This window comes from Apteryx mantelli, chromosome 3, assembly GCF_036417845.1.
Source record: "Apteryx mantelli isolate bAptMan1 chromosome 3, bAptMan1.hap1, whole genome shotgun sequence".
Lineage (NCBI taxonomy): Eukaryota > Metazoa > Chordata > Aves > Apterygiformes > Apterygidae > Apteryx > Apteryx mantelli.
Genome location: NC_089980.1, coordinates 57,743,214 through 57,971,729, shown reverse-complemented (window position 1 = coordinate 57,971,729; position 228,516 = coordinate 57,743,214). Strand labels below are relative to the sequence as shown.

General features: G+C 39.9%; 2 protein-coding genes across 4 annotated transcripts; one reads left to right on the top strand and one right to left on the bottom strand.

The window, feature by feature from the left end:
• Positions 1-2,077: 2,077 nt before the first annotated feature.
• Positions 2,078-168,344, top strand: PCNX2 (pecanex 2). The gene is made up of 34 exons (XM_067293462.1): positions 2,078-2,242; positions 7,953-8,158; positions 13,257-13,374; positions 15,706-15,742; positions 16,824-18,119; positions 27,221-27,368; positions 27,537-27,682; positions 29,030-29,123; positions 43,824-43,959; positions 47,368-47,510; positions 48,935-49,088; positions 49,183-49,215; positions 55,866-56,037; positions 60,977-61,087; positions 62,678-62,769; positions 74,037-74,146; positions 76,374-76,470; positions 83,549-83,641; positions 84,166-84,316; positions 88,281-88,422; positions 94,057-94,234; positions 108,576-108,686; positions 114,277-114,404; positions 128,715-128,773; positions 131,196-131,411; positions 141,729-141,982; positions 145,710-145,943; positions 148,076-148,179; positions 156,778-156,922; positions 158,080-158,310; positions 158,661-158,935; positions 160,017-160,201; positions 164,285-164,733; positions 166,814-168,344. Exons 1-34 carry the CDS (start codon positions 2,090-2,092, stop codon positions 166,985-166,987), a joined length of 6,375 nt encoding a protein of 2,124 aa, XP_067149563.1. The 5' UTR covers positions 2,078-2,089; the 3' UTR covers positions 166,988-168,344.
• On the bottom strand, positions 167,527-193,853 carry NTPCR (nucleoside-triphosphatase, cancer-related). Of its 3 annotated transcripts, none has more exons than XR_010883723.1 (6): positions 193,653-193,853; positions 191,030-191,192; positions 189,772-189,868; positions 186,276-186,485; positions 173,602-176,938; positions 167,527-173,472 (listed from the first exon to the last, which is right to left on the bottom strand). XR_010883723.1 is itself a non-coding variant. In XM_067293461.1 (6 exons), exons 1-5 carry the CDS (start codon positions 193,684-193,686, stop codon positions 176,870-176,872), a joined length of 573 nt encoding a protein of 190 aa, XP_067149562.1. In that variant the 5' UTR covers positions 193,687-193,853; the 3' UTR covers positions 167,527-173,472; positions 176,853-176,869. The 3 variants fall into 3 exon arrangements, 2 of the variants coding, with proteins under 2 accessions (XP_067149562.1, XP_067149561.1); XM_067293461.1 differs by having other exon boundaries at positions 176,853-176,938; XM_067293460.1 differs by lacking the exons at positions 167,527-173,472; positions 173,602-176,938 and adding an exon at positions 184,833-185,016.
• Between the last annotated feature and the right edge of the window lie 34,663 nt (positions 193,854-228,516).

Below are 228,516 nucleotides of genomic sequence, written 5' to 3'. Positions count from 1 at the left end.
TTGTTCAAAGATTCTGCAGCACCTAGCACTCTAAGATCTTGCTACATAACTGTTGTTCCTAGGTTTTCTAATAATGGAAATAATTTAAAAAAGAATAATATAAAATGCCTGTAACTTTTCTCGTGGCACCATCTAGTGGATTTATCATTAAGAAGAACAGACTATAGAACTTGTAGTAAAGCTTACTGCTCCATTTGTCGTAGACTTCTCTTGAGAAATCTGTGGTCATGTTTTGCATCTTTGGCACTCGTGTAGCTGTAAGTATAATACTGTATATCTGCATTGTGTCCAGAACACGTACCCTTAGCAGGAAATTACAGGACCTCTTCATTCTTGCCCATAGCATTATATCAAAAAATGTTTGGTGTCAACATTATCCAAATGATGAAGATGAGGTGAAAGATTTGAGTGATAAGCAGACATGTCAGCCTGATGAGATCCAATGTTATATATATTCCAGTCAAGCCTTCACCACCTAGGGGGTCCAAATAATAATCTATATGAGTTAGAGGTATCAAAAAACAGAAGAGAGGAAGCTTTGAAGAAGCTCTTCATTTTCACCTTTGTTTACCCAGCTGTTGGGTTTTTTTTGGGGGGGAGGTGTGTGTGTAAATGTTTTTATTTGTGAATATGTATAAGGAAGACACAACTTCAGTGGTTTCTGAAAAATAAACTTGTTGAATTCTCACATATTAAAGAGTATTATTACTCATAGCAGGCTATGGTACATGATGCAATCATTCAGTTTGTGTTAACAAGCCATGCTGTCTTTGAAAACAATCTCTCTTGCTATGCAAAGGGCTAAATAAAAAATTCCATTTATCAAGGGAGAGATGTAAGATGTGTTTAAAGGAGTAGCATATGAGGCACTGGTAGAACTGTACCTCCTTAATACAGATCAACAGACTTAATAAGGACAAACCAAAAAATACTCAAAACCCATGGCTATAGGTCCATGAACATCTTAAGTTACCAGTGCTGCTGAGGAAAACAGTCCCGTCCCTCCCCCATCCCCAGCCATTCATTTATACTGCCGTATCATCCCTCCTGCTACGCGAACACAAGCATTCAGTGTGGCCGTGCAGTAAGCAACATGAGAAACTGAGCTGAGATGTGGTGAATTACCTCACAAATGTCTAATATTATCCTTGTTCTTTATCATTTTCTGTGAAATACATACAAAACACATGGAAGTGGCTTATTCCATTGAACTGTAGCCTGAGTCAGGAACAACGAAGGTAGGTTGGTCAAGAAACGTGTAAGCGACTTGACTGCCCCCAGTTTCATACACACATCCTGCAGAAGACTGGTTGCAGTAAAAGTCTATTAAGACAGAAAAAAAGAAAGAAAAACCACTAGAAGGGGTTGATAAGACACATCCTCTGGAATTCATGGCTATTTGCTGATGGCAGAGGATGACAGAGAGGGGCTGCTGTGCAGGACCAGTGCTAGCAGCCGTGGGTCCTTCTGCCCCATCCTTCACTGTCTGTGGCCTCCTCTGCCCCTGTCTTACACTTGGCTCCGTTGAGGGCTACTCCCACCCGCCTTGCACACCTCTTCTTCTAACACCCCTCCTGCAGGACAGCTCAGCTAATTTGAGGTCAATTGTCATGAAAGTCTTTAACTGTGTTTTGCCTGTGTTTTAGCTGTGTTTTACCTTAAACTTCTGGAAAAGAAAGCCTTCTGGAAAGAAACTGAATGGCTCTTATGGGAATTTTCCTCCTGCCCGCCAAAATAAGCACAAAATTGCCAGGCACGAGGGGCAAGAGTCCGACAGCGCCCAAAACTAAAATACTTCTGGAGCGTCAGGCGAAATTAGCCAGAGGTAAGGAGGCGCGGGGGGCTCACAGCAAGGCGCGGACGCCGGCGCCGTACCGCTGCTGTTCCCGGGCAGCGCAGGGCGCTGGGCCCCGCCGTGCCTCCACCGCCCTCCCGGGGCGCGCGGCGGGGCCTAGCGGAGCGGCGGCGGCGGCGCTCGGGGTGGGGCCGCGGGATGCTCGGCGGCGCGGGGCACCATGGGAGAATCCGCGGGCGCCCGGCATGGCGGCGGTGGCGGCGGGCGGCGGCTGAGGGGCGGCGGGCGGCGGCCATGGTGTCGCCGGCGGCGCGGCTGGTGGGGCAGGGCGTGTGGGCGGCGCTGACCGGCGGCTGGTACCACGACCCGGAGCAGGGCGCCTTCACCAACAGCTGCCACCTCTACCTATGGCTCTTCCTGCTGACGCTGCCGCTGGCCCTGCACCTGGTGAGCCCGCCGCGGCGGGGCCGCGCGGCGACGCCATTTCGCGGCCGGGCCCGGGGCAGCGGGACGCGCCGCCGCTCTGCCTCCCCTGAGGCAGGCGGGCCCCGGGACGCGGCGGGCCGGGGCCGGGGCCGGGCTGGCGGGCTGCTTCCCTCCCTCCGCTGCCTCCTGTACGACCCCTCGGCGCGGATGCAGCAGCCAAAACCGCGCGAGCGTAATGCGGGGGTGTGAAACGACCGGTTAAACCGACCGGTCGGGTCGCGGAGAGGCCCGTTAGATGCGGCCTGGCGATTTTGTATCTCAAGGTTGAGCCCCTGAATAGGCTCGGCGCGGCGGTCCGAGGCCTGACCTCTCCGTCCTGCTGAAGCCGTCGGATAGGAGTACCTCTGAAGGTGCATGATACCCATCGATAGAAATGACGGATGACCAGATCAACCTTTGTTCAAAATTTGCCTTTAGAGACATCTGTTTTCAGGTCTGCCCCTGGCCTTTTCTGCTGAGAAGGGTAAATCGGTGGAAAAATCCAAATACCATTTAATTAATATGCTAGCTGAATGTCACTGGTGAGTCACATTGCTTTTCATGACATGCAGCTCCATTTGTTCTAAAATTTAAACACTGCAAACAAATAATTTTAAGAACTAGGATTTGTTTGCTAAAGTTCAGTATTGTATTTCTTGAAAGCATGAAACTTTTACTCTGTTTTTGTGTGTTTTTTCCTACTGTGTTAGGGAAGCTTAAAAATACAGTTTGCTGGATCATTGCATCTCTTTATTGGTATATTCTTTAGTGTTTGTTGCTTAATATTGCTTCTATTGGAAAAAATTGCCATTTGTTTGGTTTTTATGGTGACTCCTTAATTCTTAAGTTCTGTAGAATTTTTTTGTTGGACAAAAAGTTCTAAGTAGGTGTCTGACCCAAATGGTCAGATATTGGCCTGATTTTCAAAAGCAAGGAGCATTCATGAAGTCCTCAAAAATCTCTGTGAGACATAATTTTGGCATCTTTAAAAATCAGTTGCTATACCACATTTTGTGGCTGAATTCCCATAAACATTGCTTGTGGAGTTGAACCAAGATAACAATACAACAGCGTTTTCTTCTGATCGACCGGGTCTGTTTCATATATACACCAGCAAGTGTCTTATGTTGTAGAATTTACTGTCAGAGTGGTATATGTAGTGGGAAAAAAAAAGTTAGCTTTTCTTCCATTTGATATAAGTAGGGATGTATCTGGAAGAATATGTATTTCCTTGTGGGAAGTATCTGAGAAACTAATAGCATGCAAGAAAGCATGCAGAGTTGCATAAAAAGAACACTGTGATCCAAAGATTGTAGGTTAGAGCTAAGATAAACAGTGGAAGTTGTTTAAAGGAAAGGAAAGAAGATCTGACTTATCTACTAAACTTATCTCTCTTTTTCTTGTGCTTCATCTTTATTTATCCAGATGGACTTGCTTTTTTTGCAGATTGGCTGACTTTCTGATGAATCATCTGGTTAAATGCAGGAACTGTGTTCTTGAGCTAATGTATCACTATGGGAATTTTTTATCTTTGATAGCAGTGATGCATTTATTGTGCTGGCTGCTCAAGAGTAGTGATGTCCTTAAGTATTTGTTTTCTTGCTTTTAAGCGGTTGGACTTTGTAAATACTGTGCAAGCTAGATATATTCTTGCCTCTTGAACCTGCTTTTTAATTAAAGGTTTTCTTTGAGGTTTTATATTTGGTAATGTTTGGGATGATATTTACATTACACACACATGCACTTAACACCAATAGTTTTGGATTCAGCTAAAACTGTTACTGGCATTCCTTGAAATGGCAGAGTCAAAACAAAATAGAATACTATTTAAAAAAAATTTTGCTTTGGTCTGGATCGTCTTCATCACGCCTTTGTCAAAGTCAGAAAGTCACTCTAAAACATTTTGATTTCAATGAAATGTCAAAATTAATCCAACTGTTTTGAGATTTTTCCCACTAGCTCAGCTGAGACACGCTGACAGAAGGATCAGGAAGCTTATAGTATCAAGTTGTTTCTGTTGTGTGGACTGTCTCTAGCATTGTCACCATAGCTTGCTTTGTTACTAATAGTTCCATCATTAACTTCCCCACTCCTGAAAAGGCACATCTGTATTTTCATCTCTTCCTTTTCTATCTCATTTACCCTTTATAGTAGTAAACATACAATTAAAAATGTACATAGAAAATTATTTGGAGCATCTCTGCTATTAAAATCAACTTTCAAAATTGTAATGAGAGCTCTTGTAACTTTACTTTGTCAAACCTCATAACAGATTATGAATTTGTTACCTTATTCCACCAAACAGCCCAGGGTTCCCAGGTGCTCTGCGCATGAAAATAGCGATGCTTGTCATAAAAAGCACCTGAGCTAAATTCAGCCCTGGTGGAACACCACTGAAGCAGAGAGATGACTTTGGGAATGCTTAAACATTTTTATGTTTATGCTACTGTGGAAACATTCTAAAAGTTTAGAAACACTGTGGTGGTTCAGTGCCCTTGTATTGTCATACCGATCATTTTTGCCCTGTCAAATATATTGAATTAGGTATACACTCAAATAATGCAAAGTTAGCTTTTGCCTTTGTGCAACCCAAATAATATTAGCAGAAATATGAAGAAGAATTTAGCCATTCATCTGGGATCTCTGGGCAGGCAGAAGTCCCAGTCAAATGCCCTTCCAGCATGGGCATATCAACTCTCTGTTGCATTTGCAGTAATAAATCAGGCCACATCTGGAATGCATAAACCTATATTTCTGCCTATGACCCCAAAATGTTCTGGTGCAGGGCATAACAAGGGAAGCAACTGGAAAACAAAAAGCACATTATGATGGAGTCTTTAACTGGATAAGAGCAAGGAAACCTAGAGCTACAGCTTCCGCAGAAACTTGTGGAATCTCCTGAAGGCTGCTCTCTAATGGATTTGTGCTTGTGGATGTTTTTTTCTAGTTGCTAATAGTGTCAGCTCACTTGAAGCTTTTCCTGTGACTGGGGCATTCAAAAGGCAAGACTCCTCTCATTAATACAGGAGGCGCGCATGTTGTGGTCTTGTCCTCAGCGGTGTGTACTCTATCAAAGTTAGTTGAAAGTGGCCACAGAATTAAGTAATTCAGCAGAGGGATGGAGAGAGATGATGGATACACAGACACATGGTGTGATTGTAAAACCTAGTTTCCATTGGAAACCAGGCTAATTATAACACATCAAAAGTGACTCTATCATGTAATTCCTCAGTGGTCTATAATTTAATTCCTCCTTAGTTCAGGCAGATTTTATAGCTTTCATGTGTCCATAACTGGGAACACCAACCATAGTCATATGACACTTGTACCCTTACACAAGAGGCCTGATTCAGAAAATCTAGGGCTTTCCATTCTCAGCTTCATCTTCCTCCCAATTCCTCATGTGGGCAGGGAGCAAGCTACCAGGTTGTACTGCTTAGCATGCCCCAAGGTCCAGCATAGAGAGGATGTGCTGCCCTTATTACACATAGGCAGTTTTGGAATTGTGAGCATGCATAGCGCCTACTCCATGGGAAGTACTGTATTTTGGGCAGATGTGCAGGGAGACCCCCGTGAGGCACAGGGTGCCTGCCTGGGAGGTCTGGTCACAGGGCAGGGGTGACGGCATGCAGCATTCAGCATTTGCCAGAACTGGTCCTCTTTTTCACTTTGAAATTTAGGAGCTTCCTTTGATTCTTTCTCTCTTGTAGTGTGCTCCACACAAACATAGAACATGTTATCATAAGTTTATTCTTTTGTGCTCTCTTGACAGTATTGCTGCAATGTGTGTTAAGCTTTAGGAATGTCACCTATCAAGCACTTCTTTCCCAGTGGCTCATTTATGCTGGATAATGATGTATTCTGAGGCATTATTTAATAATGAGTGGTCAGTCTGTGCTTTTTAGTGCAAAGGAGAAGAAATTCCCCAGAAAGTGAACAAATCCCTTGTTTGAACAAATCCTTACAAATAATTGGCTATCATTCTCTGTGAAACCCAACATTATTTCAGCTTCTTTTTTTGCAAATACCTTACTCATACATTAGTTATAAAATACAAATTCTTCAACCTCATCCACCAGAATTTCTACCCTGAGTGTTGTCTTGCAAACTGATGCTCTTTCTGGTCCGGATTTGGTGACAGACTGAGGATATGCTTAATTTCGGTATGTACATAGTACCATGAAATACTCTAACAGACTAAGCCTCAACTTGTAGAAAGTAAATGCATTTCTCATTAGGTATCATTAGTAATGCCTGCATGCTAAATAGTTTCTCCACTTTTATGCAATAGATTCTTAGTGTATGAATCAGAATAGTACTAAAAAGGGATGTGCCTGAAAATTTTCACATGTACATCTTAAAGATATACAGCCTCACTTAGCCAAAAGCAGAAGAACAACACACTCACTTATAATTTCAACATGAAGATAAACACTGTGCTTGTTTTAGCAATGAAGTAAGAATGCCTAATGCATGTCCATTCCTCACCTAGATGTGGTGAGTGTGGTTTATTTCTGAATCTGGAAAGATTTCTAAGCTGAAAAGACTTCTCAACTTTTACATCCAAATGCTTCTTCAGCTGCAAAGCTGGTATTTAAAATGACAGATTTAGGGCCCTAAGTAAAGACTGTTCCTAAAAATTAACTTCAGTAGACTTTTAGCAGGCCCTGAACATTGGGAATCTTCCTTTTTGCCCCCACTACAGTTTGTGCAGGAATACAGTAACACTCTGTTTAAAAAAAAAAAAAAAGAAAAGAAAAGAAAAAGAAAAAGAAACATTAAGAGATTTAACTCATTTTGAGCCTGCAACTGAATAGAAACAATACATAAGAGCATTCCATGACTATAATAGTATGGGCTTTGGCCCTTCAAAGATAACTGCAAGTATCCATTGCTATGATTCTCCCTTTACAGTAAGGAAGTACTTACATATAGGAGTGTTATTGGTATGTCGTGTCTATGAAAGGACTTTACAAACTATAGTTGAACTATAATTCATTTTAACGACTAAGAGAGATGTTGCTCATCACAGATCAGCAGACACAGATCGCAGACAGCTGCAAAATAGCAATTATGAGCTTTTAAAAAAAGAATTCAAAGAGGCTGGCTGTCTAAATGCATTTATGTTTTGACTAGTTCTGTTTAATTATTTAAAATTCTTTAGCAGTGAAGATACCTGGAGACATGCTGTGAGGTGTTAGTAAAAGGAGATCAAACTACAGCACTTTACTCTTAAGTCAGAACTGAGAAGCAGGGTAAGATGACAGAATTTTTGGAAAGGGGTTTCCTGTTTGTAGATTGTTTCATTTTGTGTCTGCATTTTTATAAGTGCATAATTTAGAAAAGGCTACAGCTACAACTAGCCTGGGAATGGGGTATTTTAAGAGGTTTTAAAATGTTTATTGATTGTGAGATTTTACTGATTTTGTTAAGAAAGGAGTAACATCCATAGCTAGGCAAAAGAAGAAATCTTGCACAATGGTTTGAAATTTGAGCCAATCTTTACAACTTGCTGGTGAGTAGGACTCAAATATACTATACAGAGAGGCATTACTTGGGTTTGCAAAACTCACTAGAGGTACAAATAACAGACAAAAGAAATAGAACAGTTTTGAAAATGACTTTGAAAATTTTAGTGGCATCTTCTCAAAATAAACTATTATAATAATTTCTTTATTATTCCTTTCTCTAGGCTTTCCCACCAAATACCATCACAGTTTTTGTATACTGCAGCTCAGTGACAGTGTTCTTCACAATAATAAAGGTGATCAGTTACCGTCTGCATCTTATGTTTGATAAAGGTGAAGTAATTCAACAAAAGATCTCAAGAAAAAATGGAAGGCAATGTAAAGATACAGAAGTCCCAAAAGGAAACACAGTTCAGCCCTCAAATTGTAGGTAAGGTTTTCATTGCACAGCGCCGATACATGTCATAAAAGGAACAAGTTTGCACCATGGTCTTGCATAGCAGAAACCTGTTGACTGTAAGGAAATTCCTTACAGTTGTGTAAGGAACAGCACTTCTTAAGACCTGCTTAGTGTTTTTGTTTGGTGGCTCCAGTGTACCTGTGATGAAGCACCTGATCCAGGGGGTGGGGCAGCAGCTGGGCCTGATGAAGGGAGAGGAAGGCAGAGGAAGAGACCTGTCTGGGAGGTGATAAAAGATCCCGGGGAAGAGCTGGAGGAAGTTTTCTAGGGAAGCCTAAGTGCTGGGGGAGCAGTAGAAAAGCTTTTCCTGGTGTTGCCTCTAACCTAAAGAAGTTTGAGAGTCAGGGAGAAGAGCTCTGCCTTCATCAGAAAGAATAAAGTGCTGGGCTCTTCTGTAATGAAGTAGGTCCTTTTAGGATGAGACCTTTTCCAGCAAGACACGGCAAGATTCAAGCTCCTGGAGCAGCTGCTCACTAAAAGGTACAAGGAAGCACTTGGCAGCCTAAGGTGCTAGAATGGGATATAATAGATCTAGAAAGTGCTGTGGCTTAGGCTTTCTAAAGACTGTGTGTTATTCTACATGTATATGGTAAAGGGATTGTATTGTTCCTGAAGTCCATCTGTGTAATACATTGCCTTAACTGGAGGGGATTTTAGTTCTAAGAAAACCTTGAGTAATTGCTTGGGGCTTACAGGAACATAGTGAAAGTCCCTGCAATGCTGACCTACTGGGAAGAAGGAAGGAAGTGACCTGCACCCCTTGGCCAGGAAAATGCTTTAATGCCCTGTCTTTAAAAGCCTGAGATCCTATTGCCTTTGCATGCTTGTAGTAGTTTCCCTATCTGTGACCAAACCTAGATGTGTTAGTCTCTTCCCCTCTTACTTCTTTGTGACTACCTGTGATTATTCTGTGGTACTGTTCATGGGGAAAGCTGGAGATGCTTTTATTTTTCAGAGGCAATTTAGTAGGTATTTTAGCCTCTTCTGTCTATGAGGAGCCAAGTACTGTTTATGATGCAAATAAACTCTCAAAGTTAATAAGGCTACTTCCAGACTGAGATAGCATTAAAGGGAAAATAGCATTGGGCTAAAAATTAGTACTTAAACTTTCCAGACTTATGTGTGCATAGAATATTCCTGTGTGTTTACTGAAAATCTATGGAATAAATTAAAATTGAGAACTCCTGCTGATTTTACAAGCTTGAGTCACAGAGAAGCAAATGAAGCTGGCAAGCAGTTTTCGGTCTTCCCAAACACTATGATAGATATGAAAAATTCTGAAATAAGGTACATCCCAGACTGTGTGCAGCACTGAAATATCCAAACAAAGCTTAAACTGAGTGGGTTTGTTATGACTGCCAGCCATACTTTAGCAAGAGAGAGCTCTATATGAGTGAACTTGCTTTGCTGTTTTAGTGCATTTGCAGTCCCTACCGAGAGCTCTGCTACTGTTAGGGCTGTGCAAGCTATCTATTAGAAAGCTTATCTGTATACAGCAATGCTACTATTCTTTTGTGTCTTTGCATACATCTCTGTGCTACACTCCTAGCAGTGACATTGCTATTCCTCTGTATCACCAACTCACAAATCTATTTCCTATTTACAGGCATACCTTGGAGATATTGCAGATTTGGTTCCAGACCACCGCAATAAAGCGAATATTGCAATAAAGCGAGTCCCATGAATTTTTTGGTTTCCCAGTGCATATAAAAGTTATGTTTACACTATACTGTAGTCTATTAAGTGTGAAATAACATTATGTCTAAAAAAACAATGTACATTACCTTAATTTAAAAATACTTTATTGCTAAAAAATGCTAACCATCATCTGAGCCTTCAGTGAGTCGTAATCTTTTTGCTGATGGAGGGTCTTGCCTCGATGTTGATGGCTGCTGACTGATCGGGGTGGTGGCTGCTGAAGGTTGGGGTGGCTGTGGCAATTTTTTAAAATAAGGCAGCAATGAAGTTTGCTGCATTGATTGACTCTTCCTTTCATGAAGGATTTCTCTGTAGCATGCGATGCTGTTTGATAGCATTTTACCCACAATAGAACTTCTTTCCAAATTGGAGTCAATGCTCTCAAACCCTGCTGCTGCTTTATCAACTAAGTTTATGTCATATTCTAAATCCTTTGTTGTCATTTCAACAATGTTCACAGCATCTTCACCGGGAGTAGATTCCATCTCAAGAAACCACTTTCTTTGTTCATCCATAAGAAGCAACTCCTCATCCGTTAAAGTTTTCTCATGAGGTTGCAGCAATTCAGTCACATTGTCAGGATCCACTTCTCATTCTAGTTCTCTTGCTATTTCCACCACATCTGCAGTTACTTCCTCCACTGAAGTCTTGAACCCCTCCAAGTCATCCATGAGGGTTGGAATCAACTTCTTCCAAACTCCTGTGAATGTTGATATTTTGACCTCCTCCCATGCATCTCAAATGTTCTTAATAGCATCTAGAATTGTGAATCTTTTCCAGAAGGTTTTCAATTTACTTTGCCCAGATCCATCAGAGGAATCGCTATCTATGGCAGCTATTGCCTTATGAAATGTATTTCTTAAAGAATAAGACTTGAAGTTGAAATGACTCCTTGGTCCATGGGCTGCAGAATGGATGTTGTGTTAGCAGGCATGAAAACAACATTAATCTCATTGTACATCTCCATCAGAGCTCTTGGGTGACCAGGTGCATTGTCAGTGAGCAGTAATATTTTGAAAGGAATCTTTTTTTTTTGAGCAGTAGGTCTCAACAGTGGGCTTAAAATATTCAGTAAACCATGTTGTAAACAGATATGCTGTCATCCAGGCTTTGTTGTTCCATTTATAGAGCACAGGTAGAGTAGACTGAGCATAATTCTTCAGGGCCCTCGGATTTTTGGAATGGTAAATGAGCATTGGCTTCAACTTAATGTCACGAGCTGCATTAGCCCCTAACAAGAGAGTCAGCCTGTCCTCTGAAGCTTTGAAGCCAGGCATTAACTTCTCCTCTCTAGCTATGAAAGTCCTAGATGGCATCTTCTTCCAAGATAAGGCTGTTTCATCTACGTTGAAAATCTGTTGTTTAGTGTAGCCATCTTCCTCAATTCTCTTAGCTGGATCTTCTGGATAACTTGCTGCAGCTTCTACATCAGCACTTGCTGCTTCACCTTGCACTTCGATGTTATGGTGACTGCTTCTTTCCGGAAACCTCATGAACCAACCTCTGCTAGCTTCAAACTTTTCTTCTGCAGCTTCCTCACCTCTCTGAGCCTTCACAGAACTGAAGGGAGTTAGGGCCTTGCTCTGGATTAGGCTTTGGCTTAAGGGAATGTTGTGGCTGGTCTGATCTTCTATCCAGACCACTAAAACTTTCTCCATATCAGCAAGAAGGCTGTTTCGCTTTCTTATCATTCGTGTGTTCCCTGGAGTAGCACTCTGAATTTCCTTCAAGAACTTTTCCTTTGCATTCACAACGTGGCTCACTGTTTGGCGCAAGAGGCCGAGCTTTCGGCCCATCTTGGCTTTTGACCTGCCTTCCTTACTAAGCTTTATCATTTCTAGCTTTTGATTTAAAGTAAGAGATGTGCGACTCTTCCTTTCACTTGAACACTTAGAGGCCACTGTAATTGCCCTAATTTCCATATTGTGTCTCAGGGAATAGGGAGGCCCGAGGAGAGGGAGAGAGACAGGGGACTGGCCGGTCAGTGGAGTGGTCAGAACACATGTAACATTTATCGATTAAGTTTGCCATCTTATATAGGGGCAGTTCGTGGCGCCCCAAAACAATTCCAATAGTAACATCAAAGATCAATGATCACAGATCACCATAACAGATAGAATAATAATGAAAAAGTTTGAAATATTGCAAGAATTGCCAAAATGTGACACAGAGACACAAAGTGAGCACATGCTGTTGGAAAAATGGTGCCGATAGACTTGCTTGACGCAGGGTTGCCACAAACCTTCAATTTGTAAAAACTGCAATATCTGTGAAGCACAATAAAGCAAAGCCCAATAAAATGAGGTATGCCTGTACAGATAACTGATACAGTAATTTAAGAGGTCCATCTATTGTTCTAGGTTTGTTGAAATTTAAACAGAATCTCAGTGTTTTCCTGTTCACTGGCTAGTGAAACAAATGCAAACTTTCATTATCCTGCCTGTGTTTTGACTGAGAAGTAGAGTTACTGTCCCTTAAAACTTGCATGTTAAATCCCATAACATGTTCCTCTTACGAGGTCCTAGACACAAAGCTCAATTATTTAGCCCTTGGTCAGCAAATAAAAAAATTTATACTTTGATTAGGTGGATGACAGAAACTTTTAAGCAGACGCTGGTAGTAGGCAGGTTACTTGAAGTTTTTGAAGCCAGCTAAGTACAGAAAAAAATTGTGGGAAGATGACTGGGACTTAACAGGTAAAAAATCTTCTAGATTATGCATGTCTATGATTTTATAATGTTCATAATGCATAATGGTTTTAAAAAACAGTATATTGTTTTAAAACTGAATTTGGAAAAAAAAGCACCTTTTGGTATTTTACTACAACAATGATTTTTTTTCAACTAAATCTTTTTTGTATTACACCTGAGAAACAGAAAATGTGTTTCTTCTCATTAGTAAGTCTTGTCCAAAAATATTTGTCTATATCCACTGAAAAAATAGTAGAAATATTGAAAGAATTAGTGGATAGCTGAATGCATCCACAAAGGAAGTGATGCTTATTACTTCAAGCTGCCTCTAATATATCCATTGTTAAATTTCATCTGTTTGAAGAAACGTCCTTATATTTCTTATAGCAATGTCCTACTTCCTAGAACACCAGAATCATTTTAAATGAGGAAAAAAAAATTTTAGGAAGTCTTCTTGGAAAGGGATGAATGGCAAAAGGGATTATAGTCATTTTCAGCGCTGCTCTTTTAGAAGTGGAGGGGGAAGAAACATGCTGTCACTTGATCACACTGTCCTATTAATTCCCATTCTGTTATTATTCTTCAGGTTCCTCACAGACTCACTGTGATCCTCTGTGGTTAGAAACATTGCTTGATTTTTTTTTAATATTTTTTTTTGCTTCCTTTTTCCCCTGTTTCAGCAGTAACACTGGGGATAATGATGTAATTGGTGAGACCAACCAAAATGACTCTACTCCAACAAGTGACAGCAGTTCAAGAATACAGGCTCTCCACTCACAGAACTCATCTGGAGCGATGGTTAGTATGCTGTTTTCTGTTGTAGTATCTTCCTTTTGTGCAGTACACTGCTTACCATGTGGAGTTTTGTATTGTCAGGTACTTACCACTTAAAGCACTGCTCTGCCCCTAAATGGTAGGCAGTGGTTCCCTGGAGGTACTTTGTATACAACTGGTGTTGGTTGACCTTAGCCTTGTCCTAAAGGCTTGGGTTTGCAAAGCTGTAGATAATTCTATAAGCCTCTGGAGAGGTCTGTCTGCTCTGTAGATGCCAAATGGCCCTTGTAAATCTTGCCAAGAGCACCTAGTGTTCACAGGTGCTTTCAGAGAAAGGGGGGGGCTTTCATACAATGGAAAAAGGGAATGTCTACTGCATGTTGGTAATGCAATCAGAGCAGCCTGTCATTGCCTCATAAGGGATCTATTGCTGGAGCATAACTTCCTTTTGTGTAACTAGATTTATGTTCGTAAAATGAACCCAACACATCTCTTGAGCATTTATACAAAGCATAAAAAAGAGTGATTTAAATCCAGGAGATGTCTACATGAGATTAAAACATACATGCATTCCAAGCCTTTGGTCACACTTCCTAAATCAGTAAAATGTATGAAGTGATGAAGGTGATGTACATACATGTTATATTAAAGAAACAATAATAAGAAACAGTCATGAGAAGGTTGAAGAGTCAAATATTCAAAAATTAAGAAACAGATTGAACACTATCTATGTAGTTTTAAGCTGCTCCCCATGTATATTGTGATAAAATCTTTAATTATGTGATCCCAAGCTATTTTTTCCTACAGGACTCCTGCCTCATTCAGTGCAGAGGATGGTTAGTGATCTCTGAATAAGTAGCTTTTTGATCTTTCATTGTCTTCATTCCCTCCCTCCCCCCTTTGTCTCCCTATTTACTGCAAACTGTTTAAACCCTGGTTTGAATCAGAATTATTTCCTCATTTTCTAGAGTGTTTTTACCTTTTTGTAGCATCTGTATGATTCACAGACATTAACAGTTTTCTTTTATCAGGTAAAATATTTCTCACCTTGTTTCTGTCTCAGTCCCTCCAGTATTCTGGTTTTTGTCCAGTCTGCCTCTGCAGACTCATTTCTCCTTGGGACCTTGTTCCAATCTCCCATTTCCAAATGTATAGGTCAGGTCTAGTCAAACCTAATCTTCTTTCCTTGCCGCCAGCATGCTGCCATGACTTTGCAGGAGATGCTTATTTTTCCCCTTGTTTTTTGTGCCTGTCAGCCAGAGGAGAGGAAATGGCACATTAATTTGTCTCAATAACTTTTTTCTAGTTATAAGTCTGGGCTGTTCAGTTTGGAGTGCTGAAGTAGGCATCTGGAGTATTGTGCCCAGGTTTGGGCTCCTTAGTGCAAGACAGACGCTGACAGGCTGGAGTGAATCCAGCAAAAGCCACCAAGATGACTGTGGAAAGGGGTACATAATATATGAGGACAGGCTGATGAAATGTTTTAGCCTTATAAAGGCTAAAAGGAGAGCTTACTGCTGTCTCCAGCTACCTAATGGAAGGGTATAGAGAAGACTGAGCAGACTCTTCTCAGAGGTGCACAGTGACAGGGCAAGAAGCAGTGGAGACAAGTTGGAACATGGAAAATTTCATTTGGATCTAAAGAAATTTTTTTACCATGAGGGTGGTTAGACACTGGAAGAAGTTATCTGGAGAGGTTGTGGAATCTCCATCCTTGGATATATCCAACACTCTACTGGACACAGCCCTGAGTGACCTGCTCTAACAATCTGCTTTGAGTGTGTGTGTGTGCGTGTGTGTGTGTGTTGGGCAGGGCTAAATAACTTCAAGAAGTTCCTTGCAATGTAAATGATTCTAAGATAATTTAATGGATTTCCCCTCTAGTGTTTTAATGAGAAATTGCTACCAAGTGCTGGAGAGAACACTTCATTTTAGTGGTTTGGAAACATATAGCTGGAAAAGGGAAACAGATGAATGCATTCTATTCCTTAATGATTAAAAAAAAAAAAAACAACCCAAAAGACAACCCCCCTCCCAAACCTGGATTAGGGACTGCAAAGTATTTTATAAAATCTTAGATTTTTTTTTTCTCTCCAAGCATCACAAATCTAATTGCAGTGATGCAATTTGGAGCGTGATTGCTCAATAATCATCTCTGTTCCTCCTCCTTTCCTTTTTTTCCTTCCCCCCCCACCCCAGCATTTTGTGCAAGGTACATATCCAAATTTCAGTCATGTTTAGCAACTTACCAATACTATAATTAACCTCTGATTAGATGACTATTGCATTGATTTTTTTTTCTAACAGTATTTAATACAAACCCATACTAATTTTGTGTGGTTTATTACTTTTTAGGAGCTGCCAACACATGAAACTATTGAAGATCTCAAAGGTATCTTGAAGGCTTTATAAACTGCTTTAAACCTTTGTTTAATCATTGTTCGCCACAAAAAAAAATGGCACACGACTCCACAGCAGGTTCTGTCATGCCCCATGTTAAGAGCTGTGTGGAAAAGCTCAAGAAAATGATTTGAAGGGAATTCTAACAGAGTAAGTTTTCTCAGCTGTCAGCCAAGCTCTTTGGGCCACAACTTTTTGGTGAGTGTGGAAGCAGCTTCCCTGTTTTGATATGAGGAGATGGAAGAAGCTTTCCTCCCACATTCTTGAGAAGCTCTGTGCCCTCTGGAAGGCGTTGAAACAGGAAGCCACAGCTCACCTCACATCTTAAAGCCTTTAAACGTCATCTGACTGTAGACTCCTCTTGCCATTAATGATCCTTAGCTCATTAGCATAGATGTTTCCAGCCAGACATGTTCTGCCTACAGTTCCAGTTGTTGAGATGTCTCAGCATATTTCATGATTTTTCTGTTTTGTGAAGGTTGATCACTATATTCTATGGGACCATTTAGGTATTGCACTAGGTAATGTAACTAACTTTTGCCACATTGGCTTATTTTTTTTCTTCTGTCCCTAGGTGAGAATAATTCTGTGTAAAACATTTTAGTTCTGATGTTCGCTATTTCTTGTGAAGAAGTGGTTATTCTGATTATTTAAATTAAGTAGACATGCTGCTATACCTGTCTTGACCTGAAAGGGTTCCAGGTAAAGGCTAGAAAAGCAGATTTCATACATGTGAACACCCTTTTAATCTCAGGACACAATCTTATTAGTATGATTTACAGTATGCACACAACTTCACATAAAACACTAATTCCTATTTATCATCACAATAAAATGGCTTGTTTAACCATTCTGATGGTTATTCTCATATAAAGCAGTATCAATGCTACTCTGCTTGCTTTCATAGTATTTCACATCTAGCTAACCATTAAGATCCTTGCTTTTGAATTACTGTAATCATCTACTTTATTTGTGCTTCCGTCACTCTGCTCTCTAACAGTTTTTGCTAGCTGTAGCTCAATAATACATAGTGTTCCTATTTGTGAGGCCTAATTCCTGTATGTTTTTGTTAGGAGTTACAGTATTAGAAGAGCAGGCTGCACTACCAATTACATCTACCTCACCCCGTATCAAAGCAGATATATTACCCGTTTCTACAGCCTCTGCTTCAGGTTCCACCACATCAGCAATAGTGGCAAAACCAGCTGCTATGGAAACAAGTTCTGGCAATGGAATAAATGAAAAAGGAGAGAAGGGACAGTCATCTGGACAGCATGGATCACAAGATATTCTTGTGGACAGGGATGTAGTTAAAATTTTCTCCAATGTTTCTCCATCACAGGGTGACATTTTAAGGACTGGAGTTTCTTCGGAGCCATGGGACAGTGAAAATTCAGTTATTTCAGATCACTTGAGTAATCCAAAAAGTTACAAAAGAGAGAATTTGCCAGATGGATCACCCCAGGCAAGCTTTACCAGTAGCTACCCACATTGCAATGCCATTGCAACCAAAGATCCCGACCATGTGGAAAGTTTGTGTAATGCTGATAATACCAATGAGGACCTTGACTGCTCAGACAATGAGACTGCTGTTGCTGTTGTTGACAACTCTCTTCCTGGAGGCCAACTATGTGAGCCCATTAAAATTGTTATCACAATGAGTAGTACACCAAATACCCTCAGTGACCTAGCAGGCTCTGTCTGTCTAAGGGCTCTGGGTACTGAGAGATCAAGCTCAGCCCTCAGCTCTAGCATAATTACAGCGGATCAGCAGAGTCAGCAAACTAATGAACAGCTCAGAATTCCTGTTATAACTTTTGATTTGTCTGATGACAGTAAAGGTAAGACTTGTCCAGAGGTCAGTGGAAGTGAAAGAACTCCGGAAGTTTTAAAGACAGATCTCTCATCCAACCAGTGTTCTGGCTATGAATCTGGTGATCCAGACAATGCAGTAAAGGAGCACAGCAATCCAGCAAATACTCCTTTAGACACTAACACCCATTCAGATCCAAATGAGGAGAATGCTTCTGAAAATATACAGGTCATGGCTTTCAATTCTAAAGAGGATCAACAGAACCTAGATCCACAGTCCTGCAGAACTTCTCAGGAAAAGAGGCACATTCGGGTGCTGAGTGTAGACAGTGGGACAGATGTACTTTTAAGTAAGAGTTTCATAGAGGTAACTGACAAAGAAAAGACCTTACCAACTTCTAAATCTGATCTGGAAGCTAAAGAAGGGCAGATGCCCAATGAATCTAACTTTCTAGAGTTTGTCTCCCTCCTGGAGTCCATTAATACCTCAAAAATGAAGGCATCCAATCAATCCACTGTCAAAATGGAGAATACGAAAGAAAATGGGCCCATTGGAGGTATGATGCATGATTTACAACCCTTGGAATAAGCAAGTCAGAACTAATTATTTATGGCAACTTAGTCTGGTCTGCAGTAGGGCAAATTCCAAGGGGAGAACTTTATTTAAAGGGTCAGGGAAGGGCTGGGCTGGGTAGGACAAGAAGTTTTAGTGAAACAGTGTGCAGTTTCAGCTGCAGTTTCTGAATATTTTTAGTTTCTTAAACTCCTTTGAAAAATCTTATGCTAAACACAGTGAGGGTCAAGTAGCTGACTAATATTTCATACTAGAATAGCTTACATTTGGCAGGCCTGGGTTGTTGGCATACTGAAAAAAATTCTTACAAAAATCAGTATAGCTATAGTGTTGCACCTGCCCTTGCCCATCTTATCAGAGGCATGGAGTACATCTGGAGTACTGCATCCAGTTCTGTGCTCCCCAGTACAAGATGGATGTGGCACTACTGGAGCAAGTCCAGCGAAGGGCTACTAAGATGGTTAAGGGACTGGAGCATCTCTCAGGTGAGGAAAGGCTGAGAGAGCTGGGCCTGTTCAGCCTGGAGAAGAGAAGACTGAGGGGGGATCTTATCAATGTGTATAAATATCTGAAGGGAGGGTGTAAAGAGGATGGAGCCAGACCCTTCTTAGTGGTGCCCAGCAATAGGACGAGAGGCAACAGGCACAAACTGAAACACAGGAAGGTCTGTCTGAACATGAGGAAAAACTTCTTTACTGTGAGGGTGACTGAGCACTGGAACAGGTTGCCCAGAGAGGTTGTGGAGTCTCCATTCTTGGAGATATTCAAAAGCCATCTGGACACAATCCTGGGCAAAGTGTTCTAGGTGACCCTGCTTGAGCAGGGGAGTTGGACTAGATGATCTCCAGAGGTCCCTTCCAACCTCAACCACTCTGTGATTCTGTGATGTTGAAGTCTTCTGTGTGTCTGCAAGTATTTAAAAAGCAGAATTGTCATTGCTGATGGTTTAACTTTTAACACACATGTGCATGGACACACACGTTCTTATAATTCCTGGACAGTTGTGGTTGGTTTATATTTAAAAATATCATCAATTTGTTCTTAGTAGGTAAGAGTTTTGATTTTTAGTTGCTTAAAATGAAAATATGTGTTTTAAAGAAGAAAGTTTGGGGGTTGTTTTCAGTGAAGGTCTGTAGTATTTTAATGAAAAATAGTATCTTTTCTTGCAAGATTCCATTTAATTGAAAGGACTTTCCTTTACTTTTCATTTACTGTTCAAGAAAATCTCAAACAAGTATTTTAAAGACATATATGCACTGCAATTTATAACATTTCTATAGATAGACCTGTTCTAATTTGTATTCTTCATGCTGTCACCTTTGCTAATTCTCTTCCCCTCTGCCTCCTTTCTGTTATCAAGGAATATTGTTTGTAACTGCTTTATCAACTCTAGGCAAAACTGGCAGGACTGTTCCTTGAAGATATGAGATAACATGCAGTAGAGGTGTATGGAATCCCAGAGAACTTGCCAAGTGATCGGTGCAATTTCCTGTTTTAGAAGATGCGGGCCAAAGTCAAATACAACACCCCACTTCTTCCCCTTCTCAAAAATGTTATGTGTTTACCTTAGATCCTATAATAAGTTGTTCCTTACTAACATATATTCTAAAACAGCCTAAGAGGAAGTAATCTAAATAACCTGTTTTCCATTGAATGTGAGGAACTTAACGGAGCTCAGCAAAACCGCTTCACTCTTGTTTTAGAATCATATCCCTTTCCAAGGATAGGCTCTAGGGAAGCTGTTCTCCCCAACTACATCGACAGCCTCTCATTGCACAAAAAAATTCACAACTGACTTCAAAATTTGTTACTTTTTTTTAAAAAACAACTGTGAAATTCATGTTTTTTACCTTGTTAAGAAAAAGTAAGTAGATATTTTTATCTTCCCAATAGATTTTGTTTTCCTGTAGATTTCATTTGCCTTTCACTCTTCCTTTCCTAATTCTGTTTATTGCTCTGTCCTATCAAATGTACTACCTGCTTGTCTTGCTCCACCTTTCACTCGTGTCCATTTTTCCTTCCATTTTATATTTCTGGTTTTGTGACTTCTGCTGTTCTTCCCTTTTTCTATTTAGCCACACTATTTCTCTCCTATGCTACTTCCCTACTTGCGTTACGTTCCATATTACTTCTCTCTTGTCTTTCCCTCTGTTCTTCCTAGCAGTCCACGCTGTTGCTTTTCTAGTCTTTTCCACTCTCTTTAGCTCGCCTAAAGTCATTGCCTCCCCACAGCTTGTATTCAGTTCTCCTATACTTCTCCTCCTCTATATTGCCTAGTCAAATTTCGCTTCTTGTAGACTTACTGCCTCTCTTCTGATCTGTCAGTCTAATCTTACCCATCTCTGCTTCTCTGACTGTTTGTTCTGCAAAGTAGTTTCTGCTGTGCTCTATCTAGTTTATCAGTCTGCCCAGCTGGCTCCAGTCCATACTCTGCGGTTTCCTGAGGCACGTACTGAGCAATTTTTCTTTTGACTTGGGCCTCCTCAGCTGATCCATTGCTGAGCGACTGCCCCTCTTAGCGCCCAGACAGAGCTCCTCCATGGGCACTGTGCCCACCAAGGGTCACTTGGATGGAAGAGTTGCCTCCCTGCCCTCCCCATGCAACAGAGCAAGGGTTGTGGCAAGTGTATGGGGATCTTTGCTACCCCTCAGCCATAACAAAAAGAATATTTTCACAAGAATTTGACTTCTGTGTGATGTGACTTAGCTGGAAAAGATAGATGCCTAATTGAACTGATAAAATTTTAGGGGTAAGTAAAAAAAGTGTAGCTAATCTATAAATGGCTTTCAGACAAGTACCCTTGTGAATGTGGAAGACTAACTACATAAAGGAAAGGAACAAGTGACCAGAATAAATCAGATGAATTCATAGATTCCCCACTGACAACACCCTTCCCCCCACCCCCAAACTCCATTAATGTGTGTGTAGTCATTAGGCTGTAGACCTAGCAAACACAGTTCTTTTTACTGAAATCCGTACCAAAATTTCTTCCCTCAAACCAATCTGTTACTTTAAGTGACCAGGACTGAATTTCCTACTTTTCCATCTGTATGTTTAGTGAAGTTAAGCTACATGTGTACATAGTTGAGCTGTCCTGCCTGTTTCTAGGGTGCGCTGAGCTGATGCTGGTTCAGCCCCTGTTGTCCTGGGAGAGGAGCTGGGACCAGGAAAACTGGAGCACTCAAGAACACGAACAGAAGCTGTGGCTTCTGTTGCTGTGTGGTGTCTCCTAGACCTCGTCATAGTGGTGCTGTGGGGAAAATGAGTTTGAATCTGAGCTTTTTAAGCTGGAGAGAGGTAGTTCAAAGGCAGTTATTTTTAAAAGCAAGTAGACTTAGTTTTCCAGTCAAGTCAGAATGTGCTGCTTGCTAAAATAAATTGCTGTCATTACTGGCTGCTTCCCCAAAGTAGGACTTAATTTTAGGAATGAGAAAACCTCTAATTTGTTTACAGTCTTGCAATTACAAATCTGTTTTAACACAATAGCATTTTAGAACAAATCAGGATAAATATTATTCCCACATTAAAGTGGTAGTTCAAAAAAAACCCAGTGTGTGTGTGTGGGGAATATAGAGCAAGTCAAGCTATGTGCCGGAGATTTTGAGGGCGGAGGTTGTTTGTGTTTGTTTCTTGTTCTTTTAACCTTGCAAACCACTTAATTGGCAAAGGCTAATAATAGGTGTCTGGTTCAAATGAGCATGAAGTGCCCTGCACAGAGGTGTATATTAGGAAACGTGAGAAACTTGGCAAATTCCTGGAAAGCTAAATATTCAGAGCTGCGTGTAAGAAAGCTGATATTTTGCATAATTTGGAGAAGGCAGGGAAACTTGCTAATCAGAACAGTCTTGAACATGAGTCAATGTCAGAGCTGATTCTGTATGTATGCTTACTTCACATACTTGTGAATTGTGTGGAAGCAGAAGATATATTGTCTTGACCGCAAAAGCCTTTGCCAATAGACAGCTCAGTAAAATGCAATACAAGGAAATTAGCCTTGCTTAACCCCATCAGGGATGCCAGATTTAATGTGTTAAAATATGCTACATAAAAAAGCTGTCTAAGAGCTGTTCTGTCTCCAGCCCATCTCTTTTGAATCGTAAGAAAGTACCACTGACACCATTGCTAAATATGACTTTCAGGCCACTGTCCTTTCAGTTTTGAATCAAACTTTCACCACCCACATAATGAAAGCCTGTTGAAGGGCAACTGCAAATTTTCTTCAGTCTTTGAGATGCATAGAGAAAGCCAGGTTTATTGCTATGCTTTTGGCTCCCCTGACATATCTGCAGCTGAGTAAGAGCAGCTGTACGTCAGATTTATGCAGGGCAAAGGCTCATGTGCTGTCTCTTCTGACACAGTTGACTTGGAATCTAGGACAGATAATGTTATCACCCGGGGAACAAAACCAGTCATGGGAGTGGTGGGGACCTGCACGGAAGAACAGAAACCAGAACTGCTTGACCTGAATTTAGATGTTTTGCAGGCTCTTTTTAGAAAAGGTACTCATCATTCTGGGCAGTGCACAAACCACAACCTTGAGTGAGTTCTTCTGGATCCCAGGCAATTATCCTTCTCCTATAAAAAGTTAAAACATACTTCTATGGGTATTTTTAGATTCTTCCCCCCCACCCCCCATGTGAGAGAGAGGGCTATAGCTTGTCATATGGCAATGAGGGAGAGGGGTCTTGTGCATTGAGTTACCTATTCAAATAACAGCCGTGATGTGAGGCTGCAGTAGGGGAGTTTGCTGCTAAACAAGTAGCACCTTCAGCACAAAACCCTGCTAAGTGTCCTGTCCCCTCTCACTCCATGCGCCAGAGGGAGACTATGTGGCATTTGATGCCCCCCTTTGGATGGAGGAAAATGGGGTGAAGAACTCAGTTCTCTGCATCTGATGCTCAATGTGTAAAGCTTGACAGGCTGAGATTTTAAAATTTCAGTCTTTAAATCAAAGAGATAATAATACGTTCAAGGGCAGGCTGACATCTGTAAAGAAATTATGAGGGTATTTCAGAGGTTTGTATTCTGACATAATTGTTAGGTTTAGTGATTAGACTACTTACTGTGAGCTCAGAAACCTTGATTTTATTTCCAGCTCTGCTGTGGACCTAAAAAGATTATTTTGAGCAAGTCACTTCTGTGCTTAAGTTTCCCTGTCCTGTTACAGTCAGTATCACTAGTTTTTCCTACTGCTTCAGGATTAATGTTCAGCTCCTGTGTGCTTCTTCAGTGCCCATACTGAACTTCTACAGCAGTTTCTGGACTGTGTCAAGTTTCCCTGGGCTGCTGTCTTCTGGTGGGTGCCCAGCTTTAATGTCAGATTTTTCTTTTAATGATTTGGGGAATAATAGGCAATTTTGGATTGTGGATAAAGTGCATAAGTTAGATGTTTCTGCTAAACAATCAGTGAAAAAAGGGTTAGGAATGTCAATTAAAACATTGTTTTTTTGTCCTATATTCCCCAGAGATATGAATGGGACAGTTCATACCTCTTAAAGCTATTGTTTCATGTGAGGTACTGACAAGAGTGTAAAGAGATTTGAAATCAGTTGTCTCTGCAACCAAATGGGCAACAAATATATTTTAAAATGAAACTTTCTATTTAGGAACATAGTTTTGTGGAAAGGACTAGATTCTGCAACAGAGCAATTAAAGAACAGAAGAGACTCAGGCTTAATTAGCTCAATTCTGCTTGACCAGATTTCAAACCAGATGGCATTTGAAATTATTATGACAGTGGCATTTTACTTTACAAGAATGAGCTGTGGAGATTGGGGTAGAGGTATGCACATACAAGCCACGGGAAAAAGTCTGGGAGACTCTGGAGAAAAAGTATGAAGTAGAAAAAAGATTTGGAGAAATGTCACAGTTCAATAAAATTTCATTCTAATTACCGAATAAGGTAAGGTAACTTTAAAGTTGGGATAACTAGCTGTCAGTATTTTGATTATTGTTTGCACAAAGGCTGCTTCATTTAAACTGTAAAACCTCTTTCAGTATTATCCTGGTGTGGACCAAAGGCTTATGTACACAGGTGATTTGGGATACCTAAAATCAGTTTCACAAGTGAAAAAGTTACACAGCAAAGGAAATTTTTGGCAGTGGGACTGTATTTATATTAGGGGCTCATTTGGTAGCATTGGTATGTTATGTTCTAGGTAATGTTGCTATGCTGTTAAAACCCTTTAGTGTAGGTAAAGCTGAAAATGTTTACAGAGAGGTCTTTTATTCCCGTATAGGAAATATGTTTATGTTGGTAGGGATAACTAAGTGATGCATCTTATGCTTAACCAAAATATGAAAATGGTGTACAGCCCAAGCCTCAGTTGTTTGTGCAGGACTCTTCTGAATCACCCTTCCTCAAGCCTGATGTAGCCATGAATCTTGATAGTTCCACTGATCAGATTTCAGTCATAGGGAGTATAATTCCCAGCTAAATTATGAAGTTAGCTGCTAAGCCCAGGTCTGTACTTGAGGCTTCTGCTGGCCAGCCATGTGTACATCAGAGGTGTGTGGAGCAGTGATCCTGACTAATAGCTCTGGCCAAGGCCACAGTGAAGGTGCAGATATACTGACATACTGTGCCTTTATTCTTCCTTTACTCTTGGAAAATATTTTCCCCAGTAACTTAAAGTTGAGCTTTGCCAGCATAATTTTCATGCAAGGAGTGTTTTGCTGATGTAGAGCTCATTACGTACCCTGGCAGAGTGCTCCTAGTCTAGACACTTCTATCTCCGTTTAAGTAAGTCACTTGGAAGAAAATGAGTAGGAATCATGAAAACCCATCACAAACCCATCATGGCCTATCTTTCCAGTGCTAGAAGTACTCATCACCATTATGTTGTCTGATTGGCATATAAAACCTGTAAGAAGCAGTACTATTTATGTTGTTACTATTATGGCTCTTTACCACTGCAGGGGAAAGAAGTCTGAAAGGCTTGTGGTTTGGAGTGGAAAAGAGAGAGGCATTTTTTAAAGCCACTAAATAATCAAATTAAAAAATCTTGTTAATTGTTCCAGCCCTAGAGCCAGTTTTAGACAATATGGGACCAATTAGATTATTAAAACCAAAATTTCTGATCACTATCAATGATTTTAGTGCTTAAATAGTCTTTAAGAAAATGATTATGATTAGGTGTCTATGGCTTCTTCATGTCCCTCAGGTACAGTTACATGATTATGGGGATGCTTCAGTAACACCACAGTTAAATAAGGCACAGTTTCAGCTTAAAATGGAGTTTAAAATTTTAATTAGGAAAGAAGAAAAACGTCACCCACCCACATGGTTCTTAAGTAGGAGAAAGTAGGTCTGGAGCACCCATAGAATTTTGTGTCCATGCACAACAGGATACAGAAGATTTCCTTTGAACAAACTTATGCTTATTATACTTATTGCACAAGAAATCAAAATCCATGATTGTCATTTGCTGCAGAAAGGTAGCAAGAGACTGAGAACATTGCCAGGGTTGTAGAAAGATTTCTCCTCATGGAAGCTGAAGGAACGCTGCTGTTTCAAGCAAGAGTTGGGTGGTATATTTACTGCCCGCCTTCTCTTGCTTCTGGTACCCTGGCATGTTAAACATCTAGTTACAGTCTGTGGCCCTGATGAGGTTCTTCAGGTTTGGTGCTGCTTGTTGTACTTTACATTAGGGCTGAGACCTGCTGGGACAAGATGCGATGGCACAATTAAAATTGTTCTCATGCATTGTTTTTGGATTATTTTTTCCAAAAAAGGATTGTTTTTTCCAAAACTGAATTTTTCCACTAGATTGTTTTTTCCAAAAAATAAGTGCGAATGTCTACAATGAGCACTGGTTATGTGGCAAAGCTAAGGAACTTGCGCGAGTGTCTGGGATTTTAGGATATTAGAGGGGTGTGTCCTGTGAATTGAAACCAGTATAGAGATGTCTTAACTCATTAAGGTAGGTTTGTTTGTAGAAGTTGATCTGTGCATCCAAAAGCTTGTCTGCTTTTTTCAGTGATATCAGTTGGTCTAATAAAAGGTATTATGTCTCTGTACAAGCATGGAATCTGTTTTATCCTTAGACCATCTTAGTTATGACAACACTATTTCCTGACTGGTGACTCTTGTGGGTTAGGATGATTAGATTTCTAAGGCGTTTAAACAGCAGGGATGCAAGAAATCTAGGTAAATACATTTCAATACACCTTGCTAAGTACAAGAAGCTACAGGGCTTACTGCAGCATCTCTGTCAGGCACAACAAAACCCAGCCTTTTTCATTTAAAGCATAAAATTGTGTGGCTGCTTATGGTGGTGATGAAACCACTATCCTAGATGCACTTTCAAATCCTAACTGATAACTTTTTCAGCTTACAGTCGAAGCAAGGTTGCAAAATATTTTCTGTTCAACATGAATGTTAATAACTAAAAGAGACTACCAGTAGAAAATTATACACATATAAGTAAATGATTTACATGTGTAGTGAGGTAATGTAATTGATGCATTCAAAATAGTAGAAACAGGACAAATCAGTTATGCCTATTTTGAAACCTATAGTTCAGCATTTTCCAAACATGAAATCTACTGTGAAATCATTTAGCCAGTTTGTCCTTTATCCTGCATCAGGTTTGAGGGGGTAGGTCAGGGGTGTTAGCAGTTACCTGCTCTCCTGTACTAGAGCTCTATTTTCTTGGAGGTGCTGCTTTTCCTGTTGTAGCAGGGGAATGGGCCAGTGCTTTTGCTTTTCCTCTGTCTGTATACCAAGCTAGGGAACCAATTAGGGCCTCCAGGGAAGCAACTTCTTACTGTGAAAGAGCAGGGACAGATTACTTCCCTCTGGAATAATAGAAGAAGCAAAGCATAATTGTCTCTCATTTATCCATTGCTCCATTGTCTCTTCTTGAAACAACCCTTTCACATAGCCTTCCTAAGTCAGAATACCTCCTCATTCAGATTTATATGATTATATTGCTTAAATCATTTTAATGGTTTTCATAAAATGAGTAATTGTTGCAGTGTTTAGCTTTCCTCTTTAAAATGTTCTTGTTCAGATGTTAATGAACAAAACTCTTGATGGTCATCCGTGGAGAGTGGCTCTACTTCACTGCCCTGTTTTCCAGATAGCCAGATGATAGAGAGAAAAGAAGAAATGGTGGGAACAGAAAAGCACTGTGAGCAACTTCCTAAACAGGAAAGATCAGATGTACAAAGCCAAGATCGTGCTAGTACTAGTCCGGTGCTACCAGAGCCTGCCAAATTTTCAGCACTGTAAGGCCATTTTACTTTACAATTTTGTACTTCAAAGATATGATGTAAGCTGTTTTGTTTCACTGAGTAGAAATGACATAAACTTTTAATTAACCTCTCTTCCTTTTTGTCTTATTGAGAACAAGAAAAAAGTTCCTCATAGTAGTTTTGAAACATTTTTGTGTCAAGTTACCAGGGCAACAGGCAAAGGCAGATTATCTACCGGGTAACTTCTCAGCAAGATAGTTCTGTCTTGCAAGTAATAAGTGGACCTGAGGCGTCTGTACAAGATGAGCTATCCGTGGATGCAATGCATGTGTTCATAGATGAAAATGGTGAGTTTCTGTAGTTGGAATAATTACAATGTGTGAAGAAATTCCTAAATAAATCGTGGACTCCTTATAAAGATATTTCAATTCTTGTCTGTTACTGATGGCGTTTCCTGTGTGCATGAAAGAAAATGGCTTAGTAGTTTCAAGTCAGATCAGAAATAACTGGAGAGTTCAAAGCACAACAGGAACCATCTCAAACCTGAGGTTTGCACAGTGCCATATCTGCCAGAGGTTTGATCCGTCTTTCAAACATCATCTTCAAGAAATGCAGACTTAGGCATGTCTTTGCTGAAGAACCCATGGCATTTTCTGCCTGATGAGAAATTATGCACAGGGATGGTTGGGCAAAATGTTCCTGTTTTTGACTGCTGTGTCCTTCAGATGAGTGTGAATAGTTGCTGGCTCAGACTGAACTGTCTCTGATAACACTGGGGTTGCTCTCATTCAGAGTCATGGTCTGCTACCTCTTTCAAGAGAATTAATGAGTGAACTAGTCTTTCTCAATGCCTGTGCCTGGAACGCAGCTGCTCCACAGCTATTACTAGAGGTCGAAGCTGTAATATAGTTGGTGGTGGTTTGTTTGAACTCCATGTAGTGCTTTGTGAGCTACTGGCCAAATACCTCTGAATGTCAGTAGTCGCAAAAGCCTTACTTCCCTTAAAGCTGCCTTCAAAAGCAGTACGGAAAGAGTACCAGCGGTAGCTGTGTTCATGACCCCAGAGATGTTTTCTTTTCCACCCTTTCTTGCTGGCCCTGCAGCTCCTGGTGTGCTGTGGGGCTAAGAACAGCTGCCAAGCAGGGCGATGGCATGACCTCTGGCTTAACGAACAGTGCCCCTTTACTGTTCAGTAGGTGTGCAAGGGGAGAGTAGCAGTGGCTGTACTTCTAGCTTGATTTTTCACTGCTTTGCTCTTCCTGACCTCACCTCTGCAAACTGAAGGAAAAATTCTAATAATAATTTTGTATTTTACAATGAACTTATATTGGTAGATGGGCTTTACATTTATTTCAGATACCTATAAATGACTGTGGAACGCATAAGCCTGTAGCAAATCTGTTTCTCTGGGTATCCTTTTGAGTAGGATTCCTTTTCTTTGCTCTCATGGAGTCTCGTACTCTGCACTGGGAAAAGGAATCAGATTTTCAATATAATTTCTGTTTTGATTTATCTCAGGTTTCCAGTTGTTTGAGGGTTAATTTGTTTTCTGAAGTTTTAAAACAAGCTTAATTTCCAAAATGAAATCTACCTATCTTAATATTCCTGACCTAAAATACATTTTTGATAAATTTTATATGTAAAACAAATGATCACATCACTTAACTGATTTCTTTTCTCTGTATGTTCTAAAGGGGAAATTAGATCCTGTTATTTAAAGGCTGGCTGTCAGAAGGAAGGAAATTTTCGACATCAGCTATCAAATTGTGGTTGTATTTCAAATGCTCAGTAAGTAAGCCCTTATTTTTAGATATGCTAGTGTTTCCATTGGTGGAAGCTATGAAGCTAATTGTAGCTGTGAAAGATGCATGTAAAAGGAGTATCAGAGAATAAATGTGTTAATCTATTTTAGAGATGTCAAAGCATGAATTTTTTCTTCTGTGCTAAAACACTGACTGCCTTGTAAGATTATTGATAAGGAAAAGTGAGAAAGTAAAGCAGAACTAGCCAGTTTGTTTTCATTATTTTCTAGGAATATCCAAACTCAAATGCAGAGATAAAAATGAGATTGCAAATAAAACAAAGTAAATGGGACTATGTTATCAACTTATCCCCCAACCTTGTCGTCTTACTCATTTGTCCTTACCTGTTGGGTCTTTTATAGATTTTACTGTTGTATCTATTATCAGCCAGTGACACTGCTTCCTGTGGACTCTAGCAGCCAAGCCTTTCACCTTGCATGAAATCTCTAATGAGCACTCTGAAAAAGCATCTGAATGTTTGTTTTTTTTTTAAGGGTCTTTTCAGAGTGATCCATATAAATCCCATATTCATAACTCTGGTTTCTATTCTCTTCGATATGATCTGTTCTTATGCTTATCTGTAAAAAGAATTTTAACTGTTCATAAAAGTTTTTATTGAATTTTTTTTATTTTTCATACTGTTATACAGCATTTTGAAAAATTGAGTGAGGGGGCGAGAATGGTCATTATTAATAGTAAATATTCTTCTTAAAGTGTTTGGCTTTCATTGGAGACTTTTGAAAAATTTGGGACCATGTTAAGAACAGTGCTAACCTGTGAGATAGAATGCTATCACCAGAGACATGAGAATAATGTTTTTTTTTTTAATTCAGTGGGCAGACATTAAAAAAAACAATCTGAGTTCATTCCCAGTAGAAATGTTCTAGGTTTCTTCAGCAAAATGAAAATGGTGGTTTCAGTCGTGACCTAAAATTAGACACTTTGCTTTGGGGCTATTTAACTCTTGCAACTCGTTTGTTTCACCTGGTACAGAATATATTTTCTCTCTTACTCCCTTCCCCCCATATAACTATGAACTGAATCTGTCCTAAATTCACAAACTGTTTCAAGTCCCGTGACATTTCTCAGTTAATGTTTCTTTTGCCAAAAAAGAATAATCTTCCATCTTATACAAGAAGTCCTTCTAAAGCTGTCTTTGCTAGATGCTCCTCTGACATCTTTGTCTTCCTGTACTATATTAGATCCTGGTTTTTAGTTTGTGGTTTGCAGAACTCTAGGAGTGTGAGTTATTTTTAAGGAGTCTGCTAAAGGTTGTTAACAAAAGCAAGTTCAGATACTCTCAACAGCCATTTACATACATGTAATTTCTAAAGATTTGCACCTTTGTTAGAAAACTCAGAGCACAGTAACAGTTCAAACTGTGGAACAGAACAAGTCAGCAAAGATGGTTATTAGTGGGTTCCTGGAGTGTTTTTGTTTAGAAGGCTGTGGGAAGGCAGGACACAAGCTTTTCTAAGAACAGAGCAGCATGAAGGAAAGTACAAAACAGAGAGTTCCCATGGAAAACAAGGAAAGAGGACCAGGAAGCATGAAGTGTGCCCAAAATTATTTTTTGCAAGAGCAGTTTGTAATGTGATTAGGCCAGCGAGATTACTTAAAGCTGTTGGTTCAGTCAGCAATTCCTACTGTCTGTGCATAGATTGAATGGTAGCATGGGAAGGAGAGGGTTTTTTGTTTTTTTGTTTGTTTGTTTTCAGATGTTGGGCATCAAGTAATTTTGTACTTAGACATTACTAAACATTTATAGCCTATAGAAACAAGGCAGCCAAGTATGATTATCTTCCTTCAAGCTAGTTCAGGGATGAGGCATCTTCCCTTCCCCTTCCCCTTTTGTCTGTTGTTGCATTGTTCATTGTGCAAGAGTCCATACCAACAGGAGATGGTGCTCTTGTGAAAGGGTATTAGAAAATAGTCATGAAAAGCATCTTGAGAAGTGATCAGCCTATTTCCCAGCCCCAGCACAAAGTTAACTAAGGAGAAGATGATGACTCTGACAGTGCTTCTTTGTGAATACTTGAGACAGTGCAGAAATCAGCACTCTGTGGTGTCTGCACCCATTGAGGAGCCATGCAAATTAGATTGCATGAGTTCAAAGGATGCAGGAGAAAAATGCCTGGACGTAAGAGGTGGCATCCTCTTTGACGAGAGGGGTAGAGTTTTGAGCTAAAGTGAGCTCAAATTTCAGAAGCTAGGAAAAGCAAAGTCTGTGGAGAACAGTAGGTAACATAGATCTGCCTTAATAAGTGTATAAGCTTTTACAACACTTTTTACCAGTCAAGCTTGGTTCATAATATTAAGATGAAGCTTGCTGCCAAAGGGAAAATGTCAAACTGAGTTGAGCTAGTGGAGTAGTTACATGGATGCGCGTGGGCTGTACTCTGAGGTGCTTGTCTGTGGGTAGGAAAATCATGGGATTTTGGCCCAGGCCAGGGGATGGCAAAAAGCCTCTCACTTTGGGAGTGTTTTCCATGTGAGAAGCAGCAGATCAGAGGTGCTGACATGCTTGGAGCTGTGGCAGTTCTGGGTAACAGTGCAATTTGTGAAGGAGGAAGGAATTTTGATTTGGGAGGGTATGAACGCTGCCTGGTTTGTCAAGAATAATCCAAGTGGCTTATGAACTGGCCAAAGGTAAATACTTTTTAACTAAGTCAGGTGAAACTGGAGAAAGTATTTAAATCTATGAAGTATTTAAATATTACTTAAAATAAGCCATTAAAGGAAGCTTTGAGGTAGACTAATGATTAACAATCTTAAATTCAAATTATAACTCACTATTCTTGTCTATTGAGTCTTACTATTGTCTGCTGCAGTAGTTAAGTCTTAAGCAGTCTGGCATTTCACAACAGAAATTATTAGGAACTGAAACTACAGTAGTATTTCTATGGCCTATAAACAATAATCTAATCTTTTTGGCATGGCTTCTGTAAATCTGCTTCCTACAAATAATACCAGAGTCTTAACAATGTCACTGTGTCACAGAAGTGATGCTGTGTTGTGACTTTTTTGTCTTTACTGTTGTGTGCTTGCTGCTCTTTCTTTGTTTGTAAAGGCTAGGTGAACAATCTAAGAGAATAAGAATGCATTAAAATGTGCCAGGGAAAGCAAGAGTGTCTAAGTTTGAAAGAATTTATGCTCTTCTTCCTTCAGAGTCTCCCTGGCCCTGGAAACTGTATTTTTTGAGGGGATTGGCTGAATTCAAATATCAGCTGTCGTTGCCTCTTACTGGCTCTACTCCACTGTGGAATGGTCTTCATAGTATTCTCCCATTTATCAATGTTAACATATATTCCACCAGTTTTGTTGTTTGTATTCCAACTATAGTAGTTGGCCTGATCAGAGATACTGGCTGTACCTTCATTCCTTGTCCTGGAAATTATCAGAATGTCTTAAAGGTAGTAAAATACTGTCTTATTAATCATTTTTAAAATTATCCCTTAGTTCTGCCAAGGCTTATAGGGAATTAGAATTGTTTCAAAGTGTCTCTATGTTTCTAGTCACCAAAGCAGTTCAGCTCTTTTAATATTTCAAAACTTAAGTTAAATTTAAATGAGGACCTTAAATTGTAACAATCATCAAATAGGGTATTTCCTTTTCCACCTTAACCCTCACTTTGGCAGTGATTCTTGATATTAAGTTTGGTGGTAAGTTATCTAAACATTGGCAGGTAGCTAATCAATTCCCCAGTTACAGTCCATGTCATTACCCTGACCCCACTTTTGTCTGTTGTCTTGTCAGCAACACCTCTGGCCAGGACGCACTGTGCAATGGATTCCCTGCTGCGCTAATTGCCTCTAAATCTGATGCTTCCATTACCTAGCCAACCTCACCTCTAGCCATAAATCGCTTTGTGACAGGCTTTGGCAAGACAGAAAACGTAGTCTATTCTGAGTGCATGGATTACATTAGAAACTAGGTACAGAAAGACCATTGGAATCTATTTTGGAGCTGGAAATTTGAAATAGATTTCCCATCATGCAAAAAAACCTCTTCTACCCCATTACACTATGATCTTTACCAATCTTTTTCTCTTGTAGAGTGAAATGTTAGTGTTTGTACGCTGTGTGTTTTTTGTATGTGGTTGCCTTCTGGAGAGGGAGAGAAGGATGAGAAAGCTCATGTTTTTGTAAAACTGGTGCCTGGCATAAGCATGAACCGCCTTGTTGCTTGGTTATTTTGACTTTTGACCAAAAGGTTGCTAGGTTTGCAATCTTACCTGTCTTACCTGTATAGCACAGTTACAAGTTCCAGTTAAATTTCTTCCTATTGGATGAGTGATACAAGGTAAAACTCTCAATCGTTAACAATAACACATCTTTAAAAATATGAAGTGTAAAATGTACAAGTTAGAGCAATGTTAGAGTTATATATGTTTTCAGGGTCAATAGAACAAGCTGGTGTTGTGAAATATCTTACAAATAAGGAAGTGTCACTGACACCTTTTCTGTCTGCCACTCTATAGCAGAAAGCAGATGTTTCCCAGGAATTTCTTTAATTACTTTGAATGTCTCATGTAATTAAATAACTGAACCGGTTATAATAAGCAGTCAAAGAGAGAAATGTGATCTATCATATTATCTAGGCATTACATGAAAAGTGGCTTGTAAATATCAATGAAAGCTTAAATTTCTAAAATTACAGTAATTATAATTAATTAATGATTAATGAATTAATGATTTTTGCATCAGTTTTATGATCTGTCTTCAGAAGAGATGTTAATTGGGCCATAAGGTATGTATCAATGTCAATGTATAAATTCTACAGCAATCGTATGTTCTGTGTATACTTGCTGTATCAAGCTGCTGTATTTTCAGACCTGTTTCACTGCTTTGCTAAGTGTGCTTTCTTTGCATATTGAGGAATTAAAACACGCAAATTTAAACAAAATTTTGTATTCTTGTTTAGAAAGCCAAGCCACCTCTAATGTAAAAGAAAAACAAGCATCAATATTTTTTACCTTTCAGTAACACAGCTTTCCTCAGTGCATGTTTGAAATACTGCCCTTTAAGGATTTCGTCTTTCTAAATGACTGAGTATAAGAGATTGATCTGTAGGGAAGTTATGCCTCCTGGTTTCACTTCAATGAAAAGCTCTGTTCAATCAATGCAAACTATCGCAGTTTATTTTCCCAAGTAACAAGTGGTAAAATGATATATTGCCTGACTCTATAGCCTACAAAAATTGGTCATTGAAAAGGAGTGGTCAAATATTCAATGAGTGGGGTGGTCATTTCAGAATTCAGTGATGAAATTCAAAACCGTTTCTGTATCTGCTTTCTTCATTTACGTTGCAAAAGACAACAAAATGTAAATTTACAATAAACTTTAGGTCACTGTTGTAATACAGTTTACTATTTTGATATTTTGTATATAATTCTGCTCCTACCAAAAATGTATTCCAATTTTTACTGTGTGTAAAATTGTATCCTTAGTAATGAAAGGAATAGTGCTTGGAGAAGCCTTAAAAACAGAATCCAGTATCAAAATATAATTTTGTTAAATAACTAGCTAGATTTGCATGATAATGAGAGAAGCAGTCTAAAGACTATTTACTCAGAATACTTGTTCTTTCTGCTTTGCCATTTCAAATAATTTTGTAAATATTCCCATATCAAAAATGAGCTCTCCAAAATTTCCGTAGTACCATAACAGCCTGAAGCAGTTCCCAGGCAAGGTAGCATGATGGCACTATAAAACTCAAATGCTTTCCTTCATAAGTTTTACTGATGATCTATCACCTATCTGATGATGGTTTTTATTTCAGCATAGCATTTTGACAGCTAATGTGAGTGAATTTAGTTTTGGTAAGGGCTGGATTCATTTGCAAAAAACTGTTGCATTTTTCCCATGCTGTTTTTGCTTGGATATATTGCAATCCATCTCTGACATGTCCATGGGTACTCAGATATGAAATGAGAATAGGTAATTAAACATCCTTGAAAAGCAAGCCAGCGTAGGGTCATGCTAGATATTCATTATTACTTATGGGTGTGTGAGCATCTTTCTGTGCATCCTTATTTTTGTTTCCAGTGAAAGCACAGATTTTCTTGGTGTGTACGCATGTGTATGTGCTGTGGTTAACTGCACTTCCTAAAATACAGAAGGTGGTCCACACACGAAATCCTTATGTGGTTCTGTCCATATCAACCCAGGAATGCTTTCTGCACAGTTGAAAAACTGAGATGTGTATAGCTCCAAGGCAGGAAGTTTTTTGTCGAGCTTTTTTCTTAAGTTGAAAAAAGTTGAAGGCTACTTTTTGAGGACAAGCCAATTCTATCTGTCAAATCATGTATTAGATCTTCTAAAGTCAACTGAAATTGTGCCCACACAAGCTTTGTAGGCATTTGGCTGTGTATATTTTCTTCAGGAAACAGTCTAGGTTTTAGTGAATGTGATTTACAAGAATATTGCATGTATTCTTTAGCCTATTTCCTTCTCTCCTGTATTAAACTCCTGTGAAGGAAACAATTTTGAGAACTCCCAAGTCTGTGCAAGATGGCATCATTATACGCATGCATTGATTTTAAAGTGATAGAACTGGTGTCTTTTTGGAACAATCCAAATTTTTTACCAGTCGTGATGCAACTTTGATGCAAAAGTACTTGATTCATTCAAATGTATGTATAGGTTTAAGTAGTGGACCTTTTGTTGCAATTTATCACTTTATTTGTCTGGCAACAGTCAGTAGTAGCCATAAATTGCATCACAAAACTGCTGTGTTGTATATAAAAAAAAGAAACTAGAGTTTAAGATAAATAAGTAAGACAAGCTGGAGAAAAGGAGGTATGGCATGCAACTGAAGTATTTGAGAACTGGAGCAGAGAAAATGATTTGACTTACCCACCCCTGAGGAAAAAAGCTTCTTTGTATCTTACCCACAAGATTCTCTTTCCTGCTTAAGTGACATTTGGGTTTTCACTTGGAGTCTATTGTAGTTTCTTGCATATCTTCAAGTGTTCTGGTTTGAGTCTTCTACTTTCTTAATAATGTATCAATTTTTAAATTTATGTAATAATATATAATAAAATTGCATAGATAAAATTATAAACATAAAATTATATGTTTTATTATTATGTATGTTTTTTCGCACATAATAGTACAATTTATGCATTCATATTGCACTATCTATGTTTTGTTGGAGCAACTGGAGCTCTGAACTCTTCTCTTTGTTAGATGGGGCCCTGACACTTCAGCTAGGCTTCTAAGAAGCCTTGTTACAGTTTGATTTAAAATGCCTTCCAGTACAGATAGAGAACTCTGTTATGAAAAAATCTTCTGCTTAATTTGTTTTTTCTGTTTGTTTTCAGGGTAGGTTTTTTCAGCAACAGTAGGGCCATAGGCTAAAAAGAACTAATTGCAGCAAAATAGTGAGTAACAAGTACTAAAAAAATAATTTAAGCTACCTGCCAACATAGCTTTTAAATGCTGCAGAGTGCTAGTGTTTCTGCCCTTGGGCAAAGAGAACTTCAACTCAGTGCGTTAACTTGTTTGATTTACATTCAAATCCACAAATAAGCTGCTTTGAGTGCTTTATGCTATATGAAGGCATCTATCTGAATGCCTTAGCAGTACTGAATGTCTCCTGTATAAATCCATTAATACTTTAGTATGTTCATCACTGGAAAATTCCCCAAACCCCCTAGGAGAAGTTTTTTAGGTTTTTTTTTTTTTTTTTTTTTTTAGCCTTTCAAAATGCTGTTTTAAAAAGAGAAAATACCATATCACTAAAACGTCTTTGTATTTCTCAGCAAGGTGACCAAAGTAACAGACCATCTCCAGCTCGAGTAATAGGCTGCTGACTCTTAGTTTTAGAGAAAAATTCTTACGGCTGCTTGACAGATTGTACAGTTCTGCAACAGAGCAAATTTGAAAATAGATGCAACAAATGCTATATAGTTCATTTTGGGATTCAATGATTTAAGATGAACTGTTCACCTTAAATGTAATGCTGCTTGAACACGTAAATGTGTCTGTGTGTGCGCACACTGAAAACAGAAGTGTCTGAATTCTAACAAAGCCATTGATTTTTTTTTAAAAGTACTCTTTACAAACTCCGAAGCATTTTCTTGTTGGCTTTCTATATGCAAGAAGAAACACTTTTGTTAGCTGACCAGTTAAAATCCTTTCCTGGATTTCTGGCTTTTCTAGCCTCATTTTCACTCTTTTAACCCAGGGTGGGGAAGTGGGTTGTTTTCAACAGAGTATGACTCTGGGAGATTAAGGGAGGCCATGCTGCCACATGATGGCAGCAAAATCCCGTTCAGGAATAAAAGCTTCTGTAGGCCTTTCCTTTTAGGACTTGCTTCTTTTCCCTCCCCTCACCTTTTCATATGGAGAACTAAAGAGGATGCTTTAAAAGACTCTCTGAAGATAATGGAATAGTGGGTGTTGTTAATAAATTAATTCGAGTAAAGCTGCATCTTCTCAAAATGCACCGTCTTGTTTAGTAGCTATTATGTTCTGTTTGTTTTTAAAGTTGTTAGTACTTTTATCTTTGCTCTGAAATGTAATAGGCTTATATATTTTATCAATTTAGATACTTGTTTTCAAAATAAAAAAATCGGAGTACAGAGAAGTAAGGCTACAGAGAAGTAAGGAGTAAGAAGTAACCATGTGGATGCCATTCTTGAAGTGCCTAAGTAAGGAGATATGCATACCTTTCTGCCTTCATATTACCTGCAACACTATTGATAGCATGCTTTGCAGGGCTTTTCTTTCCATATACAATATCTACTTTAATTACTGAAGCTTATTTTGAAATCCATTGCAAAACTTTAACAGTGACCTGATATCCTTTTCTGTCTAGTATGTCAACAAATTGGTACATCCAGCTATCCCGTTCTGTAAATTTGGGTATTTTACCTTACTAGTATTAGGACTTTGTGCCTTTCTTCTCTCAGTTCCTCTTCTTCTGAAGTACATAACGACCTTTGGAGGGTGGTGTGGTTTTTGCCATTGTTTAGTAGCTGAAGGGCTCGGTTGGAGCCTGTATTTCCCACCATTGTTAACAGACCTTGCCCCTTTTTAACTGATGTCCTAGAAAATGGGATGTGAGGAGCAGCGATATGGCTCAAGGACACATTCTAGGTCCCAAACGTTGCAGAGTTACAAAGGAAAAGTGGAATTCTCCCTGCCAAAAATAAAAAAGCTCGGTAATCAGTGGAGCTTCCTACATGTTCTCCAAAACTTCCTGTTATGCAACCAGGAATAGCCACAGCCAGGAATTATTACTGATTTTTTATGTTATTAAAAATCACTTTAAGATACTGAATATTTGCCATTCTTTACCATTGTCAAATGGAAGCACTCTGCTGTGAACTTGGGTCAAGGTGTCATTACAGAGCCACAGTAGACAGCAACCTGCAGAGATGGGACCACCACTGAACCAAAAATGCGGAATTTTGTCAAATATTTTTTCGGTACTGAAGACCAATTTAAATATTTTCAGAACTGATTTTGTAGGTTGCAATGGCAACAGATGATTTTAAGACGAAAGAACCCCATTCAGAGTATTTTCATTGGAAATACTGCTGCTTTCCTGCAATTGGAAAGCAAATTGTCTGCTTAAAAGATCATTTAATTTATATTTATAATAATATATTTCCAGCAAAAAGAAATGTCAGAAATCTCCCCAGATCCTGTTGCGTGAGTAGCAAAATGTGAACTGATTTAAGAGAGAATTCGTCTTTAGCTTGAGCTCCCCTCAATAGGAACCGTTAAGTAAAGCTAAAACGTGCATTCTGAATGGGTAATATTCTTTTTGAAACTACTAATGTACTTACAGAAAAACAGTGAAGACTGCCTCCTCTTCTTCACAGATTTTAGATGTTTGCTATGATCAGTTTAATATGTAATCATCAGTGGTGCTGACTTTTGTGTATTTCAATTTTCTTGTATGTTTTAAGTTGCTTTTTAATTTATAAGTAAGTCTTGTTATTTAATGCTGCGATTGGTAACTAAATCACCTGCTGTTTAAGAAGAAAATTTTTCACAACTAGTGGATTTAATCTCAGTCTGGAGTTATATAATACTGCGGTCAGATTAATGCTGGTGGTTGTGGAGAACTAAGGAGTGGTGAGTAGAGACGTAGCAAGAGATCTGTGTGATGAGGTGTAAAAATGATGGAGACATGAAATGGCAGGGGAACTTTTTTATGTGAGAAGGAGTAAAGACTTCTGCAATGGTGATAGGAAGCCATCAGTAACGGATCAAGTAATGGAGGTACATTCAGGGAACCTTGGGCAGCTATTGATCCAATACTTTTAACGTCAGTTCAGATATTTATGTTAGTACCACACCTGACTGTTTTGAAAGGACACAAAAGTGAGAGAATTTGGAATTCCCATTATGTTGTTAGTGTGTTGTTAGCTCTTGTACAACTTGCTTACTCAGTTCTCAATTCAATAAGGTATTTTGAGTACACCTCAGACCATTAACTCAGAAGCGATCGTTCATTAGATACACAGGGAGCTTCCTGCCTTTAAGCTTCAGTCTGGCTTTTCTTCCAATGTCACAGCCATTGCTGCATTGACTTAAGGGGGTGATGCTTTTAGTGAGTATTACATACAGCTTTCAGCTATAGTATAGCTGTAGAGATTTGTTATGTATTGTTGTGCTTTGTAGTGACCCAGACACTGCTGCCTGAAGCAGTCTACTAGGATCTTTCTAGTTCTGAGCACAAGAGGAACATGTTTTCTAGCAGGTTATTTGTTATTGTGACTGTTGTGACATTTATTAGAAGGTTACCTGTCCTAATTTAACCTCCTCTACACAGGTTAAAATATTAGCTAAGCCCTACAAAAGAACTTTATAAACCAGGGGATTCTTTGTAGTTGTGTGGAGTGCTTCTCTAATGACTTTTTATCATGAGGTGTTCAGACTCCATGCTAGCTAATTCCTAACAAAGGGGATGGCTTAGGCTGAGTTATATTGGAATGGTTTGGGTCAGATTGTCAGCAGTATAAGACATACTGACAAAGAATAACAAGAGAGTCAGAAGGAAGATTTTTCCTGTGCTGCGTGGTTATAATAAAATATTGTCACTGTTGTAGGATTGTTCAACTAGCTTATGTTTACTCAGTGTTCTTACAAAACTAAATTATGAGCCAGAAAAAAATTCTTAACTTTATAACCAGTTATCAGTAGAGGGTGCTATATACCTTTTGTTTTTGATCTAGATAGGTTGTATGCTTATCAAATATATTTTTAGTTATTGATTTATTATTCAAAATTTAATTCAATTATACCTTGGCTTACATTAGCAATGCTGTTCACTATAGTAGATCTTGGTAACATTAATGCGATTCTGTAAATGAACAGATTTTCCATTCAGTAAGATTCCACGTTATACTGTGATCAGCTTTGTTCTGATTTTACAATTAGAGAGTACTTGCTCTTACTTACATATTGTAATAAATTTATGAAATCTAGCTTATAGGCTTACAAAAACACAAACACCACTGTCATATATGATTGTTTGTTGTCAGTGTGGTAATGATATCATCAGACGAGATACACAGCGTCTAAGTAGCTGTTTATATTGTTCAGCATCAGGGAGGTTAATAGGTGAATGTGAGAAGGAGGTTGTGTGAACAGTAGGGACAAGTAGGAGAAAAACTAGGAGATGGGGGCTGAGGGGAACAGAAGATGAAAAAGGAGTAAGAAGTAGTATGGAGGGTGAAGGTGAGATGAAGGCCTCTGATTTTGGAATTGCTCCTTTCCTAACTTTGCCTTCCCAGCTCCTGCATCCTAAGCGCCTTGTTAGGCCTCTGAAGTTTCTGACTTTTTCCCACAGTTAGTGTCCCAGCTGCTATAGCCTCTTCTGCCAGTTGCTGATAGGTTGAGCTATGAATTTTGCTGCTGAAAGAAAATAGAAAACAGACTGTGGGCTCTTGGCTTTTCAGTTATCTTGAAGTCTGGTGGGAGATGATTTGATCTCAAAGTTTATTCTTGGAAGAAGTCTTATGAGCCAAATGATTTTGATTTCTGAGAACTATTAGAGCAGAGTACCAGGGGAATATCTCGGTGTATCTATTCATCATTCTACCAGTTCTGTTCTTGGTAAACATGGGATAAAAGGGATGGTCCAATTTAGAAATATTCTTAACTCTGCTTGGCTTTGGTAGAAAGATAACTGAAGAGGCAGAAGGTCACTGAAGATTAACTCTTCTTTTGGAGGCTTATACTGAGTAACTACTATTGTAATCCACTGTTTTGTGGGTTGCACGTTAGGCAGGAGTTCCCAAGGTAGTGTTCCTGGATATTCTGGGCTAGAGAATCCCATGGCCACTCCAGTAGTGTCCCTTCACCAGACTCCCACCAGGCACCCACAAAGAAAAGGAATGGGAGGGCTCATCCTAAGAGAACAAACAAACAAAAAATCCATTGCCTTTCAAGATGGATGAGGTTGCTTTTCAGTAGGGCTCTTCAAAATAAGAAAAAGACCTGGCTGTCCTCTGTAGTCCTCATCTGTGGTTGGGCATCTGGGGGAACTTTCCTCCTTAGAGACATGCCTCTAGGCTTCCTGTCCCTTCTGCCTACATAAATCTGTTGGTTAAGAAACAGGATCTTGGATCAGTCCCATCACTTCTCTACTGTTTTGTTGTTGACTACTGACAAGGTGCTGTACAAGACTTGCAAAGCAGATATGTCATCTTACAGAGGTCTGCCTCATGGTAGAGGCATCAGTTGGGTCATGTGGGGCCAAATCCCTGTTTCCCACTACTGTCCAAAGGGAACATGACAGCTGTCCTGACTGTGTGGAGCAGACTGTGCTTCTGCCTGTAGTGGGAGGAGCAGGGAGTGCTGGGGAAGTTATCAGGGCCTGGAACAGGAGGCTCTCCTATTTCTGCTCAGCTGGTAGCTTTGCTGGAGTGGCAGATGGTAAATATGAGGTCTGGGATCCAGGGCTGAAAGCAATGGAGCTCTTGGGAAAACTAAACTCCCTGGCTCAGAGACTGAGGGCAGGGTGGCTCCTGTGGGGACATCCTGGAGCTGCTGGTGGTCCCTGTTGGTCCAGGCAGAGCTAGGAAGTCCTGGAGGGGAGAGAGGGAGAGAGAGAAGGAAAGAAAGAAAGAAAACATCCATTTGAAGCTCAGACTGTGACAACTTAGCCCTGCTTCTAAGTAATCCAGACACTGAACCTTATCCCAGCACAGCCCCAGCCATTATAGCTTAAGTGAACAGCCAGTTATGTGCAGCACAGCCTTGTAACCCTTGTTTTGTTGAACTTAACAAGGGTTATAGGACAGGCTTTGGGAGCTGGTCTCCAAAGGCAAGGAAAGTTATGTTCATTAAAATTAATAAGGTCGCTTGGGGGCAAGTGTAGGGTATGCAAGGAGTGAGTTTTATTCTTTGCCCTGCCACAGACTACCTGGATGACTGTAGGCTAATCACTTTAGTTTCTTCCTGCTTATCTTTCCTTTATGGAAAATAGTAATAATAGGTATTGCCTATCTTGCATGAGGTAAAAGCACTGAAGACTGTGAGGAGCTTGGATACTAAAGTAGTAAAAGCCCAAGGCAGGCACCCAAAGGCAGGGGAGTAATGAGCTTAGAGCAGGGAACCTGATTTGTAAACCCCATTTGGAACAGAATAAGCAGGAAGTATTCAAAATAGACCTTTTCCCCAAGTAACAATTATTAAATTTCAATATAGTTCTTGCTGAGAGCCAGTCAGTCATATCGTAGTGGCATACCATTTCTGCAACTCAACAGGTATTGCTGCTGTTGCTGCAGATTTCCTGAAGCAAACTATTTAAGTGCTGTATCTGCAGCATAAAGCAGCAAACGTGGTGGTGGTGGTGGGGAATAACATTTTGCTCAGGGACCTCCCAAGGTAAGTTTATACTCAATACCAGGGTTTGATGTAGTTATGTCTGAGCTAGCCTTAAGTCATTTAGCTCATGTATTGTAGGCGTCTTGCTAGAGCAGAAAGAAGCTCTGTATAGCCTAAATTCTCAGTAGGATAAATTAATACTCACTGAGTTCAGTGGGGCTGAGGCCTAACTAGTTTTAGTATATAAATGAGCTTGTTTTAAAGCTAGTTCAAGATCTCTACGGTAGCTGCCCTGTACTTCTGTACTGTGGACATGGACATGCAGCTTTTGACCTGAATTATGGTGGAAGGTAAACAAGAGGGAAAATTTTACAATCTGTTACTGATACAGCAGTGTGCTTGGGAGAAGCAGAGAGTTGTAGAGATGATCAGAAAAAGAATGTGATGTTTGTCTTCCAGAAGTTTAAATGAGTGTTAGTGATCCTGAAATAGGCCAGACCAATGTTTCTGGAAATAACCGCTGGATTGGGAGTCAGGCCAGATGACCCTAGATGTTTACTGTGCAGATACCCAAACCTGAACTTGTCATATAGACTGCCTTTGTAGTCAATGGACAGAAAATGCACTTCTGAAGTGTGATTTGTCTTAGGTGTTCATCCCAGGAAGAGAAAAATCATGATACAGAGGGGTCTGTTTCTCTGTGGTGAATGTTGTAGACCATGTATCTAAATTTGAGTGGTAACTGCTTTAGGGACCTGGGGTAGGTTTCAGGTAAGAAGGTGGAAGGCTCCATGTCCTGTGAGACAACTAGTCCTTCTCCTGTAATGTTTCAGAAATACTAGGAAAGTGCTGCTTCTTAAAACTGTCTCATTCCTTTCTCCCTCTCTACACAGTGAAATACAGTTCAGCTCCTCTAGTACTACCACTTCAGAGAGCCAAGAACCATCTTCTGGTGACCAAGCAGCAAGCGCACTTCAGCAGCAGCTCTTACTGATGGTGGCACGAAGGACCCTTTCAGAAAACCCACGGGTACATTGTAATATCTCAGTTTCTAGCATTTTGATAAATTTCATTATTAAAAAAAATGCTGCAGACTTGTTGCTGAGACATTTCTGTTGGTTTTGTGTGTGTTTATATTCAGTACTACTCATTTGGGAAGATTTGTTTTACTCTGATGCAATTCAGCTGCCTTTCTACAGACACTGAGTAGTGTCTTAGAAGAGTGATGTCTCTGGTTTGAAGGGGCTATTCACAGAACAAGGAGGAGGTCTGGCCATGTGAGTGAGAAATCTCTCTGCAAAATGCAGACCTGTAGTCTGCACTAAAGACTCAGTCACTTAAAGAGTTGATCTTCTGTCTTCAGTCTTATTTGCTTTGAAAGAAAGAGGGCACAGCTGTTAGGGTTTTAGACACACTTCCAGATTTTGTTAGTATGACATGCTCACTTCTCAAATTCATTACTGTCTTAAAAACTCACATCTGATACGACTTTTCTGAATCAGGTGACCAGATGACTGGTTATCTTCTGGATGTCTATTGTGGAATGTCAGAACCACCTCCCTCAATGCAGTCAGTAAAAGAAAAAAGGACCTCAGACTTTAGTTTGTATAGTAATATGTGGATGTATTTGAACTTTATAGTGTTGAGGTCTATGACCAATGATGTAAGGCTATGGTCTGTTGTTGCAGTTCTTTTCATAATATCTTTAACCTTCTCTTTTTTTCCAGAGAGAGTTTTAGTTTGATATTTATGTATATGTATATGTATGTATAACCTTAAAATGCCAGTTAAGTATCCTTCATCTTAGATTTTGAACAGGAACTACAAGCTAAAAGCAAAGTGTTTAAATGAACTGTTTTAAGTTATAAATCAGGTAATTGTCCATATTTATTATGAATATGTGTATTTCAGATTTGGACAGGGACTTCTGTCTAAAGGCTCAGATGTTTTCCAGATATTTTTAATCTTGTAAATTACTTGTAAATTAGAGAACAATTATCACTCTTCTTTGGCTTCTAGGAAAACTGCACCTTGAAAAAGTGAAATGCATTGCTCAAGACAACCTAATAATTTTGTAATAAGGCCAGACAGTAATTTCAGGACTTCCTGGTTTCTGAATTTTTATTAAATGTGAAATCATGAGCCTGTGCAAGTCAGGAAAAGTTTTGTCATTGATCTCAGTGAAGCTAGGATTTCAGGCTGTCTCTTGACACCATATAAATTTGTGAAGCGAAGTTTTGTAACCCTTTTTGTGATAGGAGGCACAATTAGACTTAGTGACTTGCTTAGGGCTAGTCAGAAAGTTTCCCAAACATATAGCAGAAAAATCTAGTCCAGCCCAAGTACTGCAAGCTTTATGTAATTGACTTTATCAGTATTTTACAGTTCCTCAGGAGCCAATGTGTTCACTTACCTACTCAGTTAAATATATGTTAAACTGTTCTGAGTTCCAAGCAATCACATCCTTAGATGTTTTTAGTTGCCACCATATTCTTTTTTTTTTTTTTTTTTGCTTTCAATGAGCAATCTAGATTGTAAGAATGGAGCTAATGACTGCAGTTGAACTGAATTTCATAGTACCTTCTGTTGGCATAGAGGACCCAAGAGAAACAGAACTGTGCCAGTAGTAGCAAATATAATATTAAAAAATACATACTTTTTAAAAAAGTCACATAATGACTTTTTAAAGTGATAATAGAAATATTAAATTGGGAATATCTGAATTACTCTTAGGTTGTAAAATCTCTGTGGCAGAGAGATTGCAATCTATCTCAAGGCTTTTTTATTACTTGGAATTGTTAATAGATGAAAGAATGGGTAACAGGCTATCATTCTCTTGCACATCTGAAAGCTCAGAAACACAGGTGAGTTACTGTCCTTTGCTAAGATCAGCTGAGCTACCAGGCATTGAGTAAACGTGCGCCTTTAGTTAGTTGGAGGCATGAGATAAAATTTGTAAACCTGAATCTCTTTCACTGAAGCTTAAGCTAACATGTTTTACCTTGTGTTTGCTAAGAGACTGAGAATATCAACAAGCCTGTTCCTGTGGCTCAGCAGTAATACATGAGGCCATGATATGTCAATTATGTGTAAAATTTGTTTTCCTGAAAGGCAAAGAATAGTAACTGTTCCAACAATCTGAGAGAAAGACAGTTAGTTCCTTTGGTCAGGTGGACAGGTCCTTTAAATATCTGTGTTTTGCTTACAGGTACAATTCAGGAAAGTGATAAATTATTTCACATGGGAATGCAAAAGGTGTTCTGAGATTAGAATGAGGAGGGAGACAACCAACAGTTGACTCAGAAAAGTGATATTACGTAAGAGATTGCCTAAAAATTAGAAATATTGAACATCTGTAGGATAGAATCAAAACAGATTAACTCCCTTCCCTGACTAGGAAAGTTAATCTCGCACAAATAATTCTGATGTAAGCACTGCCTAGGCTTTACACTGGTTAGAAATTTCAGTCAAATTGTTTTTGAAAGAAAAATCAGCAGTGATTTTTTTCATAGAATCAATTATTGGTGTATGTTGGAAGGAAATCGCTACTTTGCAGAGGTTTTGGGTTGGGTTTTTTTTTTTTCCGGTTGTCCAGCTTTGCAGACTGGCTGATGGGTCTATAGGTAAGCCTCCCTCCCCACAACTGCTGCTGAAGCAATGCAAGTGTGGAGTTGAAGAAGATCTGAAATGCCATAGTTCAAGCGTAGGAAAGAAGAAAAGGCACTTAGAATCTGACAAAAGGACTATTCAAAAGGCAGGATTTATGTTTATGTGGGTAAGATTAGAGAATCATACACTAGTGATGTTTACACTGTTTGTGTTTGCGATTTCCCTCTCGCTGTTCTCGAGGATGCACACCTGATGTGTCATTAGAACCATCTCAGCAAAGATAAGCAAAGCTGCATTCTGCAAAGAGAGTTGACAAGTCATGTCTCTAGACCTTAAAGCCTGCTTGAATTCTTGGTTAAAAACAAAGATTTGTCCTATCGTGGTTTTGTATTGCGCTGTAATTAGCCTGCCACATGGAAAAGTCCTAATAAAAAACCCAAAACAACAACCAAGAACCTCCCAAACAACCAAAAAAACCCAAAGCAACAAAAAAACCCAAAGCAACAAAGAAATCTGTAGACAAGAAGTAGATTGGGAGTAAAAGAGAAGTAATGTGTTTAATGAATGTTTAATATCTAAGTTTGTATTTAAAGCATATTATCACTGTTGAGCTCCACTCCCATTCATCTGCAAGAAATTAGGCTTGTGTGATACTTTTTTTTTAATATAATTAAAATGAAGAAAATAAATATGCTTCCAGTATCTCTTTTAGGAAAAAAAAATCTGAAACTTGATGTAATTTCTGCCTTTTAAACACCTATTTTGCAGGCAGCCATATGTCAATGTGAAAGAGTGTTTTGTGTGTTTCTGGTTTGTTTGTTTTTAAAGCAACCCAGTCAGGACCTTGAGGATTCTTCATGTTCTTCAACACAACGGAAATTGAACAGGCAGTTTTACAAATTTATTATATTTCCTGGCAAATGGATTAAAGTCTGGTATGATCGGCTTACCTTGTTGGCATTGCTGGATCGGTAAGCTTTCCTCATGTAATTCTATGTGGTATTACAGTATGTGGCTCTACAGGTCCACAGAACTAACAATGCAGATCACTAGAGGAGCAAAGAGTGATAGTCCTGTTACTGTCTCATATTCAGGTTAAGTAGGTTTGACTCATGCTTAACTAGAAGAAGATGTTTTTCTTCAGGCTAGGTTTTTGTTGTTCACTAACCTTCATCTTCGAGCAGATACTTTGATTCATGGGGGCACCAGGCCTGTGGAATAGTCCTTAAATTTGACTGTCAGGTGTTGGGTTTACTGCTTCTGGGCATTCTAATGAGAAAATCAGTGTTTTGTGCAAAAATACAGAAGTGCAAAAAGAGGGAAGGGTTCCAGGGAATTTTCAGCCAAGTACTTCAATCTTTTAAAAAATTTTAAAGGAAGGAATTCAGGAGGGAGTTCAGGAGGGAATCTTTCAGCTGCTCCCTCTGTACTAGTTCAGTTTTATTTGTTCAGAGAATTATTTTTTTTCTCAGCATCTCTCCTTTTCCGAGCCTCTCAGTCTCACTTGGTGTCAACTCTTTTGACAGTGCCCTTTGCTGTTAGATCCCACCTTGCGCTCTGCTGGACTACGAGCAACCTCAGACATGCTAACTTGCAGGCCTAATGACTGCTGGCTGGCATGTCTGCAGGTTGATCCCTGCTTTTGGGTGGGTGTTATGCCATATATGTTAATATAGGCTCCACAGCAATAATTTCAGAAGACAGCTTTTATGTGCTGCAGAAATCAGGCTATATAGTCAGGGAGCTTAGGTCTGTAGCAGATACTTCTTTATCTATGGTGTCTTATCTGTGTGTTTCAGTTGCATGGAAAATACCTACCGATAAACTCTTGTTAGGGCCTGAATATTAACATTGTTGTTTTCCTCAGCTTCCCTGTTCTAATGGAATAGATAAAATGAATGAAACATGAGATGACAAATTTTGTCCTTCATCCAATTCTTTGTTGTCAGATGTATATTTTAAAGACTACAGGGGTATAAACTGTCACTTTATTTGGTCCTCTATTATATTTTCTCTACAACAGTTTTCGTTAAAAGAATGCCTTATTTTCTTATTTAAAAGTCTGATAAAGATATGCTTGCATATATTCAAATCAGCTCCACTGTGGTATTCTATCTGGGAAGTGAGATTGGAGGATGCTGATAGGTACTGAAAGGCAGCAGAGACTATGCCTTTTGTCTATACATTTTAGCTATCGCAATGGCTAAGGTCTTTGGTGCAGTGGTGAAGTACTTTTCTACATGGAGATATAGTTTTGGGAGCAGAACCTTAAATCCAGGAAATCCTGATCTTTCCTGCACTGACAGTTTATACCAGCTGCAGATGGGCCTGGCTTGCTCTAACAAATATATAAATATTTTTCCTCTTCTTAAAATACTTTTATTTATTCACATAGGACAGAGAATATAAAGGAGAATGTACTGGCTGTTCTTCTAGTAGTTCTTGTTTCACTTCTTGGATTCCTGACTCTGAATCAAGGCTTTTGTAAAGACATTTGGGTTCTGCTGTTTTGTCTCGTCATGGCCAGTTGCCAGTATTCCCTCCTAAAGGTAGGAAGCAAGTTCATATCCAATTGATCAATTCTCTTCTAATTTCTGTGAACGCAAAATCCTGTAAGCAAACTTCTTTCTGTTTTGTTTTTAGAGTGTTCAGCCTGATCCTGCTTCACCCATACATGTAAGTCTCAGCCAGCAGAACAAGTCTTTCTGCTTTATTATCATTTCTGTGCTGCGAAACAGTTGACTGTTCAGTGAAACACAGATATAGGTAGTTTCTGTTCTGGGTGGTTTACAAAAACAAGCCTGTGATTTTGAGACTTTGTACTACATTTAATTAATTTTAGGTTATTTGAATTTATCACTGCTATTAGAAAAGTGTTTTTTCTTTAGACTAAAATGTACAGTAAAAACGAATGCACCTGGACTAGTTAGCTGAAATTCAATCCTGTGGCATCAGACCAGCTTTTTCTTTGCTTTCTGTTAGCAACAGTTAGTGACTGAAAACAGCAGAAGTTCCAGATTAACACCTCAGTCATTGGTCCATTGGGACTTTAAATCTTTTTTTGAGATTGATTTTTTTTTTCTTTTTTAATCTGATATTGCTGATGTACACTTTAATAGCATTATTAGATCAGCAAATGGCATAGGTTTTCCCTTTGTTATAACATGAGCACTGTTTGTTTGGCTGGGGCCTGGAGAACTGTCAGCCCTGTGAATGAATGCAGGTTATAGGAATGTTTGCTAGTTCTTCAGCAGTATATTCAGTATACTTTGAGAAACTGATCTCTAACATTAGTGACAACCACCTTGCAAATAGCCAGTTCCTTACCCAAGTTTATCCTCATTATAGGACTGGTTTAGGAGTATCAAACTACAGCTGCAAGCTGACCCTCCATCTGTCTCAGTTTCTGAGCTTTTTTGGTTTGCAGACCTCTGAAAACATTCTAGCAGTCATGGGGCCTCCCTTGCATTTACCCCTTCTGCCAGGATGCTCACATTTCTTATTTAGCCCCTTGAGTGTTTCTGAGGATCCCCTCTCTTCCCTCAGGCTTCCCAAACAGCATGCTGAAAACTGCAGGTCTGCTGGATTGTTTCCCTTTGGCAGGGAGCAATTATTTTTGTCAGTTTAGGGGCTGGAAATACCGGTTCAACTTGAAATCGAGGTTATTTACAAGTATATGCTGTATATTAGATATATTTCAGTGGATTCTTAGTTTCTTTTCCACCCTAGTCATTATGGGGTGAACTTATGGTTATAATGGATTCACAGGCAATCCATGTCTACATAAAAAGTAAGGAAGGTTAATGAAAGCAACTTCATTTACAGATTAATTCCATTCATTGTAGTATAATATTTTCAATGAGTTAAAGAAATATTCCTACCTCAGTAAAGAGCTGGGGGGGTTGCACAAACTAAAATCAGATTGTTTGTCAGTTCAGCTAGCACATATCTAGGCATAATAATGTGAACAGTAATCAAATCGATTGCACTGATACACACATTAGTAATGTGCACATATTTTTAAAGTGTGTGCCAACCAGTTTTGTTAAAACTTCATTGTAAACCTCTCTAGCTGACATTTTTTGTAGTATTAAAGACAAAGTAGCTAATGAAGTTTAATCAAAGCATTTTTTGTGCAGAATCCAGGTTAGCATTTCAAACTCATACAACAATATCGTTACAAGTATTATTCATGTATTGTATTCAGTATGCCATGCAGCAGCGCAGCAAAGTAACAATAGACATAATTCTATCCTCCAAATGATTTCCTATAACTTTACCAGGGAGAGTTGCAGACTTTTTGGTGCACCACAGGAACTCCAAAGAAAATATAATTAGGAGAGTTTTTCCACACGGGGTTTTAAAGACAGAAGGCATTACAGCTCAAATTAAGTTGGAAGATTAACTATTTTTACGTTACATCTTTTTAACACAATAGGTATTAATAAAGGCTTGCTTGAGCTAGTAAGAGCCATTAAAAATAAGACAACAGAAAGGCAAGAAAAGATACTCCATGTACTGTTTCATAATTCATGTGACTACATTAAAATTAAAGAGAAATAATGTCTCTTGATGCTAATGTAAGGATGCAGAACAGCAGGGGGATTAAAGAATGATCAGTACCATGTCCATGAATGAAAATGCAGATGAGATTTTTCAGTGTGAAACAAACTATCGGGAACCACAGATTTGCACACTGAATTAATTTCTATTCCTGGTTTCATGAGTAGTCTCTAATGCCTTGCGTTATCCATGCCTGCCAGAGAGGATCCAAACTTATTCCCTATCTCTCACATGCAGACTTTGTTACAGTTTGATGTGGCTTTGTCAGCTCTAGCCTATACCATTTTAAAAGACTGTTTTAAAAGACCCTCCAGTGAATTCAGAAAACCCAGTGTCCAGGGATGCATAAGGCTTTTATTCTGAACTCCTTCCAGGTGCCAGTCTATTCACTTCCTTGTGTTGAGTAAGAGGTTGCTGACTAAACTCTCTAAAGTCTGGTTCAGTTTTATCGGAGATAAGGTTATTTCTTCCCCATACCATTTGACAGCTAGGGTCTCTGAGTCGGTCACTGTGTATTGGCTCTATACCGTCAGTGTGATGAGGAATGAGTTTCAGCATATAGGAAAGAACCTTTTGAACTTGGATAATGTTTTGTTTTTCACCTGTGATAGTATTGTTTTGAACAGCTTTGGTGTTTAAGTTGGACCGTCCTGTTTTCTGCAGCACCAGTTCTACAGCTACACCAGTTATGCAGTAGCTACTTGCTACTGGCATTTATTGTAGCAGCAGGTTTAGGACTGTTTCTTGCTACAACATGAAAGTCTAATTTTTCTGTCACCCCCTTCAGGCTTTTCAGTTCTGGTCAGCTGGGGGCTGGTGGCCTTTAGTTTCTCTTCACACCAGGGTACATAGTCCTGGGATAGCGAAGTTCTGGAATAGCCTCCTCACTGGAGTGGGGGGGGCAAGAGAATAAAATCCATTTCACAACTGAGTTTAATCAGTTTCTTAAAGGCATAAAATAATCGATGTGCCAGTGATTAAAGGGAATTAGATTCAGAGATCCAAGAGATCCATTCCACGTGCATTTCAAGGAAATAGGCAAACAAGGTTTGATAACTGCAGAGTTTTTCAATATGGTAATGGACAGCAGCAGCAGCAGATTGGGCAATAGAGGCTGGGTCTGTAGTGAATCGCTAGACAGAAGGATCATGGGAGCTTGTTTGTAGGTCCCTGTCAGACACCTGTATGACTTAGGACCTAGCTCAGGTTTGCAAAGGCATTTGGGCTTTGAAAGATTGCAATCAGGCTCCTAATAAGATTACAGAATCACTTCGTTGTCTTGGTGGCATTATCTGCCAAAGCAGTTTGCTAACTCAACTAGATAACTAGATAACTACCATAGGCAGTTTTGTAAAGTATTTTTCTAAAGTATTATTCTATTCTAAAGTATTTTTAATATGTTCCTGTAAGCTTTGCTTTAGAATCCATCACACACACTTATATATAAAGATTTCTGTCTTTTTCTTCATGTATGTTTGCGCACACAAAAAAACACTATTAAATTAGAGCTATTTGAAATTTCCCCTTCAAATATTTTGTAGTGAAAAGTGTTATTTTACTAAATGAAAGTGTTTGTGAAATCATTCTAGCTTTGTTGAAAATCTTCACATTTTTATGAAAATATGAAATGCACCAATGCTGGTTTTGTGGGTTGTGAACTGAGAAATGGGAATCTGAAAAAGTCAGTGAAATTTTTTGACAGAATTAGGGGAAAGGAGGAAGAATTTTCACTGAAATTTTTCAGTGGAGAAAAAATGATTGTTCAGCAAATTAGACATAAAATACAAAAAGAATCCTGCTTTGTTATATAAATTCTTCTGAAGGAGATACAGAGCAGTTTCACCAAAATGAAATCAATTTTGTATGGCGAAACTGATCGGTTTGTCTAATAGACCAAAATGAGCCCTTAATATCCAAAATACTTTGTTGGTAAGTTGTGCTGGTAAGTTGTGCTGCCCTGTGCCCATTTCAGTGAAGAGCTGCCTCAGCTTGGCCTATCAGTTGCAGGCACGAGAAGGCTTCATGCTTTTCTGTTTTTAAAACCTTGAAAGAAGGAAATGTAATGTCTGTTCTTCTTCTGTGGCTTTCACGAGGTAATGCACAGTCCTGGAGATCCTGTTTCCTAGAAGGTGTCTGCTCTTGGCCACTCCTGTCCTGAGTAACCTCCCTCACACAAAAGCTGTAGATGACAGTCGTATACAACACCAAGACTAGCAGCAGTTCCTTTTTCTTGTATCGCCCATTCCCTGAAAGCAGGGACTGGAGTACTCTGTGCTCTAGGAAGCTTGTTCAGCTTGAGAGTGTGCCAAGCAGTATGACAGCTATGTTGTCAGTGTCCTTCTGAATGCATCACTGCACTTGGTTTACTTTTGTTGATCCAATATATGAGTGTAGTCAATATTTCCATTTCGGGATCCTGTCTCTTTCCCCTCTGCCATCCCCAAAATAGGGAAAATAATGCTTGATCACATTTTGCAGGCTGTTCAGACAGCCTTTGAAAGTTTCTTCCTCAGTCCTAACTAGCCCTGTCGTTATTAGCCTGATACCATGGATCTATTTAGCAGTATGAGTTAAATGTATACTGTAAACCTAATTGGATCTGTTAGTGCTCTGCTTGGAACTGAAAGATGTGTGGAGCTGAACCTCTGGACTTGTAGTCATTGGACAGCATCAGCTCCATCTTACCCAACTGACTTGGAATAATTACTGTGCAAAGATAAATCTGGATTCCACAGTTCAAGAGATAAGAATGTAAGATTATAATAAAATAATCTTTGATCTGGAGTGTATCTGGAATGTCAGTATATAAATCATTGAGCAATTGTTTAGAGCCGATATTCTAGTAGTTTTTTTTCTTGAGGCACAGCTTGTATTTAAGATAAATCAACTGAAGTTTAAAAACAGCTAGTAAGTAATATTTTAAGTGATTTTTTTTTCAGTCATATTTTTATCTTTCTAAATCTCCTTTGATTATTTTTCATGGACATGTGTCCTATTAAATATAAAAGAATTGTAAGCTTTAGTAATATTGAAACTCTGATTAAACACTAACTAGAATTTGTCAGTCTGACTTAATTCATATTTCTTGAAGATAAGATGCAATATAAGCATGCTAGTTCTCTGCAATCTGTCACCTTGTTAATTGATTGATCCCAGAAGAGATTACGGATCAGGTAATAGCAATGCTGACATATGAGCTTGGCTGGCAGCCAAACAAATATCGCTACTGCTTCAGATCAGTAAACAGACTCAAAAGAAACGATCTTTTATTATACTCACTTAACTTACATTTTATAAGTAAGAGCAGTTTCACAGCAACTATTTGCAAAGCAGACCTGAATCCTTGTCACTTTGCTCCTGTCTTTTCACACTCAGGTGTGTCCTTAACTACTCCCCATTTCTCTAAAGGACAGTGAAGTGTCTTTAACAGCATCATAATGCGTCAGTTTAGTACTAGTTGGGAGAAAAGAGGTTCCAGCTGCTAAGTCGCCCATAACATTACTCTCTTTTAGGAACGACAGTGCTGGTCTTCCCCTGACTGCAGGGGAGGTGAGCAAAGGGCACCAATGGAAGGAATCGGTTCTCACAAAAAACGAGAATCCTGAGGGGAGACCTTAATATTTTGCTTAGGTGTGACAGAAGTGTCTGTTGAACGTGTGTTGCACTTTCAGGGCATGTGAGCCAGATAAAGTAACAATGCACTCAGACTTCTCCCAAAATTTAAAATGACTGATTCTAAATGTTTGCAATTTGATTTTATTCTTTAGCTCCAGATGGGTAGTTTGCAGAAGGGTTTGTTGCTATTTGTTGTTGTTTTTTTTAAATGTGTTTTTGGCCTGGCTGAAAACAGAGTCCTCTCTGGAAAAATAACAATAGCATACTCATCACCACTGTTCGGTATCATCTTATGATGATATCTACCCTTGTAGATGTTGTAAATGATCACACCAGAGACCATTGCTGCTTCTGTTACGTGCTCTCTCTATGATGTTTGTTTAAGTGCTCTGACTCCAGAAGTTTAAAGGCTCCTAGCACTAAGTAGGCTCAAAACAAGATCATTTAAAGCCAGTAAGCAATTGCAGATGTATCAGCGAATAGAGGTCAAATGGAATCCTGACAGAAGTGAACATGGGCTCATTTTGAGCTATAGGCATGCCTGTAAAGCAGGCTATCGGGGCAGAGCTGATTCCAAGTGACAGCAAATATAGAGGCAGGGGACAGGGTAAGGACATTGAAACAAGTGTTTCGGAGGAGGGCAGCAAGTGTTCAGCTGCCAGAATCAACCTCCATGCCTCACCATACACTTAGGAGATGCTTTACTATTTTTTTAATTTGCCAGGATGCAACTAAAAAATGAATTTTATTTTCCATAAAGTCTAAACAAAAAGCCAAGCTATCTGAAGCAGGCACTCATTATAATAAAAGTAGTATAAATATAAAGCTTCCTATTGAAAAGAGAATTTCAGATAGCTTCGGATTTTTTCTCCACAAAAAATGACTTCTTTGGCGATTAATGTATTTCGAAAGGTTCAGAAGGTTAGTTTTTCAAAAGTATAAATCATTGCTGGAGTTAGGGTCTTAACTGCTTCTTGTGCCCTTTGAAAGCCTCCTCTGGAGAAGATAAAATACCTTGTATCATTTTTATCATTAGTTAGTATGTATAAGTCATTAAAATATTTCGTCTGATTCCTGCACCTCTCTCCAGTGCAGTGCACAGAGCAGGAAAATAAAACACAAAATTCAAACACGTTTTTTTTTTCCAGGGGCACAATAAAATCATAACCTACAGCAGACCTGTATATTTTTGTATATTGTGTGGCCTTATTTTGCTGCTAGATGCTGGATCTAAAGACTCAAACCCTTCAGTTTATACAATGTATGGCTTGAAGCTCTTTTCACCTGGATCTCTCCAGTCAGCCAGAGACCATATAATAGGTGAGTCAATATTTTTCCTGAGATTGTAAAAATGAATTAAGTGTTAGCTGCAGAAGTTTGTGTTTTCCTGTGTTGACAATCAAATGCATGTTATGGAGGCACAACTCTTAAGTCAAATTGATAGAAACATTTGGAATGACTTAAGACACATGCAGTGGAGGGGGGACAGTTGGCAACCTTCCCTCATGTAGAAAGAGTTCTTAATGAAATGAGGCTCATAGTTGTATTCTCTGTAGAAAACTAACAGTCACTGATGTTATTAGCAAAAGACATCATCTGTGAAATGCAGTTAATCTTTGTAAGGACTTGTCTATGTGGGGCAGTTACTGTAGAATAAGCTGAGGTTTAAATTTAATGCCTGAAAGCTATTCTGTGCCAAGTCCTCAGATGGACATTCTTCTGCTCATGAAGAATACAGTTTTTCTTCATTTAGTTTAATCTTGCTATCCACATGAGGAGTTAGTGTGGAGTGGCCGTTCTGCAGTAGCTTTACCAGTCCATTTCCTAGGATATTCAGGTATTGCCCCAAAATCAGGACTGATGGTCCTTTGTACTGATTTGGGGCTTACGCAACTGGAAATACCCTGTTCTGTTCTTTTTTTTTTCTTGTCATACCCTTGTAGTCCGTAACTGTGATGCTACTCTAATTGTGTTATAGAACTGAATGCTGGACTGGAATTAGAGCAAATAGTGTAACACTGTTAGCTATAAAGTGGAAAAGTTAAAATTTAATCTAACTATTGTGAAAACTTCCCAATAGCTATGTGTACCAAAGAAGAACCATTGTTCTGTGAATTTAGAACTAGGAAAACCTCCTGTATTAGAGGAAAGAGCTGTGTGGTGTGAAGCATATGGCCTTTGAGGTCTTTGTTCACCTGTGACTGTTGTACTTGCATTTTGCTGTACTTAAGTCAGGCTATTACTGCCTGAAAGGCATATTATTTTTAGGAAAGTCTTCTGGTCCTTTGTATGGGTTCATTGACTCCCAATCCCTCTCACCAGAAACAGGGGAATAATGAAGACCTGCATCTCACTTGTTTTCATTAGCTTCTTTCATTACTTTCCTTTGGTCTCATTAAAGTTTCTTCTTACATCTTATTTTCTCTTCCTGTCAAAGGTGAACAGTAAAAATACTGATAAATAATTCAACAAGAATCTTAAATGACTCCTGGGATAGAGATAAATGAAAAACTATAGCAACCTGTATAAAAAAATGTGTGGTTATAAATGTGCTAATTTTGACCGACCTCAAAAGAGATCGTGGAGTAGGTTCTTGGAGCAGCCTGGAGAGGGATGAGAAAGGAAATACAGGCTTATCTCACCAGTTGGAGTCTGTTTAAAAAAAGAAAGAGAGAGAGAGAGAGAAGAAGCTATTTCCCTTTGCTTGTCCCCCATTTTTATTTTACCACCTCTGGGAACAGGCATGTCTGTAAGTATATTTGTTCAAGTGATATTTGGTGCCACACTCTGGCTCTTCCTAACTTTCTCTCTATGGGAATCTCAACTTCTGGCTCCTGTGAATCCTTGCAAGTTTTCACAGTGCAGTCATTTGTCTAAGCTGTGGCAGTCTGCATCCTCCAGAATCTTGCTATATTTTGAGTACAGTTTCCTTTAGACAGTGAAGATATACAAATATTTGTTTTGGGTAGTAGAATTGGAAGGGAAGTTAGCCCCACTGAAGACCAATAAAACATTGTTATTGTTTTGCCTTTTTACCAGTCTGTTAGGTATTTTTGATCTCTTTGTTGGTGTGTTGTTATATGATAACTTTTTAATTTATATTTTAACGGTATTTTATTTTAGTATTCAGAAATGATTTGTTGGGAAATCAAGAAACTTTTAACTGCACATCACAGAATACTGAGAAAAGGAAAATTTTTCTGTTTTATTTCGAATGTTTACTATGGGGAAGAAGTTAAAGTAACAAAAATTGAAGAAAGAACTGACCAAGAAACTAGTGTGATGCCGCATAGAGCACTCTGATAAAAGTCTTGCAACAAGATTGTAAAATAAAATCAGTGGAAATTTGTTAGATGTGTAATCTAATTACTTACAAAATATGATTTTAACAGGTCCATTTCTTTGTGAGCAGCTATTTGGGATCTGATTCTTTTTTATTTCAAATTGGTGATGGTTCTGCTATTGATTTATATAGTTACAGGATCATGCCTTTAATTCATTCTGATTATGGTTTTCATTTTGAATTCCTTATTTCAGTTAACATCTTCAGTAGATTAACATACGTAGTGCAAGTGAGGGCACAGACAGGGAGCTAGCCTCCAAGTCACTAAGTGCTGTAGTTATGGTCAGTGACAAAAGTAGTTATGCACTTAATGTGTAATAGTTTTTGTGATGAAACCATTTGAGCATTAGACAGATGGGTGAAATTATTTGTCAGAAACCTCAGAAGAGTATCAGGTGATGGCAAAATCTGGTGATAGCTAATCCTCTGCCTGTCACTTCCAGCACTAACTGAGGTTCTGTCGGGGAAGAGCCTCTGTGAATATTCATCTCGACTATCTTTGGGAGGGGAAGAAAAAAAAGATGATTTCTCACCAAAATAATGTATTTTTTTTTCCTGTGAAAAAAGTATGTATTGTCACACAACAAACAGACTAGTGCTAAAATATACCTAGTCTTTTTAATAAAAATCATCACTTTTTTAACTTCTAAAGTGTTTGCAGTGACATTGCCATTGAACTACCATTCTATATTTCTCAAAAGACCAGGAGTTTCTGCAAGTCGAAACTTCTGTTTCCCTACCATCTTCACCTAGCTTTTAGAGAAAACCTCCAAATTTCAGTGTTAAATGCCAGAAGTTCATGTAAGCAGCAGTGATCCAGCACTTGGAGGAATTGTTGTGTATGGAATCTTGTGCTGCTTGAACAGATTCGCTCTGGAATTCATAACGCAATTCCAGCTGATTAACCAGCTTCTTGTGTTGCCTGCTTCCCACAAGGGAGGCTGTACTGCTCATAAATTCAATCCACTTGAAAGTGACAACTGTTTGTTTTCCTCTCTAGGTTTACTCCTTTATGCAGGATAGGTAAACAAAGCTACCTTAGCCGAGGAAGTTGCTAGGATTACTCAAGGTATTATCAGAGAGAGGGTGAGGTGAGGACACTGATGTAGTCAACCAACCTCTCTCTCCCTTGTTTGCCTTTGCACCTATTTATTTTGGTGTACTGATAATAAGTACTGTCTCCAGTCTTGTGCTTCTTTCCTCTGCTCCTGTTCAGCGTATTCTTACATTGCGACAGCAAAGGCAGTCATTTGGACTGAAAGTCGGCCGTCTTAGATGAGTTCTGTTGTGATTCCTTTGCCTGAGGAACAAGATCTCCTGCTAATGGAGATTGTGTTGGCCTGCTGGGGAGCTTGCCATCATGCCATTGTCTTTTGTCAAGAGCAGTCCTTGCTTGGCTTGGTATGGATTTGTGGAATAACTAAAAAATTAGTAAAGGAAGAGGACATTCATAATGGCATTTGCATGCAAAAGATTGAGAAGACAGTATTTCCTCATGGTTTTTTGTCTGTATAATTTGTGCCATTGATAGGAAGTCATGATGAAGGGTGCATTGTAAATGCAAGTATATTTAAGTGAGCCCTGTCTGTGTTTAACATTTGAGTGTGTCATTTCTCCTCCTGTGTTTGACTTCTTCAGCAAGATTTACAGTATTGAATACTAGTAGCATATAACAGAATGAAGATGAAAGCTGTCAGATCAAACTCAGTGTATTGTTTTCTTTTGGCACAAGATGCATTAGTAAGAGGAACTGGAAGTAAAATGTGAAATTAACATCCAAAAAGGAACACAAATCCTGTTGTTACCTTCTTAAAATTTGACTGAGGAGGGAAGGTGAATAAGTTATATTAGTGATTTTCTTAATCTACTTTTTATCAGAGTGAGCAGAGAAAATTGCAGCCTTCCTAGCATGTAAAGTAACAAATACATGTTTGTTTACAAGGAAGAGTGGCTGACACAGGTCTCTGTCCTTCAAGATGCAGAGCATTCTGGTATTAGTACAGCAAGGCAGTAAGAATATGTTTAATCATGTATCTGCATCCTTGAAAGTCGAGACTTATGTCAAGCATGTGCTTAAATGCTTTGCTAGGCAGCTCCGCTTAGCATTTCTAGGGTGGCAGTAAGAGAAAAGGATGGGAAGGATGGATGGCTGGAAATGGACAGAACATAAGATCAGAAGCACAAATACCTGAATTATGACTCCTGCTTTTCCTTGACTTTAAGGTAGCCATGTAAATTAGCTGTTTTGTTTAGAAAGAAGCTATGTAAAGGTGACAGCCTGGGTTTTACGCCTGGGTTTCTTAACTATTTTAACTGTGTTTTCAATACTGCAAAGTCAAGATACACACTGCTGGAAGCTTGGGGCAATATTCTGGGGAAATATCACTATAAGTTTGCTCCATTTTTATATGTTTTCTCAGGTGGCTGCTGTTGACTGCTGCTGGAGGCAGATACTGCGATAATCATGATACTGTGAATCTTAGCCATTAAAGATTTTTGTTGTTTTGAATTTTTATAGCTATACTTGACTAATCTCACCTGTCTGATTCAAGGAGGAATTTTCAAAGTCTGCAAATTAAGATTTCCTTCTGTATTTTAAGTAAAACAAATGTAACTTTGAAAGTGTTTGAGAAACAGTTAAGGAGGCTACATAATGCTATTTTTCTGTTGCTGTTTGGTTTTCCAAAATAAAGCTGAAATTTAACCTCTGTGCCTCAGTTTTTTGCATGTAAAGTAGAATAATTTTGTATGGATGAGAAGTGAAATGTAATCATTGCTACTAATGTTAAAGTATGCTGGCTTGAGTAATCTTCATAATTTCTTGGAATGATTATCTTAGTTTAACGCATGTTTCTCTGTTCTTCATACATTGTACTTATGCATATGTTCTAACATGTATCTTTTTGTTTCCTTTAGTGTTTTTGTATTGTTTTCCTGCAATTTCTCTTCTTGGTCTTTTCCCTCAAATCAACACCTTTTGCATATATCTCTTGGAGCAAATAGACATGTTGCTTTTTGGTGGTTCTGGTAAGTAGCTTACTGTAACCTGAGCTGTCCCTTTCAGAGCCTGTCACCTTAGATTAAAGTATATTGTTGCACATTTTAAAGCACAGCACGTGTTAAAGTTGGAACAGCTAATGGTAATCTTGTGAGAGTGGGATGGGTACTAACAGGACCACCTCAATTAGATTTCTTTTTGCTTTTGAATAGTTGTATTCAAGCTGTGCTGTAGGCTGCTGTTTTCAGAGAGCTGTTTTCTAGCACATCCAGTATAATTCTTGTTTCTATTAAAAAAAAAAAAACTATTACAAAAAACTCTGCTAAAATGCTCTTTAAAAAAAAAAAAAAAGCTTTAGTCTGCATTGTTCCATAATAAGGCATTTCACATGATACTGGATGTGATCATGTGTGGCATTATTTCAGTCAGAGATTAAACAAGACAACATGCATTGTTTTTTGGTGGTGGTGGTGGCTTTTATTTCTCATTTTACCTTAAATAACAGAGAAGATTGGGTACATCTTAATTGTCATCTTAGTTTGGATCAGAAACAAACCTTATCTTTGTTCCCACTTACTGTGCTCTGTTTTGCATCGTGGAGCGATGTCAGATTATGCAAACTGGATTCATTTTGGATGAAACATAAAGAAAGGTGCACTCCAGAAGTACACCTAATGCACTCCAGCCACTAATAAGCGTAGAGACCACAGGACCAGACTAGAGCTAGTCTGCAGTAAAGCATCTCAAAAAACATATATCATGGATATGTCATCCTCAGCACTTTTCACTCTACAAACCCTCTCTTAATGCATCACTCTACTTGCTGCTGTAGACATAGCCTTTGGCAAATGGTTAAAACTAGTACAAATAACGAGTGTTTTTTGTCTCTTAAATAACATAGCAGACCTGGAGGAAATAACATGTTGGATAAAGTTCTCATCCCATCCACAATGATGATTACAGTGTGTATTGACCCCTAATCAGAGCACTGTTTTGCAGCCCATGTATTTCCATTGCTGAGATTGCTGAACTCCTAATTCTGTCTGACAGCACCTCCTACCCTGGTTCTGGAAGCTCTCAAAGTTATAGTAAGAGACCAGATGGCATCCTTCTCTCTCCCTTTAAGCTCATTCATGTATCTTGAATAAGGTGCGAATCATGGTTGAGAGGCGAGTTAAGATGTAGTTGGATGTTACCAGGGCCTGTATCCCAGGAGCAGAGGGAAGGAAGAAAATTCCATGTGGCATTTGACTAGAAAATTATCCTAGGTCTGTTTTGAAGATTGTTTCATTCCTTCTATGTAAGAACATAAAGAAACTTGGAGATATTTTGGTAAAAACAATGTTCAGGATAAAAAGCAGTAGTGTGAGACCTCATGTCCATGGGAAACATATTGAATAGAGTGGCATCAGGCTTGCACTCTTAGCTGCAGACAGTTTTGTGAGGTGATGGGGGCGCTGAAGGTGTTCTGTGAACACCCAGTTTTGTAATATCTGCTTTTAATCTGTACTTCTCTGGTGGTGAAGGAGTTGTGGTTTTGTTTTTTGGGTTTTTTTTTGTTTTGATTGCAGCTTCTCATTTAGGAAGAATTTAACAAACATGTAATGTCTATATTTCAGCTGCTGCTGGGTTCATATCTTCACTATACAGCATTTCTCGAAGCTTTGTGGTTTTGATTGTCCTATACGCCTTCTGCTTCAGTGCAGTGAAGGTAAGTCAGAAAAACTTCGGTAGCATTATGGACTTTTTACAATGCATGTAGGGAGCTCAAAATTCATCTAATCTAGGGAGATCAGAATTGTCTTGCACTACTTTGTCAATTGTTATTTATCATGATAGGCTTAGGCTGTTAGCTACACTGAAGTACCTTGAAACTGTAGTAGAAATACTAGAGTAAATGTTTAGCTAATAGCTGTAACTGTTTGCCTCTTGCATATATCAATATGAAATGATCAACTGAATTGCCACTACAAAGGCTAACATCAGCCATAGCTTAAATAGCTAAAACACCCATTGATCTGTATAAGCAAGGCTGAATTTGGTCCAAATTCCTTGTAATGTCCCTATTTCCTGAGGAAGAATTAGGGGTTTTTTTTGCTGTTGCTTCACAACAGCCTACCGGCGTTCCTCTAATTCTGAGTTTTCCTCTGTTTTCTCCATGCTGGTGATTACTGACACTTCTGTAAACTGGAGCTTTGGGGATGGATTTACTGGGCCTGAGAAGCCCTTTAAGGGGTGGGCTTTGCTGCTGTTATTAGTACCAACTGGTGTGGCCCATCTGTGCTACTCTGTCATGTGATGATATAGCACCCATGTAACTATATAGCCTCTTTGCTGCTAGGCAGATAAGGACACTGGTTCAGCCCCGGATCAGCTTATGTTCCATTGTTGTATGTTTTATGGTGGAGAAGATTGCCTGCAATAAAACCTCATGTCCCACAGTAAAATCTTGATATACAAGGTTCAAAGCCAAAAAGAGAGTGTAAAGTATATAAATTTTATACATTGCCTTCCTGTGGCAATGTTGAAACTGTGGGGGTAAACCAAAATAAGAACTTAAATGTCTGTCTTAGGCAGTTCAGCAGACCATCTAACCCAGTACTTTGTCTGTCAGTGGCAAAGGGAAATGTATTTTAGGGATCTAATGCAAGCAAGACCACTGTTAGCCACCCATTCCCCTAGTATTCCACTGCTATCTGTAATTGCTGGATTAGGGATGTTAGAGAATGCATCCCTGCCTATTTCATTTGGTATCTGTTTGTGGACCTGTTGTCCATGAATTTGCCCAATCCCTTTTTGAATGTGCTGGTAGTATCTGCCTCCACAGCTTTCTGTGCAACAAATCCCAAATGTTCACTGTCCTCTGTGTAGAGAAATGTTGTCTTTAGCAGATCAGTTTAAAATCGGTAAATGTCTCTGAGTCTTGCCTTTTCCTAGTACTGCAGGATTTGTGAAAAACCTGTTCTGCATTTGCCTTATCTGCTGCCTTAACAGTTTTGTAGGCCTCAGTTATATTCCCCCTCAACAGTCTCCTTTCCAAACTGAAGAGTCCCAGCCTTTTTAGTGTCTCCTTGTAAAGCAGCTGCTCCATGCTCCTAGGAATAGCTAAGTTAGCTACCCTTCTCTATGCCTTCTCTTACTCCGTTATGACCTTCTTGAGATGTAGAGACTACGACTGTGTACAGTGCTCAGGATGTGGGTTTACTATGCCTCTATATGCTGTCATGCTCTCAGTACCCTTCCTGGTGATGCCCAGTGCTTTGTTGGTTTTTTGGCAGATGCTACACGCTGAGCCATTTTCAATCTTAAACATTTATTTTTTGCAGTTAATGTATATGTCCTCTGCATTTTTTTGTTTTATTTAAAAAATAATGATGAAATTCTGGCTGATTTCAAGTCTGCTGTAGAATTTCCAATGACCACATTGAAACCAGAATTTCATCCTTGACTTGTGATAAAATTTCTCCCTTTACAAGGGTACTTTTGGCAGTGTTACATTGCAGTTTAGGTACTGTCAGTGCCCATGCAGGGGTGTATCAGGGTGTGCAGTGATTTACAAGCAGCTTTCAGCATCCTGCAGCACATGGGACAGTGCTTTCTCATGTACACATATGTAGCACACACACAGAGCCCATTATGAGGTTCTACAACAGCCAAGGATGCATCCTGTCAACATCCAGCCCAGTGATTTACACAGATGAGAGGTGCTATCAAATGATTCTTTAAGGGGATTTTTTAAGGAGCATAAACATTTTTGTAATGGCTTTTAACAGTTTTCCACTTAAAATTTTGAATAGGAACCTTAAATCAAAATGCTCAAGTTATAATGCCTTAATGGTCTATCACAGATGATCAGAGCTCCTGTAACTGTCTGTGCTTGTGTTTTTAGCCATTCCCAGTGTTAAAGTAAAATATGTTAAGCCACCATTTTATCTTGTGTCTGAGGTGGCTTGAGTCCATACCCAATAAACTACAGCAACTCAGCTGCTGAGCAGTGCTGTGTTAAGACACTCTAACTTAAGTATCTTTGAGCGTGTGGTGTACTCCCAGGAAATCTCCTGTCCCTAGGCTCACCCACTATATGAGTTATACTGGTTTGACATGCCCCAATTGCATGATGCTGGAAAACATAACTGTCTCCCCTGTGCAATTTCCTAAAGTAGCTAGTATTCTTGCTACCATTTCCCAACTATATTAATGAATTGGAAATTGGTAGATGGGGAGTGAAGAAGGTGCCTCTTTGTGATGATATAGGGAGAAAAATCTCTAATGAGGGAGGAGAAGCAGTAAGAAAAATGGAGAGCTAAATGGGAGGAAGGAATTGAGCTGAACCACTGTTTGAGGAGGAAGTATCTGGGAAATGATCACTTGGCCCCTAAGGTTGAAAAAGGAAGATGCTCTAGTTGAGGGCAGGGAAGTTGTGTGACTGATATTTTAAAAAATAGTTTTGTAAATAGGAAAAGCCTCTTAAAATATTCTACAGACCCCTTTCTCAGCATAACAGTTTAAAATTACAACATGCAGGTGGCTTTGTAGATAAGCAATCTCCTTGTGGATTAGACTTCAAACTGCTTAGAAATATGCTTTTAATGCTACCCTGAAGTTGTAGAGTCCTGTGAAAGATTTACAAGATATCTGTTGTAAATTACCAATATTAAGTGCAGACTTTCTGTTCACACAGAAATTACAGCTAATTTGAATTTTTATGGCACTGTTCTTGTGAAGACACTTCTAAGGAGGTTAATTTAAAGCATGTAAATATGATTCCATTTACTTCAGCTCATCATTTTAATCTGCTGGGGTGTTTGAGATCTCATAGGTTTTTCTTCTGCAAGTTATGAAAGGAGCACTTGCATTAACCCTCCTTATTCTTCAATCAGGTCCAAATCTTTTTGTCTTTTGGGCTGTTATTTAGAGCATTTCAAGGGAATGACTCTGTCAGACTTATTTGTTGGTTGGTGCAGGAAGAGTAAGATTTGCCTTAAATGTAACAGAAGAATGTGACCCTGAGTAGGCATCATGATGAAAGGTAGTCTAATACCTCTGTCAGAAAGTGGAACTGTTTTGATATGCAGTGGGCTACAACTTCTCATCCTCATCAAATCCAGGTTTGGATTTTTGTAGAGTCTCACTCAAAGCTGAACAAATGTCATAGGGCCTGTTTCATTAAGCTGTTGTTCACACAAAGATGATACTAAATATGTGGTTGTCTTTAAGATACAAAAGACATCCGCCCTTAAGCTTTACAGCTATTCTTTTTTTTTCATGAAATAGCATCTAAGAAACCAATTGAAAGACCAGTGCTGTGTCCAAAAGAAACAAAGAAGGAAAACCTAGCCCTTGAGTATCATGCTAGATGTGTGCTACAAACATAAGGGCAAGACAGCTAGGGGGAAGAAATAACAAAAAAGTGATTTTCAGGAAGGCAGAGGTCCCAGGTCACCAGTTGTCTAATCAAAGATGTTTTCAAAAGGAGTTATATTTTTACTCTTTCTGCTTTTAGCCAGTTTGGCAAAAGCAACAGGCTAAAGCAAAATTATCAGTAGTTTATGGAGGTCAAAAATCATCCCTGCTGAAAAGATTCAGGGCAGAGAAACATGATAGCCTGTCTCTGGGACAGGATTTCAGAGTTGCAAATCTTATTACTTGGCTGAAATGTAGCTTTCTCAAATGAGTACTGTTTATCAGCAGAATGCCTTATAGCTCAGCAGATGTAACTGGCAGAGTTCTATTTCCTGAAATAAATTGAAGGGCAGAACGGATCTCTAAGTGCTTGTGCTTTTTTTTTTTTTTTTACTGATGGGCAATTGCTCAAACCAAACGCCCAGGCTGAAGACCCATTCCAGTAGTAGCAGGCTTGAACTTTCCTTCTTTAATGGTTCTTGTGGGTGAAATAGTCTAGCCTAATTTTTCTATGTTTGTTAATGTGATTTTATTCCTGAAAAAGCTCATTAGAAGAGGAATTAATTTTCCATACATTTTTTTAAATGAATAAGCATTCTGTTCATTTTATCATGGATCTGTGTTCTTAAGTGAGCTTTTCTTGTTCATTTTCAGAACAGAATCTATGTATACACACCTACAATAGTAGGCATTATTTGCAGTCAAATTTTGAAATGATCTTAGAGTAACTAGTTCACATCCATTAATTCTTTGCCCTTGCACTCCAATTTTAGAATAAGAAAGAATAAGAAATGAGCGATTGTTCAGGGTGTGTCCACACAACTATATAACTGCTCAAGTTAACTTTCAACATGCTAACTTAAGCTCTGACAATTGGGGTAAATAGGTCTGTGTTGAAATCCTGTGCCTTATCCAGACCAATTTTGCTTTTGGATTGTGTTGTACAAAACCAACTGGGGGTCTCTATGAAACAGCAGCTGCAGTGTAGGCATATCATTAGCTTAACTTAATAATCATCTTTTTATTTTCTTCCTAGATAAATTGTCTGAGGAAATTATTAGGTAGTATTCTTGACTGGGAGTTCATCCTACAGTCTGCAGACAAAATTTGGCTTGCCCAAATTGTTCATCTGGCCCTGCCACTCTTTCTGAAGGACCTTGCAGTTCCTTCACCATCACATGACCAAAAATGTTTCTCTCTCATGGATCAAATGCATATATCACCTAAAATATGACAAATGGATTTCTAAACTTGTGCTAGCAGTGAATGTGCAATTTGGATCCTAGGCAGGCTGCTTACATGTCCCATTATATGATCTGATCAGAAGCATATAATATGTTTTGGGGGATGTCTGCATACTGGTCACCTGGCAGACACATGGTGTTAAGTGATCAGACATGCACTTTCCATACAACTAAAATAAGGGACAGTTCATTACAAGGCCAGATGCAAACCTGACATGTGATGGAGAGGCCTATGCTTGCTTTGTGTGATGGGGGCACTCTGTCACTTGAAGGAGGAATGGGGACATCTTGTTTGGAAGTGACTCTGAGAAGTGAGAGGGTTCCTTCTCCAAGGCTTTGCCTTTGGTTGCTGTCTTTGTGAAGGCACTGTGAGTCTGCAGATAGGTGCAGATATTCCTCTGGTGGTGCCACTGCTGGCTTGATTAGTTTTCTTTTGTTTTGAAACACAAAAAAAACACTAAATTTGTTCATACTAAGAAGTCAGGTACAGAGAATTGTATCTAAAATCATGACAGATAATTTTTCCAGGAAATCCCAAAACTCAAAGTAGCTGGAGTTTCAGGTCTCAATCTGTGCATTTGGAGCCTTGAAGATTGATGGACAGGACTGTATTCGTCAGTGCTGGCAAAGCAGCATATTGTGTGAGGAGCAGATTTTCAAGTCACTGTCTTGTTCTGGCATAGCTGGTGAGCAGAAGTCATTCTGTCTGTGATGATTCTAAGTCACTTGGATGTATTTTTGTTTTACAGTCATGTTATCACAGTCATGCAAAGATGGTTTGGCTATAACTTTCAGGTGCTACAAAGCATCTTTTCATATATCTTATCATGTGACACTTCCCTGTCATGAGTGATGTGACACCAGCTGCTTATCCAACCTTACGTACAACAGTACTGTGTACTGTGAACCTGATTTCAGATAGAAGTGGAGATAAATGTCTTGGCCTGTGAAGTGCAAAGACTTGAGCTTTTCCTGGTTGCATTGAGATCTTCTTTACCTCTCATGCCTCTGTTCAATGGTACCATCCCTCATTACTCCAAATCTTTCATGAACTTTCTTTTAGTTTTGTTTAATAAAAAGCTCTAAAACCTAAATACAGTTTTATCAACTCTTTTGGTCATTCCTTGCATTGTTACATCTATTAACATCAAATTTTCACCTTTCTACTTATTTTTGAAGCTACTGGGTAACTGAGTTTAGTTTAAATTATCTATGTTCACTTCAGCCTGGCATTGTTTCTGCTCTCAGCTTTAGTCCTGTAATCTTGAACAGAAATTGGCCACTCTAATAGCTATCTTAGCTTTGATATATGAAAGGGTTGTCTCTGTTTCCTGGAGGAGATGTTTTTATTTTCAGATATTATATCCATCAGATTGGACACACAAGAACAAATTCTCTATTGTACCATGTTTTTCGCTTGACTAGAATTGCATGGTATGCTGTCTTTTCTCTCCCATTCCATCTGTTTTGTGGTTTGTGCATGGATATTTAACAGATACTTTAAAAAAAAAGGTATTTTTTCTTCATATCTTTTTCATGAATATTCAGTCTGGAATTTAGCCATCTTGATATCTGTCTCTAGTATTCCAGTAACTGGTACATCAGTGTTTTGCTGTGAGGTAGAAGAGCACGTCCCAAAATGTTCTGGAATCAGTCAGTTCTTCTCTTCTGTGCTCTGTTCCAGGCAGCTGGTTTGGATTTGAAACTCATCCAGAGCTGGTTTATTGTTTGTGGTCTAGATTTTTTTTTAACTTCTTAAGGATCTTATGGGTTATCTTAATTAGCCTGGAAAAAAAATCAGATATTGAACTTGGGTCAAAAAAAACAGGCTGAAGTGAATATGATCATATGTGGCAATGCTGCCTCCTCCAGCTCTGTTTAAGTACATATTTTTTTAATGAAGGTTACAAAGTTTCCGTAACTCTTACCTTTTACCTGAATAAGGGAGTCTCTGGTATTTATTTATAGCTTCAATGGACAGTTACTAAAAATACTGTGTGTATTTTAAACCATTCTTCTCAGCTCACAATTGATGTAGTTTGATTTGTTGTCTGATTTGAGTTCTGAACTCATTAATCTGAATCAGAGTTGGAACAAAGCTTCTTGATCGCTGTTTTCAGCAACAGAGCCTTCATCTGTGTACTAATTCTGACATATTTGTCTTAGTTTTATAATGGGAAAGAATTGCATGCATATGTCTCCCTCAGTCTACTGAGACTGCCCAAATATATTTCTAAACAGCACTGAATGGACCTATGTGTATACACAGAATTCCCAGATGTCTAAATGACCAAAAATAGAAGTATAAGAATATTAGGCACCTTTGTTTTGACCGCATAAAATACTTCCAGCGCTGTGGGAGGTTTTAAAGACAAGGCCCATCAATGTTATTTACTTTCCAATTTAGAGACCCCTGAGGTTCAGGCAAGAGCTATTAAGAATGTTAATTTTGGAGAGAATTGTCAGATATTATGCCTCTCAGTGAGTGATGATGTTTTTAACCATAGTCAGACTCACTGTAGTCATACTTTTCAATAGGCATGTCTGTAGTTTTCTGTGTGTATAATATAAACTTAATGTCTGGATATAACAGAAAAAGTAAATTGTCTGCAGAATCTGAAATGGGCCAGGGTTACTTTTATAGGTGTATATCACTGCATAGTGGTACCGTTCTTAGGATTGTAGAAACCTGTACTTCCTGTTTAAAATAAACTCACCACTATGTAAAACATGAGTATTCGGGCCTCCAACTTGAAGTTCTTGCTCACCTTACTCTGTAGCCCAGGAGTTCTAGTTGCAGTCTGGGGCCCTATGGGCTGAGGTGGTGTATGCAGATGCGCGCACCCCTGCCTTAGGCCCATCCTAAGCAATTTTACAGTTTCAGCATAGAAAATGTGGTGGTTCCAGATAGGCATTGGGCATGCAAAGAAACAGACAACATTGATGAGGATGGGTAGTGATAGCAATGTTCTAGTAATTTATCACTTAACAAGTTTTTGGAGCTCTCATGGGAAAGAAATGTTTCATTTTCTGTGGATGATGGGAAGATAAGGCTAGTGGGGATCTCTCCCTAGAAGTTGTCTCTAACAAGCATAATGCAGGCTCCATGAACAACTGACTTTTTCTGGTTGTTCGTGTTCACTGTTGATGGTAATATAGTTAAGCTTGTACAGAACATGTTGCTGTTACCATTTTCTTCTATTTTTGCAGGAGGGGATTCCTTTTTTATATTTTCATTCAGAAAGTAAATATTTTATAAGTTCAGAAGTAAGATGATAGTGTTCCTTGTAATTTAGCATCACACGTTTAGACATTTGAAACAACTAACTGTCAACAGCTGTCCTGCATATTGTTTGATATGAGCAAAAGTGTAGATCCATGATGAAGCTGGGAAGTGGAAGTGAAGAGAAGGGCAAAAAAATATTGGTTGAATGGTGATAAAATCATGAGAGACTGGAAGATTAGAAGGTCTGTGCACTTCTGTGAAGAACAACTTGGAATTGTCTTCTTTCAGTGATGCAAATTCTGCAGCAGTCTACAAAATCTCTCTTGAGTTGAGAGGACTATTTTGTAAAAAAGTAACAAGTATTTCTACTTATCTCAGTGGTTCTGCTTGTGTTCAGGGCATTTGTTGTCTCTGGAGTAGGACACGATTTATTTTAATACATCTTTGAAAGATAAAAGTTTGCAACACAGTTCTAAGGGAAGAAAGAAGCAAAAAGGATAAATTACAAAGGATAGAAAACTACTGTCTCCACTTTTTAAAAATACTCCTTCCTCCCCACCTTCACCAGTGGTAAAAGGCTTCTAAGTTCAAAGAAACCTTTATCTTCCTTTTCAGTGGATTGTTTCGGGATTAGATGATTCTATGGTTGAAATGGAACACCACTACTGCCACCCCCACCTCCCTGCCTGAGTATCTGTTTTAACTCATCACTTTCATCCTTAACCCTGCAAGTCCATTTCACTTGTTTAAAAATGTCTACGTGAGTGTCTGCATCAAAGTCAAAACTGTATATGAAAGCACTACATGTCACTTCAAGCAAATGAGGTAAAGCAGGAAGTCAAACTCCCTGTCTAGTATGACAGATAATACTAGCTTCCAAGAATAAAACCTGTCATTCCTGTTTTCCCACTGAGAAGAATCATTGTCCAATTATCAGCTATATTGTTTATATTGGTTTTTTTAAATCTTTTTAATTTAAAGCTCTACCAGGCATCATTAGTGGGGGAGGAAAATGACAAAATGGACTGGAATACGTCGCATTGATGCTGGAGAAATGACGCCTTTGTTCATTCTCATCTTTTGTAAAACACTGTGTAGCATTATTCTGGAAAGTCATATTCTCTAGGCTTATATCAAATACTTATGACTGTCCTGCCTTGGCACTGGAGCACAGGCCATCCAAAAGCAGAAGTAATGCATAATGTGCAGAAAAAATGGAAGTAAAGAGATCTTGAGACATTAATATGGGGAATCAACTATGTTCTGTTTTACAGGAGACAGAAGTGGAATAATTTCTCAAACTAGATACTGATATGTTTCAGTACTAGATATCTGATATTGATGGGCTTTTTATAGTATTTTGTCTTTGAGAGAAGTTGCAGGGTGAAAGGACAGTTTATGCACTAGAAGCTGCTGGGTGGATCTGTATGCAGTTATACTACCCTGGAAATGCAATGGATATTTGAATAGACTCTGATTCAGCCATTTTTAAAACATTTTGGCTTCAGTTAGTTTTCTTCAGTGTTTTAAAGAATATTCCTTTCCGAACTGAAACTAAACAAGGGAAAATTTAGCGCAAAATGTATTTGGCACAAAATTTGAAGTCACCTGAATGAGGAGGTAAAATGGATGAAGAAATTTGTCAAGTAAATGATGCTGGATTCTTTTTGAAATACTGTGTAGTTCTCTTTTGTTTGCAGTAACTATTTTGATTAATATTGTGTAGCAGAACTAGATGCTTCTCTTTCATCTTTGTGATTTTTAGCAGCATGTAGAGGGGAAGGTGATTCTTGGAAGTAAAATTTCACTTCTATAACACCATTTTTTAAGATAGTGGGTACTGCATGATTAAACTCCAAAGAAATCTCATGTTGTGGTAGATTGGACAAGCCCCTTAAAAATAAGCTAGTTTGCCTTGTCCAGATGTTCATTGCCCATGAAAGAAATGGAATGGTTCTTAGTGTGAGTCAGCTTTGTTAAGAAATCACTTATACATCTGTGCAAAACAAGATGAATGAAACCACTTTATTCTGTGAAAATATTGGTCATATACAAACTGTGAAGCTTTTCAAGCAAAAGAGACAGTGCAGAAGATGCCTTGCTCATACTAGCTGAACAAAGCTAAATGTTTGAGAGATCCTATAAGCATTGTTTCTCAAAACCTACCCAGAAAGTGCTCTGATGTCAGTCTGGTGACCCCCATATTCACTTGATCAGGTAGAAGTTGTATAGAAGCAGTGAACAAGCCTGATGAGTTAAACAGCCATGGGTCTGATCCCGCAGATTTCTGTGTCTTTCTCAGCCAAAATCTGTGTCCTGTTACAGCCAGGACTCATGAGTATTTCTTAAGCTCCCTAACAGGTAGCTGAGGATCCCGCAGATGAAGCTGGTTTTGATAAGTGTTCATTAAGCTTCCTGTTCTTTTGCTTATTAGCACTACCCAGTTTTAGTTGTTTAAGCCACTCAAGGAGATTTTCCATTTTGGTTATGCCCAGAGAGCATTAGCAAGTGTGTAAATTGTCTCTTCCCATACTCAGAGAGGTAGCATACTTTGGCTAGCACCCTCCCTCTCTGGTTTGTTATCTAGCACATAAGGCCTATATGTAACATGCAGAGCAGCAGGAAGGTTTAGGAGTGAGGTGGCAGAACTGTACCCAACACCTGATTTAGGTGACATTGGCATATATTGAAAGCAAGCTGGCCACAGGTCAAGTAACTACATATCAATTAGAGTTAGGCAAACATAGTGCAATTCATTTCACTTGCATCTCATTTTAATGAAAATTTGCCCCTAGTGTTTCGTTACAGAGAAAAGAAAAGCTGTCTTTCATGTGGTTTTCTGGTTTCGTTGCTAACTGCTGATTACAGAGGAGTTACAATACATATAAGAACAAAACATACCTGTAATATCTCAGCCTTTCTCATAATAATAGACTTTGATATAAGAAAGGATTATAAATCCTTGATATATGGAATATGTACAAATTTAGATACTATATATCTAGCACTGCATGTACAGCTTAGTCTACTTCATTAGAAAAGAAGAAAATTAAAAGTGCTCTATCCCTAACCTACAAGTACTCTGCTTTCTGTCCTCCTCCTCAGGAACCCTGGGATGCACAGCACATTCCAGCGCTGTTCTCTGCTTTCTGTGGCCTGCTAGTTGCACTTTCTTATCACCTCAGCAGACAAAGCAGTGACCCATCTGTACTGATGTAAGTTGCCTGCAAATGTTGTTTATTGATTGCTCCATGCAACACACAAGCTGTGGCTTGTTCAGAGTGATATTTGGGTTTCAGAATCACAGAGATTGTCTCCCCCAAGTACTGTGGTGAGATGGAAATCCCTCACCATGTTTGGCTGGTTGGTGTCTGTCCTGTAAATAAACGAACCACTTCAGACCGATTGGTGGTAAGGCTGGTGCTTTTTACAACAGCAATTCCAAATACCCTGAGGGAGGCTTCATCCTCTGGGGAATTGTGCTTACTATACTGAAGACTAGCTGTTTGTGTAGGGGGACACACAGATTACCAGTGTTGCAGAATATACATTGGGTAGCACCATGGGAAGAAAAAGGGCATTTCATATGTTGGGAAGATGGACAATTTGAGTTCTTGCTTAAGGTCAGTTTTAGTTGGCTGTGCCTCTCTTCTGAGATTACCTCTTTTCCTTTCTGCTCTGACATGTTCTGCTAAAGCTGCTTTAGGAAAGGTAGCATAAGTTAAGAGCTGACATTGGGAACAAGGGAGAAGTCCCAATATTGTGATCTGCAATGGAGAAAATGTGAGAGATGCTGGTAGAACTATAGGTCAGGAGTGGCAGGAGTTTTCCTATGTGGGAACTGTGTCATAAGGCTCTCATGGGGGCTGTGGTGATACACAAGCAACTAGTAATATAAGTTTATGACTATGGGATTAAGCAAGCGAGTGGGTGTCCTGAGGCCAGTACCACCATGTCATCTGGGATCCTGCTTCACAGACAACTCAGTCTTATTCTAGGCTAGAGCAAAGGATCTATGAGGGAATCCAGAGTTTCTCTCCCTTCAGTTTGATTAACTGCGCTGTTTATGTCTTTAGACGAGGCTGTTTAGCATATGAAGAGTTTAGTAGTCATATGGCAAATCAGAGTGATTGGCCACGCACTTTAGTAATGCTGGAGAGAGAGGGGGAAGTGGAGGGCTTTTTAGGCTATTCAAGATTATATTTGAGGAGAGACACTTGGGAAAAGGAGAGGAATTCTGATGAAGGAGGAAAAGGATATAGGGCACTAACAGTAGTTTACATCCCTATAAATCTCACTGAAAAGCTGAAAAATTCCTTCTTCCAGAAGATTCAGGGAATCTAATATTTACATGTTACTAGGGTGTGATGTGGCAAAGTAGGAAGAATTGCTTATATTATTGCCATTAACTTTATTCAAAGCCCACTGTATCTTTCATTGACATCAATTAGACCTGAATCAGACTTTGTGTAGATGCCTTTTACTTCATAGATTCCACATTACAGTGTGGAATCCAGGTATGAGAGCAGAAGGAAGAAAGTGAAACTTTGTGCAGTAATAGGGAGATTTTTTCAGATTTGGAGTAAGATACAGACAGGTAAATTCCAAGTCAGCATGGAAGTGTGAGCTCTTTCAGTTTTCAAGTAATTTTAATATATTTTTCCCCCTCCCCACCCGGAAAGGAACCCCATTTTATTAACTTCTGTAATAATAGAAAAACTCTCGTCTTTCCTTAAGACTTTTGTTTTAAGGAATTCATCTTAAATCCTTAAATCCATTTCACCTTTTAAATCTAGTTCCTGATTCCATAACATTTAATGAAATCATCAGCATTTGAAATGGTTGTTAAATATCTTATTTAGGATTAAAATATGTGTACAACATCATCAAATGCTCATAATGCAATCATGATGAAAATGTATAATCCCTTAAAACGAGGTTTAAGATATTTTTTAAACTGCTCTGAACTTAATTAAAGGAAGTTAAGGGGACTGGAAGCAGTATTTAAGATATGGCCTACAGCATAAAGTTCAAGATGGAGGAGAAAGTAACACATAAATCTTGAACTGGGAATTAACGTGTTATTTATACAGAAATGACGACTTTGGCCTTCCTAATGTGGTTCTAAAGAGCTCCCATATTGGTTTGAGCTTAACTGAAATATTAATAAAGGGCATGAATACAATAATACCCTGTCAAATCATTCCTCTAAATGACCAAGTAACACTGACTGAACTACTCTGGTTGGCAAGGAAGTTCCACTCTGATCAAAGGTAGGACTGGTTTGTATCAGTTGCCAGCTACAAAAAGATAAGATAGACGCTGCATACATAAGGAAGGAAAACTGAGGCTACTCCTCTTCTGCCCTCTCCAGGAATATCCATATCTATTAGGTGTGTTCAGAAGTATCCTAACTAGGATTTTTTTTTTTTTAAATAATAGGTCTCTTATTCAATGCAAGTTTGTCCCTCACTTCCTACGTCAACATTTTGAAGATTCATCAGCAGATCCGCTTCCAGAAAAGATGAGAGAATCAGTGGTAAGACCTCTTTTTTCATTGCTTTCTGTGCAAAGTTCTCTTCTTTCCTTTTTCCACACTGAGAAATCTTTTAAATATTCTCAACTTTCACTAAAAGCACAGAAAGCCAGAGGAGATATAATCTGTTCCTTTATATCCACTGAGGGAAACTGAAGGAAGTTCTTCTAAATAGATCTCTTCAGTGAGGCAGGAAAGGAGAAGGGAGATGTTGCAAATTTCCTTTTGGTAGGGTTTCTTTAGAGGAGTCAGTAATGTTGATTCATGATATAGTCAATGTGAAATACAGTCTTAGAATTTGGGAATGGGACATCTAATCCCAGTTCTGAGAGGTGATACTCATAGATGCTGTGCATAGAGTTACAGCCTGGCAACCTGGTGTGCGTAAGGTAGGATGAACAGCTCAACAAGCATTCAAAAAGGTGAGTAGTCCTGCCAACCTCCCATCTATATCAGAGTGGGGACAGGATTTGGTCTACTGAATTGCTTGTTTTTAAACAGGGCATTTCAGTTCTTTCTCTAGGCTTAGGAGTTGACCCAGTTTGCAGGAATTCCTTTTTCTTTGCCAGAAAATGCTCTCGACTGTATGCTCTCCACCCCAGCCAAGCCAAGCAGAGTACAGATCAGCCTCGGCAACCAGAAGTGGAAGAAACAAGTGAAACTTGGCTAGTCTGAGAGAGGACCCACATGCCTGGTGCCAGGCACTGCCATTTCTCCTTCTCTTCTTTTCATGGCAGGCTACTCATTTCCAGCTGTCTGCCTCCTTGTTCTAAGTTTATGCCAGTTTATATCCCACTTCATCCTAAACATCCAAAGTGACCCATCTTTCTTTTTGTGTTGTTTTTTTATATAAAAAATGCTAACTGGTACCTAAAGGAGATTGATCTCCTCAGGAGTTCATGTGGAAGATCATCAAGTTTCCAAAAGTATTAAGGGGCATGAGATTTTTCCAAGAGTTGTGAAGTGTCCTGCTTCCCAAACATCAGATAGTGCCTTCTTTCTGACCACATCCCATTTGCAACATAGGCAAGTGTTCCTAAAGTCCTGACTGCCCACAGGAGCAAGGAGTCTTCAAAGAGTGCGCATAAGACACACTGCCCTTTTTTGACCCTCAGACATGAGCTGAGAGTCAATAGATTTCAGTGTCCAGTAGTACAGGCTGCTAGTGTGGTAGCTGGCCTGGCCTTCAGATATCTCTTCAGAGGGGTGCACAGAGGTCCTGTACATCTGGTGCCTTATTTTTAGGGCATCTTATATAGTGTTAGACAGCCTATGTTAAGCACACAAGTTTATCTCACACTTTCAGTGGTTTCTACTTTTCTTTGCTAAGCTACTACTTAGATTGTTATTTTTTACCATGTATAACGTTATCTTACAGTGCTTTCCGTATTAAGGCCCACTTAAGATTAAGTGATAGGTCTATTCCTTGTAGCTTGCTTAATGAGCTACAGCTTCTTGCAAACTAAACTGTTTGCAACAGGGACACACTGAAAAATGAAATGTGCAGCTAGTAACCAAGGAAGTAAAAAACCAAGTATTTATGATAAAGTTTTGCTCATATTCTGTGGCATTTGTGGTGTGCAGTTATTGGCATAGTTCACTGTCAGTCCATCCTTGTACATAGGTAATATATGGCAGATGTAACGAAAAACTTCTCATCCCCCCTCATTTATATCTCACTTGTATCTTTTGCTGATAGCACCCTTGTTGGAGCATTATACAGTCTGACCTCATCTCTTCTGCAGATGCAGCTTTGCCAGGGGACTGAACCAGTTAATAAGATTGTCCACTTAACTGGTTTCATTTCACCGTGCAGAGGAAAATGCAGAGCAAGGCTTCAATATGTTGAAAACAAGAACAAAAGAATAAACAAATTCACGACTAAGATCCTGGATGTAATTCCAAAATATAGTCGTGCTACAGCTGTATTATCACATGTTGTCCATCTTCTCCTATGTCTGTGTTGGTCATGTAGGCAGGGATCTGTCTGATATCTTACAATAACACAGTTATCACATGGTTCAGTCATTCTTGGGCCCTTGAACTGCTGAGGCTGAAGGTGCAGAAGTTCAGGAAAGAGCACTGCGGGACTGGCCAGACGCAGGTACTCCATTTCTTCTCTTTACCATGTCTCATTCCTGTCATGCTTTGCCACTGGTTTTTGTATTCAGTTAAATGGGATTCTTGACACTTTCTCTTTGCAGGATGTACCTGTTTTTTGGGATCTGCACTTTTCTGCACATTTGACACTCAATCCTACTTCTGTAGGCAGAAGCTGCTTTCATTCTTTGTTGCTGGGGCTTGCTAGTGCTTTGCCTTCCTCTTTTTTTCTTCTGTCCATATTTCCTTCAATCTGTATACAAACTGTAAGCAAATGTGATTGCTTTTGATGACAATTAACAGGGCTAATTCTTCCGCATTGGGAGATCTCTTGAAGGAAGAGAGGGCAATTTTTGATTTATGCATGCTCTTTGCCTAACCCCTGTGGTATCTGGTACCTCTATCTCAATTAAACAGTTTAACCAATTCGCCAGGAGACTCCCACTGCTATCTCACAGTGCAGTGCTAATATAGCAAGTAGGGAAGAACTGAGGCAACAAAAAAATGCATGTGCCACAAGTCTGAGGAACACAATCAAATCACAGTCTCAGTGCTGATTTGCTTCAGCAGTAGCAATTACATCCATGGTGTAGGACTTGATTGACTTTTAAAAGCAAATTTTAAATAGCTTCCAGAACTTCTGCAAGGGTATCTTCAATCAGTTCAGAAATTCGGAGAAACAATTTATCTGGATTTGAAGTAGAAGATTTTGTGGCACATCTTGGAAATCTCTTTCTTTTTTTTAATTTTCTCTGAGTGCTCCTCTGCGAGGAGAGCATTCCTAACCCCTTGGCAGTGGCAGGAGGTGGCAGAATGCAACAAAAAAGCCAGACCTGCCCTGGCCTATATACGTGTTTATGGTGTACATAACATGCCATTTAAATAAGACCCTTTTTAATCAGAAATCCTTAGGTGTAGAAAACCAATTCTCTTCCTTAAGGAGCTGAAAGCAAACAAGGTTAATACTGAAAATTAATCTGTTGTGTTCTGTAGTGGTTTTGTATTAATGTTAGTAATAATAAATACATCATCTCTAATGTTTAGCTACATGACCTTTACTATTTTCCTTTGCTTGAATAGCTGTGTAAGAATTGTCAGCTTTGGAAGCTGGAATTATAAAGCAGCTGTGATGGATAATTGACCATTCAACTTTGAGAATGGAGCTTCCTACCATTATAATTAATTTCTATAGGCATCCACATGGTTGATTACTAGATTAACCAGTGGCCTGAGGGTGTTAATGTGTTACATTCAGACCCAGCTTCCTTCCTGGCCTTTAATACAAACATTTGGATAATTAGTAAATGAATTTGTACAAAGCTCCAAAAGCATAATTGAAAACAATTAAAAAAAACCCAAAATGCTATATATTCTCCATGCATAATCTCTGAAGCAAGAGGCATCTAATATAATGTTGTTGATTTGGGGTTTCTTTTTTTTCTGCAAGTGTAAAATGGGGAAAAAAGAACAAATGTTTTCACTCCAAACTATAACACAATGTTAGTGGTTATCTCACAGTGGAGATTTTAGCTGTGATCAGAGCTTAACTTTTACCTATTGGGCTAATAACAATAAAGGACTGAAGCATCACATCATAAGGTCATTCAACATCCAGTTCATAAGTGCCTGGTCTTGGGAAAGGAATCCAAAATCCTGCTTCTCGACACTTGGGTTCTAAATGCAGGATATGGGACAGAGTTGAGTTCTAGGTAGCCATATGCTTTGCAGGAGCTATCAAAGTGGGGCATGCTGGGAGCAGGAGGGAGTCCTAGTTCCCACCTGTGAAGACTGCAGGAAGATGCCTTCATTTGAGTTCCATGACTTTCAATCCTCTTCAGAAAACAGGGTTTTTTTTCCCTCTTCTTTTAAAGAGCTGAGTAAGGCTCATTGTTATAAGACATGATCTGAAGAGGTGATGCTACAGTCAACTCTTTGAACAGTTCATAGAAAAGTCAAGACCTAGTTCATTTTTACATGAAATCATCATCAACCTACAAAAAAATCAATCTAGAAACAGGAACCAGAACCCATCTCTGCTTCCTGCTCCGCTTCCCTTCTTGTATCTGACTGCCTTGCCAATAGAGTTACACTCCTTCTTGCGATTCCCACCGAGCCTTCTTGCAGTGACTTGCCTTCAGCAGGAAGGGTGGAAGCCACTGACCTGACCACAGTAACTTTTAGGCAGATGCCCAGGGCTTTCTGGTGGGAGTAGCTCTGAATCCCCTTCAGCCAGAGAGGTAACTGGTCCAGGGTCAGCCACTTCCTGGGTGTCTTGACCATTATGCCATGTTATGAAACAGTCACTCCTGTCCAGCTTTGTTTTGGAAGGAAAAAAATGTGTTTTGTGATGAGTTTGTACATGTCTGCCAGATCAAGAAGGAGCAACTGCCTCCTGTTGGGGCCATTGCATTAGTCAGCAGCTGAGCAGCACATTTTGAAGCTGTTCTGGGTAAGGGCAAAGGGTTGAATCTGGTCCTATATGAAACCTTAGACACTTTAGATGTTGCCAAAATTGGAATGCAATTATCATATTTGCATTCAAATACCTTGATGGTAAACCCTACTTTAAAAACATAGGCCTTTTGCTACATCTGATCATCAATATGTATCAAAAGCAGTGAGAGCACCCTAAAAAGAATACTTGCAAAATCAAAGGTGGGAAAGGTGAGAAATACAAATTCTGTGTAATATAACCTGTGATAGAATTTGTTCTCTTTGGTGACCTGGCCTCTGCACGGAAAGGAAAGATGGGAGCTCTGCCTCAAATGTCCACTATTATCACCTCTTCTGAATTTACAGTTGAATTCTTAATTTTTTATGTAGTTCTTAAAATGGCAGCTTCCTGAGTCACCTGTTTATATGAGGCTCTCAGCTGTCATTTTAATAGTAAATTTCTAATCCTTTTGTAGAGAAGGTTGTAGAGAAGAGCTTGAAAATATGGTTGGAATGTGTTTGTTGTTCTTATAAGCTTGTTTTACATTATTGAGTAGTTGGATTCAGCTGTACTGAAAATGATACTTGATCAAGACTTTTCATAATGCATACTCAAAAAGGCTGGAGTACAGTGCTGCCACATAAATCTGGCACTGCTTAACTTTTTTAGATGCTGAATTTTACAATCTAGATAATGCTGCTTTACATAGGTTTTGTATGCAATGTCTTTAAAAAATATACAAAGATTAAAAAAGATATTTCCATTATATGCATTGGTAATAATTCCCATATCTATCATTGTCAGGGTTTTGACCATGATTTTTCACTTCTACTGCACATATTAAAATCACTTGAGTTACAGGATTCAAAACATGAGTTGTGAGTGAGAGAAGGGTTAAACTGAATGGAGAGAACCAGTAGGGACAGGGAGGGATCCAAGGTTCGTTCAGGGAAGAGAAGGCCCCTTCTGTAAGGTCCCTTATGTTGGGGTTCTCCTGTGGCATACATTGGCCGAGAAGCAAAGAACAGGGCCAGCAGGGCCATGTTTTGAAAAGATGGTCTGGAAGAGTCTGACCTAACTCTGCTCCTACACCTTCAGGCTGTAGCCCTTGCTGAGTATAGTGCTGTCTGATGAGGGCATAGCTTTAGGGGTTGAGTGAGTGCTGTTCTTTTTGAAAGTATGTTTTCCTGAACAATCCAAGAAAGAGAAGGGAAAGGACAGTTTTTATTGCTTTACAATTCAACTAAACCCAAGCAGAGTTTCATGGGACAAAGCAAAAGTACTTCTTGAGCCTGAAGGCTTTTTTAGTCCTGCTGAATTTCAAAGGCCTTCTGCAATAAGTGGAAGTGCTGATGCTTGTGACCTTTTACTAAGAAGCCTCTTTCATAACAGAGACTGACAGGCAGCCTAAATATAGTGGTTGCTATCCGCTTCCCATGTAACTCACAACCCTTCTGTTGTTCAGTTGTTCTATTTTCTTTGTTTTTCTCTCTTATTCTTGGATTTGCTATCCCATCATTATTTTGTTTTTTTTTCTCTGATGAAATTCATGAAGGCTACCTAGACCGCAGCATTGCAAATCAGATGAGTTTTTCAAATTAAGTGTACCCCACATTTATGTTTGCAGATGTCTTTGAATTAAAGCATAAGCCGATTTTTAAATCAAGAGCTACAAATAGTTACTCAGGTGATAACTTAGCACTAGTATTGAGTGCTGAACTTAAATACCCCTCTCATAAATCAGCCAAGATTTTCATTTACTCTCACAGAGACGTCTGGGTGACCTCTGAAGTATGATTCAGAAAATTATACAGCTCAAAAGTTACCTCATTTATTTGTTTCCTGAGAATGACATTTTAATCACAAGAAAAATGGACTGGAAAGAGCATGATATTTTCCAATCTTTCAAAATCAAATTACTCCTACCACAGTTACAGATCTTTATATAAAGGCAGACTTGTTCTTTCATTATTATTCAATGATATTAGAAAAAAGGCTTTGTCTGAAACCCCTCAAATTTTGCTGAAATTTGGCTTCTGATACTTAAAATCAGCGAATGGGACATGTCACTGTAGAACATATATATTTTAACTTTATGCCTCTGAAGACATTACAGAAAAGCAAGAGTCATTTCAGTAATGCAAGAAAAACAGAATTTGAGGAAATCTTAATGCTTGTAAATAGGAAATGGAAGTAGAATTTCGATTTCCAAAATCAAGAAAGCCATAATGTAAGAGAGTTATATTCCTTGAACAGAATCAGACTCAGTGTGAAAATGTGTTGCTTTCATTTCTCTGATGTTAAAACTGAATTTAAAAACGTTATTTAAAATTAGTCAAGATGAATTTAAATATAATCCCTTTGACAAACCTAGACTGTGAAGAAATAATTTCCCAAAGCAGAGAGGAGAAAATACTTTTGTATTAGACAGTGATGACTAGCCCTATCACAATGCAGACTGTGGGTAATTCAGAATAGAGTCATTTACTTTGTCTAGTTGAAATAGTATTGGCTTGCTAATTTTGTATTAAATAATTATTTTCGCAGAAAGAAATCTTGAAATCGGATCTCATTGTTTGCACAGTTGCTGCTGTTCTGTCATTCGCAGTCAGTGCTAGCACAGTGTTTCTGTCATTAAGGGTATGTATACATCCTTTTTTTTTTTTTCCCCTAAGGTATTATTTCTTATATGTAAAAGCACAGGGTGCTTTAGCTGGAAGGAATAGAGACTGTGGGAGAGGACTTAGAGAAAATGTATTTATTGGCCTTGATGACTTCTGGTTTTTGATGCACAATGCAATTAATTTATGGATATTTATACTAGTCATGGTATTATTCATTTAATGTTTCTTTCCTTAAACCTTTTTGTATCTTCACCTCTGTTATGCTGGGGAACAGAATGGATAAACATGACCATTTGCCGTTTTTTCCTCTATTTGGGGGGAAAAAATGGTTAATTGTGTGTGCAGAATGCATATTTCAAACAAAAGTTTGTTGCTTCATTTCCATAGCCCACATTTATATCCACGTGTAGAATTGGAGAGTTTGAGCATAAGAATAAAAATCAATTGCACAGAAATACAATTATTAGAAATATATTTTTTAAAGTTTTTAAAAAATTGCTTGCAATTATAACCATGTTTCTTTTCTTTTTTTTGACCCAGCCATTTCTCAGCATTGTTCTGTTTGCTTTAGCATGGACTGTGGGATTCGTAACACATTACATACTTCCTCAGCTTCGCAAGCATCACCCCTGGCTGTGGATCTCCCACCCCATACTGAAAGGCAAAGAGTATCGGCAACGGGAAGTGAGAGGTTTGTAGTAAAATGTTATCATCTAAACAGTGATTTGCAGCTTGTCTTGGTTTAATGAGGAGAAGAGCAAGGAGAATAAATTATGCTTTACATTTCCCTATTATGAATAACATCCCCCATCACCTTGCATTTTTAGTGCTGATCAACAACAAATCTGAACCTGTAGAAGTTGTCTCCTGAGACCACATCACAGAATCACATGATGGCTGAGGTTGGAAGTGACCTCTGGAGATTGTCTAGTTCAACCCCCTTGCTCAAAGCAGGGTCTACTACAGCAGGTTGCTCAGGGCTGTGTCCAGTTGAGTTTTGAATATTTCCAAGGTTGGGGACTGCGTTAGTTCTCTGGGCAACCTCTTCCAGTGTTCAACCACCCTTACAGTAAGAAAGGTTTTTTTTCTTATATTGAAATGGAACTTCCTATGTTTCAGTTTGTGCCCATTGCCTCTTGTCCTGTCACTGGGCACCACTGAGAAGAATCTGGCTCCATCATCTTTACTCCCGCCCACCAGGTGTTTATACACACTGATAAGATCCCCCGAGCCTTTTCTTCTCCAGGCTGAACAGTCCCAGCCCTCTTGGCCAATCTCTTTATAAGTCAGATGCTCCAATCCCTTAAACATCTTAGTGGCCCTTCATGAGCCATCATCTGATCTGCCTTTTGCATCTGCGTTACCATCCTGTTACTTGCTGCATTGTCTGATATGTTATAATTCATGTTAAGGCAATGGTATTTAAAATAATTAAAAAGCTTAAATTTTAAAGATTAATGAAATTGAGGCAGAATTACTTCTGCTTTCAGACTGTTAACTATGCCATTTCAGCAACATGAATAGTGCAACTTAGAGCTTTAATTTCCATCATTACACTCCAAGAGGAACATTACAATTGAAAGTAACTGTAATTTCCTTGATGATTTGTTTTTGCCCATGTTTGCTGGCTTCAGCAGGTGATGCCCTGATATATACAAGTATCTATAAATATTTTAGTATGTCAGGGTCTGATTTCCTGTTCTTACACAATTATTTCCACAAGCAGCCAGTGTACTTTGAGAATCACGGCTTTTTATCCCCAGCTATCATCTTGTCTTTGCTCCCAGCAAGAAGCTCACTTGTCATTTCTTGATGGTTCCTGTGCCTTAATCATTCTCAATATATTTTCCTGAGGTGTTTGAAGATATTGTTGTCAGAACACAGTCTGCTGAGGGACTTTAGTTTCTTCTTCGGCTAGACGACAAAAGGGTTCAGATCGCTCTCTGTAAAACTATGCATTAAGGATTTAAATCTTTTTTTAAAAAATTGTGTCTTTCAAAATGATTACTTTCCAAACAAGGCTTGGGTATGAAGAAATACCCAAGAGACTTGACTGAAGGTTGCCTGTTAACTTTTACTGCAATATGCCAAAGAAAGTGTAGAAGAAATATAAATCTTATTAACAATCATATCCAACTGAAAAACATTGTTCAGAGCTTCATCTCCTTGATAATCAGTAATTCTGAGGAATACCCAAGGTTTATTGTTTGTTACATCAACTTAATCATAAAAGGCAACCATAAGATTTCTTTTCCCTGTCCTGTTTAAGTCCATCTTCATTTGTCGGAAAACATTGTTTTCCAAAATGCGATGACTCAGCTTTTGAAAAGGTTGAGGGTAGAGATCTTACCAGACTGATCTCCACAGATGACTTTCCTTTTGCTTTGAGATCAGCTGCACTTCGCATGCTATCTGCTGCAGGCAACAGAGTTTTTTAGCTTCTTTTGCAGTCCTCATTTTTTATGCAGTCTGTCTCCTCTCTTTTGGGTTTAAGTATTATTGCAATGTATCCAGTGTTGTGCATTGGAAAACAGGATTAAAATATTGATTTTTTTTTTTCCCTATCCCTTGGGCTGCTGCAGAGGCTTCTTATGTTCGGGGATGAGACAGGTTGAGGAAAAGATTATGTAATCCTTTTGACAGATATGCCTGTCACCCTGTCTTTTTTCTTGTACAAAACCTGTAAGAAAAATTTTGGAGCAGAACTTGCAGGCCCCCTGTTTGTATAGAAAAAGAAGCTCAGAAAAGGACAGCATCCTGTATTTGTCAGGTGGGGACAGTGAAAGAACAAGTACACAAAACAAGGTGTCTGTTAGGAGCTTTTACTGCATGGATACTTTAGTTCCTGCCTGCCTGCTTTTGACAGCAAAGGTAGTGCTATGGTGAGATTGCTTGCAACTAGATAAGCATCTACTAATGGCGATTGCACAGGTGTGTTCCTGGCTTTATTTCACAGACTTCAGGTGAGCCATTTAAACTTTCAGGCCCTCCGCAAAATAGCAATTATCAGAGCAGTTCTCATAATGCCCCTGTGAGATAGCTCATTTATTACTAGTTATTGTTTTGCCTGAGTGCAGGAAGAAAGGCTGAGCTTATAATATATGAGCTTATGGTACAATAAACATGTCAAAAGTAGTGCAGGACTGAGTGAGAAGCCCTGAAACACTAGAGACCATGGCTTTTCTTCCCTTTCTTCCCCACCACTTCTCTTATCCCCCCCCCCCCAAGCTGTTTTCAAATCATTGGTTCCTTTCCCTGAATCCCCTCCGAATGCGAGCTCTTTTTTCCTCTCTCTGTTGTCTATACACACCTTACTGCATCTCTCTCTGCTCTTGTGGCCACCACCTTTTTGGCCTACTTGATATGCATGTCTCTATTCAAGTTCAAGTTCTTACATGGAGCTCAGCCTTTGGCAGCTGGATGAAGTTCTTTAGTAGAGTTCAGGAGCCCTGAAAGCAATTTGTAGTTCAGGAGAAGGAGAGACAGAGAATAAAAGCTAGGTTCCAAAATGGAGATCTCGGTGTGTGTATTTCTTAGGAGGTGGCCCTTAGGTAATAAGAAAAGGTTAAAAAAAGTGATAGAGACTGAAAATATTCTCTGAATGTAGGTTTTTGCAAGGGTGTTGCCTTAACCTGAGATACTGGCAAACATGACTTAAAGCTAATTTGGAAGGATAATTTTTAGATCTTTCTCTTTGTGCCTATACAACATACAGTCTGTTGATTAAGCATGTCTTCTTTCCCTGTCATTGAACAGGTGATGCGAATGTGAGTATACATAATTATTCCCATTTTTGCAAGGAAGAGCACTGGAGATTCAGTAGCTGGAGTTGTTATCCCTGAGTCAATATCAAGTTTTGTATTTGCTGTTTTTCCGATAAACTTGTTTAGCTGAGCTCGATTAAGAATAAAGACATTACTTTTTTCAATACACAAATGTTTCTGCACTCAGTTCACCTAGGTTCTCATAGCAATTTAATTGCATAAAGCATTCAGTTTTTGTTTAATACTTGCATTGAGCACAGTGGTGGTGTTAGTAAAGTCTACTGCAGAAGAACGTGGTTTTCACTGGTGATTGATGTGATCCTGGCAGATACTTTGTACAACAACTGTTTTTAAGGTGTCTTGAGAAACATCTGTGACTGTGTCTAGTTCTTGTTAGTTTTTCAGTCTTTAGATCTCAAAGGACATTCCCTTTACAGAGGTTGATAATACTTTACAAGATAATGAGCAATATTTTGCCACTTTAAGATGAGGCACAGAGTTCAAATGAGGTTCTGCAGGTCATCTACCAGGTCAACTGTAGAACTGAAAAGGACCTATCCAGAATCATTAAAGCACTAAAGGTGCTATTTAATTAAAGTGATTAATAATTGGATTATGTAGGATCTGCCATTTTAGTATATGTCATCTCTTAACATTTCTGAGTGTTTCTTGAATGCAGTTTTAAGAAACAAAGTAGATACTCTCCAAACTCAAAGAGCAAATTGATTTCTCTGTTGCAAAAGAATTATGGATTCCATAAGGTGTCATAAATTAGTTGGTTGATTATATTTATTAGTGTGAGCTAACTCATTTCTTTACTTCTACGGTATTACTGTGAAAAAAATGCTGATAATGTGATGGAATTGTCTGTTATCTCAATTTTTATTTCAGATGCTGCTCATCTGATGTGGTTTGAAAGGCTCTATGTATGGCTTCAGTGCTTTGAGAAATACATCTTGTATCCAGCTATTATACTGAATGCCCTCACCATTGATGCTTTCTCAATTAGTAAATACAAGAAGCTTGGTACACAGTAAGTTGATCATAACTCACAGCATGTGAGTAGCAGACTATTAGATTTAGACTAAAGATTGAGAGATGAAATTTGTTTCTTTAGTCTGTCTGTCACAATTTGCTTTTGTGCCATTATTGCTTCAGTATACAATAATCATTAGCTCTGCTGAAAGAGAAAATCAAAACTACCTCAGCACATGCTAAGACATGACTGAAGAGAGAGAGAAATTAAAAGATTAAAGAGCTATATATAGATGTATATGGAATATCTAAATGTCAATTAAAAGCAAGGCACAGTATGCCAGTCTGCAGGTGTTTGATGGGCATAAACACAGTGGGGTAACTAGAATTAATCAAATGAAAATGAGAAATCTAGGCTGGATATCAGGAAACATTTTCTAACAGTGAGGATTTTTAGGACTACAGAGTAGTCTCCCAAAGGAGTTATCAGAAGCTTCACCATTCAAGTCATTTAAGGCTAGACTGGATAAAATATTCAACAATGTAGAATGGTGGATAGTCCTGCATTAAGAGTGGCTTGAGAAAGATAGGGATATAAGTTTTTCCAAAGGCTGATATCTCTGATATTAAGCAGAACTGTTGATGCTGATCCATGGATTCACAGTATGATCCTTGCAGACTGCCTTTTATGGTAAACATTTTGGTCAATGACTTACCTACTGCAGAGATTCAGCAGGCTTAGAGATTGCAGGATCCCCAGTGTGCAGAGTTGCTGCAGTCTTATCAGAGTGACAGTGATGCAGATGATTAAAAAGAGAAGCAAAACAAAACAAAAAAAAACCAAACCAGCCTGTGTTCAGGTTCCAGTAACAGGAAAAACTGCTGTGGGGAGAAGGAGGGGATTCTCAGCATTAGTAACAATTTAGAATTTTTATTTTAAGTAGTCTACCAAAAAAATAACTTTGATGTCAAAAAACACATGTTGTTTTAATTGTTCTTCTCTCTTAAAGAAGAACACTGGTTCCTGCTTTAAGGACTACACAAATATAAGAAAAAGATGGTCTCTGCTCTTAGGAGCTAAAGCTAGAACGAGAGTGTTAGCCAACTTTGCATGTATTCATCCAAGAAAACTGCTTCTCCAGAGAGACTCTCAACAGTCACTCAAAGATAACCTGTGTAGTTTCCTATTGAGCTTTTTCTCTCAGGCGCTTGGGAGATGATAGGGCCAAAGTGGTTTAGGAGCTTATGTGTGTTGTCCAGGGTAAAACTGAGGTCACACTCATTGCTGTATTTGGTTTTGCAAGGCTGGCAGAACTAAAAAGTAATCAAAACTTCATTTGTCACTAGTTAGCAGACGTGACTGAATACATGCATGGAACAAATGCGTAGACTTAAGAAGGTGCTAGAAGGTGGTATTTATACGTAGTCATTCTTCAAAGCTAGATTACACTTTAAAGTTATCACCTGCCTCAAGTGTTCAAAAGCAGTGAGTCAGTCCCCCAAAAATCTTGAGATTAAAGAATGTAATTACATTTGTTTCTGCCTCTGATTGTTTAGCCTTTAGGGGAATAGCGTAACAATCCTTTTCTTCCCCTTCCCTCTTGTGTCTGTGTGATCATCTTGGATTTAAAACTACCTTTAAGCATGCCCATAAAAATACAATTTCTGAATGCTGTTCAGAGAAATTCCACTTAAGGTATGCCCAGACTTCAGTCAAAGACGTGCTGTGGCTTAGAGAGACTAACCCTATATATCTTTAGTACTGACAGTGGTGGAGCCGTGGCTCAATGCAGACTGTAAAGCCCAAACAAGCCTTGGGTGAATGCTGCTGTGTCAAGACTACTACTGATCTGAAGTATACTGATTTATACTGAAGTATAAATCTACTTTGGCTATGTTTACCCAGGTGACAGCTGCACCAGTGGGTTGAAATGAAGATACACCCTTTTTCTTACTATGATTCAGAACCTGCCTTTCTGCCCCACACTGGCTTTCTCCTGATCTGTCCTCTCTGGTAATAATAGAAGAGGACCGAGACAGGAGAAAACAGAAGTGATTTATACCTCATGTGTTACTTCATTGTTACAGTCTTACTAGACTGTTTTCTCCTGATGCTTTGCTATCTCCTATTCTGCATAGGTTTCCAATAAGCACTGTTGCTAGGCATCAGGAGCTAAGTTGTTTCACAACAAAACTACTGGGAATAAATGAAGGGGCCCTGGATTCTTCTTGGTCCTTTGTATACCATGTTACTGAGGGTTGTACTTTTCACTGCTTTAATATGTAAATACACGTTTGCTGTTGTTTGAACATACCCTAGTTATTTACCATCCAAGGAGCAGACCATATCATCCCTTAGAGAAGGGAAGGTGTTCTTTCTTTCTGTGTTTGAAAAGTGTCTGAGGTAACGTGTATGATTTTATTTTGGAATTTTTCTCCGCTTTTTTTTTTTTTTTTTTTTTTTAAGCAGTTTCAACTTGTTGTGATTTAAAGGACTGATGCAGTTTGCTTCTTGGAGAGGGAGAAAGGCTTGCTTCAGTCAGGAGTTTACTTGAAAATTCCAGGCACTGATGTGCTGGTTATTAATGGGACTCATGCTGACAACCTGAAATGGCTTCCCATGTTACCTACCACAAAGACTTTGGAAATAAGCCTTTCTTCTCTCTCTCTCTCTGTCTACTGGGAGTTTAAGGCCTCAGAAAAAGCATCTTGTGTGGCAATACCTTTAAAGAAGTGGGATAATGAGCAAATTATTTTCTGTTACCTTGTGTGAACATTATTTTATATAGCATCCATTTGTGTGAGATGTTGTGGATGTTAACAGACGTAGTAAGCAAAAAGTCTTCCTTTTGCTGTTAGTTTTCCTTGTGAAATTCCTCCATGTTGCAAAAATTTTCTTCTTTATGAAGAATATGAGATCCAACCAGTTTGTTCATGACACACTGGAATGGCTTCTAATGACTTCAGAATCTATTTAACTCAGCTACTAAGTTTTCCATTTGGAAATCTGGGGGCGATTGAAAGGAACAGCTTTGACAAGGTAAGAAAGAAGGGCACTTGGCATTTCATTTATTCAGTGATGTCCTGGTGATCCCTTAGAATGGTCTGTACTCAAGTAAAGTTGCATCTTCATTAGGGGAGATACACAGTAATGAATAAATGCCACACAAAATCAGCCTGGAAATGTGCAGGCTGTGAGACTTACTAAAATGATGAAAACACAGTTTGAGTCGGGATATCCTAGAGATCTTTTCACGCTTGTTCAGAGCTTTCTGAGCTGTCAAGTGTTACTCAGGGCAGCAGGTATTCTCCTGGTTCATAGCAGGGTGGAGGAGAACCCTCCCTGCATTTTGCGAATACCTGGCCTGTTTCATTGAGTCACTCAATATGGATTAAGCTCCCTGTGTGTCGTTACCAACATTAAAAACAGCACACTTCCCAAAAAATGAGTGTTCTTACATTATTTAAGAGACATCATCTGTCTCCCAATTTTCAGGGAGTTACTTGAACATGTCTAATAGGTCTGTTGTCTTTTCAGGAATAGATTCAATATAGTTCTTAGGCATTAAAGTGCAAAACCACAATCCAGACATTCCTGTTCAACTGCCAGAAAATCCTGGAGATGCCTAATATCACTAAATATTTCTGAGATTGACTTGATGGTTATTTGGAGACTCAAGGTGTACTTCTGAACATATTCAGAGCTTTCTAGGTTGAATAAAGCATTTGCTCCATGAGCAGTCCTGGCTAGGACCCAGAAACCCAAGGGTTTTGAGCTGAGAGATGTTCTTGCAGCATGTCCAATGTGTGAATAGTATTGCGTCCACAAAATTCTGATTTGATTTACTTCTTTTTAAAGACCTGGATGGAGAAGAAGGTGTTGCCCATTTCATTTAACAAGAATCTAACTGTTAAGCATTTACCAGGAAAACAGAGGCTATGGAAGAACTGTTTGCTCTTGATTCCTCCTGCTTTGGTGGCAAGGGAATTTTTATGGGAGTCATGGGCTCTAATTCTTGCTCCTAACCTTATTCCTGTATTTTTTAGGGGTTGTTGAGTAAAATACAGAACCATGCTGGTGTTCGTAGTCTGGAGCTCAGTGTCATCTCCCATCTCTGGGGAGTGCCCACCAGCAAGGCTGTAGAATCACCTTCTGTCTCTCTGGCTAAAAGAAACTTTAACTCTTGGCACAGATTCAACAGGAGTCGAGGGTGCCTTAGAGGGGTGAGATGAGAGTCTGAGTCCCTCTGGATCTGGGAAGTGATTAGATTTGGATTCCTTTCTTTCCAGGCAAGTGCTCTAACCAGTAGGCTGCTGCAGAAACATTTGGCATCACTAGTGCTATTCTGAGAGTAAAGAGCCAGCTCAGTTCCCTGCAAGAATGATGAGAAGCACATAGCTGTGCTGGAGGGGGCAAAGAATCCTCACCTGCAGTCCTGGGTCAGGGTGATTTAAGAAGTGGAAGTATTTTCCGACACATCACTATCCTGAGGCTTTCCTGTTGACTAGCTCTAGATAGTTGCCTGCTCAGCAGTCTGCCTGGTCTTCCCTCACACTGAAGAAGGAGTCAACATGCCTGGCACTGGATTTGGAGTCTATCTTGGTGACCTAAAAGTTAATAATGTGCATGTCTGAGCCCTTTCTAAGATTTAACCCCCCAGATGGGTTGTAATTATCAAGAGATCAAAATTACAGTCTAAGCAAGACCATCTTTCTAATTCTGTAAAGTTATCTTAAAACTAAAATATGTGAGCAACTACAAGTCTCAGAGAACAGATATGTTTACAGAGACTAGTAGTTTTCTAAAGTAAAGGAAGGCTAATATTCCTGCCATCTTTTCTTCTTGTATAGTTGTACTTTTCCTTCCTGTATAGTTGATGGAGAGATTTTTGGAAAGTTTAAAGAGGCATACTGTGTTCTTGGAGATGTAGCAGCAAACACTTTTTCTTTTTCTTTTTTTTTTTTTGAGATGGGCTTGTTGGTTTTCTGTGTGGCACTTATTATTTAGAGTTCTCAGTTTAAATTCACTCTCTGTAATATATTAAGGGAGAGTAAAACAAAGATTGCATACATTTTCTCACATATAGATGCAATGCATAACTTATTTTCATCTGATGAAGAAATGAATATACCGAAGAGACAGCATTCAACTAAACAACAACAAGAGCTTCAAGCACTCCTAATCTGTGGATGTTACTATCCAGGATTGTGGCATAATGCATGATAAAGCCAGAATGTTTTTGTAATCTCTGTTACCAATAGCAGATTCCAGTAATAAAGACAAAAATGGAGTGGGTTCAGGCTGTTTTCTCAAATTAAGGAAATATTAATAGACATGCTAAGGTCAGTTCCCAAACTGAAATTGTATTTTAAGAGCTATATAAAAAGTTCTTTATTGCATCCTTGATTCTTAATAGTCTATACCACTCTTACAATACGGTTTATTTCTTTATTGCAGATTGTAAGCATGTGATAATGACAAGGAAAGGTTATGCAGTTGCAGATGGGTAAAATAAATATTATTATTAAAACATAACATAATATCAATATCAGAAATCAATAAGCTGTGTAAGATTAGATATATTTAGCAATCCAAAATACATCTGGTACTGCTATTTATATTTAACAGCTTCATAATTTCATGTTTTATTACTTTGACTTGATTAGGTTTTTCTTTCTGCCTTTCTCACAGTTGTGATATTATCCTGATAACAGTTGCTGGGATGAAACTTCTCCGCTCCTCATTCTGTAATCCTATTAATCAGTTTGTTACTTTGAGCTTTACTGTAATCTTCTTCCGATTTGACTACAAAGACATTTCAGAAAACTTCTTGATGGATTTCTTCATGATGTCCATTGTATTTCACAAGGCAAGTTTTATAGCTACTGTTGTTTCTCTGGAAAAATATGTTTTGTAGTTTTGATTTATTTTCTTAGTGTCACTGTATTGATAAATATGTGGTGGGATTTGTTGCATATAATGAATTAATATATAGATACAGATAATTAGTATTACAGAGGAAAAAATCTGTAAACTGAAAACAACTTTCCGGTTAAATGTCTTCTCTGTTTTGTACTATATTTTGTATTTACTTTTTGCTCACATATTGCTATGGAAGTTCAGAATTGTGGTTTTTCAAGAGCAGAATCCTCAATGTGCTGGAAAGAGCCTCTTGGGTCATTAGTGCAGGGCTGCCCTCCAGATCAGTCGCCTGGGTTTTTTTATCTAGGCTTCCTTTGAATGCCTCTAGTGTTTGACTCAACAACTTCCTTTGGGAAATTATACCATTATCTAATGATCCTCCTGATAAAAAATGTGTTCCTAATGTCAGACTTACATTTTTCTTTTCCTAGTTTCAGGCTGTTATCCTTGTTATGCTGCCCTTAACCTTAACCTTGGAGCTCCTTCCTGTTTCTTACTGTTAATTCTCAGTTGCTATGGACTCCGTGTGTTCTCCTAGTTGTATATACTTTAACAAACCCTTTCTGCATCAGTCAGATCAGATCCTAATCTACTCTATGTGTTGTTCCACTGAAACACGTAGATTTAACCAGTACCTTGATAAAACATCGGAAAGTATTGAAGACTTGCCTAGAGTGTTTACTAATTCTCTTGTGTTTTGTTTTGTTTTTAAACTTTTTGGTTCCCCAATTTTCATGGCATATGGTACAGCTTTGTATGGAGGTAACTCTGGTGAGATTTTTTTGTGCTTTTTGGTGTTGTTGTTCTTTGCTAAAATATCCCTACTGTAAGTGTGAGTGTGACCCAGCTAGCATCACTTCATCTCTGAGAGGAGAAAGAAATGTTCCCTACTGGCTGTAGCATATGCTGTGGAGATGCCCAGTGATATGCATAGAGATGTTTAGCCCTTCTATACTAGGAGGTCAGCTTCAGTTTACGCTGCTGTCTATGCCCCGCTGAAGTCTCAACCTTGTTAAGGAAAGGCCCAGGTTATTGGTGTTATTTTGGCGGTTCCCAATCATTGAGGCAAACAGTGAACCAGAATTCAAATGTTTTTTTCCTGACTTATTTCTGTGCTTCTGTGAGGGAGGAAGGGAAGGGATGAACAACAGCACCTCAGTGAGGCACGTTGGGCCCTTTCTTTTCTCTAAACTCTTGGACAACTGTCCAGTGGCAGCTTCACCTGCTTCAAGCCACCATCCTTCAGACCTGGCAGTGCTGCTGTGCGGCCACCACCTCTCTCTACTGGGGTAAGGAGGCAGAGTCTGGAGGGAAGAAGGGAAGAAAATGAGCAAGAAAAGAAGCCCTACCTTAAACCCTATCACCCACCACCAACACTCTATGATCCCAAAATAGTGTTAGAATAATTTGTCAAGCTTCTTACCTCTGAGGAGCGAAAGATTAGCTCTTAGGTGATGCAGAAGTTAGTTGTATTGTGGCAGGTTTTTCAGTATTCGTTGCATTACCATGTTCCTTAGGGGAAGGGATGCATTTCCATTTTCTGAGAAGACTGTTGATATGTGTCAGTGGACATCCTATGTCCAGATGATAACTTATTAAGACCTAAAGCTCATTCTCCAAAAACCTCTTTACAGTATCAAAAAATTAGCACCTGAGAAATGAGTCTTGTAATTCATTAATTCTGTGGAAATGTTGGCTTTGTGAGCATATCACAAAATACCAATGTGAACTATTGCATGTTTTTGGAAGAGAAAGATGTAAAGACTTTTTAATGATTCTTTTTTGAAGTTACTTAGATGGTTTGGATTTACTACTTCGAGTAGAAAGACTAGTGATTGGAATAAGACTGAGATAATCAAGGATGCATGCCAAACTAAGTAGTGATGTTTGCTAGAATAAATGCTGCTGTTCTGGGCTGAAAGTTTGTACTACAGATGTATTTTGAAAGTGTAGTTTTAACATTAATCTGTCATCTTTTGCATAGCTCATTAAATCTAAAATTTTGAAGGTCATTAGTTCATCAGGTGGACTTGTCCTTGTGCCATTTTAAAAATTTGAAATTAAATGGTTGAATTATTTATATTACAAAAGCACATGCATAGTTGCACAATGATCATTAAAGCCAATATGAAAAATAGCATTGCAGATGACAGCAATTAAAGTCCTATTAATTTCAAATCATTAAGAACATAAATTTTCTTTAATTAAGGTCTGAACTTTTATTAGGTCAGTATTATGGAACTTTCTTAAAGGATTTGCTCACTTGAGGATAAAGATGAAGTGTTTGTTTTCCATATTATTGGCTCTAAGCAGGCTACATCCACCTGTGTTCCTGAAAGCTTTATGGATCTTCACAGATTCTATCCATCTGGAACTCAGTCATTTTTGTGTTTGTGACTATTTTTAAAAAGACAGAAACAAACCCCAAAGCGTTTCTATTGTCATCCCTTTGGCTATGCAGAAATACTACCCAATGGTAGTTAGTATCTGCTCATGCAAGTTTGAACTTTCCACCATCTGATAGTGGAACTCTACAAGTGCTGTGTCTTAGTCATACTGATGGTAATTTTTAAGAAGAGTTGCCCCATGAAAAATTATTTGCATGCTATCAAAGCAATGCTGCAACAAGCATTTATTTTCTCTTCTGCCAGGCACTGGGGGGAAAGCCATCTAAATTCAGCAGACATTCACAAGTGTGCTAGTGAATCTTGAAGCAGGTTTATGTTGAATAAAACTTTGCTAATAATGTTGGGTGGAACATTTCTGAATATCTCTCTGATTTTGCTTCCCTCATTTTCCCCATTGTGCTGTTGATTTAATGTAATTCAGTCAAATCAGAGGCTCCGAATGAATGTGATTGCTCCCTGAACAAGTTGAGGCATGGGAGTCCGAATCACTGCTCGCAGATTTTTATCTCTGTTTGCAAATAGCCAAGCACCCACACTGGGGTGACAGAGTGTGAGAACCTGTTCAGTTCTATTCATGGGGCTTTTTTAATCAACATGGATTTTTTGGTCTATTTTAACATCGTAGGTCTTATTAATGCCACACGAATAATTCGCTCCTTTTTTAAAATCATTAACTGTTTATATTTCATCAAGTTGCAGAATGTAAAATCTTAATGCTAAAAGGTGATTAGGCATACACTGAGTATGCTGTTTTGTCTTTCAAATTGCCATGGAAGAGGAGCAAGGTAAATGTTTAGAAAAGGCTTTGTTATTTATTTTTTAGGAATAATTTCAATTCAAGTGGAACAGGACTTCTCAATCTTTCTTGTGCTAGGACTTTCCAAATAGCCACCCACAGATTGTCTCATTGGCTACAGCCTGGGATTCTTCAGTCCAAAAGCTCCCATTGTCTATACTCATATATACATTTATACATACATATATACAGTATATACATTGTATATACTGATTTAAAATCAGAGTTGAATGGCCTTTTAAAAATACATGCTAGCTCATTCAGGAATTGTGGATGTAATGCTCTGGTGTATACTATACAGGAAGTCAGACTGGATAATCAAGACAGTCTTGCTGGTCTTTATTACTCCATCTAAAATTTTCAGATGAGCCACTTTTTCTCCCTGGACTTCTTAGGAGATACTATAATATCAGTGCAAAGGTTAATAAGGATGTTCGTATTAGCTGAAAAAGGAAAACCACAAATAATGGAGAATATATTCTTCAGAGGCACAGGGAAGATGGACTTAGATAACAGGACTTAAGGGATTTCTCCCTAGACTTCTAGCAGTAGGAAGATCTCTAAGACTTTTCTGTAATGGGATAAAAACTGTGGGAATATTATCAAGTTTTGGGGCGTGGAAAGAATAAACTATTTGGGGAAGAAGAAAAGACAGCCTATTCTTCCATCCCTGTAATGTCTACTGATACAATACTTAACTTAGGAAAAATTCTAACATATGAACAAATACTTATATGTAACCATATGGATGGTTAAGTGCATGTTATGGATTACCAGGACCATCTTTCTTCAATGCAATTGAAAAGAAAAAGAAAAAAAGGACAGCACAGTCTTCCTTGGCAACTGTGTGAGCTGCTTTTAGAGAATGTTTAGCAGTTATTAAGTCAAGAATGAACAGATATTGGTTAGCATGATGGAAAAACCAATGCAGATCATTTGGACGTCAAGGTTATTGGTTTAGAACTGGCTGAGTGTTAACAAAGATGCTCAGGACAAGGCTTGTCACCAGCTGCCAAGCTGTGTTCTGTTAAGGATGGAGCTTTGCTTTTCATCCTGTGCCAGCTGTGAATCCTCTAACTCTTGCTTGTAAGAGGGGTTGTAGTGTCTGCCTGAGCTGCTTTTGGAGCCTTGAATGGTGATGATGTTATGCTGAAGAAGCAAAGACAGCACTGTACGTGCAAAAGAGGAGGCATATGCACTCCTTTCTTTGTCTGTGATGTTGTATCTGGCCATGTGCAAACCAATGCCAACTCTCCCTGGGTTGTAATATCCAGCAGGTAGTGTGTAGTTGCTTGTCTGCGACAGAAATTATGCCAGCCAGGTCAGAAACAGACCTGGCTGCAGTCACAGACTTCCCAGACAATATTGTCCATGGCAACAGGGAAACAAGCGTATCTCTCATGCCTGTGAATGGATGCTCACAAGAAGGAAAAAACAATCCCCTGGAAGAATTATCATGTCTTGAAAGAGGGTGGTACCCAACGGTCAGGCCATGTGGCTCCCCAGCAAATCAAGGCTCACAAGTTTAGGGGAAACTGGTGCCCTGCAAACTTTGAGATGGACATAGCTGAGTTCTTAAAACAGCTCAGAACAGTGGTGAATTGCTACCAAAGTAGTCATCACTATACTGTTCATAGTGGTCTGGTTGTTCAGATGAATCCTTGTCGCGAAAACATGCATGGGCATGGAGTTTGTTGAGTTTTGGGCCTGGGCATTAACTAACTTGTTTGAATGGGACTGCTGGGAAATCTGTGCATTTTCACCAGCTTCATTCCTCTAGCTATGCCTTTCTTAGAGATTTGAGCCATGGAAAAGATCTCTGTGCTCATAAAGGGACAGGAGCAGCCCTTCTCCTGTAACACAGGTCAAGAACTTTAAACTGTAGCCATCATCTAATACTATGGGAGTATCTTTGTTGGAAGATAAAAAGTGTTGTTAAAGTGTGTGTACATGTCTGTCTGTCTTTCTCTCTTGACTGGAAAGCCTCTTCCTAGGTTTCCTCTGGCCTTTCTCTTAGCTGATCTCATCAGTTAAAGAAACCGTGCCCACATGCTTAATGCTGCACAGGCACCTCTTCTTTCTGGCTGGATAAAATAATCTTATCTATTATTTCCTAACAAATTTTCAGTACAAATATATGGAGCAGGTTCACCATCCTCTTCAGAGATATTTGGGTGTTATACCTCTGAAGGGTTTTATGTGTTTGACTGCCTTAGGTTATTGAATCCCCAAAGATATGAATTCACATCTACTAGGTCTGGGGCTCTTGCCACAGGTTTATCTTCTCTGAGACTGTGCCAACTGTACCACAGGCACTAGAGGTCTGCAATACTCAGCTGGCTTGGAGCAAGCTGACAATCTTTTCTGTTTCTTCTGTACTGTAATAATGAATTTTTGGATGTGCAATGATGGATTTCAGCATGCTGGTCTCAGGTGTGAACCTCCTTGCTTATACTGGGTAAATTTTAGGCTACGGGGACTTCAAGGATTGAACTGGCTGCCGTAAGAAAAAAGTTTATGCCAAGACTGCAAGTGCTGTTCTGATCCTCTAAGCTATAAGCATCTTTGCTGGCCTTCTCCTAGCGATCAGTGCAGGTTGTCCTGCAAACTCAGCAGTGCAAGTGTGGATGCTTCTGGCTGTAGAGGAGCCAGCAGCATGTCTGAGATCACTGTATGCCAAACTCTGGTATGCTGGTTCCTTGACAGCAACTCTTTCATTTGTAGAGCACAATTGAGAAGAGATACCTGTTAAATTCTGGGCTTTGGAAAAAATTGGATTCTTGACAAATCTGTGTAGCTTCCTTTAAGCCTTAAAGAAAGAGCCTCTATTTGCTTACACACTCATCTACCACACAGACCCTGATGGGAATGTTAAGATCCAGTGTCATTAACCCTTTAATCTATAGGACTACAACTTATTATCTTTTCCTCTCTCTTGTATGTTACTGGCAGGCAGTTTAATGGCCTCTTAATTTGTGTGTGTGGATGAACTAATTAGCAATATTAAAATATGAAATCACCATATATTTTCTGATAGTCAAATTCTCTGAGGGTTCTGAATTTGTCTTCATGCATAAGGCAAAATAATCAAAGAACAAGAGCTTGTTAAATTTGCCTTCATTAACACTGAATTCATTTGCCTAAGTACTCTTACCCCTGCTGAGCTCACTTACGGATACAGTTTCCCTGTCTGATATTTCTTCTTCTTCTTTCCCAGAATACATTTTCCAGCCTAATGAGTCTACATTTTTTAACTTTTTATTTTTAGTAAGAGTTTTTCTCTTTCCATATACTTATTTCTGCCATAGTATCCTATGTCATGTATCTGTGAAAGATGATCTTTACATCAAAGTAACTCCAGCTAGGAGAGCCAGCTTGTAACAACCTGCCAGACCTGTGCTGATCAGGCTTAACTCTGTAAGATTTCAGCGTCTGCAACACAATCCCTCAGACAGGGAAGAAATTACACGTCATCTTATTTTCATTGATTTTATGAGAAAGTGCTACTGCTGACTTTGGTGCTTCGTAGAAGTCCAGCAGTTAACCTGTTGAATCCTTTTACTGCCTTTGTGGCTACAAACAACAGGCTTCTTGGTTAGTCTGCATGTCCGAGGGCATTTAGGTGCTACTTACTTATAAGACAAAAACCTCACTCTGTTTCCTTCCCCCTTCTGATCTTTTTTCCTACTCTAAATCTAATGTTTCACTTCAAAGCTTCTGGCACTAAGTCATTAATTCATATTTTAATCCATTTCTTGCCATTCGTGCAGACTGAAATGCAATGTCTTAATCAGCTGTACCCTCTTAGCTCACAGCTGTTTCCTCAACTTTTGATATCTGGTGTATAAGCCCTGTTAAGACACTTTCTGCTGAGTAAAATACCCAAGGCTACATCTGATATTTGACAGGATAATCCCAGTGGTGTTTTCTGTAGACTCCTTAACTCTCTTGTGCATTGTACAGTTCATGTTTCCTTTTAATATTGGTTTAACTGATTTTTCATTCACCTTTCTTCCACTGATCTCTACTTCAGACTTCATCCCTGACACTCTTTCCAAATTGCATTTTCTCTATTTTTTTTTCCTTTTTTCTTTAGAATGGGAAAAATGCATGGATGCAGGAAAATATATACCCATTCCCTTGGTCAGTCTAACTTGCTATACATTGAGAACTGTATTCATGTACACTCATGCTGTTAGAAGCATGTTCTGTGTCTGGTAGTGCTGACATTGAAAGAGAAATCTCCACTATCTGATGCTTCAAAGCGCAACTTTCTCTGTGCATTTTTTTATGTTCGCTTTTAGTAAAGGAGATTTCTGGGAGGATACAGTCTGAGCGTAAGCCAGTCTATGAATGCTTCACTGGAGAGGCTGGATCAGTGCAGCTCCCATCTGTTGTATTTCAGCTATCTGGCCATTGCAGATTGCACTGATAAGCTCTGATCTCTTTCTTGTCCACCTCAGGAAATATGGGAGATGGTTTCTTATGGTACCACAGGCTCCTTCCCTGGGCTGTTGCCTACAGTGTTGGCAGAAGCAGCCTCTGCCACTGGAGCAGATCCAGGGCTGTTCATTTTATCATCTTTTTATTGTCATAATCCTCATCATACTTACTTCTGCCTGATGGTTAACATTTGGCTTAAAATGTAAGGCTTCAGAAGCCTGTTACTCAGCTGTTTATAACATGCCTGTTTTGTACACCTTCACTGTAAGTGCTAGACACTGTGTTCCAGGAATATATTCTTACAAGGTTCTGGTTTCAGAGTCTTGGACTGATTCTATTTTCTCCCTCTTATATATCTTGCATTAAACAATGATCTTGAAATCCCATAATATAAGGGCAGATGCAAATAAAGATATCCTGGAAAGCTGTTTTTGTTTAAAATCAATGTGTGCACACACTCTCTTAAAACCCAGAAAAATTCAAGCTTAGCAAGAAAATTTAAATTTTTACACTTTATTTAGTCTCAGTACTACCAAGGAGTCTGCCCACATGGAGTCTCAACAGATGCTGAACAGACAGGCTGCCAAAGGCTGAAGGTATTGCATAGTCTCCATATCACATTCAGTGTCTTTTAAATTCAGCTGGTAATCTCCAGCTAGATTATTGAAATCCACCAAACTGAGAAGAGGAGATCACATTTTAGTGGTATTTCAGACTCCTCAATTTTTTTTTATATATGTTAACTGTAATTTCCAGTAACTTCCAGATTGTAATATTGCTTACATTCAGTAAAGTAAGAATAAACACAAAAAAGAAATCCTGAAAAATTAAGTCTTTACCTCTTCTGTGTTATGGATGTATAGGATACTAGTCTATGTGCCAGAGTTCTATAGAGGCTTTTAACAACTTATAGAAGATGTAAACATGATTAAGATGCTAAACTGTGTGTCCACAGAAAATAAATATGAATGAAGGATGCATGCTCTGCACTTTCACTTGACAGTAGGAGGAATGTGGTAGTTTAAATTTACTGAATATACTGACAATTTAAATTCTTTATCAAAGACTTAAAAACTGTTTGCTGTGCAAAACTGTCACATGAGTAGAGATATCTAGGACCATTAGAACTTTATGTCCCCTAAATAATACATCATTTTTCTGCTTGGTGAACTGTAGAAAACGTTGAAGGTCTAAGAAAGCATAATAAAAAATATGCTTTGATAAATCATCCTAAACCAGGATGTAGAAGTCTCAAGGAAAATTAATCATTTATGCATGTTTAAGGAAGATATCATAAAGACAGGGAAAGAATTCAGCATATTTTTTTAAAAAAAGCTTTCACTTTAGATGGGAATTTTCCCCCTTTGTATCTAGCACTGTTTAAAAACAATACTTTGCCAAGGATAAATTATGTATTTCACAGAATAGTGAAGGTTGGAAGGAACCTCTGGAGATCATCTAGTCCAACCCCTCTGCTCAAATCAGGATCAGCTAGAGCAGGTTGCTAAGGGCCATGTCCAGTTGGGTTTTGAATATCTCCAAGGATGGAGACTCCACAACCTCTCTGGGCAATCTATTCAACTGTTCAACCACCCTCACAGTAAAGAAAGTTTTTCTTATGTTCAGGTGGAATTTCATGTGTTTCGGTTTGTGCCCATTGCCTCTTGTCCTGTCACTAGGCACCACTGAGAAGAGTCTTGCACTGTCTTCTTTAGTCCTGCCATCAGGCATTTATACAGATTCATAAGATTCCCCCCTGAGCCTTTTCTCCTCTAGGCTGAACAGTCCCAGCTCTTTCAGCCTCTCCTTGTAAGTCAGATGTTCCAGTCCCTTAAACATCTTTGTGGCCCTTGCATGGACCCGCTCTAGTATCTCCGTGTCCTTGTACTGGGGAGCTGGGCGCTGGACCCAGCACTAGAGGTGCAGCCTCACCAGTGCTAAGTAGAGGGGAAGGATCATCTCCATTGACCTGCTGGCAAAGCTCTTTCTAATGCAGCCCAGGAGGCTGTTGGCCTTCTTTGCTGCAAGGGCACATTGTTTGCTCATGTTGAACTTGTCCACCAGGACCCCCAGGTCCTTTTGTGCAAAGCTGCTTCCAGCTAGTTGGCAACCAGCCTGTACTCTGCACTTCCCTTTGCTGAACTTCATGAGATTCTTGTCAGCCTATTTCTCCAGCCTGTTGAGGTCCCTCTGAATGGCAGCACAATCATCTGGTGTGTCAGCCACTCCTCCCAGTTTTGCAAACTTCCTGAGGGTGCACTCTGTCCAGGTTATTAATGAAGATATTAAACAGTATTGGCCCCGATATCAATCCTTGGGGTGCACCACCAGTGTGTGGCCTCCTGCTGGACTTTGTGCTGCTGATCACAACCTTCTGAGCCTGGCAGTCCAGCCAGGTTTCAGTCCATCTCACTGTCCATTTGTCCAGTCCGTACTTCATCAGTTTGTCTATGAGGATGTTCTGGGAGACAGTGTTGAAAGCCTTACTAGGGTCAAGATAAACAATATCCACTGCTTTCAGCTTATCCACTGAGCTGATCATTTCATCATAGAAGGCTCAGATTGGTCAAGCATGACTTTCCCTTTGTAAATCTGTGCTGACTACTCCCAATCACCTTCTTGTCCTCCATGCATTTGAAATTGGTTTCCAGGAGGATTTGCTCCATTGCCTTCCCAGGGATCTAGGGAGGGTGACTGGCCTGTAGCTCCTTGCATTCTTCTTTCTGCCCTTCTTGAAGATAGGAGTAACATTTGCTTTCTTCTGGTCCTCGGGAACCTTTCCTGATCACCATGACCTTTCAAAGATGATGAAGAGTGACTTCGCAATGACATTGGCCAGCTACCTCAGCACTCATGGGTGCATCCAGTCAGTGCACATGGACTTGTGTATGTCCAGTTTGCTTAAATGTTTCCTAACTTGATTCTTCACTACTGAAGGTACATCTTCATTTCTCCACACTTTCCCACACATCTCAGATTCTAAGTCTTGCCAGTGAAGACTAGGGCAAAGAAGGCATTGAGTACCTCCACCTTTTCTGTGAATTTGTCACCATGCTGCCCTATTCAGCAGTGGGTCCACATTTTCCCCAGTCTTCCTTTTGCTGCTTATATACCTGTAGAAGATCTTCTCTTGCCTTTCATACCCCTCACAGGATTTAACCCTACCAGATGGGCTTTGACTTTCCTAACCCTTCCTAATCCTAGCTGTTTCTGACAATTTAAAAAAGATGTTAAAGGTTTTCCTTTTAAAGCATTATGATTACTGAAGACTGAAACATACGTAGTTCTAGCTGAAGTAAGAGACTGATTGTGTTTCTGAGGATCAGCTTCTTTGAGTTTATGAAAACAAATTTTAGCAGCTTCAGTTTCCCTGTGAGAAAGCAATAGCACTTTCTGAATCCTTTGAATTCCTGTATCAGATATAGAAGAAGTATGTAGTAAACTGGGTAGAGCTGATAAGGAGCAATATTTTTTAGATTGCTTTAGCAAAAAAAACCAAACAACCCCTCCCCCCAACCCCCCCCCAAGTCTCCCCTCCTAAATCTCTATGTTGTGGTTGCCAAACACAGGTGAAATCATCTCTAGGAAGTATAGTAAGCTTTGTAGAACACCAGTGACATGTTTTGCAGAACTGCCCTGGAAGCAGTATTTTAATGTCTAATAGAGGCATTTGACAACCCTTAATGAATGCAGTAGCTTGAAAATTGCAGATATCCAGGCCTTTGGGTACAGTGTTGTAAAGCTCTCAAAAAACAAGAGAATTCACTAAAATGTTTGTCTTACATCCATGTTCTTGCTAATGGAAATAAGATCTGTTGCCTATCTTATGGAAGCATTAGCTGAAAGGCAGGTGTTAAAATAAACAACAGAAAATTCAAGTAGTGAATGAACGTAGAAGTGGTAGGACTGGTTAGAGGCAACAGAGAACTTAGGCTCCATGACCTATTTTGCAAGAATGTGTAAATATTAGAGAATGATGAAAATGATGTCATAGAACAAGAAGCCAGAAGAGTCTCCTCCTGGATTTGGTTTCCTAGCAAATACAAAACCTGAATTATATTTGAGGTTTAAGAACCTTTTGATGAACCCTGAGCTTTGAGCACAGCTGGGCTGATTTATGTCTTTGTGATTTCAGTCTGTAACAGGCAGAACTTTGGTGGGTTGTGCTGCAGTGTTGAATTTTTGAGATTTCAGATGTGAGTCATTAGCTTTTTCAACCCTTCACTTAAATCTTTAGCAGATATAATTTTTCTCCCAGCTGTTCATTTAGACATTTCAGATGAATACAGATTAAGTAAAACAAAGTAACCATCCAACCTGTTAAGAAGTGTTCAAATAAATGAAAGTCGATTCTAGTTTCAGTTCAGTTTTACTTGCCTGCTTTATTTAATGTTGTCGTTTTCAAGTCACATGTAGTATTTTTCAGAGAAAACAAAGTAGACAATATCAGAATTTCTCATAGTTAAACTAAGGAGGGGTGACCAGGCTGTGCCTTGAAGAGATTGTAGAGCTTGTTTTCATCAGGACTTGCCTCATTTTGTGTAATATGCCTGTGATAATGTAAGCTATATTTTTTGAAGTTGCTCCTAATTTGAAACATGCCAAAACACCAAAGCACATAAATCATGTAGCGCTGCTTTCATCTCAAGCGGAAGGTATATCAATTAAAACTGGAGTTAGCATGATGCAGCAGCTGCTGCTGTGATCATTTGGTAGCACAAAGACCAAAACATTTTCATGCTATTAGTCATTCTGTGCCTCCCTCCCAATTCATTTGCAATTATTTACAGTGGAATTCATAGAGGAGCTCAATGAAAAGTCCCATCGGCACATTGCTGATGTGGATACAGGTGATCAAGTGATACTTTGGGGGTGGTAACTTAAGGGCAGATAAAATGCGTTAGCCTGGCAGTGAAGATGCATCCTCTCTGACTATGTACTTACTAGTTAATAAAGTATGCCTAGGACCATGCTCTGTCACGGAGGCCAGTTGTCATGGAGAAGGCTGTGTCCGTGCTAGTAAACTCTCCTAGCCTCTCTGCAGGGTGGAGGTATTGGTTTTGGCCCAACAAAAACCTTACTAGGGACCATTCTGACAATTTAACTACATATACAATACCAGTGCCTGGGAACATTTCCTGGTAGCATTTTATTTACTAATATAGCCTCAATATCTTTCAGGATGCTGGCAATGTCATGTTTTTCATTTAAGCGATTGAAAGGTGTATTATAAGAAACTCAACATATATTTGCTACATGAGCATGAAATGCTGCATATATTGTTGTTTCATTCTCAAGTCGTGTGTGTGTGTTTAGCAATAATCTCTGTTGAAGGCCAAATCTTTCCTGACAGTTTATCAGGAACCTATGCTGCAAAATGAATCTGATAACCCAGTGCAGGCAAGACAAAAGATCTGTTCAGGCCTGATGTCAAGAGAACTAACAGAAAAAAATTTATATATACGTTCCAGGAAATATGCACACATCATTTTTGAATCAGAAGGTTGTAGTTGCACCACAATGCATATTTTACAGGAGCCCAAATGTAAATTCAGTATGTTTTTTAATTCGTACTGTGCAACGTGAAGAATTCGTGTTAAAGCAACCTTTTTATGGTAAGATGGTTTGATCTTGAAATGCAACTACAATGCATGGTTAGTGCCAAGCATATGCTTAAATAGCGATGGCATCTCCCACTGATTCAACACATAAGCTTTGTGTTCCTGAGAAATAAGCCTGGTTTTCCTGTGCAGAGCTGCATGTGTTGCACACAGAGCTTCCTCTATTTCCTGCACCCACTTTCTCCTAGGGGTTTCTTGTCCTGTATTAACCAGTTGTCTTACTGGCAGTCTGATATATGCACCCAATATCAGAACCTGTTTTCCTAAAAAAAAGTTTTTGTGTTTTTTCTGCTGCTTCATGGTGTATTGTACGAAAGATACCTGCTTGACTGACTGTATTTTGCAGACTGACTGTATTTTACAGATTTAGTGTTATTTCTAATGTGGTATCCCTAATCTCTTCTGCCAAACCAGCGTGTGCACTGAAAGTTACAGAAAACATTGTTTTGATAATAATGTACTGGAATTCTTTTAAAGAAATATTTAAGTGAGGGGAGAAGGGTAAGGGGTGAGGCATCTGTTTCCCTGAGGAGAACAACTGAAAGTAACTCTTAAGACAAAGAATTATTTTGCAGAAAGATTGAGATCACAGAAGTTCCAATTCAATGAAGTAATTTCTATTAGCAAAAGCATGGTTTTCCCTCAGATGCAGTTTTTTCTTTCTTTCTTCCTGTGAGAATGCTGATAGAAGAACACAGAAGTTACTATGTAGTGTTACAAGTTGGCAGGTAACTGCTATGTTAATTTCTAATTAAAGCAAACATTTTTGAAGAAAGACAATCTAGGAACTAGATTCAGTTTGGTAGTTAAGGATGTACCTCCTTGTAAGTGTGAATTGCAAGTGAAAATATACTTTTGTTCCCTACTGATGTAGGGCATTAATGACAATGAAAATTAATATAACAACATACACTATCTCACATTCATTCCAGTTCTAAAAGATTTATCATTTTCAGATGTTACTATCTGAAACTATCTCAATACCTAAAAAGTGACCATGTCTTTCTATTTTTTTTTCAGCTGTGGGACCTACTGCAAAAGTTACAGTTCATCATGACATATGTTGCTCCCTGGCAGATTGCCTGGGGGTCGTCGTTCCATGTTTTTGCTCAGCTCTTTGCAATACCTCATATCCTTTATAAATTTATTTTTTCTTTACTCTCAAATTCCTCTTCATGTATGTACAAAAAATTATTTACAGTGTTTGAACAAGGTGTGACATTTCTAGGTAACTTTTATTTAAAAACATGAAAATGCTTGAAGCATCACCTGGGAAATGTGGTTTTCTCTTTTGCTTATGCTCAACTCTTGCCTGCATAGGATCCGAAACCAGGAAATTGTATTCTGACCAAAACTGGTCTTATGCATGTCCACTTCACACCCAGTCACATTCAGCAGATCATATATTTCTGCAGCTCTAGGCACTGACTTTCGGTGCTTCTTGAAACTTAGTTCCACTTTGGGTGGACTTCTTTTGTATACATTTTCATTGTGGAGCTGAGAAGCATTCTCTTTTTTAACATTTCCACTATGCAGATGCGTAGAGTAAGTTGAGGATAATCCAGTGAAAAGTTTTTTGAGTAACAATGTATGTTCATCAACATTAGTGCCCTTTCCTGGGCTGATAACGTTGTTTTTGTGGATATGGAGACTTAACCATGGAGTATAATGACCCCAAAATGTTTGTAGGGTTAAAAATATATAGTGGATTTTTGAAACAAGAATTTTTCAGTTTAAAGTCTAATTCAGTTAGAAATATGATTTAAAGCAGGAGAAAGATAAAAATGAAATAAAACACTGTGACCTTAACTGATCAAACTTAACTTTGTTGGCATCTAAAGCATTTTCAGAGTAACTTTTCATTTCTTCCTTCCCCCTAGCCAAAACTGCAGAAAAAAAAAAGTTGGGTGAACTGTTTTTAGTTCAGACCTACTGAAGAGTTTACTTGCTACTGTTTATTAGATGTCTGATTCATTATCCCTTTCATCCTACAAAGAGTAGTTTTTGTTTCTCTCTTGAGTGATTTTTCCCTCTGTTCTTTGCTATGATATTTTGAATCACCTGCAGCACTGATTAACTGTGCTAATGTTTATTAATATTCAAAGGACAAACAACTTTTTTCTTTACATTTTCTTAGTGATTCCATGTCAAGGGGGGGAGATGGTGTCAGTGACACCAATTAATGTCAGAGTCCAATACTCTCTGACCAGCTTCTTTTAGATATTCTACACATGGAGGGTATAACGTTTAATAGCAAAATTTACTTATTTGAAGATATTTGAGGTTACATGGGATTTTTGGTTTAGCAGAGTGATACAGCAATATACTGAAATCACAATACAAGTGTAAGTTACACTTAGGAAAATATAGCAATTGCAGTGTACAGTTCAATCACAATATAAATGTGTTTCCCATTGCGGGTCCCTGTAATATGCTCACCGTCACGATGCTGGACATCCCCCATTGCCGGGAAGGAATATGTGGGTTGAAAGCAGCTCAAGCCTATTGCTTTCTTCAAAAATTTTGTTAGTTCTTCAGTTTTTATACTCCATGTTGGACTGAGGCATGTATACACTCCCTCCATGCTGGTCTGGCTAACTCAGGGAGACATTCACACTCTTTCAGTAATCTCAGGGAGAAACATTTATACCACCTGTTAATCCACTCAGCTGTGATATGGTCAATTGATCCTCTCAACTGACATAGCTGTTAATCCAAAACAAAGGCTGCCCGCTGGTCCCCTTTGTGTTGAGATGAAGTCAGCTTTCTGTGCTACAGCTAAGGTCAGTCACAACCTGCCTTATCCTCTGAGCTTTATGGGGCAAAACGCCCTTGCCTATCTCCCCTGAGCCTTCTTCCAACCCCCTCTAAGGGTTTATTGGTTGGGCACAGGGAGTCAGAAATGCTTACTTTTAGGTACTTTTCTTGGCTGGCTGAATTAATTGAGTAATCTCCCTCAGCAGATAATTGAAAGAAAGAAAGAATCTCTTCTGGAGAAATTCAAAGCCTTATCTAGATGCCCTGATTTATCTTTGGGGAAATTATCCTTCACCAGGAAGTTAAGTATCTGAAGCTGGGTATCGGAATTTTTTCCAGTTCCAGACTGATGCAGGTTTTAATATAGGAAGTGTAAATGGGCAGGTAGGACAGAGGGAAATGCAGACAAAATAAACACCAAAGGGAAAGCTTCAAACTGACAATTTAGAAAAGAAAAGCATTATTTATCCAAATACTTTAAGTGATTTATAGCAAATTATTACAGAATTCTACAATGAAGAAATGATTTTCAACTCTGTCATAGATATGAATTGCAGGAGAGTCTATATAAGGTTGTTCAGCAAAACATTGAAGAACTAAGATGATTGTATTTCAATGAGTTTCCCTTTGATTGCAAAGTTTTGCACAGTGATAACTTTACTCTTGATAAAAGTACCAATTAGGCTTTGTAAAATGGAGAACAGTTAACAAAGCAGGGTTAGCTTATTTACACAGTTATTGCTGAAGTGTATCTAGACTAACTTTCTATCATTTATATTAATAATATCGTTTGTAAATGCAAATCGGTCTTTTAAGGCAGTGTTGCAATTAAGATACTGGTTAAATGCCCAAGTTACTATTCCCACAACAACAATAACTCTGCCTTTTTGTATCTGCACAGTGTTTTTATTTTTTGCTACCGTAGCCCTGCAAACAGTACTAATGAATGCATGTTGCAGTTTGCAGAGGCACTAAGCTTGCCGCTTCTTTGCAGAGTTAATTATTTGTGTCTCTTAATTGCCTAAATCACTTTTGCAAACAAGACATAAATTTTTAAATTTTAAAGTACCTCAGTGAGTTTTTACCAAAGAGCTTAGTGATATGAGAAGTTCTGCTTGCTTTAATGTGCTTGATTCAGCTGTGCAGGGTATTAAGTGAAATACGCACAGAGAGAGCTTTGCCTAGGGGAGGTTGCAGAGTCTCCACCATTAGAGATCTTTAAGGAGAGTTTAGACAAACATCTGTCTGGAATCATACAGGTATAGCTCATCCTGCCTTGCGGCTGCTAGATGGACTAGGTAACCCCTTAGAGTTCCTCCTGATCCTGTGATTCTGTGCGTTGAGAGAGTTTGCAGGAATAGAAATGGGCTTCTGACTTGAGGAAAGATCTGCTGCTTTGCTTCCTCGTGTTTAAATGGGTAAGACAAGGTAATGTCTTTATGCCCAATAAGTTACCTGCACACTGATAAAGCCTAGACAGTTTTAGTCAAAGGTGGGTTTTATCTAGTAAATCAACAGTGAGATTGGGAAAAGAAGGATTTGTAGTTTGGTTGAATTCTGTTTATGAGAGTTACTGCTCTGGCTATTTCAGGGTTTCAGCTCTAATATCGGGGAAGGAAGCCTTCGGACGCTTAATTCTCCCATCCTCTTCTGACTGGAACTGAGCAAACTTTTTTTGGTCCATAGTAATTGCATTTAAAAATGTGATTTGGGGAAAACAAACTGTGAATTTGGGCTGAATTTACCACATAGGGGAGGCGAAATTTTGATTACTTGTTTTTAAGCAGATGTGGATTTAAACAGATTTTTAAATGATATGAATTGCTTCTCAAATTGTTTTATTTCATGCTGAAGGTTGGGTTTTTTTTCAAAATTTGAAATTTGGCCACCTTACGAAGAAAATCCACAATTCACAAAGAAACAAATTCTGTTTCTACACCATATAACCTAACAAAGATGGTGCACTGGAAAACTAGATTTGGATGTAGAACAAGAAAGCATGCCTGTAGATTTATGGCACTTTACTACTTAGACATAATTAACACATTGCTATAAAAAGAGAATTACCTATTAAAAGGAGATCAGGTACCATGAAATGGAAAAAAAACCTGATGACAAATAATTGCCCACTCTACATGTCAACTAGTAGGTAAGGGAGTTTGGTCCTGTTACTTGCTCCTATGCTATGTTTACATATATGAAACACTGAATTAAAATTACTCTTCACAAGTCAAATAGGAAATGTCTTCCAGCATGCATATGATAGAATATTATGTCTTCTAGCAAAAATAAAACTGTTGCTACTGCTTTATGTCTTTGATGCTAACAGTTCACAGTGGAGTCCTAAATATCTTAATTCATGACGGTGGTAATTTTTAAATCAATAATTACATTCAAACTCTCTTTAGAAAACTTGATATACTGTCCTTATCTGTCCTCCTTGTTCTCTTTTTCTCTTCAGCTGCCATGCCTCCTTCCCTTATCTGACACTTGTAAATACTTGTGCACCTTTCACAGCCAATGCTGGTTATGACTGCAGTGTAATGTGACAGTTTAACTTTGTTGACACACTTTCTTCCAGCTCTGTGCTCTCTGTTGTTTTTTGTACTTTCAGACTCTGAGGGCAGCTCATTTTGCAAACTCACTAATGTACTGAGACACCATTCCAAACCACTCGCTTTTAATAAGTTTGAGGGATTTGAGAGATATCTTTTGGCAAATACTTGTTAGTAGATATTGCGTATTGCTTTGAAAGCCTGGTTAGCTAGCCTTTTTTTGGAAACACTGTGTCACAAATGATGCTATATATGTAAAGACATTTATTGCAAAGTCTTAACGACTGTGGAGGACACTTACAGGGTTTTATTAGAACACACTAAACTATCAGACTGTGGTTATTGGGTGATTTTTACCTTAATTTTAGTTTGAGATGCACCTGCTCTCTGTACTTTAATAATTGCTCCTTAGTTCATGGCTTCCTTATATAGCACCTTCCTCCCAAGAGAGGTGTAAGGAAGGACAACTGGTCTGACATGCCAGCTTGGAAACTTTTTGTCCTGAGATTTCATGGAGCTGGTATGAATTAAAGGGGAATTCAATCCTAACATGTCATTAGTTTGCATTTTTTAATCATGCTCCTTTCAATGCGTGTCTTTTTCAGTATCCTTACCCATCTCATAACTTGTTTTCCAGTGATATAGAATATGAATTTACATTTAAAGTAAGCAATGGATTCAGGTATTCATTATGATATGTGTGATATTTATTATTTCCCTGTGTTTACCTTCTCATGTTGTATATATTTCAAAAAGTATGAAAGGCAGAACACTTTTTACCTTTCAACCAGCATGGAATATTAAATTGTCAGTGACAATTAACATAAAAGCATAATTCTGAGCCAGCAGGTTGTATTACAGAGGCATAGTTGTTTCTCCACATACTGGAGCATCCCAAAATAAGCAGTAATTCACAGAATGAAATACTGGACTCATTGGTATTGGAAGCAAGATTCCATTGCGGAGAACCACAAATTTCAAAGCCAGTCAGGGGGTTGGGGTCTTTTTTTTTTAATTTATTTTTTTTTTATTTTAAGCTCTTAGTGTCAGACTCTCAAAAGCCCTTTGTGTTGTAGAATAGACACTAGGTAGCTGGAAAAGGGCACTCGCTGCTCTGCTTAGGCTCAGGATGTCTCCTTGGGCAGAGATTAAACAGAATCACCCTGCTTGTAACGTGCTCCATTTAGACATGTGGCCTTCATTACAACTCTATGGAGTTGAAGAGCCACGGATTACATGTAGGTAATTGGCAGTTAGGCACTGCCTTCCTTCCTTTCCTTTCCTCCCCCCACCTCTTTGGTAAAATTAAAAACAAAAAGGCAAAAATAAATAGTTTGAGGAGCTGCCAGAACAATGGTTTAACAGTATGATGAAATCATTTGTTTTACCTTAACTTGCAGTTTTCAGACTCTGCTATGCTTTTTTTTCAAACTCTGGCCACTTCAGTCTTTTCCACTCCACTGAGTCCATTTCTTGGTAGTGTCATCTTTATTGCATCATATGCAAGACCGGTCAAGTTCTGGGAGAAAAACTACAAGTAAGACTATTCAAAAGTTTTCTACATTTGTTATTTTTAAAGGTTGTGCTCTCATTAATTTCATTTCTGGAGGTTTTTTCTTTCAAAGATAATACTGAAAGTGTTGTAGGTCATGAGAGTTACATTTTTTTAGTCTGGATTCTGCTGTTTTACTATTTAATGGTTATTTGGTAATTTCTGCAAATATATTTAAACAATTATCAGTGTGTTACAGATGAGGTGTCATGTTGCATTTGTCGTGCAGAAAATAACAAAGTTGTGAAAAAAAATCAGTAAAAGTCTCAGTTGTCAACCTTTTTTGTCTTACTGACTGGTTTTAGCAACTAAATCTGTTAAACCTTTGGCACTAGAAGTCAGATTGCATTAATATATTTTACGTTAGCCTGTTACCATTTGAGATTTGGCAAGTAACTCTCGAAGTGATGATGAGTGTGCATTGTAATTACTTGCTACAGCTGATCTTAGAGTTTGACATAAGATTTGGTTGGTTGTGTCAGAATTTAGTTGTCATGCATTCAGTTGCACAAGGGCATGAACTTTGAATACTGAAAAGACTGTTTAAAGAGGTTCTACTCCTTTTAGCCAGTAGGTTTTCAAAGCACTTTGTAATTGGGATCTAACAGGTTCCAAATAAGAGTAACGGAGGCAGGAAAACAATTTCCTTTCCAGATGGAGGTAGTTTTTGAGAGGGATCGTATGAACTGTTGGTCTGCAATGTTAAGGAACTGGACTCAGTGAGTAAGGGGCTTCCTTTGAGTCTTGTGTTCTGGGCTATACATAAACTCTTCCCTTCCTACTGAAATGTAGCCAGCCTTGGAGTAAATTACTGCAGCTGCAGAACAGCAGTTTGAGGCAGAAAGTGAAAAATATGTTGGCCAAAGCAGGATTTGGCCAGATCAGTGCAAAGTGTTGTGTGTTTGTCAGCACCTTGTCTCAGTATCACTGATCTATCTGAGCACCTCAAAAGAATTCAAAATAGAAATTAGTGATTGATTTTCCATCTTCCAGCAGAAAAAGTCTGATTAGTTTGAAGTTTTATTTTTGTTTGAATTTGACCTGGGTCAGTGAATGAGTATGTACTCATCTATAAAGAAGTTACTGAAACAAAGCCAAGTCAAATAAAGGGCTTTATATTTGCTTCTGAATATGATGAGATTTGTGGAAACCTTTTGTGTGGAGCTGAGTTTTGTACATTGGGGTGAGATTTTAACGAAATTCTTTCACACACATCCTTCTCTGGGTCAACAAGTTCATTATTTCACTGGAGTGAAGTTTGAGGGGAGTCATGGAAAAGTAGGAAGCTATCACTAATCCCACAGACAGCTTTACATTTTTGGACAGAAACTTTGAACCATACTAAGTACGAAGGAGAGAATAGAACATCTGCTGCATTTTACTTCAGAGCTTTTTTAAGGCATGTGACTTCTTTTCTAGGTACAAGTTAGAGAATCAAGCCTAGTAGTTGTAGGCACATCACTGCTATAGGCAGGTTAGTATACGTTATTGTAGATGGAATTAGATGGGATTATTTTTATTTGCTTTCGGTTTGTCTAGGACTTTTGGGACAGGGGATGAGCAGAAGAGAAGATATTCAAAGGGAATTTCAAAACATGGTGCTTAATCCTTGATACTTAAATAAGGGTGGTGTCTCATTTTCAACAGTACGGACCATCTGTGACTACCACAAAGAGATGTGAAGCAGTTGGTGCTAATCATTTTTGAAAACAACACTATTTTTCTCGTAAACTATAAACCCCCAAATGTGAAAATCTAACCCTTTTAATACTTAAAATTACCACTACTTGTCCTTTTAAAACAAGCAGTAACTACAGCTTTATCTTCAGTGTGAATGCTAAAGTTAGGCTCTTTGTGAAAAATTTATGCTGTGTCGTTTGTTAGAAATTCTAGTGTATCTTTTATGCTCTTCTCACTTAAAAACCAAAAAAACACAAAAAACTATGGAAGTGGAAAGCAGCCTTGTAGAAGATTCAGATACTCGTCCAAGTGAAATAAATGTTTGCCTGAACCTGTGGCATCCCACAAAATGCACATGTAATCGCTCCTCCTAAGTATATATTCATTTTGACACTAGCACTTCTGATTCTCCTTTGCCTCACTTCCATTTCAGTATTTCATTGCTCACATGAAGAACCGAGCAGAGTGAGAGTTAGACTGAAAAATTCCTGGGTCATTAAAAGGACACAGTGAAAAGACAAAAAAAAAGGCAGGGGAAGGGAGTAGCATTGTATTAAGAATAGATAAATCTTTTATAAATGGATTAAAATAATTGGATAAAGTCAGACTGGCCTTGCCTTATTGCTTTAAATCTTGATCCTTCAACATCTAAAAATTCAAAGGAATGGCATGATTGCCTGTTAGGGAACTGTAGAGATAAAAGGCTCAGGAACTTGAACAGGACTGGAAAGTTGTTCCGGTTCTTCCACTGACCATTCTTTGGACTGCAATGCCTTAGGGCAGGCCACACACAATTTTCAGGTGCTGTGAGATAAAACACAATGGTTAGTGCAACCGTTTGTGCAAAAGATGGGAAGACAGTGCATAGATTTCTTTTCTGGAGTGGATTGACAGTTGTTTCTGCTAAATTCAGCTCAGGGCATTCATGGAAAGTCAGAGGTTCCTACAGTGGAGTCTGAGATACACTCGTATGAAGCAGAATCCTCTTTTTTTTCTTTTTTCTTTCTTTTTTTCTTTTTCTTTTGCTATTTCTATACTTACTGCCTGGCGACAAGAACTTTTGCCTAGGGGAAAACTACCTTTAATGTGCTTTATATAACTGTTTTTTGCCTAGTTTGCATACTCATTTTCAAAATCTTCCTTACCATATTGATGACTACATTAAATTATCTAATTTATATTAGCTACTCAAAAACTCATTTATGTTTATATGAAGTGACACAGGAAGTTACTTCCATGGTTATATTTTTTATAACTTAACCTTGTAATTGCACTAATCAAAAGCAGTTCTGGCAAGCAACCCTGTTCTGATTTAAAATATGATGTTTTTGTTTTTCTTCTGAGTAATAAGTAAGGTTGCTTTCTCAGAATGTCATTTCTGTTCGTCAGCATATGCATACTTCACTGCTGTCAAGTGCACTTCAATTTTTCTGGTTTCACATAAGGAAAACTTATTTTTGCACACCCCCTTTTCACTTATCTCATTAGAGCCAACAGTGGAAAATTAGCTTCAGTTTTTGTAAAGTGAATCCAAAGTTGAAGGTTTGGGCATTAGTGAGTAAGGACAGGGTAGGGCATTACTGGAAGTGAGCTGTATTATTAGGCCAGTAGTCTGTGTGGTGAGCAACTGCTCCATCTGTTCCTTAAAATGCAGTTTTGGTTGTCTCTACCCAGTGTTTCAGAGCGCATACTTACACATCTTTTATTTCTAATATTTCTTTTAGTCCCACTTTTTCTACTGACTAAAGAGAAGTTTGATTTCTCAGATTTCCGACTGGACATCTGCCATTCCAGACGATGAGAGTCTTAGAGAATTAAGATAGCTTGCTTGTTTTTTCAAGGAGATGGAAGAACTCAAGTGGGTTAAAAAAAAAAGAAAAGAAAAAAAAGAAAGGTTCATCTTGACAGTAAGCAAACTGTGAAATTCCTAACAAGCTCTTCAAAATTCAGGGCTCATACTGTGCCCATTTGTGTTCTTGTGGTGTGTGCACAGGGCATGGGTGTTCTTCCCTGGAATCAGCATATGCTATTTGTTTGTAGCACGCGCATCTATACTCACTGTATGCAAGGTCTAATCCACCAATACATCACAGAAGTGAGGAATCTTTCTGGGGGGAAAGGGAAGGGTGGTTTTAAGAATAAGAAAAAATTGGGGAATAAGGAAGGAGATTAAGGAAGAACAACTTCTCATGAAACCATTTTGTTTATAGCTTTTGCTGCCGTCGTTGTTGAAGAAAGAGGGGCATAAAAGCAGAAGGCTAGCTGGCTGCTTAGGAATTAGTTGCTCCATGGGAGTCTAATTATGAGAAATTTTCTCTGAAAAAAAAAGTTTGATGCAAGACCACTTTTTTGCTGCCAATAGCCTGTGTTCTGCTTCCAGTTTGAAGAGTCCTGTTTTACTCTTTGTTTTCACAGCTGTTGGAATGATTAGGCTGTAGATGTCAGAGAGGGAGAAAAAGAAATAGCAGTAAATCTTGTTTAATGTATAGGCAATTTAAAGCATAAAGTGTTTGTTCAAAAGCTGTTGTTTCATTCCTTTGCTTTGCTTTTTTTCTTTAATACTTTGTCACCCTGTAGCCTGGTTCTCTCCCCCTCCTCCCTTCCTCTTATCTTACTTTGTATCTTGGATATGGCAATGGACAGAATAGAGGAGGAAGTTTACTTTCATTCCCCAGTGGGTCTAATCACTGTATCACATAGAGCAGCCTGTTCTCTGCTGCAGCTGTGATTTGTCCCAGTAAACGGCAAACTGCCACCAGGAATCTGGAGATCTCTCTTCTCTCATGTTTCTTCATGTTTCTATTCTTTCTTGGTCATCTGGTTCAATGCCTATTTTTGGGTAAGGCACAGGTTGCATTTGCTTTGGGGGGTCTCTAGTGAATTACTATGTGGTGTAAGTAAATTAGTTAAGTGTCTCTAAAGAGGCTGTGATTAAATTGCCAGTTATCTAAGAATGGTATTACCAGTAGCTTTTCTGTATTTGAGAAGGTGTGAGCAGGTCTTTCTTTTCTCCATCTTTTTAAATATATCACAGTTTATTGTTCTAGCCATTGTGGTCTGGAAATAGCCACCTGTAATGTTAATATAGCTGGGAATGGAAAGTGAGGAAAACCTGCCCTACCTCAGATTTCGTGCAGCTGACATTTTACTACTGGCTCACTTCACTTGTCTTTCATGGACAGCCTGCAGGTGGAATGGGAAGAGTTTTCCCAGTGTGGACATAATTAGAATTGACCCCACATTATGCACACTGTGGGAAAGGAGTTGTGAAGTGTACCTATCTGCTCCCTCCCTTTTTCCCATAAAATAACCAGCCGTCCACTTCCAAAAGCTTATTTTTAACACGTCTGAGTTCATCTGGTTTCTCTGTGAGCCTGCCCATCTGGTACAGCTGCTAAAACCTCTGTTCAGGATGCAAAAAGCCATTCACCCATATCTGTCAGTAGGCCTTGTTGGGAACTGCAAGTTCAGACCTTTCATGTTCTCCTTTTAAGAGCTGGAGTCTTTTCTTACCATACTGTTTGATTTCTCACATGTTCTTTGACCTCCATAGTTGTGTTTACAGAGGAACAACTGCAGCAGATGTTTATAGTTCAGTAATCTCTGACATTGATTTATACTGAATACTTTAAAGAAAGGTACATTAACCTCTGAAGTGAACAATTATAGCATACTTTAAGCACAGGAGAACCTTTTCCCCTTAATCTGCAGCAGTTAGCATTTGCATTATTTCCTCAAATATCATTTCTGCAATGTTACGTTCTGACTACTGCCACTGACTATTCTCCTTACTTAGAGTTCAATCTTTTCTGAATACTACCAACCTCCTTGCCTCCCAGCCACATTACAGGCCTGAGTTTACAGTTCACTGCAATCTTTTTAGTTTCTTCTTCTAAACTACTTCTAGTCTCTCAGGTAATTTCTGTTTGTGTCTCTGGCTGCTTCTGTTTCTGCACCATTTTATGAACTCAGCAGAAAGAAGCACTGTATTCCAGTTGTGAGGTATTACTGTTGAACATACTGAAGTTGTAGCTCTTCATTATCAGTTATTACTCAGTTTTACATATGTTAGCCCCTTTGATGACCGTGGCTCCTTTAAGAGAAGTCTTCATTGAGTTGGTCTCAGAACTCCTCCAGGCTTTTCTTGAGCGTTAAGTTAATTTAGAACTCAGCAAAATAGTATAAATATTTTTATAAATAGTATAAATATATATAAATATTTTATATAAATAGTATAAATATATCAGTAGATAGATAAAACCAAAATGGGTACTTATAAGTGCCCAGGAATTGCAAGTCAAAACAAATGGGATCAATGAAAGAATGTTTTTTAGTTCAAATCTTCAAATCAGGATGGTTGTCTGGTCCTGTTCACAAAGCATGTTGAATTTGGTGAGAGCCTTTCTGATGATTTCAGAGGGATTTAGATCTCTGAGCCTGCAGCCTAGCTTGATACTAGAGGATCCTTCAGCCTAGTTCAGGTGCCCTTGGCTCTGGCATTCTTACTGCCTGCAGCGGTGCTCCCTGGCTGGCAGTGACGCAAAAGCTGACACATTAGCAAACTGTCACTTTTTCTCCTTCGCTACTCTTTCCTTATAATTAAAAAATTTCCCCAGTGAAGATGTTTTTTGGAAAAAAAATCTGTTGCTCTGTTGAAACAATGAGTATAAACTAATCTTTGGGAGCTTGCACCCTGTTCTCCAGGTGCACATGTGGCAACAAGGAGCATCTTTCTCTGTCCTTTGGCCTTTGTTCTTCATGAGACCCCTGAAGTTGCAAGTTATTCATTAGACTTACTCATTTGACTATCTTCTCAAGACCCTTCCCTCTTTCATCTCTGCTGAAGTGCCTACATGTTATACATGTTCACATTACACACAATCAGTACTGCCCCTGGACTTGGGCCTGCAAGACCTGTCTGGTCTGGGAGTCTTTAGTCCCCTTCAGTGGGTGCGTAGGACTTTGGGCAGTGACAGAGCCGCAGTGTTCAGGGGAAGGAGGTGTTGCTTCAGGTAGAGCTCAGGAGAAAAGAAGCCCTATGAAAAATCATGTTCCCCTTAGTGTGTTAAACTGTGATCTTGTCCTTAGCAAATGACCTTGTGTGCCTGTATGCCACTTTGGCCACTTGCTGTAACACAGAGGCATGCATATCTCCTCTCCACCCCAGCCCTTACTTCATCACTTGACCCCATGTGTGGAGTCACACAGAACTGGAAGAATTCTGAGGGCTATCTGGGATTGGGTAGGTGAGAAGAAATAGGCATCTTCAGTGAAATAGAATTGGTATTAAAATAAGTGTTTTCTAAGTTGCCAAGAGTTTTGCACTCAGGGGATGCTATACAAAATTTAGAGCTGTATTTTAACTATTTGGCAGTATCTCTTTAACTGATAACACCTCCTCTCTCAAATTTTGCCTGTGGCAGTCAATAAAACAAATTGAGGCTAATTGAATAGGAGCCATATGTGTGATAATTAATTGGAAGTGCATTCAAGATTCAGTGCTCTGTAGTTCCCTGCTGAGTTAAAGATGCATTCACAACTCCAGTTCACTGAATCATTCTAAGAAGACAGAGCAAAGGCAGAAAGGAGGCATCAGAGAGAGAACGCATGCTGAGGCCAGGCAAGAACACAAGCAGAGATCAAAACCACAAGCGAGATAAATGAAAGGGGAAAGGGATGGGCAAAAAAGGAAAATGCATGCAGTGAAAAATCTGAGAGGATAATGCAACAGAAGTTCATAATCAGGAACTGAAATCACAGACCTGTAGAAGAAAAGAAATCCTAACCAGGATAGAAGAGGGTTATTAAAGATATTTGGAAAGGAGAGCAGCAACAGGGCATAAGGGAAAGATGAGAATGGACTAAGAAGTAGAAAACAAGTAATATTGGGCTTGTATGGATATACAGTAGCACTCAAATTTTGTAAGCTGTTCTTCTGATGCTTATCTTCCAAATCATGGAAATCTAATGAGGTCAAATGAACTCGTGAAGTTTCTGTCATTTTTAATATTGGAAATCTGTTGAAACTAAGTTGTTTTTCTTTTGGTTTTGACTGAATTTCCACAAGAATAGGTGCTCTCAAGAAGTGTTCATCTCATTCACATGGATAATGTAGCTCATATCCTGTTTTAAATTTAACTGAACCAAACTTTCAGGATTAAGTTGAAATTCAGAGCGCTAAACTGAAACCTTCCATTCAAGAAGATGGTTACTCGTACAACTTCTGTCAAGATGTAAAGACAGGGGGAAAGCTGAGATTGAAGAGGAAGTGTTCAGTAAGTGTCACTTTTTTAACTGCAGTGATGTGTAAATTATACACAGATAGCAACAGGGAATAATTAATACTATGCCTTGCTGTGTCCTTACATACAAGGGTATATACTGAGCCCAAATTGCTAGAGGGCTTAGAGGGGCAAATTGTGCAATGTCTCTCACTTCTTTTAGAGATTATGCAAAGTGTAGAATTATATCACTATTGCCACTGAGAATTGTCTCTGAAGCCTTGTTGTCACTGGGACTAGATAAATACTGGATAAATGCTAGAGAAATATATTTTTTTATCCTTTGACTTAGCAATGTTTGCTCTCAAAATACCATCTAGTTCAGGCATGGATTGGAGATTTTTTCAGTCTGATGAGTACTGTAGAGACTACCATAAAGGCTGCTATAAATTAATGTTAATGTTAATTATTAATGTTCTCCATCGTCCTTGTCTAGCAATGAAAAAAAACACAGGTATTAAAAATTTATCCCTGCTTTAAATTTGATTTTGTGCAATTTCACAGTAGCTGTAAAATTTTTGTTGTTCTTCAGTGCAGTGTCGCTGATGCTGCACTCTCAGGTTTATGGCTAGCTTTGCTTCTGTTTTGTCGTCTTTCATCTTTTGGTGAGAAATACATATGTGCAGAACCCCATAATGATCTAAACTAGTATTTCTGATGTAGGCTTTCATTATAAGACAACACTCCCCAATCCATGTCTTATTCTTAACATTGACAAAATATGAACTCCCTTTTTGTTGTTGAAGCGTTTTGCATCTCTCTGTGTGAAATAGCCATCTTGGGCTCACTTGCTCAAGCAGCTCCCAGCATACTGGGAATGTTTCTGCTCTCTGATTTCTCTGTCCTCACCAGAACCTTTCTCATCACCTCCTTGCTACTCTCCAGGGCCTTGCGATTTCTCAGGCCCGCAGTGGTCTGTCAGTGTCTCCAAAATAGCCAGTGCAGAGCCCAAGTGAATTAGCCCCAGCAGAGCGCTTTACCCAAGGCTGAGCACAGCACAGCACCTCTCCTATAATGTCTGCATGGCTCACGATGGAAAAAACAGAGGACTAACACGTACCTGCAGTGTTTCAGATGCATGTTTTGTTTTTTGTATGCATGTGTGTATAATGAACACATTTGCTTAATTTAAATTAAAATTGTGCCTGTGAACTGTACACAGTGAGACATAGCTGGGATGCAGTGTTCAGTGCTGAACACAGGTCCTGCAGGAATGTCAGGGTGCTGGCCCTTTCTCTCTGACCGCGAGAATGAGCACAAACATCTCTGTGTGCAGTTGCCATAATCCTCCTGCTTACCAAGCTCCTTGTATTGCTTAGTATAGAATATCTGAAAATGGTAACTAAATGTCTTTTAACAGATAAACCACAATCAGACAAGGCAAAAAAAAAAAAAAAGGAAAGGAGACAAATAAGATTAATATGGGGGTATTGATGACTTTTTAGTAAAGCATTAGTAAATACTTTAAAGTATACAAATGCTTAAATGACCTGACTTACTGATGCGTGCAGACAATTCACCAGCTCCTCTGAAATAAAGGGCAAGTGCCCAGCTAAACCTTTCAATGTCAGAGCAGGTAGGTAGGCTGTTGAATCCATGTTTGGCCAGGTGGACACCCAGCTTTTGATCTCAAATTCACACTTCTCATTTGCATCCCTATTGATTACAAGGATCTCAGGAAACTCCTCTTCAGGAAAAGGAGGCTTCAGAATAGGCCAAGGTCTTAAGTAGTCTCAGTAGTGTCTCAGCAAATGGCTGCAGTTCTGATTCTTTCCTACGCAAATTTTTGGGTTTGATTTTTTGATTGATTTTTGCCTACGCAAAAGCCAAAACAAACATAACAAGCTCCCATAATGAATTATAAAAACTTTTTAAGAAAGTAAACAAACCTTAACAGCAGGAAACATTATTGACAATAAGGTCTTACTATGTTTTAAAAGGACCCTTCAACAGCATTGTCTTTAATAACTGCAACTTTTTATGCCTTAACCCTCCCCCTATTTCCTAGCATGCAATCAAAGCCACTTTTTATTATTGCTAGATGAAACATTGAAGCAGTCAGAGGGGAAAGGGAGGAGGGGAGCATGAAGAATAAAAATCAGAGTGAGCGAATAGTAAGGACAAGTTGCTTTCCTTTTTAAGAGATCTTTCTTTGTTAAAGTGAGTTAAACCTGTGGCATGTCGTGCATGCAACTGCCCAGAAAACCTGGAAATGGTTATGCATGAAGAGCCTGTCAGCATTTGCTGTTATAATCGCACTGAAATCATTCTGTGTTTTAGTTGAAATTGATTTAAAACTAATTGGGCATCCTCACACTCCCAGTTAGTACCATGGTTTTTGCCTCTGGTGTTCTTCAAATATTCATGGATGCCTCCTTTTTCTGCCATTTCCCCATTCACCTTCCTGCCTCGCTATCTTAGCCTACTGGCTGCTGGCAGCACAGGACTTTCAAATAGGAAATGTTGGGTTTTTCTCTCCAGAATCCATGAATAATCATAGGGCTGGAGCATAGTAATGTTTCTCTCTGTTAGACTTGGCTGTTAGATGTCATGCAAAGATGGATTAAAATTCATTGGACCTAAACAGAGAAAAACTTTGGATCTACCCTAGAAAGGCATCTCTTGCATCCCCCAGAGGGGACTGCCTTGCTTTGTTTTGTTGTCTCTCAAAGTAGAGATCCTCTCCTTCACAGCAGGAGTCCTGGAAATCTTGAATTTGTGTGTTGGGGTAAAATCTAGCAACAGCAAGGCAGAAAAAAAACAGCTGCAATTTCATTTTCAGCTTCTGGAATTAAGCACAGCAATGATCTGTTTTTTTCTCAGTTTGCCTGATTCTCACCGGCCCCTGTGTGTTTCCCCAGGCTGCCCGAGCCCCCCTCAGCCTTTGTTCTACCTTCTTATTGTTACTTGCAGGGAAACTGGGGAGTGAAGTGGGAAGAGAAAGTCTTTCTGGGTTGAGAAATGAGGCAGTATTTTTGCACCAGGGAAATATGGGAAGTGATTCCATCTTTTTACAAAGGGAAGCAATAATTATAATGTCATGAACAGTGCCATGCAAGCGAGTGGATTATCTCAGTGCCCATATAAATGCTGGATAAAAGAGCAGGAGCTAGATATTTCAGGAACCAAGCAGGACATTGACTTTAAAATTGCTTAGACTTAGCTGAAGACATTCAAACACGATCGCTTGCTCTCCAGGGCAAGTGCCCAAGGGCCTGCACTCAGTCTGCGTAGAATAATGCAGTTCAGGAAGAAATCCGATTACTGAGCTAATTATCACCTTGAATGAGTGGTACTGACCAAATTTAAAGCAAGAAGCCACTGGAGGAAAGCCCAAATTGCCCATTAGTCCCAAAAGTTCACTTTAGGAGATTCTAGTTGACAGCAAAAAGCCGAGGAGTAAATGTACACCTAGTTTGGTTGTTAGGTGCAGAATATTATAGTTTAATGCCATGCAAATTCCTGTCACCTTTAAGAAGGTACAAACATAGCTTTGGTTACTAATAATTGTGGAAGATTTTAAAGACCAAAATGGATTAACTGATTGAATTGATTCAAATAAACTGAATTTCAGGGCAAAAGTAGTTCACTCTTATTTTGTTTTACCAACTGTATGTATTACTCCAGGTCTTCATAAAAAATTAAAATTACAGTTCAAAATATCTGGATAAAGTTTTTGATTTTTTTTCTGGTACTATCCGAAAAAAAACAAATCTTTTCTTATCATCTCATGTCCTGGGGCCCATGTTTTCCCTGCTTAAGAAAATGATATTGTGCTTGGAATGGAAGATAAAGCCACAGCAGAGGCTGGTTTCATTTTGTTTGTGAGAGCTGTTCCGTTTCCTTCCCTTCTTCCCATTCAGGCTGCATTATCCATGTCCCGAAGCACTCCTGATTTTCCATAATTGTTTCATGTATCTCTCGTTTTTTTTTGTTTTTTTTTTTTTTTAAAGGCGGGGAGAGGAGAGAAATGGAGCCAGAGCTGCATGCTGGGCAAAAGGATTCCCACTTATATAGATTAGAATTTTCTGAAATATTGCTTGATTTGTATCTGTCTCAATATGCCTCAAGATCAGAAATGCTTTATGGGTTGTTAAAAAAAGAATGGGGTGAAGAATAGTATTGACTTGTACGTCATACTGGCACACTGATTTCAGAGGGGATGAAAGTTAATAAGGAGTCTGATAATCTTAACACATATCCATTTTGAAATCAGCAACATTTCTCTGCTGAGAATAGAAAATTGATGATTGAATTCCATAACCTAATCTTTATGCTAACCCTTGCATATGTTGTAATTGAAGGTGCGTGTATATCAGGATAGAAGAGTTCTGGCAATCTTTTTGATGTTAAATCATTCTTGTATTCAGAGTTGCCTAGAAAGCCCCCCCACACGTAACCATTTTCTGTTGCGTAGAAACTGAAAATTGCAGTTACAATAAGCTGAGCCAACCAGAGCAGGAAGATAAATAATACATCAAATTTAATGTTAATGTATGTAGAGCATATGCTAATATTAATTACAAATAATTCTAATTAAGAATCATACTCTCTCCAACTGTATTTCTTGCAGAGTGAAAACCTGCTCTTTTTAAGGGAAAATCAGTAGCCTGTAGGGAGTAGAGGCAAAGCAGTTTTATTCCTCTTCTGTCAACTACAGGGAAGCCACTGTATAATTTTTTTGTTGGTCAGTTTTCCACAGCTTTTTGGGGGAAGCTGTAGCTAGAGGCTGGATGAAAAGACTTTCTGACATTAGGAACATCAGTGGCATTCTTCTCCCTGAGCAGCATCAGCGTTAGCTTATAACTTCAGATCAGGAACTTCCAACCTGTTAAATAGTTTGTATATTGACTCAAGAAATGCTGGGAACCAATGCTGATTTGAGGAAAGCTTCAGAAGCACAGAATCCCAGGGGGAGCTTCTCTGCTGTGCTTCAAAGACTGTGGGTTTGCACCATCCTCATTTAGTGTTGTTTAACTGATCTGAAAGCCCCTCCTATAACTTAGACCCACCCTGCCTCTGTCCTCCTTGGGGTATGTCTAAATTCTCCTAGTGAGTGGTTAAATTCTAGCTTTCCAAGCTGAGTGTCCGACCACTGCACTATTCAAAATCTCCACTGTGCTCTGTGCTGCGCCCAAATTTCTCCAATGCCAGCCGGTCTCACGCAGCCATACCTCCTTCACCAGGGTTCGGTAAGGGACACTACGGACAATCCCAGGTATCTTCCTCAGCCCAGGGAAGGGCTGTCATGGCTCTTTTTCCCCACCATAAACAGGCTGGTGGACAGATGAGTGTCACACCTCTTCCATGCTTAACCTTATGCTGATAGCAGCTTGGGCCAAATAGCTTTGTCTTTCCCCATATTCTGTTGTAACCTCATTTTCCAAGGAATGGTAGTATTTGCCTATCTGATTGACAGGACTTCTGCTAAGGTTAGCAATAGAGGGCAAAACTTTCAAGGCAGTGGTCTTAGTGAAGTCGCAAAGTACCACTCTCAGAGCAGTATTTTTAGGAAATAAAGTACATTTTCTATAGCATCCCAGGCTTACACTCATACCCTGAAGGCTTTGGAGATGCTTTGGACTTCTGGCCTTGAATATGCTTAGTCACCACAACCATCACTCCCTTCTACTGGGAAAGTGACGTTAGTAAGGGAGACAGAGTCACCATGTGTGTGGAGTAAGACCCTGGAGTTCACTCTTTTTCAAGAGATAAGAATGACCAGGGGCTCCCTCATTGCTGCCTAGGTAATAAGAAGCTTGTTGTTTGTTTATTTGTTTTCTTCCATAGATGTTGCACATACACAGGAATATTCCCACACAATCAAACAAAACCCCTTGAGTCCGGCTATTTTCCTTAAGGCTTCAGAAAGGAGGAAAGACTGATTTAGTATTCTTTGTATTCAGTATTTGGGTAACACCTGGTGGGTATACTTCTGGAGCCAATTTAAATATTTTGGTATATAGTATTGTTGTGTATTGTCACAGATTCCAACTTCTAAATGGACTCTGCTACATGCTGAGTTACTTCTTACATGAATAGCCCCACAAGAAGGAAAATGGGGAAGGAAGAAAGAAAGTTTGAGGAAAAAGAGGCAGTGAAAGAGACACTTTTGTTTCATATGCTGAAGAGCTACTTTAGCAGTAGCAATACTGAATTACAATAACTGTATGTGTTTACTTGGAGTAAACCAATTCACAGATTAGGAGTTTGAACTGCATAATGATACAAACACAGGATGAGAGGATATGTTAAAAAGAAAAAGAAAAAACTTGTATTTGGGGGAATCTTGCTTAAAAAAAGAATTGGCTGTACAACATGTCTTTGTTTCCAGCACCAAAAGATCGGACCATTCCAACACAAGACTGGCAATTCAGATCGAAAAGGATGCAGGTATGGCCTGGGAGTCTGGGTATTTTGCTTGATTTGGAAAACGCGATGTATTTACTCCTTTGAGGATTTGCCTGGAAAGTTAGAGAGGCAAAGTGTTTAATTGTGTGAATGAAGCAGAGCATTTTAGATGTAACAGAGCCCTTGTTTAAGTTGTGTGCCTTGATAAGTAAATTCACTCTTCAATTATGTGGAACTGATTAGATAGCTGCTGGGCTGTGAATCTCTTGGTTAATCATAAAATTTCTGTTTGTGTGGAGTACACAGCAGACACCCTGGCTGAACTCCAAGGTCAGTCTTGGTAAGGGGAGTATTTTGGAAGAAGGAAGCAGGTGATACTGCCCCTACAAGTAAGCAGTTTGGACTGACAGGTATCTCCTCTTCCCTGGGGAGAAACCTTTCTGGAAAAGGCAGAAAGTGAGGGAAGGGAAATCAGAAAATTTGCAGGAGGAGGTAAAAGAAAGAAGGAAAGCCAATGGGCTTCTCTTCCAGGTAATGACCCGTGAAATGAGCTCTAATACATGGCAATCTAAAACACCTTCCTGGACTGCGCCAGGTAATTCCTGCGAGACTCGAAATGGGAGTATTTTTTGACAAGTCAGTGGACATGGAGAGCATGTGATAGCTCACTTGATGCTGTTCATCATCTGGCAGGACAGAGTCCTTTCCAGGAGAAACCGTTATCAAAGTTTCATGCCAAATCCTGGTCCCAGTAAGAGAAGCCAAGATTTCATATCTGCAGCTGATTTTATTTTACCACCAAGGTGTCAGGGGCTTGTACTGTGGAGGTAGAAGCTTACATTGTAATTAAAGTTGTTACATTGCATTTTTATCCCTCCTTTTTAAGCATAGCTGTTACATCAGCAGCACAAAAAATATACATCTTTAAGCAGAAATGAATATAATCCAAGGTGTCCAAGATGACAAGAGAGGTATTACCAGTTCAAGGCATATATAATTCTCTTTCATTATTTATCATTTTAAGGCAAGGAGTTAAGATGTTTCTCAGGTCCATTCCATATTTGGATAGCAATCACCTTTAGCATTATTATAAATGCTAATGATTATTTAATTATGTTTTAAAACCCACTGCTCAAACAAAACATTTCTTTTGTGCGTGTGTACTTAAAAGCTTCCTTTTTTGACTAATCTAAGTTTTCACCAAACATACCCCAAAAGGTATATAGCTGAGTGTATCTGTATGCGTGTACGCACCTGCACATACGTACCAGGTCTGGCTGCGTGATGGCCACAGTGATGAGGGGCTGTGCAGTAAAGTGTCTACTCCTCTTCTTGTATGGTGGAGCAATTTGTAGGGGAAGCTATAGCCTTTCATCCTCTCTTTTTTTCTCCATATTAGATCTGCTCCCAAATATGCACATACATAAATATGCATGTGTACCTGTGCATCTATAGCCACATACACTCTCACATACACATATGCATCTCCAAGATGCTGGTTTGTATGTGTATATCTATTCATCCACTCACATTTAAAAAGTATTAAAAGTAAACCATTGGTGCATTATAGAAAATAAATATAGTTGTCATATCAAGCATATATATCATATAAAAGAGTACAAGCACACCAACACCCTGTTGGATTATGTGGTGCTGTGTTTGCATTTATGAAGGATTTATTTCTTTTCTCTAATCATCATAAAGTGCTAATTTTGTTTCCATTAAATGCCATAGACCTTTATGAGTTTTTCATACTGTTATGTGGTATTCTATCACCCAGACAGTTGGTCCAAGCAGTGTATATCTGGACAGCTGAAACTAGTTTTTAAAGAGAGTGATAACAATTCTAGTGGTGAATGGCCCTTGTTTCGTTCTTTCTCAATATACTAAGTGTATTCTTTTAAATACATGTCCTCATCTTAAGTACCCATCAGACACTTCATGGAGAAAGATTTGTAAACATTCCTGGAAGAGTCAAAGAAACAGCTCCCAGTGAAATTACTGGAAGCTATGTGACCAGATCCTTTACTGAGTGAAAATCTCAGGAAGAATATACTGTTCTAAGCTTATGTACTGAGATATTCATGATCTGTGATTTCTTAAAATTGATAACAATATGTAGATGTTAACTTAGGATAGCAGAGTCTTTCAGTGGAGCCAAAAAAACTTGCTGTTGTAAAACATGGAGTAGGAGATGTGGTTCGATCTGAAATATATTTTTTCACCAATCTAGTGTTCTGTTTGTAGTACTGTTCATATTAAACAAAAGTCTCACTCCTGATTCTGTAAAGGACTTCTAGTCCACCTAGACATTGCATTTAATGTAGTGTATCTTTAAGAAGATACCATCTAGCTACAGGAAGAGGCTTTATGCAGGAATAAAAAAGAACATAGGATTCTATTCAGAATGGCTTAGTTTATAATAAATTTTATTTTTCACAAATGTATGCTGCTCTGGTTGTAGGAAATGATGACAATAATCTCAACTCCATTTTTTATGAGCATTTGACAAGATCTCTGCAGGAGTCTCTTTGTGGAGATTTGATACTGGGCCGCTGGGGAAACTACAACACAGGAGACTGTTTTATTCTGACATCGGATTATTTAAATGCCTTTGTGCACTTGATCGAAATTGGAAATGGCGTTGTCACCTTTCAGCTCAGAGGGCTGGAATTTCGAGGTAAGGATCTACATCCCTGATGATTTAAACAACAAAAAGCAACCACAAACTGTCTGGCTTCCTTAACTTATCGCAACTCTATAGTGGGGCATAGAGTTTAAGGACCTCTTTCTCTCTCTTTCTTTATAGGTATCTGTTTGTCTAAAGGCTCTGTATTTCTTTGTATCAGTATTTGAATGACAGTGCTGTGAAACCCAAACGTTTAGAAATTAGGAGTCATGTTCTGCAGTATCTAAGACTTCCAGAAAGAAAGCATATTGAGTTCTTTTCTTGGTTTACAGGTCTTTTAGATTACGCTTGGTCATGTTTTCAGATATTTTTTCCTTCAATAACGTGAAGACTGAAGTTCCTCTGAAAATTGTTCAACCTTCAAAAACTTGCGTTTGAAGAAGCACCAAATGTCATGAGACAGCCCACTGAAAATGTTGTGGGTTGGATGATGCAAGATGCTAGTGGTGAGCTGGTCTCCCTCACAGTAGAAAAGGAACACTTCAAAAGACCTGAGACATGTTTAAGTGCAGACACTAGGCTACAACTAGAGAATAGCTTATATCTTGCATTGATGTTGAAACTGGCTAGAAAGCAGCACCCTGCTTCACTTAATATAAGGAGAGGAGAAGCAAGTGGAGACCTGTTTCCTGAATGAGGGCTTCATATTTATTTTATTTAGGAAGTGCTGACTCCTAGTAGAAAAGACCTATTCAATGTGTTCCTCTGACAGGACCCTCCTCTTTAGGGAAAGATGCTTGCATCCCCTTCCTACGTGTTGTGGCATTTGTGAGGCCAGTTGCTCATAGTATCTCACTCCTGTCCTTTCACCTGTTGTTGTAAGGTAGGGAGAAAAATGGAAGTAAAACCACAGAGCTTTATAAATAGCTTTTAAATTCTCTTTGTGCTAACATACTGGCTAGCTGTGATTGTTGCTTGGGTTTGTAGCCTTTCAAAGATACCACTTTGCAATTGCAAATGGTTGGTGGAACTTTGAAATCCTAGAACAGCTTCCCAGGCTGGAGAGCTGAGCATCTAAGGGACAGCAAGCATAGCAATGTATAATCGAGGCAACTTTTCAGCCAGGCTGAGTATGAGAAAATAGGAGACAGGCCAGCTCTCTGAATGCACTTAAGTGTGGGAAGTTTTGACTCGGAAAAAACACGTGTGGCCTCAAGTCTTGACTCTGTGACAGACTTCCTGTAGGTTCACAAGGAGGTCTTTAGAAGATCTTTAAAATCAGCAGTGGCTGAGCCCTGCAGCCTCTTGTGTGTCTCATGAATTGCCATTTGGAGCCAGCTAAGTTCTGAACACAAGTATCCCTTTCCCCATTTTCTGTCATCCCTCGGGAAGAGGTTGGCAGTCTGCTGAAGTCACACTCTTACCTGGGAGTTCAGAAGTTCTGGATCCACATAATTAACAAAGCAGCAGCAACCAGGAAAGCACAGACATATTACTGGAGGAGGAGGAGGGGAATGGGAAAAGTGGGAATGGGAATCCCGCCTAGATTATCTCATCTTCAGCACTTCTAACCCTCAGAGTATCACATTTTGGGGGAGACTCCCCAGTACTAGAAGGGAAAAGGATGGAAAGGGGAAGAAATGGCTTCCCCCTGCTCTTCTTTCTGTTCCCAGTGAATGATGCTATTCTAGGAATGGGACAGAATGTATAATTAGTTTACATCCTCATGGACATGATGTGTACATGAAGGATTCTCCAACTTTCAGAGTGTTGTCTCCAGGTAGAGATGTGTTGGGAAGATAAACTAGGAGTGTGTGAATATTTGGATTACATTCTTTGACCTGGAACAGAAAAGCCATATAGGATTGAATAGCACAACATACTCGAAGAAAGAACAGCTCTAACATGTAGCATTTGACATGACGTGTGTGAGTAAACCCCACTACACCATGCAGAATGAGTACCAGAGAAACTGCAGAAATTGCAAGCCTGTTTAAGGACAGAGTAGGCAGAGTAGGAGGAACAGAGGAGCTAAGAGAGGAACCAGACACAAGCAAGATAAGATGAAGTCTTTCTGACATGGACTATGACAAAAGTGTCATGGACTGCAGACAGGGGGCCTGGGACAGGAAGTTAGACCAGGCTGCCCCAGTGCGGCACAAAGAACCGTCTCTGACTGCCAACTAAGCAGGTTCTTCCCCGTTTCAGGTCTTGCAGATGGTCCATGTGGGGTCACAGTTGCATATAGTAGGGTTTCTTCTGCAGAAGTGGGAATGGTGTGTACAAAAACTGAACTGGAAGAACACCTTGTAGTTTATAAAGTCAAGTGGTAGTTGTTAATAAGCACTAGATTTTAAATTTCACATGAAATCTCATTTCCTCTGATTTGCATATCTGTCCTACTTTCCTATTTTTAGTTGTCTGGTCATATACTGCTTTTTTACCTGGGACCCTGATTTAATTCATTGCACAGAATGGTTTCCCACAAGCAAAAAAAAAAAAAGGTAGAGGAGGAACTTGAAAACTGTGATTTCTGAGCTTTGGCTGCTTGACTTCTACTTTAATTTCAAAAATGCAATTTTAATTGAGGGCCCTAAAAAATCTGCAGTTCTTTAAATATGAAGTCTACATTTGCTTGGGAAATGAGTGAATCATGACAGTGTTCTCTGTATCTGTTTATGAGTAAACCAGAAGCAATATTTGCATTGTGAAGCTCTGGATTTGGCTGTGAATATTTGTGACTGTTGTAGCTGAAAAGCTGGGCTGGTAATTCTGCCACAACACTGCCCAAAGAAAAGGTCATAGGCTTCTGAATTTAAGTTTACTAGGGGGAGGAGATATTGCTTCCCCTATTTGCAGTCTAGCCTAATTAACAGTTGGCATTATAAATGACTTTGATCCAGATTCCTTTCTAACTGTAGTTAATAGATGCACTCGGCCCAGCTTTTAACTGAAAAAGATCTTTGCAGTCAGAGAAAGAATACATCGAGCAAACTGGAAGAAGTTGGTCAGCAAAGCTGGGATTCCTCTAATCTCATTTTAGTCCTGTTCAAATTAAGCATCATGTCTGAATGAGCTCTTCACTCTCCATTTCTATGAACAGAGAAGGGACATGCCTCCACTGTGTCATTCATCCTGTGTGCAAAGCAGGGGAGAGGCTCAGCACCTGCTGATGCTGTCTCCCCGCCACTGGCAGCAAGAAGAGCACAGAGTGATGAGCTCCAGCTAGATGATAACTTTGAGGTAGCTGCATACTGGTGTGGGGGAATCAAGCCCTTCAGGAACTTAACTATACTGTCTGTGTTAGGCCACAGTGGTAAACTGTATGCCAGAAGAAATACGTACTGTATCATTTAATTTGAAGAGAAGAGATAGGGGAAAACCCACAATCAGGGAAAGAGCAGAAAGAATGTCAAAATATGTAGGTCCTGTGAGTTTCCTGTTGAACAAGGAAGACTTTAAATATTTTCGTGTTTAGTCTGTGCCCCAACAAAATGTCTTTTGGAGAATATCCAGTTAGACATAACGTGTGCGGAAATCATTTATGGATGGTGATACTGATATCTTGAGGTGCAGTTTTCTAACTCACTCCTGATGTTCTTCAATAATATAATTAGAGTCTAAAACTCTGCTGTGATTTTTGTTACTGAATGTTGCACGTGCAATATTCATGCTTCACTTGGAACTTCATTAGATGAATCAAGGAGAGGAGCACAGAGCAGACACAGATGCAATTGTACATAGTGGAAGGCAGCTGTGATGGGACTGCCCATGGGGCTTTCTCTGTGTTAGCTAGTTTATTTCCCATGCAGAATACCAGTTTGAGGTATAAACTCCAGGAGCAGTAATGATGTCTAAGAAATAAGAATAATTACTCATTTCTGCAGTGTATGTGTACATTGTATAGTTTTATTACAGCAGAGAGTACATTACCATTGTAAGGAATGTTTATTGGCGTTTGATTTTTGTGTCTGAAGACTCTGTAGCACTAGCAAGAATCATTCTTTTTTTAAAGAGTGGTTGCAACTTTCCCTTTTTACTTCTAACAATCACTTCATGCTGTTGGAAAATAAAAGTGCCCGTCTTCATGTCGTTTCTGAGACCACAGTTGAATATGTTCTGTGTATGCACCAAACTGTCAAAAAGGTATTGACAAATTAAAAGGAGTTCAGAGAAAAGCGGCCATTTTTTAACACATCTCTTTTGAGAGAAGGTTAAAAGAACTGAATGTACATTGTTTGAGTGGGAAAGAACAAAGGTTGAGAGACCTGATGCTCAAAAAAATTAGAGAAGCATGAACAGAAAGGTTGCATAGGGATTTTTTTGACTGAATCATGATGATTTAATTGGAAAGAATGGCATAAAACAGGGAAGAGGATACTTCAGTTTGAATGTGGGAGATCTGTAATGGTGAAATCTTTTAGGTGTATAGTAATGTTCCGGAATTTCAAATACTTAGAATATTTTCGTTTCTCTAACACAGGTTAGAATAAATATTTGTTGTCTTTTTCCCCCTTTCCTCCCTTACGCAATTTTATATGTATATATGGGTGTACTGTAGAAGACTTCTGAAAGGAAGGAACATGTTAGATGCACAGCAGCCTTTTTATTGAGAAAAGGCCTATGTCAAAAGCCATGTTGCATTTTACATTGCATCTCAGGAGAAGTGACATGTGAGGTTCTCATGGATTTGTTAGCTAAAAGTTTAACAACCAAGGTCCTTAGAGAATGTTTTCTTTCACATTGGGTTCCATAATGTGTTTCTGCAGACAAAAAAGAGAAAGGATTTTTGAGAAGAGATGATGTCTGTTGTAAAACCAATTGACCTAGTTAGAAAAAACAGAATATTCTTCAGGCATGAAAGCACCCAAAGCAGTCAAACACCAAACCACAGTTCTGTAACTAGTAGCTGTGACATTTGAGGAATCGGTATTGGTTTGAGGTATTTTTTCAAGTCCTGCGATTTTTCTTTGAGACAACTTGAGACTATCATAGCCTATAAATTACTTTTCTTAATCCCAATTCCACAAGGAAAAGAGCAGGAAGGATCCCAAACAATAGTTGTTTTCCAGAATGTGTCCAATTCTGAACTCATCAGCTTCCATTTGGGAGCTCAGTTCACTCCTCTCTCTCTCTTTTTTTTTTTTTTTTTTTTTTTTTTTGAAGTATTGTTTTCCTTTGGCTTTTGAACTATATACAATGCTTGTTTCGGGAGAGGATGGCCTTTCAGTCTCTGTAATTATGCTCTTTGCACTTCCTCTGGTTGATAACTTGCTGCCTGTTAGTCGCTATCCTGAGCAGAAAAGGAACAGGTGATCTGAGGAGGAGCCTTATCTGTCTGAATTTGGGAATACTCAGATTTGCAGCAGAACTTGGTGGAGCTGAGTCAGATATTTTCAAAGTATAACACATTTATTTATAAAATATTCATGTTTACCAAACAAATGGTGAACAAGCAGGCATTTTTGAGGAGCCCCTTGTGAAGAGACTTGTACATAACCTATAAAAGGAGGTATCTTGTGCTCCACTCCCTCTTCACAGCTCCAAGTCTCCACATGCAGCCCCATCTCACAGACTTATACCTACTTAAACCACCTAGTCTAAAGCTGATTGTTTGGGTCGCATAGTTTAGAGCTTGAAATGCCCAATGTGGGAGAGTGATTTATGATCTTCTTAACGTGTGCATGTGTGATTAGTGCATGATATACTGTGAGCCCTTTCTAAGTACATATACACCCTAGGTGCTTATATGTCAGCAGTCTTAGTGGTCAAACTATCACTACCTTCAGCTGTAATAATTTATCTCCATTCTGTCTGTGTTGTTAAGCTCAAGTATTTTATGAAAATTAAAACTGCTCTGGAAGTATGTTGTTGTGTCACAGAATTTTATGTCTGGCCCTTGAGAACTGAACAATGTTTTTCCTGCCACTCACTGAGTTTGCAAAATTCAATTCAAAAGTATGCTTTGGTTTCAGCCATTAATTTTAGAAGGCTGGGTGGTCATTAAGTTAGGTGTATTTTATGTGTCCTCTTGAAGTGAGATTACGGTCTTCAGTTTCAATTTTCTGATTTCCATTTAAGTCAGATCCTTCTGGCAGAGTACAACTGAGTCCTCAAATCCTGATGTGTCAGGAAAATAGAAAGAGTGCTGAGCTCTCACACTGATTTTCTCCTGAGCTTCCATAGAGTGACCTTGCTTTGTTGAGCTGGCACAAGTTTTGCATTGATACGTTTTTGACAACCATCCAGTGTCAGATATCTTACAAATGAATCGGTCTCATCTGTACTAGCAAGGGTCACAGTGAATGACTAATGCTGAATGAAGTGGGAGAGCTTATTTTCTTTCTACTGCAGAAAGAAATGTAAAAAGAATGTTTTTCTTCAGATTTTAAAATCACTAATTACCAGTGAAAACATCTTCCTGCTTTTTAATATTTAATGGCACTATACTTAATTATATTGCATTACTGAAGTGCACGTTCTGCTCCACTGCTCTTTGGTTTTTATGAATAATTCTCTTAGAATTGCTTAAACTTGATAATTTCTGGAGAAGCAATATAAAAATTGACATTTTAATCATCAGCTTACAACATATATACAAGTATAGGGTTACCATTCTGTAAAAAATACGCACAGATGCTTAACTTCATTCACTATGACTTGTCCCTTTTGGCTTAATTCATAAAACTGAGCAAATGTTTTTAGTCCTCGTGGTATCACTGTCTAGAGTGACAGACCAAAAAGAGGATCGATGAAGGAATTCGTAAGATGAAATTTCTGAATAACATGAAAAGTTATGACATTCAAGTCCAACCATTGCATTATGGCCTGAAGTAAGGTTCAGTCAAAGATGGGAGAAAATTACTGGCACTCTTTCTAGAACTGAATGCAAGAAATGGGAGGGAACTAACATGTACTTGAGCATCAAACCTGCATTTTGTATTTGCAGACTTGAATCCTCTTATTAGATGTCATTTGGAAATATTAATCAGCAGATGAGATAGGACTGAGGGTACGAAATAGGGATTTAGTATTTTGTCAGAACACTGGCCACTGCTCAGATCATTGCTGCCTTGAAACTAAGCAGAGACACCCCAGAGGATCTGCAAGCAGCCAAGACACCAAATCCCCAAGGTGATAGTACTCGACTCCATCAAACGGCTTTTGTTAAGCAGACACGTGTTTGCCAGATGTTGACAGAGCACAGACCTGATTTCATTCCTTGGAATAAATGTGCAAAATGACCACATGAGCTCCTTGGTTTGTTCCCAGAGCTTTTGTAATAATCTGGTCCCGCTTAGAATGTCTCTAACTCCCCAAGTTCAATATTGATGGTGTCAACTGTAGTATAATTTTAGCCTTAATTGGGAGAAATGTTTACCTGTTGAATTAGGTGAGAATGCAAATAATTGTTCTGGCTTCATCACCTGTTTGTTATGCATGTTATGCACAGCTTTCTTGGATCTCTTCCCAAGGATCTCTTGAATTCACTTATTACTTGCCTTGCTAGCCTCTTTAGGGGCTAATACATGTCTTAAGAAAAATAATAATTACACACATTCTTCAGAATAATACAGATATTAAGTAATGTAGATAATACAGAGAGTGCACAGAAACCTGATCAGTATTTCATAGCAAAGAAATGTGATATGTTGATACAAAATTAAAAATAAATGTAAGAATAAGGATATGTAAACTGAGCAAACCCCATCTTTAATTCTATTAGTTGTAAGGGCATAAGTGACAGCTGTTTATTAGACTTGTGTTTTTCATCAAAAGGGGCAATGTTCCACTTACAAATGTTTGGCAATGCTAAATTTAGCACCTGGAAAGAAGATTTATCTTCTCTTAATTTCAGTTTAATACTGTGAGATCTTTAACCTTTCAGAAAATAAGCATAACAGCAATAGTAATAGCACCAGCATGCAGTTGTTATTTTACTCTTTTCAATATCCAGCTGTATATAAGCTATGTACAAAGGAATATGCCTTTCCCTACTTCACTTTGAGTACAATGTCTTTTGACTTGACTTCAGAAAAGCATCCAGAGCAGTTGCTGCTTTTTTGCTGTTGAGCAGCAAGTGTTAATTCATGTAGAAATCTGTGAAATATGAAGCAGAAGCAGTCCAGTTCACGTTCAGTCCTAGTGGATATGTCAGCTTGATAGGTCATGTCTTGTATTTTGTGGAGTCTTCAAAGGAAATGTGTTTATTTTTAGGTTACTTGAAAACATGTAATAATTTGTTATATTGTGTTCCCCTGCTGTCCGAGAAGGAATAGATATCAGTCTGTGAACAACACTGGATACACAGGGTAAACAGAAAACTGAACAGGGAACAGTGGAAGTAATTGATCTTTTCCTCCCACCTCTCAGGGCTACAATCCTATATTTTTCTCAAACATTTCCTTCAGATTTTTTTATTCTTCTTCCTTTTATGTGTTTTCTTCCTGGATACATTTTAGAAGTGTATGGAGAAGGAAGAGAAGTTCATAGCCAGTAGTTTAAAATATTTTGTTGTATTTTGGAAGGCTTTTCTTAATGTGGGAAGGGGAATACTCTGGGTGCTACTTCCATCAGTAAGAACGAAGGGTCCTCAGTTTGTCATTACAGTGCTGTTAAGTTGACCATACAGTTGTGATTGACTGGGATAGTCAATCTAGGACACAGAGACTGTCCTGACGCTCCAAAGAAAGGCCTTCCAGATGCTCTCTTGTTCCAGCTTCTCTTTTGGGATGCTGGCAAATTTCGGGGGAATGGACCTGCCGTTATTTTCTTTCCCAGTCTACTGTTTGGATGACAAACATAGCCAAATTCTTCTCTCATTTGCGCTGACACAAATAAACAGGTCTGTTGGTCCTGGCAGGGGTTTTTATAGATGTTGATTACTATAATGTATGTAAGGTATAGCAATCAAATTCTCAGAGAGGAACTCAAAGGTGTTTTAAACCATGTGGTGTTCTTGCTATTTTTTTGACTGTGAAAACACAGAATGTGCTCTTAAGCGTATTTCCTGATAGGTAAAATTCATACTCCATGTCACACTTTCCCCCCAAATGACAGGCAAGTGGTACTGGGAATGCAAACACAATTCAGTTTGAGAGTAAGCCACTGGCGAGGGTAGTGTTGCTGTTGAGGGACGTAAAAGAAGCAGATGAGAGGCTGCTGGTAAATATTGCAGCTTTGCTTTCAGATCAGCACTGTCCCACTGCAAGCATCGGCTAATGCCAGCTAAGGCTTTAGCTGGGCATGTCCCCTACTCGCCAGAAACGGCAGTGTTGTGTCTGGCAGCTTCCTCTCTTGTTGAGACCATTTGGAAACCGACTGAGCCAGCTCTTTCATGGGGTGAGACTTACCCATTGGCGGAAGGCCCATACAAGACATATGTGCAGCTTACCTCATAGTAAATAGCCTTGAAAGAAGGTTTTTGCAGAACTTCAGTGGAGAATAAGTTTTGCAACAGTCCATGGAGAGCAAATTTTAAAAAGATCTATGCATCAAGCACATGCAGTCTGTGTGCTGTGAGAACTGTGTGGGGAGCATATGGGTGTCCACCTCTGGTCGTGATTTGTAGGGCCCTAAATGGTTTTGACACCACATTCATAGATTTCAAATCCAGAAAGGCTTTGGTTGATTATCTAGTGTGCATAGTACATGCCAGAAATGCAGTCTGCACAGCAGAAATATTATATATGCCTCATAAGTTCTTTTCAAGTTAACATTTCTTTTTCAGAAAGATTTACTCTATTTTGATCTAGAGCCCATGTAACAGGCTGATTAGAAAGCTGTTCTATCCTCTTGATGCTGGCAATGACCACTTATTGCTCTTCATTGGAAATGTTTGATCTGGAGTAGCTTTAATTCCACTGGGGAAGAGAAGAACCAGTTAGATGTTATTTTTGGAACGTGCTTTCTAAGACCCCTTGCTGAAACCCAGATTTTGTAAGTGCTCTGACACGCTGTAAATTCTTTGTTTGCATCCTGTATGTTATTTGAAGAAGCAGACTGAGATTTGGAGCAATTTGCTTAATATGCCTGACGGAGAGAAAATTTTTAGTGTTGCTTCCTGGTGAGTCTTTATTAAGGTAGAGGCTGTGGTCTGTAGTGTAGCTCAGCTCAGAAAAGGATGCGTAGAACATGAGAGTGGGCCCTTTTGGCTTTTATAGATGATAGTAAATAAATAATGTACAGCTCTTTATTTGCTGCTGCACATGGATCAGTTGGCACATCTAATTTGTTGCTGTAGCTCTTTTTATTAGATTTTTGCTAAGTGGCTGGAGTCTTCAATCATTCTTTTTTAGCTTGGAAGAAGTCCTTTGTTTCCTCCTCCCCCAGTAACCGCCAGCATGCTCTCTTTTTCTTTCTGCCAAGGGACGTATTGCCAGCAGAGAGAAGTGGAAGCTATAACAGAAGGAGATGAAGACAATGAAGGCTGCTGCTGTTGTAAGCCTGGACACTTGCCTCACTTGTTATCATGTAATGCAGCCTTTAACCTCCGATGGCTGACATGGGAAATAACACGAACCCAGTACATCCTGGAAGGATATAGCATCATTGATAACAACGCTGCAACAATGCTGCAAGTGTTTGATCTGCGGAGAATACTTATCAGATACTATGTAAAGGTAAACTCTTTGGTAAAGTGGAATTTACTCCTTGGCAGATTTGTCAAAAAGAAAGAATGCTGGCTTTCTATTAGAAGTAGTGTTTTAAATAGCTGGCTTTACGTTCATTCATTTGCACTGTAGGCAGTCAGACTGACTTGAAATTAGAAAGGGATAATTAACTCATCTCCATTTGCTCTATTTGATTCTGACCAGTCATACCTCCAGTTACTATAGAAAATCGCAGATTTGCTTAAGTAGACATCCAGAAGTTGAGTTAACATCCTGTATCGATAAAGTCCTAAGAAGCATTCTTACAAAGCAAAGCTTCGCTAACAGTTTGTTGTTTTCTTCCTGACTTGGTTTTAATGCTGTTTTGTCTGGCAAACAAAAAGATCAACAAGCATAAAGATCTTGGGGAAGTCTCTGAAGAGCTGTTTCTCAAATGTACTTTTTTAATCATTCAACCCCCCTTCTTACTTGCTCTTTTAGATATATACCATGACACATTTTAAGTCATTTTATTTCATTGATTAAGCAGCAATTCATTTTCATCACTTCTGTAGTTGCAGTATGATTGAGATCAAAGTGACCACACAGATACTCATTTGTCAAAATAATCGAACCTTACAAGGTAGCAAGACATCTTCATCCTCTGCTTAAACCCATTCCAGTCCAGCAAATGAAGAAATTGCTGTTCTTTATTGTCTTCTACTGAAGCAACAAAACCTAAATGCCATAATTTATGCCGTTGCTACTACCTTTAAGCCAATCAGCAAAGCTCCGACCATCTCTGAGTGATGCAATTCCTTCCTACTTATATCTATGCAATCGTCAAATCCTGTCAGCCTTACAGAGAGATCCGTTGTAAAGAAATGAATCACCTTTTACTGCAAATGAACAAATGCAGTAAAAACAAGATCATTGTTTCACAAAGGTGTTTTGATCATTCAGTCAATTACTTCTGTAAAATGGAAATTGGGATTTCTTAAATAATTTTACATACAGTGAGGCCTTGTAACCAGCCTGGTTTGTTTAATTAATTAGAAACAAAACTGCCTGTGAGCATGCTTCTTTCATTTTAAAAGTGGGCTTTGTTTGTATAAATTAAATGGTTTTTAAACAACATAATATACATGGAAAAAGACCTTGTTTAAGCTGAAATGAGTATGTTCTCACGATTACTTTATTACTTTACTTTAAAATGAAACCTGAACATGAACTGGTGCAATTTTATGTATGACTCAACTTTTGATGGTAAATGAGACTGAAGACAAACCCAGCCTAAGACAAGGGAAGAGAGAGTGCATTCAGGAGATTCCTCCTTTAGAATGACATTCCCCAAAGGAAAATAAATGGAGATTTTTTTTCCTCCTTCTCTTCAAGTTATTGGTTTCTTCCCTGAACAGGAGCTTTGATAAGATTTGGTGAAGTTCTTAGTGCAGCCTAGGAAGGTGAGAAGATTGCATTACATATCAGATGAGCTTTCATCCTGTTAACTTAGTACTGCTAGAACTTCTCTCCGGATAAACAATATCAGAAACAGAGGTGAGAACTTACTCCTTCCCCAGCTCATTCCCATTAGAGAACCCGAAGCTGCAAAGACCCTGGGCAATTTCACTGTGAAGATTTTAAAGCCCTGACACTTTCCTTTTAATGGAGCAGGAAGGTATTGTAGAAAGAACTCTAGTTAATGCAGTATTCAGGTCACATAAATCACAAACTCAGAAAACACTTAGACTTTAAGTTTCAACAGCAACTGCACTTCCATTACACTGAGTGTTTGGAGTGCTTCTGGTTTATTCTTTATAGCTTACCATATTGTAAATATTTACCATATCATTTCTGAGTTGTCATATAGCTGAGAATATACTTGTGCACAGAACATATTCGGGAAGAGTTAGTAAAACCAGAATGTAATGAGGTATTGGAAATTTTAGCTATTTCTGTGTCTGATTACAAGTCTGATTTTTTTTTTTCCCTGCAGAATCTGCTTCTATGTAAACACAGGTGAGAATAATACAAAAAGCAAACTATATTTTGAAGATCAACCAAGAGAATGTATGCTTTGTTTCAGTTCTTCTATGCTTCATGAATAATTATCATATTTGTCTTTTAAACAATGAGTTGCACTGAACCTCTTGTGCTTAATATATTTATTTCATTTGTAGTTCATTGACAGCCTAGAAAGACCTTTATTTCTTCTTACAAAAGGATTTTTATTCTTCTCAAATAAAGTGGGTCAGCTCCCGTAGCCCTTCTGCATATATTTTGAAATCATTTCCTGCCCAACTACTGTGAAATTTTTCCCTCATGCCTCCTCCATCTCTTCTCAATATATTCTTATTTAAACATCTTTTAGTATTCGAGAAGTCTACATTTGCTGAGTGTTATGTTTCCAGCTCCTATTGTTTCTGCCTGAATCTTTTAAAAAGAGTGTATTGTTCTCCACATGCCAAAAAATTAAGGGTCCATCCCCAGTCTGTCTCTGTCTGCCTTGTCTTTTTCCTCTGGAGCTTAGTTTTCCTCTTGCTCGTGTATTTTTGTATAATTTAAAGGATAAACTGTGGATGTCATCCGGGATTTGAAAAAGGGCTGATAGTGCTTCTGTCCTTTTTAATCCATCAGATTTTCATTTTATACATTTATTTGCTTAATAATATTTCCATTGCATGGGTAAAGTAGAACCACATCATCTTCAATCATGTTCACTGGCCCCTCATTTGCTTTGGAATCCAGTTCTAAATTAATATTCTTTAATAAAACATCATAATTATGAAACATTATAATGGGACTTCCCACCTGCTGCCACTTTCCTTTGCAACACTGGAACATCTCCTTAAGTTTCATTCTCTTTTGAAAATACACTTTAAATTTAGTGCTTATAGCTATTCTGATTATTATTTTTATGGTTCCAGACCAGTTGGTTAGAAGAGCTTGAGCTCAGAAACCCAGGCACAGATATGAGTCTTGCCATTTTCTAGTGTTTCTGTATTTGATAAAAGTGCTCCTGCTGAGTGCTCATCCTCCTTTCGTGCTTTGAAAATAAAGTCAGTTGCATCAGTTATCAGCTTCCTAACCTTAAATATAATAGATACTCCATTCTTCTTCTTTACTGGCCTCATCAATGAATAACATCAAAAATATCATCAAAAATAGTGGTGCTACTAAATGCAGAGAGAAAACAGCAATTAAAACAGAGTTTTTCAGAGTTATCTTGTACTCACTGGTCGCTTCCCCCCTTAATAGTTAAATCATAATGAAAACGTTTCTGTTAAAGATTTGGGAAGGCTTTACGCCCAGAAAACAGGAAGACTGCATAGAAAAAAATATCCTTTTTTGACTGTGTGACCATTGACTGTTTTTTCAAAACATGCCTGAACTTTTATCAGCATCACCTTTGTGGGTAGACTCTAGAACTCCAGTTATATTCTCCAGTTAACGCATCTAAGTGCTGGAACACTATGTTCTTATCATTGTCTAGTGGTTTGTATTTTCTTACAGGGCAGCAATGTTTTTAAAAGTAAGACTTTCTTCTCTTTCTGTTTTCTGATATTTAGACATTAGTTATTTCTGTCATTCTAACTGAACAATCATATGAACCAATGATGCCAAGCAGCAAAAAATAGGAAAAATATGTACCGTTATGGGTAGTTAATATTGTCTTATTTGACATGTTCTCTTCTATGTAAAATATTTCTGTTTTAATCAGAGTACAGTGGCTAACACATGCACATTTTGTCAACAGAGTATAATATACTTTACAGCAAGTTCTCCCAAAATCCTTCACTGGATCAAAGATGAATCCATCCAAAAGATACTGCAGCCTTATGCAAAATGGCATTATATTGAACGTGACCTCACAATGTTTAATATTAACATAGATGAAGATTATGTTCCATGTCTCCAAGGAATAACAAGAGCTAGTTTCTGCACTGTTTATCTGGACTGGATTCAATACTGTGCTGCAAAAAGGGCGGAGGTAAGCTTTTGTTTTCTTATTAGTAGTGTTTTAATTCCCGGGATAGAAGTTAAATGGTGCATGGTTACACTTTTGGTTGCTCTGAATTAATACAAGAAATTTATTTTATTTAAGCTGTGAAATGTAACACAATAGGAAAGAGTGTGTTTTGTAGATGGAAAAAAAATTATAGAGACTATTGTTGCACAAAAAATGAGTTTTAATAAGGATTACTCTTTGGATACAGAGCCAATCCGTTATTGCGCCCGCCCTCCAGCACCATTAATTTCATCATCTCTAGAAAGCACAGATATAACAAGTGTTGGCAGAAGTGCTGCTGGAGCAGGTTGTGTTTGGGGAACGTCACCAGAGCAATTGTTCCTTTAGCGTTTGCCAACATTTGAGTACATCTGCCAAACATTCGCCATCGTTTGTGTACCTTTTCCAAACACTTGCCAATGCGTGGGTATAGTCTTCAACTGTAAGGGAAGTACATAACAAACTACCTGTTAGCATAGGTCACCTCTGAAAGCTCATAATTCAAATGTGGACTGTGCCACAAAACTGTGTGAAATTACCTTGCAGCTCTAGAAGGCCAAGGGCAAGTTTACAGCTACACATTCTTAGTGGTTTGAACCACTAAGATTACTGATGGTCAGGGATCATTCAATGGAAATGCACTCTTGTATTTCCATGGGATACTCTGAACAGCACAGGGGGAGAATACAGTTGCAAACAAGCATATTTCTTTGTTTTAATTCTCTCATTATTGCTGACAACTGAAAGAAATGACGAGTGTATCTTTCCTGGCTACTGTACGTGTTACTTGTGCATTTTTCATTCTGGATCACTGACTAAACATCCCATTTCCTGCCACTGGCCTTATTTGGAGTAATGTCACTGAATCTTAATGTTTCTTTTCCATTCTCGTTCCTTCTAATGTCTGTAAAACTGAATACCATTCCACCAGTTCCACTGCATATCACAACTTTGATTTTGTTTTCACTGAATAGTCTCCTGAGCCTTCATCACCATCTCTTCCTGCTGGGAATGTTTCATCTCTGTTCTTGCTCATCTCCATGTCTCAGCTCCCAAGTTCTGACACACAAAGAATTTCACGTTGCAAGGAAAATTACTGTTAAATGACACTTTTTCACTTGTTATGTGGCTGAGACTTTCAAATAGAATAATAGATTTAGGGAAGTCCAGAAGACTTGAAACTCATCAGAATTAAACTTGAAAGGACAAACCAATGCGTGCACTAGTGCATATGTGTGGGCACACACATATTTATATATATTTTTACATTATTTTCTTTTACCTCTATTTTTGTAATTCATTAAAAATGTAGATATTAAGTTCATGTAGGAGATGAGATGTAAAAAAGCTTCACAGTACACATAGCCCTGGAAATCAGTATATTTTATAGAAGCAGCTAAAATATCCATTATAATTGGCTTTAGTTTTAGAATCAAAGAGATCACCCATTGCATAGACTGAAATGATAATCTGCACACTCCTAAAGATTCACATTCATGGGGAGTTGTTTCAGTTTTTTCTCCTGCCTGACAGCAAGTTTTCTTGCAAAAATTTCAGTAAGAAATGGCACTCCTGAGCTGGTAAAGGTAAATGAAATGTTTTGACTGTTAAAAAGTGAGATCAGTGTCATCAGTGGTATCTAATTTAAGTATATATTGTTATTCACTAAAATTCAGTTCCCCCGAAGTTTTCTAAATAGACTGTTATTCTGAAATCTGTCTGTGGGGTTCGTATACCCCGTGTCTCATGAAAAGGGGTTCGGCTGCTTCTCTTTGCATTGCCTCTCAGCAATAAAGATTCTGCTCTGTTTTAGAGAGTCATATGTGGAAAACAAAAAAAAAACCAACAACCCCCCCACTCCCTTTAGATCTCCCCACCTCAGATTGAAATGTTCTATTTCTAGCCAGTGGGCAAAACAAGCTTGCATTTTGCAGAAAGCCTATGATTGTGGTGATCTTCTTGTTCTGTTTAATTGCAAAGAATGTTTATCTAGGTAGGGCCAGCTACACACAAATTTTACAAATGTTACCATTTACACATCTATTATAGTACTGCAATGCTTTTAAAGATGGTATTTGCATCTAGAATAACATGCTATACTTAAAATTTTGTAGCACCTGGACAGTGATGAGGATTCTCCCCTAGTAACGCTTTCCTTTGCCTTGTGTATCCTGGGTCGAAGAGCTTTGGGAACTGCAGCTCACAATATGGCCATCAGGTAATTCTAGGAATCCTTTTCCTCATCGTAAAAGATCTGTTTGTCAACTTTCACTTACTGTGGAATCTCAGCAGAACATTAGATCAAGGTGAAGTCTGTTTCCTCCATAAAATAATTTGTTCTCTGCCATTCCTGGTCATCTTCTGATTTGCATAGTAATTCGCATGGTAATTTCCATAATAACTAATACCAGACTTTATTTCATGTGGCAAAACAGAATCTTGCTCTGGAAAAAATGTATACATGTGGTTATTGCTTCTTTCAATCTAGTCTGGGCTGGGTACTGAAATGCTGATGTCCTCTAGGAGGAAAAGAAAATGCTAAGTAATCTGACAGCTGGTTAACTAAATAATAATAAATCCATACGTGGCCTGTATTACGCAGGGCTATATTCCATGTTCATTGTGGCACTTCATTCTGATGACCCAGGAAGGGAGAACCTTGCATCTCTTGAGACTGCAGTTTTGTCTGTTCTCTATCATCTTACTCATTCCTAGAAAATCTAGTTAGTTAAAATATCCTTGATTAAGTTTATTTCTGTATATGTTCTTCATCTGCCATTTTCATGAGGGGTTCTGATTTGTCTGGGTTTTATAAAGTACCTTTTAAGCTGTTCTAAGTGTTCAGCCTGAGCAATTAGAATTATTTTATAGATAAGGCATTTTATAAATAAAATAATTTTTACTTTAACAAAGTCTAACTTCTCACCTAATTTTAGATTTGTTTTAGAGGTATTTGAACTCCCTGTGTTCACAGGAGTTTAATAACAGAAGAAAAATTTATTAAATATGTCATCTCTAAATGACACTGCTGTTTTGGTACAAAACGATGAGTAAAGCTAGCTAGGTAGCCCGCTATCAACATGCTCCTTAGAGAGGATTTGTCTTATGATTAACAAAGAAAGACAGCATGAATGACTTTGAATGCATTTTTTTATTATAAGATAAATCAGTCCTTTAAATATTCATTCTAGCTCTGTTAGCTCTTATTTGAGAGGTTTGTAATGTCAGTTATTATATCTTCTTCTTTGAGTCAATCACTTGAAATGTTCATGGCCTGCATGGCTTATTTCTGAGAACTGCTTCTCTCCTCTTTCTTCAGTGGTTTTCTCCATCTCTCCTCTATTAGTTTTTGCATGTTCCCATTCTGTGTTAGTTTTATTCTGGGTTGAGTTTCCTCTCCCTTAATTTCTATGCTATGCTATGCTATAAACATGTGTCATGTTTAGTAAGTGATCAATATTTCTAAAATTGCCCTATTTTTTGATGAACCAAATTTTAGAGTTTGGGGACATAATAGAAAAGTTGATGTGCATTTATCATTTTTTTCAGAGAAAAGATTAAAGTGATTTTGATCTGTGTCTGCAGCAGATCTGTGACAGTGATGTTAGAAGCAGAGCTAAAAATATCACAAAAGCTTTCTAAAACTGTCATCATGCTGCATGTACTTTCCACAGGGTCGTAAAACCTTCATTATGATGCTTTGGCACTAGTACAGGTACAATAACAATGTCACCTATTTTTATTGGCTGACATGGTTAGTAGCTAGTGCAAAGACATAATATTATCAGAGACTTTCCAAAGCTTAACGTGGAAAGTATGACTGGTTAAGGATAATTATTTGCAAAGTCCTTTGTAAAGATTTTAATAATGATTGCAGGAGTCAGCTAAACCATGTCTTTTTTACACCTAAAAAATTACCAGTGAATCAGATGACTTTCTTTCTTTTGGTGAGTGGACACGCCGTACTTAAAATACTTTTACTGAGGAGAAAAGGTCTGTAGAAGGGAAAAAAATGGGGCAGTCATATGTATCGCACAGCTCCATCCCTGTTTTTCTGAGTCTGTTATATATAATCCTATATCTTTAATTAAGTTCTGGCTTTCTTTTTATTAAGAAAGTGCTCTAGGGCACTATTGAATCATAGTATATGAAAATGTACATTACGACATAAAAGGAATTGTATGGCAGCTTCTGTCAGTACCTTTTTCAGTGCTATCTCACAAAAGCTTTCCCTAGGAAAGTTTCACTGTGAAAACCTGTGAAACTCATCCACCTGATTGTTACCTTTAATAATTTCAACTCTTGGAAAGGTTTAAAAGCAGAAAAAAATAACAGGAATCTGAGTAGCACAATTCAAGGTATGGACTGGCCCAGCTACAAAACGTGAATTTAGTTTGGTGAAATATGTTTAGCTTTTGTCTTAAAGATTTTATTTGATATTGAGCATAGAGATAACTTGAAAACACAACATCAAAATAAAGAATGTCTGGCTATTATGTAGTCACTGACAAAAACAGTTTAGTAGAAATTAGTACCTAAGGAACAAAGTGGGTACATTTCCCTCCTGACATGAAGCCCATTATCAGCAAAACCCCCTCAAATTCATTCACTTCAGCCCAAAGAGCAGTTCTTGCCATACTTCTTGTTTACTGCTTCACACAGGTCACCACAAGTTATTTAAACACAAAGAAACAGTAAGTGAGCAAGCCTCGGATAGGACTGCGGTAGCACAGCACGCAAAGAGGAAGGAGACTTTTTCCAGCACCTGAAACAATGCTGAGGCCAGAAGGGGATGTTCACAAGGACTGACTTCAGGCGCTGAAGGCCTCCCTCCCCTCTCTATTTGGTGGAGAGAAAGTAGCTTCTGCAGAGAGTAATTTAGAGCATTATTGCTGGTCCTCACCCCCACCTCTCAGCTTGTTGCAGATCTGTATTCAGTCAAATTGGGAGAGAAGTACTTGGATCCCCAGAAGCTGGAGGAATCTGCTAAATCATTGCCTAGGTGATGCTTCACAGGCTTTTCCCATGAAGAGGTGTCACGGTGTTTTGGGGACCTTTCCGGGCTTCGTGGTTGTTGAAAACGGTTTGTTTTCTGCACAGCTGATGTTTGAACAGGCTGTGCCATGATCACCTGTGCGCGTCATGGGGATGTACTGCTCACGTGACTGTTGCATTGGCTCACTTCATAAGGTGTCAGGGCTCCTAACCCATGTTCTGTCCCACTCAAATGCTAGACTACAAAAGACTTAGATTACTTTGTTTGGCATTGAGAAATGACCTTGAAGTTCATCTTGGGACTTTCTATAAATTCTGACTGTGATTCTTGCCTTCACAAATTTGTGAAAAATTTGAGACGTAATGGGCAAGTAGGTGGCGTAGTTTTATCCTCCTCACACTTATTTCTAGAAAATGTTTCAGATATGCCCAATGTGAGTAAAGTAGCCAAGAATTTGTGCTCTCTGGTCCGTGCTTTGTTCTCTGGGGTAACTGTGCAGGTAGTAGGAAACTTCCTCTGGACTAAGTCTAGTCCTCACTGTGTCTTGAGGAGTGACAGTCATCCAACTGCTTCACAAAAATAGTAATGCAAAAGTATCATTGCATTGAGCTGTGCACTACAGAATTGAGATTGAAGTTTACATTGTGTATGTAAACTATCAATTTGCACTCATTTACACATGATTTTGTCTAATCAATTAATCAGTAAATGTCACTGTGTAAACCAAGATTTTAAATGCTCTTATATAAAGTATGTAAATAATTATTCAGCGTACCTGTTCATGTAAATGTCAGTACAAACCCAACATTAACACTAGATTACACAATAAATGCATTCATTAAGGCAGAACATTGCTATGCAAATCACATGCGCTTTTAAACTGTCATTAGGAAGCATCATGTACAAAATGCAATTTGAAGAATGACATGACATTACCATTCATTTATTCAAATGTGAGTGATATGTTTCAGTATGCATTTGTAAAAACTGGTTAATAATCCTATTCAGCGACAAGATCTGCTAATAAATAAATATTTAATATACATTTCAAATTTGGAAAAATATAAAAACAAAGCATCTCCAAGTGTCATGCACTGGAGCACAGGAGAGGTTCGGAAAGCCAAGCCGAGTTGTTCTTGAAGCCAAGATTTAGAAACAAACAGCGACATCTTCTACATTGGAGAAAACGAGAAAGCAGATACCTCTGGTGTTAACCAGCTTGCATTCCTGGGTCCCCTCAGTTCCCTCTGGACTGTATTACTCAGCATGGACAGAGGGTCACTTTAAAAAGAGAATTTCTCTGCCTGGAGGAGTCCCTGCTGGTGGCAAAGCCAGTGGCCACAGCTGGCCTAACGTGCCTCCTCCCTGCCTGCCAGGTGTCCCGCGCTTCACTGCCCAGCATCCAGGGGAAGAGTGGGGGCACCGCAGGAGGCTCCCCAATGCCTTTGCTGCTGCTGTGCCGCTGGCGAGGGTTAGAGCAGACAGGGCAGCGTTAGGTGGGCTGGAGCTGAGCAGAGCAGAACCAGGGGAGAAAAGTTTGACCCTTCTCTCACAAACACTATCATCTAAAATATCCAATTTAAAGGGACTGCAACTGAAGATATTTCTTTGAGGTGAGCTGAGACATACAGATCATTATCAGCTGACAGGCATGCATGTCTCTTTATTACTTAAATAAATCTACAGTTAATATTAGGATAGGTCTATAAACTGCACAGATACTGAGGATGGGTTTTAGTGTGGAAAATACACACAGATATATTTACCAGCTCATTAATCTTCATCAGTCTGTGCTGTTTTCAGATTTGCCTCAGATGCTTTTACTTTCAGTTTTTCAAACAATGTAAGGTGTGAAATAAGAGGGAGTATTTACTTTAGCTTTATTGCCCTCCCCCTGGTATTTGTGGTGCGACTTAATCCCCTCCTTTCTGCTCATTTGAGGGGCAGAAGGTTCTGTGTATCTACTAATACTGTTCTAAAATAGCTCGCAGTTGTGATAGAAGGTTTTTAAGGTTCTTAGTTCAGAGGCTTAGAAATGTTTCCAGTAGTTCCTAGTAGTTATGTCTCTTCCTGATTAATGTAATTTTTTTGGTATCTGTGTTTACCTTAATTAGTTTTAAAAATCACAGAATCACAGAATCACTGAGGTTGGAAGGGACCTCTGGAGATCATCTAGTCCAACCCCCCTGCTCAAGCAGGGTCACCTAGAGCACATTGCACAGGATTGCATCCAGTCGCATTTTGAATATCTCCAGAGAAGGAGACTCCACCACCTCTCGGGGCAACCTGTTCCAGTGCTCTGTCACCCTCACAGTGAAAAAGTTTTTCCTCATGTTAAGATGGAATTGTCTGTGTTTCAGTTTGTGCCCGTTGCCTCGCGTCCTGTCGCTCGTCACCACTGAAAAGAGTCTGGCCCCATCCTCTCGACACCCTCCCTTCAGATACTTGTACACATTGATAAGATCTCCTCTCAGCCTTCTCTTCTCCAAGCTAAACAGGCCCAGCTCTCTCAGCCTTTCCTCATAAGAGAGATGCTCCAGTCCCCTAATCATCTTTGTGGCCCTTCGCTGGACTTGCTCCAGTAGTGCCACATCCCTCTTGTACTGGGGAGCCCAGAACTGGACGCAGTACTCCAGATGTGGCCTCACCAGGGCTGAGTAGAGGGGGAGGATCACCTCCCTCGACCTGCTGGCAACACTCTTTCTGATGCAGCCCAGGATACCATTGGCTTTCTTGGCCACAAGGGCACATTGCTGCCTCATACTTAACTTGGTGTCCACCAGCACTCCCAGGTCCTTCTCAGCAGAGCTGCTTTCCAGCAGGTCAACCCCCAACCTGTACTGCTGCATGGGGTTATTCCTCCCCAGGTGCAGGACCCTGCACTTCCCTTTGTTGAATTTCATGAGGTTCCTCTCTGCCCACCTCTCCAGCCTGTCCAAGTCTCTTTGAATGGCAGCACAGCCCTCTGGCGTATCGGCCACTCCTCCCAGTTTTGTATCGTCAGCAAACTTGCTGAGGGTGCACTCTGTGCCTTCATCCAGGTCATTGATGAAGAAGTTGAACAAGAAAAATAATTGGAACGAGCTTGTAACTACAGCAGATTTCTAATAGAGGTATGTTAAAACTGGGCAAAGAAAGTAGCAACAACCTTGAGTCAGCCCAGAGATCAAAGCATATGACTTATAGCTTCCTTGTAATCTCATTTGAGTCTTCAGCAGAGAACATAATGAGAACAATACCAACAGCTGCATTTTATGTGGATTAGGGTTGCATGTTACAGAAGAGTTGAGATAGTGTCACATTATAGGTAGGATGTACCCAAAAGCCTCATTATGACTGGCAGAATAAAAAATTTACATTGTTTCGTGAATACTACAATCTCCTCCAGATCTCTCTGGTGGAAAATACAATATATAAAATAATTGACTCTCAGCCTCCCACCATTTCTGCAAACACTGCTTTGCTCCTTCTAGCACTCACATTTGTTCTTGAAAATGATGGTTAGGGAACTTATTATGCAGAGGGATGAGAGATTGATGGGTCTTTCCAAACTAAGCACAGCGAGAGCTATAAGCGCTTCCCTCCACTCCTTCTGTTGATGCTTACCTGCGGTTTGCTTTGGCTGTCCCAGCCCTGGCCTTGCTTTCAGCAGATACTGCTGTTCACAGCAGCCTGTTTAGCATGTGCTGATGCCTGTGAGACCCTTTGATGTGAATGCAAACTCTTCGTCTGCTGTGGTGTTCAGATATGGCTCTGAAAGCCTCTAATGATGTAAAAAAACAGTTCCTTCTCCTGCCTACTCCCAGCCAACTTTTCATAGCAAATGCAGTGGGTCTTACTTGGGGAAAAACTATACCACAAAATCATCATTAGGTGTAGAGTTCAGGGTCATTTTTTTCAGTTTCATCCTGGAAAGAATATTTAGGTATAGAATCAGTTTTTGCAGGCAAGGATTCAGCTGAGTATGTTGGATGTTCAGTCAAATGGGTGGGTGGGTGAAAGGACCCTGCAGATTTCCAGCCAGTTTCAAGGAGATGATATTCACGTATTTCACCGTAGAGGCTGCACCCACAATTTTTTTTTTCTACCTGCTTTATTCTGGGGCTTTCCTAGCTATTAGGCAGGATTTGGGTATATTATTATTTTCGAATCTCTGGAGATGATTGATTAAAAGTCAGCCCAGATCAGGACCCATTCCTTGAAGGCACATAACAACTCCCACTGAAATCAGTGCTTGAATGTTTTGAAGATTTCAGTTCAAAGTGCCTATCTCACATAAGCATGTTTTAATGTGCAACTCAGTATATACTAATAAATGCAAACAAGTTAAGAATTCACAAGAGCTTCTCTGTACTCATCGCGTTCCCAGCAGTGACAGTAAGCCCTGCCTTACTGACTGGCCTTAGTCACACTGATTACTTGATTTGTATTACATGGTGCTTTTAAAGAGAAAATCAGTATCCAGCTGTTTTTCTGGTAACAATATATATATCTTTTTATTATAATTTGTAAAACATGCTACCCACCAAGGGCAAAATTAGAATGTGTTTGAGCTGAAAATAGGCCAAGCAGTTTCCTAATCTCTCTTTTCCTTCTCTTGGAGAAGAAAAAAAAATTAAAAGATTTTTTCTTCTCCTAAAATAATTAAGAAAGCTCAGTTAAGTAGAAAGAGTATGCATTCTCTGGAGAAAGCCTGAATGGTAATGAAAATCTCTAACATCTTAATGCCTTTTCTCCTCAGAGCCTTTAAAACCTAAAAAATCAGCTCTTGTAAGAGCGAGTAAAATCTTGGCAGGTAGATTAAACCATGTCCTGTGGGTTTGTAAGAGATGCCCGGTTTAAACAGATGGTTCTGTTTTCCTCAATTTCAAGATCACTTCTTCAGAACGGCATTAGGACTGCAGTCCTACTATAAACATTATGTAAGTGGCTGTCGTGAAGCTGTGGCAAGCTCATGATTCATGGGTAAAACCGGAGCTGAATGCTAGCTGTTTTTCCCTTCACAAAGCTCTTGTGCAACCGTTTTCTTACAGCTACTTGATTTTCCCCTTTTACATCTTGCTTAAATCTCAAGTCCAGGCAAACCCTCATTCAAGGTCAGGCAGCACTGGTTACATGTAGTTTCTTATATTAGAAAACAAAGAAAAACACCCCCCCTGCTTTGGTTTAAGGTTCATTGTTTCAGTCTGAAATGCCTACAGTTTATTTCATGCTCTTGCCTGGTTTGTTGAACGGCTTATGAAACTTTGTGTTCTTTTCAGTACGTCTGGTTTAATGTTCAAGTCTGGTTTTGAGTTTCATGACAAAGTCGCAGACTTTGCTGAAAATATTTTTTACAGCTGTTTTTTTCCTTTTTTTTTTTTCACCTTGCAAGCAGAGCTGCGAACACTAACAGTGCTGCTCAATAAATATTCAAGTCAGGGGCCGGAGGGGACCTGGATAAATACTGCAGCCCAGCTGCCATTCCTCGGCCCAACCTCAGAGATGCAGCACCCTGATCCCCACAAAACCCTTGGTAGCAGTGATCCACCCACCTGTACGACTTATGCTGCAGGTGCCACATTCATTTCATGGCCAATCATTTACAACGCAAGCAGAAGGAAAAACATTTACCACAAGGAAAGGATTTTCATTAGAAAAAATTGCTTTATTTCCACTGCAAGAATCTGCAGCCAGCAGACCCCTGGCAGCACCGTGCTCCATTCTCGGCTCCGCGAGGGCACTGGCGACCTGCGTGTGCCGCTCAGCACGTGGCTGACAGCTTGCAGGGACGTGGGTTAGTGTGACATTTGGGGAATAATTACTGTTTTTCTCTTACAGTTTAGATTCTTTTCTTTATGGCCTCCATGCACTGTTCAAAGGAGACTTTCGAATAACAGCCAAAGATGAGTGGGTCTTTGCAGACATGGATCTACTGCACAAGGTTGTTGCCCCAGCAATCAGAATGTCTCTGAAGCTGCATCAGGTGGGTTTTTTTTAATTACTTTTACTATTGCATTTGTTTTCCTAAGTAAATATTGGAAACCTCAGAACCTGTCCGAAGAAGAAATGGGAGGGAAATGCAAAGTGCTGTTGCTTTATTCTGAGAAACTTCCTTAATGGAAATGGGAAAGTTCAGCAATTGCTTAGCTTACGTTCTTTCACTTATACTCTTTTCGTACCCCTTAGCTCCCCATTTAAAAATAATTTATATTCCAGGCCTTGACCCAGTATTTTTCATAAAAACAAAACTGCCAGTCATGTCATGTTTTATTTGCATAGATATTATAAAGATGGTTTCTAGATTGAAAATAGTTATATTCATTAGACTAATCTTATTGCTAATTTATCAATCATTTTATGATGGGCAATACACGTGTAATGCTATTCCGTATACTAAAAGACACAGTTGAGAGGAATACTTGTTTGAAGGGCTTGTGTCACAGCTGTTTGAGTATGTCATGCTGTTTCTAGACCTGTTTTGTTTTCAGCTGTAAAAGTCTGGCACACCTCCATTGAAGTCACTCCAGTTCCTCCAGGTCAACTCTTGTATGGCTTGGAGTTGATCTTGCTCTTGCTCTGTGCTGCACATTATCTAATACCATACATTTTCATAATGTATGACATATTGGTAATTGCTCTGTAGTGGAACTGAAATGGAACAGCAGTGAATTAATATAAGAGAATTTGACAAAATAGTTTTATGAATGTTATCACTGGCACTGTTGCTGTGTGGCAGATAAAGAAGTCACACAATGTTGTGATATCTGCTGATGGATTCCCAGTCTGTGTTCTTGTTGCTGTTTTTTCATGAATAAAAATAAGGATTTCCACATGAACTGTAGAATGTCCCGGGTAATTCTGATCTCCCTCCAGCTTACCCAGAAGCTCCTCTGATTTCCCACATTACAAAAAGAGAGTGGCTAAATGTCATTCTCTGAGTGTGCTTGTCCAGTAGAGAGGTAAGATCAAGTTAAAACCTGATACAAAAAATTGTAGATACAAAATTGTATCTCTCTGTATTACCAAGAAATTAATTGTTCTACCTCCCCCAACAAACACTGTAGAGAATGTTAAGTCATTTTGGGGACCAGTTTACACAAAGATGCCTGACCATTCTAATACTTCTTCATTTACTACCAGGACCAGTTCACCTGCCCAGATGAGTATGAGGACCCAGCAGTTTTATATGAAGCAATCCAATCTTTTGAGGAAAAGGTGGTGATTTGTCATGAAGGGGACCCGGCCTGGCGCAGTGCTGTACTCTCCAACAGAGAAGAGCTGCTAACCCTGAGACACGTGGTAGATGAAGGAGCAGATGAATATAAAGTTATCATGCTCCACAAAAGCTACTTGAGCTTCAAGGTTATCAAGGTACCTATGCCACCTTTCTAATATTCCAGTAATGTAGGGCTGTAGTTACAGATATTATTTCTCAATAAACTGGCCAAAAGGAGGAGGTTGATTATAGTAATCAGAGTAGCGACTGGAGGCCAGAAGTGGAGCTCTGTTCAGTTCACTTCCATTTCGCACCCTTAAGTTGCATATCAGAAATAACATTCGAGGCTTAACCAGGGAGTAGTTGGAAAGGTTCATGAAAGCTGCTGGTACAAAGACATGACGTGCATGCACATGGATACTGCCATCCTACCTATATCACATAGTTCTGTATCTTTAGTAGCATATGTTTTCACATGATCCAAACTTTTCTTACCTAACTGTAGGTGAACAAGGAGTGTGTCAGAGGGCTTTGGGCTGGACAGCAGCAGGAACTGATTTTCTTACGCAATCGTAACCCGGAAAGAGGAAGCATCCAGAATAATAAACAGGTCTTGCGGAACTTAATTAATTCTTCATGTGATCAGCCACTGGGATATCCAATGTACGTTTCCCCTTTAACCACCTCGTACCTTGGAACACACAGCCAACTGAGGAACATTTGGGGGGGACCTGTCAGTCTGGACAACATTAAAAAGTGGTTCAGATCCAAATGGTTAAGGTAGGTGTTAAATTTTGGTCATGATATGCAGGACAGAGACCGTACAGTCTTAGTTCCACTGTATTTTCTGTTAAAAAAAGTAATTCCATACTGTTACCAATGAATAAAAAAAAATTGCAACCAATGCAATATATATATACTTTTTATTTATAATATAAATAAAATAAAAGCAAAATAAAAGCCTTACATATGTGGCAGAGAGCAAATTCATTAACTCATTAATGGCATTTAAGTAGAGCTTTCTGTGTGTTAGACATGCGTCATTATCAAATCACTTAGCACAACAGACATTTCCCTTTTTAAGGAGAATTTTACTGCTTATTCCTTGTAAATAAGGGTATCTTTTGTATAACTGACATTTCAGAACATGAGTAAAGGTTTTGGTGGGGCATGCTTCAAAGCTTTGGCAGTTTAGATTATCAGGCCCAAATCATTGTTCCTGACCAAAACACATCTAAAAATGCACTTACTAGTGCCTGGCTCCCCTGGGTATGCTCCATCAGTATCTGATACTTTCCACCTCTCATTCTTATGGGCACTTTTCATACAGCAGTAACTCATTCTGGCTCATTCCCCCCTACCTGCACCTGCCCTATTGCTACTGTGACTGTTGAAGAGAGACAGGGGACAGTTCAGTGGCAGCCAGCTTGCACACTAAGATGTATGCTAAAATATGAAGATACCTGAGTGTTTAATGTGTTGCTTTCCCCGTATGCAGTTCATTCCCAGACCTCTTGGGAATGAACTGCTTGGTTACCTCATGTGGAAGCTGATCTTTAGAAACCCAGTTTGACATTAGATGAAGTGTGCTAAGGTCTTGCAGGGCTTAAGCCACTTAACACAGAGAAGGAATGATTTGGGTAGGATCACAATACAATTTTGTCCCAGCTAAGCTTACCATGCTGTCATCTTCGTGATCCCATAAAATGTCAAAAGACCTGCAGTGGCATGAGAAAGTCAAACATTTCTGACTTTCAGAAAAGTACAAGTCAGACATTTCTATTCTGAGGAGACCTATCACTGGAGGCACAAATTCTCATGCATAATAAATAGCCAACCATGTGTTTGTTCCTGCACACAGAATGCGGAAGGACTGTCATGCAGCTCACCACGACAGAGGTAACGCTGAAGAGGTGGATAGCAGAGGCGGGTCTTCGTCCGGCAGCAATTCCACAGGTAATTCAAGCCAGAGCAATAGCTCGCAGCACACCAGAAACGGAACACCTCAGTTGCAGGCTGCATCGCAGGAGGTCCACCAGCATGCAGGTATTTACACAATTTACTTGGCTTTCTTTATAGTCTTGTCACTAACAATGGCAGAATGAGAAACAGAGATGGGAAGGAGTCTACATGTGTGATGCAGAGCGCCTCTAACACAATGAACCTCTGCTTACTGTTGAGTGTTGACTGGGAATAGCAGAACTGAAACTATGCAAAAGCCTTAATTATCTTAGAAGGACTACAACAATTTACTTGAGGAATTGGCTTGGCTGTTCATCAGTGTATGTGGAGAATAAATAGAAAATAACTCATTGAATCTATACAGCAATTATCAGAAAAAAAATTAAATGTTGTCATGTTGTCAGTCTGTCAGTTAACAGCTGAACGCTCTTCTTATATTACATTATGGGTCTAAAATTACTTCAAATGTAGTTACAAGATAGAACTACTGAACTTTACATTGGAAATATATGTTAAGTTTGCTAGTGGATCACCATAAGACTTATCACTAAGGGATTAGGATTTGTTGAAAGTTAAGTGGCTTTACGTTACGGTTGTGGTATTATTGTATACATTAAAGCACAGAACTAGAGGGGTATGATACTTCCTTGTTTCCTGTTAGATCGTTTTGACCTATCATTAAAAATAATGGACAGGACTGGAGAAAATCTTGCCATGAATATAAATCACATTATAAGAATAAAATAACTGCTGCTTTTAATTGAGTCTAGCTTTCGAGGAATTCCCATGTGCATACTCATAATTTGACATTGCAGTAATCAAAATGGCAAACTTAATTGTAAAATAATAAACCTGAGCATCCCATACAATAATGAAAGTTAATTGTGAATTGTTTAAAAGAATGCATTGGATGCCTAAAAAAACCCACAATCAAGAGAGAAGGTCACACTTAGTTAAGAAAAAGCAACCTGACTTTGAGATAAAATGAAGAAATGCACAACAAATGCAAGGATGTGGAAAACAGCAAATGTAAATCAGCATTCGGCTCTGAGAGACAATTGATAGAGAAAGGGAAAGGAACAAGGAGAAATTTCCAGCTAGCAGCATTAGGGACAGTAAGATGAAAGTGATTTTGTTGCTATTTATTTTTTAAGAATATTAGAAACAGAAATCATAACAATAGTCCTGATCCATCACTATATAAAAAGGTAGAATTGTTGATAAGGTAGAAATGAGAAAAGAACACATCTGTTTTGTATTTGGGGAAAAATCCAGATGATACAGTTTTAGCATCTGATGATGAAATAGTTCTTTCCATCCTAACAGCTACAAAGAACATTAAAGAGCAGCTATCAAAGCTATATGCTTAATTGAGCAAATCCAAATAACTCTCATGCAAGAATGTTTTTAAAAGAGCTGTTTAAAAAGCTCTGTTTGATCTTCAGTATCAGACCACTAAGGCAATACCAGAGGACAGGGAAAAACTTACACTATGCCAGTTTTAACAAAAAGAATGAACAGGGTGACCTGAGTAATATACATCTGTCAATTTGATGTTGGTTTAGGAAACTGTTGGCCTATTATGCACAGTCCTAATGCCCTAATTTAAGAAGGATATTGCTAATTTTTAAAGAGTTCAAAGAAGAGTCACAAAAATGATCAAAGATCTGGAAAATATGTCCTGGGCACCAAAAGCTGACCGAGATAGTTGGTTCTAGTAGATTTAGATATAACAAAGCTAAGCAAATTCAGATGTGAAATCAAGTGCGCATTTTTAACAGTGAGGGTAAAAACCAGTGAAACAAGTGGCTAAGGGTTAAGATGGATTCTCCATGACTGGAAATGTTGGCTGCATTTCTTAAAAATAATAGAACTTCCTGGAATTAATTCCTGTATGGTATTATTAATTAGTACTATCGCCCATGTTATATAGCATGGCAGACTAGATGATCACAGTCATCCCTTCTAGACTCATAATCTAAGAATCAAGTGCATTTAATATTTTCATATTTCATATTTCATTTTGCAGCCTGGTGCCACTGAGTCTGCAAAATGCAATTAAAGTCATATATAAAAATGCAACCAAAATCAGAAGCATTGGAAATGTGTGAGGTTCACCCCCAAATTGTCCTTATTTCATGATGCAGTTTATAGAACAGGCTTTGTTTCCTAAGTATTTTCAGGGACAGAGTTATTTATGTGTAGATATGGGTGGTCTCCTATCCAGTGCTCTAACCACTGCATTTGGGATGAATATAGAATACTTTTGGACAGCGGTCAGCTTGGCAGTTTAAATCACGAACAGATGTTTGGCCACGATAGCCCTTGAACAAACTAACACTCACAGCCCCTCCGTTCTTAATTCCAATCTGCTCTTCTTATTTCAAATGGTAACATATTAAAATAACCATCAGACCTAGAAACCAAAGCACTTAACCAAAACCCCAGAGTCTGAACAAACTGAATCTCTGGGGAGGTCAGAATTGCAAATGGATGCCAGTGTGGTGGCCAGGCCTGACTCTGATTACAGCACGTGCCCTCCCTACTCGCTGGGTTTAAAGTGCAGAGTATGCTTGTGAAGCAGCATGCAGCAGCAATGTCCTGTTGCTCTCAGATAGAGATCTTGGGGCTCTTATTACAGGGGATGCTGCTTTGCATGCCATCTTAAGAAAATTACTTTTTATTGTCCTGAGTATAAAAGTAGAAATAATGATATATTGTAAATGGGGTGGAAAAGTGTCCAGTGCTTGCCAAACCAATCAGATTTTATTCCAGCTAAGCAGCTCCAGTGAGGTTATGGACCAACTCTGCCATCTGACTCTGTGCAAAGTTACCTAAATCCTCTTTGCTTCAGCATTTGCAAAATGGGGCTAATGATACCAGCCTCTGGAAAGTAGATGGGTGGATGTAAAACAGTATGTTTCAGTTATATAATGTAAACAGTTTGGATATGAAATCCTACATTACTGGAATTCTCATGAATTCAGCAAGCAATCGTATTTCTAGAAGACAGTGTGAGCTTTCTATTGCTTTATGTCTGCAAAATCTCAGTATCTGGAGGAGTTTCAGTGTTTCCCTCCCCTCCATAGTTCAGGTATTGGGAAAAATGAAAGGAAAAAAAAAATGCCAACAACCTGGGAATGCCTGCCAGCAAAACTTGTTTCTGCACTGATGGGTCTCAACAGATTTTTCTGGTATCAACTCTCTGCCCCACAGCTAGGAAATCAAAATGCCAGCTTGTGTTAATGTCTGGGGTTTCCTGGAAAGCAAAAAGCTAGGCAGGCACTCACATGACTGGGTATTTGCTGAACGTGCCAGCCTGCTGCATGTGATTTGCAGAGTGACTGGGTGCAAGCAGGTACTTGGTAGTTTCACTGGCTAAGTTGATTTATTTTTCATTCTATATCTATATAACTAGGCAAGCATAAGAAAGACAGAAATGGGTTGTTTGAATGACATAAGGTGTTGATGTAAACGTGTTTATGTGGGTCTCATTTAGACCTCTCATAGATTGCCTGAAGTAGATGTGGCATCTGTGTTATACTGTAAGCATCATCTCACTCTTAGAACTCAGTTCCACTATTAGTCTAAAAAACTTTCAATGATGTGGCTTGAATTCTGTGGTGTCCACTTGGCTGAAGTCTCAAATTCCAAATTCCAGTATGCAGGAATAATTCTTTTTGATGTGGTTTTGTTTTAATTTACAGACTTTTGTTTTATTTTTGCAATTAAGTTATACCAAGCCATTTAAAGTGAATATTCAGCATCGCCTAAGTTAGTGATGTTGTCAAGGAGGAGTAGAGTTACAGCAATACTATGCTCAGTCATTCAACAGGCAGGTTAAAATGTGCTTGGCAGAATAGGTGTGAGCCTGTGATGAGAATAGTTTCCCTGGGTTCTCCTCTCATCCCCTCTCTTATGACCCAGTGCAGAACCACTGGATCTATTCTGACCAAAGGCCAGAACCATTGTAGTGGAAAAAACAGATTAATAGGTTAACAGGTTAAGCAATTTCTAATTTTTGTGGTTCTGGTAATGCTGACAAAATGTCACTTGGTTCTTGGCCAAATAGTGACACATATGCACTGGACAAGGTCAACAGCATGGACTTCATCAGGATGCCACTGAAGAGAGCACTTAAATATATTAATTATTTCTCTTTTAAAGGCAGGAGAAAACTCAGGAGTCAGTCTGTCCAGGCACACACTGCTTTAAACCAAAGGCCCCCTGTTTCAAGTCACTCCGGACCAATCGTAGAAAGCCGCCAGCCTTTCATCCAAACATCTACATCTGCCCACGAAATTGCCCAAAGGCTTTCTAGTAGTCAGCTGTCACTCCACAACTCGGCAACATCTGTGTTTTCTCAATCCCCTGCTGTTCCTGTTGCTGGCCAGCTGACTGTGCAGGACCAAGCTGCAGCAATGCTTAGGTCCAGTCTGGCCTCTTCCACCAGCTCAACTCTCAGCCTGCTGTTTGGCAAGAGAAGTTTTTCAAGCGCTTTGGTGATTTCTGGGCTCTCAGCTGCAGACGGAGGTAACACCAGTGACACTCAGTCATCCAGCAGCATGAATATTGCCATGGGTCCATCTGCCAGAGCAGCGAGTCAAGCAGCTCGGGTAAGGCTGAACTATAAGTAGCAGTACTAACCATGAGCTACTGTGCTGCCCTCGTATCAGGTCTTTGAACCGTCTTCACCACTGTTTCGTTTCTTCCTTCTCACTGGTCAGAAAATAGTCATTCCTTTTCTAAAACAATATCAGGATTTTGGTACTTGTTTTGGATTTTGCATCACAATGAAAATGAGACTGTTCACTATTTGTGTGTGTATGAGAGAGCGTGAGAGAGGTGTATTCATAAATAAATGACAGACTGGCTGTTAAGCATGCACCTGAGCTGGCAAACCCTCTTCATTTTACTTAGATCAGGACCTTAAGTTTCCAAATTTTATGCAGCCCAGCTGATGAGTACCACCATCAGCAGACTAAATAGTCTCTTTCTTGCTTGCCTACCCAGGAATTAATTATTTGTACAAAGAATGGCTCCCACTGAACAATGCAGTTGTCTTCTCTCTCTCTCTGACCAGAAATTTGATCCAGGACCTGAAAGCCTTGTTGTTGAAAGGGTTACTCAAAGGAAGTCTTTAGGAAACACTTCCAAAAGGAAATGAAAAAGTCTTTAAGGAAACCTGCATGCTTTATGAATCAGCATTTTCTAACAGAAAAATATTGCACAAAAATTTCCAGCCTACTTCCCAGTAGGCTTCCAGTTCTACTCCCATTTTCCCTGGAAAACTCAGCACACATAGTAGTGTTATTGTTTTATTGCCTGCTTAGCTGTATTTATTTAACTTTGGTTATGATCAGTTGCTTTCCTGAATTTTGAAACTTTCACCTCGACACTACAGAGCAGTAACATAAGAAAGCAGTCATTAGAGAAAAAGGGTGGCTGCAATTAGAGCCTGAGTTACAACGTAACTACGACTTTCACATTTGGCCTAGCAAAATGGAAATCAAATGATCAGCAGGGCAAAACCGTGGAGATGGGAAATCCAAAACACTTTTCTGCTAATATGTTTCTGAACTGTGTATAACTTAAGTCTCAAAAAATTGTCCAACCTCAAGTGAAAAAAGCTCCTTAGCCTGTGTATATTTTGCTTTCAGCCCCAAAAGTATCATGTACAGTACAGTCCACTGAAGATGAGTTTGCCATTAACTTCAACAAAAGTTGACTGAAAATTACTCATCTGGGCCCAGTTCTACTCTAATGAGCATTAATGATACTTCTACATATACAGCTGAACACATGAGATGTCACAGCATAATTCCAGTTCTCAAGAGTTTGCAGTCTAATTTGCAAGAATTCAGCCAGTTTGCAATATAGGGTAGTAATGGTGGGATTCACCTCATCTAACTTTAAGCCATCTAAAATTTTGGAATGAAGTCTCAGTAGGTTGTCGGTGTGGCCTTTGTGCTCACTGGAGAGGACAATTCAGTTCATCTTTACAGCTGTCAGGAGGAAAGCTTCCTCTGAAAGACTTGTCTCTCTCTGCCAATGACTGATGACCTAGATGATATGCTTAGACTAACATGGTCACATTTAGATGAGGCAAGTCCTGGCCAAAGTAACTGCTCAGAGTCCAGGTGCATATTTGTTTGAGAGTGGTAAGAAGGAAGCATTATATTTAAGCTGCATGCTTCTGGAAAGCTTATATAGAAATGGACTTCTTACAGTCGGGTAACACTGAATGTAACCTTTGCAAACTGATAATTGTATTCAGTTATGATGAAAAGGTTTCTTTGTATGCTGAATTTAAAATTTGGTGTATAAAGCTAGTCCCAGAGCAACTTGGTCTAACTTAAAAGATAGCCCTGCTTGGAGCAGAGCACTGGCCTGGATGACCTCCGGAAGTCCTTTTCCATGCAAATTATGCTATAGCTCTTATGTACATGTACATCTGTGGTATTATACCTCTATCTCCTAGTCTGCTTTTCCTTCCAAATTTGTGCATTATTACACTGAGACAAGTACCTGTTCACTCTTCAGAAGTCTCTTGTGAATAATGCATGTTAAGAACCCCATGCAGTTTCACAGGATGACATTCCTAAATTTTTTAACTTTTTCACCTGTCACTTCAAAACATAGGTGAAGTGTAACTTAGAAATTCCCTAAACTAGTTGACTCTCTCTTTCTTTAAAGCAACTCACTGAGACCTGCGAAACAACCGATGCTACAGACTCCAGACCCCGAAGAGATGCAGGCCCTACCTGTGCCATATTCATGAGTCAGAACCTGGAGTGCAGAAGGGCCAGCCAAGAAGATATGGCCCTGGAAGACACAGCATCTCAGCAAAGTCTGTCTGAAGAGCAATAAGGACTATTCCTAGAGCAAGGGCCACATGCTTCTTAAAGAAAGACAAGTTAGGTCAAGGAGCTGCAGGTGGGTTTAAGTTCTTTCAAATTTAACAAGCAACCTCCAAATCTTTATTTTTCTAACTTCTAAGCAAGAATACTAGATGTTCTCCAGCTAAAGGCCTTGGCACAGAGGGGGTTGAAAGATGTCCTAACAAAAAACAGTGCCACTTCATCTCAGGTCCTTGTAAATCCTAGAACAATAAATACAATTTATTTGACATTCCTTCCCCTGCAGAGGTGTTGACACATTTGTGGTGGAACTTAGAAAAGCTTAAAAAATTTGTAACGGTTGGAATCAAGAGTGAATACAATGGGAAATATTAATACAACTCAGTGAAAAGCACACAAGATATCTCTTCCTTGCCATAATTAAACAGCTGATTGCATGTGAAATAACTGGCATTTGATATATAATGTATAACAAATGGCAACTTTGAACAGAAGCAATGAATACATAAAAGGACAGTACAATATGTACTGTAACAACAGAGTTAAATCTTGTTTTTTCTTCAAAAGCAAATCTTTATTTTTCTTTAACATGTTATGCAGGTGATAATCATGAACAGCAACTTAGCATCACAGATTGATATACTGCATGCAGCCATATTGAAATATTGTGTGACAGAACCACGCTACACAGATTAACAAAAGTCAAGTTTGAGAAAAGAAAGTAGCCAGTGCATGGAAAGCCTTCACAAAGCATATGGTGCCCCTTATTTGCAAAGAAAGCAGCTTTGCAGAAACAGCTGCTCTTACGTATAATCTCATGCTCCTGTTTGGTTTACAGCAGTGTCTCTCAAATTCTGGGCAGCAGCCCCTTTGGGAGTTGCAAAAGGGCCCAAAGGAATCCTCCTCAAGGACACAAAAGTGTAAAGCAGGCTATAATTATTGTCTGCAAGTGTTTGCATCAGGAAGGTAACAGCTAACTGCCTTTAATCGTGGGACACAGTTCAGTGTCCACAAACACTTATAGCCAGTAATTACAGAGCATTCTGATTTGCCTCCCCCAGAGGGACTGAGCTGCTGCCAATTTAATAGTTGCATGAAGACAAATGTAGCAAAGAGGGAGGTCACACTTTCACAAAGTTTGAGAAACACTGATTTACAGGAATGTATGACTATTTTGGAGGGCAAAAGGCTACAACAAATCCTTGCTGTACTACAACGTATACATGCACACGCACACATTTGTGTGCATTCTCCTCATTCTTTTTTTAGTTAAAAAATTTGCAGCTATCAGTGTCTTGCTGTTCCTCTTTACTGCAACTACCATAGATTGTTACTAATTCTCATCAGGAAAATCTGCAGCCAGGCTATCTTTTCCCAATTAACAAGAAAGATTTAACAAGAGATGCTGTAGCTAAGTCTCATTACCTTTAGACAATGCACTGTTGCATTCTGAGCTTCCTACTGTGCCACACAATATTATAAGTAGTAGAACTAAATAACATCTAGTGAAAATAAAGTGATCCAAGTATGTTTTGTGTGGCAGCAGTTTTTGGGTTTTCTTTTTTATTTTGAATTACTTTTACTTGCTTTCTGATTTATGAAATTGAGAAATTTACTGCTTTTCTTTCACCTCACATCGTGATGAATTCTTTATTTATAAAGCTCTGCATGAGCTAGGCAAATCCCTGCTCATGTTCACAAAGGCAAAAGCAGAGTATTAATGTATGGCCTCTAAGACACATGGTCAAGATGCATCAGAGTGTGGTTTAGACACTACTAGTGTTGTCTCCTGCATCCAGGTGTGGTGTGAAAGAGGAAACTGAATTCAGCTGCTCTTTTCTGACCACTTCTGGCAGGTATTACTCTCTCACCACCTTGCCAGTGGAGTGCTACGTATTCTCCATTACAAATGACAGATGGACATTATACAGATAGGTGGTGGGCTCTTCCCAACAGCTGTCCCACATCTGCCTGTGGGGCTTCTGCTACAGGTAATGCTGATGTGCTGGTCAGATTTTACACTGCAGTCTATTATGATAAACCATCACCAGTTTGTCTTCCTAAATGCTGCCATGCATGGGGGAAGGGAAGGCAGTCAGCTGCAGAATTTTATAAATAAAGAATTCATCACAAACTGTTCCCATCCTCCAGGTATGCTGAACTCTTCCATATTAAGTTATCCTCACTTAGGCCTCTAATTTTCAAAGCTCTAACTTAAATTTGAATTAATTTCCATCAAAATTAACTAACTTGGACTTCCAGTAGTTCCATCCAACCTAAATTGTCCTATGAATCTAATTTAGGCAAACTAAACCAGATTAGGAAACAGCTGCACAACCTCTTCCTCTGGCAAACTGCTGGGCCTAGTTACCACTGACAGAGGCCCCGTGACAACAGGAACATCTTCCTCCTTCTTCTGTCAGAGGCTCTCCTGGCTCCAGAGCCTTTGTTACTGCACCCTAAGGAAATGCAGCCACCTCTCAGGTCTTGTCTTAGTTCAGGCCACCAAACCCTGGAGCACCACTCCTTGAGGACAGGTACATGCAGTAAAGCCCAGACTCCTGCTACCACCAGAGAAGGCATGTCCTAACTCCTTGTTTGTGCACAGCACACAAGCAGAGAAGAACAGGATCCAACCAAAGATTCAAACAGTTTGAGACTGGACTTCTTCTAAAGTAACTAGTTACTTCTAATATCCAGGTCTTACAGTTTGTTTTGTTTTGAAGTTGTTATTGAAGCATGCTGCATTGAAAAAGAAAAGACTGACCACTGACAGTATCAATTACAAAAAAAACAAGAACAAAAACCCATCACCCAAGATGACAGAATAAACCTGCTCCCAATTGTTACATTTCTTCGTAATTTTGGAGAGAGTCTGCTGGTACGCATAAGACTACTGCTATTTTCAATGTTTTTAAATATGGGCCAATCTTACAGAATAAGCAAATGTGATGGTTAGAAATTATAAAACCTGGAATCAGGTAAGAGGTTGTATTGAGTAAACATAGTTTGTGATTAAAACAAGAACAAAAAAACCCAAAACAAACAAAAAACTCCACACATCAGGTAACTACCCTATCATAACTGAAGCAGAGATAGACCCCTCTTGCTCTGTAGGTGACAGGAAACGCATGTAAGGCTCCAATGCACACAAAGCTTACAAATGGGTATTTAACTTTTAGGCAGGTCCTAATTTCAACAGTAAGATCCTCAGAACTACTCTGCGTAGCACTAAAACATATCAAAGTCCATAGGAGCCTACATTTTCAACACTAATGTCTATAGATAAGCAAAAGCTTTAGACATACTTTGTTTATTCTTGAAAGCCCTAAATAGTTTGACACTCACCTCACACAAGATTGTTTGAGTTGCAAGGTGGGCATTTGTCCATGACCCCTCAGGGACTCCATTTATCAGGCAGTCTGGGGCTCTGCATACAAAGCAGAGGCACCTTTTAAGTCAGATGCTGCACTGAAAGGTTTCATGGTGGCTAAACCCATTGTTAAACTTGGTCCTAAATTTATTCAGCTTGAACAGTTTGCAAACATTACGTTTGATCTGTACCATAGGCGTGACACATGAAGGATGGCCCTGACTAACATGTAAGTACCTCTTATATGCAGTTCCAGTGTGTGTCAGTTTTGAAGATTCAGGTGCTATGCTTGATTTTTTCCAGAGCTACAATGGTTAGAGAGGCCACTTACTCAGCAGGCACCGAAGAAAGAAGCCTGCTTGATGTACGTTCAGCCAGTTCTGAACCTTTTTGTTTCTGAAGCCTGAAATCAGTGATATTCCCATCTTGCTAGCAGGCTCTACTCATCCTTTGAGTAAATCAAGCACTCAATCCACCAGAGCAGTCAGTACATGTGATTTTTTTCACAGAAATGTCAGAAAGGAGGAGGCCCTATCTGACCCCCAGATTACATCACCACAGCTGAAAAGAAATATTGTGAGTGGTTTTATGCTCAATGGCTGGCTCAGTGCTGGCCCTCAGAACAACAGAGCAGTGTACCTACTGTACAGCAGGCTGCAGGAAGGAGTATAATGAGTATATGGTAAAACAAGCACAAATACAGTACTTCAGCCTTCGCATTAAATGCAGGATAGCTGCCCCCTTCTCATTTTGTTTTCCAAAACCTTTCTTTTCACTAATTGGCTCTTGTTTATATCATTCTGTAAAAGCCAGGTGCTAAGCTCTTAAGGGTGAAACATGGCCAGAAGATCTGGTCAACAGATTTCAGTAACATTCTCCCAAAGCCAATCACAGGCTGCTGAACTGCTCCCATCCTCCAGGTATGCTGGCAAGCCCCCAGGCTGGCCTTCAGCCCAGCTGCTCCCTACCACAGCAAGTAGCAAACAGTGTCAGATAGCATTTACAAAGGTCATTTCCGTTCATCCCAAGCTACAAATGCTGGAGGTCCTGCTGTTCCCTCTATTTTGAGGTGTCTTACAAACCTATTATATGTGAAGAACTGGAGTTTCTCGTTAAAGAGCCTCACTTCATTTCTATAAGACAGAAAATCTTGACATCACATTGCATTTAAGACAAACGTTAGCAAAGGACTTACCTACCATTGCAATTCTTTTTCCCCTGCCAAGACTGCCAGATATTCTCAGTATCTATGACATTCTGAAACCATCAAGTTCTTAGGAGTCCTTGCAATGTCATTCACAGCTTTTTTTTTTTTAAAAAAACAACATTAGAATAAAGCAAGAAACAGCATCCGCATTTTGCTCCAGCCCACCTACTGACTGCTCCTCTCTTGCTGGGGAATTTAAGTTCAAGATTAGCTGAATTCTATGCAGCTCATTTTAGAAGATTAGAGTTACCAGTAAAATTCTCCAGCATGCAATAATCATCTCATCAATACATATTTCTTAACTACCCAATTTGTGCCATTTTTAGATTCCTCTCTGGATTGGGAGTTGGTATTTAATTACGTTTCACTAGTGCTTGTACATCCTTAAATCTGCAAGACAGACATACTACTTATAATTAACTTTGCAGTAGGTCCAGTGTTAAACATTCACCTCTCTTATTCAGCCTTCTTTTAGTTTTACAAGTCAAAAACGGTCTAATGCAAGACAAATAATGCAGGCCCTGTTTATGCCATGCTGTGTGCAATTTTATGTTGGAATTACAAACCTCCTTGCCAAAAATGTCCTTGATTCTCAGGCTTGGAGAGAATAATTGGTACCTCATATTCTCCCCTTTTTTGCACCAATTAAAACCTGCAGGTGCACTAATGTTGTCATCTGGAATCTTGCTGGTGCATCAGAGGTTATTTTCACTAAATGTGTGCTATTAGTAAAATTAGCCCATCAGGGTAATTGCGAATGCTGTTTGTTGTTATAGTGCTCTTAAGGCTTTCCAAATATTTTACTAGTGCAAGACCAGACAATAAATTTCTACCTCTAAAGTAAACACAGCATGTCATAAAAACAAAGTTCAGTTGGAAATACTACTTTCTCATTCACTTGATGCATATTTGAAACAGGTGAGTCATTACTTTGGAACTGACTCAAATTTAAAGGCCAGAAGCAACTGTTAAGATCACCTAGGATCTCCTTCTTAACACAGGCCATAAAACTACTCTCTTTATTTCTCTTAAAAACATTCTCTAGCTCAGAGAGAAGACGATAGGCTTAAAAAAAGAACAACAAAAAAATTGAAGACTTTTGGCAATCTTGGGATAGGTAGCAGCAAGCAAGATCCACTGATGTCAGTTGAAAAAATACCCTTTCATTTGAAGGGGGCGATGATTCATTCAGAATTCAAGTGAATGAAAAGTCCACCTCCATTTTGGGTAAGTTGTTCCAGTGACTAATTACCCTCACTACATAAGGTCTTGTATTGTGAGATAAAACCTTAAAAGTACTATCAGCCCACTGTGCTGAAATTCCCCAAACTTGTTGCTATGAAACATTTTTTCAGCAGGTAAATCATTTTAGCAGCCTATTATATTCTGGGACAACAGCAGGCATTATGGCATTATACGCGGGGCAATATATCCACTCTTAAGAGGAACAAATATTACATAAAGTGATGCACTCTAACATTTCCAGATGAATTGGAATTTGGAAAACTGAACTTCAGCATCACTCCAGAAAGAAACCGCCTCCCCAACCTCTCCAGAAAAGTGGTAAATATCTCCATTTTATTTATCTTGATAGGTCAGTCCTTATTTAAGACTGAACCGCAGTCCTGATTCAACCTTGCTAAAATTTTGTCATGCACCTCAGTGTTGAAGAAAAATGGTCTTTTTCTGAACAGCTGTAGATCATTTCAGTGCTTCACTAAATGCCAGCTAAATGCTGGATGGAAAAAAAAAAGCACTTGGTAACAACTGCTTAACCATTGGAAGAACTATTCTTTTGCAGTACCTTTTACAGCTGAAGAGACTTGACTTCTCCCTGTAAAACAGTAGGAGATACCTTAACATCCAACATTTAAGAGTAGAGAGGCTCCTGCTCAAAAGTCTATGGCACATCGCCCTGGGGGAAAAAAAAAAAAAAAAGTGCTTTGGTCCCAATTCTTTCATCTCTAGCAAGGTACCTCAATGGTGTTTTAGATTTCAAAAAAAAGTCCACTGTAGGACTGTCCAGGCATTATGGTTTAGATACCTGTATTTCAGAAACATCTAGATTATAGCTTCTGTTTAAGTCTCCTTTCTGAATGAGGTTTTGGCTCCCTTCCAGTAGCTGTATTTCAAATACACTGGCATATTTAAATAAAATCAGAGTTGTCAGTGTCCTCTCCCTGTTCAGCAAATTAAAGCAAAGGAATGAAAGAATCAACTAATAATTTTACATAGTCATACAATTCTGGGCTGTATACTTTTTTTTTTAAATGAGTCTCTCACTTCTTCAGCTTTATACTTTGTTTAATAAAATGTCTCTAGGTAAAGTAGGAGCAAATTGTTCCCCAAGCAAAATGTTCTTCCACCCTGTCTTACCTCTCAAATTCAGTAAAAGGAATTTTCATTACGTTTCTCAATGTATTTGAGATTAATGCATTCACACCCTCTTTAGAAGGCATACTTTTAACACTATTACTCCTGTACATGTAAAGTTGCAGATGCAAACTCCTACTTAAAGTTTCTATGCATATAAAATGGAGCCCACACAAAGGCATATGGATGACTGCAAAAGTCTGACCATGAGTCTCATGACCATGAAATGAGCTACACAGATCTGATGTTAATACAGCACACGGTGGGAGGAGGTGCCCAAGTATAAAATGGTTAAGACTGATCACAGAACTACCTAATACCAGTACTGTAGCAGGGCACAGTGAATTCCCACTGAGTTGTTGTGCATGAGGGATGAAAATTTAAGGGTAGGAAAGAGCACAAAAGGCAAACCAACTTTGCAGTACCAGAGGTCAAAAGCATTAGTACTAATTACACAACTGGACCATTATGTCTATGGAAGACACTCACCTCAGCACACAAGACTTGAGGTCCTTATTTCACTTGGTCCTAAAAAACACTATTTACTTAGGCTAAGGAGCCCCTTGTTTTAAGAGTCTCCTGCTACAGCAGCAATGTGGAAAGCAGCTGCTCCACGTGGCAGGAGCTGTGCCTCTTCCTGTACTGAGGAGGAAAACATCCAGCCTCAGGTTTTATCCAGGGCCTTGACTGTGTGTAGATTTCTGGGAGGCAAGTCAGCAGTTGTATCATTTCTCACCTGTATTAATCACTTCTGAGCTGCTGCAGAAAGGGTACTGGCAAAGAGTTCAAGTCTGAGCTCCCTCTTGAATGCCTTGCAGTAGCCCTCAGGTAGTGCAGGCCAGCTGCCTCTACTTTTCTTACTGCAAATCTTGACACACTGGCTTCATTCAATAAGAGCCCTCCAGATAGCCATGGAGAAAAGCTGCTACGACTTTAGGAGACAAGTACACTGAGTACCCTCTACAAAAATACAAAACAAATTCCTTGCATGCTTCTTGTCACACAGTCCTTTCAGGACCAGCAAGCTCAGTGGAGCCATACCACCGCAGTCAACACTTAGGATGGGAACTAGCCCACTCAGAAGGGAGAATTCCTGCAGCCCCCACCAGAGCCAACATCTAGGGGATGCCAGGGTAGGAGTCATGCTTAGACGTGACCTTTCTTTCACACAGGTTGCATTTCCCAGTACCAATCTGTTACAGCCAGAATTTGGAGATATCCATGCTTCTTGTCCTACACACAATAAGCTGCAAGTAGTAATGAAGAGATTAACTATACCTTCAGGGCACAGTCTTATTTTGAGAACAGCAGCCAGGAGCTGCACACACCCAAAGGAGGGAAACTCTGGGAGGAATTCCCTAACCCCCAAATACGATGAAGTAAACAGTGTCATCCGAACTGTGCAGAATGGTGATATAATGGGGCAGCTGGGGAATAGGACCATATGTACCTCATATGGCCTGTGGAGGGACAATGTTTGCACAAGACCCTCACCCTGAATATGGGAAAGAGTATGGATGGTCGCAGCATGCTCCCACCTGTTCCCAAGGTACCTGTTAAAATGCCTGTCCCCATCTAGCCCCAAAGAACTTTTGATGCCAGTTTTCATAGAAATAAATAACTAAATGGTTGTTTGAAAATGCCTTTAAATACTATGCTCATTTTAACAGTTGTTGAACTGAAAAGAAAAAAGTTAAGAACAGAAAAGACTGAATTCTTAACATCATTTTACAGCCAGAGATGACTATAAATCATACAATGAACAAGTGTGCACCTGGGAGGGAATTCTGTTTTCATAACTTGCAAAACTGATTAAGTGGTAGCACTTTTCCTGAACACATTTGCAAACCTCCTAGGGAAACACATTGTCTAATACTCTCAAAAACTTCTCATTTCACTGTTAACCATGAAGCATGCACAGAACTGAATAAGGAGAAAAAAAAAACCTATCAAGAAAAAAAGTAAGTATCAATAAACCATAATGGATTGTAAAACCTATACAGACAAATGCAGAATTAAGTCTATCCTGACCTATTAAACTCCACATGAAAAACATGTCATGATTTGACTATGCTTCATGGACCTTAAATTTTAGCCTTTTTTTTTTTTAAGGGGGATGAGAAGCAGGATTGCCATCAGAAACTTCAAAACAAACACAAAAATACAACCTTTTAATCAACTATTGTCTGGGCTACTTAAGAAGAGGGTGGAGCTGGTTATTCTTCTTTCTTAAGTAGAATTTTGTAAATTCCTCTTGGGATTACAGTAAGTTTGCTTGCAATTTTGGGTAACCCTTCTTACACTGCAATTAGGGAGGGTGTGCTGGGAAATCAGGTATTCCTTCCATCTCATGAACCATCAGCAGCCCTGCTGAAACACACTCTTCTGACACACCTAAACTGGGTCGCAGTTAACAGAGACATAAAGCAGGCAGAGCACACACACTTTCTGGGTACAGTTCTGTTCCATCAGAGTTGGACAAAGCTCCAGGTACTCAGTGCACATTACTCAGTGGGACTTTACCCACATCAAAATGCTCTCTAGACAGAACAGTCCATGTCACATGCTGAAGGATTAAGATCTCTATCAGACATAGCTCCAGTATGTTTGACAGTTAATTGCTTTCACATGGTGTAACTAGGATCAGAGTCAGCCACTTAACTTTCAAATATCCAGATTAGAATTTGATGTTAACTACAGGTATTTGATGTTAACTACAGGTCTCTTCAATTTTTTGATAGGCTTGTGAACTGAATAAACAAGAATCCTACTATCTCATTTTTTACATTTTAAAGTATTGCCAGCTTTACCTTGCTTACCCTGGAGGATCCAGTAAACCCTCCAGTGGCTTACACAGGAAGGACAGACTCTAAAAGATCTGCAAAATGTAGTATTTTGTAAAAATAAAAGCTTAGTGTTTACAGGCAAGAGAAGGGTCTTCATTTTCTGCAGGATTCCACAGCTGCCAAGATGTCTTGCAAAATGCTGTTTCTATTTTCCTTATTAACCTAGAGAAAGAGAAATTAAAACTGATGTGATTTGATAAATAATCCCCATATCATGGCTTCCTTCAAAAACAAACAAAGCAGAGATTCAAATGAATTTCCTTCTCAGTGGAGAACCCTTAAGTGTCAAACACCTGCCTTCTCCTGTTACTGAGAACACAATAAGCTAAACCCAGAAACCTGCATACATAATTGAATATTCAGTGATCTTTTTGATTTAATCAGCCACAGTATTTTGCAGTATTATTCAATGCTTGAATAACTAACAAGAATCACTCAAAGAGCCACCTTGTACTTTCATCATTACTAAAATCCTTTTCAATTACCAGATATCATTTTCTATTAAAGAGGAGTTCTTATTGCCTTCAGTAGTTGAAAGGATTATATTTATTAGGATGACATACCCAGCCAAACACACCTTCAGTGAAAAATTCAGTGCTTGACAATGCAACTGTGTATTCGGAGAAACCTTATCATCACAGGAGAAAAATACCTTGAAAGAGTTGCTGTGTCAGAGGCTTGGACCCAGACTGGCCCTCTGACAGTAGATGCAGCTCTACAGGTCTCAGGCTGCAGGGAGTGCTTGGGGCCTCTCCGGGAGGCCTGGGCTGGCAGTCAGCTGTCCTGCAGGAGGTGTGCTGCTGTTGACGAGTTGTGTTGTCAGGTAAGGGAGTTACGGGAGGAGGTCAGTAGGCTGCGCAGCATCCGAGAAGCAGAGCAAGAGATAGACAGGGTATTCTCGGAGACTGTACAGCTCCAGGAGTCCCAACCCCCTGCAGCAGTGGAGTTGCCAGAGGGCTCTGTGCCGTGTGAAACGGTACAACATAACATCATAGAAGAAGGCTGGAAACTGGTCACTGCTCGTGGGAGGAGAAAGGCTCCTACTCCTCCCAAAGACTTGCAGCTGAAGAACAGGTTTAGTGCCCTCCAGGATGAGGAGGAGATGGGCATGGCTGCCAGGGAAGTAACCGGGACAACAGACCCTGTGCCCTACCGGAACACCCGGAAAAAGCGGCGGGTGATTGTTGTGGGGGACTCCCTGCTACAGGGGACGGAGGCATCTATCTGCCGACCTGACCTCTTGTCTAGAGAGGTTTGTGGCCTGCTGGGGGCTCGTGTGAGAGATGTCATGCAAAGACTGCCAAGACTCGTCCATTCTTCGGACTATTACCCACTGCTGCTCTTCCATGTGGGCGCCAATGACACCAAGGGCAAACTGCAGACCATCAAGCAGGATTTCAGAGCTCTGGGGATGGTGGTCAAGGGTCTGGGAGCCCAGGTCATCTTCTCCTCAATCCTGCCAGTGAGGGGGATGGATGAGAGGAGGAGGAGACGGACTTTCCAGGTTAACGACTGGCTGCGCCGCTGGTGTTGGCAACAGGGTTTTGGTTTCTACGACCATGGGACCCTGTTTGAAGATCCCCAACTGCTGGCGAGAGATGGGATCCACCTCACGAGGCGGGGCACGCGGGTCTTTGCCAACAGGTTGGCCAACCTGGTAAGGAGGGCTTTAAACTAGGAAAGATGGGGGAAGGGGAGAGTTATAGTGCCAGGGTAGTTGGCAAAAGACTGCTCAAGTCAGGATGCCTCCAGCAGGTGAATGCAGCCAGGGAAGTGCGCATGGGATGTGGCTATGGAGGACCCTCTTGTATCCCTCCTGGGAAACCTGCATGCTCGATCACCTCCCTGAAATGCCTGTACACCAATGCACGCAGCTTGGGGAACAAACAGGAAGAACTAGAGATGTGTGTGCGGTCGCAGGGCCATGATCTCATTGCCATTACAGAGACATGGTGGGATAGCTCGCATGACTGGAGTGCTGTCATGGATGGCTACGTACTTTTTAGGAAAGACAGGCCAGGAAAGCGAGGTGGTGGAGTTGCTCTTTATGTGAGAGAGCAACTGGAATGTATTGAGCTGTGCCTAGGGGTAGATGAAGAGCGAGTCGAGAGCTTATGGGTAAGGATCAAAGGGCAGGCTAGCATGGGTGACACTGTTGTGGGTGTTTACTACAGGCCACCTGATCAGGAAGAGGAAGTCGATGAGGCCTTCTACAGACAGCTGGAAGTAGCCTCACGATCCCAGGCCCTGGTTCTCATGGGGGACTTCAACCACCCCGATATCTGCTGGAAAGACAACACAGCTAGGCACAAACAGTCCTGGAGATTCCTGCAGAGCATTGGTGACAACTTCTTGACCCAGGTGGTGGAGGAGCCAACAAGGAGAGGTGTGCTGCTGGACCTCGTACTAACAAACAAAGAAGGACTGGTGGAAGATGTGAAGGTTGGGGGCTGCCTTGGCTGCAGTGACCATGAGATGGTGGAGTTCAGGATCCTGCAAGGAGGCAGCAGGGCACCAAGTAGGATCGCAACCCTGGACTTCAGGAGAGCAAACTTTGGCCTCTTCAGGGACCTACTTGGAGGAATCCCATGGGTGAGGGCCCTGGAAGGAAGGAGTGTTCAAGAGAGTTGGTTAATATTCAAACATCACTTCCTCCAGGCTCAAGAGCGGTGCATCCCTATGAGTAGGAAGTCAAGCAAAGGAGGTAGGAGACCTGCATGGATGAGCAAGGAGCTCCTGGCAAAACTCAACCAGAAGAAGGAAGTCTACAGAAAGTGGAAAGGGGGACAGGCCACTTGGGAGGAATATAGGAATGTTGTCAGAGTATGCAGGGATGCGACGAGGAAGGCTAAGGCCCGTTTGGAATTAAATCTGGCTAGAGATGTCAAGGACAACAAGAAGGCTTCTTCAAATACATCAGTAGCAAGAGGAAGACTAGGGAAAATGTGGGCCCATTGCTGAATGGGGTGGGTGCCCTGGTGACGAAGGATGCAGAGAAGGCAGAGTTACTGAATGCCTTCTTTGCTTCAGTCTTTACTGCTCAGGCCAGCCCTCAGGAACCCCAGACCCTGGAGGCAAGAGAGAAAGTCTGGAGAGAGGAAGACTTTCCCTTGGTGGAGGAGGAGTGGGTTAGAGATCATTTAAGCAAACTTGACACCCACAAATCCATGGGCCCCGATGGGATGCACCCACGAGTGCTGAGGGAGCTGGCGGATGTTATTGCTAAGCCACTCTCCATCATCTTTGAAAGGTCATGGAGAACAGGAGAGGTGCCTGAGGACTGGAAGAAAGCCAATGTCACCCCAGTCTTCAAAAAGGGCAAGAAGGAGGACCCAGGGAACTACAGGCCAGTCAGCCTCACCTCCATCCCTGGAAAGGTGATGGAGCAGCTCATCCTGGAAGCCATCTCCACGCATGTGGAGGAAAAGAAGGTGATCAGGAGTAGTCAGCATGGCTTCACCAAGGGGAAATCATGCCTAACCAATCTGATAGCCTTCTATGATGGAATGACTGGCTGGGTAGATGAGGGGAGAGCAGTGGATGTTGTCTACCTAGACTTCAGCAAGGCTTTTGACACTGTCTCCCATAGCATCCTCATAGACAAGCTCAGGAAGTGTGGGTTAGATGAGTGGACAGTGAGGTGGATTGAGAACTGGCTGAATGGCAGAGCTCAGAGAGTTGTGATCAGTGGCACAGAGTCTAGTTGGAGGCCTGTAGCTAGCGGTGTCCCCCAGGGGTCAGTACTGGGTCCAGTCTTGTTCAACTTCTTCATCAATGACCTGGATGAAGGCACAGAGTGCCCCCTCAGCAAGTTTGCTGATGATACGAAACTGGGAGGAGTGGCCGATACGCCAGAGGGCTGTGCTGCCATTCAAAGAGACTTGGACAGGCTGGAGAGGTGGGCAGAGAGGAACCTCATGAAATTCAACAAAGGGAAGTGCAGGGTCCTGCACCTGGGGAGGAATAACCCCAGGCACCAGTACAGGCTGGGGGTTGACCTGCTGGAAAGCAGCTCTGCTGAGAAGGACCTGGGAGTGCTGGTGGACACCAAGTTAAGTATGAGGCAGCAATGTGCCCTTGTGGCCAAGAAGGCCAATGGTATCCTGGGCTGCATCAGAAAGAGTGTTGCCAGCAGGTCGAGGGAAGTGATTCTCCCCCTCTACTCAGCCCTGGTGAGGCCACATCTGGAGTACTGCGTCCAGTTCTGGGCTCCCCAGTACAAGAGGGATGTGGCACTACTGGAGCAAGTCCAGCGAAGGGCCACAAAGATGATTAGGGGACTGGAGCATCTCTCTTATGAGGAAAGGCTGAGAGAGCTTGGCCTGTTTAGCTTGGAGAAGAGAAGGCTGAGAGGAGATCTTATCAATGTGTACAAGTATGTGAAGGGAGGGTGTTGAGAGGATGGGGCCAGACTCTTTTCAGTGGTGCCGAGCGACAGGACGCGAGGCAATGGGCACAAACTGAAACACAGACACTTCCATCTTAACATGAGGAAAAACTTTTTCACTGTGAGGGTGACAGAGCACTGGAACAGGTTGCCCCGAGAGGTGGTGGAGTCTCCTTCTCTGGAGATATTCAAAACGCGCCTGGATGCAATCCTGTGCAATGTGCTCTAGGTGACCCTGCTTGAGCAGGGGGGTTGGACTAGATGATCTCCAGAGGTCCCTTCCAACCTCAGCGATTCTGTGATTCTGTGAAAATAAGACTACTTCAAAAAGCCGGGGGGGGGGGGGGGGAGGCTTTGTACTACAGTGAGGTGTGCCTTTAGTTGACCAGTCTATGCAAATGCTGGGCTTTAACACCAGTACATGTAAAAACCCAGAGAGTCAAGTGTCCTGTGTTTTGCTGGGCCCATCTGCATTGCAGCACCTGTAGATAACTAAAATGCCAAGCTAGGCTAGTGAGCTCAGCTCCTGGGTGCAGCAGCAACAGAGCACAGAGCTGGGGGGGGAATTACCCCCCTTCACGGCAGACTGGATCTGCTGCAGTGCCCACAGACCCGCAGTGCCCCATGCTGTGTGCCTGACTGCAGCATGCTTAACCAGAGACAGGGACTGGCATGGTGAAGGTTAAAAAGCAATTGTGAAGCATCAGCAAAAGCTTCATTTAGAAAGCTTCAGAAATTCTCCCCACTGCTCAGACCCCTGCAGAGAGGGCAGGAAGGGGTCACACAAAGACAGATGAGCCAAAAAAAGTAAGGGTGTTCATATTTTTAGCAAAGTTTGAGAAATGCTGCTTTTGAAGAGGAAGGAGATGAGACAACGCAGTATGCACAGGATAAAACTTTCAGCCAGGAAGGCTTCATTGCATCCCCTGTAGCTGCATTTAAAATCTCGGCACATGGATTTGTATCCCTTCCTGTACTACAGTTAATACTCAACCAGAGAAAGTCTTTATTTTTTCATTGTAAACAAACTGGTGACAGTCCTACCGGAGGAATTTGGCCCTAGGCACCTATTACTACTTACAGTCACAGACATCCTATCCAAATCCTGGAAACCAACACTGTAAACCTGAAGAGACAGTGAAGGGATCTGTATCACTTGAATTCAAGAGAGCACACCACCATGGGACTGCCAAAAAAAGTGAGATGAAAACAAAAGGGGGGGGGGACAAAAAGGAGGAGGGAGGGAAGCAGGCAGGCAGGCAGAAGGGTCTGCAAGTGTTACTGTTTTTACTGAGTATCATTCTAACACCATTATAAGATGAACAGAAAAACCTGCAGCAACAAAGAGCAAGACAACAAAAGATGGAATTGCTCATTAGGAAAGCTACTGTGGGACCCCAAGGTACAGAAGGCATAGATGAGCCAAACACTAAATCTCACAGCAAGTGCCCTGATATTCTGACTTTCAAAGGACCTTCTGAACATTTAATAGCTCTTCCCACTGTTTCACAGCCAACAAAAACAATACTACGTTTTATCTGTCCCTTTTCCATACCTACAGGCCAGAAGTCCAGAGAGAGCATCAGAGAGAAGGTGCCAAGTGCTGGGAAATTTTCACAACTGCTTTGCAAAGGCTGCTTGATAGATAGCAGTGTCCTCTTAAGACCTGGAGACATTGTGTGCAGGCAGCCTTCCCAGACAGAACAAACCTGCCAATAACTGCACTGAATGTACAAACAGATGGATAGATGTTTAGTCGGGCAGCTGAAAGTATCTGTAGATACTGCTTTTACTAAGCATTTAGGTAATTAGGCACCAAGACTCCAAGCGGGCAAGAGTAGAGAACAAAAGTTTTTTTCCCCCTCAAAGCCTCAAGCACTTTCAAATAAAACACACTTGTGGAGTCTGTTCAACTAGAACCTTTTCTTCTTTGGAGGAAGAAAGAATGGAAAGAATTGAAAGAATAAATCCATATTCCCCAGCATGTATCAAAATAAGCTGACAAAGCTGGATCAACAATATCTCAAGCATTTGATTTTAAAGATTTTGTATCTAGGACCTCCCACTTTACTAGATTCAATATTGACAGGACTTGACATATAATTACCAGATGCCACAAAACCAAATACCAGGTAGCTATACCAAAAAAATAAGCCAAAACCCAAAGTTTTGCTTCCAAAACAAAAAGATAAAATGTGAAAGATGGAAAGAACTTTGGTAGATAGGGACTCCACAAAAGGTCATCTTTCAGAGAGATTATTCCATAGGTCAGATGTACTTCTGTCCATGACAGATATCCTGTTACATTCATTTTATGTATTTTACTATATGAACTTGTATCATGGACAATGACACAAGCAGAAGTGAAGATCCCTGGGTATCACTGCAAGAAAGTGAACTGCTTGTGACAGAAGAGGCACCATTTTGTGTCCAGCATTAGATTATTGTTCCTGCTCAATATGAGACCAGCTGCTGGGCATCACCTTTCTACTGCCCTGTAATGGAGGGCATACATCTATCCTACAGTAAGAGCTGCCAGGATTCTGACGCATTTAACTACTTACTTTTTTTCTTAAAAAGGCACACACAACCAAACTTCACTGACAGGTTTCATGGAAGCAAAACCAGTAGGTGGAAACATGGGAGAAAATGAGTATGTGCCAGCTGCTAAGGATAATCTGAGCCTATTTAAGACACATCTGCAAAACTACACAGACCCAAGCAGTGCAAAAAGAGCCCCTACGCTTTTACTGAAAAGTTTCATTCTCAGCAAAATGAAATTGGGCAAGGATGGAAAAAAATGTGTTAAATATCAGAGTTCCCATTGTTAAGTGCTCTAAAGGTAATAAATTAAACATTTGGGACTAAATCCTCAACTGCTTTTAGGGCATCTGGGCCCATTTACACCAACTGAGAATACTTTCAAGACAGAAGGGACTGTAAAACTCAAAACAGCTGTCTCTGTGCACTTAGCATCAAACATCAGAACTGCTATAGTGACACGAAGAGAAGGATCAGAGAACTCTGCTAAGTTACTATGGAATTAAGTTGCATTCAAGTAAGTGACAAAGAAGAAAAAACTTTTTTGGAAGGTGGCTGCTTACTTCTGCATGCTTCCAGGCATCATAAAAGTTAGCAAGATATGACTAATCATGAACTATTTAGGCACTCCACATTCTCCCCATGCCACGGCCCTGCAAGAACGTAGCTGGTGATGCAGTATTTACTTCAGCCAACAGCACATCTGACTCCCCAAAGGCTGCTTCTGTTCCTGCTCATGCACACATTTTAACTAGCTGGGAAAGAGCATGCAGAGTGTCACAGGAGCAATCAAGACAGATGCTCTCCTATACAACACTTCAGCATAGCAGGTCTCTGCCGCCTGGGAATTACTGCAATCTGTCACAAATTTCACACCCATGCTTTTGGCTAAAGGACTCACCAGAGAACTCTCCATATTTAAACAAAGAAACATCCTAATCTCCGCAGCATAAACAAGAGAGCTCACTGTTTAGCAAAGCTAGCTAGAGCAGCCTGCAACCACTGCTGCAGTGAAATCAACAGAAAGACTTCAGCTGGCTGTCGTTTGCATTTAAGAGACATAGGTATTGGCAGACTGACACACCTAACAACCCGGGGTCGAGCAGAACATCAGAACATCACCTGATATAAAGTGATCCTGGCAGTCTCAAAAGCTCCCTTGAAAAGCCAAATGCTGTTTTCCAGTGCTCTGTTTCCTCCCCTGAGGGGACCAAACGCACACTATTGCCTTGCTATGAGCACATCCTAAGCACCAAGACACAGTGTTGTTTTCAGGGAGGCATTCTCCATTCCCTCTCCCCCAGCTGTACCGCTGTAAAGCAAGTCATACAAAATTCACATCCACACACATGCCCAGTTCAGTAGCCTCACTGCTAACACACATCAGCATGGAGATGGGAAAAGTGGATTTTAATCTCTGAAGGGAAAGGTGGGACTTGAACGTGTACATGGGGAAAGGAATCATCTCTTGTCTTTGCTCTTGAGATTGCTTCAGCACTTAGTTGAACAGGCAATGGATTTTTCTGAGGACTGCAGTTTTGCAAGTCTCACTTTGAAAAGGGGGGGAAAAAAAAGTAGGAGACTTTGCTTTGTCTGCAGTAAATAAGACCACTCAGTATAAAACTGTTGAGATATTGTCTTTTCCTTCCTCGTTCGCTCGGATCACAGCAAAGTAGGCATTCTCACTGTGATCGGCTTCAGCTAAAGAGCAGGCTGCAACAGTACGCTGCTTTAAAGCATATTACCTCTACTAATAAGCCAGGATGTGCAACTTCCACCTTACTGAATGTGTAGTTTATAGAGATTAAAATTCAGTTTGGGATATACAGCTTTGTTTTCTACTAGAAACAGTAAACACTGAGCAGAAAAATAAAATAAAGGGATGTGAGCAATATTTAGCCTGTTTTTGTAAAGCATCCGGGACACTTACAGATACTTAGCAAATCTCAGGCTTGTACTGCTGTAAACAAGCTATGTTTTGTTGGGGTGAGGTTTTGAGAATTTCTCCCTAGATGATCAGAAACGCACTTTGAGGCTCTAATATTCTGAAAACTATGTCTGTAAAAATAACATAATAAATTCCAAAATTCGTTCAGTGACTCCAGAGAAAGCGCACTCCATTTACAAGTGTCTTTCTTCTAGCAATCGTTTCTGCAAATTCTACTGCTGCCTTTTTTTTTCTTGCATATGATTACTGGTAATATTTCTGCAAGCCAGTCTGCACAAAAATCTGACTATACTTTAAAAGATTTAACTCTTAGGAATACTGAATACTTATGTGGCAATAATATTACAGCAAGAAAACCTTCAAAAACAACCATATCATTACTTCTACAGCCTTTCACAAGCAAAGCCAGCTGTGTAAAACTGCTACAGTAAGTGCCAACTGTGATTTTTTTTTTTTTAAGGTGAACATCTGCCCATTAAGAACTGAATGGAAACTACAAAATTAATTTCATATGAGCTACCCACAGCTATCCAGTGGTAGCAACAATTAGTTTTTAAACAGAGCCAAATACAAACCAGCAACCTAGAACAGAAGGCTCTTTAAGAATATTTAATACTACTCACATTGAACACTTTAACATCTTTTCTACTTCTTATTTCTTCAACAAGATCCAGCGGCTTTCCCTTAGGTATTGGAATAGTTCCAAGTATCACGGTCCCTGAACCAGTCAGCATTTGACGAACAGCTTGAATAAAAGACTGGCTGAAGAGTTCCATTTTACCAATCTCATCTATGACGCAAATTTTTTTCTCTGCATCACTGCCAAGATTTACCTGTGGAAAAGTACATCAAAAGACTGTAAACAACACTGAAGTTAGAACAAATAACTGAAATAACCTCTATTCTAATCAAAAAGATACCTCCAAAAGAAACCAATTGAACTGTAACACTAGAGGGACTGGCAGAGTCAAAACTGCTGTTGGTCACTCACAGGCTTACAAACCTGCCATTTCTATTTCAGCAAAGATTTTTTGCAAGATTAGGATTAGGAATTTTATTGTACGTTGATATATGTGAAGATATTGTCCCATATATAAAGTTCATGCTTGAACTCAGCACAGCAAGTTACCTTTTCAGCATCAAATGGAAGCAGTTCTGACTGTGTCAGCTGAGTCCCTAACACTGCAAATTCAGGCATGCACTAACCCTTGCAAAAGTGAACAAACCCAGACTGGTCCCAGGAACTTTAACTCTCACTCCAGTACTTGCAGCATCATGATAAAGTTTCAAGAGGTCAAAACAGTTTGTCCAAGGTAAAACAGCAAGTCAGTAGCCTAAGTGTAAACAGAGGAATGCTGACATCTCCATAAACAAGAAGAACATAGTCCTTCACATTGTGCCTTCCTTTTCTGTCTGATCTACAGCTTTGGCTCTTGCCACAAAATTGACCTGAACATCAGATTTGAGATTAGAACTTTACACAAAAGTAAGCAAGGCAGAGGCACAGTGCAATAGAGAGTCTCTAGAATTAGGGAAAAACAAAACCAAACAAACAAAACCCCCCACAAAAACCAAAACCAAGACCCAAATGAAAAACCCTCCAAATGAAAAACAAAATAAAAAGTGCCAAGAAGGTCGAATATAGCATTTCTCTCAGAACAGCTAACTTTTTTCCAGTTTCTTTCCTCTCTCATGTCAGAATAATTATCTTTCTTCCATTCTATTCTCCTTACATAGCTTACTCTATAGTACCAGCCATTCACCTGAATCATAGGATATGCACCATATTAAAGATTAACCACAATTGTGGTTGGTTTGCTTTTTTTTACGAAATGAATACTGTTCCAAGCAGTACTGTGCTGCAGACTGGTGAGCAGCAGGGAAGTCTAGGGGAGAACACAGGTAATCACCACTGGGAGCAAGACAACTTGAAAAGTGAAGGAACTACTCAACTGAAAAGGAAGTGCACTACCCATCCTGTTTGGAAGAAAGTAACTGAGAATTGCACTCCATTATTTGAAGATACGAGAAGCAAATCAACTCAAGTCAGAAAGCCACCATAAATCCATGAATAAATACTGATACCAGCCATATTATACAGAACCTTAAGAAAAAAAAATCTAAATGTTTTCCCTTGTGAAGACAAAGTATTTGCTTCTGGGAAAGTGGAAAAACTTCATAACATGCATCCTAAAATCTTTTCAAGCCAAGTCCCTGCTGGGCAGCTGTTTTATCTAAAATCCTTTCATAGATCAGTGAAATAGAAAGCCAACACTAGTCACTAGGTCACACATTGAGAAACGGAGCTTTTTGCTTTGAAAAGAATCCCCAGTCCTGCCTGGTAGAGTTTCCCAAGCTTGAGAGATCTTCTCCTCTAGGATCTGTTCCTGTTCTTACTGGAGTCAATGCGATCCAAGCCTTAACAGCTGAAGCTGTCCCCAGGACTAAATAGCATACGCCTTCTCCTGGCTTCTCTGAGCAAACCAGACCATATCCTTGGTTCTCCTGCCTTCATTCTTCATTTGTCTCTTCTTACTGCAGGTCTGTGCTCTTCCTCTCTCACTCTCCTCTCATTTTGTACCACCTAACATGCATGACCACATACCCACCAAATCAACTAAGAGTACTTTCAGTGAGAATGGTCAAGCACAATTGACCACTACTAACACCCTCTACTACTAAAGTCTCTGTTGGGGTTCACATAACTTAATGCAGCAGTACAAGGATTCAGAGGACAGCCCACACTTAATGAAGACTTTTTTGTCTATTTAAATTATCAGCCTATTTACTAATATAGAAAATAAGTTACTTTGAAATTAAACATTAAAAATATATATATATACACACACATTTCTCCCATTCTATACATATTCCCTTTCTCCTCTACCCCCAAAACCTTTGCTTCCCTACTCTTGGACTTTTACGTTCCTTGGCAAAAAACAAGGAATGGATCCTCAATCTCCTTTTTGCTCCCTGCACTTCTTTCTTTTCTTGTTCTTCCAAAGTTCCTTACTCCTTGGCCCTTTGAGCTTTGACAGTGTAGAAAATCACAATAGGATTTTTCTAGTAGTACAGCTCAGCAGCTGCTGTACACAGTTTGTAAGATGTTCCTGCCAACATCAGATCTGTTCTTGTTTAATTTTGGAGAGGGGAAATGTTAGGGTGGGCAAGAGGGAGGAAAAGGAAAAAGGGAAGGAAAAAAAAATCATAATACCTCTTGCACTATTGTAATAGCACGTTAGGGGAAGGACAGGAAAAAGAAAGACTGTGTGTAAAGGAAGGGATCACATCAGATATATCAAACCAACTCACTGTACAACAGCCAGCTGTTGTTTCTAATAAAAGTTTTAAATGAGGAAATATTATCTGTATTAGTGTGTATGTGCCTGGAACTAGAAACTGTAAAACCAGACCCCAATTTATACTACTGTGTAGTTGTGAGATTCTTTAACCCAATGTTGCTGGCAAACTTTAACTTATGGAATGTGCCTTGAGCACACAGTATTCAGAAAGAAAAAACAATAATCTAAAATAAAAAGCAGGTCCCTCTATTGTCGCAGCCAGAGTACTCATTGTCCTGCAGGCTGAATTTCAAATTATCGGAAGGCTATTAAAACATAACAGTCTGCAGGTACTTATACAGTGGTAATTAAAAATAATTCCTAGATTCAAGAAACAAATACTGTTTCTACTGGAAGAAAACAGGCATCAGCACAATAGAGGAAAAAGATTTTAAGAGGAGGAATAGCAGCAAAATCCTTTTTCTTGAACCTGCTGACACATCCCAGTTCTGTGTGGGTAAAGCCAGCTATACATTTCATATTTGTCTTCCAATATGCAAAACAGTGGCTTCCTATTACCTGTCTCTCACTCCGAGGAGGGCCTGCTCACAGGAGGATGTCAGATCAAGAATGAGAAGGGAAAGTGAGCTCTCAACCACCACTATAAGCACAAGAGAACAAGCTAGTTTTGCCCTCCAGCTCCCTAAAGTCAATCAGAATCAGTCAAACCCCAGAAAGGTCATTTATTATCATCAAAAACTAGGGCATATAAAGGCTTTTGAATAACACTGCTCATCCTAAAGCCTCCATCTTTCAGCAGCTTTAATGTAATACTCACATTTCTCAGCAAAGGAAGAACCAACTGCTCAAAGGAAACGACGTCTACAATATATTGTCCAACCCGACATTCACGTCTTGAAGTAGAAGAATCAGAACTGAATTTTAAAAAGAAACAATTCCTCCTAAGTAGCATGAGTTTAGTGAGAATTTACTGCAGTCAATTAAAGTGGATTTATGAAAATTGTTATCCTAATAAGTCAAATTCCCCTTAATTCTTCTAAGAAAAGAAAATCTGCAAACTACACATTAAGTCATACTGCAGATAGTATACCTTCTGAAGATAAATATACCATAAGCTACTTTTGTACTATGTAAGCTTAAATTTGAACATTGTACCAAAGGATAATGGGATCTAAAAGCCAGAAGGTATGTTTACACTGAAATCAAAATACACGCCTGCAGTTCATGCAGGTATATGAGCAAGCTTTAAATTAGGTAATGTGACACTGAAAGCAGCATCATTGCAGTAGCTCAGGCTCAGTATGGGATGCAAAACCTTTAAACAATCTTGGGAAAATACTCAGACAGCTTGCCTGTGCTGCATCACACTATCCTAACCGAACTTCCTCCATTGGCAGTATTTAAACTAGTTAGTCTGGTCAGCTATGTCTGAATGAGGTGCAAATGCCGCACCTAACAAATCTACAGACTGAGTTTTGTAGGAAGCATGGAAAGCTAAGTCAACAGAATCAGGAACGACTGTGAGCCCCTCTGCAGTTTAGATCTCTTAGTAGGGCTCTAAAACCCTCATTTGCTTAAAACTCACTTGTGGGATTTGTGGGCCAGACAGTGGCTCATTAAAATAATGTTATATGAAACTTCCCTTGATTTTCAGCTTCTGTCCCCTTACATTAGCTAATGGAAACAAGTAATTTTCCTCCCAGCTTTTTTTTTTTTTAAGAAACAATCCTGCCTACTACAAGCTAGTCACTGTGTCCTAAAGAGACTTGACTCTATAAGAGCCAACAGCCTGTATAAGAACAAGGGCTCTGCAATGCTTCCCGTGTATCATGTGTAAAACACACAGCAAGGGAGAACACCCTCCAGCACATTTCCAGTGTTTCACTGTGCAACAGAGCAAGTGTTTACACATACAGTACAGACATTAACCAGAGCACGAGAACTGAACAAAGAACCTGACCACGAAAGCTTTAAGTGTGCTAGATATCACCTTATGGAGGAACATTTAACAAGCTGACAAACTGGAGGACAAGCCTAAAACAACAACCCCCTTATAGCAATTAAAACATCAGTACCTGACTCTAGATAAAGGTCCTCGTTTTCCAGAGAGAGCGACAACATCAAATCCTGTTCTCCTGCCATCTTCTCGGACTTCTTCTGTGTAAAATCCATCAATGGGAACCCCTGTGGATTTTAGAGCTTGAGTGACTTTCCGGATCAAAGTAGTCTTTCCAATCCCTAAAAATAAAGAGAAAGCAAAAAGCACACAGTATTAAACTTCTTTTACACTAAAAGTTCATTTTTAAAAACCATGCCAATGATTTAGCAGAAACGTGGATTACTTTCTAAGTCTGCAAATTCTTTAAATGGTAAGAAAGGAAAGAACAAAAGCATCTATAAAAATGCATTTTCTACTAACACCGTAACAATTTATTAACTTTTAAGAAGTATGCCTACAGCAAAGTCACAAGAGAATGGTACAAACATCCCAGGCCAGCAGTGAACTTGTTTGCTTAGATAGTGCTGAGCTCCAGGCAGGCTACAAAGCCTGCCCCAGTGCAGGCAAGAACAAGAACAATTAGCCTAGCTTAAGAGCCAAGCAGTTATACAACTGATATCCAAGCTAGCTGGAAGTTAATGATGGGCCTCCCTTTCTATCACCACTATTCATTACTGCTAAAGAGCACAGCTGAATTCATTCCCTTTTTAGATCATTAGGTCAAAACTGACCGCAACTACAAGGAGCCTACCTTCCAAAGGCATTAAGCACATTCAACTGCTACTGACGTCCTAAAAATCAAAAGAACTCAATACTCTCAAGATATTTGGTCCTACATGGCAAATATATATATATATATATTTTTTTTTTCCCCCAACAACAGGAACAGGCTTCTAACATATGATAATTGAAACAAGAAAGGTTTTGACTAGACGTATGGAAAACCTGATTCAGTATGAGGACAATCCAGCACGAGAACAAGTGGCCTAGAGAGGTGGTGCAGTCTCCATGCTCGGAGGTTTTCAAGACCAGGCTAGATGAAGCCCTGAGCAACCTGGCCTGACCTCACAGCTGACCCTGCTTTAGACCTCCTGATGTCCCATCCCACATGAACTACCCTATGATCCTGTAATCCATTCTCCTACCCTAAGACAGATCCTTAAAGTCCTTCCTATCTGATGCCTCCTTTGACATTTGTTTGATATACCTTCTACTATGTGAATGCTGGCCACCTTCCAAACACTTTCTCTTTTCCCACAAAGGAGCTAATTCTTTCCTTTGCCATTGTACAAGCACATTCCTTAACAATCTCCTTTTAAGCTCAACTTTATCTCCTCTCACAAAATCCAAAATTATCAATTCATTGATTTCATTCTTGTCAAAAAATAAAAATAAAAAAATCAGCCTTAGAAGACAGAAAATACCCAGCAGAACACAGCCTTAAATTCCTGGAGTCAAGGAGTATAGGCCAAATGTAAGATGCCTAAAGAGGCTGACAGAAATCTTTTTCAAGAAGATGTATATACCTCATTTCTCTCTCAGGTTTTAAACTGTTTTAGGAACTATTTTCTTAAAAGTCAGTATCAATGGTAAAATCTTCTGTGGCTTCAAGGGCATCTAGTCAAACTGTTAAGCAAACTTTTCATAACTGAAGCCACAGGGATTCCTGCTGTCTGGACAACAATAAATGACAAATGTGGCACCATCACTACCTACAATCTTTCCACTGCCTTGTCCCTACAAGGGAATTTATACTAATTCAGCTAAGTAGATTTGATATCTCTAATTTGGTTACCTTCATTCAATACATTGCCAAAATAAGTTAAAGTCATTCAAACTAAGTTTAAGAAGACTTAAAATTGAACATGTATCTAATTAAAACAGTGCATTCAATTTCAGTTAAATGAACATAGATGAGGCCTAAGCAGGCCTAACCTCTGTGTTCCCCAGTCAACTGCCTTTATTCAAGTGGATGCAAAAAAAAAAAAAAAAAAAAAGTGCATGAGTAATATACCACTATATGAACCTTGGAGCACTTTAAGTGAATTCCAGACAAGACAAATATCTGCAAAAGGTTCGCAAAAAGGAGAAGTAGGCCCACTGCTTTATTTCCAGAGTTCTATAGCAAGCTTTGCGATCACAATAGCTGGTTTATTTATTAACCTTATAGCTCAACGCTATCCCCTATGCGACCTCCACAATAATTAGATTATTCCACCGTGATAAACGACTCCCTCCCTCCAAACCAAGGCCGGCCCGCCCGCGATACTTATTACCCCCCCTCCCCCCCGTAACTGTGTGCTAGGTAGGCTGGAAGTGCTAAATCATTACAATTAAGGCACAGAGAGAACGAGCCCTAAGAAAATTATTAATGACTACAGTTTAACTGAAGGGGGATTTGTCACCCAGGGATTTTTCCCACCCCACCAGCGCGGGGCAGGATGCAGGGACAAAGCAGTAGCACCCGGAAACGTGCAGCACAGGGGACTGAGCCAAGGCCAGAGACGGGCCACGAGTGTGAAGACGCCAGGGAACCCAGCAGCTCCGGCCCAAGCGGTGACAAGCGGGGAGGGAGCGGCGACACTGGCAGCGGGCCGCAGCCCCGCGCCCCCGCAGCCAGGGCCCAGCCGGGGGCGGCTGCCGCCGGCGGCCTCCCCGCTGCGCCCTCGCGCCGCCCCGCACCGGGGCTGCTCCGTTACCTGGGGGTCCCGTGAGGAAAACGTGCTTGGACATGGCGGCCGCCGCGGCCCGCTCCCCGCCCCCCGGCAGTGCCGCGCCGCAACACCGCCCTCGCTCCGCTCCGCTCCGCCCCGGCCCCGGCCGGCCCCGCGGCGCCGCCGCCCGTGCCCGGGGTGGTGTTGGGCGGCCCCGGACCTCGCTCCCGGCCCGGGGCGCCTTAGCGCGGCCCCCTCGGGCCCTTCCCGCTGTCTGGACGGTGCCCGAAATGGCCGCACGCAGGGAAGGCGACTGCGGTTAGGGGTGGCTCCGTGGTTTAAACCGTAACGGACGGCTTGAGATTTTAACCGTCCGGTCGCAGCGCTCGGGCGAGTCGCTGTACGAGGAAGTCGGTTTGCCTTAAAAAAAAAAAAAGTGCCCATTTCCCGCCCGTGTAGCTGCTGAGACAAGCCAGAAAGCCCAGAGTCCTTGGTTTCAGTGGGAATATCCCCAAAATCCGGGATAGGGCTTACCGAGCCTGTCCCCGAGGGGCAGGACTGGCCGGGTGGGCCGGGGTGTCCCCAGTTGGGACGCAGGTGTCACGGCTGCTGTGCAGGGTGTCACCTTGGCCCCGCGCCAGGTCACCCGGGAGGAGCTGCGCGGTGTTAAAGTGCTGCCATGTTAGTTCCCCAAAGACGGCCGTTATTTAAGGTTTGGGATTGGGGGGGGGGGGGGCGGGAAAAGAAGGGAAAAACAAATTAATTTCCTCAGTGTGGGTCACCTTTTCTTTTTCCAGTCAGCTTGACCTATTTAATTGTTGAGTATGTTAGTAAAAGCTCTCCCTAGAGCTTGTATCCGTTGCAGTAAACAACACGATCCAGGACGCAGCAAACCAGTCAATTAGAAGCCAACTGAATCGTCTGATTTCTCGATGCAGATAACAAATGAAGGGTAACCAGAGAGTTAATATGCTGGGTTCTTACAAAGCTGAGTGAACTGGGTCACAAATGAAAATGTTTGGCAAGTTTAACAAAGGCTCTGACAGACATCTGTCCACATCCCAAAACACCATGTGCGTTTGGCCTCATTATTTGCTTAGACTCAGGGGACAGAGATTTGTACAAGCGCAGGAAAAAGGATTTTTGTACTGAGGGCTGAGATGTATTGGCAGAACTCTGGGCGAGGCTGTGTCAAGCCACCAAGGTATACCCATCCTTCCTTTTCTTAAGCACCAAAACGATTATCCAAAATACTGAACTATGAAAAGGATATGTCCTCTGCTTGTTGGTTACTTTCACTAAATGGTTCTCTTCAAGTTCAGTGTGTCTTTCTGTCTTGCCTTTATTTTCAATATGTTCTCAGGAATATAAGGGTTATTCATCATTTTCACAAAGGTAATGAGAGTATCCTCTTTCAGCCCCAAGAAATGTGTAGATCAGCAAGAGGAGAGTACATCACAGTAGACAGGTATTTCCATAAATCAAAAAAATATATTTTTGATGTGTACATCATGCATGGCCATTCTTCCTTATATTGTTTTTTACTTTTAACAGGATGAGCAACCCTTTATTTAGTGATTCTGCATCTTTTAAATGTACAGTATTTTCTTTGAGGTCAGCCCAAGAATGGGGGCTGTGTAGAACATTGGGTCATCTAAAAGTGTGAGAGATGCAATCAGCTATTTCACTGCATAATAAGAGTACTTTGTACTACCGCACTTCTTGTTGCTGAGGAAAGCAAAAGTCTCTTTTAGGCTCCAGTTACACAAGGGTCAGCACTTTTGTTAGGTAAGAATTATCACCCCCACTTTCAGAAGGAGAAACTGCAACAAAGGGATGGTAAGAGATGGGGTTAAAAATTAGGCGTTTGGTCCCTAAAGTGGCATGCAGAACCCAGACCTGGTGCCTAGCATCCCAAGACAGTATGGAGGGAAAGGAAGGTGTCTTGCAGAGGTGACCAGAACCCGTGGAGCTTGCCAATAGGAAATGTGTGAGGAGGATGCTTAGAAAACCTCCCTCACCTCTAGGTCTGATGCACTGCTCTCAGGGTGGTTTCAGCTGGGCTTTATAAACTGAAACCTTTTACAACTGCACTATAATTGCAGGTGAAGCACCTCTTTATGTCATAGGCTACCATTTAATCACTAGGAATTATGCAACCTTGAGTTGAGGGAGTAGAAATGCATATTGTCCATCTGCCAGGAGAGTACCCTTATAACCAAATCTACAGGCTTTTCCTATTAAGGCTGAGATATGATACAGCCACAAACTCAAGCTGATTGGGCCAGACACAGCATGGTTAGGATGCTGTCGTAGGAGAGGATAGACCTAGTTTCTGCCCCTGTGACAGCACTGTATAGTCACTGGATGTAATTAGGAATGATCAATACACTTCTGTTTTATGTAAAATTTGGGGCATGGTCAGAAGCAAAATTTAGGTGTTATTTACAAGCAGAGCAGGGATTGTTTGGATTACAGTTCAGAACATTTGTACTTCTATTTGTCCTAACTACTTTATTGGATCTGGCCAAAGTCCATTTCAGAGGGGAGAGCATAACTTAGAAGTCTTGTTTGCCTATTCTACTGCTTTCACTGATGACCACATTTAGGTAATTTATCTTTCTCTTAAACAAAATGCCCTTTATTCCTCATTCCACGTGAGTAATATTGAACATATTTAATGCTCAAATACTTAATTAAAAAAAGCTTGACAACTCTGACATGCATCTGGGGGGGGGAGGGGGAAAAGGGGGGAACAAAGACAGCTTCCCATGTCTTCCAAAAATGAAAAGTGAATTTTCATAGTTTACTGTCAAGTACTTTACTTTTTTCAGGAGCGATAAAACTGTTGTGATGTTAACTTATTCCTACAGGTGTTTGTCAGGCATTGTTAATCTAAAGAAAGAACTGCAGAAAAGAACTGCATATTTACTAGACTGTTAACAAAAGAACAGCACTTTATAACTGCCTACCTCACCCTTGCCCTGAACTTCCAATGCAGAACTTATTGTGATTGATTTTACAGGTAGTTTTTTTGTATAATATTAAACTATTTCAGACTATTGGCTTGTTGCCCAGGCAGGCCACATAAAGAGACCCAGACAATGTTGTTTTATTCAACATACAGTTTTACTAGGTTTTATAAATCAACTTTTCATTTTCAGAATTGCCTGTGGGGAGTTTTAGGCCTATCACTACTGTTTGACAGAACCCCTGATTTCTTGTACCATACTCTCAGAACCATTTCATCTTGTCTTCAGGTACTCTTGACAGTTGTTTCACTGTGTGGCTAATACCTTGGTCTTGCAAACAAATGTGTGAGTAAAGCGCTTGCAACAGCAGGGCATAAATTAAGTCAGCATTCCACCTAGTTTTCCACTGTAATTAGTACCATAAAATGTTCTCTCTATCCGGGTGCTCTGTCTAGCTCAAAGTCATACAAATGTGCCAAAAAAAGGAAGCAGTTATGCCAGTTTTGCTTTTGCAGAGTTTTGCTGTTGAAGGGACCTTATATTTGCTAAATCAATTTGAAGTTCTATAAATATTCCTCAAAGATTTAAATTTGCTCCCTTTGCTCTAAAGATTATTTCTGATGTATTTAGTCTATAATTCAATGACTGACACATAGGTAGTTCAAGAAGCATGAGCCATAATCCAAGTCATCTTCTGTGTACACTGTAACCACTATTCAGCCTGCTTGCTCTCCTGATCATGGGATTTTTGCATTCTTGCCTAGAGATGGGCCAGAATAGCAGAAACAACACATACTGCAGCAGTGTAAGTAACTCTAAAAGAAAATGGGCAATGTGAGTTTTACTCCTTTTGGGATGAGGAGAGAAAAACCTGGCTCTTCCTTTTTCAGTATGGGTAGCTTTATCAATAGTCATTTATTCCTAAAAGGTGGAAGAGGTTGCTAGCTTGAACAATTTTTCTGTCCAATTACCTAGACTCTGTTTTTGATCTGTGCCAGTCTCTCCACTTAGGTGAGGGTCAGTTAAATTCAATTCATGTTGAATTGAACTGTGTGGTTGGGCAAGGCTATGAAAGAAGTCTGGTGCCTGGAAAAGGCCCCTGGAGTACAAGTGGTAAGCTGTGAATCTCAGTTTTGAGTGACCTGTAGTGACCTTGGAAAGAGCTGCCAATCATTGTTATAAACTGTTTGCTAAGCTTGGGGAAGCTTCCATTTATTGCTGGATGTTCACTGGAAAAAAAACTTGGATAGAGTCCTAAACCTTTATGTTGAATGGGGGAAAATTAATTAACTGCAAGTTTCCAGACCAGTGGCGAAGAAAAGAGGTCATTTATGATATTTATGGTATTCCCTAGAGGAGGAGCTGGAAGGAATGAGGGAGTAATCTACCATCTCTGACCTGCACCCTCAACTGAGCAGTAATTTACATTGCAGCACTCTGCTTCAAGGAAGGCTCAGCACATTGTTACAGTCCTGGTCCTTAGTTTTTCAGGTGTCAGGTTTCCTTTGTCATGGAAGAGAGAAAGGTTAGGTTGAAACCCTTTCTTTTCTCTCCAGCTGAACTTGTCTTTTTTATCCATGATACTCTGAGTTTCTACAGCACTTTGCTTGTGTCAGGATAGAGAAGTACACTTTCTTTTTTAAGAGATTTAATTTTAGAGAGTTCCAAGTATCCTTTATTTTGTCATTGTTCTCACTTGCAAAGAATACTCTTGCTCACAAATAGCATCTAGCTATATGTCACTAGGCATCTAATAATATTTGCAATAGTATCCTTCTGGCTGACTGTATTTTCCCATGGAGTAATCACTGAGTCAGCAGGTGTCTGAGAGTAAGCACTCAGTGTCTACAGCCTGTCAATCTTTAATCTTAAACTTCTCAGAGAGATTAGCCATTAGGTACATGCAGGGTCTCCTCTAGATGAAAACTGCAGTACTTTCGGTATCAGTGATTTGTATAAAAGTTGTCTGTAGGTCTTTTCCTTGTGGTTCATGAAGCAGAAATCCTTTGTGTTCCACCATTTGTTGTGTTCTCAGACAGAAGAAATTCCTGAAAATATCTCCTGAAAGTAGAGACAGAAAAAATAAATTATGTCAATTATTATAAACACTTCTATATGGAAGTGACAGAATATTTATGAAATTGGATTTGCTTTTGTAAACAGAGATCAGCCCTCAAAGAACTTAGTTCTGTGTCTGTACCAGCACAGTGTGTCATCTACCAGAAATGTTTCTCTGTCAACGCGTATGGTTGTGTACCCTATCACTATACACACACACACACACACACACACACACACACGGTAATACACCCCTAGAGGAATAATTGCTCCCACTATAAAGACTTAAGTCCTTCAGAGAAATGTATACTGTCAGGCAAGACAATCAAGAGGAAAGCAATAAAAACAATTCAGCTCTCTGACAGAACTGAACAGGCACGTGTATACTGCTGTACCCCTTAGATTAGCAATTGAACAGGATTTCTGAGGAGAAAAGCAGGTGATGAAGGTGATAATATGGGACTGGTCAGGAGTATAAAGCTATGTAGTTCTGGGAACCTCTGTGCCCTATTGATTTTGTTGGAGCTTGCCCTAAGGCTACGGGGTGCATTTATATGTCTCATTACAGGATTTAAACTTAAATGACATAGTTCTCCTCACTAGTGGGACAAAATGAATACCATTAAAAGATGTTTCCTTCGCCTGATACCAAATATATCACTATTTCAGGTTATAGTGTCCTCCTGTAATTTGGAATAGGAATCCATTGCCTTAAAGTCAGCACAGTGTTCTCCATGTTAGTAGTGAGGTTGAGAGGAATTCATCTTATATGGCAGCAATACAGTATTGCTCCAAAGAGTCAGAGTGAGAGAAGAAAAAAGGAGCAAGGAGTTGACACAAAGTAGCTGATTTGCTACCAAAACATAAATAGCACAACGATAGTTCTAGATTGGATCAGTAACAAATTTAGGTTGTACCTTGCAAATGAAAACAAAGATCTGTCAGGGATAACAAGTCTGTGGTAAATTGTCCCCTTACATAGTTTGCTTGTCCTCTGCATTCGCTAGAGATGTACTAAGAAGTTTCTTGAGCAGAAGGTCTTGTGCATCTCCTATTTGTGGAAACAGAACCCTATTTTCCTGCATTGCTCTTCAGACTGAAAAGTAACATGTACAAGATATTATTTATTTCTTCCTGAGACAAAAGATGTGCTAGCAGATGAGTTAGTATGTGATTAAAATATGTCTTAACAGTTTAATTTCCTAATTTCCTAATCACTGGCAGTCCAATACAAACATCTCTCAGATCTAGCAGTCTTCTTATAGAAAACTTTTTGTCAGGAAACAGCAGGAGCAGGGCTGCTCTATGAGAGGGGATGAACCAGAAGCTGAGGGTGACCATGGCCAAGACAGTGCCCTCATTGACCAGAGCACCATCCCACCATCTCTGAACACTGTGGGCAGCACTGGGTGCTGGTAACAGTGGGTCCATGGAGAGTCCCAGACAAGGTGAGGTGATGAATCAGGTCCAGGATCCATCCAAGGAGTCCAGTCAGGAGCAGCAAGAGGCAGGGCCAGAGACAGGACAAAGCTAGAGGTTATCTCCAACAGGTCCATTCAGAAGACAGGGCTGGAGACAGAGCTACAGCACAGGTCAGAGGCCCATTCAGGGTGCAGGACCAGAGACAGGATGGGAAACAGCTAACCCTGCAATGTAGCTCAGGCAAGGAATGATGATCCAGGGCTGAGCTGAAATGGGGCTCCTTGGCCCATGGCAGGGGTGTGGGGGGAGGCCTCGGCTGAGGATGCTCAGGGCCTGTAAGGCCCCTTGGTGGCCCTGAGGCTTTTTAGATTGTCTGGCCCTGTGTCACAGAGTTGTAGTTCTTGCTCTTTGATTAAAGCTGAGCATATTTTTCCATGGATTTAAGCCTGGTCCTAGGGAAACAAAACCCATGTGATTATGCTGCATGTATGTGTCTGTCTGTATTTCACCCCACCTCTAATGATTTTTGAACCTCCTGAGCAATTGCAGCCAATTTGGCAGAGAGGAGAGGGTCACAAATCTAGTAAGCTACTATTCATTTTTTTAAACATGCATGTCTGGATAGAAGAGAAAGACCTTATTAATGGTCTAACTGAGGGGAAATATGCAGCATAAACAGAATCCTTATTAACCCAGAGAGAAGCGACAGAGTTCAACCCATAGCATAAAGCCATAGGATACCAGATTTCATTGTTTCCATTCGCTGTTAAACAGCTTGCTTGTTTGCTCCTTTCAGTGATCTCCCACCTCCCACTTCTTCAAAAAGAAAATGGTCTCCTTGAAACTGCATGCCATTTTGCATGAGATTCTTGTACATTTAGTGGAGATAGCAAGAAGCATTCACTCTGCAAAAGAATGCATCTTGGTTTGTTATGTGATTATAAAAACAAATTTCCAATGCTAATGTTTTTTTGATTTAGATACTTGCCTGCAGATTTCAAATTTCAACTGAATTCGGCTGAATGTTAGATGTCAAAGATGTCAATGGGATAACATGTAAGTAAGAACAAAGCTTATAGCAGCAGAGTACAAATTAGATTGTATTCCTGGATTTTTCAATTGCTGTTTTTTAAGAAGTAGGGTTTTTGTCAAGAAAATGTCATTCTTGTGGTTGCTGGTTTTCATTCCAACATATATTAACCCTGATTCAGTTAATTATATTAGAGCATTTTGGCTGTATATATACAGGCATTTGTTCATGTTATTCCATTTGCTTGCTTTCCAAGTTTCTCAAGAGCTTCAGTGACATTCCTCACATAGTAAGCACCACTAGCATGTAAATGATCAGCTCTCGTAAAAGTCTAGTTGTTCAGTATAATGCAAAACATAATTCCTCTATAGAAGGAAACACTTTGCCTACTTGTGCAGTGTAAGCACAGTTCAAAACACTATAATGGAAGCTACAAACTGAAAATCCACATTCTAGCCCTCGTATTGTTTAAAGTGGAAGGGAGGGTAGTTAGTCAACTGCATCAGCATAAATAATCCAAAATAGTTGCCCTGATGTTGCAAAATAATGCAGTCTACAAAAAACAGGCCTTTGAGGAACTGATCACAATAGATGGAGTTCAACTCTTCATGGCTATGTAATGCTTTTGTAAGTCATTTTTGTTTTTCAGCATGTGCACTGAAAGTTACCCAGATTTTATAATCTACAATCAGTCTGTGACTGAAAGGGGGTAATTGCATATGTGACCAAGATGCAATAATTTTCCTTTTCAGTAGGAAAAGGAAAGGCTCCATTTGCTGCATCATACATCAATTAAAATGATACTATCAATTAATCATGCCCGGTTTACATAGGCAGGAACATACACTTTGCTGCTTTGAATGACAGTTGGCAGAATGGTTGATACATGCTGCTATCCTGGAACAAGTGCATCAAGCAGTAATTCCAGTAAGACAGTTCAATCAAAGAAACCATAGGATGAAGCATATACAAAAAAAACCCAGGAAAGTGAAGCAAAGTATCTCCCACTGGGCCCTGATCTCCTCAAATGAAGTAGAAAAAAAACCCACAAAGTTAATGAGAGTGAATAGTTAATGCAAAGAAAAGCAAAGCCAGTCTGACAAGCTGTAGATATATATAAATTTAGAACAATGGAGTTTTCAGATTTATTTTTCTGCAATGCTCCTTTTTTGATTAATACCTTTTATTCATAAAGGATGCAGTGATAAGCCCTGCAGTATACTGGTGGACAGGTGTAAAGATGTTCAAGGAGTGTCGCTGTGCCTCTTTGGCATCCACACATAAGAGGGCAAACCATGGAGTGATAAGGTAGATACTGTTAGGAGTTGCCAAATCTGGTAGCCTGACAGAAGCAAGGCTGCTGCAGCTCCTTATTCCCACATCCAGCCAGTAGTGAGGATAAGCATGTATTCCCAATAGGCCAAAGCCTGCAGGCCCACTCTAGTTGCTGGTACTCAGACCCCACTGCACACACACACACAGACGCAAGCACAGGCGCACACGCTGTGGATTAATCCAGTATCTGACTTTAGACACTCAGTCTACCAAGTAGCTGTCCCCTGGATCCCCTGGTCTCCAGTTGCCTCACGCACAGATGCACACATACAAATGGGGCTCTCAGCTGACCCCCAGACCCCAAGGTCTCTCCAGGAGCTGGCTTGGACCTCCCAGTCCCTCCAGTAGCCAACTGCCAGGCCGTCTGTTCCTTGCAGTATCTGGCCTAGATTTGTGGCTGCTTTGATACCTGGCTCCTGAGGCTCTTGCCTGGCTCTGAGCTACTTGCCTGCTAATCAGCTTGATATTCACTAGTGGTCACACATCAACATATACACCCACACAATATGCACACACTCCAGTCACTGGCACCCCGGACACACAGTCCCCTATGACCTGTGGTCTCCAGTTGCTGGCACTTAGACCTCCATATACTCCAGTCTCTGCTGTTGCTGGGACCCAGACACACGGGGCCCCTATGACCCGTGATCTGACTACAGTTGCTGACACTTAGACCTCCATTAACACACATGAACACAGAATAGAGTGTCCCTCACCCAGAAAAATAGTTAGAAATGGAGTTTCCTAAAAAAGACAGGACAGACTGTGCTAAACAGCTACAGGGCATGGCCACATGAGCTTTCTGATCAGCAACCTGTTTACACAAAACCCAACCCAACCCTTTTATCCCCTTATCCCTCCATTTTCCCATGCTTAACATGCCCTTCCCCTGCATCCCATAATGAGTCCCACACCCCTATAGGCATTAACCCCCTCCCCAGTCTGTAAGGTGCTTTCTGTTGACTCATCTTGGTGGGTTTCACACCTTGAAAATGGGGCTGATAGCCATGCATGACAGCCATTGAGCATACATTTCAATAAAATATTCTAGTAGTTAATTACCTTCATTTAAAATTTCAATTTTTCTTCCTGTTCAAATTTTTCTGGCTTCAGTTTTCAGCCAGTGAGTCCTGTTATGTCCTTGCCTATTTAATTAAAGAAACTCAAGAACATCACATATCTGCTACTAAACATGCTTATATTTGTATCAATACCAAAGAAACGCCTGTTTGTTTCTCTTGTATCTTCCCCCTCACCCTAGTTATCAGTTTAAGAGAGATCTTGTACCCCTGCTCTTTTTATAATAACACATATTCCCAAGAAGATTCAACCACTAGTAGTTATATTTGTATTCTTTTTCTACCAAGAAAAGAACAAAGGATCAAAATTCTGCCTGCTAAATAAATTCCTCTTAGTGCCACCTGTGGTTTTGCCAAGCCACATTGAGCAAAGTCACAGAGAGTAAACAAACAGTCTCTCTAGTGCTAAAATCTATACAAACTCTGGCACAACTGTCGATCATTCCTTGACTGATGTGAAAAACAAAAGCCTCTTTGGCATTAGCAGTTAATGGTACTGAAATTGCTGACTAGCCAGTTCAGCTCAATATCACTGGGAAAAAAGTAACCTGAGCAATCAGATAGATGAAATTTTTTTTTTAAATGATGAAACCATTTTCATGGTTACCATTTGCTTTAGTTACTGTTTTTATCATGTGTTTTCTAACTTAGGTGCATTGTCATGTTACTGGTAATGTAGTTAGGTTTAATTTCTCCTATAAACCCTTGTAGAGGGCTGTGTATAATTCTGTTTCTGTCATTACACATTCTGATTCTTCAGTTTAGATTATTGTTCTGAAGTCTTGGTTGCTAGGAATAGTGGTTTGCCTCCTTGCCAGGAACTGAAGATTTGTTTTCTTCCCAGAAAAAAGCTGTTATTTACTTGTTCATAATACGTGCTTTTTCTGCATGACTGATATTTGGATCCATTTGTAGTTTAGGTCTTTTTCAAGTAAAAATCCCTCATGAGTGATAAATCTTCTGAAGGGACTGGATTAACACCAAATGGGTAGAAATATCATACCAAGGGAATACATTTAACGTTTAAGATGTAATAAAGGATGGATCCCTACCTTATGATCTTGTATCAGAGATTGTCCCTCCTCCACCAAACACTTTGGTTTATATTCAGCCTTGCTACTGTTAGTTGTCATAATGAGTCCATGGAAAAGCAAATACAGTGGCCTTTTCCTAGGAGTGGTGAAAGGCTACTTCCTTCCAATTTCATTTGAAATACTTATTTTTGTGCTATGAAACTTTCCCCCATTTAGCATTAGTCCTATTCCTTAAGGGAATTAAGTTTAATTGTTGGAAAGAACATTTTGGAAAGTAATGTTTAAGATCACCTGAGCAGCCAGGTGTCAAAAAAAGAGCTGACAGCTGTGACTTGTTAGGTTAATGGCAGATGAGCTGACCAATTTCCTTTTTAGTTAGGAAAACCATAAAAGGAAGAAAATACTTAGGTGGGGGGAGTAGGTAAAGAAAAAAACAAAACAAAACAAAACACTGTTAAGGTTTAGCAAGATGTTCTCTTTTTGCTCAGTCAGAAGTCTGCTGACCTGTGCTCTTCAATGAAAACAAGGGCTGTCAGATTATTTGCCTGGGTTGTGCTGTAGACTGCTGTTTTGCTGAAAGAATAGCAAGATCTTTTCTTTCTGTGCTCTTGTCCTGAAGACCTAGCCTGAGAGGGCACCCCCTGAGGTTTATATAGACAGGTAAGTTGGTTGAAAGGATATGGCCCTAGTTTGCTTGGGTCCAAGGTCAAAAAAAAAGAAAAAGCTTGTTGTGGTTTTGCTTCCCCCTTGTTGAATGAACGTGGAATGATTTCCCCTCTTGTTGATGGAGTTAGAGGAGGTAGGACTGGGTTTGGGCTTTTGTCTCCTCCTTATTCTGTTAGTGTGCGGTGAGGGCCAGCTGCTCTGGAAGGGAAGGTGGAGCAGGGACCTTGCCAACAAGGAGCCAGGATGCAGAGTGACAAGTCCAGGTCAGAGACAGTGATCAGGGTCAGGCACAGTTCAGTGACCTCCTGGCAAGTCCGGAGGTGGGCCTGGGGTCAAGTCAGGAAGGTGGGACAGCAGGTCCATCTCAGACTTGTGGAGGTAGGAGACAGGGTGCAGACCCAGCTGCAGCGTAGCACAGGGAGGGGCTGGTGCTGAGCCCTCAGCTTACAAGCAGCTCCTAAGGGAGAGGAGGGGCAGGCCCTTGCTTCCAGCTTTCTTCACAACAGCTCTTGCCAGCAATGGAGCTGACCTTGGAGTCAGCCAGTGAAACTCTTTAACTTTAGCCAGCCACACTCGTGGACAGGGGATGCACTCCAGGCCTTGACATCTGTAATGAAGTTGGTTGTCCTGTGGCAAAATGAGACATATGGTCTCTGCTTTAAGCTCTGTCAGGGCCCTGCAAGCACCACCAGCCTTCCCTGTCCCTGCCCACCCCCCTGGGGCCTTCCCCCAGACCAAGGCCATCAGTCCCTGCCCCTCCATGCTGGTGGTGCCAGCTCCGGCCCTGCCCGGCCCCACGGTCATACCTGATGCCCTGCTGGAGCTGCCCTGACTATCCCCGGGGCCCTGCACCCTCAGGGTGGGGGGATGGGCCCTGGCAGCCAACCCCAGGCCGGACCCACCGGCAGCCCCAGCACTGGTCCTGGGAGCCCCTGGCCTGCAGTGCCCTGACAAATGTAAATTTACCTCAGCCTTAATAACAGTGTTACAAGCAATACCATTTTCATATTATCCAGCTTATTCTGTGGGAGTCTGAGTATGTTCCTGTTATCTCCATAAGCAGTCCTGTTGTTTTCCATTTTTATGGGAAAAAACACTTATGTGAGTAAGGATGACAGAGCGAAGCCTGAAACAAATTGTATTAAAGAGGGTAGTTGGACCTGGTGAGAAGTATCCTGTCTTTAAAATATATGTCTATGTTATTTGGTTAGAATCCTTCTTATTTTATATTGGATGCAATTAAAAGTCAGTATTTTACATATATTGTGTCTAACACATCAGCTTCAAAGTTTCAGAAACAACTATTTCAGATTCAGCTGGCTGGTTGCTCATGATTTTGAGAGCAGCCTTTGTACGTACACTTTAAGATAATCTACAGGAGGGCCAAAAGGTCCAGTGGAGATTCAAAAGCAAGATTTCAGTGACTAATGCCATGATACATTTTAAAAGTTTCTCCGCTTTGAATCCCAGTATCCTGACCAGACCATGACTTTGATTATTTGTGTTCTGTTTCTTTCAAGTTTCCTACTATGTTTCTTATCTGACTGTTATAGCACTTGACACTGCCTGTCCTAATCCGTTTTGGTTGTGATGTAGCAACTCGCATAGTACAACATTTTTGTCCAGAGGTGTAAGTAGCATTTCACTATGTAAGTTGGCAGGAGGGAGGACAGTTATTTCCATGGTATGCATACAGCCCATAAATGAATCCTTTAGGATGAAAGATGCTCTGTAAGTGTAAGATCACTATCAGCATTGTTATAAAAGCCTGACTGCTGCTTGGAGAGTCTCAAACTGTACTTGCCACACTTTCCTTACTGGTAATGCTAGTTCTTCAGTGCTTTTCCTGCTCTTCTTTGATCTTAATGTTTTGGATTTTTATTTAACGAGAGTAATTTGAGAATCCTGACTCCCTTAACTAACATTATTCAACACAAGCAGGTCCCAAAGCCTCTCCAGGAGGTACCATTAGCTGCAATAAAGGCTGTATCAATCAAAGACACATGCAGAGAATTACCAATATTTGATGTACTCTACCTCTTAAGTCTGGCATATCATTCCTCAAGGGATGGAAAGATATTTAGACATCATGCCTAGTGAACAATGATACTAAATGTTCTCTGAGAATACCTGTCACTGATGGCTCAAATTATGATGATCAATAGTAAGCCAAGTTCTGGAATATATCTAAACTGTATGTGAAGTGCTGGTACTGCGCAGACACAAACACATGTGTATCTTGCATGTTGTTCTGTTACTAACTTGTTGTGTTCTCTATTGACTCATTTGCCACCTTCTGCATTTTTGGTATTTTTATTGCTGGGTTTTTGTTGAAGGGTACTGTGCTTCCTGTCTGGTAACTAAAGCTGCTAGAAACTCATTCCTTCTTGGTATCTGGAATCAAAACAAAAGATGGGCCTCATTTCAGACTCACTGCCTTCTTCAAGGGCTGGAAACTTGGGAGTCTGCACTTCCATCCCTTCAGTGTGTGAGAAGGCAGGCTTGCTGTTGCCCTTGCAAAAGCCTGAGCCTGGCATCATCCAGATAACCCGATATCCCTGCTAACCTTGGAAGGGACTCTTTAGACCAGAAGGATGCTGTCTTCCCCCTCCCACCTGCTTTGGCTCAGATGTAGTTTCAGCAAGGCGCACTGTTTGCTGATCTCAATAAATGAAGCAGTTTTCAGGTCCATTCATGTTTTATGTCATCCATGATTTCCGCTTCAACTGTTTTCATCCAAATTTTTGTCCAGAAGTCTAGCTGGGGGTGGAAAAACTGAAGGTCTGGTACTTGTGGATTCTTTGGGCTTAACAGTGAATGTCTTTTCTGCTGTTCTTTCAAATGTTATTCATCGTACAATCCTTTGTACTTCACAGTTCTTTGAAGTCTTTTATGTGATTTACACAGATTAATGTAATTGGTGTGTGTTTTTTCTGGTGAAACAGATAGAAAGTTGATATTCTAGTTTTACAGATAGTTACAGTATAGTGTAGTCATACAGATGTGAATTGGCTTTCAGTCACGTGCTTTTAACAGTAGGTCTAATGATACTGTCTCTGTGATGGTTAGGAAGGAGATGTCATGTTCAACATGGCTGTTGCCTTAATCTTGTGTAGTCCATTTCAAATAGCAAAATTTAGTGTCTTGGTGGTGTTTTGCTGTAATTGTCTTGGTTCTCGATTTTCTCGATGGTTCTTAAGTAGGCTGCTTCTACTCTGTATTTCACACATGAAGAAGGGTTTGCATGCCCAAAACCTTACTCAGTTTTTCTGACAACATACCTGTTGATCTAACAGAAGATGTTGTATCTACCTACAAATTTTGCTTTATCCTTAGCTATGGGATTGTTTTTCCTTTACTTATTTTGTGTTCCTTGAATACTGAACAGGGAGTTCCAAACTGAGACATAAAGTTGTTATTAAATGCACAATGATGAAAGACCCATTAGTGGTCAGAATCTTGCAACTGGTTTTAAGTTTCAGACTTTAGTTTTGTTGAGGAGACAAGGTAGAGTAGTTGTTCTGTTGATAAAGCGAACATACTTTACTTGAACCAGAGACTAGATTGGATAATGTTGGACCTTTCACAAGTAGTAAAATCAGGAGGAAAAAAAAAAAGGTACATAGCATTCTTGTTCCTGCAGACTGTAAGATTGTGGTGGATGAATCTTCAGGGTTTTAAAATTCAGTCCAAATGAGTATCCAACATTTCAGATTGTTATGAAATGTATATTTGAACCTCTCAAAGCTGATGAGATATTTTACATTGGTTTACTATCCTTTGCTGTCAAACTGAAATAGTGTGTGAACAACTTTATTTATCATTTTTCACTATTTTTTTTTTTCCTATCAGAGGAGAAACGGGAAGTTAACAAACTAGCTGAACTTTGGGGGAATTCTTTAACACACTGGGCTGGTTTTCAGTTTATAGAGACTAAAAATGAGAGAAGGTAGAGACTTCCTGTTTGTTCAAGTTATTTTGTCCTTTCCCACTAGATATATTGGCTAGTGCAAAAATCCAGAATTTAAATATCTAACCATGTGTGCCTGTGCATGTGTTCATGTACTTTTAATAAATGTTATTTATACACAAACCTATGTTATAAAAGTATGCTGAGTTACACAATAACAAGCATTTCCAGGAGACTCTTATTTTCACTCGCGCATAAAGATCAGCTAAATGTGTAAAATTACCATCATTTTGAAGCTATTTGCAGCACATGAATTATTTCTTCTTCCTTCAGTGTGCCACTGTAATCAATTCATATTGGAGAATAACATCCCATTTTTAATTTAACTAGTTCCATTTAGCTCTGAGTCTTTGTCAGAATGTAGCTTAAACAATAACCACATTATGAAAATATACAACAGGAAAACAACATCTGCTGTACTATGTTGGCACACACCAGGCCTAATGAGTGGTCGTCAGTATCTAAACAGATGTCTGTTTGCAGTTAAAAAAACATTCTTCAAAAGTTTAAGTAAATTCCTAAATTAATTTAACTATCATTTGCAGTGTGTGGCTGAAATTGCTTTGTTATGATGATGCATGATGGAAATGTTAGCAGATTGAAAGCTTTTTGTTCCCCTTAGGAAGTCTGACTTGAATATGATGTCTAAGTTGGCTTGTGGAATATATGAAGACAATTTGATTTGATGAGGATTATCTTGTCAGTGGGAGAAGACCTTCATAATTTGCTGAATATAATGATCTACCTACGAATATTGCAGTTTAAAATTCTGGAGGGTTTTACTGAAGTGGAAAATGAATGTTTAAGGGAAAAAAACACAAATAGATATACAATCAGATGAAATAAAATAGAAATAACTTCAGTGCTCTCCACTCCATCCATCATGTTCTTAACAAACCTCAGCCTGTAGATCTTGCATCCTCTTGCATCTACCCCACTTCCTAGTGTTAACAGTGGAGGTGCCAATCCTCGAACAACATACAAACAGTGTGCAGGTCTGTAGGCCGCTCCTCCGTTCATCTCTCCTTCATCATCCATATATATCACAGCATGTTGCCTCTTGCCTTTCTGGGTGCAGAACGTGGACTGCTCTTTCCCAAGTTGTGGCTCACTGGAGACAGCACATGACAGCGCACTGTAACTTTGTCTCAGTGTATCTTAGAAGAATCTCCCTCATTTAAGAGGCATGAAATTCAGGTCCGCCCTCCTCTTGAGATAAGTTCATTTAAACCTTTCTTGGTTATCTAGGAAAGTCAATTTACTAGTGAAGAGTTTTATTTTTCAGCCAAGCTATTCCATGTACAAAGTTTCTGGTCTGCGGGTCAGGATTCAGCCAGCAGTGCAGATTATATAAATTCAGGAAAATAATCTAGAAATTTTTAACCTTGTGACAGTGTCTCTTGCCTGTCAAGTTTCATAGCTGCATGTCTACTTTCATGCAGATGTGTGTATTGGATAATAAATTTTTGACCACATTTTGTCATAGCGGTGGCATTAATAATTGACTAACCTCATCATGATGTATATTCTCTTTTCACCCTCACTCTTTCACCAAAGCAAACAGCATTTAAGATGATGAATTGATTTTTGAGAATGAGTCAGCAAATTACATGTTGTGTTTTGTCTTTATCATACCCAGAAAATTAGTGTTATAGTATGTCAGTAATTCATGACAATGTATAAATTGGACTGAATCCAGCACAGATCACAGAGAATTAAGAGTGGTGAACAATATTGATTATTCAATTTAGATTTCTGGACATAGAGAAGAATTAAAAAATAATCTCTAGGTGTTATTCAGGCTTTTGTTGTTTTGTCTGGATAATCCCAAAGTATTGCACATACTTAAACAATTAAAGAGGTTGAAAATGCTGCCCAAGCTTGATGCCACTTAATGTAAGCAGCCTTTCATCCCTTCCACTGTAAAAACTTACTGGATTGCTGGGTAGCTCTTCCTGGAAAGTACAGTCTTTAGCTCTGCAGTTGAAGTTTCAGAGAGATACACTTTACTGTTCTGTGTATCGACTTCTTATCATAAATCTTTCTCAGTAAGATGCTGAAGCTAGACACATGCAATAAAACCCATGGGAGGAAGTTTTTCCAAATGGTTTTCCATCTCCATAAAGTAGCTTTTTCTAAACTACTTACCAGTTCAAAAGTATGGTTTGGGTTTTTTTTAATCTTCTCTTCTTAGTCTCTAGCAAGAATGATGCACTGATTATCTTGTAGGAGCTACTGAACTGACTTCTTAATCCTTTGAGACTTCTTGTTCGATTGCTTCTTTACTACATGTCTCAGCCAACAGCAGGAGAAGGGCAAAGGAGAGGAGTACAAGTTGACAGAACTTCCCTTGCTTTTAGAAATGAACAAAGCCAGGACTTACCATTTATTTTGCAATTACAGTCAATAGCGCACTGGATGTATGTGGAATCCTGGAAGGATTCTAGTGTGTGAAAAGTTGGTTTCTTTAAATTGTGAGAGGAATGCAAGAACACAGGAATGCAAATCAGCAAAACTTTCTGTTATGGAAAATCAGTCTTCTCTACTGGAATTCTCCATGTGTCATGGAACACAGTCTGAAAAGGAAAACTGGTGACAAGAGACACTGAAAAACATGGCAGAGAGACTATAAATTCTACATGCCCATTTATATTTTCCTATTATATGAAAAGACACAGATTTTAGAAGACCAACTTTGACTTTCTTGTGGAATTGTTTGCCAAATGGATTTACCAAGTGTAGGTTATTTAAAAAAACAAAACAAAACAAAAAAAAACCCCACACGGAAATAGTAACAATACTCTTTTCTTATGCACTCATGTGATTTTTGAAAAGTCTCTGCTTACAGAAAAAAAGCTATTTCACTATGTTGTCCATAATGAAGATTCTAGTCATTTTCTCCCCTTATCTTTTTTCTAAATATCTTTTGTTCCTATTAAATACCAGAGAATGTATAGTTCCAAAACTTAAACTCTTAAAAATTAAAATCATCTGTGAATTTTGGGTGCTTATTGCAGGCTGTAGTCACCAACATCACTTCTGGTAGTGTCCTCAGTCCAAGGAAGAGCTGTGCAGCTACAGTTGTTTCTTTAAAAAAAAAAAAAAAAAATCAAATTTCAAAGATGAGCTGTGAAGGGTGAATGGAGGAACAGCCTGCTGTACTGTATTTGATATCTCAGTGGAACTGTGGCATCTGTCTCATCAATAGAAAAATTGATTTCCTGTGAGCTGCTGACCATCTTTTGTACAGAAAATATACAAGTCTGCTTGCTTACAGTGTTTTAAAGCTAAGAAAGTACTACTGCCTCATCTAGAGGATTAGTTCTTGTCTACAGCATGAAGAAATTACAAGGTCATTGCATGGAAGTTTGCAGATAGTCATTTTTTATCATTCCACCAATTTTTATTAAGGTAGATCATTTAAGCAGAGCAGCCTGTATTGCATTACGAACTAGATGCATTGAAGCATGCCAAACGAAAGGCTGCATGTTTCAGAAGGGGGGAAAAAAAAAGGTAGATCCTACTTATGCACTGGAGGCTGTGTCTTGAGAAAGCAAGCTTCAGAAAGGATGGGGAAGGGCCAGGGGATGGTGGGTAACTGGTTGAACATGAACTCCTGGTTTTATGCTAAGACTGAGAAGCTAGCATAGTCCTTGGTAGTGTAGCAGAGGGAGTCCAGAGCAGGGCTGGAGAAGCACATTCTGCCGCTCTGCAGCATCGGTGAGCTTGTTACTGGACTACTTTGTCCTGTTCTGGTGTTAATACACTTGGGATGGGAGAGTTGAGAGAACAGTGATGTAAAAACTCATTAAGCCTCTCAAAATAAAAGGTAAGCTCTCAAACTGATACATTCAAGTGAGCTGAGGTGACTTAATATACAGGGGAAGGTTCTGTAGAAAGGCAAAGTTTTAATGAGCTCTAATAGTAGAAATGGACAAACTCGCACTAGAAATAAGAGTGCTAGATTTTCAAATGGGATGGTAATTACCTTTGGGGACATAGCAGACATGGTAGATTTTTTCATCACTTTCAAGACCTTAAATGTGACTGTGCACTTCTCCATGCAATTAGTTTAGACTAAAAATTATTAATGTGACTTGGGAATTACTAGCTGAGGGTGTCTGCTCTGGCTACATCAGTGTTTTTTGCTAGTTTTAAACTTGCTCGTAATTGATCTACAGTCTTGGTCTGCAAAAAGTTCCAGAGTTCAATTTTAATGAAAGTACAAACTGCCCTTAAAATTTTGGATCACTGAAACTGGTATTGTCAGGAATAGAAATACAGCCCCTCATTGTAGTGTTTCCTCTCAGGCAGCCTTGGTTCTTTCAGTGTGGTCTCTGCTCATCCTTATCATCTGTTTCCTCACTGGACCTCCAGTGAGAGCTGGCAGAATGCTACTTTCTTGCTACTATTTGTCTGCAGCAGTTAAATGTGTGAGACTGATTCCCTGCTCCGTTACACCACTTAAGACTAGCGGAGACTTCTATGAATTCAACTGGATGCTGCTATGGTAGCGCTGGTGTGACAGAAAAGAGAATCACATCCAAACCTCTTAAACTGTACATACAGCTATGGAAGGATTGGATGACGCTAATTCAGGAGAGGTTATTCAATTCCTTCTGCAGCTGTAGATTTCAATCCACCTCTGTGCAGTATAAAAACATTTTGTTTTTAAGCTTGCTATGACAAACTGAAGACAAGCACCACAGCTATTTCACGTACACACAGTTTGCAGTGGTGAATTACATGCAGAAATCATGTAATTATCTTTCATCCCCAAAGAGATGAGAAGGCGTAGGACATGTTCTGCTCTATGACACCTTTGTCATCTGTATTGGATTGCACTGGAATAAATGAGGTTACAATATGTCCTGTGGTGCCCTTCCCAGAGGTGGGCTTATGCCTAATAGGAAGTGACCTGTGTCATGTCTCAACAGTCCTAAAGGGAGCATCAGGGAAATCAAAGTCCTGTTTAATTATGTAAGGGGAATGTGTCTCCAAGGACCTATAATTTCCTTTTTTCCTTTCTTTTACTTGTATTGTCTCTACACTGCTTCAGTCCTGCTTGCTCTGCTGAAGAGATGCCATCCACAAGAAAAGCCCCTGTGCCATGGATCATATGAGAGTGGCGCAATGAAAAAAAAGAGGTTACCTTTGCCCCCGGAACACCTTGAATTAATGGGTTCAAAGAAAGGCCCTCAGACAGACTCTTGCTTTTCCGCTTAATTCTATCCTGTTCGGTGTTGTGTTCAGTTATTTTAATCATTATGTTTCAAGACTAAAGTAATCGTGCAGGAGAGGAGGAAATCATCCATTTACCTTCATGGATGTAGTAACATATGCTGTGGTTTTTAAGTTAACTGTACCTCTGGCTTCCTGGTGGTCCCAGCTGCAACCTAAGAAGGATATCTCCCTTCTTGGGTAGTCCTGCTGTTCTCTCCCCACAATGGGATCCCAGGCTGAGTGTGCCTGCTGTTCTCAGAGGATGCATCTCTACCATTGCACCAGACAATGAAGTGTGGCACAGAGGTGCCAAAGTCATAAATGATCTGAGCTGGTATTATCTGTTCTGTGCATCTCCATGTGGAGATTATAGCTGTGGAAAGGAGAACAGTACAGTCTTTCTAGTGCAACATGGCTCCTAAACTGCAGAAGAGCATGTTGCAGTGCTGACACAATTGAACTGCATCTGGATACAGAGCTTGTGAGGTCTCTGCTCCCTCTCTAGCATCTCTGCTCTGTGCTCCTGGCATGCACTGTGGACACATGCCCTGACTGCCTGAACAGGTCTGACTTTGTCACAGGAACCACAGTTCTAGCAGCTGGATTGCTCATGATCAATCAGGACTCGTAAACCAAATCGCTAGCTCTTCATAATAAAAACATTCAGGATTAAACCCTCATCTTAAGACAATAAGATGTCTTTTAAGCATCCATAGCTTAACATTTAGCCCCCTGCCTTTCACGAGGAGGACTTTCTAGGCCTACAGCACAGAACACCGTACGTAGCCTGATCTACTTGATTGCAAGCTTATTCCTGTTAATAGAGACTGACTGTCCTCAAATCAGAAGCTGTTATTGACAAAGGCCTGTGAAACTAGTCAAAATACTCTATGCTTTTTCTTATGAGTATGCGCTGAGGATGTTAAACTTCAAAGGACTTATCTTCCCTATTTTGGCATAGACAATTTCTGTTAACTGCTCCTCCCTGTTTTGAGTTCCTGACGGAAGCAGTTTTTCTATCTTGCTCTTTTAGCGCTGTAGACAAAAAGTCCTTAGCTATACATACAGCTGTTAGAAAGTTCATGCAATATTTTTGGAGTTTTCCACAATTCTGGGGTGTGCGTCACACTGCATATTTACTAGACTATATCATGGAGAGCTTCGGCCTATCTACTGGCTATTTAGATTTCAAATTTTGTTACATTAGCAAGCTTTTGAAGAACACAGTGATGTAGACTACAAAGAAACTGTTCCTATGCCTTCATCCAAAGAAGGAACTATTTAAGTAAAACCAAAGATGAGTGCCTGTAGATAACAAAGGAAAAGAAACAGAAATATGACAGAAATTGCAAATCCTGTTCTGTTAATTGGGGAATTAATTGGGGAATAACGATTCAGTCTTGCTGTAAAAGACTGGTGTTTTGGGGGGGAGTGGGGGAGGATTTTATTTTATTTTTTGTTCTTTTTAACTCTGAACTAATTTGCTAATTCTGACTCCTTGCTATCTCAGCGGCAACAGAACAACTGCAAGACCCACTGACAGTGTGGCATTAGAAAGCTACAGCAAGTTTTCTCAGTTGGGAACAGGAATACTGTGTGTCATGCTGTGTTCTCAGAATGAGTTTTGAAAATCTTTCTGATGTTACATATCTTATTGTATACTTTCTCCCCTCTCTCTTCATTCAGAAGAAAGATTCGTGAGGGAACTCCACAGGAATTTTTCACATCACTCTCAGTCCGAGGGCAACTCTCAATGAAACTGCAAGAATGAACAAGGTGTCTTTTCTTCTTAGACTATTTTTTAAAGTTGAGAAGGCTTGTGGGATTATGCCCATCTGCCCACTAACAACTGTTGAGACTGACCAGCAGATTCAGGCAGATTGGCAGGAGGGCATCGGTCTCAGCTGTTATGCTCTTACAGGTTTTGGGAGAAAGTAGATGAGGAGGGGAGCTAGACAGGCCTTATTAGTGTGTCTCCACAAGAAAAAAAACAAAGCTGCAGTACAAATTTATGCCTTTTTAGACACTGGAGAGTATGCACGGGAGAGAAATCATACAATGCCCTAATGGCAAAGGATGATATAAGAAGCTCTGCCATCCTATTGGATATCAGCAAATCCAACCACAAAACATGAGTCATAGAAAAATAATTTGTTTAGCTTTACTGCCCATGCAATTGCTTGTTTATAGTGAGACAACTGCTGTAATTTGCTTTAGTGGGGATTCTGAGAATGCAGAAAGGCATTTCCATTCATTTTGGGACTACAGGGCACTGCTGATATTTTTGAACAGCTTGTTTTTGTTGTTTCTGACCTTACTGCTGCTTTATATTTACTCCTTTCTCCCAAGGTGTATTTGCCCAACCCCACACCTCCAATAGCTTCCTTTCCCTGCAGGAGTTATGCTTTGTTCTCCCATGTGACATATTCAGAGGATGCGGAGGTGGCTCTCCATTCCTCTGCCCTAGAGAGACCATCAGATTTTCCATTCTGGGTCTCCTTATCAGCAGGGATTTTCCACCCTGTCAGACTGGTGAGTTCAATAGCAAAGGAGAGAATTGTGAAGTGACACCCAATACTACATACTAAAGTCTTTGCCTGCAAAGAGTCTGGCTGACCAGATGTTTAAGGGCCTGTGTGAAGTTACAAGTCAGGAGACTCAAGATAAAGGGGAAAATATCTCTGAATATTGACTTTAAAAATAATGTACATCTTTTATGTGAAGTGGTACTGTAATTGTGAAACTATGCTCCTGGGACAAGAAGGAATGTTAGACAATTTGAAATTTGGCAGCACAAACACTCCCAAAGACTCTGAGGGAAAGGCGTAAGGAGAAGGGAGGGGGAGAGTGCAGAAAGGGGGAAGCTGTAAGAGGAGCATAAGAGCATACGAGGATAATGATGCTCCCTCCCCATCAGCTGGTCCTTTTGGGCAGGTCATCTTCAGCCCTCAGAGAGAGATCAGAAAACCCAGAGAGAGTGTTTATGTGCAAGTCCCTGCTATGTGCCCTCAGTGGCACAGTCATGGTCCAACAACGATGGTCCTCCCAGAGAAGCTGCTCTCTGGAGCAGGTTGCATGACACTGTGTGGTGTTCTTCCTGCATGTTTTTAACAAACTTCATTCATTAAATCTCTGTTCTGGATTTTTTTTTTTCTTTTTTTGTAGCCACTTCAAATTCCCACAAGGGTAAATCAAGGGTGTTTGAAGCATGGATTTTTGGTGTGGCTTTTCACAGAAAATCATGGCTGATTACAACATCAAAAGGGGGAAATAAAAAAATCTCAAGACACTGGCATGCCAACAGGTGTGGTTTGGGTTCCAATTTATTACCCAGATAATGCCTTTTAGTGGTAGGTGTGAAATGTTTGGAAGTATTGGCCTGAACAGCCATACGACTAAAAGTTCCTCCACAGCCTGATGCCCTTGTTGACAATCTGTTTATTCAGTCTCTCTGCTTAGGAATGGAAGCACTTCGCAGGGTTATCACTACTAATCAAAAATGAGGATGCCATTCATATTGTACCTGTTGAGTAAGAAGAGACTGTAGTCTTCCTTAAACTGGTATGAAATTCACTACTTTTTTTAATGGAAAGAAAATAAATCAGAGGACTTTTTAGTATGATTAATAATCGAAAGCAGTGGCATGTTTGGCATCTGCACACAATTTCTGGTAACAACCCAGCAAATCAGAATCTTGTTAGGAAAAAAACTATTAACAATAACATCTCCTTATTAGCACAACTTTGAGATAAAAAGTGTTAATACTTTTCCTCTAAGAATAGTTTGAGGAAAGAATATTTTCTAATTATTTATCTGAGGAGAACACTGTTAGATATTAACTAAAAAACTCCTTGTACAGATTATAGGTGTGCTGAAAATATGCTTACTTTATTATCTGTAATTTTGGTCAACCAACCTACTGTACTGTAAACTGGTGTTTTGATGACTGTCAGTAATTCTATTGCAAAGACAATATTGGATCTGCGGTAGTTCTTCTTACTGAAAATTTATTTGCAGTTTAAAACCAAACGGTCAACTTGATGCATGTAAGTATTAAAAATCCCCTTTGGTCCTTGATGTCGTACAGGAATAATAACCAGTATTTATTTTTCTCCAACTTAATTTTGATACAGAAATGCTATTTCAGAATGCCTTCTCTTTGTGGTGCTTTCTTCTCTTAGTCATCTTCTGGGCTTCTGGAGGTCAATGCTGTGCATTTGGCTTGATTTGCACAACAGTTCCTTAAGGCTAGTAAGTTCTGTTTCTCCGCACAGATGCTCCTAATCACCTTGAAATGGCAATAAATATCAGCTCATAAATTAATTACTTGCATCTGCCTACCAGTATTAGAGTCAGTTTGGTAGATGCCACCTGTGGGAGATTTTTTATTCTTTTCTTCTACGTGACAAATATGGGTAGATAATCCAAGACACTTCAAATAACTGGTCAGGGAATTGCTTATTTCCCCATGAAAAGATTTTGATAAATGAAAATGCTTGATTTTTATGAAAATCAAAAAACCCTAAAAGGTCACGAATCCCCAAACTATTTAGGGATTTTCTTTAAGGGGAAAAACAGATCTTTTAATTAAAAGTTCTGCATTTTTACTTTTTTTTACCAATGCAGTTCCTTTAAAAAAAAATTTCTTTTCATGGTGGCTTCAGCCAACTTCAATTTATGAGCTCCTCCATATGAAAAAATGTATCTAAATATCTTGGGGTTTGTTTTGGGGGGTATTTTTATAAGGTTACACTGAAGAATGTATTTATTTTACAATTTTTGAAAAACTGAAAGTTATCAAAGTTAGCTAACAGAGGCAGCGAACAGACGCAGCAGTTTGCACAGCAGTGTTTGGGCTCTGACTAGACCTTGAGGATCTTGTTGGAAGTTGTGGGCTTTCTGAGGACCCCTGAGGAACTAGAAGGTGATTGCTGTGACCAGGAAAGGGGAAGCTAGGCAAGGACAGCTGCAGGAGGCCTTGACTTCTCCTGGGAAAAGCTCTAGCTAGGAGTGGCTGCTGCTAACGAGCTCTCTTGATTGCCCCTGACCAGAGGGAGTTGGGGCCTTTGATCCCAGTGGCCCTTGATTAGGACAGGTCAAGCACCCTCTTAGCTAGTGCTAGGGAGAGGCCTGTATAAGAGCCAGGCCTAGAGAGCAGCTCCCAGAGGCAGCAGTTTGCGCAAAAGGGTGCACGAAGGAACCTTCATTTCTGATTCCTGTGGTGTACACTTCCTCAAGTATGGTCGTGACATGCCATGGAGCACATTCCCTAGTGGCTGTTGGAGTTGCTGTGTCAGAGGCTGGGACCCAGACAGACCCTCTGACAGTAGATGCGGCTCTACAGGTCTCAGGCTGCAGGGAGTGCTTGGGGCCTCTCCGGGAGGCCTGGGCTGGCAGCCAGCTCTCCTGCAGGAGCTGTGCTGCTGTTGACGAGCTGTGTTGTCAGGTAAGGGAGTTACGGGAGGAGGTCAGTAGGCTGCGCAGCATCCGAGAAGCGGAGCAAGAGATAGACAGGGTATTCTCAGAGACTGTGCAGCTTCGGGAGTCCCAACCCCCCGCAGCAGTGGAGTTGCCAGAGGGCTCTGTGCCGTGTGAAACGGTACATCATGACATCGTAGAAGAAGGCTGGAAACTGGTCACTGCTCGTGGGAGGAGAAAGGCTCCTACTCCTCCCAAAGACTTGCAGCTGAAGAACAGGTTTAGTGCCCTCTGGGATGAGGAAGAGATGGGCATGGCTGCAAGGGAAGTACCTGGGACAACAGACCCTGTGCCTTGCCGGAACGCCCGGAAGAAGCGGCGGGTGATTGCTGTGGGGGACTCCCTGCTGCAGGGGACGGAGGCACCTATCTGCCGACCTGACCTCATGTCTAGAGAGGTTTGTGGCCTGCCGGGGGCTCGTGTGAGAGATGTCATGGAAAGACTGCCAAGGCTTGTCCACGCTTCGGACTATTACCCACTGCTGCTCTTCCATGTGGGCACTAATGGCACCAAGGGCAAACTGGAGACCATCAAGCAGGATTTCAGAGCTCTGGGGGTGGTGGTCAAGGGTCTGGGAGCCCAGGTCATCTTCTCCTCAATCCTGCCAGTGAGGGGGATGGATGAGAGGAGGAGGAGGAGACGGACTTTCCAAGTTAACGACTGGCTGCGCCGCTGGTGTTGGCAACAGGGTTTTGGTTTCTATGACTGTGGGACCCTGTTTGAAGATCCCCAACTGCTGGGGAGAGATGGAATCCACCTCACTAAGCAGGGCACACGTGTCTTTGCCAACAGGTTGGCCAACCTGGTAAGGAGGGCTTTAAACTAGGAAAGACGGGGGAAGGGGAGAGTTATAGTGCCAGGGTAGTTGGCAAAAGACAGCTCAAGTCAGGACGCCTCCAGCAGGTGAATGCAGCCAGGGAAGTGCGCATGGGATGTGGCTATGGAGGATCCTCTTGTACCCCTCCCGGGAAACCTGCATGCTCGATCGCCTCTCTGAAATGCCTGTACACCAATGCATGCAGCATGGGGAACAAACAGGAAGAACTAGAGATGTGTGTGCGGTCGCAGGGCCATGATCTCATTGCCATTACAGAGACATGGTGGGATAGCTCGCATGACTGGAGTGCTGTCATGGATGGCTATGTGCTTTTTAAGAAAGACAGGCCAGGAAAGCGAGGTGGTGGAGTTGCTCTTTATGTGAGAGAGCAACTGGAATGTATTGAGCTGTGCCTAGGGGTGGATGAAGAGCAAGTCGAGAGCTTATGGGTAAGGATTAAAGGGCAGGCTAGCATGGGTGACACTGTTGTGGGTGTTTACTACAGGCCGCCTGATCAGGAAGAGGAAGTCGATGAGGCCTTCTACAGACAGCTGGAAGTGGCCTCACGATCCCAGGCCCTGGTTCTCATGGGGGACTTCAACCACCCTGATATCTGCTGGAAAGACAACACAGCTGGGCACAAACAGTCCTGGAGGTTCCTGCAGAGCATTGGTGGCAACTTCTTGACACAGGTGGTGGAGGAGCCAACAAGGAGAGGTGTGCTGCTGGACCTCATACTAACAAACAAAGAAGGACTGGTGGAAGATGTGAAGGTCGGGGGCAGCCTTGGCTGCAGTGACCGTGAGATGGTGGAGTTCAGGATCCTGCGAGGAGGAGGCAGGGCACTAAGTAGGATCGCAACCCTGGACTTAGGAGAGCAAACTTTGGCCTCTTCAGGGACTTACTTGGAGGAATCCCATGGGTTAGGGCCCTAGAAGGAAGGGGCATTCAAGAGAGCTGGTTAATATTCAAACATCACTTCCTCCAGGCTCAAGAGTGGTGCATCCCTATGAGTAAGAAGTCAAGCAAAGGAGGCAGGAGACCTGCATGGATGAGCAAGGAGCTCCTGGCAAAACTCAACCAGAAGAAGGAAGTCTACAGAAAGTGGAAAGGGGGACAGGCCACTTGGGAGGAATATAGGAACATTGTGAGAGTATGCAGGGATGTGACGAGGAAGGCTAAGGCCCGTTTGGAATTAAATCTGGCAAGAGATGTCAAGGACAACAAGAAGGCTTCTTCAAATACATCAGTAGCAAGAGGAAGACTAGGGAAAATGTGGGCCCTTTGCTGAATGGGGTGGGTGCCCTGGTGACGAAGGATGCAGAGAAGGCAGAGTTACTGAATGCCTTCTTTGCTGCAGTCTTTACTGCTCAGGCCAGCCCTCAGGAACCCCAGACCCTGGAGGCAAGAGAGAAAGTCTGGAGAAAGGAAGACTTTCCCTTGGTGGAGGAGTGGGTTAGAGATCATTTAAGAAAACTTGACACCCACAAATCCATGGGCCCTGATGGGATGCACCCACGAGTGCTGAGGGAGCTGGCGGATGTTATTGCTAAGCCACTCTCCATCATCTTTGAAAGGTCATGGAGAACAGGAGAGGTGCCTGAAGACTGGAAGAAAGCCAATATCACCCCAGTCTTCAAAAAGGGCAAGAAGGAGGACCCAGGGAACTACAGGCCAGTCAGCCTTACCTCCATCCCTGGAAAGGTGATGGAGCAGCTCATCCTGGAGGCCATCTCCAAGCATGTGGAGGACAAGAAGGTGATCAGGAGTAGTCAGCATGGCTTCACCAAGGGGAAATCATGCCTAACCAATCTGATAGCCTTCTCTGATGGAATGACTGGCTGGGTAGATGAGGGGAGAGCAGTGGATGTTGTCTGCCTTGACTTCAGCAAGGCTTTTGACACTGTCTCCCATAACATCCTCATAGGGAAGCTCAGGAAGTGTGGGCTAGATGAGTGGACAGTGAGGTGGCTTAAGAACTGGCTGAATGGCAGAGCTCACAGGGTTGTGATCAGTGGCACAGAGTCTAGTTGGAAGCCTGTAGCTAGCGGTGTCCCCCAGGGGTCAGTACTGGGTCCAGTCTTGTTCAGCTTATTCATCAATGACCTGGATGAAGGCACAGAGTGCCCCCTCAGCAAGTTTGCTGACGATACAAAACTGGGAGGAGTGGCCGATACACCGGAGGGCTGTGCTGCCATTCAGAGAGACCTGGAGAGGCTGGAGAGGTGGGCGGAGAGGAACCTCATGAAGTTCAACAAAGGGAAGTGCAGGGTCCTGCACCTAGGGAGGAATAATCCCATGCACCAGTACAGGTTGGGGGTTGACCTGCTGGAAAGCAGCTCTGCTGAGAAGGACCTGGGAGTGCTGGTGGACACCAAGTTAAGCATGAGGCAGCAATGTGCCCTTGTGGCCAAGAAAGCCAATGGTATCCTGGGCTGCATCAGGAAGAGTGTTGCCAGCAGGTCGAGGGAGGTGACCCTCCCCCTCTACTCAGCCCTGGTGAGGCCACATCTGGAGTACTGCGTCCAGTTCTGGGCTCCCCAGTACAAGAGGGATGTGGCACTACTGGAGCAAGTCCAGCGAAGGGCTACAAAGATGATTAGGGGACTGGAACATCTCTCTTATGCGGAAAGACTGAGAGAGCTGGGCCTGTTTAGCTTGGGGAAGAGAAGGTTGAGAGGAGATCTTATCAATGTGTACAGGTATCTGAAGGGAGGGTGTCAAGAGGATGGAGCCAGACTCTTTTCAGTGGTGCCGAGCGACAGGACGCGAGGCAACGGGCACAAACTGAAACACAGACACTTCCATCTGAACATGAGGAAAAACTTTTTCACTGTGAGGGTGACAGAGCACTGGAACAGGTTGCCCAGAGAGGTTGTGGAGTCTCCTTCTCTGGAGATATTCAAAACCTGCCTGGATGTGATCCTGTGCAACGTGCTCTAGGTGACCCTGCTTGAGCAGGGGGGTTGGACTAGATGATCTCCAGAGGTCCCTTCCAACCTCAACCACTCTGTGATTCTGTGATCTGACCAAATCTTGCCAGTGAAAAAAATCTGTCCTTTATCAGAGACTACATGTGGGAATTTTTAGACCAGGAAGCAAATGTTTTGGAAATGTATAAACTTCAATACTTCTAAGACATCTAAACCAGATACTGTCTGGTTTGGTGACATAAAATTTCCAAAACAATACAATCCATTGGAAGCATGAGTTATGCTGTGTGGCATCTCTGTGGGAATATTTTATTTCTTCTCTATCAAAAAAAAGTAAACAAGGTTTTAAAAAAGCAGGAATGTGATGTGTTTTATGGGAAGACCCTCTTTCCCAAAGTTATAAGTCAGCAAATATTCAATGATTTCTAAAAGGCCTGAGGACATATGATGGAAAATATAGGAAGTGAAGATGTTTCTCAACCTTTCACTAAAGAAGTTGAGCTGCTTGGTCTAAGTGAAAGAATAGAGGGAGAGTTCAGCACACTGAGAAATGGGATTAGCATATTCAGTATGTTGATGAAGTGTGGAGGCTACTTGAAAGGATGGCTGTCAAGAACTCACAGGAAAAAGTGAAAAGTACTGAAATGAGTATATAACAAGCTTGTGCTTTCCTGTCTCTAAGGAAAAGTACCCTTATAATAAAGGTGGAGCACATTCAGTGTAGTGGGGAATGCATTAGGCCATGTACATACTAAATGTGGAGCTTGTAGAAAGGCAGTCTAGAGTGGTTAGGAAAAAATCTACTTTTTTAAAACAAATTTTCACTACTAATAAATATTTGTGTAAAGCGTGGATTTATTTGCTTTTGTTGCCAGCAGCTGTTCATACTGCAGAACAGGGGAGTCAGTGTTTAGACTTGTCACCAGTGTTTACAGATGCTTTCCACTCCCTCAGTCTGGTGGGATTTAGCTGCTGCTCTGAGCTGGGGAAGCGCTGACCAACCTGGCAATAGCATCAAATGGAGGGAGTATTTATTGCTGCTAGCCATGAATGCATGGTTTGCATGGTCTTAGCTGAAGTTTGAAACTAAGGGAAGGATAATCACATGAGGACAGATGAGCCCAAATAAAAATGTATGCCTGCAAAAAATTTGACATACATAGGCCTTAGTGTTAGCTAAATCTAGGACCCCTGGTGTTCCTAGAGTCCTATGATGAGGCACTGTTTCCAATGTCTTTACCCTACTCTGCTGGCTGAGTCTGAAGGAAAAACCGTCAAAATAAATAAGGTGTAATAGATACAGGGACACTCAGTGAATCCAACCATTTTGTTTAGTCAGTTCAGAATGGGACTCAGTACAGGGTGTGATACACTGGAAAGAATGGGACAGTGTTTTTTGGTGTCTTTTATCCAGCCTAAGTGAGCTGGACACTTCAGAACAGTTTGACCTCTGAAGTCTTTCACTCTTTCGAGTCTGTTGATACTAATGAGGTTCCCAAGCAGAGTGATTTCTCCTTTTCTGTCATATTTCCACTTTCTTTATCCACTCCCTGGCTCCCTCCTCTTTGTTCTCCACACCAAAAGCTCATTTACTTGTTTTCTTGCTGGCTGGAGCTGCTGGGGTTCACTTCCTTTCTGTGCATTTTCTTCAAAAGCCTTGAAATGTCACATAGCTATATGTCCTGCTGAGATGCTCTTGTCTTATTAATGTAACAATGGGTGTTTTTTAATGAGAAAACATGAAAGGACCATGAGCCTGACTCTATGCTGCCCCAGACTGATCATGAGAAACTGATGAATTGTGTGAAGTCTGCAAAGACCTGGGAATTAATTTGAAGTCTGTTTGGGCAAATATTCACAAATAAGAATTTGTTCTTTAGGAAATGGTTTAGCACACTTTGACTAAGAGCTCAGGACTCCAAGCCTCGACACAACCTGAAATAGTATCCCCGGAATAACATGACTAATGAATTCCCCTAAAATGATAAAGGCAACTTATGTCACAGACTTTGGAACAGACATTTACATTAATTGTTCTCACTGACTTTCATCTCCAGAGTTAAAAATTTGGGTATCATTATATATTCTCTGGCAAGAGCCATCAGATGCTCACCTGGTGGGCTCCTGCTCTCTGTTGCTGATCTCATCAGGAAGTGAATATTCAGGGGGGATCTGGTTCCTCAGGGTTGGGCTTTTAACTCTGATGGTGTGTGAATCATTTCCTTGTTTATAGACTGAGGCAACAGTCCTCCCAACTGTGCTTTTGAAAATCTGGTAGGTGTTTGCTTTAAAATTTGGGGACCTCACTTTTGACTCTCCTAGGTCAAACTCTTGCTCTAAGTTGATGTTTGCTTTGGCTTCACTTTTTGTTCTGTGGTGCTCATTATGTAAAAGGCAGGAGAAGGCAGGAGAGAAAAAAACAAGCACTGGTGGGGTAGACAGATGTCTAATTGAGAGAACTGGATTTTTCTCTGCTGTGTGTTTTTAAACAGATCTGGAGAGATCTGTCTGTCCATCTGCAGTTATGCCATTTGAAGCAGACCTGCTGCCGCTTGCTGAAGGAATGGCTTGCTGCGTTCTCTCGTGGAGACTGTCTTCTCTTGGTTCTTTCTACCCACCATGCTCTGCTTGTGGGTGACACTGAGTGAAGGGATGTGGTTAGTATCAGTAGAAGTCACAGCGTTTCAAGAACCAAGGCAAAATACTGAGGCCCACAGATATTAACAGCCTCAGCTTTGGGTTAGCAACAGGGTAGTTGCCTTGGCAAGGCTTTTTTTCTTTGTTTTCTGAGTGCCTATGAAAGTATATCAAGCTGGGCAGGCAATATCACTAATTATTTGTGTCTACATTACTATCAGGTTAAACTAACAGATTCTGGACCTCAGGGTTCCCAGGATGGTTACATTGGGTTATATGATAAGGTGGGGACTCGTGCTCAGCTGCAGCTGGCAGCACACCTTTGAGAGCTGGCCACAGTCCCCTGCCCAAACACCTCACAACCTGCAGTGCTGCATCCTGGTGTCCCTGCTGCTCCAGCACCCCCTGCACCAGATCGGGCCACTCAGCATGGCCATGACCCTTCAGGCTGCCTGCATCTGCACTTTGGGGGTCCCTGAGCAAGACGTGGCTCCATGCTGTTGGCACATTAGAGGTTGCTCTCTCCACAAAGAGCAAATCCTGTGCTTGGCACCTGAGATTTACTGGGGTCTGCACTGTATTATCAGCTCTGCAGCTGAGAGACATCTGCCAGCATGAAACTACGAGGTATGGGGCAGAGTCCATCCCACATCTCCTACAGGCAACTCTAAGTAAGAAAATGCGAAGAGCTGCACTGGGTCAGAACAGAGGTCCACTTAACCAGCATCCTGTCTCCAGTGATAGTCAAACGTGGAAGCCTGGATAAGAATGTAAGAACAGAGTGAGACTGTAGCGATCCCTCCCCAAAATAATCTCCCAAGATTTAGTGATTTTTGGCTAAGGAACGCCTTAAGACAGTGGCAGTATCTCTGCATTCAAGAGACCTTAACAGATTTTTCTTTGTGAATTTGCCCATTTTTGAACATTCATTCATTTTTATGTGTGTTCCTGTGTTACAATGGTTTGTAGCTTAATCACGTATTGTGTCATCAAGGATCTCGTTTGCTTTGAACTTGCCACTTGCTAATTTCATTTAATACCTGCTGCTATAAGTGGGATTTGCACTTTAAGACCAGAGAATCCCTTGCTCCGCATAAGGTGAAGTACTGAAATGTGTGCTGCATGGGCAAACTAGGAATCATAGGACAGAGATTCCTCTGGCCCATGCTTTGTGAGAGCATATCACACTGCCACTAAAACTCCCATACCATTGCAAGAAGAATTTCCAAAGAGTGAATCACTTTGTATTGTCATGTACAACAATTTAAATCCTGAGGCCTAATGTAAAGCCTAGCGGGAGAGGTGTGGGAGAGGGATGGGGAGGAGGGTTTGGATAAGCCTTTGTCTTGATACATGTGTTAAATAAGGGAATCTAAAATCTATTTATAGTTAGGTCCAAAGTTCAGAAGAAAATAAAACATTAGGGAAAAAAATACAGCAGGAGACTTCCCTTAAAAAATATACATCAAAATGTTGAATTGTCATTGCTGATGAAAATAGGAACAGAAGATGCAACAGTGGAGCTCAAGAAGTTGATGGCAACGGATCTTTAAACGATGTACAGCAGCAGGGAACACCCAGTGTTAAAAGATAACAACACATGCATATCTGCATATTGACACATGTTCTTTTTTAAAATCTGGCCTCCTGTGTTGGTGTTTTCATTGGCAGCAGGAAAATAAATTTAGCCTAACCTCTGATTTTCATTCCAGATAACATCTTACTTTCTCCAGCTGCCAGTGGTTATAAGGATGTCGTGTGAGGGTAATAGCTTGCCTTGGCCTTGCAAATCTCTATCTGTGTCTATAATTCTGACTTCTGATAAACTGTGCTGTTTCCTTCTTGGGCTCTGTACCTTTAGTTTCAGTGGAATTACCTGCATGAGTATGGCTTATGTAACTGAGATCTTTGTCAGGAAAACACTAAAAGTTGTATGCTCAAATGAACTTCCTGTGCTATAAAATCATATCATTATTTCCTTCTGCATCATATGTTATACATGTGTATGTGTGACTAAACCTTATTATGATCACAAAATCAGAGGCAAACCACTCAGGAACTTCCAGGATTAAGGTTTCATTGAGCCTAACATCCATCCCTCCTTCCACTATAAGTATCCACCAGACTCATAGGTTTTGAAACAAAAAAGAACTGTTTTGATGGATTAACTTATTAAAGTTTGGGGAGTTTCAGTGATCATGGCAGTATACAAAGCAAATGTAGAAACACCCACTTGAGGTGTTTCATCCAACGCT

Excerpts from the sequence above, each read along its gene's own strand:
- PCNX2 (XM_067293462.1), top strand. The coding sequence starts at position 2,090 with ATGGTGTCGCCGGCGGCGCGGCTGGTGGGGCAGGGCGTGTGGGCGGCG. Across the intron at positions 43,960-47,367 it reads CCCTTTCAGAAAACCCACGG|CAACCCAGTCAGGACCTTGA; the intron begins GTACATTGTAAT and ends TTGTTTTTAAAG. Across the intron at positions 114,405-128,714 it reads TTCTGGGAGAAAAACTACAA|CACCAAAAGATCGGACCATT; the intron begins GTAAGACTATTC and ends CTTTGTTTCCAG.
- NTPCR (XM_067293460.1), bottom strand. The coding sequence starts at position 193,686 with ATGTCCAAGCACGTTTTCCTCACGGGACCCCCAG. Across the intron at positions 186,486-189,771 it reads TTCTTCCTTTGCTGAGAAAT|GTAAATCTTGGCAGTGATGC; the intron begins GTGAGTATTACA and ends ACTTTTCCACAG. Across the intron at positions 185,017-186,275 it reads AAGATGTTAAAGTGTTCAAT|CGGTACAGCTGGGGGAGAGG; the intron begins GTGAGTAGTATT and ends CTTGCTTTACAG.